General features: G+C 41.8%; 5 protein-coding genes across 10 annotated transcripts; 2 read left to right on the plus strand and 3 right to left on the minus strand.

Moving 5' to 3' along the window:
- Positions 1 to 5,190: 5,190 nt before the first annotated feature.
- On the plus strand, positions 5,191 to 12,367 carry SIGLEC15 (sialic acid binding Ig like lectin 15). Its single transcript, XM_070630069.1, has 5 exons — positions 5,191 to 5,244; positions 5,659 to 6,042; positions 7,107 to 7,487; positions 8,665 to 8,695; positions 10,660 to 12,367. The coding sequence occupies exons 2-5, from the start codon at positions 5,682 to 5,684 to the stop codon at positions 10,739 to 10,741; spliced, it is 855 nt and encodes a 284-aa protein (XP_070486170.1). The 5' UTR covers positions 5,191 to 5,244; positions 5,659 to 5,681; the 3' UTR covers positions 10,742 to 12,367.
- A 7,126-nt stretch (positions 12,368 to 19,493) lies between these two features.
- Positions 19,494 to 128,672, minus strand: EPG5 (ectopic P-granules 5 autophagy tethering factor). Of its 4 annotated transcripts, none has more exons than XM_070630061.1 (44): positions 128,480 to 128,672; positions 116,962 to 117,906; positions 115,456 to 115,699; positions 114,158 to 114,294; positions 113,144 to 113,251; positions 111,921 to 111,994; positions 109,251 to 109,356; positions 106,988 to 107,102; positions 105,937 to 106,087; positions 102,714 to 102,869; positions 100,019 to 100,176; positions 98,474 to 98,628; positions 95,868 to 96,008; positions 90,885 to 91,049; positions 88,757 to 88,876; positions 87,860 to 88,119; positions 84,241 to 84,381; positions 81,305 to 81,449; positions 80,891 to 81,088; positions 80,417 to 80,527; positions 79,068 to 79,190; positions 77,974 to 78,140; positions 76,889 to 77,110; positions 75,004 to 75,127; positions 70,556 to 70,700; positions 66,423 to 66,594; positions 65,115 to 65,277; positions 56,646 to 56,788; positions 55,273 to 55,429; positions 52,728 to 52,922; positions 51,504 to 51,717; positions 49,326 to 49,474; positions 48,546 to 48,747; positions 47,895 to 47,967; positions 46,064 to 46,164; positions 38,464 to 38,639; positions 36,577 to 36,762; positions 35,849 to 36,058; positions 34,949 to 35,093; positions 28,035 to 28,277; positions 26,518 to 26,734; positions 25,799 to 26,014; positions 23,956 to 24,070; positions 19,494 to 21,522 (listed from the first exon to the last, which is right to left on the minus strand). In XM_070630061.1, exons 1-44 carry the CDS (start codon positions 128,540 to 128,542, stop codon positions 21,340 to 21,342), a joined length of 7,734 nt encoding a protein of 2,577 aa, XP_070486162.1. In that variant the 5' UTR covers positions 128,543 to 128,672; the 3' UTR covers positions 19,494 to 21,339. The 4 variants fall into 4 exon arrangements, with proteins under 4 accessions (XP_070486162.1, XP_008538500.2, XP_070486163.1 ...); XM_008540278.2 differs by having other exon boundaries at positions 46,064 to 46,167; XM_070630062.1 differs by lacking the exons at positions 19,494 to 21,522; positions 23,956 to 24,070; positions 25,799 to 26,014; positions 26,518 to 26,734 and adding an exon at positions 26,754 to 26,926 and having other exon boundaries at positions 46,064 to 46,167.
- Positions 128,673 to 138,132: 9,460 nt separating this feature from the next.
- Positions 138,133 to 214,128, minus strand: PSTPIP2 (proline-serine-threonine phosphatase interacting protein 2). Its single transcript, XM_008540277.2, has 15 exons — positions 213,564 to 214,128; positions 175,268 to 175,368; positions 165,333 to 165,410; positions 162,127 to 162,161; positions 159,791 to 159,897; positions 154,736 to 154,798; positions 149,962 to 150,060; positions 149,332 to 149,377; positions 148,287 to 148,366; positions 145,490 to 145,588; positions 144,464 to 144,560; positions 144,258 to 144,339; positions 143,114 to 143,148; positions 141,984 to 142,041; positions 138,133 to 139,761 (listed from the first exon to the last, which is right to left on the minus strand). Exons 1-14 carry the CDS (start codon positions 213,804 to 213,806, stop codon positions 141,992 to 141,994), a joined length of 1,215 nt encoding a protein of 404 aa, XP_008538499.2. The 5' UTR covers positions 213,807 to 214,128; the 3' UTR covers positions 138,133 to 139,761; positions 141,984 to 141,991.
- A 22,980-nt stretch (positions 214,129 to 237,108) lies between these two features.
- ATP5F1A (ATP synthase F1 subunit alpha) lies at positions 237,109 to 245,730 on the minus strand. The gene is made up of 12 exons (XM_008534497.2): positions 245,599 to 245,730; positions 244,063 to 244,141; positions 242,905 to 243,074; positions 240,952 to 241,125; positions 240,699 to 240,865; positions 240,360 to 240,508; positions 239,855 to 240,006; positions 239,518 to 239,742; positions 238,682 to 238,789; positions 238,411 to 238,555; positions 237,469 to 237,619; positions 237,109 to 237,330 (listed from the first exon to the last, which is right to left on the minus strand). The coding sequence occupies exons 1-12, from the start codon at positions 245,656 to 245,658 to the stop codon at positions 237,249 to 237,251; spliced, it is 1,662 nt and encodes a 553-aa protein (XP_008532719.2). The 5' UTR covers positions 245,659 to 245,730; the 3' UTR covers positions 237,109 to 237,248.
- Positions 245,731 to 245,990: 260 nt separating this feature from the next.
- Positions 245,991 to 260,969, plus strand: HAUS1 (HAUS augmin like complex subunit 1). Of its 3 annotated transcripts, XM_070630070.1 has the most exons (10): positions 245,991 to 246,044; positions 247,668 to 248,320; positions 249,080 to 249,254; positions 255,474 to 255,609; positions 256,750 to 256,884; positions 257,729 to 257,852; positions 258,247 to 258,312; positions 259,106 to 259,177; positions 259,420 to 259,467; positions 260,717 to 260,969. In XM_070630070.1, exons 2-10 carry the CDS (start codon positions 248,291 to 248,293, stop codon positions 260,765 to 260,767), a joined length of 837 nt encoding a protein of 278 aa, XP_070486171.1. In that variant the 5' UTR covers positions 245,991 to 246,044; positions 247,668 to 248,290; the 3' UTR covers positions 260,768 to 260,969. The 3 variants fall into 3 exon arrangements, with proteins under 3 accessions (XP_070486171.1, XP_008532720.1, XP_008532721.1); XM_008534498.2 differs by lacking the exon at positions 245,991 to 246,044 and having other exon boundaries at positions 247,658 to 248,320; XM_008534499.2 differs by lacking the exon at positions 245,991 to 246,044 and having other exon boundaries at positions 248,202 to 248,725.
- Positions 260,970 to 288,358: the final 27,389 nt, after the last annotated feature.

Below are 288,358 nucleotides of genomic sequence, written 5' to 3' on the forward strand. Positions count from 1 at the left end.
ATTTTTCTACCTCCAGATGGTATGGCCAAAATTAAGAACTCCATTTAATTGGATTAAAGTAAGCATTTGTATAAATTATTTCTAAATGTAATAGGAACTAACCCAATGTTTTTCAAGTTAATATGATATAAAATAATCATTGGTAAATAAAAGCTTATTTAAATTTGTTGGTTTGATTGAAATAGGCATGCCCCCAGAGGTATCAGCATTGGATATGATGCAGACATACAGCCTTTATTCTACTTGAGTTTATTAGTCAAATAAGCTCATGTTATCTCTGCTATAAATTTGTCAGCAAAGATAACTTAGAATGGTAGCTGGTTTTGTCTAATGTCTCATAAAGTTTTAGTAGGTAATCTAAACATAATTGTTGGTAGCAAATGTTTTAGATAGATGTAAGTGAGATAAGAGTTTATAGGTAAAGTTTTAGCAGCAATTATATTTTATGGCATGTGTACTTAAAATGGCTTCCAAAATTTCTTTGGTAACTTGAAACTTTGAAGTTTTACTAGGTTAAATTAAATAATGGAAAACTCAGTGAATATCTAGATCATTTTCAATTAGGATAAAATACTGAAACATTAATTGCTAAACAAGTCTGAGTTTACCTACTTTTGTCTTGTTATTACAAAGAAACTAAAGATGTTCAGGTCTATTAGTAAACATGTCTAGTGCTTTATTGAAAGATTATACTATGAAGTAGCATATGTTTCCAGAAATTATGAAAATATTTGTAAATTTGTCAAGCCACAGAATCTAATGTAAAAGACTTCATAATTGCTCACTTCTTAGTTTTCACTAAAAATTAAGGTTTCTAAGGGTTAAGATTATAATTAATATATGTGATTAAAGCTACTAAAAATTAATAAGGGAAATATCTTTGGATACCAGAAAAGTAAAATGTATGTTTTCAGTAAAGAAAGCATAAGGAATGGAGATATTTTTGATGGTTTGTTTTGTTAAGAAAATAAATTTGTCCTAAAGTAAAACTGGATATGGGAAAGAGAAAAGTAATTTTTGTCCTAAGGAGAAGCTAAGAAGGAGAAAAGGCATGGGGCAAATTCTGAATGTAAAAAAGAAAGTCATAAAAAGTTTCTGGAAGAGAAACTCTTAGAAGAGTTTTGTGCACACTCAAGTTGGCTAAGATTGAAATGAGTTTAATTAGGTAAATGACCTTTAATATCAAAAGTAAAGTAGTGCAAAATAAGAATTTGATTTTCTCTCTCTTAAAAGGTTAATTTTCTTGGACTTTTAGTGTGCTTTTGATAAAGAGATTATAAAAGGTTTTTCTTTATTTTTGAGTAAGTCTACCTAAAAGGCAGAAATTCTGTTTTGTCAAAATAATTTCCTATGTTCAGAAAGTTGAGGTCTCTCTATTAAGAGAGCTAAAGTTTTTTATAAGATTGGCACCTGAGCTAACATCTGTTGCCAATCTTCTTTCCTTCTTCTTCTTCTCCCCAAAGCCCCCCAATACATAGTCATACATTCTAGCTGTAGGTCCTTCTGGTTCTGCTATGTGGGATGCTGCCTCTGCATGGCTTGATGAGTGGTGCTAGGTCCATGCCAGGATCCAAACTGGCAAAACCCCGGGCTGCCAAAGTAGAGCACATGAATTTAACCACTTGGCCATGGGGCCAGCCCCTGAAGTTTCTTTTAAAACTGTTTCTCTCTCTGTGTTTGCCTTTAACACCTTCTGATGTCACATGGTTAAATTGATAACTAAGCATTGTCTCACAGTGACCTATGATCTTATTTGACCAAGTGTTTTCAAACCTTTTGATATCTTTAAGAAGCTTCCCCAAAATTCAAATCCTGAATGAAGTCTTTTATTTTTCTAACCTGAAATAACTTTTAGAATTTCCAGTGGGTCCCTGGGCCTTCTCAAAGAATTTGTTCTCTCTTCCTATAAAGAGGGGCATATTAAACTAACTAGGTTTGTTTGGTATATTAAAATGCATGGGAAGCATTGTCAAATAAGTGATGCTAAACCTCCCTTATGGATATCCTTGTATGCATATGTTATTAATATAAATGTTCTAGAAATTGTATGAAATTTTTTCTGATGTCCTGGTATAGTGTTATCAGCCTAATTACTATCTTAAAATGTGCGTTACAGAAATAACCAAATTTCCTTACCAATTGCACTGTCACCATGTCTTTAACCTCACCATTTTAAGTCTTTTGTCACATACAGACAGTTATGATTTTACTCTGATGCTTTTGCAGATATGTTTCCTCTTCAGAGAGATTCATTGAAAGAACTCTGATGCTTACTCTAGAATACAGGTTTCTGATAAACTTTCAGATCATAAAAGTGAACTGGTAAGAAATCACAGAACTCTAATGGAGAAACTGATGGCTTCATAAAACTGCTAACAAAAGATAAAAGATTGCGAATTGATTACATGGGACTGAATGAACTGATGAGGATGATTATAATTTTATGACTTTTTGTTTGAAATATTGCTGATTTTTTTAATGTATTGTTTTTCCAGATTTAAGGAAAGATTTTTCTCTTAAGCTAACTATGACTTATAGCAGTTTGGTAAATTATAACTTTATAAGCAGAACTAAAACATTTATCTTTTTTCTCTACTTGATCCCTCCAGAATTTGGAAACTCTTGATGAGTGAGTATTTTTATTTTCATGGCTATATAGTTATTTGCATAAGTTTAATAAGAATCTCTTCTCCTTATAACAGGACACAATTAGAAACATTAGTTATATTACCCAGGCTTTGGCTGGAATGTCATATTTGAGAGAGACATACATAGACTCAGATATGACTAGACAGCTATAAGGAACAAAGGCTGACTTTATGGAACAAATAAAGCCCCTTGGAAATATTGGCCTGGTACCTTGTTTACAGAGTTCCCAGCAATCTTACCAGGTGAATAAAAAAGGCCACTTCCTGGCATATGCAAGAACCTCAGGATATTTGTGGTAACTTGAGAAGGAAGGAATCCACCCAAATCTATAGGTATTGCAGACAGAGTCTGATAACAAGTCCTTGGCTTGGTTTTCCTGGCCTCGGAGAGGCCTTTAAAAGTTCAGTCTGAGGGGTCAGCCTGGTGGCATAGCGGTTAAGTTCACACACTCTGCTTTGGCAGCCAGGGTTTGCAGGTTCAGATGCCAGGCACAGACCTACACACTGCTCATCAAGCCATGCTGTGGTGGCATCTCACATGCAAAATAGAGGAAGATTGGCCCAGATGTTAGCTCAGGGACAATCTTCATCAAGCAAAAAAACAGCAAAAAGAGGAAGATTGGCAACAGATGTTAGCTCAGGCCCAATCTTCCTTACCAAAAAAAAAATGTTCAATCTGAGATTCTTTATGAAAATTTCCAGCAAAGCAGATTTTTAAAAGCCTGTATGGGAACAGCCCAGTAGTGTTATGGCTAACTTCACTCACTCCACTTCGGTGGTCTGGGGTTTGCAGGTCTGGATCCTGGGTATGAACCTATGCACCACTCATCAAGGCTTGCTGTGGCAGTGTCCCACATACAAAATAGAGGAATATTGGCACAGATGTTAGCTCAGAGCCAATCTTCCTCACCAAAAAGAAAAAAGAAAAAAAGCTTATATGATCAATCACTGTTCTTGTTGTACTTATGTAAATAAGGCCAAGTTTATTGAAACTAGACTTATTTTGCATACCAATTAGTTTTAATTTGGCTCTGTTTGGTAAAAATGACGGGGATTATAAGGAGAAAAATTATGTATCAATAGAAACTATAATACATACTTGCAGATAGTAGATTCCAGTTCTGTTAATTGTCTTTGAGGTTTTTGTTTTCTACCTGTAAACTGGACTGGATGCTGAATTCTTCTAGTTTCCTCAAATATTTGGCTATACATCTCCAAATTAAAGTTTTCCATTTTTTCCATCCTTTTCAACTGGAATCATTGAGGCCTAAACCACTCTTTTTCCTGAAGCCCTGCAAACTGAAGCTTAACAACCTGATATAAACTTATGAGAGACTGCCACCAACAGCCTATGTTTAGACAATTTGCATGCCTGTTGCTGTATAAGCTACTCAGAAAGATACCTGAACATCCAACAACATCATCAGAGACATTTCAAACATTGCAAAAGATGCTTTGACCCTGACATCTAGAGACCTTCTTGACAGGCTCTCCCCTGAGCTCAGAAATTAGTTTATAATAAGTTCCAACCACTAACCTTGTTTTTCTTTTTGTTTCCATAGAAATGCTTCTTGTTAAATACGTGATTGCTTGCTTACACAACATAGGCCTAACTTTGAGAACCCACCTGCATCACTGCCTCCTAAAGGGAATTGAACTGGACTGACCTATGTCAGGACTAAGGGACTGGTTCAATGAGATGGAACAATCTACCAGCAGCTTCTGGATTGTGAAACTTCTTGAAGTTTCAAAGGAAGGAATGCGGGGGATCAGAATTTGCCACCCCAAAACGTGTCTCTTTGACTTGATTATTTTTAAGAATGAAAGACTCAGAAAGAAACTTTGACTTTCCGCCTAACCGCCTAAATAAATTTAAGATAGAAGGCCTGTTTCAGGAAAGAGCTAATACCACAGATAATTATAGTATAATATAAACCAGGTGTGGTATACAGGGAGGCACCCATTTGATCAAAGTCCTCTCCATGTCTCATTGTGATTGCAAGGCAATGGCATACATTTGTTTACCAAACATTTGCTTTTCTGTCTCCATGTGAATTGCCTTCCTCCCCTTTGAAGTCCCAAACCACTACTTGCAACATCCTCCTTTGTCTTTAGCTGAAAATGGTGTTTAAGGCGGTGGCTTCAGCCATTTTGGTGAGTTACTCAGTTTTCCTGGGTTTCTCCCATGAATACATGTTATTAAACTTCTTGGAGATTTTTCTCCTGTTATTCTGTCTCACATCAATTTAATTCTTAGACCAGCCAGAGGAACCTAGAGGGTAGAGGAATAGTTCTTCCTTCCTCCCTTACACTTCAAAACATACCATCCTTCGGTTTCAGTTTTCCCTCTGTAAATGGGAGCATTGGTCTACTTGGATGTCCCCCAGGGTTCCATGCCCTTAGTGTACTAGAGTGCTGGCTGTGGAGTCCGGCAGTCCTGGGTTTGAATGCTGGCTTTGCTGCTTCATCCCAGCTGTGCAACCCCTGTGCCTCCGTTTATTATATGTAACCGCAGGATAACTATGCTTACCTCTAGGATCATTGGTGAGAACTAAAAGAGATACTACCGTGAACTTGCCCAACACAGATGTGCACAGTAAGTGCTTTGATTTATCATCACCATGGGGGCGGCGGGGTGGGACGGGGAAGGTTGGGACTCTATTGTAACCACAGGATCCCAGGGCTTTCCTGCAGCAGGGCGGGTTTTGATGGGGAAGAGGACTGGGTCACTGGGTCAGTACGTGAAGCAGAACCGTCTGAGTGAGGCTCATAGTCCCAGGGAAGTGGAGGGAGGGTCCAGGCATCTGGCAAGTCATGGGAGTCAAGGTCCCGGGAGACGACTCTCAAGTCACGGGGTGGGTTTCCAGGCCCTCAGGAGGGGGGTGCTTCCTGAGTCCTAGGGTTTCCAGGCCCTCCAGGGGGACCCTCCGGAGTCCCGGGGGTGGGGGCCCGCGGCTCGGGCTCGGCGCGGGCAGGGCTGACGCGTCCCCGCCCTGCCGCCCGCCCGCAGGTGCCCCGACGCAGCGCTGGTCCATGCAGGTGCCGGCCGAGGTGAGCGCGGCGCTGGGCGAGGCGGCCGTGCTGCCCTGCACCTTCACGCACCCGCACCGCCACTACGACGGGCCGCTCACGGCCATCTGGCGCGCGCGCGAGCCCTACGCGGGCCCGCAGGTGTTCCGGTGCGCGGCGGCGCGGGGCAGCGAGCTCTGCCAGACGGCGCTGAGCCCGCAGGGCCGCTTCCGGCTGCTGGGCAACCCGCGCCGCAACGACCTCTCGCTGCGCATCGAGCGCCTCGCCCTGGCCGACGACGGCCGCTACTTCTGCCGCGTGGAGTTCGCCGGCGACATCCACGACCGCTACGAGAGCCGCCACGGCATCCGGCTCCGCGTGACCGGTGAGCGGGGCGCGGCTGCCGGAGCGCCCTCTGCCGGCTGGGGCGGCCGAGGCGGGCGCAGCTCCTTTCCTCGCTCCCTACCCTCCAGCTCCTCTCGCTACGGGCCACCTGGGAACTTGTTAAACATGCAGAATAGTGGCCTCAGGAAGGGCAGGGTGGGGCCCGGGAACGAGCATTGTAATGGAGCTCCTATAGAGCGAATATCCCCCAATAGTTCGCAGACTAGGAGGAGAGAAAAACGCGTGAACAATAATCCTCATTACGGCACGCGCTGCATTGGAGTGTGTGCTGGGTGCATGAAGGGCACCCGCAGCTCCCTGGGGGGTGCACGGGGAGCCCCACCAAGCGCCCAGCACTTTGCTAGACCCTGAACTATTAAGATGTGGGAACCCAGGGCCCGGTCCCTAGCACAGTGATGCTCAACCCTGCGCACTGGAATTACGTAGGGAGAGTCTAAACATCCAGGACCCCCTGCTGGGGGGTACCCAGGAGTTCTGGGTTCGAGTCTGGCTCTACCAAGAACTTCGCATGTGCTCTTGCGCTGGCTGGGCCGCCTCTCTGAGTGCATTTCCGTTTCTTCCCAGGGTGGGTGCCTCCCTGCCACAGTCCCATGGATTCAGTGAATCAGTCTCAACTCTAGATCTTGGTGAGGTGGTCTGATTGTGGGAGGTGCCCTTGAAATCACACCAGCAGCCTGCCCCCAACCCTGTCCTACCACAGTAATAACGACCGGTTAGTGAGTAATTACTATGGGCCAAGACCTAGTCCAAGCACCCGACACGTATTAATTTGCCAAATCTTCTCAACAGCCCCAAAAGGTAAGTGATCCCCATTTTACACATGGAGAAATTGAGGCATACAACGGCGGAATAGCTTACCCAAGGCCACACGTGTATTGGGACCCAGGCAGCCTGGCGCCCGAGTGCCCACTCCCTCCTCTCTGCGCCCCTCGCCTGTCTTGGCGACCAAAGGGGGACTGGGAAGGGTTCGCCCCTGCCGGCTGCGCGCGCGCTCTGACCGCAGTTGGCTTTCTCTCTGTCTCGCCGCTCGGCCGCCGCTCGCAGCCGCCCCACGGATCGTCAACATCTCGGTGCTGCCCGGCCCGCCGCACGCCTTCCGCGCGCTCTGCACCGCCGAAGGGGAGCCGCCGCCCGCGCTCGCCTGGTCCGGCCCGGCCCTGGGCAACGGTTCGGTCAAGGTGCCGGGCCCGGGTCAGGATCACAGCCACCAGGTGACCGCCGAGCTGCCCGCGCTGGACCACGACGGCCGCTACACGTGCACAGCCACCAACAGCCTGGGCCGCGCCGAGGCCAGCGTCTACTTGTTCCGTTTCCGCGGCGCCTCCGGGGCCTCGGCGATCGCCCTCCCGCTCGGCGTGCTCGGCCTCAAGGCGCTGCTGCTGCTCGGCCTGCTGGCCGCCCGCGCCACCGCCCGCCGCTGCCTAGGTGGGTGCGCCCCAGGCTAGGGTGGGTGCTCGGGGCGAGGCAGGGCCTCTCCTCTTAGGGTAAGACCCTCTGGCTGACCACCTGGCATGGCACAACCGAAACATCATTTTTGCGCCTGTGATCGTCTCGCTTTCCTCTCCCTGCCGCACGCCCAGGAGGTGGGAACCAGCGAGAGCCCATTTTACACAAAGGAAGCTGAGGCCAGAGAGATTAGAGAACTAGCCCCTAGCCTGGAGTCACAGAGATAGAGGTCCAACAGTACAGCTCTGGAGCCCGCCCCTTTACCAGCATCCCATAAAGTACTCCTCCCTGTGGGCCCTGACCATTGGACTTTCCCAAATAGCACCATTCCATTATGTTACAACAAGCATCTTCAGGACCTGCTATGTGCTGTGTAGATGCTAGGAATACAGAGAGGAGTGAGACCTGGCTCCCTGCCCTTGAATGGGATGCTGAGGAGTAAGCACATTGCGATGTGGGGCGAGAAGTGCTGTCCTGGAACCCAGCATTGCAGAAGCCCAGAGTATGTAGGCCACAATCTGGTAGGGTGTCTGCTCAGGGGTGAGGGGAGAAGGCTTTACGCAAGTAAGGTGAGAGCTACACCAAAAGCAGTAAGTAGGCATGAGCTAGGAAGACAAGGAGCTGGTGGGATTCCTGGCAGAGGGAATGGCCTGTGCAGAAGTGTGGAAGTGTGAACTAGCAGAAGTCTTCGGAGAGCTGCAGTTGGCCCCACACTACTCTCCCAGAGCTGCATGGGAAATGGGCTCTGTGCCCCAGAGAGGAGGCTTCCCAGGGCCGCTCAGACCACCCCGGTCAGTAGCACCAGCCTCAAACTCTCCTGGGGTGAAATGTGTCCAAAATGTGTCCTGGCTGTCCTGGCTGCCGTCTTTGCCGTGGCCACGCTGGCTCTCCTGCTGGTTCTTTAGTCACTAAGCATTCTGTGCTTCAGTTTCCTCAAAAAGGCGGGGTTTTCCGTTGGATGACTCCTCACCCCACTCTTCTCCTTGCAGACTCCTGGTCATCTTTCAGGTCACTTCAGGTCACTGCTAGCTTGCTGCTTGTTGCATGTTCCCTTCAGGCCACTTTCCACAGTGGGGTGGGGTGGACAACAGGGCTTGTAGCCCAGAGGCTGCCATAGGGATTCAGCCCCCTCTCTCTCTCTCTGTCCCTCACACAGAGCACCCAGTCACCCAGGACACACCACCACGGTAAGTGAGCTACCCCACCGCCACCCACCCCACCCCACCCTAGTCCCCACTGGCCAACAGGTGCAGGCTTCTCCAGGCTGGTGTCATGAGGAGGGAAAACAGGCAAAGGACCAGCACTGGGGTGCCAGCCTTGACCAGGGTCTAGGCCCTCTCAGCAGCCTTCCAAAGCCCCCCACCTTCAGCCCACCAAGCCCAGGCCAGACCAGGCCACGCTGACCGGCCCCTTTGCCCCCACCCCACCCACTCCCAGCATTTACTGCGGGCCTCACACTGGCATCTCTCCCAGACCTGCCTGGTGTCCAGTGCCAAAGAGTCATCTGTCTGTCTTATCTCCACAACTATATGTGATTCCTCGAGGCTGTGTTTCCTTGTGTAGTGCTCAGCATTCCAGAACAGGCAGACCCACAAAAAAGCCACCTCAGGGCACTCATTGTCCCAGACACTCTGCTGAAGCCTTTCCCAACAAAATGTCAGAAAAGGTTCTGAGTGCTTGGCGGGGTGGGGGGGGTGGGGGGTGGCCAGGGACCTGGCTAAGAGGTGTTGGCCCTCCTGTCCATGCTCCCCTCCTCTGGGTGTCTGCCCAAATGAAGGCCCACGTTGAAGAAGAAAGGCTCCAATGCAGAGTCCCAGGGTGGTCTGACCGGGATGCTGGGTGGGGGTGGGGGAACACAGTTTTTCAGGGCCCACTGGACACGCCGGGGCAGTCCTATAACTCCGCTCCAACCTGTGCCCCGAGGGCTGGAAAAGCCACGTTGGCAGCCCAGACCCCTCTCTCCAGCTGCCTGCTCAACTGTCCCCCATCTTCTCGAAATCGTGTGCAATGTCCCTTTTCTTTGCTGATTTACGACCACACAAAGGTGCCTAAATCAGAAAGCTGACTGGGGTTCAAATATTTACTGAGTACCTACTGTGTACCAGGCACTGTTTGGGATGCTAAAGATGAAGTAAATATCCCCACTCTCAGAGAACTCACACTTTAACGTGCAGAATTTTAATAAACACGTAAACAAGGTCGTCCTGGACTCTAAAGTAAGAACTATGAAAGACGTGGACAAAGCGATGAAGTACAGCCCCGGGGGGGGTGGGGTAGGCGGCCACGGGGCTGTGGCTACTTTAGATCAGGACGTCCTCTCGGAGGACACGACATTGAGGACAGCTGAGGCCAGAGCCCCAAGGAGCAAGCAGGGATGACGGGGGCAATCCAGGAGGAAAGGACAAGTCGAAAGGCTCAGGAGACACCCAGGAAGGAGGCAGGAGGGCAGGCAGTCTGTGGGGTTTATTCTGAGTGCAATGGGAAGTCACTGAATCGTTGTAAGCAGACAAATGGCCCCATCTGAACAAGAATGGGGCCAGACTTGTGAGGGGCTGCTGACCACAGCTGAGGCTGGCCTGGCTGCTCTGATGAAGGCAGCAGTGGTGGAGGCAGGGAGATGGGGGCAGACAGAAGGCAGGCTGGCCAGAGGACCAAGTGGGCAGCATGAGCAAGGGAAGGAGCCAGGATGCCCATTTGGAGCTGGAACCCCGGGTGTCACTAAGATGAAGACAAGGAGAGATGAGGGGGTGGCGGTGAGGATCAGGTGAGCACTATGGGCATTTAGGTTTGAGATGCCTGTTAAGACGTCCCAGAAGTCAGGAAAGCAGTTGGAGCTCGGGAGGCCAGGCCTGGGGATACGGGTCTGGAGATCAGGAACACAGAGGTGGTTTTTGGAGCTACAGACGAGATCCCTTCAAGACGATAGAGACTCTGTGGTCTGAGATGCTGTCACCCGCAGTCGCCCCCTCCCTGTTCCACAAGTTCTGCGGCTGCTCTGCCTCCAACCTTCAGTTAGTCTTGAGGCCCCGTTGGATGTAGGCCCCCAGTGCCCATCTCATCTCTCCTTCCTGCCCGTTGCTGGGCTGTGGTTTGGGTAGTCGGGGACCACTCTCCTGTACTGGGTGGTAAGCCAACTTTCTCCTGTCCACAGGCTCCAGGCTCACGAGTCCAATTATGAAAACTTGAACCAGAGGAGCCCCCAGGGGCCACGGGCAGCTGTGTGTTCACCATGAGGAGGCCCTCAGCCATCGGCATCCACTTGTGCACCATAAGGAGCGAAGCCCAACGTGAGGCTTGGCTGGGACGGCCCTTTCTGACTCCCAGGCACCTTGGCAGCCCCCAGCCAAGTGGCCCCCCAAGGGGCTAAGGCCTCCACTCACAGAGGCTCAGTGGTCTCCTACATGGACATCTCTTTCAGAACTCCCGTGATATTTATGTCACTGGGGCCTGCATTTTGAAAGAATGTGTGTGTGCGCGCGCACGTGCAGTGTGAGCTTCAGAGCGAAACTTCCAGAAAAGCTCCTCTCACTCTTTCTTATCTAGAACACCATAGTAAAGCAGGCAGGACACTGGTCATGGGATTGCAGGGCCCAGGCTCCATCCTGGCTCTGTCACTGACTTGCCGTGTGGACCGGGGAACTTTCTTCCCCTCTCTTGGTCTCAATTCACCCACTGTTGAACATGGACAATAATATTTTTCCCTCCTGGCTGGTAGGACTGTCGAGACCTGAGGAAATAGTGGACATGAAGGGTTGAGAGGTATAAAGCTGTCTATGGATGTGAAGGGCATTACAAGCTCCTCCTTGCGAGCAACCTTGGGACATGCAAAATTCTTGGACAAGTGTGGCACCCATACCTGCATCTCTGAGAACAAGGGTTCCAGAGAGCGAGGCTGGGGCTGCGGCTTTGGCAGCTGGGGCTGTGCAAACCTGTGGTCCAAGGACCATCAAATTGGCAGCGAAGAGAAGGCTGGTGTCCTGCCCCCCAGGGCCTCCTCTGTGATTGCAACATCTTTGCCCACCTCTTACCCCATCAGCTGCTCTGCACTGCTCTGAGGTGGAACCCCTGGGAAAAGGAAATGAGAGACACAGCATCTCAAAGCTTCTGGAATCCACTTTCCTCAAGGGCTGAAATCTGGGAGGCCTGGGGGGAAGTGTGGGCTGCAGGGTCCCGGTGGATACAGCAGCTACGGCTCTGACTCTATGACCTGCATCCTCCCAGGACGTGCAGGGTCCAAACACACCTGGAGTGTCACCGCGTGGCCCGAATCCCGGTGGGCTGACTGTGCGGGATGCTGCCTTCCATAATCACATTTCAGTGTGCATCTGTTAATCATTTTAGTTCCTGCAGTCCTTGGGGTCAGGGAGAGGGGGAGGAGGTGTGCTTGGGACCTGGGCCAGGTGGCAAGAGGAAAGGGCCACAGGGACTGGGGACTGAAGAGGCCACGAAGACAAACTTTCTTTCCTTCAGAACTTTTCCAAACATTGGAGTGGTAACCTAGAGTGAGCACAGAGTCCTCTCTGATGCTTTCTTGGGGAGCTGGCCTGAAGGTTAGGGGATCTTCACAAGTTAATAACTGGGGCAGTGGGTTATAAGCTTCCCCTCCTCTCCAGAGCATTCACCAGGGCAAGTGGGTGATGGCTCATGGTTAACTTGGGATCCATCCATGAGCCTGTCTGAGCTGTGAAAAGGTCTGAGGAGCTGGCATTTGTACCTCCGTGTATGGGGATACTTTGGGAAACCTCCACACAGAGTCCTGTATCACCAGGGAAGAAGTGAAGGACGGGGGGTGGCATGTCTGGGAACGTCTGCCTAGTCTTTGAGACCAGTTTTGCAGCCAAGAAAAACAGTGATAGGAATTATCTCGTATGTATCTGTTTTGAGCTACGAATTGGGCCAGGTTTGGGGGGATACAGAAATGAATAAGGCATGTGTATCCATCCGCCGGTGCTAGGGTGTGCTGCAGTAACAAACCAACCCCAAAATCACAGTGGCTAAAAACAATTAGGGTTTACTCTCACCAAAGCTACATGCCCATTACAGATTGCTAGGGAGTTTTTTGTTCATTGCACTTACTCAGGGACCCAGGCTCCCAGGGATCCACCAGCTCTAATGTAGAGCGTTGCTGGACGGGAGATAAAAAGGAAGCGCTAGAGGGTCTCCCACTTGTGATCATTGTTCATTGGCCAGAACTAGCCACATGCCCCACTCACCCTCAAGGGGCTGGGCAGTGCAACCCTACATTGTACCTGGAAGGAGGAAAGCCAGAAGCATTTGGGATCAGCCTTGATCACTCCACAGTAAGACTCTCCAGGAGTTCTCATGCTAGTGAGTGACAGAGACCAGTTAGTGGAAAATCACATAAGGGCAACAGTATGCTGGAGGTGCCATGGGAGCACGTGAAAAGGGGTGACTGACTCAGTCTTGAGAAGGCTTCCTGGAGGAGGGAACATGGAGATGGTACATGTTGGCCATGCAAATGGGGGAGAATGGAGATTAGGAGGAAGAAAAAAGGTCACTCGAAGCAGAAGGGATTGTCTGAACAAAGGTCAGGAGGTGGGACACAGCATGATATTTAAACAGGTGCAAGTTGCTGGAGCATGGGCCTAGAGGCAGCGTGTGGCCAGAGCTGAGGCTGCAGCAGTAGGAGGCTCCTACGTGGCGGAGAGTGCTGCCCCCAGGAGGGCAGAGAGTAGCGGAAGGGAGTCAGGTGCCCAAGGGGCCAAGCATGGCGCTGGCTCCCTGTACTCTTAGCATGGCTACTTTCACCCATCTGACCGCTGCACCTGCTCCAGACCATGATGCTCTGGGGCTGGGGTTTTCACCTTGGGACCCTGGGCTCCCAGAGCAGCATTTCCTCAGTGGGTTCCAAGGGTCACCTGCATCAGGAACACCTGGAGAGCTTGCTCAAGTCCCCATTCTGAGCACCACCTGGACCTCCTGAATCACTGGCTCTGAGGGTTGGGGCTGGAAATTTAAACAAATTCTCCAAGTGATTTTGCCCCAAACTTTGTATTATGATCATTTTCAAACACGCACACACACACAAAGCTGAAACAGTAAGATGATCCCCCAGAGACCCACTATCTACATTCAACAGTTGCTAACATTTTGCCATATTTGCTTAATGCGTGTGTGTGTGTATTTGGCTGAACCATTTGAGAGTAAACTGCACATGTCACAGTACTTCATCTCTAATCACCTCAGCTGTACCTCCTGAGAACTAGAGAATTCTCCTCCACAACCTCAATACCATTATCACATTTGAGAAAACTAACAATAATGCAATAATATCTTATAGCCCACGTTCATATTTCCCCAATTGTCCTCAAAATGTCTTTTTTAGCTTGTTGTTTCTAACCAGGGCCCAGTTGATGCCAGGTGATTCTTAAGCTAAAGTTTAAGACTCCCTCTGGGTGCCCCCAACATGTGAGCGTGCTAGCTAACCACCCGTGGTCCCTCCTGTGGTATCCGCACTTTAAAGTAGGGCTTCCTGGGAACCCAAGCAGTGGCATGCCTCAAAGGAATTCGCCTCTGATGGATGGCTTCAGCCATAGGGATGGCTGTGGGGAGCACGCTGAGGAGGGACAGCAGAGGGTCCCTCTCACCTCCCTCTAACAATTTGCTCACAGTGCACAGGCAGCCTCCTGCTTGGTCTCCAGATAAAACTCTAGGGGCAGAGAGGGAGAGTGGTGAGAGGACTGCACCTGACCATCACCAGACCCTGTACGCTGGCCTCCGAGCCTGGCACTCTCACTGAGAGGTCTGAGAGGAGCAGAGCTGCGTGTCCTCCCCAGTCTGACCCTCTCGGAGCACTCAGACTCTGTCGGTAGCAAGCAAGGACCAGAGCCATGGGCAACAGGCTCTGTCAGCACAGCGTCCTTGGGCCACGGAGTCATGGAAAGAAGTGACCCAAGGAGGCTTAGTGTTTCCAAGACAGGACTTCCCAGTGTGGCGCAGGGCGCAGAGCTAGAGCCCTCCCTTCCTCGCACAGCGCTCTGTGAACGTGAGCTCAATTGTTCCAAGAAGGGCTTCTAACAACCGCAGGGTGCCCTCACTCTCAGCCGCCCGCAGACTGCTCCTGGAGATGGGCAGCAGGCAGAAGAGGCGACGGTTGCCCAGGTGCCCACCCAGACCCACCAAGAGCCACACACTTTCCTTGCCCTCAAGGAGCTAGTAATCTAAATTTTAAATCAGGATGCAGCTACATGAGAAGACACCGTCCAAGAGACCATCTACAATGAAGGTAGGCCCTGCCTTGGGATGGAAATGGCACTCAGTGGGACTGAGTTTTCACACACGTCCCCCTCACCAGACTGGACGAGAGAGCCGGGGTCAGGGTGAGCGCTCAGGCCCCACCAGTCGCAGAGCCTTCAGGCCAGAGGGACCTTGGAGACCAAGAGTTAGGGGTCCTGGGCTTTGTCTCACCTCCAGCCCTGGCCACTTAGGTCCAGCCCCATCCCCTCCACAATAACAGCCCCTCAAGTCTCTGGGGCCCCTTGTGATCCTCAGAGCTCCTTCACCTCCATGATCTCAGGTAGTTCTCACCAAAAAAACAGATTATCCTTGTTTCAAAATGAGGGAAAACTCCAAGGGAGGCAAGTGAGCTGGCCAGCGTCACACACTTAGTGACAAGACAGCTCTGGTCCCAGCTCCTTCCACACCCACAGGTTGCTTCTCCTTGTCAGGTTTTCTCTCACACGTCTTTCCTCCTCTCCTGGGTTCCTTCCTTCTCATCATATTATATGAACTAAAGGGAAAAAAACATGATCCACCAATACAAGGATATAAAATTACTTGAGGTGGTTGAGACTCTGGATTTTCCAGGGTTTGGGCCCCCAGACCTTAGTCTTCCAGTATGTCCCCAAGTCCTGTGTGCCAGTGACCTCAAAGGGTCCCCAGGGCTGAAGATTGCACAGGAGAGGCCCTGTGGAGACACTCACCTCCATGCCTCCACCAGAGGCTGCTGTGACCTTGGGTGGGGGAGGAGGAAGATGGGGTGGGGAGCAGAGAAGGGGGAAGGGAAGATAACGAAGGTAGAGGGATGGACCTTAAGAAAGATTAAGGAGGATGTGGCAGGGAGCAGGTCAACCAGGGAAGGCTGAGAGATTCCAAGGTAAATCTGCTCTAAGCCACAAATCCAGGCTATATTAAGATACGGTGTCCAGGCAAGAGGCCATATTGGTCACTCTGACCAATAGACCAGGAATGCCAGTCTGTTTCCTAAGAGGGTTTAGGCCAGCAACGGAAGACTGAGGGAAGAGGGCCATCTTCAGAAGAGGAGCGTTTTTGGAGGAAGATGGCTCCAAAAGGATGGCTCCTTCATCCTTAGATGACCTTTTCCAATTCTCAGAGTTGCCCCATGGTGATATGGACCACTTCCAGCTGCATTCCTTTGGGCCTGTCCCAGGAAAAGCCCACTGGTCTAGAGACGGGTAACTGATTGCTACACTAGAAGGAGGTGGGACAACTTGCCTCTAAGCCACTTTCCAACCCATAACCCTGTGGTTCTATCGGGAAAGGGAAGCCAAACCCTGACAAGCGTACAAGGGTTGGGGAGACACACCACACACACAGGGCCCTGTCCAGGAGAAATCCCAAACTGATGTTAATCCCAAATCAAATCTGCAGACCCTTCCACCATACTTTGGCCCATTCAAGATGTGTCTTACAACTGTTAATGAAAATGAGCGCTAAGGAAGACTCCCTGGCATTGCAAGGCTGAAGTGATTTCAGAGGACGTGACCAAGCTCAGGTTACACTGCCCTCTCCTGGCAGCTCGGCCCTCCCAGAGTCACCCACACCCCCACCCAGGAACTGGGGTGGTGGGAACCTTTGTGCAGCTTCATGTCCTTCCTGCTATCAAGGTCACAACCTCATTACAGACCCTCAGGGCTCTCCTGAGCTCTCTGGGATCACCAGGTGGCCTCTTGTCTATGCCAATTCTTAAACCCTCAAGTTTTAAATTCTCTTTGAAAATAGAGGCCTCGTCCATTATGGTGAAATGCCACAGAATATAGATTCTACCCGTTACAACCTTTCTAATTTCACACTTTTCTTAGTATGATTTCTGGATGAAAAGACCTGCCAACCAACTTGCCAAAAACGAGACACATCCACCGCATGGAAATTAAAGTTGAATCTAGTTTATTTGTAGAGTTTTACTTAACCAATTCTCATTTCTTCCTGTTTCTCATCATTATATAAAAATTCACCCTTCGTACAAGCATGTAGAATGCTCAACAATGAAGAAGTAGTGAATATTGCACATTTAACGAACAAAATAATTTGTGGGATTTTTTTTGTGTATGTGTGTGTGTGTGTGTTTTTGAGGAAGACTAGCCCTGAGCTAACATCTGCCGCCAATCCTCCTCTTTTTGCTGAGGAAGACTGGCCCTGAGCTAACATCCATGCCCATCATCCTCTACTTTACATGTAGGACGGCTGCCACAGCATAGCTTGCCAAGCGGTGCCATGTCCGCACCCGGGATCCGAACCAGCGAACCCTGGGCCGAGAAGTGGAACGTGCGAACTTAACCACTGCGCCACCAGGCTGGCCCTAAGTTGTGATTTTTAAAAAGGCCACTTCCCACATGTGGGAAGGAAAAAGAGTTGAACACACTTAAGAAGTATCTGTTCCCATATAAATGATTTTTAAGCCATCGAAAGAAAAATAAATTCTAACCCTCAGTGCTCAATGAGAGATATTACATCTGTACATTAAAAAATAAAAGAATCAACACCATTCCTTGGTGATTTCGTTATCCAAAAGTAGGGTGAGTAGTTTATTTTTTTCAAGTTACTGTTATCAGAAATCAGAACCTATCCAGACTGAAGGAAACTTCGACGATCCTTCTACAGGACACACGATGCCTCTAGAACGTGTGAGGACCAACACCGACCAGAACAAGGTCGGGATTAGCACCTGGCTGTAAGCCAAGAACATGACCCAGCACGACCCAGATGAAAACGGATCATCACAGCAGGACACTCTTTTTTTTTTAAAAGCAACATGCTTATTTCTAACATCAGACACTCCATTTGGCTTAGTAAGACAAAGTTAACTGAGCAAAAACATTTCAGCTACTACCTCAAAATAAGCTGTAAAGTTTGGCTCAAAGCCAAGAGTGGACAGTTTTGGAGGATCAGTGCAAAGGGCCTTATGGTTGGCCTAGCGTGCAGGTGGGTGATGAGACTAGTCGTTAGCAGCAACTGAGTTTGAACTCGCCACTAGTGGAATGTGCCAACCACAGGGCACAGCTGGGAAGAGCCGATGCCACCCGAGTGTCCAGGGGAATGAACTTTGCTGCCCGGCCCACACTAGTGTGACCAACCCCCGGAGGTGGGGCCGGGCTGAGAGAACAAAACATAAGGAGGCACACTCTCTTGGCGCCTGCAGGCAAGTGCCACCTTAAATTTGTGCCCTTGGTGCCTCGTTTGTCTCACTTGAGTCCTGGTCCTGCTAATCCTGGGCACGGCCCTTTTAGAGTAACATGGGCTAATTTGGGCACTTTTCCCAAAGTGCAGCCCTGTTAGACATCGTGGGGAAAGAGGACTAACTAAAGGCACTGGGCATGTAGCCTGAAGACTAACAGGTGGGCTGGCAGGCAGAGTCAGAGAAGTGACGAGGTCTGAAAATGTCCACAGGTCTGTCGTGGTGGGTAGGAGAGCGGCCCCAGCCTGGCCTGCTCCAGCAGAACCGTGACCGATGTCACCAGGAGGCCAGTTTCAGCTCACCATAGAGAGCTACAAACAGCTCACCAGTGGCCACCTGGGCTGCCTACGAGGAGCAGGAGTACTAACCACAGGAAAGGGTGGAGGACAGGCTGGCGGGTGAGGGCTGGGGATCCCTGCTGAGTGACAGGTGGGACCAGATGAGCTTCAGTGCCCCTGTGAACTTCAAAAGTCATGATTCTACAACATTTACTTCCTGCTCCAGAAAAAATCATTAAGATTAAAAATCCAACAGAAAACTGTGCATCACCTTCATTGAAAAGGAAGAAAGGGTATGAACGCTCTAACTTGTACAACGTGGAGACACCGATTTTGGTGACTGATTGGGAGGAATGAGGTTGGCGCTGGGTTAATGTGAAGTTAGGCTGCTTTGGAGGTTTTTGTCTTCTGGCCTAAGCTTCCCTCACCTCAGAGAACCGAGAGATGCAGACAGCCCCTGGGAAGGCAGACATGACAGAGCCAGCAAATTGATCACGAAACTCTGAAAAGACTCGTGCCTCAGGGCTGAGGTCCTCTGCATGCCCAGGAGCTCTAGGAACACACAGGGGTGGGTCCCAGCCCCTCTGTCAGGATGAGCAGGCACAGCAGGACCTCCCTCCCTTAGTGTCTGTGCCTTCCAGCCCCTGCCGGCGTCCTCCTGTTGCAGCGTTAGGTGGTGGAGCCAGGAGATCGGGGGAACAAGTGTGCCTGTCTGACCCGTCCTCTGAATACAGGAAGCTGTTAGACATCCCTGTCTGAACTGGAAGCCACTGATGGCCACGTGTGGCGAGAGTCTGTGGTACATGCGCATTCACTCGTTCACCTTCAACACTGCTCGGCACAGAGGGGGCCTTGGTCTTGCTTGATCCAGGTATCTACATGCAGCACCCATAACTGGCTTTGAAACTGTGGCCCTCTGCTCTTTGGTGGCCAAGTATTTTCACAGCAAAGGCTCATTATTCTGGAAAGCCAATGGGCAGGCTGCTGCTGCCCAGGTCTATTATTTCCCAGGAGGCTACAGCAGCACTGCCACCTTCCGAACGATCTGTCTTTCAAGGACTTTCTTAGCCCAGAGCCTCTCAAAGGAAGCTATGCGGTGAGTACGCCTTCCCCTGTTAAGCATGAAGGGGTCAGAGGGGAAGCACTTTTACTGATCATCTCTGTTACAGGGTCAGATTAGATGACATCAGGCATAAAAATCTGCATCAATTTTAACAACTGCAATAGTTTACAAGATAGTGTGATATCCCTAAAAATCAAATTCTTACCAACTACAACCAAAAATTGATTTTATTTTATGATTTTTACAGACCAAATACATTATAAATATTATAAACCTTCAAAAATTAATAGATTAATCATGATTTTCTTTAAAATGTACATATTGTCACTCAAATATTTCACATTCTAGGATATCAGTTATTACATCCTCCTCAAAACAGCACAGAAAATACTTCCTGTCGTAAAATCTCTGTTGCCAAATTACCCATTAAACTGTCCACAGCTTCGAAAATTTCATATACACAGCATGGAGAAGATGACTGATTCTGAAAATGGAGAGAAGCAAAAACAAGAGAAGCTCTGAGATGCAGTCCTTTGCAGTGACACTTCGTGCCCTGCAAAACTTGGAGGCTGAACAGGGAGGCTCTTTATCAGGGCACGTCTGTGAGGCCGAACTGTTCTGTCCAACTCAAGGCGTTTGAAATGAAGGACAGCTCCTATACACCTCCATACGCTGGGGGAGGTACTCCAAGAGGACATTTGAAAAGAGATTATGAGTCCGGTAACCTACATCCCTGTCCCCCTGCTCAAAGCTTAGGTAAGCATCCTTAGGCTATAGATAACCCATAAAGAAAAGACACATGATACAAGCGGGACAGACAAAACCAATTTTGAGCCAAGAGAATTATGAATATGATGTCAGAAGTCAAACTGTTAATTCGTAGGGGAAAGATTGGAGAGGAAGATGGCAACAGGACAAGGGAACCTTACAGACAGGCTTCAGTAATGGATGAACTGGTAACAACAGAAGGCACATGGCTACTGAAAAAAAGCCAAATTTCAGTTAAGTCTCCTGACCTGACCCAGTTTCCATGGACGAGTGTTTCAGCAGGTTCGCTAGCTTCATGTTTAAATATGGAGTGAAGAAAACAAGCATGGAACAGAGAATCAAGTTCTCAGTCTCAGTCTCTGTCTCTCGACAGTAGGGCCTCCAGATACCAAACTTGGTGTCTATCAAGAGTTGCAAACTTAAACATCTACAAGGGCCAAGTCAGTGATGTGAGTGAAGGAATGCGCTGGGGTAGGACCAAAGGGAATGTATGTCTATAGTGAACTGGAGAGAGTAAGCCCTGTCTACACTGTCCACCCATGTGGCTCAAACAAAACGCCTGTGCACAGTATGCTCATCACAGACCACCAGCGTGCCGCTCCCAATCTACAGAGATGGCTCCTTCTCCAGGAGGACACACAGCGGGACGGAAATGGGCTTGTCACCATCTCTGCTGTCCACAATAATCAGGATCCAGGGGTCACATTTTAGACAACGACTCACTTTAATTCAGCATTCCTATCTCCCTTCTAAGAGAAATAATTCTTTTAAGCTGGTGTATTTCCCCACATTTGAGGAGCGTGGAAATTTTCAAAGCTTGTTTTACTTTGAAGAAACACAAATAGGGTTCAAAGGTGAGTGTTCTAAATGATCCCCAAAGAAGTTAGATCTGGCACAGGAAGCTTGACATCTAAACAAAACAGGAGAAGGCAGAAGTGCAGACATATAAAAGACCCCCATCCTGGGGTCCTGTGAGATGACTGGGATATCTGGCAACTGGGAGTGGTTCTGTACCCAAGTGGAACTTAGTAGTAAGTTTCCCTTGTTGGATAAACATAAAAACTAAAAAGTCCCCAGGAAGTTTTAGAACCTAAGAAAATACAAACACACACACACACCGTGCACATGCACAACAGAATTATCTACTGCCTCCCAATGTGCATCTCAGTCAACTAACTCATTGGCCAAAGTGAGCTCTGCAGTGAGACTGAGCAAAGTTACTTGTGCAACAGCAAAGTCAAATGTAAACATAAATAGCAACGGGGTTTGTCGAGAGCCGCAGTGTTACTATCGTATGTTGTCCAAATAATGCACTTCCGGATAGAGACAGTTAACAAGAAGAGCCAGGAAGCTTTTCCCGTCTTGGAAGCAATGGCCAGGATGCTTTATAAATTGTGCAGCTTGCGATATCTGATCCTGGTATTCACCATACTGTTTACTCGATGTCAAGGATTCAAGAGCACTCAGAGCCTAAAAGACATGGAAGACAAGAGGGTTAACCACACAGGTGTGTAGCACATCTACTGTTACCAGCTGGTACCACCATGAACCTCCAGGGAAGCCTATGGAACTGGACTTTGAAGGCCCAAAGGCAGGCACTGGTTAACCACGAGCAGAAGGGGCCAGCAACCCAAGCTTCTGGCACTTTTGCTGCCTTCCACATCCAGCCTTCCCTCTTCCTGGCCTGTACTGTTTCCCAACCTTTCCCCACAGAGAGCCACCACTGCGGCCAGGCTGGTCTTACCGCCTTGTCCTCCTCCCCGCAATGCCAACAGTGGCCCCTCCCCACCAGGTCATCTGCTGCCTCTCTTCCTGGAGCCCCAACCGGAAATCACAGGCACCTGTTTAATTTGCTATTGGGTTTGTTCTTAGGTCACAAAATAATGTCGTATTAAACTGTCTAACTGGATGAAATGCAAAAGAAACCAGCGGCTAAGCGCTGCTGCGGGTAAGCATTAAGGTCGCCCTCTCAGCCAGCAAGAATAAAGCATACAGAAACGATGATGTTCCCATGACTCGCTTCAGGAATAAATAAAGATAAACATTCTCTAATTTCATAACTTTAACTTTTCCTTCCTTTATAGTGGGAGAAGAGCAGGGAAAAACACTGTATTTGGAGAAAACAAAAAACCAGAACAATGTTCTTGGGGGTGGCCAGTTCTGTTTTCCAACTGTGCAACCTCAACCCCCACTCCCCTCCAGGATTCCGAATGTGAACCATGAAGTCCCTCACTCTTTCCCCTCTCATTCATGGGGGCCACTGTCCTAGAGAATACAGAATATGGAATTTGCTTGGTTCAGTAAACAAGGAGGGAGAAGATTTTTCTGAGGTTGGTAAATGAACTGGCAGCTCAGAAATAAATCACCAGGGAGCTGAACACAGAATTCTTAGGGTTGAAAACAAACAGCTGAAGGGATTTTGGTACCAAGCTGACCGCTGTGTGAAGAGTTCAATCTAAGAGCAGGACTCAATGGGGACAGGCACTTCCAGTAACCACAGTGTCCGTATCTCTCTCTCTCCTTTCTTTTCTTAAATTTAGCCCCCAAAATGGTCTACTTTGACAGTTTGCCTAAGAGTAATCATTTTATAAAAAGGTGACTTGTTTCAAGTCTGAAAATCCTGATGACAAGTACACATGGGTACGTGCAGGGAGTCACCACTTTAAGTCTAAAGGAACACAGGCAAGGAGAGGCGAGGCCTGGGAGGCCGGGTGGCCACAGCTAAAGGAAAACCCATGCTCCAGAACTGGTGGACACGGGAGAGCAGAGGACTTTCCAAATGCACCCTCAAATGCATCGCACTGACTTCACGACCAGCCTCAGGAGAGTCTCCTGCCCACCTGTGGCGGTTCACATATGGCTCATACACGAGCTTAGGGATGCCAATAGTCATCTAGTCAGTTCGTGACAGGTACTGGGTACTGCAGAAACCCAGATGCCTGTGAAGACCTGCTGTTTGTATCGCTTGATCTTTGCTCTTAGTAACAAGATATCACACTGCACATGGCTGGCTTAGATGTCACAAAGCTGCAAAAGAAGAAGAGCTAAGGGTCCAGGCAATTACCACTGAGACAGGACCACACAGTGGCAAGAGCGTGAAGCCCAGCCCCAGCACTCATTAGCTGTGTGACTGGGGCCACATGACTTAGCTACTTTCTGTCTCCATTTCTTCATCCACAAAACCAGGATAATAAAAGTTCCTGTGTTCTGAGGTTCTTATGAGGATTAAATGAAACCTTAACTGACTAACACCAAGTGAGTTAAAACTTAGAACAGAACCTGGCATGTAGTAAGTGCTCAAGAATGCTGGCCCTCATTTTATATTACACAACTTTGTACCTGGCCAGGCTGTTCATAAGTGAAAATAGTTACAGGAATGGGACCACTGCCATGTGGCCTTCCACGTTTTTAAAACAAACTACAATTTCTCACAGCTACCATTTTGTCTGTGTTAGGTTATTCCAACAGCCAACAGTGGTCAACCTCCAGACTCAAAAAACAGGAGCCACTTCTTTGGTTGCAGGTTAAAGCTCAGCTAATCTCCAACAGTGTGAACTGTGGCCACAGCTGCTGTGTCAGTCCCCGGGCCCCAGCAAGCGGCAGGCCAGTGGGTAGTCACGTTCATCAGAACCAAATTCAATCCTAGACTGGCTGGCCCCTCGCCTTGCTTCTTCTACAATGGCAGTAACAGTGCTTTAGGCAAACGCCTACAACAAAAATTGGTTTAAAATCTGAGGCAGGCATGTGCGGTAACCATTTTCCAGTAAGTGGAGCCCCCTGAAGGGCATGCTATGCTACTGCAGATCATCATCTATCATGTGTGAAGACTACAGCTGCCACCGCTCACCTCCTGGAGAAGGCCAAGGAGAAAATTTCTCTTAACTGTAAAGTGTTCTTACTGACCTGCTGAGCTTTCAGGGTCAGATGTAATTCAGAGCCAGGCTTCAAACGGATCTGATCCTCAGTAGGAACTTGAACCGAAAGGAAGGCGGCCATGCCTCGGGCAACCACTCGGAACCTTAGGTGTAGGGAGAGGTCAGAAGAAATAAAGGACTAGTAAAGCAAGGAGTTTAAAATAAACACCACATTTTCTATTAAGAAACAAGATAAACACATTTCCAGACCTACCGTTACTGTTAGCCTCTTCAGGAAAATCTTAAATATGATCAAGAAGGAGCCTTAATCTTCCCTTTCATTATCACTGCCCAAACAATGTAAGTATAACTCAGACTCAAGAATGAAAGTGTGGCAAAGATGCAGATAATTGGAACTTGCAGACATTGCTGGTGGGAATGTAAGAAATGGTGCAGACCTTGCAGAAAACAGTTTGGCACTTCCTCAGTAAGTTAAACACAGAGTAACCATATGACCCAGCAATTCCACTCCTGGGTATATATCCAAAAGAACTGAAAACAGGTGTTCTAATAAAAGCTTGTAACCGAATTTCCTAGCAACACTATTCACAATAGCAACAAAAGTGGAAACAACCCAAATGTCTATCAACTGAAATGGATAAACAAAATGTGGTATACCCATATGATAGAATATTATTCAGTCATGCATCAGACAATGCTCCACTGCTATTCATGGGGTTTTCACGGCCTATTTTTTTGGAAGTGGGTGGCCAGGTCCTTGTTCCTAGTCTGTCTTAGTCTGGAAGCTCCACTGAAATCTGTCCACCATGGGTGACCTTACTGGTATTTGAAATACCAGTGGCATGGCTTTTAGCACCACAGCAACATGCAGCCACCAGAGTATGACAACTGACAGATGGTGATGTGGTTCCCGGACCGGGAAATGAACCCAGGCTGTGGCAATGAATGCTGAACCTTAATCACTACACCCTCAGGGCTGGCTCCATAAAGCCAGAAAGTCAAGTAGTGGTTGCCAGAGACTTAGGGAAGCAGGGAACAGAGAGCGACTGCTTAATGGATTTCCTTTTGGGGTGAGGAACAGGTTCTGGAACTAGATAGTGGTGATGCTTGCCACAACATTGTGAGTGTATTAAATGCCACTGAAGTGTACATTTTAAAATGGTTTCCATGATAAATTTTATGTTATGTGTATTTTACACAGTTTAAGTGAATCAAAATCACATAGTCCTGCTAAATTCTACCGTAAACAAGAAACATGAAGTGAACTGCTTTGAACTGGGTGGTTCCCAAAGTCGCAACAACAGGATGGGCTATTCCACAAGAGTGCTGACACCAGAATGGTACCAGAGCTCTTTCCAACACTGATGAGGGCTTTAAAAGAAAACCACGATGCAAATAAATACTATGAGATAAAATAAGTGGCTAGTGGCACATTCTCATTACTTGTCTTTCTCATCAGTTAACTCTAATTCACCTTGACTTAACAGTTCCACTACACTGAGTCCCTCACGGGATCTGGACTGCCCTCATTCAGTGCTCTCAGCGAAGCAGCTGACTCGGGTTTTAACCTAACACTGCACACCACTGCCGGCTCAAAGCCAAAAAGAAATCAGTGTGGTCAGGTTATAAAGCCAAAGTACAACAAATAATACTACTAAAAAATTTCTTTGAACATAAAACTTGTTTTAAAATGGGAAAAAATAAACATGCTTTCTAAAATATAAAGATGCTGTCAGGCTCTGACCTTTTTTGCTTGATCTTTGGGGAGAACCTAGCTCCTAAATTGGAAACACTCCTAAAGTATCACGTCCCCTAGGTAGGTGGAGACGTCTGAGGTCTGTACAGAAGAGCACTGGCAGGTGCTCCCTTACCTGTTAGACAAGGGTGACTTCCGGCCCAGGCCAATGGCCCCGAGAATGCCGGAGCTGAGCCTCTCCTCGGCCAGCAGGTTCTGCCTGCTCTGAAGCATGAGCAGAATTCGCACGACGGATTCCGTCAAGACCGAGTCGCCCTGCTCCGTCTGGGTCAGGGATAGCTGCAGGGCCTGGTGCCACCACAGAAACAGCTTTGCTTCTTCGTGCACAGAGCTGGGGGGAGGCCCAGGAGGAAAATGAAGTCAGGAATGGGTTCTTTCCACTCCCACGTGACCAAAAGTCCACATTTGAGTTTTCAGTATAAGGGACATTCAGTACTTTAAAAGCCTACGCTGTTGGTTAATAACGTTAATCAAGTAATGGGACTGTAACAGCTATGATTTCTTGAACACGTACTGCATGCCAGACACTGTGTATGAGCATTATGTTCCTTCACTTAACCCACATAACAACCCAATGAGTCAACGCTGTTATCCCTACTTAGCTGATAAGGAAGCTAAAGGTGGTGCCTCAAAGTGCCTGTTTTAGGAAATAAAAAAACCCGCCCAGAAAATTCACCCAAACAAGAAAAAATTTTTCTAAAACTAGTGTCAATGTACCTTATAGCCTTGTTTGTTTCTTAGGTATCACTTGGTTCTGTGCACTTAAAGGAACGCTTACTTAAACCCTAAATCCCAAGTTAACCGTCTGACACAGCAGCCAGAGAGCCACCATACCTTGGATAGACCTGTTCCAACCACTTGCTTAAGGTGAGCAGCACTTTCATCTCATTCCTCAGAGTCTGTTCGCTATTCAAACACTGAAGCAAGTAGACATAAAGAGTCAAGTAACTGCCAAGGGACAGGCACTCCTGCAGAAATTCTTCTATGGTGAGCTCAGGAACTTGAAGGGACACCAGAATGGGGCCCCATCCTACATTCTGATTGAGAGAGCCTAAGAACACCAAGAGGAGACACAGGATTAAAAGCAAGAATCAAACTATTTAACTACTCTAATGAGCCTTTCACTTTAAGTTTCACGTCAAGAAAACATGGCTCACCTTAGCCCAGGGGCCACAAAGTGAACTGTGCCTCGAGGCTTAGACTGCAAAGCCCTCATGCGAAATGCCTGCGCCCTGGCTAGCCACTGTAGAGGGTTAAGAAATCAGAATTCAGGGCTGCAATTTTATAAGTCACCTTTCTCACTGTATTACGATCTTCAATCATATAATAGATTCTGCCTGTCCCAGTTACCTAAGAATTTTAACTTTACCTAGTGCCATTTTTAAGTATGTTATACTTATGCTTTTCCAAGGGAAATTATTATTCTTCTAGCCATAAGCATTTTTACTTATCAAAGCTTGGTTTGACTCATATGTCTACAGAAATTCTTGAAAATGTTTCATAAATTGAAAAAAGCAATTTTGATTTTAGTTACAAATAACAAACAAATTTGGAGCAAGAGTGTTATCCTAATGGTTCTCAATTCTTTAAGGGGAATGAGTGTGGGGTGACATGGTGACACGCACAGCACCTTCCATGGGGGGACTCGGGGACACAGACTGCTCATGGGTTGTCGAGAAAGGGCAGGAGGCAGGTTACAGGCACTTCTTGGCCTTCTCGCTCCAACCCCCTTCTTTCTCTCCTACTGTGTGCACAGAGTGGAGTATCTGGCATCAGAGTGGAGAAGCGCTGTTCTGGGCAAGTCTTACCCAGATTGGGCTGTTTCCAGAATCTGAGAGTTTAGAGGTAGGGAATAAGAAAAACAAGAGGAAAGGGGAAGGAGGCAAGGATACTTCTTCATAATAGTTTAAAAGATGTGACCAAAAGCAATACAAAGACTTCTATGAAATTCATTTTAACAAGTGATAAAATAGGGAAAATTAATATAGTGGGTCATTATTATATAGATTCTGGCTTACAGAATTTGTTTTGAGGACTATGCCTAGGCCTGTGGCTTGCCTATCATAAAAGGGTTGGTGTGACACTCTAAAACCAATGTAAAATGAATGAGAGGTGCCCTCCTTTGAAACATGATTGTACCAACAGACATGGGCCGTAGGTTCTCATGCTAACTGCAGATCTCTACAAAAAAGAAAACACAGATTCCAAAACATCAATAACATACACAGAGAAATTAGAGTGGTACAATTCCCCACTGGGAAGGCTCTGGAAAGGTGTCTCCTTCAGACATAGCTTTGATCTTCCCTGGAAGACACCGACCTAATGAGAGCCTGAGATGACCGTTCTCTTACCTTCTTTGAAGTAGGCAGTGATGCAGGCTTCCGTGGTCTCAGCCATGTGGCGGACGGAAGCCAGGCTCTGGCAGGCTGCTGTTAAAAGGGGCAGCACCACCAGCCCGTGCACTTTCTGCCCAATCCAGGTCCGGATACTGCCCCGGAGGAACTCTGCGGTTGGAATAGTCGCATTGTTCATCATCATTAGGACTTCCATAAAGAGGCTGCTGAGGGCCATGTGGCGGGTCTGGCTGTCCATGTCTGAAGGGGAACATAGACACACACCCGTGAAAGGCTGCTGGGAGGCAATACGAACGTGATCAAGGGAATGACAGTGCTTCAGTCGAGCTGCTCTCCAGACGGATTTTACAATTCTAGAGGCTGATTTCAAGGGAGCAGGAGAACTAGATGGTGTTTAGCTTTTAAGGATAGGATGTGGCACATAAGTACTTTGTAAGAGCAAAGGAGGAACTACTGCAAGATCCTTGGTTACAGAGTGTGGCTGAGGAATACTTTAAAAATAGACATATCAAGCTGGTGTGTGAGAGTAACTTTTCACCAGAATATGCTTAATTAGTCCTGATTTTCCAAACTTTGCTATTTGGAAAACCAAATACATAGATCTATCAGTCTTAGAAACAGTACCTCCACTCCTACCACAGCCAAAGTTGCTGATAATTCTAGAGTGATTTACAAGGAATAAAGGCTATTACTTAAAACTAAATAGAAAAGTAAGGAAAGGAAAAACCTTACTAAAGGCTCTTACCAGCAGCTCTTTCTTTGTTTTTTAAATAAGAAAAATGGACAGACTGGTAATATAAATGTGTCTTTCAAAGAAATTAAGAGGTAAGGGGCCAGCCCCATGGCACAACGGTTAAATCTGCACGGTCTGCTTCAGTGCCTGAGGTTCACCGGTTCGGATCCCGGGTGCGGACTACACACCGCATATCAAGCCATGCTGTGGCAGGCATCTCACATATAAAACAGAGGAAGATGGGGACGGATGTTAGCTCAGGGCCAACCTTCCTCAGCAAAAAAGAGGAGGACTGGCGGCAGATGTTAGCTCAGAGCTAATCTTCCTCAAAAGTAAATAAATAAAAAACAAAAAAAATTAAGAGGCGAAAAGAGAATAAATAGAACAAAAAAAGAGCAAATTCATTTTACAAGAGAACTGCAAATGAGGAGGTTACTGAGGTAGATTCCTTCGTCACATCCAAAAATAGAAAATACATTTCACTGAGAAAGTATGGAAAAAACTAATCAGCAGGCATAACTCTTGCCAACTGTTTCCAGCTTCCCTTGAGTTGGGTACATTTTCTTTAATGGAACAGAATTGTGGCTTTTTCACCACGAGGCTTCACTATTTATGTAGGGAAGTCTTACTCATCACAACCATCAAACCAAATTCACCCACTTGCACAGTGTTGTATAAACCTTAACCTAACGTTACTTACTACAAGACCTACTAATTATCAAATAAGGACTTCAAAAAAAAGTTTGAGAAAGACAATAACAGTATATGTGTGTGAATATATATTTTTTCCTCATATTTCTATGGGTATAAATATTCTTGGTAATAAAGGCTTTATCTCTGAATTTCAGCTGCTTAGCAATTTTTATTTTAAAATTTCTATTTTAATTATGACTCATAGGAACAAAAAAGTGACTGCAGTCACCCTTCTAATAGATCCAAGCCTCTCCCCTCCCTATTCATCACCCACACAGCCAACAAATGTTTTCTTAAAAACCAGATCTGTTCCCATCACTCTTCTGATTAAGATCGTTCTAGAACACCCTTATCTCCTTTGCCTGGCCAGCTATTATTATCCAACCTTCATGGCCCAATCATATATGACCAACTCTAAAACAGTTTCTCCAGTATTGCTTGCTAACTTTTCTTTCTGTTTTTCCTTTAACATTCACTAGGTGTTGCTGACTTGCAAAGCCAATACTAAAACTCTAGGTGCATTATCTCATTCCATACTTACAATATCCATATGAAACAGGTACGATTATCATCTCCACATTACAGATGAGGTTATACAACTTGTTCAAGGTCATACAGCTAGCAAATGTGAAGCCAGGCAGTTTGGTTCAAGAATCTTTTTTTTAATTACCATATTATATGCCCTCTATGATAAATCTATGTCGCAGAAATGTTTGAGAAATTTCTACTGATTTCCTGTTCACCAATTCCAACCAACTCAAAAAGCCACATGAGCTTTCATTACTATACTGCCATAAATATTACGGTTGTCTATTTTCAAACAGTATTTAAATAAACACAAAAATGTTTGTGAATTCATCCATGTTGTTGCAGATTTTCACTGCTTTAGAGCATTCCATTATATGAATATACAATGATATATATTATCATCCCTTCTACTGAACATATGGGCTGTTTCTGTTTTGCACCCCCTCAGATGCACAGCTACAGACATTGTTCATGTTTCCCAGGGCACAGTGCATACATTTCTTTTGGTATATACCAAGGAGTAGAATTCTGGGTCATGGGATATGTAAACTAATAGACGACACCAAACTTTTAAAACTAGTTGTAGGAGTTTACTCTATGATCAGCACTAAATGAAAGTTACACTGATCCACATCCTTGCCAACACTTGGTATTGAAACCTTTTTAATTTTAGCCATTCTGATGGATGTGTCAGAGTATATCACTAAGGTTGTAATTTGCATTTCTCTGATTATTAACAAGGCTTAGCATGTTTTCATATGTATATTGGCCATTTAGATATTCTTTTTTGTAGAATGTCAAATCAAGGGTCTTGTTTGTTTTCTTCTACAGCGTTTTTTTCTTCCTTATGTTATCCAATGTGATAATTTTAGTCATTCATATTTAATGTAATTACTGATGTAATTGGGTCTAAATCTACTATCTTGAAATATGCTTTCTGTTTATTCCTCCTACTCTACATTCTTTTTTCTCTGTTTTATCTCTTTTGGATTATTTCTTATTATTCTACTTTTTCTCTTTTTTAGTTTGGAGGTTAAACACTCTTTTAATATTCTTATAGTGGCTGTCTTACAAATTACAGCATGCATTCCTGACTTTTCAGTCTGATGTTAGCTGGCTCGCAGACAATGCAAAGGCTGTGAAACATTCTCACCCCTGGTGCCCTCCCTACTGTTGCCACAACCCAGTAAGACCTTACTCCTACTGCTGTTTCATTTAGTCGTTTTCACTGTGAATCTAAACTCACAAAGATTCATTATGAATCTAAATTCATCAAGATTTCACTTAGATTTACCTACACATTTACCAGTGTCACTGTTTTTCATCCTTAGTCTCTTCCTATTTATCTTCTATTATTATTTCCTTCCTTCTACAGTCTTTGGTTGTATTTTGTTGTTCTTTTTATAACTTCTTAAGGTGGATTCTTACTTTATTAACTTTCTGTTTTATAAAATTTTAACATAAGCATTTAAGGCCATGAAATTAAGTCCCAATTTAGCTGCATCCCACAAGTTTAGATGCATTCTGTTTTTTATCCAGTTCTAAATATTTCAAATTTCTGTCATGATTGTTCCTTTGGTCGTCAGTTATTTAAAGGTTTGCTTCTTAATTTTCAATGCATAGTTCCCCCCTTCCTCCATTATATTTTGTTGCTGATTTCTAAGTTCTGTGGTTAGAATATGTGGTCTGTTTGATACCAGTCCTCTGGGATTAGTTGAGACTTACTTTAAGTCTAATAAGGGGTCACGTTTCTTGACTAATACAGTGAGACTAATACAGTACGCATTCTGCATTTGCAGGGCACATCATTCTCTACATCCCCATCACACCAGCTGTGCTATTCAGACTTCCTATAGCCTTACTGATTTTCTGTCTATTTGATCAAATACTGTGAGACAGACGTGTGTCAAAATCTCTCATTTTGAGTGAATTTGACATTTCTCTTCCTAGTTTTGTCAAGTTCCACTTAACACATTTGCTACTGTTATTAGGTACAAATAAGTTTAGAATTATTATATATTCCTAGTGAACTGAAGCTTTTATCAATTTTCAATGACTCTCTTTATCTCTACTAATGCTTCTTTCTTTTTTGTTCTTTTTTCTCATGCTACTTCAAGGCAGGAAAACACACTAGAGATCATGTGGCTCTGTAACTCTTTCTGCCTTATGGTCTTATCTGTCTAATGTTAATAATACATCTACGCCAGCTTTCTATTTAATATTTTCCTAAGGATTGCCTTACTGAATGCTATCTATACCCCACGCTTTAGACGTACTTCTTTTACAAGAGCGTAAAGCTGGATGTTGTTGATTATTAGTCCAGTCTGACAATTTTTGTGTTTTAACTGGAGTATCGGTCCTTTTACATTTACTGATATATTTAAAATTTACCATTTTATTTTGGTTGTTTTTCTCACCTTCTCCATGCTTCTTTTCTTGCCTTCTTTGGATTAAATACATTTTGGCCATTGCTTTTGCTTTTGATCTCCCTCTAATAATTTGGAAATTATACATTTTATTTCTATGCTTTTGGTGAATTTCTTAGAATTTTTAACATTCATATTTTATCAAAGTAGAAATTTAATAAATTTCTTGACCCTTCAAACACTACAACCTTAGAATGCCTTTAATTCAACCTCCTTCCTAACTTATATATACTGTGGTCACATAATTTAATTTTGGCTTTTGCTTTTTACACCCCTAAATGCACGACCATTGTAGTTTCATATAGCCAGTTTTTGTTTCTATTTACACCACCTTCCCTGCTTATTTTTCCTTCTTGTAATTCAAACCTTTTACCTGTGATCACCCTACTTCTACCTAAAGAACGTGCTTTAGTATTTCCTTTAGAGATGTCTACTAAATCAGACACTCTCAGCATTCAATGAAAATATCTTTATTTCACCCTCATCCTTAAAGAATTTTTGCCAGTTTACAATTCCAAGTTATAAGTCATGTCCTCACAGCAAACAGAAGTTGTCCCGCTGTCTTACCACTTCCTTTGTTGTTACTGAGAAGTTGGCTATCAGGGTAAACGTTGTTCCTTTGTAGGTAATGTCTTTCCTTCCTGTATATAAAGTTCTTTTCTTTGTCACCAGACAGCCTCACTCTCTCTTCAGCTATTGCCTCTCCCGTGTTCTATATCTCCTGCCCTTCTGCAACTTACCTATTAAACTTTAATTACAATTTTTATATTTTTCACTTCTAGAATATCTGATTCTCTCTCAAATCTGCATATTTCTATAATCCCTTGCTCCTCTCTTATTCCATCAAATATATTAAAAATATTTTTTTGTTTACTGTGCTAATTATTTCACTATCTGAAGTCTTTACATGTCTGACTGCTGACTGTTGTTCTCTGCTGACTTGACTGTGGTGCCCTGTTTCCCTGTGTTTGTTTGTGTTTTTTTGAGGAAGATTAGCCCTGAGCTAACATCTACCACCAATCCTCCTCATTTTGCTGAGGAAGACTGGCCCTGAGCTAACATCTGTGCTCATCTTCCTCTACTTTATATGTAGGACTCCTGTCACAGCATGGCTTGACAAGCGGTGTGTAGGTGTGCACCCAGGATCCAAACCGACAAACCCCGGGCTGCTGAAGCGGAACGTGCAAACCTAACCTCTGCACCACCAGGCCAGCCCCTTTCCCTGTGTGTTTTACGACTTTTTTTTTTTCTTTTTTACTGTGAATTCATATTCCTTGGAACTCTGAGGCCTCAGTTGAAGACGAGTTCCTCCAAAGGGGCTCTGTGGTTGCTTTCTGCCAGGCATCTGGTGGCACTGGCAACTGAAAATTACTTTAAACTCTCAGGTTGAAGGGCCAGCCCAGTGGCATAGTGGTTAAGTTCACACACTCCATTTCAGCAGCCCAGGGTTCATGGGTTCAGATCCCAGATGCGGACCTACACACTGCTCATCAGGCCACACTGTGGCAGTGTCCCACATACAAAATAGAGGAAGACTGGCATAGAGGTTACATCAGCGACAATCTTCCTCAAGCAAAAAGAGGAAGATAGGCAATAGATGTTAGCTCAGGGACAATCTTCCTCACCAAAAAAATTAATTAATTAAATGAAAAATAAACTCTCAGGTTGAGGGGTTTTTTTTTAGACAATTTAGGTAGTATGAATTCTTGCTTTAAACTCACATTTTCAAAAGAGGTATCTTTTCTCCCCATCACATAGACATTTGACCCAAGAGCAAGGTCAAACAGATACTGTCTTTGCTTTCCTCTCCCAGGGCCGGGTTTATTTCTAGCTTGCGTTACACTGAAGATGCCATCCTGTGGGGTTACACATGGGATCTCCTTTTAGGCTCCCACCTTAGGCAGGCCTGGGCTTTACTGCCTCCCCCTAACCTAAGAAGGTTCAGTAAAACCCTTCAAGGTGAAAGCCAGCCTCAATAGTCCATCTGCCTTCATGGGTTCCTCTTTCACTTAGTTCTGACCTCTGAGCTCTTCTGCCACCTTGTTGATAAAGTTTAATTTTTGGTTTCTTAGAAACATTTTATCCAGCATTCTTGTTTTCAGCAGGAGAGGCAGTCAGGATGTTCAGTCCACCAAACTGCTGGGAGCAGGAGCTCTCCACACAAAGTTTTCTACGAGCCTACACAAGGTGATTATGAAGAGACCTCCCAGTGAAAGCCAAACACCTAGGAATGCTGCTTCCTGGGTCTCCAGTGACGTCTAATCATCACAGCCAGTCACCTAACTTATCCCCCCGTCCAGTTACCCTCACACCAGCAAGTGACAGTGTCCACCCCTACTCAAGTTCTTAATGTCCATGCTTCCCCCAGTGCTGAGATGACACAGTGTCCCTAGGATCCAGTCACCTCTCTGACCACTGCTTCTCTAGAAACAGGAATGAGAGCGTCCTGACCATCCTCCTGGTCTCACAAGGCCTTACACAGCAGGGATTCATTTACTGAACGAACACGTGACTTCCCCGTGGTCACTTACCAGGCGGGTCAAAGACAATGATATCATCCAAGAGCTTAGACATTTCCTGTTCCAGGACTGCTAAGGTGATTTTTCCATTTTGTTCCAGGGAGCTGAGGAATTGAACCATCTGATGAGTGAAGGCTCGGCATTTTGGAACTGCATCCTGACAATAAAAAAAGGATCCTTCAAATGAATCCGTGCAAGCAGTGTTAACTGAGCATTCCCTGAGAGCATGGCTCCACATTGACCGCTCCAGTTGGGAGTGGAGAGGACAGAGGAGGAAGCCACACAAAGACAGGTGTGTCTAACTAAGGGCCTGTGTCTAGGGATATGCAAATCTGTGGTAACACAGACTAGAACCCACATACTCCCAAATGCCAGTACAACACTCTTCCTTCTTAACTATATTAATAAGAACATTAACTACAGATTAATTACTTGCCAGGAACTTTCCCCAAAACTTTTATGTTCTTTACCTAATTTAATCCCCACAATAACACTTTGAGGCCAACTCATCCTCATCATCATCATCATCATTTCCAACTCAGACGAGAAAACTGAGGTCAGAATGGCAGTAGCTGGGGAGATGAGTTTGTCAGATCGCAAACTCATCCTCATAATTTCCCTGCCACTCTGCTGCCAATGACATTGAGACGCTAAACCAACTGCCCCCTGCCAGCCCTCGATCCTGTTGCCCTCTTGTTAGTTAGCATGTGATACTACTAGTAAGAAATGGTTTACCAAAAGACATACATAAAACTAAAAGATTTGAGAGGCCAAAATATGAGTACACATGATATGCATCCTCCAACTTTTTCTACTGAGCTGTCACAGAGTTCGAGACTGTCCTCAGTAGCACTTATGCTACTACCAGTCCTGGAGTTACTCTCTGCCTTTTAAAGCTTCCACTCAACTTACAAGATGTTTCTGGCTGTCAGTAGGAATGCAAAGTCCTGCAGACACTTTCAGGAGCTTCACAACTAATTCAGCAGAAGGTTCCTTTGCCAGGATGATGGATGGCTGGTAATGGCTGCTGAAATAACCTAGCACACTCTGGTATGAGACAGTATCCACAAGATGCCATGAAAGTGAGCTTGTCTGTCCAAGGAGACTAAGTAGAGGTGAATCCTAAAAATGAAATACATATTCCTTTAGTTCCAGAGATCCCATTTCCCCAGAAATACATGTCTCTACCTAGTCTATGGAGTGACCATTAAGATGACCTATGATAAGCATAGAACAGTTAAGATGGCAAGGAAGTATCTACTCTACTAGGACTTGTGTACTAATGTACTAGCACTGAGTATTAGTGAAAGTAATAAGCAAAGTCTTGGCAAAAACACATTAACGTTAAGATTCCTAAGTATTCAGAACTCAATTTTCAAAGCAACTGTCTGATCTAGCAATTAATGAGATGTAAAATAAAATTTGATTTTTATATTCTAACTCAGTATGGTTTCCATAATCTAGGTTTGATTAAGAACTATCCAAGAAAATTGGGGGCCCAGGTGAAGGCACGTCTCATACGCCAAGCATATGTTCACACTGATAGAGGTATTAAGGAAACAACTGAAAAACTACAACTTCATGGAGCGTGAGGATTAGGGGGCCTTGCCAAGTCTCCACCCCAGGCTCTCCAAACTTACTGTTTGATCTACCAGTTGATCTTCCTTTGCCAATAAAATCATCATGAAAAGGAGGCAGACAATCATGCTCCGAGTCTCCGGGTGGGGACTGGGACTCCAGGCATCAGAGAGCACACTGACCCAGTTGACTTCACAGAGCACAGACCCCAAAAACAAGAAGCAGCTCTTGGGGCTTCCTCGTTCCACCTCAAAGGAAACAAATTAAAATGAGTGCTTTGCTTTAAGCTGTCTATATATCTTGAAAATGTATATAAAACCATGTTTACAAAATTATATTTTAAAAAACAATACTTCTTTCCCAAATTATAAAAATCACCCATAATCCTACCGCCTAGAGATTTAGACTTAACATTTCTAGTATCTTTCCTTCCATACTCAGTGTATGTGCACATTTTTCAGCTTGTTTGGAATTAATTATTTATTCCACTAATTCTTAACAGGAGGGGAACGACCTTCCCTAGCTCCCCCAGGGTGGCGAATCCCTGCCACGGTTAGTCACCAGTACTCAACTCTACTCCATTTATAAAATCACAAATGGAACTTGGTCATGATTCACGTCCTCCCATTACTACCATCATTATATCATGCTTACTACTTATTTCTTACCCTTGTGGAAAATGATTCTTCAACCTCCTTCATAATCTGTTCTCTATGCTCACTCTCAATCCTTTCAAAAAATATACCTTATTATGCTAACGAGACACAAAGAACGGAAAGGTTCCCAGCTTCTGGGCAGGTCAGGGTCATCTATCGTTAGACTAAAACTCCTAGAGACACAGAGAGTCGACAGCATCCCTTTAAAGACCATTCTACTATTGAATCTATCAGATCGCTAAGGCTGCCCTCTCACTTAAATGCTCTCTCACTGCTCTTTAAACAGACCTTTGCTTCCATGTTCATAATGGTGATGAACTTCTACTTAGTGTCTGTCTCATATACTAAACCCAGCTATAAAATCATTCTTAATCTTGTATTTCTGCAAGACACCTGTCTTCAGTTTTCCTTACATCTCAGCTACAGGGAAGTGGAGGACAAGAGCAGCACTGGGTGGGGTCTCCATTTGCACTGAAAGACCACAGTAAACTTTACTAATTGTCATAAATAACTGTGCAGTTGCAGTAATTAAAGTACTTAAAGTGTCTCAATAATAAATGTGACATGAAGTTAAGAGTAAACACTAATGAACTGGTAACTATGAACAAATAAACTGAAATAATTGTAAAAAGCTAAGACAAGATCATGAAGGGATTTTTAAAATAGGAACTTAATAGGAACAAAAATGCCTGACTGGTATGTAAGTGACACAGCTGTGCCTGTTTTTTGCAACAATTGTTTCTATGGCAAAGACCCGCACACACTTACTGGCACTTAATCCAGGTCATTTCAGGTCTTTATGATGATGATGCATCATTGGTTGTTACAATGCACTTCTACCTCCTACAATGTAATTACTCCCTTGCATAACTGGTTAAAGAAAGTAACAGCTTGAGTACCAATTTACATTTTGCTTTAAAAGAATGTTTAACAATAAGCATTTCTAATGATACTGTCCTAGAAAAACTTGCATATACAGAAATACCAAGATTGAACATGATGGTCATTAAACATGAACTCACCTGGCAGTATTACTAAAGTCTAGGGGACAACTGCCACATTACAGATAAAATCTTTCTCTGGGTTTTAAAAATGATCCTGTAAATGTTTTCCAGCTATCTACTAACACAACGAAACGATTTCCATGGAATGCTGCTTTACACAAGCTCCATTTGGGCAATCCAGAATGCAGGCACAGTCCACTTTGGCACACACAGCAACTGTGCCTAAAAACCACAGTGAACAGGCTGCTCCTCAGAAGCCCAGCTGTGACATGGAGAGGGAAGGACTCACTTTGAAGAAGGCCTCCATGAGCTTCTGGTCAGGGTGCAGGTCCCTCCATGGGAGTTTCCGATAGGCACTATGAAAAGCGTACAGAATGAACTCTGGCATTTTGGGTGCTGTACATGCTTCAGAATAATGCATCAGGTGTAACCGAAGGGCTCCTTCATCACCTGGCAACAGCTTATCTAAAATCGAAAAAGAAAATACAGCCAAAGACCTTTTGGTTTATCTTAATAAAAACAGAGAAAGTGACATCAGCATCATGGCAGAATGAGCCATTCCCTTAGTCTCTCTCCAGTAAGCTACAACCAATCAGACATCCATTAACCAAGAGACAATTCCCTACAAAGCACAACAGGACTTCTGAGAGATCTATGCAGCCATACATCTGAAGGTGGAGGTACTGGATACCTGGGAAACAGTGGAAGGAGGTGAGCAGATCTCCACTACCTCCCCAGCAGCAGTAGTCTACGTCACGGATCCTCACAGCAGCCAGTGTGCAACTATGCAAAGTGGAAGATCAGGCAGGCCTGCACACGAATAGCTTCACTTATGGAGTTGCAGCCCAGCCTGCAGAAATGCTGCATACCGAGTGGCGGAGCTCAGACACTGTGTGAGCACCCCCACCAGGTGCAGCAGCCTGTGAGCGGAGAGTGGACCCACCTGTGCATGAAAGAAAAGTGCCCCTCCCCACGCCATAGTGTACCTACTGCACCAGTCCCCAGTCAAGGCATCAGATCTGCAGCAAAGCACCTACGTGAGCGTGTGTGACCACCTAAGCATCTGTGGCCAGTGGGCAAACACAGACAAGCCCTATCAGCACAACTTCCAGCAGACGCAGTGGCTTCAGAAAACACAGCTCCTGCCACCACCCCCTGAGTGGTGGCAGGTGGAATCTACAACCTGATACTACCGCTATGCGCTGGCAAAGGATCACTTCATCAAACACCACAAAGAACTACATTAACACTCCAGAGCAGGATGACAATGACAAATCTCAAGAAACAAACCCTGAAGTCACAGAAATTTACAATCTAATGACAGAGAATTCAAAATAGGTGTCATAAAGAAACTCAAGGAGTTACAAGAAAACCTAGAAAGACAGATCCATGAACTCACAAATATAATTAATAAGCAAAAGGAATTCTTCAAAAAAGAGATTAAAACTCTAAAAGAAAACCAAACAGAAACTCTGGAGATGAAGAAGACAATGAATGAGATAAAAAACAATCTAGAAACCATAAAGAACAAACTTGACATTATAGAGGACAGAATTAATCATTTAGAGGACAGAGATAGAGAAATGCTTCAGGTGGAGGAGGAGAGAGAATTAAGATTTTTTAAAAAAATGAAGAAATTCTTCAAGAAATATCTGACTCAATTAGGAAATGCAACATTAGGATTACAGGTATTCCAGAGGCAGAAAGGAGAGCTTGTTCAAAGAAATAACAGCTGAGAACTTCCCAAACCCAGGGAAGAAACTGGACTTACAAGGATATGAATCCAATAGAACTCCTAATTACATCAATGCAAAAAGACCTTCCCTAAGGCACATAATAGTAAAACTGGCAAAAGTCAATAACAAACAAAATATACTAAGGGGAGCAAAGCAGAAGAGAATAATCTACCAAGGAACCCCTATCAGGCTTTCAGTGGATTTCTCAGCAGAAATCTTACAGACTAGAAGAAATTGGAATGATATATGCAAAATACTGAAAGCCAAACACTTCCAGCCAAGAATACTCTATCCAGCAAAACTATCCTTCACAAACAATAGAGAAATAAAAACTTTCCCAGATAAATGAAAGCTGAGGGAGTTCCCAGCCACTAGACTTGCCTTATAAGAAATGATCAAGGATGCCCTCATACGTGAAATAAAAAGGCAAAGGTTTACAAAGCCTTGAGCAAGAAAATAAATAGACAAAATCAGAAAACTGCAGCTCTCTATCAGAACAGGTTAGCAAACATTTAATTATAACATAAAAGATAAAGGGAAGGAAAGCATCAAAAATAACTATAAACACTTCATTTTAACCACAAACTCACAACACAAAACAGAATAATTTGTGACAACAGTAACTTAGACAGGGAAAAGGAAAGGGATGGAACCTGCTTAGACTAAGGTTGACAAGAGCCTATCAGAAAATGGACTATCTCATCTACAAGATCTTTTATACAAACCTCATGGTAACTACTAAACAAAAAATCAGAGCAGAGACACAAATCATAAATAAAGAGAAAACTAAGAAAAACATCACAGAAAACCACCAAACTGAAACAGCAATCAGAAATACATAGGATGAGAAACAGGGAATACAGAACAACCAGAAAACAAGAGATAAAATGGCAGTATTAAGCGCTCATATATCAATAATCACTGTAAATGTTAAGTGGATTGATTTCTCCGATCAAAAGACACAGAGTGGCTGGATGGATTACAAAACAAGACTAATAATATGCTGCCTCCAGGAAACACATCTCAGCTCTAAAGACAAACACAGGCTCAGAGTGAAGGGATGGAAGATGATACTCCAAACTAATGGCAAACAAAAGAAAGCAGGTGTTGCCATACTTATATCAGACAAAGCAAACTTCAAGATAAAAAAGGCAGGGAAGACAAAGAGAGGCAGTATATAATGATAAAAGGGACACTCCACCAAGACGACAAAGCACTTATGAATATACATGCACCTAACACAGGAGCACCAAAGTATATAAAGCAACTATTAACAAATCTAAAGTGAGAAATTAACAGCAACACAATAATAGTAGGTGATCTCAACACCACACTTACATCAATGGACAGATCATCCAGATAGAAAGTCAGCAAGGAAATAGTGGACTTAAATGAAACACTAGGTCAGATGGACTTAATAGATGTATAGAGAACATTCCATGCAAAAACAGCAGAATACACATTCTTCTCAAGTGCACATGGAACATTCTCAAAGATAGACCATATGATGGGAAACAAAGTTAGCCTCCATAAATTTAAGGTGACTGAAATCATATTAAGCATCTTTTCCAACCACAATGCTACGAAACTAGAAATCAACTAGAAGAAAAAAGCTGGGAAAGTGACAAATAGGTGGACACTAAATAACATGCAACTGAACAACCATTGGATCAATGAAGAAATCAAAAAATACCTGGAGACCAATGAAAATGAAAACACATCATACCAACTCTTATAGGATGCAGGAAAAGTGGTTCTAGGAGAGAAATTCATAGCAATATGGGCCTAAATCAACAGACAAGAAAAATCTCAACTAAGTAATCTTAAACTAAACCTAACAGAACTAGAAAGAGAAGAATAAACCAAACCCAAAGTCAGGAAGAGGTGGGAAATAATAAAAATTAGAGCAGAAATAAATGAAATAGCAACTAAAAAAACAGTAGAGGGGCTGGCTTGGTGGTGTAGTGGTTAAGTTTGCATGCTCTGATTCAGTGGCCCTGGGTTCGCAGGTTCAGATCCTGGATGCAGATGTACACACTGCTCATCAAGCCATACTATGGCAGCATCCCACACAGAAAAACCAGAAGGACTTAACTAAGATATAAAACTATGTACTGGGGCTTTGGGGAGGAAAAAAAAGAGGAAGACTGACCACAGATGTTAGCTCAGAGTCAATCTTCCTCACCAAAAAGCATACCTTTAAAACAAAAAAGAAAACAAAACAAACGGGAGAAAGGATCAATGAAACTAAGAGCTGGTTCTTTGTGAAGGTAAGTAAAATTGGCAAACTCTTAGCCAGACTCACTAAAAAAAAGCAAGAAGGAACAACAAATAAAATTAGAAATGAAAGAGGAGAAATTACAACAGATACCACAGAAATACAAAGGATTATAAAAGAATACTATAAAAAACTACATGCCAACAAATTGGATAAACTAGAAGAAATGGATAAATTCTTAGACTCAAACAACATCCCAAAACTGAATCAAGGAGAAATAGAGAAGCTGAAAAGGCCAACTACAAGTAAAGAGATTGAAACAGTAACCAAAAACCTCCCAAAAAACAAAAGTCCAGGACCAGATGGCTCCTCTGGAGAATTCCGTCAAACATTCAAAGAAGATTTAATACCTATCCTTCTCAAACTATTCCAAAAACTTGAAGACAGAACGTTTCCTAACTCATTTTATGAGGCCCACATCATCCTGATACCAAAAACAGACAAGGACAATACAAACAAGGAAAATACTGCTGATGAACATAGATGCAAAAATCTTCAATAAATATATGACTCCACTCATAGGTGGAAGTTAGTATATTGACAAGGAGATCTGATCGGTGGTTACCAGGGAGAAGGGGGGATGGGGGGAGGGCACAAAGGGGGAAGTGGTGTACCCACAACATGACTAACAAAAATGTACAACTGAAATCTCACAAGGTTGTAATCTATCATAACATTAATAAAAAAAAAAAAAAGAAACAAAGCTAAACTGCAAAGCTGTTTAAGATTATTACCTGTGAAATACAAAGTAAAACGTTAAAATAGAATAAAAAAAAAATGAAAATAGTCTAAGGATGAAAAGTATTGAAAACAAATTAATATAAATTCAAACTTTGGAATTTGTTTGTCCTAGAGTTTTTAAGAAGACAAAGATGATCTTAGAGGGCAGAACAAGTCCTCCTAATTCCTATTCCTGCAAATGCACTAGAATAAGTTATTCACAGGGAATAATAAACATTTGGAAGCACAAAAAAAAAAATCTTCAATAAAATATTGGCAACACAACACAGCAATACATTAAAAGGATCATACACCATCATCAAATGGGATTTATACCAGGGACACAGGGATGCTTCAACATCCACAAATCAATCAACGTGATACACTACATTAACAAAATGAAGAATAAAAAAATCACACGATCATCTCAATCAATGCAGAGAAGCATCTGACAAGATCCAACATCTATTTATGATAAAACTCCCAATAAAATGCATACAGAAGGAAAGTACCTCAACATGATAAAGGACAAATATGACAAACCCACAGCTAACATCATACTCAATGGTGAAGAAATGAAAGCCATCCCTCTCCGAACAAGTACAAGACAAGGTGCCCACTCTCACCACTCTTATTCAACATAGTACTGGACGTTTTGACCAGAGTAATTTGGTAAGAAAAAGAAATAAAAGGTATCCAAACTGGAAAGGAAGAAGTGAAATTGTTTGCAGATGACATGATCCCACATATAAAGAATCCACCAGAAAACTATTAGAAATAATCAACAACTACAGCAAAGTGGCAGGGTACAAAATCAACTTACAAAAATCAGTTGCATTTCTATACACTAATAAAGAACTACCAGAAAGAGAACTCAAGAATACAATCCCATTTATAATCGCAACAAAAAGAATAAAATATCTAGGATTTAATTTAACCAAGAAGGTAAAAGACCTATACAACGAAAACTATAAGACATTATTGAAAGACATCAATGATAACATAAAGAAATGGAAAGATATTCCACGCAATGAATTGGAAGAATAAACATAGTTGAAATGTTCCTATTACCTAAAGCAATCTACAGATTCAATGCAATCTCAATCAGAATCCCAATGACATTCTTCACAGAAATAAAGCAAAGAATCCTAAAATTCATGTGGGGCAACAAAAGACCTCAAATAGTCAAGGCAATCCTGTGAAAAAAGAACATTGGAAGCATCACAATCCCTGACTTCAAAATATACTACAAAGCTATAGTAATCAAAACAGCATGGTAAGGGCACAAAAACAGACACACAAATCAATGGAACAGAACTGAAAGACCAGAAATAAAACCACATCATGGACAGCTAATCTTCAACAAGGGAGCCAAGAACATACAATGGAGATAGGAAAGTCTCTTCAATAAATGGTGATGGGAAAACTGGACAGCCACATGCAAAAAAAATGAAAGTAGACCATTATCTTATGCTACATACAAAAATTAACTCAAAATGGATTAAAGACTTGAAGGCAAGATGTGAAACCATAAAACTCCTAGAAGAAAATATAGGTAGTACATTCTTTGACATTGGTCCTAGAAGCATCTTTTCAAATACCATGTCTACTTAGCAAGGGAAACAAAAGAAAAAATAAACAAATGGGACTACATCTGACTAAAGAGCCTCTGCAAGGCAAAGGAAATCAGGAACAAACAAAAAGACAACTCACCAACTGGGAGAAAATATTCACAAATCATATATCCAACAAAGGGTTAATCTCCAAAATATATAAAGGACTCATACAACTCAATAAAAAAAAAAATCCAGGGGCCAGCCCCGTGGCCGAATGGTTAAGTTTGCGTGCTCTGCTGCAGTGGCCCAGGGTTTCACTGGTTCAGATCCTGGGCGCAGACATGGCACCACTCATCAGGCCATGCTGAGGCGGCGTCCCACATGCCACAACTGGAAGGACCCACAACTAAAAAAGACAAAATATGCAACTACATACTGGGGGGATTTGGGGAGAAAAAGCAGAAAGAAAAAAAAAACCATCCAATCAAAAAATGGGCAGACAATATTAATATTTTTCCAAAGAAGATATTCAGATGGCCAACAGGCACATGAAAAGATGTTCAACATCACTAATTATTAGTGAAATGCAAATCAAAACTACACTGAGCTATCACCTTACACCTGTTATAATGGCTATAATAACCAAGACAAAAAATAACAAATGTTGGAGAGGTTGTGGAGAAAAGGGAAGCCTCATACACTGATGGGAGGAATGCAAACTGGTGCAGCCACTATGGAAAACAGTATGGAGATGCCTCAAAAACTTAAAAAAAGAAATACCATATGACCCAGCTATCCCACTCCTGGGTATTTATCCAAAGAACTTGAAATCAACAATTCAAAGAGATTTATGCACCCCTATGTTCACTTCAGCATTATTCACAATAGCCAAGATGTAGAAGCAACCCAAGTGCCCATGGACTGACGAATAGATAAAGAAGATGTGGCATATGTATACAATGGAATACTACTCAGCCATAAAAGACAAAATTGTTCATTTGCAACAACATGGATGGACTTTGAGGGTATTATGTTTAGCGAAATAAGCCAGACAGGGAAAGATAAACACCACATGATTTCACTCATATGTGGAAGATAAACAAACACATGGACAAAGAGAACAGATTAGTGGTTACCAGAGGGGAAAGGGGGTGGATATAAGGGATCAAGGGGCACATTTATACAGTGACTGACAAATAATAATGTACAACTGAAATTTTGCAATGTTATAAACTATCATGACCCTAATAAAATAATTTTTAAAAAGATATAAAACATAAAGAAGAAATTAGAGTCATAGAAGATAGAATGAGATTCAACATGGGGGATAGATAATATTTGCAATATTAAAATATTTGAAATAACAATGGCTGCATATTTTCTATAACTGATGATATTTGGAGCTACCTCAAAAACAAGCTAAGAAGTTACAAACTTTACTGTAAATATAATGACATTAGAGATCTTTCTTTGGTCACAGATGACTGCCTACCAATTAAAATAAAATGAAATCAAGTAGGAGAGCAGAGGCAAAAGATTAACTGATGACTTAGAGAAAAAGTGAAAACTAACCAGAGACATAATGTAACCTCTTCCTACCTTTAAAACCCTTGTGCAAAGAGTCAATGCAGTCAGCGAATAGCTGTACAATGCTTGAGGCCACCACAGCATCACTCTCCAGCCAGGGGTAATGTCGCTGGCTGCTTGAAAGAAAAGACACATACACTTAGAAAAGAAAGTCCCATGATTAACTTACTCTAGGCCCCAGAATCTAGGGATTGCCTAAGTTCTAGAAGACTCTGTATTATGGAGCCCTAAGACATAGTTAGACCCCTTTAAAGGCTATAAATTCCTGGAGGTGAATTGTAGTTATAATATCAACCATATAATTTTATGTACTTTCCTTCCTAACCTTTATTCCAATGCAATTAAGTTTTAGAAGTGTGTTATTAAAGTAACTATCAAATTAACATGTTTTTACATCCAATTTACACCCTTGAACCCATCCCTTGTGTATCTTGGTTACACTTCAAATGACTTAGAAATACACTATAAGGTAGCTTCAACAATTTTCTGTACCTAAAGCATGAAAAAAAAAACAAAAAAAGACAAAAAATTCATGTAACAAAAAGACGGCCCAGGGGGCTGGTCCTGTAGACAAGTGGTTAAGTTCGCACGCTCCGCTTCCGCAGCCGAGGGTTTCACAGGTTCGGATCCTGGACACGGACATGGCACCGCTCATCAGGCCATACTGAGGTGGTGTCCCACATGCCACAACTAGAAGGACGCGCAACTAAAATATGCAACTATGTACTGGGGGGATTTGGGGAGAAAAAGCAGGGAGAAGAAAGATTGGCAACAGTTGTTATCTCAGGTGCCAATCTTTATGGGAAAAAAAAAGAAAAAAAAGATGGCCCAAAATGAACAGACAGAAAATAACCAAAAGAAAAATTCTTTATGTGAAAATTGTAGTTTCTGAATCTGTTTCAGAAAGTTCAATATCCATTAATATAAAGTTCCATTAACTCTTCCTGGAAATAAACAGGCAGCCTGTGTCACGGTCAGCAGTCTCATAGTCACTACCAAATCCTGAAGCTTGCAGATTATTTAAGGATAGCCCTCTACCAAAAGCGAAGATCCAGAATCTTTTCTGTTTTCCTCAATGGGTTCTTGAGGCACCATGGGTTAATGCAAAGAGTTTTGACACGTGAGTCAAAAGCCATGACCTCTGGTCCCAGTTCTGGCCTTCAGTGGCTGTGGGACTTGAGCAAGACATTCAAGTTTGCTGAGTCCTGGGATCAGATTAATTAATAGTATGAAAACACCTTAAATACTATGGTATCTACCACTGTTGTAATATTTATAAAACTCCTGACAAGTTCACCCAGCTTTTGTTTGAATGCTTTCAGGGGAAAAAAGACTTATAATGCAACTCACTGCATTTGGACAGCTCTACACCTGTTTCAAATGTTTATGAAATGATGCTTTCATTTAATTGCAGAGTTCACGTTAAAAGCGTAATTACCATCCAGTAATTTGAAAGCCAATTTAGCTCCAAAAAATAACTAAAGTACTAGATAAAATCAAGTTAGTCTCATATTTTATAGTGTTACATTATCAAAACCTGATTCAGGAGAGCAACATCCGTTTTTCTGAAATTCAGTATCAAAACTTATTCAACTTCTTTACTGTGAAAAACTGAAAACGAGTGTCCATTTTTGCTTCAAAATTAATATCAAGATAATAGCCCTGATCAACTAAATAATTCTACAAACAGAAAATATTTTAAGTTTCTTTCGTAAAGAAGTATTTTCTAAATTTAAATATGGCCCTACAATAAAAATTAAATATGTGAACACATCACTGGTACCAAAACACGACCAGAACTTATAAATTGCAAAAGAATTTGAATATGTGAAAAACTATTTACCTTTCATTGTCCTCTAAAACCAGGATCCATGGTTTAAAGAGCTGAATGATTACTGAATGCAGCGATCTCAGCACTAAAACAAAGCAAAATTCTCATAGAGACAAGAAACAAGCTCATCCTTTGTCAATTCATGGATAATACTAAATAAAAAACCTATTTATTATCTATGTACTCATAAACCTATGCTGATATATAAACAACATGCTTAGTGTAACTAAGTATATTTGTGTTTTCATTTGCTGCAATGGAATTTCTTGAATTGAAGAACTTTTATTACAACACAATGTCATGGATAATTTTACACTGTACATTTTTTTAAAAGATGAATGCTTAAATATTCAGAACCCTTTCCTTAGCAAGATATATAATAGGAAGAAAGAGTTGGAGATTGAAACCTATTTCTTTGTCCCCTGCCCTGTGAAGGAGGGGCAGAGAAAAGCTGAAGCAAGCACCCACTGTGTAAGTAAATATATATCACACATATATGGCTTCACATATATGTCCTACATATTTCCTACTTCCTCCTCTTGACACTCAGATACACAGTTTTCACACAGATTTAAATCTCTTAAAGTGCTTATTCAAGTCTCTTCTAACGGAAGGTCAGAACACCTAGCTCCATGTTGCACAAAAGGCATAAAGGCATATTACCTGTCTTGCTGCTGGCAGATGGGTCTTGGGCCAAGCAGGCCATTTCTGAATCAAGCAGCCTTTTTACAAGATAGCCCAAGAATGTCTTCATATCAGCCATGTAAGGACTCCATTTTGAAAATAAACCAAAGCTTTTAAAGTCCAATGTGGATAACCGAAGTTTATAAAAAAAGTTTGAGAGCCACTGGATAGTCTCCATTACCTGGAAGAGAATGACCAGTCAAAACACGCTGACTGACGAGACTCAGCAGAGTACTGCAGCAGACTGTGGTGGAGGGCTCTGACTTAGTCACAGAGCTGCAGGGGTATCAGCATACGAAAAGTGAATTGGCAGATTCCAAATTTTTTCCAAAGGAGAGGAACCATTCTTTCAAATACATTCTCATGTGGACCCATATTGTATAAAACTGATGAAACTGAGAGCTCTGTGAGACACGCGTGAAAACCTGACCACAGGAGCCAGTGGCGTAAGGTTAAGATGAGGTGGGTTAAGCTGGGGAGGGAAGGTATACACAGGGAGTATACACAGAGCCTGGGCTGCTCTTGAACAGATGAGCAAGAATCAGACGCTGAGGCTGAAAGAAAGGTGATCCAGGAAAAGGGGGCCTGGGGGAAGCAAGTGAGTGACAAAGAAGAACATACAGCTCTTAAAGATGATGCACACAAAAGCAGCTTTTAAAATATACATTTTGAATGTGTTCCAATTGTTTATAAAATAAACAGCAAGGAAATGAGAAAGAAGTGCACAGACAAAAACTTCAGACACCAAAAGCTACACACCTGCTTGTCTGACAAGAGAACATCCGGAGAGCTTTGAAGCACGGTGCTCTCGGCAGAAGCTGGCCCCTGCTGGGAGGGTGGGGCACAGCAGCCCAGGGCTCTCAGAGTGGCTTTCCAACACTCAGGGCTCAGCAGCTGCTCAGCAGAGCCTTAAGGGTCAGGGACAGAGGACAGCAAGTCAGCATCTTTCACAGATTAATTTTTTCAACTTGAATCAAAGAACACGTATACTTTACAAAGGAATAAAAATTAAATAAAAATCCAAAACAAATTCATAAAGATCTGTGGTGAGCAGACCAAAGTGAAGAGAACGTATTAAAAGAACTGTCCACCTGGACACTTGACTTTCCTTGTTCCTGGTAACCCTGCTGGGACTGTGCGCAGCCCTCTGAGCTGGAATCTGGAAAGCGAATCCACCTACCCGAACCTGACTGGAGAATGGGAAAGGTGCTGTTTTCCTGGCTGGATGATGTGAGAGAAACAACAGTGACAGGACAAAGAGACTAGGTGCAGAACACAACTGCAGAGTCTAAGCTCTGGTCAGGAGTCTCATACCTTCCCCTAAAACTCCACTCCTACAACACACAAAACCTAGAGCAACACAGAGATAGCACGCAAAAGTAGAGACTACCAGCCAGCACCCTGCTACTTGCAAAGCTCACATCCCAGAGGACAGGAATAATACCTCCTCAGGTCCTTCCCACCCAGAGATGATGAGGATGAAATAGGGCAACAGAAGCTCGTAGGAGCAGATCCGAGGGGAAGGATGATGAGGCTAGCTGCAATATGTTGGGGGTGAGGTGTCTACGGGACAGTGAAGGGTCTGTGTCCAATGGCTACTGTGGTCTGGATCTTAGGGCAGAGGCCTGCCATCAAGCTACAGGTGTGGGAATCAAGAACACCTAGAAGACAGCAGTAAAGCCAGGGAAGACAATGGGCTCACCCAGGACAAAGGAAGAGAGCAGAGGAACAAAGGATACAACCCTGGACCACTGACATGGTGGCAGGGAGGGATGGGAAGCCAGGAGTCTGGAGGTCATGGAATCTGACAGAGGTCATACTATTATCCTTAAGCCTTTAACTGAATTATTCTTCCTGGGAAGTGTAAATTTCTGCTAAATGCAAGTCAATGGTTGCCTATATAAACAGTTTATAATCTCTTTAAAAAGTTTCACAGGAAAAAACCACAATACATACTTGATAAAATTTTGAAAATTCAGAACAAAAGTTAGCTATGCAAATAGGCATCAAAATTTGTAAAAGTACATTTCCCTATCACCACTCTCCACCCACCCTACAACTTGCCTCTGTGGGAAACAATTAAAGCCTGAAGTGCTTTGAAAATGAGACCACACTTTGCATTATTCTTCAGCTAGTCCAATAGATAAGATCATTAACTTATTCACTGAATGATTTCTATTAAGTAACACAAAGATTTGGCGTAAAGTAAAATTTAGTTTTCCACTACATCTATAAAAACTATGAAAAAAGTAAATACCATTTCATTTATCAAATTTCAATACAATTCCTGCCTAGTGAAATTCCAAAAATAAAAAAGCCTACAACCCTTATTCCTCCTCTATTCACCAACAGTTCAACTGCAGCGGAGGGACAAATGGTGGGAATGTGGAAAACGTAATGCTGCTCTTTCTCTGAGCAAATATAAATACAGTCTATCACTATACAGGGATAAAATTCATTTGCAAAAAACAAGAGCCAAAAAATTAGGATGAAGAAAACTCCAAATTTATCCACTATTTAGAGCTACAGAGAAACCAACTGGCATATTAAACATATTATAAAAGAGCAATTTCCTTCTCTTACTAAATCTGTAGTTGGCCGAGCAGGCAGGCCCACTTCCATCCCACCCTAGTTCAAGACAGCAGCAAAGTCAACATAAGGAGGTGGGTGCGCAACTGTGGACTTCAATCCCAAATACTAAATGCCGACCTGCCCAATTAGGGCCCATTCTAATATTTAGGACAATAACTGACCATTTTTACAGAGAGTAATCTTTTGGGAATTGTTCATGGAGCACATTAGGGTGGAAATTGGGGATTCTAAACTCCTGCATACTTGTATTATCTTTACAGTTTTGGAAGAATGTAAATGTAGAATGGTAAATGTCACATTAAATATTCACTGCAATCTAATCAGTCACAATGAAAAGACACTTACTTTGCATCAGCAGCCTGAGAATGTCACTGTACTGGTCAGGGAACTGGTAGAGAAGAAGAAAAGTCCAGTGCTTACAGAAAAGATTAAATGGCATCAAAATATCTTCTTCTGGTTCAAGGCCCCAGGCAGTAAGTGCCAAATGAATGGACTCCAGAAGCCTGGTACGATCAGACAGAGGAGGTTTAGTGGCGTTTAACCATTGCTTAAGATCGAACTAAAAAGAAAAAGAAACAAGAAGCAGTTTTATTTACACGAGAATATTAATTGAAGTAGAGCAAATTATTTGCAAATTTAGTTTAAAAGTCAAAGATTACCTAGGATGTAGCTTTTTATAAAGACTGCAACTTCACTTTATACATAAGTACCATTTAAAGAATCCCAGCAGTTCGACAGTTGACAGTGCCATATGCCTCCATCTCTACTCCCCTCTCTGGAACTGCAGAGGCAGTTTTCTCAGCTCTGTGTGCCTTTTTGTAATTAAAAATCTTATTAAGTTTTCCCCACAAGGATCAGAACTTTGTCGTTCTTCTTAACTTGTCACAGTGCCACAAACGAGCAGCCACTGTACTGAACTGTCTCCATCTAACAGCCATGTTTCTGGACCTGCATCAGTTACTTATCTCAGTTAATAAAAATTCAGGGTGTTGATATCACCTTCCAGAATCCCAAACTATAAAACACACTCTTCTCCATTACAGGCTGAGATCAGTCTCTGGGCCCTAAAAAACGCCCAGGTTTTACGATTCATAGATGTCAGAGAAATACAATTGAAAGCAGAAAAGGCTCTGAAATTCTGAGTTAATATTCTACTCGGAATGAAGACAAAGGCAATTTGGTTAGAGCTGGCCTATTCTAAATATAAGAGATTTTGACATATTACAACTCATTTATCAAACACAATTTAGGCATAAATTCAGGATACATTCCAAAGAAGGGTGTACTAAATTACTACTATGAATATTTCAAAACTATACTAAAATTTTTAAAGACGGTTTGGGAGCTGGGTCCATTTTATACCATGTGGAATAAGACTGTCCCATACAACACTCCCCAAGAAAAAGCTGTGGGACCAGCTTGCTTGAAGACGATGCAAAACCTGAAAAGGGCCTGTCAGCCTACCCTTCCTGGACACACAAGTCCAGAGGGCCTTTCATTTCTATCGAGTAGGAAACAACAATAGTTGCCACATTTCAATGCTAACATCAGGACTGAATCACATCTCACCTTGGTTAGCAGCATGAAAACCACATCACTGTTGTCCTCACTTAGAAACTTCACCACCTTCTCATAAAGCTGTATGAACTCCGCAGGCGCAGCATTGGGAGTGAAGAAAGGAGACAAAAGAGAGCAGAGCCTTCTATTCTTCAGAATGGTCTGAAGGACTTTTTTGCATTCTGATTTAGTGCCACTGATAAACACCTTGAAAGAATTAAAAAGGGAAAACGTCACCAAATTCTCCCCTCTCTAACTTTTACTTAAGTAACCAAGTTTTAAGGGATAGTATATAAGCAAATAGAATTTTTTCTAAATGAAAACATGAAACTATCAAAAAAAATCTAAAATCAATACAGATAAACCTATCACTTCCAATGTAGGTGATATTAAAAATTCTGGATAATACGCTAATTTGATTTGGACAAGCCATATTAGACTTTTAAAAGATTAAAATATTGAGATAATTTGGATCTCAAAATTTGCAACGTAGCTACCATGATTACTAAGTATTCAAAGTGATTCTGCAATATGTCAAGAAAACAAAACTTGTGGCTTATAGATCTTATTGAGATGTGCTTTTAACACTTTAAAAAGCTAACTTTCACAATTAATATATAATCAAGATAACTTCACCTTGTTTTAACTTGGTTGTATAATATAAGTGAATATTTAAATAATCTCAGGGTCAGGAAGGCTTTAATACACTTGACCACAGGCAATAAAGGACAAGACTGATAGATTTGAATACATAAATATTTTAACTCCTTTAAGGCAAAAAGTATTATAAAATTAAAGAAAAATGAGAAAGTAGAAAAATTAATGTATAACACACTCCAGATACCAGGTTAATAGTCTGAGGAGGTCTTTCAAAATAATCAAAAAACAGGAAACTCTCCAATAGAAAATGTGCAAAGGACAATAACCAGCAAATCACCAAAAATAATTAAATGGCCAATAAACATACAAAGAGACATGCAACTTAATGAGTCCTTAAAGAAATACAACTTAAAAATCATAACAAAGTGCTACTTCCCCTACTAGATTAGCAAGACTCAAACAGAATGATGGTCTCTAATGTTGGTTATGATATGGAGAATAATAAACTCGAACCCTGTTATGATAGTGTAAACAGCTACAAACTTCCCAAGAGAGCCATGTGACAACACAGATCTGGATAGCAACCAGACTTCTGGTGGTGAACATGAGGTAGGCTATACAGAAGTCTAAATATAAGGATGTACGCCCAAAACTTACATAATGTTATAAACCATATATATCAAATGTTGGTTAGTCCCTTTGTCATAGCAATCATACTATGCTAGGAAATTATCCTAGAAAAACCAGTCCAGTAAGTTCACAAAGATGTGTAAGAATATTTATCTCAGGCTTCTTGTAGCGAAACAAACTATCTAAATATCCATCCAGAGGGCACTGGTTCAATACAATGTATCTATACCATGGAACACTATATATTAAATACCGTGATATAGGTCTGTATTTATTAACATAAGAATAATGTCTAAAAGATGTGTTTGAACGAAAAAGCAGATTACAAAATAGCATGTGCCAATTTTCAAGTGTGTATTTATATCTCTATTTTTCTATCATCTGTAGGAATGATATATCATTTTTACATATACACACACATACACTAATACGCATACACACACCAGACGAACTATAATGAAATGTTAGCTATGTAACCAGTATCTCCAGGAGGTTAGGATTATGAGAAATTTTTCTTCTTTATACTTTTATACTGCCTGCATTGCTTATAATAAGGACATATCAATTTCATAATCAGGAAAAAAGCTATTTTATAAATATCCAATAAATAAGTACTTATTCAACTGAATTTGAGTGAGATACATTAGTGCTTACATATATTCCAACAAATGGCTCTCCTTTCTTTTATGACACATTTCATAAATCTGCATGGATACACTGCCCTGCCCTTGTTAAATATCCATATATTTAACAGTAAGTCAAATAAATAAACAAATGGTGACCAAGAATAGCAACTGGGAGGCAGCAGCGGGGAGGTGGGACGAGTACTGAATGTTGAATAGAAGACCTGGGATCCAGTCTCACCTCCAGCACTCGCCAGCTATATTCTTTAGGCAAGTTATTAATCTTTTAGAGACTAGTTTTCTCATCTTTAAGAGGGGAATGATATCAATCACCAGAGTCACTGTGAGGATGAAATAAAATAATGAATCAGAAAGTATTTTACAAATGATAAGGAGCTTCAGTAATGTTATTAACACCACCAACAGCATATGATAGAATCAGATGCGAAAGAAACTCCCCAGAGACTTTCAAATATGAGCAATATGTCTTGTATGACACACAGAATTCTATACCAACAATTCTAATATCTTGAGAAGTAAACAATTCTAATATCTTGAGAAGTCAACAATTCAAAGGGGCTTATGACTTAGGTGAGACTCTGAACCTACAATTTAAGTTTGAAGTCAACCCTGACTATAGCTAATGAGGACCCTGGAGGGACCTATTACATGTGACTAAGGCTAAAAATACAAAACAACCTTACCTGTCCCAAGATCTCAATGCACGAAGTAAAGAACTGCCTTGTGGGAGGGTGACGCTGTGTCTCATCACTGACGTAATCCACAACAGTAAAGAAGAGACTAATGCCAACCTTCTGGACCCCAGGGGTAGGCTGCAACTTGTAGGCATTCACCAAGGCCCTGTGAGAAAACGTAGGTAAGACTATTGGTCTACAGTAAGAGAATCTCGACTCACAAGCATTTCTTTGATACTCTACATTTCTCAGGCAAGATTCTCAAAAGTCCTCCTGAGAGCCCCATACATATGTCACATTAGAAATATTTCATGGACTAAGTATCTTCTAACTTGCCCCAACAACTTATTTCAATACACAGAATGAATTTTATGCTCTCCTGAGGCGGGTGGATCAGCTGTCTTAGAAGGGCTAATTAACATTCTTAACTTTGTTAAAATTTCTCATATTTTGTATGTAATTTATAATTTATCATTTAATTCCATGTATTCCTTATATGACACATATTTTTAAAAACAGGAACCCTGATTTCTCTGAATTTTAAAATCCAGAACACTGACTTAGGTTGAGGAGACTTTTGTATAGAATAAGATCCTAGAATAAAGATATCGCTTCTAACTTCCCACACTTTTTTGAGTCCTTTCCTAGTAAAAAAACATCAACCTCTTGTTCACTGCATCTCCTCCTCCTTCCCAGGCCCCCTAATCCAATCCACCATCCCTATCTACTGGGGGATTAGCTGCGGTACTACAATGTGTGGTCACCCTAAAGTGAACGGCAGAGTCAACCTGCCCTCTCCTAAGTCACATCCCGGAGGCTTTGGGAAGAACTCAGAAGGTGGTGAGAAGAAGCCAGGAGCTCCAAGAGAAAAACCACAGTGGCCAAATGCAAGCTGGCAACTACACTTGACAGCCCTAACTCCCCTGAGTTAGCTCCACTGCAAACATTGCTCAACAATCTGCGCTAACAATGTTGACTTCTTGGGTAAATGTGACTTTGATATAAAACTTAGACACTAAATCTCGCCATGATTGAATTTCAACGCGCTGTATCATCTCGTAATTCAGGGGTCAGCAAACTTATTCGATAAAGGGCCAGACAGTAAATATTTTATGCTTTATGGATCATAAATTGTCACAACTACTCAATTCTGCCATTGTGGCATGAAACCCATACACATTAAATAAATAAATGGGCATGGCTGTGTTCCAATAAAACTTTATTTATAAAACAGGTAGCAGGCCGGATTTGTCCCAAAGGCCATAGTTTGCCAATCCCTGTACTAATTTAATTAGTGGGTATCTAGGGGATGCAGCAGCATATATGATTACCATCGGTAATAACAAAATAGTACTTTAAATTCTACTGCCCTCACAACTTACGTAATCAAGTTTTCTGCATGCACAGCAGCTTCCACAATATTAAGTGATGGTGGTTTGGCAGCTTCTGCTTGCAACTGCTTCACTTCTTTTCGCAAAACATGAAGCTGTTGGCTTACTGCTTCATTCTTATGCATACCTTCAAACTAACAAAAATTAAAGTGGTCAACAGACTTTTCTGCCTCCTCAACATGTCTCTAGAGCAGATATTTTACTACAAATACACTGGGCATATGATGAAGAGAATATTATTACAATTAATATTATAACTCAAAACTCTCAGTTGAACCTGAGAGGGATGGGAAAAAACTGTCAAAGAACTACTCAAGAATCTCAGGTTTTTCATGAAGAATCAGACTTGAATTAGCTTAGCTTATCGTTGGTTCCAAGTCTTTTGTAGGATATGTTCAACATCACTTCTGTTTTAACTCCCCAATGCTCACCAAAAACAGACTCAATGTCTTCCAGCACTGGAGCCTTTCGTGAAGCACATCAAGCCTCTGTTCTGTTGATCATCCTTCCCCAGAGCCTTAACCCCTCTCTGTTCCCCCAACCCAACAGCGCATATCATTCAACTCAAAACACTCGGGCTGCACATCTCACGTGTGCCAAGCATAGAAAGAGGATGATACAGACGCTGTTAAGAAAACATTTGCTGTTCTGAAAGGAAGAAAAGATATATACTTATAAAACATCAAAATAAGATAAAATATGGGAAGGGCCCATTTCAGTTGCATGCCTAGGAAAGAGCAATTGACTAATTCAGTGGTTCCTGAAAGCTGGTATTCGATAAATTTTTTTTTTTTTTTGGAGGAAGATTAGCCCTGAGCTAACATCTGCTGCCAATCCTCCTCTTTTTGCTGAGGAAGACTGGGCCTGAGCTAACATCTGTGCCCATCTTCCTCTACTGTATATGTGGGATGCCTACCACAGCATGGCTTGCCAAGCGGTGCCACATCCACACCCAGGATCTGAACTGGCGAACCCCGGACCACCAAAGCAGAACATGCGCACTTAACCACTGCACCACCTGGCTGGCTCCCGATAAAATTTTTAACGGTCTTCAGTAAAGATGTGAAAATAAGGAGAATTTATTGAGCTTTTAAAACACATTTATTTCAATTTAAAAGACAATCATTTCTTTACGATTATCTTTCCTATTTGACGGGGTTGTTAATATCCCTTCCTCTAATTGATGGTGAGCTATATGATAACTGCTTTGTTTGTGCATTTATTTATTTTTTGAGAAAGATTAGTCCTGAGCTAACACCCACTGCCAATCCTCCTCTTTTTTTTTTATTGAGGAAGATTGGCCCTGAGCTAACATCTGCACTCATCTTCCTTTATTTTTTTATATGTGGGATGCCTGCCACAGCATGACTTGACAAGCAGTGTGTAGGTCCGTGCCCGGGAGGCAAACTGGCCAACCCAGGCCACCAAGGTGAGTGCATAAACCCAACCACTACACAACCAGGCAGGTTGTGTACTTTTAATGTCCTTTTCTGGATGTGGATAGATGCAGAGGCTATCCCAGGCCTAGGTTGCAATACAAAGACAGAACCCATGTGGCAGCTGTGGCAGACAAGAGGACAGAGGGACAGCAAGGAGGAGCCCGGCCAGGCTGATAAACGGGTCAGGGCTGAAGAACACAGTGCAATCAGACGGGGGAGTAGGGTGCTCTGTCTTGGAGAGGCCTTTTAAGCAGGCTAGGGAATTTGATCTTATCTCACAGGCATGGCAGAGAACGCTAAGAGACCAGAACAGGTAGAAGGCAGGAATTTTAAATCCTACTTTCTCCCCAAACGGTCCTCCCTGGTCACACGGGTGAGCAGTGGGTCTACGTTTCCCTTTGGAGGCACCTGCCCAAACCCAGTCTTCAGTCACCACTGCCACGATTACAGGTATTCTTTGTTTGTAAACAATGTAAATACTTAACTCACAAACTTAATTAACTGAGACCCTCATGTCCGAGTCAGGGTTAGTATCATAAATGTCAGATCAAAGCTCCTGAAGGGCAACGGTCCTGCCCACTTTGCTTTACACAGCACGGCACAGCTCTGACAGGACACCGAGCACCGACTTTCTATGATCGCGCCAATGCTAACTTTCTGCTATAAAACTCACCAATGTTGTGTTAAAAATCTTTACAAAACTTCTTGTTTTAAAGAAAAAAATAAGCTGTTAGCATGAATCAAAAGGCATGAAAGTGAACATCCAAAAGCATACAACGTTAACAATAAGTGCTTCTATTTTTACAACTGGAGAAATGAAAGATAAAAAATTAAATTACTTCCATTAAACCACATAATAAATCAATACAAGTATTAAGTTTCAAATCTTTCAAATAACAGATCAATGCTTAATAGCCGAAAATGTGGTCAGGAGTATGTGCAGTCAGCTTTTTTGCCCAATACGCACCAACTACAATTAGACTGGGTCTTTGAGAGCCACAGCCCTTGGCTGACTGGAGAGAAAGCAGCCAGCCAGACAGGAAAAGAGAATCTGAGGGGAGGAAGGAAGACGGAGAGAATGAAAGGACGTGGAAAGACAATGGATAAAACAGAGCAGCAGTTTAACTTGACTGGGAAATGCAGAGAAACAAGACTAAAACCACTTTGTAACACAAACTTTAACACTGCCACCCCATGTTGTAGAAACTACTAATGCTGAAGAATAAAAGGAAACCAACTAGTTTAGGAAGGTTTAGACATTATAACAAAAAAATCCCCAAAATATCATTATTTCCTAGTCTACTTATTTTTGTTCATTGTTCCCACCACTGTTGAAAGCCTTCTTTTCTTCCTAGAACAGAGGTGAGAGAGATGAATGACTACAGGCTCATAATTACAAGAAGTTGTAGACAAGAGAACAAAGCTGCACGGTGGAAGCCCCACCACTTGAGTCACTCTAAGCAGACAAAGAAATTTAGAAGCTGGACTAAGCATGTCCTTCAGTAAGTTTTTACAATAACGGGAGGCCCTCAGTGGGTCTTTTTCATCTTTCATTTCTAGGAATGAGCAAATTTTCACATGATAATAAATCAACCCTGGGTCCAGCAAACATGCCCCACAATATCAAAGCACAATAAAAGGAACCCTATTATAAATCACCCCATTTCCTCAGGGAATATCACCGAATTACAGACATTTCTGTTAAGAGAGGCGACCACAGAAGCAGCACGTCTCGCTTCCCATAAAATATATCTGGCTTTTGTATACCCAAACAAGCTACATAGAGTTCAAACATTTGCAGATGCCTGGAAATTTCCAGGGCTTTCCTTCACAGAAAAACTCTATTGAGCAGTAAAATATGTTCAAGATATAATTTGAAATCTTTATAAATAAGCCATTAAAAATTATATTTAAAATACACTTACATATTTTAGTTTCAAAATTTAAGATATATACTTAAAATATAATCATGTCCCATGAAGCTGATTTTAAAAAATGATCCAAGCCATGAATTCTCTAATCACTGAAAAAGAAGGCAATCCTATCCCACCAACTCAGAGAGAAAATGGTACACATGTTAATTTAAATGAGATTTGACTGTCATGATCAGCTTACTCAGAATCATACTGCTAGTCTTCAGAAACCGGAGCTGAAATAGCTACAGCAAATGGCCTGGCCATTCCCAATATGGAATTGGAAAGCACGAGTACTGAATTCAAACAGATGCAGGCTTGAATTCCAACTGAGTCACTTACGAGCTGTGTGACTTTGGCAAGTCTCTGGGCTTCTCTGAACCTGTTTCCTTATCCTCATTCTGTGAAGATTAAGTGAGATAATATAAGCAAAGCTCCTAGCACATTACCTAGCATATGAGAGTGCCCAAGCAAGCGATAAGAAGTATTCTGAACAGGGCTGGCAAAGACAGTAGTGTACTATAGTATGACTGATCTTACCACTTTCCAAGATCCAATGCCTGGGAGACATTTGTACAAGAGTAAAAGGTAAGTGGAGCAGTGTGTGGTGTTTAAGTTGAGACTTTGTATGGAAAGCATTAAGCTGAAGTATTAAATTGGCCAAAGGTAAGCACAATCAAAGAATGACTGCTAATTTCTAGTAGGAAAAAGTTCCAATTTCCATGACGTCTTCCACAGCCAAATAATATCTACAAAGTTCCTGAAGGTAGTTAAAATCAGGAAGTTTACTTGTGAAGAGTATAAACCTACCATTGTTCATTCCTTCAAATATATCCATTCTCTGCCACTGACTGTGTGAGGCACTCAGGACAGTAACATGAATAAGACAAGGTGCTGGCCCTCATGTAACTCAAAATCTACTAACAGCAACAGAACTAATTATAATACAAAACAAGTTGGAACACAACCTAATGAGTGGTGTACTGGTGGCTTTAACTGATTCATTCAGGGGTGCAGAAGGGCACCTATTATGCGCCAGGAGCCATGCTAGATGGTACAGGTATACAGATGAACAAGGAGAGGAACTCCCAAAGAGTTCACAGTCTGGTAGGAAAAACAGCAGGTGACTACAAAAGGATTTATGCACAAGCTGTGATGAGAGGAGGGAATATCTCAAGCAAACTAGAGCAGTTAAGAAAGACCTCAAGAAGATGGGCTGTTTGAATCAAGAATTGAAGGATGAGCAGGAGCTCAGAAATGGGTCAGTGAGAATAACAGCATATGCCTTAAGAACGAAGGTATGAATGTGCATATCGTGTTTGGAGAATGGAAAAGTCCAAGTGCCTCAAAAATAGAATGTGTGGAGAGTGAGAGAGAGGGTAAAGGGATGCAAGAAAAGATCAAGAACAGATTATGGAGGGTCCTAAGAGTCATATTCCTTTTAGATACTGGAGAGCCTATGTGGGTTTTTAGCTTGGAAATGTGATCAGATTTGTGTTTCAAAAGATGAATGGTGGAAAATGGACTGGACAGGGAGAAAGGCTTTGGACAGGAAGAAGCGATGTGGGTCTACCACTGGTCAACAGCAATGGAAACAGAGAAAGGAACAAACTTAAAGCCATTTCAGAGACAGAACCAATATGACTTGGAAAGCAACTAGATGGGAAGTGTTGGGGTGGGGTATGTGGAAAATACCACACTGATGTCTAGGTCTCCATCTTGGGAGCCCAGTTAAGTGGAATTATAGGAAAAACAGGTTTGGACGGTAAGGATGAGATTAGTTTGGGGCCTATGGAGTTTGAGGTATGTATGAGACCTTCACAAACTGTTAGGTAGGCAGGTGGAAATCTAGAACTCAAGAGAGAATTTTGGACTAGAGAAACAGAAACAGAAGAGGAGTCATTAATGTATAGATTAACCTTTTGGGGGTCATGGACTACTGAGGATCCACTGAAGCTATAAACTCTCCAGAAATAAATCTTCCATACACTTTCAGGGGCTTCACTGACCCACTAAAGACCATTCACACACCCTAGATTAAGAACTCCAGCGCAAACAGCAGGCAAAAGCAGCTGATGTCACAACGAAGGAAGGGATCAGGAGTAGAACTGAGCACAACCACTGATCTAAGGGTTGAGTTGATGAAGAGTAATCCTGGAGGGACACTGAGAAGTGGTTAGAGATTCAGGGGAACTAGAAGAGACCTCATGACATTCAGCATCACCAGATGATAGAACGATGTTAAACAGGATCAAAACTACTGGATATAGCAATGAGGCAGTCACTGGACACATGTATATAGAGGGGCTACAGTTCCATGTATACAAATAACACACCCTGCCTTCTGCAGGATATACTCTTTCCCACTGACAGCTTCTTGACGAGCTGTCAACACTAAGAATTCACCTTCCCTACTCCTGACAAACACTTCTTCCCAAAACTAAAGCCATCCACAATCAGTCTTCCATCTGTGTAATGGACAGCTTTAGACTCAAGTACAATCTTGGGCCAAAAATCAGAGCAAACTTAACTGACTTGCATAGATAATACCCAAACTTCATGGCAGCTGGAGTTTCCACTTTCCTCTACCTTGCTCTTAGCTATTAATGAGTAGCCAAAGAATAATAATTTTATCTTCAATTCCTGGAAGTATCAATCAGCAAGTACTACCTAGGACAGCCTTAGTTAGCAACTACTATACAACTTTCCAAAGAAATCCTCTTTAAATCTCAGACTACAAAAGTTGCTTACTGTCTTCACAGTTTTAGTCCCCCTGGCACTTTCTGCACCATCAGGCAAAATAATGGCTTAAGTGGATACTATTACGGATACTAATACTTCTAGGAGCCATCAGTGGGGATTCCCAAGCTTCTGGATCTTCCCAAATGGAACTCACAGTCAGGGCACTGGGCAAACGAGTAAGGCCAGGAAAAAATTAAAACATGCTTTAAGAAAACTTGGATATTTCTAATGAGGTTATGGCCACAAAACAGCTATTTTTCAAATTCTTCAGGCTCCTTTAAAATCTTCTTTTCTTCTCTTGTCTGTCCTTTCTTCTTTTCTTTCTTCAAGCAATATTAGCATCTACCAATTTTTCTTTTGAGAAAAGAAAGCAAACATTTTTCTGTTATCTGTAAAAACAAAATCTAAGCCACATTCATTTTAATCCTTATCATAAAGCATCTTCTTTCCGATCTTCCTCCAATCAAAATTACTGTGAAGATATTTTAGAGAAAGCGTACCTTTTTATTGCAGAATTAACAAAGTAAGAGCTTATAAAAGAAATTTCAATTCAAGGGTTCAGACAAACCAAGATTATGAGTCCTTTTTCTGAAGAGGATAGGAGACAAGTCACAGGAAGGCTGAGAGCTAAAGCTCCCAGGTCTGCCTCCTGGGATTTTCCACCAGACCCTGAGAGTTAAGAGGCCAGGCAAAGAGACCTGCTCTTTAGCTGGGCCAGCACATACAAGTCTTCACAGAGCAAGCTATTAACCAGAGTTGGAAAAACATTTCTTTGTACTTAACTCACTAATCACTTACAAAAACACATTTTAGGAGAATTCCCTTCTCTATATAGAATTAACAGCCTAGCAAAGACATGTAATTCCAAAATATGGAAAAACACCTTATTTATAAAACACCTACTGTTAGTAAGATATCTCCTTTTTATTATAACCGAATACATTTTCAGCTTTTTTCCCACCAACTCAAACTCTGCCCACAGTTGGCAAACTTCTCTGCCAGCATTACTACCTTAGTAAGTTATCCTTCTTAAATACCTCTACCTTTGTCTTATTAAAGCATTAGGAATTGGGGGGGAAAATACACTGAAAATTAACTTTATAAAGCACCTGGCCAAAGATATTATCTCCATGTTTAGGAGCCTCACATTCCAGGTCAAATCTCTTACTTTTAAAGGAATACAACTATCTTGAAAAAACCAGAAATAAAATTTGAAGGTAATGAAAAATACAAGCAAAGAGTTATTTCAGACAAGACATTTTAGAGGTAACTGTCTCCTAAAGAGATTGCTGTGGAACGTATTACAACTGTTAACATGTGGATCAGCACAAAAAGGAGGGAAATTTTTTAGGCAATCAAGAGTCAGTAAAATAAATTCTCCCCAATTTCTAAAAGCTAACAAAAAAGCAGCAGTATTTTTGTACAAATATGGTCAGGCAGCAGGTAGCACCCATCTGCAAGCATTTCTTTCCCAGCTCAGGGAATCCTGAATTCACTTGCAGAAAGAGTGAGGTGCAGTGATTCAGAAGCATGAGTTCTGCAGCCAGCCTGCCTGGGCCCTTCCTGTTTGCTCCTCACTGGTTGTGTCACCTTGGGTACGCAACCTCTCCATGCCTCTATTTCCTCATCTGGAAAATAAAGGTAATAAAAATACCCACCTCATAGGGTGGTGGTGAGGATAAAATAAGTTCTGTAAAGCCTTCAGACAGTGCCTTGGCATACAGTAAGTGCTACGATTCAACCTAAGCCTATTTTTCCAGCTCAAAAAGGTGACTCTGAGAGGCAGTTGACTTTTTAATCACATTGTTGCACATCTCTCCTTTTGCCTGTCGGTAAGCTTCGCCCAAGTGACCTGCTTCCCACACATCCCTTGATGTTTGTCTTCGGTGCCTCCCCACTGTCCAAAACCTACAGTTGGAGCTCTCAAGTGATCATCCTTTCCAATGTGAATTCCAACCTTTCCAATGTGAATTCCCACTGCAACTCCAAAAAACAACTTGAAATAGATGATCTAGCCACTGACCCCCAAATGATGTCATGATGACTCCATTCCCACATTTCTTCTAACTGAATCCAAACTATCACCATCAAAGTCCTTTAAGCATCAGTTTAAGCCCCTCTCTCTAGGAATCTTCTCAATGATTCTGCTTTTCTTTCAATTTCCAGCTGTCTCGTAGGACTGACTCTCAGCACTTATGGAAATACGTGATTAGCTATGTGTGTGTCTTCACTCCCACAGAAACTATCAAATGTTTTAGGATGTGGATCATGTGCCATATTCTTCTTTCAATCTTTCTCAATGATATGCCAATATTAGGGACTCAATTAAAATTCTCGAAATTATGAAGAAATTTAAACAATCTTACCTGAACTGTTACAACTGCTGCTCCTTGGCACTTCTTACCACTACTGCCTCTACACTCCAAATGTAGTGTGGTCTGTTCTTCTCGATTAATATACTGCTTGGGCATTGTGTCCAACAGCTCACTATCCAAGGCAACCTGCTGAGACTCCCGAAGAGCCGCAGTTCTGAAAAACATTATCAGGAGGTAAAAGAAAGTCTCGGGAAAGGTTTCATGATAAGTGATAAAGGCTTCTAGTTACGCCCGGCCTACACTGGAAAACAGCACGATACACGTATTCCACAGCAACAAAAGACCAAAGGTATGTGTGCCAAGACTTACCCAAATCCTCTCCCTAGCAGTCAGGCTAATAAGAAAGATAAGAAAGGAAGGAAGAGGGGGACAACTTTTTAGCCAGAAACAAAGTTCCATTTAGAATCTGTGTTATATCAATAATGTTTTTTAAATGCACTCTTAAATATACAAGAACAAATGAGAATTCCATCCTAATTTAATAACCATCCTAAAGAGGTACTTTACTTGTAAGTACCAGTGATTTCTTAGGTATTGGCAACTCAAACGGAAATGTCAAAGATGGAGAAAGCTAATTGTTTACATGGGTGTCAATACTGGTCTAATTGTATTTATTAGGTTAACGTGCAGGTGTGTGTGTGTGCTGGTGCATGTGTGCGTGTGCACACACACACAACACATACACAACAGATGCCTGGACCAAAAACAGCCAAGGAAAAAAGGCAAGTAAGAGATTGATTCCTATGGGCTTTGCAAAGATAAGACTATTTTACTTTATAAAACAGACAACTCCACATCTGCCCCTTCTCATAAGATGGCGAGCTAGAATCAAAACATTAAGCAGTTGATCATTCTGAATCTACTGTGAATTCAGAACACTAAATGACTTTCCCACACTTTCACCAAGTTCCTATGCCAATTTTTAAAAGAATATGTAGAGTTAAAGAGAAAAGCAGTGACAAAAGAAAGTAAATCTCATTTACACCCTTTTAACACCACCAATCCAGTATCAGAAGGACTCCTCAGGAGAAGCATAAGAAACATTTAGCTGGTATGCCGCCACTAAGAAATGCCACCACAGGAAACATGTAAAATTTATGGTCCATGAAAGCACCACATAATTTCAATGTGAAATTAAAAGACTTGTCACAACTTGGTTAACTAAGGTAACCGCCTGGGCCAGTCTGGTCAAATTACCCTCATGGTGACAATGCTGATGAAGCCCTTCTAGGTACGAAATCATCCAGGCTCTCAAAGCAGCAGCATAGAAGCATGATCCTGGAGGTCTTGTGGTCTTACCTGGCCTGCTGTTGCAATAGATTCAGGTCTGTGCGCACCAGCTGGATGGCATCCTTCTGACTCAGGAGTGAGGCTGACGAAATAACTGGCACAGGAGGCCTCAGTGGGTGCAGAACAAGGGCGGGTTGGGGAGTCTCATGCTTCTGCAAGTTACTTAAAACCCTTTCTTTAGCTGAAAGAAAATCAAGTCATAGGTACTGAGTAATGGCTACCACTAGTTCTTAATGTACTAAGTGGCTGCAAAGCCCTGGCCTGTTACCTTCATAAAGAATGCTGGAGATGTGCAGAAAAGTTACTTAAACCACCAGAGGCCTAAATGAATAAAATCATCATCTTTTGTTACTTGCGAGTTTTGAGGGAGCACCCACAGACCTAGTAATATTCTCCCAGGAGCATGTGGTATGATTAAATAGAATTTCCATTCTCAGGAAGTCTTAATGATAGTTAAAGAGCTAAAGCTCATGATCTTAAATTATTACCCTAGACATCCTTACCTGATATGCTAAGGTGTTCAAACTTGTAACGTAAAGGGGATCTAGTGAACAGCTCTAAGCAAGCTGGAGAAGGATGGTAGCTAACACCAGGCAATGGATTGGGGGAATGAGGCAAGCAGTCCAGTTACGAGTTTAATGCAATCAACCAGATAAACTTCACAGGAATAGGCAAAAAATGAATGGGCATTATGGAATATGGCCGAGTGAAAAACCTTAAATTAGGCCAAAGTTTGAACAGGAGGGCTGAGAACAGCAGAGTTAAAAATGAATGAAGACATGGGTACAGACTCCTATCGAACTTACATTTATGTAGTCACACAGCCCTTCATCCATTCATTCATTCATTCACTCCACAAATAATTTATCAAGTCCAAATAAGAAATCAGGTGCCATGCAAGAAAAATAAAGGTAAACCTGTATACCATCCAACTTTGCACTAGATTGCTGGTCAATCCAATTTAAATGTTTATGTTTCTACACCTACTGCAGAGCTGAACACACAGTAGATATCCAATTAATTTCTATCTTCCCTCCCTCTCTCTTCACTGCATTATACACATATCACACAGTGGGTAGGAATTGAAGGACATGAAGGAAAATGCTGCCACATACCCGATTCTTTTCAATTGTAAGATAACAGAGAATGGGAGAGGTCAGGGGAATTTCAGGTCAATAAATCAAGTTAACAAGTATTTAAGGGATTGTTATGAATTTCCAGTTTCATTCCAGAAGTAGCATCCAATTTTCTATTCATGCTAAGAAAACTTAAGAAAATTTAATAGCTGTGACTTTACTTGGCATAAGAAGACTTGTATTGTTTGCACCCAAACAGATGGAATTTAACATTTCAAACAGATTAAGCACAGGATTATCCTGTATAGCTGGGGTTTTTTCCACTACAACCACTTTTTGTACAGAATGTAACAAAGTTGGATATTCTGCTCTGGGTAAGACCCTTGACTATGTTTAAGATACTTCAAGCAACATTTAGGCCAGGACTCCAAAGGAAAACATGACTTTTTTGCAAACCCAATATAACTTATCATGAAAGAAAAATCAAAGATAATATTTTAAATACAAAGTAAAAGACAAAAGAATTTAAATTCAGAGTATATTTAACTGTAATCACCACTCTGGTCTACAACCGACAAAAACTGTGAAGCCAACAAAACAAACGTAATTCAAGAAAAAGAAGTCGGCACACAAGAGCGGAGTAACCTAGAGACACTGCTGACATTTGGCTACAAGCACAACCACAAGCCTGACCATCTGATGCAATCATCGTCTAACGCGCTAGCATCTGAGAAAAACCTGAAACTTATTATTCAAAAATCTAGGCCTTAATTTTATTTAGAAATGAAACCTGTACTGATCACCAGAAACAAGAGACAGGATAATAAGCAGTGAAAAGCAGGGTCTCTGGAGCCAGATGGCTCTGCCACTAGCAGCTTTGTGACTTGGGCCAGTTACCAAACCACCTTACACCTCAAGTGCCCTATTTGCTCAAGGGGGACGACCCTCTTGGGGTTGTTGGGAGGATTGAGTTAATGCATCTGAAGAACTGGGGCAGTGCCTGGAACAAACTAAGGGCCTAGTAAATCACTAGCTTAACTCCAGAGAAAACAATCAGCCATTTAGGGCAGTGTTAAGGCTATGTGAAAGCACTACAAGTGGGAGGACATGAACAGAGGAGCATCCAACAGCTTCCAGATCTATAAACATATCTCCTCTTCTCATTTAATAAACCTTCAAGAATAGAAAATGAGAATTGACGGGGGCCGGCCCCATGGCCAAGTGGTTAAGTTTCCATGCTCTGCTACGGCGGCCCAGCATTTCAGGTTCGGCTCCTGGGCACGGACATGGCACCACTCATCAGGCAGGCCATGCTGAGGCAGTGTCCCACATACTACAACTAGAAGGACACACAACTAAAATATACAACTATATACTGGGGTGGGGGGGGGGAGTTGGGGAGAAAAAGCAGAAAAAAACAAAAAAAGAAGATTGGCAACAATTGTTAGCTCAGCTGCCAATCTTTAAAAAATATTTAAAAAATTAAAAAAAAAGAAAGTGAGAATTGATATGATTGGGTTGAGAACAACTTTTATACCTTCCCCTACATACCTTTCTATATTATTTTTTTTTTCAATGAGCACATATCAATTATAAATCAGGGGAAAAACTATTGTTTCATAGAAAAGAGTGAGGAAAAAGATGTTGGAGGGAAAAATTTTAGAGCCTTAGATGAGACTGTCTAGCACCTTCATTTTACAGATGAGTGAACTAAAGCCAGAAAGGTTCTTATTTTTCTCTGATCACACAGCTAATTAGTTGGTTAGTGGCAGAGCTAGAACAAGAAGGCATTTTTGCCTTTCTCTGAATTACTTCAGTGCTCTACTACACTACATATTACAATATTTTGTTCAACAATTTATAATTTTACTCTGTCTTACATTTTAAAAATATATTCAGTAATTAAAATTAGTAAGTGACCCCAAATATTGTCTTCTATTATTTTTGGTTGTAAAGTATGACATCAGCTTTGCAGGTTAAATGAGCTTTTGTGGCCTCACATAGAAAACTGATAGTTTATAAAATCTTTCTCTAGAAAAATGCACTGTGAGAAACAATCAACTTAGAAACTTTGGGGATACAATCCATTTGTATGGTAAGAACTTCAGATACAGAAAAAAAGAGTTTATAAAAGAAAAAGACAGATAATTTTAAAACTGCAAATCCAAAATAATTAAATTTAAAATAGCACTTTTCAGACTGTAAGTCAACTGAAATGTCTTTTTAAAGCATCAGAGAAAATGAACCACGAACATACTTAGTCACTTTCCAGCCTCCTTTTCAGCTAGGTAGAGCTATGTGTCTCAGGCTGAGCCAAGAGATATAACTAGAAAGTCTGTGAGCAGCTTCCTGAAAGAGTCCGTAAAAGAAAGAGACCCCCCGGGGCCAGCCCAGTGGCACAGTGGTTAAGCGAGCACGTTCCGCTTCAGCAACCCAGGGTTCACCGGTTCAGATCCCAGGTGCGGACATGGCACCGCTTGGCAAGCCATGCTGTGGTAGGCGTCCCACATACAAAAAGTAGAGGAAGATGGGCATGGATGTGAACTCAGGGCCAGTCTTCCTCAGCAAAAAGAGGAGGACTGGCAGCACATGTTAGCTCAGCGCTAATCTTCCTCAAAAAAAAAGAAGGAGTCTCCCCTTCCTGCTGAACAGAATGTGAATGTGACAGCCCAAGCTTAGGCAGCCGTCTGGAACCATAGGTGGATGTCATATGTGAGAACAGTGGGGTAGCAAGAGAGGAAGAGCAGGTGTCCTTGAAGATTTGCAGGTCAGGAAGCTACGGCTCTGAACTGCCTGCCTCCAGACTTCTTTTACGTGAGAAAAAATAAATCTCTATCTTATTTAAGCCATTACTGTTTGGGGGTATTTTGTCACTCAATGCCTAACCTAACCCTAAGTAGTAGACACGTTAACAATGAACTCCTAAAAAGGCTATTCGCACTGAAGGGATACACTGTGTACACCTTAACGCTCAATGGTTCTGATTCAGTCACTCACTTACTCACTCACTCACTCATTCATTCACTCATTCATTCAATCAAAGGGCCTAATGCTCATAAGACTCACCCAACAAAGGATCGGTGAAGTCCAGCTGTACTGACAAATTGCAGGGTGTAGAGTGGGACTCAAGCTTGGCCTGCGTCCACAAACCAACAGTTTCCTGAAACTCATAATGTATGCGCTCCATGTTCAAATATTCCATCCACAGATCCTGGAATGGAACCACAGGAGTTTAGCTTTCAGAGATAAATCATATATTCACATATTAAACTATATATTTAACTATAAAGTGAACCAATGAGTTTCAACACGAGGTGGTCCACTGCAAGTTCTCCAGCATTCTGATGAATGGCATGTAAAATAAGGACTCTAACAATCTTAGCAGGAATCTCAAAACTTTTTTCATTGTGTACCACAATCAGAAAAAGAATTCTAAGAGCACCCTGAATGTATATTTATAAATTATATACATAAACTACTGAACTAATAAATTATAAGACACAAATAAAAAAATAAATTTTAAAGAGATAAAAAAATATATTGAAAATAACTGAATTGGATTAGATAAAGCCCTAGGTCCCAATACCAATTTATAGGAGACAGAAAAAGATATTAAACTACACCACAAAGATACAGTCAGCAAAATCCAGACTGTGGGGAAACTCGGACAAACTACCCAGTTTCTTCAACAAATACATTGGAATGGAAAAAAAAAAGGGATAAGGGGAGGACCTATAGATTAAAGAGATTTATAAAAGCTATCAACCAATCACAAAATGCAGATTCTGATTCCAACAAATTGTAAAAATAAATAGACAAAACTTTTATGACATTTATGAGACAACTGAAAATTTGAACACTGCCTAGACATTTGATATTAAGAAACTACTGTTAATATTTTCCAGATGCAAATGTTTTTGCATTACGTTCTTTTTTTTAATCCTCATCTTTTAAAATATGTATCAAATGCTCTCTAGGATTAGCTCAAATATGGTAGAGGGAGTGGACAGGCTATAGATGAAACTAGACACATGGTACAGGGGGCAAGTGGAGAAAGGCATGTCCCTTATACTATTCTATTTGTCATGACTGAATTTTTTCATTATAAAAAAAAAATAGATAAAATGACAAAAATAGAAGTTCTAGTATTCTCTTCCCACTCTCCAGTGAGTTATCTTGCATATTCTAAACTATTCACTCAGGTGATCACTACATGTTAGAATGGTGGACTGACTTTTTTTTTTTTTTTTGGTGAGGAAGACTGTCCCTGAGCTAACATTTGTGGCCAATATTCCTCTTTTTGTTTGAGGAAGATTGTCCCTGAGCTAACATCTGTGCCAATCGTCCTCCACGTTGTAAGTGGGACGCCACCACAGCACGGCTTGAAAAGCAGTATGTAGGTCTGCACCTGGGATCCAAACTTACGAGCCCCGGGCCACCACAGCAGAGCACACAAACCTAACTGTACGCCACCAGGCCGGCCCCAGAATGGTGGACTGCCTTTAATGAAAACAAATGTCAACTATCAACGAACACTAAAAACTACTTCAAATAGTAATGGCATGTGATCAGTTACGGACTATGCTTTTGTAAACCATCATTTTCTTTTTTTTCTAATTTTAAGTATTCTAAAGGATTCCTTTTAAACCAAAAAATGTCTCTGGCTTCTCAATTAGCACACTGTCATGAAGTCCTAAATCATTATTTCCAAACCAACCATGGCACAAAGCATTCCAGACTCAGAGGAGGAACTCCGAGGGCCTCCTGATTGCAAGCCTGAATCCTGGATGCACCAAACTGTTCAAGGTGCTGGACCAGACCCTCCTACTGTGCATACACAGCTCCTTTAAATCGAACCATGCTGTCACTTTCTCTGCCTCTGTGCTAAGTAACTGTTGACAGAGGCTAACAATTAAAGAATCCTGAGAAGTAACAATGGGTAAGCAAAGATATCTCAGAAATACAAAAAGACAGAACAACTCTGAACTTGAATTACAAATCAAAAATAAGAACTGTAAAATCAAATGGCAAGCAAAGACTTTAAAAAAAGAAAGCAATTAATTCTGAATATGCTGGTGAACCAAAATAAATATCAGAGAGCCCAGAAAGCTACGATTAATTTTTAAAAACATTGACCAAGTACCTACAATTTGCATGTAGCAAATTTAGGTAAGGCCTCAGGGTGTGGAGTATGAAGAAGAGATGAGTATGGAACTGCACTCAAAGGATTTCAGGACACCGTGATCACTTACTTATCTTTCCTATTTCTCTGGTCCTATATCCTCAGCCTGATTTCTCTGTGCCTTAAATATTGTTATTTCTCAGGGTTCCATCTTCAGTTCTCTTCTTAATCTAAATACTCTTTGCCACTACACTCACATTTCCTACACTGCCCCGTTCCTGAATTCTAGACTTGTATACCCCTCCCCACCAACTCCTTGATAAGAGTTCTCTTTGAAGTCCCTCAGGTACTTCCTCTCCAGTATTCCCTATCTCTAGCTGCCCAAGCTATGAATTTGGGAGTCCTTATGTAGCTAATCAACCCTATCACTGTCTCAATCCTACTGTGTATCCAATCTAAAAATACTACTGACTCTACTAATTATTCTTTGAAGTTTTTTTTTTTTTTTAAAGATTTTATTTTTTTCCTTTTTCTCCCCAAAGCCCCCCGGTACATAGTTGTATATTCTTCGTTGTGGGTCCTTCTAGTTGTGGCATGTGGGACGCCGCCTCAGCGTGGTTTGATGAGCAGCGCCATGTCCGCGCCCAGGATTCGAACCAACGAAACACTGGGCCGCCTGCAGCGGAGGGCGCAAACTTAACCACTCGGCCACGGGGCCAGCCCCTCTTCGATGTATTTTTAATTCATCCATTTATTTAATGACTCCCACTATATTTCAATAGCTCTCCAAACAAAGACTTCAGAACAAAACCAAATTCTTGAGAAAGGCATATATGCCCCTTACAGATGTGACCCCTATTCACCTCTCTGGCTTCATCTGCTCTCTTCAGCAGCTATGCCCCAACCTGTACCTTTCTGAACACGCCACACTCTCTCACCTGCCACGTCTTTGCATGTTCTGGTCTTCCTGCTGGTAACATCCTTTCTGCCACTCCCTCATCACCATGCCTTCCTTTCAATCTGACAAACTCCCATTTGCCCTTCAAGGCTCAGTTCAAGATCCCACTCCAGCCCCAGGCTGAATCAGGTGCTAGTCCTCTACGTTCCCACAGTACCCTATGCATTCCACTCCCACAGACTTGATCACCAGACATAATAATTTTTTGTTTAGCCCCCATTTGACAGTAAGCTCCTTGAAAGCAGGGACTGTGTCAGGTCTCTTTTTGTATCTTTAGTATTAGGTACCTGACATCTTAAAGGCACTCAATAAATACTCATGGAAGGAAAGAAGAAAGAAGGAAAGACAGAAAACAGAAGAAGGTCAAAGACACCTACTGGAGATAAAATACTACATATAACGTGGAAGCGGGTAGGTTTACAGATCCAAATTAAAGTCTCTCAAGTCTTAGAGGTTCCCAAATCCCATCCCAGTGGTGGGGTCAATGCCCAGTAGAGTTCAGCTCTTAGAAAAAAGGACGTGGAATAGGAGAGTTATATCTACACACACACACATACATACACACACACACACACACACACACACACACACGATGGCTACAGAAGCTTAGAGAAAATTTAGAAGTTTTGGTCTAAAAAAAGGACCACAGACATCTTTGTTTGGGTGCCAGGGAGAGACGAGCTCAAAATACATAAAGACTAGAATTGAGTGTCTCCAGAAGGGCAACTGAAAGTATGACACCTACAAGTAAGTCATCTCTAAAGCCAAACAAAGGTGAGCTCCTTATCTCCTCCATGCAATTAACTTCCCATATAATATATGGATCTTAACAAATTCTTTCACTGTACTTTTTATGGGAGTAGAGATGATTGCTTAAAAGTGTTCAGCTGCTCGGTTGGCCTGGTAGTATAGTGGTTAAGTTTGCACACTCTGCTTCAGTGGCCCAGAGTTCACCGGTTCGGATCCCAGGCACAGACCTACACACTGCTTATCAAGCCACGCTGTGGCAGGCAACCCACATATAAAGTAGAGGACGATGGGCATGGATGTTCTCAGGGCCAATCTTCTTCAGCAAAACGAGGACGCTTGGTGGTGGATGTTAGCTCAGGGCTAATCTTCCTCAAAAAAACAAAGTGTTCAGCTACTAGCAATTTAAAATAAGAAAAAATACAGTCAGAGGAAGGCTACATTTATGAGGTTGTAGAAAGCCCTAGAATAAGCTACAAGCCTACAGATAAGGCCATAGTGGGGCTGGAGATTCAAATGGGAATATGCCTTCAACACAATCACTTATACACTGACAAAACCCACAAAAATATGACCATTCGAGTACCTCCATTTTCATATCAATAAGTGGTTTTACCATTAGATTATGAATGTGACCAACTCAAATTACAGTCAGATATGCTAAAAGAGATATCACCATGATTTCACCTGCTGATTCTGCATCACTTTTGCTAGCCTGTGAATATCGTAATGCTTTGGTAAAGAAGGGATATAGGTATCTCCTTTTTGAAAATTCTCATCTTCCAGCCATAATATGTATACATTGAAGAGCCTAAAAGAAAAAAGCATAATTATATAAAATATAAAAAGATGTGCAGGCAAATGAAGTTTCTTACATCTCTAGGAACACTGGCACCAGTAGATATAAATAAAGAAAGCACATAATACAGAAAACGTTTCCAACAACCACCACACTCCCAAGAAGCTCACGGGCCAGCAGGAGAGAAAGGTCACAAAGCATTAAAATACGATGTAATCATTGCTAAAACAAAAGGTATGAAGAAAGGACTGTGAACTCTATTACTACAGTAGGATTAAACAAACAGAAAAAATAGCTGGAAAAGGTGATTTTAACACAGACCTAGGATCTGAATTTGGAGCTTTTCCTTCCTGGGCAAAGCAGTCACAGTGAGCCTTAGTGCTTGGAAAAGTTAAAATAACATCCAAATAAACACATTTTATGTCTTCCAGAGAAAACATTAAAAGCCATTTTAAATTTATGCATCAGAAGAACCTGCCAGCTTCAGGTTCAATGATGAACGACCTCCTGCCTCACAGAGGCACAAAGAGAACTCACAGCATGTGTGCACGCTGTTCCCATTAAGAAGGACTAGAACCAAGCCAGGCTAAAAAAAGAAAGAAAGAAAAAATCTCAATTTTCCGGTAAAAACTTTTTAAAAAGTTTAATGATGTTTCCTTTGTTTTTATTTTGTTTTTACAAGGAACATAGTCTATTTAGTTAATATCAGTGATATGTTAAGCAGCTGTTTACAGCACACAAATTACTAGGTCAGGGACCAGGAGGTGGCGTGGCTTGGCTTTGTCCAATACAGTGGAAAATATCTCCTTTACCTCTGGGGCAGTCTGTGCAGGGGACAGGGCTCTGAGGGTCTTAAAGGGAAGAGGCTGGTTCAGAGCTCTCTTCTAGCTTCTGATTTGGTTGGCCACTTTATCAACCCACCAAAGGAAGGAGAATTTTGGAGAGGCAGAAAAGAACATCAAATACTTTCTTGGCTGATCTAAAAGTTCAAAGATAAAGCCTTCCCACTGGTTAAGCCTAGTTAAAAATAAGTTTTCCTTCAAGCAAGCAAAATCAAGGGAGAAAACATTCTGGAGGCTGAGAGACAGCCCTAAGGGCTTTGAGGTCAAGCAAGCCTGAAGTCTCAGAGCTGGATCAAAACACTGGGCTTCCTCACCAAGACATTTTGTTTTCAAGGTTAATTTAATATATTAAGAGCCATTTTTATTATGTCATTTATAAAAATAATATCTGGTTTATATTAAGCTTATAAATGAAAGGTGAAGAACTGTGAAAGGGACCCAAACACTTCAGAATTCTTAACTTTTAGGGGGTGCCAATATGGTACCTGATTTTAGAAGTGGTTTTGGGAGATTACTAGATCCTGCCCCACCCCAGGAAGCCCCTCAAGGGTCTATGAACCCCACTTAAAGACCCCTGCCTTAGTCATTTATTTCCTTTACAGAACTATCCTGGCAGGCTTTATTAGTTGTTTACCTGCTTGGATCAACTGTTTTGCTTTGTTTCTATCACATAAAGAAGGAGAAGAGGACATCTGCCCTCTGGTTTAAGATCTTTCACTCAGACCCCAGGCACTTGGCAGAGGTACATCCAAATTGCTGATTCACTTCTCATGAGGAACATAAAAGAGAAACAAGATGCAAACCTCTAGTCAAAACTCCTTCCATATTCCATCTAACAGGGTTAAGAGAAAAACATCTGGCAGTCTGTAACACAAACAACCACTCCAGCACAGTACCTGTGCTGCAAACACCACCACAAACCATGCCTCACCTCACGAGCTCCGTGTGCAGTTCTGGGGAAGTCAGGTAACCAGGGGTGCCAGCCTGGCTCGCTGGCAGCCCTTCACTGCCCTCTGCTGGAATGCGAAGGGCCTTGCTTGCAGCGTGGTGGAAGTCGGCCACCTCAGTCAGGCGCCTCTTCATTTCTTTCAACAAATTGATATGAGCAGGGCTTTGAAAAAACCTTCTTCCAATACAACCATCTATGGGTAACCTTAAAAAATACAAGCACAGATCACAAGATTAACATAAGATGCTCTTTCCATGTGACACAAAATTGCAGTCAATTAACAAGTCAATTTACTATGGCTGTGCATATACCACATTAAATTAATGCATATTATTTCTACCTCTATGGTTATTATGAGGATCCAGCAAGAGGGTGTATATGAAAGCAGCTGCAAAGAATGAAACACTAGGCAAATTGAAGATATTATCACCACCCAGAGGTACAGAACAGATTAATGATAGTCTCTGTACTTGAAGAACTTGCAATGTGGTAGAAAATGGACGTGACAAAGAATCAACAGGTGTATGTTTCAAAGGAGTGAGTTAAGGGAGCGAGGGTGAGCTGGGAAGTGAGCTGGGCAGCAATGGCAGGAAACAGTGGACAGTTCCAGCTGGCCAGAGTCCCTTCACATCCAGTGGAAATGGTGGACACCCCCAGGCACAGCCCAAGGCCTGCCAGGCACAGCCTGGCCTTTGTCCACACCTACACTACCCATCACAAGTTCCCTCAAATGAGCCCCATGATGGTCACACAAGCAGCTTCAGTTTGGGGCAGTTTCTCACCCTTTGCATCTTCAGAGGTTTTATATTGAACTTTGCCAGGTTCCAGGGTGTTCTCTTCACCGCATTGGGTATGGGGCATGGTACAGAGAGAGTTGCTCAAAGATAGCCTGAACTCCAAAAAGGTCTAGTCCAATAAATATGAAACAGGAAGCGAGGGAGACTCCTCGCCAGAGGTCAAAGAACGATTCTAACTCAGCTGCCACAGTGCGAGAACACAGAGCAGCAGAGCAGCGCCAAGGCAGGAACAGATTCAACAGAAACTTACTACGACACTGGGTACCATACCCATATTGTGGTCCTGGGCGGTGAAGATACAGGAGGAAGAACTTCTGCCAAATGAGCGGGAGAAGAGGGTGATCGGAAGGCGTGACGAGAGCCTGGTGGGCCCAACGATAAATCAGCAGCCTCTGGAGGGAAGGGACGATGGGGAGCTTCAGCTGGGCCTGGGCTTTCTACAAAAGAGGGGATTTCAGCAGCCGTGAAATGAACACAACTGCAAACAGTTTGCTCTAAGGGATCCAATGAAATGTTGAACATTTTGTTTTCAATTTGGTAAGAAAAAAGTCAGGTAAAACTTACTTCTCCAACCCATTAGCTAACACTTTAACCTCCTTGGTAGCAAGACATGTGGGACAGCTTTTTCCGCCAAAACATTTCACAGACCCCTAAACTGGAACGGGTCCTGAGAGTCACCTAGTCTAATCTCATTTCCATTCCTTGACAGGCCTTTACATTCTCGAGCATGAAAAACACTACAGCGCAAGGGAGCAAAATGACGTGAACACCAAAAGTAAATTTTACTGTCAAACTTGATCAATCTCTTGAAAATTTAGATTTTAAAAGGACTTTCAAGAATGACAAATTCCTTGACAGGCTATGAAATTTAAAAGCAAAGTCCATATCATGAGACCCTAAAATAAAAGGTCTTTAATTCTAAAATCTTATTCCAGTCATTCTTACACTTTAGTGAGCCTAAGGATTAGCTAGGGAGTTTTTAAAAATAAATTCCTGGTCCTACTTCAGACTCAGAAACTCAGAATCTCAGAAGTTGGGGTCCAAGAATCTGATTTTTAACAAGCTTTCCAGGGGATTCTGACACCCGTGAGACACACTGGAAATTGCTTTAAAACAACTGCAATCCCCTTCGCACAGGCAATGAACACAGCCTTCCCTGACTAGGTTGTGACTCCCAGTGTTAAATGAACCTTGAGAAGGAAGTATACACTTCAATTACACAGTTGTCAACACTGGTTTGGTTATGGTGCTTTTCAAACATTCACAACAAAAGAAAACACAGAAGTTCAAAAGCTATACGTGAGTCATCAGCATCAAAGTATAAACCACCTTCTCCCACTCAAATGCAGAACTGCTATTTGCACCTTCAGAGCTTGGTCAGGGGTAAACGCCGAGTTTATAACCAACTCCCCTTCAACGACTCTTCGGAGCTGAGAGTCTTCTTCAAAGATGGATTCCATGTTCAGGACTGTCCACGCAAACCAGACCTACAACGACACCAGGGAAAGGCGAGGGGAACGAGCAGCTCACTCAGACAGACAAAATACACCCTGATGGTCCACAAATGAACACCTTTCCTACCACAGATCTCACGCAACAAGTATTCACAATTTCTACAATTAACACATAGCTTCTATACCCATCTCTACTCTTGTCACAGATATAAATTTAGATAAAATAGATCATTGAAAAATGTTAAATTCCTTTGGAAAGGATACTTTAGTTAAAGAAGGATGTTCTTCACTCAACAGTATTTACTAGGCAGGTTCTGTATCCATGAGGGGCAGGAAAGAGGGCCAGGCATGAGCTCTGCCCGTAAGAGTTTTCCATCTACTAGAGGACACAAACTAATACATAAGTAACCAAAATGTGAAGGGAGGAGTGGTGAGAACTGAATGAGGAGTCAAGTGCTACCAGAAGCAGAGGAGGGAGGGCAGGATCAGAGAGAGTAAGTATATTAGAGAAGGTTCTACATAGAGATAGGAGGGGAAGGCATGCCTGGTAAGAGAATCAGCTAGGCAAAGGCAAAGATGTGTACAGGTAACAGCAAGGAGTTGGTTTCAGCTGGATCACAGGAGGTAAGACTGTGATAGATGGCTGAAGGATGTTACTACTAGTTTAAGTGACGAAACAAAAATATCATGTGACAGAGAAAGTCTGAGAGGCGGTATTAATGATGAAAATAATGCTGCTGCTGATGACAACAATAATAACAGCCAACACCTAGTGAGCATTGACTACATGCTAAGCACTGTTCTAATGCTTTACATGTTGGTGCAATCATTATTCCCACTTGACAGGTGAGGAGACTGAGGACAGAGAGGTAAACAAGCTGCCCAAGGCACAATGCTGGCAAATGGCAGAACCAAGATTGAACCCTGGCCCGCATGGCTCCAGCATCCACTCTTAATCACTCTGCCATGCTCCTGGGCAGGCTGTGCAGTCAGGCAGACGGAGTCTGATCATGAGCCATCTGATCCCGAGCCAGCCACTTAACTCCATGAAACCTCAGTTCATTCCTCTGTGAAACAGGAATAGCAATGCAGCAACCTCAGCAGAGGGCTATTGTGAGGATTAAATGAAAAAGTACTCTTATAGATAGTGAGTGCTAAATAAACATTAGTTATTTCAGGCTATTAGTAATGTATTAGTAAGGATGCTAACAATATTACAGTTCACAAGGATAACAAATGGTCCTCAGTGGGTTTCCTACCTGAGTGGGCGTGGCCAAACCCTCCACGAAGGAAGGAGTGATGTTGCCCGCCACGATCCAGCTCACCAAAGAAGAGAGCAGACTCCGGTCACAGTGGTAACCCAAAGCATTCTACACAGAAAAGATGTGGAGCAGAGAGAGGAGGAGGCTTTAAAAAAAACCTTATCAATGACCTTTTCAAGAATATCAGCAATTATCTCACCACTATGGAAGATTCTGCTGAGACCAGCAACGATAGTCCCAGGCAGTGCACTACAGCCAAATATAATGAGCAGCTCCTCTTGGGGAGCCCCTTCCTTGGGCTCTACGAGGATCTGTGCTAGCAGACCACGGTTATTGAGAGAAGACACTGTTAACGCAAAGTTTAAAAAAGGCAGTGGCCACAGTGTAGTCCTGAGGACTATGCATTTGGGGGAACCTTTTTAGAAGGCTATCTAGCCAATGACCATAAGATAAACTCTCTAACAGGCTTACCTTATGTTGCTGGTAGAGTAATTTCTGCACACAGTCTTCCTGCATCAGCTGAAAAGCTGTTTTACACAAGTGATCCATGAGGAAGAGGATGGGTTGTTCTCGGTACCAAAGATGTTGGCTGATAAGAGCCTGAACCCAGAACTCCAATATGGCAACGGGGCCCACTTCATTGGGCTGAGTGCTGACAGATATGTGGGCCTGTGGAGAAAGGGCTCAGGTGATGGGAAAGTTATAACCTGCCTCCCATTTTTAAAACGCCAATAAAATAATACCTCCCTCCACTACAAAATTCAAATCTATTGACTTTCTTGGCCAAAAGCAGTGTGACAAGCGCTTTGAAATGACCAAACACACAGATGTGCTAGCACTAGGGGTGTCTGGGAAGATGAGCAAGCAGCTGACTAGGGCCCTGACCTGGATCATGCTGTTGAGAAGCTTCACGTTGTCCCCATGGCTGGCTCCCGTCAGGTGTTGTGCCACCTTGTGGGTGACCTGCTGTGTGACACCCTGAGGGACACCGCTGTCCAAGTGTAGGAACAGGAGGAGGTGTGACAGAAACCTGCCAAGCACACAGGACAACACAACTTTACCTTCCAATCAGAAGTCAACAGAATTTCCAGTGGCTAATTACTTATGAGGAAACAAAAATATTAAAGTAGTCACATTTTTAGACCAAAGCTCTATTTAGGGATTCTGATAAATCTTCAGGAATTTCAGAAGAATAAATTTTCTAATTAAGTGTGGGTTAGAAGAAATTCTATCTACCTGCAGAAGTGTAGTGAACAGATCTAGGGCACAAAAACACATGCAAGTTAAAGAGAATGAGAGGAAAAACACCCAAAAGCACCCTTTATCCCCGCCACACTCCCCACTCCCACTAGGAAAGCAGACATATTTATAGAATCATTCCACAATCTCATACTGGGAGTCAACTTCACACAAGGTGGCATACGGGACACTAGGGGGATAAGACCACAATTAAGTCATGGGCGTTCCATGGGTACACTGGGCTCCCTGCTCTCTCAGGGCCTTTGCTTCTGCTGTGTTTTCTGCCTAAAACATTCCCCTACCCCTAACCTGGCAGACTCCTACTCAACTCACATCCCATCTGCAACGTCCCTTCCTCACAGAACACGTCCTGACCCCTCCCCACCACCTAAAATACGTCTAACCCATTAACCTCTCTCATAGCACCCTGCCGCTTCCTTCATGGTCCTTAAACCTGGTAACTACACTGAGAGTGGTATAACTTCCTGTGTGCCTGAGGGCAAAGCCTGGTTGGCTCTGCTCCCCACCATACACAGACGGTGGCAGCATACAGCAGGAATCAATAAGCAGTTGTTAGTGGTGGATGAAGGTGCTTCCTATTTCACAGGAGACACAACACAGGCCCAAACCAGGCCCAACTCCCACTCTGGTATAAAGGAAGATATGACAGGAAAAGTACCAATAAAGTGCTGTAAGAGTTCAAGGACAGAGCTAGTGCAGGCATTAGTGGGCTGTGTGGAGATACTGAGGAGGAAGAATTTGAAATAGAGCCTAGAAAGAGTCACCATTACTCAAACTTTAACAATTAGAGAAAAAGAATATAGAAACCATTCAATCTTATCTTTTAAAAACAACAAAATCTAAAGACAATTTATTAAAACTGTGCCAGACATTTGTACTCTATACATGGTACTTAATCCTTACACCCAGCCTGTGTGGGAGGGGGTATTATCCCATTATACAAATGAAAGAACAGAGGCTCTGAAAAGTTAAGGAACTCACCTGTATTCACACATTAGTAAAAAAAAAGCTTCCCAGGCCCTGGCCCATTCCTACTAAAGTACAATCTCCAGGGGAGGAGCCTGGGAATCGGGATGCCGTCACTCATGCTCTTTCCAAGCCCAGCCCCCTCCAGAACTTCCTCTCACCCCCCTACAATACTGAAAAAGCCCTGCCTTCCCCAGTCCTCTCCACTGGCCCAACGCCTACATGCACTTGGAAGCTCAATTAGAAACCCAGCGCTTCCACAGTCATATTCTTGGGCCATTTGTAGCTTCTGTTTACCATGCATCCTCTCTCTCCCTTCTGGTCACTGCACACCCTTTCACTAAGGGAACTGTCCTTCCCTCAAGCCACAGTTTTGGGAGTGAGGGGCTCTCAATACAGAGTCCTTGTACACCCTCTTCTCAGGACTGGAAATCCCACTGGACATAGTGATAGGCTCAGGGAGAGCCTATGACTAAGTCAGACCAATCAGGAATCATTATAAGGAATAATGAGAAAGAAAAACATTTGCCTTTTCCATAGGAAACTAGGATGGTGCCTAGTTCTCTCTGTAACCATGCACTTTTATTCCCCTGGAAAAAGTAAACGTACAGAGAAGGTCTGAAAGAGAGAGGGGCAGGGTCAAGGGAACTGGGAGGGAGAAGAAACAGAGCGAAGGAGAAACACTAATCCAGGGTCTCTCCACTTTGGCACTACTGACACTTTGGGCTGGCTAATTCTTTATTGTGAGGGGCTCTCCGGTGCATTGTAGGATGTTTAGCACTGTCCCTGGCCTCTACCCACTAAACAGCAGTAGCAACCTCCCCCAACCCTCCCTCGAATCATCCCACTCCCCTCACCAGGATGTGACAACCAACATCATCTCTAGACATCACCAAATGCCCCCTGAAAAGGATCGAGTCACCCCTGTTGAGAACCACTTTAGAGTGACCTAACGTTCTCAGGAGCCTTCTTCCCAATCACATGAGCCAATACATTCCCTTCTTGGTGAAACTAGTGCATGCTGGGTTTTCATCACGCGCAGTTAATTCCCTCCCTCCCCAAGCAGCTACTTCTTTTACCATAAATTCTATAAATTTTTACCATACAATGCAAATGCAATCTATACACCATAGCATGGCCTTGCCAATATTTTGCTTCATAACTTTGTTGTTACCTCAAAAGTCCTATTTTCTCAAAATTATAAATGTCTCATGTGATGAGCACCTTCCTATCTATCTCACCTGTTTGTAACACTGCACTATGTACACTGCAGGCAATTAAAAGCAATGTGTTTTGCTACTGTTACAATGGCAAACCATTTGCTGCTCAATGTCAGAAGCACTATTCCCAGACTTTCGTGGAAACACACTGGTCTTCTAATACTACCAAGCTATAAGCAATCCAAAATTAAATGAGAAAGGGAAATATCTTTCATGATAATAAAACTAGAATCATTAGAATCATTGCTCAACAACCTGCATTCTAAACTGGGCAGCAAGTTTTCAGCCTCATAAAAAATACACTATTGCAATATCATTCCCTATTTTACTTGAGAAACCAGAAGATTTGCACTCGCTGGGCTGTTTTCTACTTACTGCTCATTCTTCAGAAGGTAATACTGGCAAGGGTAGAACAAGGGCAGAATCTTATCGAGGACATGCACCACTGTTCTCAAATGCCTCGACTGGACCAGAATTCCCAACAGTGGGATGCCTTCTGCACAGAACTTCTCGACGCTATGGGAAAAGAAAAAGGCAATGACCATACATGGTAGCTGCTTCATAAAATGATGTTCTTCCAGTGAGCTATCAGCCTATATGCTGCCAGGATTATCTCAGGTCTCCAACACATTTTTGCATATCCAAACTTCACACAGAAATACTAGAATCAGAACTCTGGAAGTACAAAGGAACTTAATAATTCATCTATATTTTCATTCTATAGATGAGAAAAGTATTGTGCCCAAATTCATATAATTTTCTAGCGTAGCGTCAAAGTGAGAATGCAGGTTTGCAAATTTCTAGACCAGAGTGCTTGCCACCACCCCATTTTGTTTCTCAAACGTTATTTCTTCTAACAGTCATGGGGCTCTCATCGTCTGCATATTCCCACAAGGTATTACAGCAAAGAGAAGACTCAAAAGTGAGCTCGATCACCAGTACAAATGGCAAATTCTTCTGAAACCAATGTGACATAAGAACTTACTTATTCTTTGACTCACTTCAGAGAATCTATCCTTAAGAAATAATCTCAAATATGTGAAAAAAAAAAAACACAACAGATGATCCATGTAAAGATGCACTTTTCAGGGGCCAGCCCCGTGGCCGAGTGGTTAAGTTCATGCGCTCTGCTTTGGCGGCCCAGGGTTTCACCAGTTCGAATCCTGGGCGAGGACATGGCACCGCTCATCAAGCTATGCTGACGTGGCATCCCACATGCCACAACTGGAAGGACCCACAACTAAAAATACACAACTATGTACCGGGTGCTCTGGGGAGAAAAAGAAAAAAAATCTTTAAAAAAAAATGCACTTTGCAGAATTATTGATAATTGCAAACTCAGAGGCAAAAATGATTAATGTAAATTTTGGAAAATTCCATTCAATGGGAATATTATTGCATCATTTTAAAATGATGCATATGATAGCCAAGGACAACATGGAAAAATACTTCTGCTTTAATGATACTGGAAAAAAAGAAACCATAAAATTTTACACTTCTGATTACAACTACTAGTAAGAGTTATATACAGGAAAAAACATAGGGACGATGTCATGCCAAAATGCTCCTTGTGTTGGGGTGGCACAAGTAAGCGACTTTTTCTCCCATTTTGCTAATTCTACAGTTTGGTTATGTTACTTTAATTCCAGGGTAAAAAATCATTTCAAAAAATAAAAGTAATAGCGCAAAGATTATGCCATAGAGAAATGTTTACAATATTAGAGGTGAAAAACAAAGGAATTATAAAATTATACATACATTATAGCTCTACAAAAGATCAAAGGAAAAAATATACAGGAAAAAAAAGCAATGTTTCATTAGGGTGAGGAAGATCCTGGGTGATTTTTTGACTACTGCTCTCTGCACTGTCTGCGATGTTACATTCAGGTACAACTTATGCCCCTGCATACTCTGTCCCGCACCCCAAGCCCACTCATGAGATTGTTTTTAGTTAGTTCTAGTATAGAGACATCCCCGACGACCACAGTGGAGTTCAGTCCCTTAGAGAAACACTTACTCTCACCCTCACTCCCATTCAGGACTCAGCAATCAGCAGCAAATATTTATGTTTAAGGAAGCCCAAGAGCAGTATGAGAGAATAAGGAGCTACAGTCCCAGAATGAAAACAAGAAATCAGAGAAATCATGAAACAAGTTCTGAACACTACACTCAAAGAATCCACATGTCCAGACGCTGTTTTAAACATGTTAAATGTATTACAACCTAAGCCTCATAAAGTAAAATCCGATACAACTATTATTCCCATTTTAGAGATGAAGAACCTGTGGTAGGGGAAACTGAATGACACTAGAGCTACTGGAAACAATGTAACAAGTCCCTTCCAAAGGGCCCATATAACATCTCTCCTCTTCCTTGCAGGTCAGTTCTACCCTCTGCCACCTGGCTTTCAAATTTGTCCATAATCTGGCCCTACCGACCTACCTGATCACCTCCATTCACCAACACAAATCACGGGCTTCAGTCAGGAGTATTTCCTCATCTCTTCCCCTCCCCCCTCAGACACCTGGTGCTCCTTCCCACATTCAAGCAATGAAATACCTAAGTACAAGTTCTGGAGATTAGATGACAAGACAATGCCCCTACCTTCAAGAAACATGCAGTCCACAAGGAGAAGGAGTGATAAACTGTCACACTACAATACAGTAAGCACGCGGCTCAGAACAGACAGGTGCTGTAGTCGGGCAGTGGACGGCCCTTGGCTGAATCTTCAACACTGTGGGCACTAATCGCACAGAGAAGGTGAGCGTCCTTAACCTAGGATGTCTTCTCTAATTAAGACTCCTCTCCAAAGCTCAGTGCCTCCATGAAGGGATCCAGCTCTAGTGATCTCTCCTTCCTTGAAATTCCTTCTGCTCATACTCTTGAATGGCTCTCAATCTAGGCTGTACATCAGAATAATGTGGAGAACCGGCCACCAGACCTATTAGATCAGGATTCTCACCACCTTCCCTGCACAGGTGTCTTTAGAATTACTCCAAAAGTGACTCTAAAAAGCAGCCAGGGTCGAGAACCACTGCTCTACTCATATCACCCAGCCCATGATGATATCTTTAGTACTGCTAATTGCTGTATGTCTACCATCTCCACTAAACTGTCAACAACCTGATGGCAGCTATCTAACAATTCCATCTCTCCAACTTGACAGCATAAGGCTGAACTCTAACAGCTGACAGGACAACTGGCATCCCACCGAAAATGTACTTAATGTGGAATAAGATGTTGAAATGAGGATGCTAAAAGGGTGTTTCAGTGAGTCTAAAATGCAAGAACCAGAAAGCATAGGTCAAAGAGGTTTTAGAAAAATGGATAGGCTAATAATACATTGTAGGAAAATGATCTTTAAAGAAAAGGATTTTTAACCAACTAAGAATTCATTCATTCATTCATTCATTCGTTTACTTAGTGCACCAGATACAGTCTTCAGCACTAGGGATAAAATGGTAACACAAGACAAACATGGTTCCTGAGTCCTAACTTCAGAAATTCCTGATAAGATTAAACAGACAACTACAATACAGTGTAATAAATGCTCCAGTGGAAGAAAGAGAGACAGCTATGGGCACATACCAGAGAGGCATGTGACCTGATCAGGCACTGCATTCCCCTGGTCAGATTTAGTCCTTAAGCTGAAAAGCCTGAATTAGGTGTCATCACTTTAAACAAAATTCAGTACAGGTGACCATTTATTTTTATCTGATCATTATTCTAAGGAAGAACATACATCTACTGCCGACATGAAAATTCTACTCTGGGTAACTCTCTTCACAATATAACAAGGTGATTTTCTGTTATAAATGTGTCTTATATGAATTTGGGCAGCATTTCCTCTTGATAAGCTATTCAAGGCTTATGATTTGGCCCTGATTACCTCCAGGTTGAGGGAGGCCTCAGACTTTGGGCTGTGAAAGATGAGCTTCTAGAATCACTGACTACAAGGATCAGCAACCCTAGAGGTTCAGCCCAAACACCATACCTGTGTCCTACGACCGTCATAGCTAAAGCCAGATAACAGCCAATGGGCATGCCCGCCTTAACAGCCTTCAAGAGAGGATGAAACGTGGGTGACTCTGTCATGTCAGGCACAGTGCTGGAGAATGGAACAGCTGGGCAATTCTGCTGTGTTCCATAATCATTTTTGTGCAGTTTTAACCTCAAGATCAAGTTCCAGGCCCATTGGTTAAATGAGGTCTCAGGTGTCTCTCCGTAACGAACAATACTGGCCAAATATGAAACCTAAAACAATTATTTATTTTAAACCACATTAGTCACATACAAATTAAATCAGTAAGCTCACCCACCCATTTCCTTTTGTGATCAACCACGCCCTCAAAAGAGAGGACCTGCTGCTTACTGGTACTCAGTGTTTGTAGGACTAAACTAAAGCAATTTCTCACTCATAACTGGCCACTGCTGCTTACTTGCTAGTCACTGTGCAAACACGAACTGAGTCAGCTCAAGCAAAAGACTAACAATGTAAAAGCTGGTACACGACAAATGGTGTGCTGGTAAATAAGTCTACCAGCCAGTTGGGGTGTGGAGGCTCACTTACAGCATCTGCCAATTTTGGTGGTGTAAAAACTCCCACCATGGTCAATATCAAGCTACCAACAGGTTAACAACCTGATATGGAGCCAGTACAAGCCTGCTCCAGCACACAACTGCAGCTCAACTCAAATTGCACAATTATTAAAATGGTCATATGCGGACCACTTCTTAAATAAAAATCTTTATCCAACCACAGAACTCAAGTTCAATATCCTAAATTGCCAGTAATGCTCTTAGGAAATCTAAGGGTAAATACTGAAACTTTATCCACCCCAGCCATTTATAATAAAGATTTATGTTCTCAATACAAAAGAGAAGGAAATACCTGCTTCATACTTTCAGAAAGAAGTCCAGCATACGGCTTCTGTGCAAGGTATTTCTGATATGCTTCAAGAATCATTAAAGCCACTTCAGCATGGACTGCTTGATCCAGATGCAGGGTACCCTTTTAAGAAGAAAAATAATCTCTAACATGCCATCTTGATTTTTTTTTACCTTTGAACTCAAAGACCAAGTAGAATAGTAAAAAAAAAAAAACAAAAAGGATCGTGGATGCAGAAGCTAAATTTTCCAAAAATCACATCCCTTAACAATGAAGTTATAAAATGACAACAGGAAAAAAAAATTGAAATCTTAAAGAACCATTACACTGCATCTAGACAGGTCTGAACCTGAGTCATCCAGGACCCCAGCCACAAAAGGTATCTTTGAATGTAAAACCCCCACCCTAGTAGCTCTATAAATACTTTGAGTTATAAGTTTAAAGGCATTGCTACAAACTAGGAAGATGATTAATTACTATTAATTAAACAGGAAGATACTGAATAATTTAAGTGTACATTCCCTTTTCTTATTCTATCAGTGAAAATATATAAGATTCTCAACAATACAAGTAAAATATTCCTTCAGGAGCTTGAAGTTGCCTATCGAATTTCCCAGCAAATCTTCCTCTGGAACCCAAAGAAATACATTCCTTAACCCTCTCACAGAAGGTGACTTTCCTAACTCTAATAAAAGATCAAGGAGACTCTCAGAGAGAAGTCTTCATGCATCTCTCCGGGCGGAGGGGACTGGGAAGTTCTGTTCATAAGTCAGAGAATACGAAGGCGGAGAACAGCCCCCCACAGCGCTCACCCACCAGCGCTCGAGTAAGAGAAGACCCAGATGAACCCGTGGGGAGACGCAGGTGGTAAGGGACACCCTGGGACAAAAGCTCCCTGGGTTCAGTTTTATCTTTACAACCAGGGGTCATGGTCATGCAAACCTCACAAGAGGGCTGTGAGGACGAAATGATTTGCTCAGAACAAAAGCTAGCAGAAAGCTGGAGGGGGCCAAGTATTCTCCCATTTTCCCTTTAAAATGTTTAAATATTTTGATCAAGGGGCTAACTAATAAGGCCTAGGGTACAGAGGCAAGAAAGGTTTACCAGTCAAAATCACAAACATGGCATCTTTGGAGACACATCATAGGCAGCAAACTCTTAATAATAAACTATTATTAATAAAAACTACCACCAAGTACTTCACGTGTGCCAAGAACTGTTCTACATGTTTTATATGTCCTAACTTGCTGAATCTTTGCAACAACCCTATGAAGTAAGCCTATTAATATCAATGCTTACAGATGAGCAACTGAGGCCCAGAGAGTTCAGGAAGCTTGCTCAGGGTGACCTAACCAGGAGGCGGCAAAGCTGGGATCAGAACCCAGGCAGGCCGGCTCCAAGCTCAGGCTCTTAAGCAATGCACAGTGTTTCAGAGTCAAATTTGGCAGTGACATGCAAGATAAAATGCAGGAGGAAGAGGAACCAGAGGCAGGAGAGGCAATCAGGAGGAAGTGCAGTCAACAGCCAGAGAGGAAACAACAGATACAAACAGCCTACGGACAAACGGAGGAATTTTCAATGTGTAACAAGTTATCTTCATTTAGAGGATGCTCACTGGCAAAACAGAATTAAAGAGAAGATCCTAACCTCCGACACAGCTAAAAGAATTTGCAAACTTTGCAAACAATACTCGGAAGCGTTAATGCTTTAAGGAAAGTTTCTTTAAAACTGATGGATGTAGTTTGTCTTTTCATTTGTTCACTGTTTCCTTGGACCTTGAGGGTATGATGTTAAGCGAAATAAGCCAGAGAAAGACAAATATTGCATGATTTCACTCATATGTGGAAGATAACAAATACATGGACAAAGAGAACAGATTAGTGGTTACCAGAGGGGAAAAGGGCTGGGGGATGGGCAAAAGGGGTAAGGGGCACATATGTATGGTGACAGACAAAAATTAGACTACTTGTGGTGTGCATGATGAAATCTATTCAGAAACTGATAAATAATAATGTACACCCAAAATTACACAATGTCATAAACGATTATGACCTCAATAAAATTACTGGGGAAAAAAAACAACTGATGTATGTAGAACCTCCAGTCTCTAGGGAATAGTTTTAACACATACCTGTTCACCAAATCCCCAATTTAGTCCTTCTAGAATCACACAGGCTAATTTATTCTTCACAGTTGTCAGGTTATAATTCAATAACCAATCCCGAATCACAGCTATCTCAGAAGCAGATGGTCGCCAAAGATATAAAGGCAGTTCTTTAAACAAGTATAAAGAAACCTTATTTAAAAGAAAATGATAATAATTAAAATCAAAACTTAAAAGACAATCCTAAATTACTACAATATTACATTATTAAACTGCTTACAAACATTTTTCTCCAAAAGGAAGTAGGGTTTGTTAGATTTTTAGACAAAAATAGACACCATGGACAGCCAAATGAAATGAATATTAGAACTGAAGGTACAACAAAAGCACATTTTGCTATTCTTTGTAAAGCTCAATCTTTTCTTACATGTCAGTTGGTATACTTCCACTTAAGGAAACCACCATATCAAGACCCAACACCACACCAAGACCCAAATTTAAAGTCATGATGAATGAGGAGACAGTCATTTACTTTACAAATCATTACAAAAGGATTTACCACTTTAAACAGTTCTTTCTTCTATTTAAGAAGATATTTTTAAGATATTTTTCTTCTATTTAAGAAGATTTAATTAAGATATTTAAGAAATATCTATTAGTTTCCAAGCAATCAGGGGAGGAGGGACAAGGAGTGGATAGAGGTAAAGATGAAACAAGATCAACCAAGAGTTGGTTACTATTGAAACCGGATGGTGGATACCAAGGGATTCATTATTATATGTATTTGGAAGACTCTGTAATAAAGTTTTTTAAAATCCTGTTTACAAAAAGTCTATAGCATCACTTCTTAAATAACATCTATGTGTGCAAATTAAGATAAATTTGGGTTCACTTAATACAGTTTACTTTAAAGGAGACTGATCAGAAGACAATTTATTTTATAATGTCTAGAACAGTGGTGTCCAATGGAAATACAATGCACCACATATGTAATTTTAATTTTTTATAGTTGCATTTTTTAAGTCAAACTAAACAAGTAAAATTAATATTAATAATATATTTCATTTAATCCAATAAGTCCAAAATATTATCAACAGGTAATCACTACAAAAAATTATTGAGATGTTGCATTATTTTGTTCATACTAACTCTCTGAAACCCAGTGAGTACTGTACACTTACAGTGCATCTCAATTTGGACTAGCCACATTTCAAAGGCTCTACAGACAACACAGGTCTAGAATATACATACTAGCATTTTTCAGTTTCCTGCACTGCTCCAAATTGGAGGCAAAACAAAATATGAAAGAACAGTAGAAAGAAGAAATTTTAAAAAGAATTTTCCATTCTTTTGGGCGTGTGTGCATTTAGTTAAATTTTCATGAGGATTTGTTAATAAACTTCTTGAATATCCTGAATAAAATGGTAAAATAGTAATTTTAAAAATAGAAAAATCCTGGGGCTGGCCCCGTGGCCGAGTGGTTAAGTTCGCGCGCTCCGCTGCAGGCGGCCCAGTGTTTCGTTGGTTCGAATCCTGGGCGCGGACATGGCACTGCTCATCAAACCACGCTGAGGCAGCGTCCCACATGCCACAACTAGAAGGACCCACAACAAAGAATATACAACTATGTACCGGGGGGCTTTGGGGAGAAAAAGGAAAAAAATAAAATCTTTAAAAAAAAAAGAAAAATCCTACTTTACCCTGTATCAGAAAAAAAGAGCAAAATAATGGTACTAGAACAATAAGTATAGCAATGAGATCTATCCAGAAAAGCATCTATCCCAGCTACATAAATAATGGTCTAGCATACAACTGCCCACCAAGAATGAAAGTGGGGCTATCATGAAAGACCCCAGGGACATTAAAATGCTAACATGGGAATATTACCAACAACTCTATGCCAATAAATTCAATTCATTAGATGAAACGAAAAAAATCCCTTTAAAAACAAAATAAAAATACAAATCTGAACAGTCCTATATCTGTTTAACAAATTCAATTTGTTATCAAAAGCCTTCCCACAAAGAATACTCTAGGCTCAGATGATTTCACTGGTAAACTCTATCAAACATTCAAGGAAGAATTAATAGCAATCTTACAAAAACTCTTTCATAAAACAGAAGAGGAGGGAATGCTACCCAACTAATATTATGAGGCCAACATAACTCTAAAACCAAAACTTAACAAAGACATAACAAGAAAATAAAATTATAGATCAATATCCTTCATATATATATATGCAAAAATCCTCAACAAAAAATATTATCAAATTGAATCTATCATTACATACAAAGATGATCAATTGGTTTCTATTCCAGGAAACAATGATGGTTCAACACTGGAAAACCAGATAATTATAATTCACTACACTGACAGAAAAAAAGATAAAAATCATAAGATCATCTCAATGGATGCAAAAAAACTACTGAATACCCATTCAGAAAAAAAATCAGCAAACTGGAAATAGAAACTTCCTCAGCCTAATATAAAGCATCAATGAAAAACCTACAGCTAACATTATACTTAATGGTGAACTTCTGAACTCTTTCCACTACGATAAGGAACAAAGAAGTGTCTACTCTCTCTACTTCTATTCAATATTGTAATGAAGGACCCAGTCAATGCAATAAGGCAAGAAAAAGAAATGACTAGAAAGGAAGAATCCTAATAAGAATGCTCAACAAAACAGGACTTAAAAGAGTGTATTTTTAAATATATGTATGCTTTTACTGAAAGTCAAAAGAACAATAATTTTACCTGACAAGGATATTAGGAAGATACATGGATTTCACTAACAAAAGTAGAATGTGTCCTCTGAATGAGCCCATCTTTGAAATTATAAAATAGGCCAAGAGAAACATATGATATCAATTTGCAGGTTGTCATCCAAACATATCTCTTAAGTTCTACACTTTGGGATCTCCTAAAAGGCTCGGTCTTTATCAAGAACTATTCCTAACCCAGAGGAATCCCAACACATTTAAAGCACATAGGATGTGCCCTCTCAAGACAGGCCTCTAGAACAGGAAGTTATCTTCAGACACACCCCAAATGTATCAGTGAATGTTTTGGGCCCTAGGGCACAACTCATTTCAAGGCTCTGGGGCTAGGGTCTGACTCCAAACCAGCCCAAGGTCACAGTAAAAATATTCAAAGCATCTGAAGGCCACTATGGAAAACAGTATAGTGGTTCCACAAAACATTAAAAATAAAATTACCATACAATCCAGGAATTCCACTGCTGGGTACAGACCCAAAAGAACCGAAAGCAAAGTCTCAAAGAGATATTTGTACACTCACGTTCACAGCAGCACTATTCACAACAGCCAAAATCCAAGCAATCCAAGTGTCCATCAACGGATGAATGGATAAACAAAAGTAAATACATACAGTAGAATATTATTAAGGCTTAAAAAGGAAGGAAATTCTGACATATGCTACAATACGCAAGAACACTGAGGACATTATGTTCAGTGAAATAAGCCAGTCACAAAAGTATAATACTGTATGATTTCACTTATGTGAGGTAACTAGAGTTGTCCAACTCACAGAGACAGAAAGTAGAAGTTTGGCTGCCAGGGGCTGGAGGGTGCGCAATGGAGGGAATGAGGAATTATTGTTTAACAGGTACAGAGTTTCAGTTCTGTAAGACGAGAAGAGTTCTGTGGATGAATGACAGTGATGGTAGGTCTCAAAACAATCTGAATGTACTTAATGCCAATGAACTATATACTTAAAATTGGTTAAGATAGTATATTTTACATTGTGTATAATTTACCAAAATTACATTTTTTAATGTTAAAAAAGTACCATGTACTTTTCCAAGGAAAGCAGGACATACCATTTATTCATTTAGGAAAAAGTATGTCTCATAAACCAATCTTTCATTGGAATCTGCCCCCTTATGAATGTGACGAAGCAATGATAGTTACCAGTTATCTATCCTACAGGGATGATATAAAACCTAAGGGCCCTTTACAAATATAGGCCCACAAAAAAATACTATCACTTTAAACATTCCTCTTGAAGTTATAACACGTGACTATCTGCCATCAGAAAAACTCACACACTGCAGCCTTATTATAGGTGATGAAGAAAATCTTCATTAAGTATACATTTTTTTAAATAGCACATCCATACAATGGAATACTATTTGGCCATAAAAAGGAATGAAGTAGTGATACATGGTACAACATGGATGAACCTTGAAAACATTACACTAAGTAAAAGAAGCCAGTCACAAAAGGCCAAATATTGTATGATTCCATTTATATTAAATGTCCAGAACAGTCAACTCTGTAGAGACAGAAAAGAGAGTATAGGTTGCTTAGGGCTGGAGGGCATGGAGGGACAGAGGGTGATAGCTAAAGGGTCTGTGGTTTCTTTTTGAGATGATAAAAGTGTTCTAAAATTGACTGTGGGGATAGTTGTACATATCCGTGAATATACTAAAAAGCATTGACTTGAACACTTTAAATAGATGAACCGTATGGTATGTGCATCATATCTCAATAAAGCTGTTTTTAAAATCTACATAAAGACTACAAAAGAGTGTGACAAACGACAAAAATAAATGTACGTGTCTTGCTCAACTTAAATCACTACTTTTAATTTTGCTTTTGGTTGATTTAAATAGGGCCTTCTTTCTTAATCAGAGTTGTTTCTTCCAAGCATAAAATATAAGAATTATGAAAGCCAAACAAAATTATGAAATAAAAACTGTCAATTAACTATAGGCTATAATTAAAGTAAATACCTATTATTGAAAGAGGTAGGAAAGTCAGTTTGAGGAGATTAAAGCGACACGGTCACAGCTTTGTTAAGCAGCAGCTAACCCCAAGGAGGCATGGAGAAGAGCACAGAGCCTGGGACACAATAAATGTTCTCTTCACCCTGTTGAGCCCGTGACTCCACTCCCAACAACCTTACTATTTTTCTCATTGCTCCATTAACTCCAGGATTTAGAAGGAAAAAAAAAGCAAAACAAATAAACAAAATCAGTGCTCTTACCATTCCAACCTGGTCAATGGTGTCTTGAACTCTATCCAGTAGGACAGAAATTATCTCAGGGTGAACAGCTGTGATGGCCCCTAAAAGCTCTCGACCAACCTTTGAAAAAGTCTCTCTGGTCGACAGGGTGACGTAAGATACCTAAAAGTGGGAGGAGGTAGAGATGGCACTTTCAATACTAATTAGCAGTCAAAACACATTTCCATAATTTATTTAGGATATTTTCAAGTTAAGTAGAAAGAATCTCACATTAAGCCTTGGTTCACACTATGTTCAAAAAGATGTCAGAACTTCAGAGAGCTAACTGCCCACCCTGAGGCTGGAAGGTGGGAGGAGAAGGAATGGAGGGAAAAGGCAACTATGTAACAACAACTTCAAGTGCTGGATTCAGGCAGTATATCCCAAAGTCTGTTAGTAGCAATAATATACAGTCGTGTGACACATAATGACATTTCGGTCAAGGATGGATCGCATATACAACGGTGGTCCCATACGATTAGTACCACATAGCCTAGGTATATAATAGGCTAGACCATCTAGATTTGCATAAGTACATTCTATGATGTCCATATAACAACGAAATAATTGCTAACAATGCACTTCTCAGAAGGTGTCCCTGCCATTAAGTGATATGTGACTGTAGTCCCTTTGGTGTAAAAACTTTTCTAAATTTGAAGAAATAACTGAAATGATGAAAGTCAGAATGTATTTCAGGAAAATATTTATTTTCTCCCACAAAATAAGATTCCCAACTATAAGAGCTTCTAAAATATCAATGTTTACAAACTCCTCTTGAACAATGTCTTCCAAAATCCACTGATGCCCATGGCTAACATTTTTCTTAAAAAAATACAGAGGAGGGGCTGGCCCTGTGGCCGAGTGGTTAAGTTCGCGCGCTCCGCTGCAGGCGGCCCAGTGTTTTGTCAGTTCGAATCCTGGGCGCGGAAATGGCACTGCTCATCAAACCACGCTGAGGCAGCGTCCCACATACCACAACTAGAAGGACCCACAACGAAGAATATACAACTATGTACCGAGGGGCTTTGGGGAGAAAAAGGAAAAGATAAAATTTAAAAAAAAAAAAAAAAATACAGAGGAACAGCACAGAAAAATAACTGAATAAAATAGAATAGAAAAATGTGTGAGTGCATCCCAGTAAGATTAAGTATTGCTTTAATTTCACGTGTGTGTGCGTGCACACACGCACGCACACACACATGCACACACACACACACACAGGATCAGAATGCAGTAAAGAATGCAATTTTTTTTTCAGGGAGGAAGACTGGCCCTGAGCTAACATCCATTGCCAATCCTCCTCTTTTTGTTTGAGGAAGATTGTCACTGAGCTAACATCTGTGCCAATCATTCTCTATTTTGTACGTGGGACGCCATCAAGCATGGTTTGATGAGCCGTGTGTATGTCCACGCCTGGGACCTGAAGCAGTGAACCCTGGGCCACCGACATGGAGTGCGTGAACTTAACTACTACACCACCAGGCCAGCCCCCAGAATGCAATTTTTACTGTGAGTGCTGATTAAAACACTTGAAACATTATTCAAGAGCATAAATATTACTTTAGCAACAGATCTTGAGATGCCACTTAATGTTAAATGTATGTTAAATGTAAATGTATGTTAAAATATATATTCTCCCCTTAATATTTTCAGACCATGAAGATAGTCTGGAATCCTAGATCCACCTAGGCCTTAACCTCACACATGGTTACAAAGTACAAGTATAGGAACGGCTTAATAGAGTATGTGATCTTGGAAAAGCACTTTAGATGATACAGTTCTGTCATGCTCAAACTGGAGTACTGGGGGAAGGATGATAAACTCAGGGAATCTTCTTTGAACATAATTTTACTTGAGTTTACTTGAATAGTTTGGAGGAAACATTTCTATGAAGATAAACAGATAAATGACAGCCTAAATTGAAAATGTGCATAGTTTTTAAAATATACAAAAACTGCAAGAGAGTTTTGATAACCGCTTTAGGTCATATCCCTAGATGCTGAGGGGTCCAAAGTTCACTCTCCTTCACCATTAAGGTTGGCACAGTGAAAAAAGCAAGGACCTCATTCTAGCTTGTCATTTTATAGACAAAGAAACTGAAGCCCAAAGTGGCAAAGGATCTCTTCTGATGTGAGATGGGCAATTCACAGCAGAGTTCAAACAAACCCAGGTCTTCCAGTTCGAGGTTCAGTATTCTTTCCAGCATCTCATTTAGACTGGCTTTGAAGCAAGGTTTGCACGGTACTGGCAAGGTCTGAGGAGGGGAGGGAGAGTTAGGGGACGGGATGTGGGAAACGAAGGACAGTATAAAAACCACGAATGTCAGGAGGCCGTGCCACATTGTCTATTCCTTACCAAAACTCATGCATCAAACGTCAAGACATATTAGGGGAAATGGAACGGGGATGATTCATATTTTCAAGATTCCTTATAGCAAAATGACATTCCTCTGATTCTCCATCTCCTTCCATGAGCGCAAACAGTATAATGTAGTCACATTTTTTTAAAAGCAATCCCAAAAGAATCAACGGATGGACAATCTAAAAGAAAATATTTTTTAGTTGATTTCTAAAATGTAATATTCTAACCTCATATATCTCCAGAAGAATAATTTTTATGAAGTCTTCATCCACATTGGTTCTTCTGGCTTGAGCCATCTGAGCAAATGTAGTCAGAAGGCAAATCTCTTCCGAGCTATTCATGGAAGAAAGACACTTCTCAAAGTTCACAAAATGTTCTGGGTCTGCAAGTTCACATCAAGAACGTTAAAATGGGGAAAAAATAAATATATATCACTTTAATTACTCTTCCAGAGATAAAGAAGATATACAATTAAAAGACATGTAGAAATATTTAAAGATATAAAAGGTCTTTCTTTGTTCCAGAATGGATTCCTACAGGCATCAGGAAGAAGGTTGGGCCAGATGAAATTCCAACTCTAAATATAATACAGACTCAGGTGACATGTAATATCTCCAAGCCTCACTTTCCTCATCTGTCTCAAAAGGTTTTGTTTTTTTTTTTTTAAAGATTGGCACCTTAGCTAACATCTGTTGCCAATCTTTTTTCTTCTTCTTCTTCTTCTTCTTCTTCTTCTTCGTCTTCTCCCCAAAGCCCCCCAGTACGTAGTTGTATGTTCTAGTTTTAGGTCCTTCTGGCTCTGCTATGTGGGATGCTGCATCAGCATGGCTTGACGAGCAGTGCTATGTCTGCACCCAGGATCTGAACCAGCAAAATCCTAGGCTGCCAAAGTGGAGCGTGCAAACTCAACCACTCGGCCATGGGGCCGGCCCCTCAAAAGGTTATTTAAGATTAAACGACATGTCATCAGTGAAGCGTTTTGTCAACTGCAAAGCACTACTACTTTTACTAGATGAGAAGTCGTCAAAGGTACACTTGAAGCTACTTGGTAATTGTCAGCCAAATGAATGACAATCTTCCAAATGAAAACTGCTAAGACTGCAAACTACTCAGCACAAACATAGCATTCCAAACAAAAGAGATCTGCATATAAATGAAATTCTGGCACAAGAAATTAGTGATAACCATGACTGAAATTCTGATAGAGGTATATAATATGTTTTGCCTATTTCTCAGAGGATGCTGTGTGAGCAATATTACATTTTGGCACGTGGGGGCAGGACTGACAAATAGCTTTGCCGTACATGACGGAAAACTAAACGTTGCAAAGGCAAAGTTACAGAAAGTGGATAACAAAGAGTCTCTTTAAAAACTATATTCCCCTGATGGAACTTCTCACAGTAAGAAGGCAACAAGCCAACACTTCTTTCCATGTGTTTACACATTTGAGAAATCAAAAGTAGTCCATCAAACTTCCTGTACTTTCAAAGTAGCTCCAGGGGGCATTTACCAACACAATTTTCATTTCCCATCCCCAAATTGGGTTTGTAATAGAAATTACTATCCAGAGTAATTCAAGAATAATGAAAATTAGAATTATCATTCTAAGAAGTCAAAACAAAGTAATCTCTCGAATTTCAAAATTATTACACGTGAGTAGAGAGTCAAAGATTCTCTCTTAGTCCTTCTAAAAGAAAAAAGAATAAAGCCGGGAAGAGAAGAGGGCACACAAGAGCGGAAACACGGATGAGCACAGCGTGGCGAGGCCGTACCTTGGAGCTGCCTCTTGCACTCGGCAGGCGGGAGGCTGGTGCAGAGCTTCTCCAGACTCCCGCTCTCCGCCTGGTGCATGAGGTAGAAGAGCTTCCAGAGCATCTGGACCGACAGCGTCCCGAAGGGCATTTCCGACATAAACAGCCAAATGCCAAGTCTGCATGTTTTAAAAAGAGCAGGAAGAATTTCATGTATCAGTCAACTTCACTACCCTGAGAAAGCAGACAAACCTTCAGCTATGACAGAAAAAAAATTCTGACGTCATACTACAGCAATTTTCCTAACATGCTTTAGTCATAAACGTGTCAACGATGGAAAACAATAAGAGCAAATACTCACAACGCACTTAGTCTGTGCCAGGCACTGTTCTAAATCGCCTGTCATATATATCATCTCATTCCATCCTCACTAAATCCAAGGCAAGTACTATTACTGATATTATCCCCACCTGATACATGAGGCTGCTAAGGCACAGAAAGGGTAGTAAGAGGCAGAGCTGGGTTTTGAACTGAAGATCCTTTTAAGACCGGGGTGACAGAGAGGTCACTTAGATGTGGATGTACATGTCTACACATGTGTACAGGTACATGTGTGCACACAGAGACATGTGCGGTGGGTGGGAGGGGAATCAAAACCCTCCAGCGATTCCTCCTCCATCACCGAATGAAGTTCAAACCCCTCAGCCCTGCATTCAAAGGCTTCCGCAATACGGCTCAGACCCGCATTTCCAATTAGGGCCCTCTCCACATTCAAAATATTAGACCATTCCTGGAGAAGCCTGGAGAGAACCCCCTCCCTCCAAGCTGCCATCCCTCCACTTGTGAAGCCCTCCCCAATGTCCTCCTCAGCACTATCACAAAATCCATCCCTACCTGACTTGGGCATGATGGTACCCTTTCCCTTTATCAGTGATTCTCACACTCTAATAGGCAGAAAAATCACCTGGAGACCTTATGAAAAACGCAGAGTCCCAAAGCCCACCCACAGAGATTCTGATTTTGTAGGTGACACCTGGGGTCCACAAACTTGCACTTTTTACCGTCACCCCAGATGATTCAGACTCAAGTGGTCCTTACACCACACAGTGAGAAACCCCTCAAGTTACTGTTATTTATGTACACAGACTCGCCACAGCAATATGAAAGCAGAAACCAGTTTTATTTATTTTTGTATAAACCATCATGTAACCTGGAGTCTTATATTTTAATTATCCAGTACCTAAACCAGTATCTTGAAAATAATCAACACTCAATAAATGCTTATTAAAATTTTGTTATATAAATTTTATCTCAAAAAAATCTAAAAAAAGCCAAGGTGGCACTCAAAACTGTTGCTGTATTTTGGGCAAAACTACAAAGTGAACAATTACAAATAAACAAGGCTTAAGAGAAAAAGGGAAATTAAGCAGTGCACGCCTAACTCACGTCTATGGGCCACCAGGCCACTAGTGGCCCAGACCACCACCAACCTAGACTCTGAAAAACAACAGCCAGACTCCTAACTCCTGAGCAAGACTCTGGCTTCAGTGGGCAGAGCTACTGCACTGACTTCCTGCAGGGTTCTGTACAGGATCTGGTGCACCTCATGAGAATACCAAATTTATGGACACTATGGAGTGCGTAATAAGAGTAGTTGAAAGATAAATTTCTAAGCTCATGTTCTATTTATCTTAGACCCATGCCTTCTGAGTGCCTAAAAGTAGTTAAGACTTAGTCGAGTAGTCCTGATCTTTGTCTAAGTGAGCGGTTAGACTTCAAATGTAAGTGGTAGTTGTTCTTTTGCGGTTTCAGGACCTGAAGTCTTTTATGATTTAAAAAGCATTTCCACATATTACTACATTTCATCCTCGGAACATATCCAAGAGGTCGATGGAAAGGTAGTATCATTAACATCATCTCCATTTTATAAATGAAGAGAGTGAGACCACAAGTATTAAGCAACTTGCCCAAGGTAACAGACCAAGACTCAAACCCACTACACAACACACAATAAATAATGGGCTGTGGCCAAGGAGCCCATGGCAGACGGAATGTAGACCGCTCAGAAGGAGGCAAAGGTGAGGGAGAGCTGGCAGTTCATGAGCGCAGCTGGGTGGGGTTGGAGGCTGGCAAACGTCTGCTAGCAGAGAGCACAATGCTGTCGCAGCAGAACTCACTCCTACAGTTGGCCAGAAGCTTGGGAAAGACAGTACATGGTGCACTGCTGGGCACCTGCCTATGCCTCAAACGTATCATAGTGCTGTTAGCAGCAGCAAAGACAGAGTGATAAGAAGACAGTGTTTACACAGCCAAGACAGGGGACCAGGACCCATGACAGTCCTAGACCTTAAACCCTCAAAGTAAGACAACTTGAACAATAAAATCGGCAAATCAGTTGTATTGCGTACTGAGTGCCTACTCTGCCTCTCTGTAGGCACCAGAGATGGGTATGAAACAGAATTCCTCTCCTGCTTAAGGCTATCCTAAAAGTTCAGGGGTGGCAAAACTGAGATATCAGAATTGGATTATTTCAAGACTGAAAGAAACCTGAAAGAGAGATCATTTCAGTTAATACTACAGATAAGGAAACTAAAGCCCAAGAAATAGATGAAATAGACTAAGACATTGATATGAGATCTACTTTAGTCAATGACTTTTACACCAATCCTTCTCACTAGTCAGGGGGCCATTTCCCAACAACTATCATGCTTCTTACCGTTTGGCTTTCAGCACATGTAGGACAGCTCTCAAAAACAGCTCATCAAATTCAACCTGTAGTTTCTCCACGGAGTAGGGCTGCAGGGCCAATCCCAAGCCTTGATTGTGGCTCACGTACTGTGCCCAATGGTCACTCACATAACCAAGGGTCATCCTGAGCATGAGGAAAGACAATATAGCACCTTTCGTTAATGTACTCAATATGGGCACCTTTATATTACATTTGAAGCATCAATTTATTCAATACGTATTTACTGAACACCTACTATCTTCTACGTTCTGAAGGGAATTCAATGGGGAAAAACCCTACCCTCATGGAGCTTCTATTTAGTGGAGGGCAAACAGACAATAAACAAAATAAAGTACAATATATAGTCTGTCACACAAAATATATAAGTGACATTGAGAAAAACAAGAGAAGGGAATAAAGTTTCTCTGGAGTTGGTGAGAGGAGAGGCCATTGTAAGGGGTTTGGCTGGAGTAGGAAAAGCCCACTGAGGAGGGTCATGTGAGCGAAGACCAGAAGTCGTCAGACCGGTATCTAAGAGAAGGGCATCCAGGTAGAAGAAACAGCCAGTGGGAAGGCTCCAAGGTGTTCAGTATGTTGGAGGAAAAGCAAGGCAGCCAGGGTGCTAAAGCAAGGTAAGTGAGGGGGAGATCAGCTGGAGAAGAAATCACAAGTGACAGGGAACCAGAACATGCAGGCCCTGAGGCCACTGTGCAGACTGTGGCTTCCACTCTGAATGTGACGGAGCAGTAGGGTCAGGAGCAGGAAGAGACATGAAGTGACTTGCTATTTACAGGAAACACTGGCTGATGTGAGAATAAGCTAGGGGGCAGGGAGCAAGAGCAAAAGCAGGAAGATAACTCAGGAGGCTACTGTGATAATTAGGGAGAAAGAACAAAGAATGAACTAGGATGGCAGCAGTGAAGGTGGCGAGAAGAAGCGGATTCTGGAAACGGCATGTTTCACTGATTCAAAAGAATGCACCTCTTTCACACTTTAATCTCTGCAATTGGAATATATGTTAAAATTGACAACGTGCCATAACATGGCAGCATTTTTTATTCTTTGTGGCACACAAAATACATCTTCAGAATAGGTGGTATCTTAGATTTGATGAAAGATGGTGTTTCAAAGGTAGAGATGACAGAATTGGCTGTTAGATTGGATGTGGGGTATAAGAGAGAAAAGTCAGGAATGACACAAGGTGTTCTGGCCCGAGCAACCAGAAGAATAAAGCTGCCACTTACTGACATTGGGAGGAGCAGTTTGGGAGGCAGGAAGAGTGAGTTCACTTTGGGAACATTAAATTGCAATGTTCATGAGTCATCCAAGTGGAGGTGCTGAGTTGGTAGCTTATGAGAGAGGTATGGGCTGGAAATATAACTCTGAGAATTGTAATGGTTATTTAGATGATATTTAAAGACATGAGAATGGGGGAGATGCAAAGAAGCAACTTCAGATAAAGTGAAGAGGTCCAGGCACTGAGCCCTGAGGCACTCCAACACTAAGAAGTTTGGGAGGTGAGAACGAAACAACCAAGGAGGCAGAAAATGAATAACCAGGGAAATAGAGGAGAAACCAGGCAAATGTGGTATCCTGGAAACCAAGTAAAGGAAAAATTTTTTGAGGAGAAAGTGATGAAGTATGAGAAAGGCTGCTATGTGAACTATGTGAAAGATGTAAAGCAGGATGAAGACTTAGAATTGGCCACTGAATTAGTAGCACAAAGTTCATTAGCAACTTTCATTCTTAAGAGCTGTCTGGATAGTGCTGGGGGGAAAATCTGATTGTGGAGAGCTCAAGTGCAAATGGAGAGAAAAAACCAGAACCAAAAGATGACCCAAGGAGAGTGAACTTGCGGAAAACTGTTCTACAAGCGGAAAGTATGAGAAGAATCTGTGATAGATACAAAGAGAAGTAAGCAGATGGAAAACAAAGAAAGAATAATCAGGGGCCAGCCCTGCGGCTGAGTGGTTAAGTTCACGCGCACCACTTTGGCGGCCCAGGACTTCACTGCTTCAGATCCTGGGCACGGACATGGCACTGCTCATCAGGCCATGCTGAGGCGGTGTCCCACATAGCACAACCAGAAGGACCTACAACTAGAATACACAACTATGTACTGGGGGGCTTTGGGGAGAAGAAGGAGAAAAAAAAGACTGGCAGCAGATGTTAGCTCAGGTGCTAATCTTTAAAAGAAAAGAACTATATTTACCAAGCAGAATCAGAAAATGAATGTCTGAACTTCTGATAATAGATAGGCTTTTAGCTTCTAAGAAATTACTCTCCAAGTTACCAGCCATCCCTCCTCTCATCATCTCATTTTCATTACCTTCTACCGAAGGCTTTCTCTAGACCTCAAAAGTAACCCCCAGACTTTCAGGGCATCCTGTAATCATTTACCTGGCTTTATAAAGCTGATGAATATACATCTAAAATAAGTTAATAAAAATCAATTCTGTTTTGGAAACAACAGTGAGGAGGAGGAGAAGTTTTGTAGTTTTTTGGAGGAAAGGGACGTTGGAAGAAATAACAACATATTTATATTCTGTAGGGAATGACCAGTAAAGACACAAAAATCGATGATGCAGAAAAGAGAATATAAAATTAATTCAACAAAAAGCAGCACAAATTCTCAAAATGTATTCATACCTGATAATAAAAACATAAACCCACTTCTCACTCAAATAAATGATAATGCTTTCTCAGCTCAAATACAGTAGCCACTGAAGTCTTCGCAGCTTTCTTTAAATGGTATTTAACAGAAATTAGAATAAGAATAAATAAGACAGAAAACAAGGAAACAATGATACAAAGAGCTATTGCCAATTTGCCATAACTAAGAGACAATTTCCAGGCAAACGCTATGAGAAAGAAGAAAAGAGAGAGCTAAGGAAGGGGAAAGAGCCTGGTTTTTCCTTGACCAAGTCCAGTTTCTCTGGCCAAGTTCAACCCAGCAGCTGCTCTGAGGATCCCGACTCCAAGAACAATTACCATCTAGCAAATGAGTTAAATTTGAGATAATTAGCCAAATACTCTGACTGGAAGCATTTACAGAATTCCCATCTGTTAGATGGTGAAAAACAAAATTTTTACTTTTACGATAAATAAGAACTGAAATATACACTAAAATGTCCATCATCCCAGTCATGCAGTATCTGTGTCCGACCAGGGTGAAAACAAGTAGAAATAGATGTACCAACAGCTGTATTACCTGATCATGTAACCAATTCGCTTCACAATCTGCCTATAGCGTGCTCTATTAAAGGTTTCTAACCCCACAGCCAGAAGTTCCACTAATGAGTTAGCAAAGGCAAAAATTTTCATCATCTCCTGAGGTCTTGTTGTTTCAGGTAAATAATCGCCTAGAAGTTAATCAGAAAAAAGGAAACAATTACAATTACAACAGGAAAACACTGAAGGATACAGGTGGCAATACCTCAATGAGGAACAAAGCCAAGGTGAAGAACTAACAATCCCCATGGCTCTGGCTCCTATGTCAACGTGAAACGGGAAACCTGAGACAGAGCACAAAATTAAAACAATTTATGAAAGCTGGGCAATGTCAAGCTAGTGAGCCTTTTTGCATTTAAGCACTCAGGAGGAAATTACAAGCACAAGAAAAAGGAAGGAAGCTTCATCAAGGTGTGATGCAATCATCTCTCTAGAATGCCAGGTACAGGGGAACCTGAATCAGCAGCCTGCACTAGTTGTCTTTTTTATTTTTCACTTGAGGAAAATTAGCCCTTAGCTAACATCTGTGCCAGTCTTTCTCTATTTTGTATGTGGGTCACTGCCACAGCATGGCTGACAAGTGGTGTAGGTCCGTACCTGGGATCCAAACCTGCAAACCCTGGCCACCAAAGCAGGGCACGCCAAAGTCAATCCCTATGCCATGGGGCCAGCCCCACAAGTCATAAGTCTTCATGCTGAGATCCCTGTGTTTGGGCTTGCCACCAACCATTTTACATAAGACAAAAGAAATTAGTCTAGGGGCCAGCCCTGTGGTGTAGCAGTTAAATTCACACGCTCCACTTCAGTGGTCCAGGGTTTGCAGGTCTGGATCCTGGGTGCAGACCTACACAATGTTCATTAAGCCATGCTGTGGCAGTGTCCCACATGCAAAAAGTAGAGGAAGATTGGTACAGACATTAGCTCAGTGACAATCTTCCTCAAGCAAAAAGAGGAAGATTGGCAAAGATGCTAGCTCAGGGCCAATCTTCCTCACCAAAAAAAGAAAAGAAAAGAAAAAGAAATTAGTCTACCTTTTGCTTTAAACCCAAGAAGATATTGAAAGAGTTCATGAAATGGAAACTGTGATAAAAGGACAACCAAGTCATCTTCATCAAGGAGAATCCAACTGGTCTCAGGGTCTTCATCCTAAGGGAAAAGATGCAAAATCATGTCAGCTGATTTGACCAGATCACACTATGGTCTACAGTTACAGGAAGTAAATTATCACAGGTCTCAGTGGTACATATGTGGTATTCTCATGAGTCTTCATGGACTTCTCTTCCAGGACAGAGATTTATAGCATCAGTTCCATAGATGGACTGTAAATCCCCTGAAAATACAAGCACAATTTTATGTGTATCTGGGTTATGTCCATTCTTCGGTGGCTGAAACTGTTATCATTAAATTTCCACCTCAAAAAAGCTTAAAAAAAAATGCCTATGGAGTGCGTATCCTACTATAAAGCTCAGTGGTTTGACAACAACAATTAAAGAACCACATACTAGAGTCCAAGTTATTTTAGCTACTAGTCTCTTGTCCCCAAGTCAAGGTCTACCGTAGCACTCAACTGACTTATCAAGAAGCAATTAGCAAATATACTTCAATAAAAAAGTAAATTAAAAATTTTAAGAAGCAATTAGCATTTGCTATGGATAACAGAAGTTGTGCTATCAATTAGTGCTGCTGAAAGCAGGATAAAAATAACAATGGTCATACACAGGGATTATAGAGGGGAAATCTTCGCATTTTTTGGTTTGATACAGAGCACTGAAGTCATCTTAGAAACCAAATTGATTTGTGTCCTAACATATGCTACATTCAGAAGGGAAGGCCTTCTAAAAACGTAAAACTACCCAGAGATCTTGAAGAATATATCACCTCAATTTCAACAAGGGATTAATGTAATTCATTCACGATTTCCTTAACACACTCATTTTTACCCTCTAACATTCCTAAATGGCTAACAAGAGCCTCAGAAACTCTACTTAGAGGAGTAGTTCTCAACTCTGGCTGTACATGGGAATCACCAGGGAGGGTTTTAAACATGTGGATGTCTGAGTGTGGGCCTGGGCAAGGTTTTTAAATTGCCCAGGTGGTTCTAACACACATCTAGAGTCAAGCAACCACTCACGTGGCTAATGGAGAGAGCCTTCCTCCTCGTGGCCTTTTCTGAGTCAACAGCACTCTCAATATTCTCATCCACTCCCCAAGTTCTTGAAATCACTCAACATTTAATGAGTGCTACCCAGGAGACAGGCACCACTGCAGAGTCCTTAATCATTACCTGTCTCCAGGATTAAATGCAGAAAACATACCAGAAAAAAGACCTCTCTCTCAGGAAAGATCACTCTTGGAAAAAAAAAAAACAAAAAAAACCCTGCTCTACTACAATCTTTAAAAGCGCAAATAGCACCAGCTCCCAAGAAGCTCTCCCTAGTATGACTGTTCAGTCTCTAGCAAAGATGTCTGCGTGTCCCCATCACTGACCACCATCTCACCACCTCTTGCAAATCCAGGAAGAGTAAAGTAAGTGTGATGGGGCTCCCCATTCCTGAATGAGCATGTGGTTAAACACACAGACATGATCCCCACGGCTGACCCGGCTGTCATTCTGACAACTGTCCACGGCAAACTTTCAACTTCTTTTAAAGAGAAGGAGTTTTAGTAAATCCGGTCCCTGGCCATCCTGGACAAGAATATCAAATCCGAACTTGGACCATAAAAAAGCATTAGGACTGATAACTAGCCAGAGGAAAAATTCTTTACAAACACACTAACCATGTGTACAGCAGAAAGAAAAATCAACAAGTGTTATCTCGAGAAATTGGACTTTGATCATTAAATTCTCACCAAAGGCAGAGAACCATCTTCTACCTTTCAAATGAGAAGATCTGGATAAGGAGTTTGTATGAGCCAAGGGAGAACCCTGGAAAGCTCCCGCTCTTTATGACACAGACTCAGAGGAGAGCTCAAGCCCAGGACAGTTACTACATAAAAGAAAATCCTGAAATAAATTTTACACAATATGAAAATGTTCCCAGGTTCAAATTCTCCCAGCTGAACAGGAAGATATTCTGGGGAAGGGCAGCAGCACAGCACACTGGCCCAGAGCACAGGCTCCAGAGGCTCCTTCACTCCCCTGCACCTCAGATTCCTCAACTGTAAAATGGGGATCACATCAGTATTTGACTCATGGGGTTGTTGAGAGAATTAAATGAGATAATATGCGAAAAGTACTTAGAACAATACTTGGCACAAAAATATGAATCAAATAATGCAGACACGACAAGTTACCTCTTCTCCTCCCTCATCCACTAGTGTCCACGTCCCAGACGCAGGTCCCGAGGAGGACGGCTTCCGCTCACTGGGCTTCATGTGGCACAGGAACTCTGCTCGATTTCTAAAGGACAAGGGAAATCACTCCAATCACCTAACCAGAGGAAGCCGGCATGGGTGCATTCTGGATCATCTACTCACCCTGAGGAAGAGTCAGGCATCGATCCAATCTTCAAACGGTTTAAATTAGTAAACAAGAAACAAGAACTGGCTAAAATCCAAGGAGACTAAAACCTCACTCATTTTGCTGTAGACACCTCGACTATTCTGAATTAGTCATGTGAGTAACTGCAGAAAAGCAGTTACACTAGCACAGCTCTGCGCACAGCGGGACATCAACATGCACGCAGGGATTGCTGTAGCGCCTTCACTCCAACCAGGCTTACAAAGTGCTGCCAGGCAGACGACTTTAGGAAACATACTTCAGTGAATAAAAAAGGATAATCCACACGTAATGCAGAAGCTTGTTTAGGACAAAAAAGTACATCCAAATGCAAAAACATTAAGTCAAATCATATCTACCACGTGTAGGCGCAGCCCCTGTATCCAGGCAGTAAGAGAGAGGAATTGGGGAATTCTGCCAGCCAGGATTCACAAAGTGGTAGCTGGATCTGATGAGCAGGCGTAACCAGAGAAGTTTCCCCTCTTAGACCACAGGCCGGTTCTCAGGCCCCTTTTGCGTCCTCTCTGGCCTGACCCTGAAAATTCACCCATTCCTTCCTTTAACCAGGAACTTTCTTCCAGGACTTCCAGCTCTGTGGCTCTAGTGCTGCCCTTTCAGCTCCAATCCTGAAGCTGCAAATGTCCACTGGTATCTGTCACTTGTACATGTCCACTTGTATGCCTCAGTGACCTCAAACTCTCCTCCTTACAAAACAGCTCTCCTTTCTGTCTTTTCGGTCTGTTAGGGCTGCCAATACTCCAGTCACTCAGACTCAGGCATCTACAGAGTTACGTCCAAACCACTCCTTTCCCACACTTGCCTTACTTAGTCAGCACTTAATCCTTTCCTCGGAGGATGACCTTCAGGTTCCCCTCTCTCTCTTTCCCACCACCATTACCCCAATTCAGGCTTGGAGGCAGACAAGCTTTCCAGGACGGAGAGCAGGTGGTAGTAATACTGTTCAAGGTCACCTAGACACAGACTCTGCCTTCTCCCCCACTTAATGATGCACCCTCTTGACAATGAGTTGGGTTTCAGAGCCAGGAGAGCGAGATGTCTATAACCGTAATTCAATTAAGCAGAAGCATATCTTCTTCTGCCTCCAGTCCGTCCTAGTCTTCCTTAAAAACAACTTTACCCTTAGAAAAAGGAACCCTCATACACTGCTGGTGGGAATGCAAACTTGTGCAGCCACTATGGAAAACAGTATGGAGATTCCTCAAAAAATTAAAAATAGAACTACCATACGATCCAGCCATGCCACTACTGGGTATTTATCCAAAGAGCTTGAAGTCAGCAATCCCGAAAGTCCTATGCACCCCAATGTTTATTGCAGCACTGTTTACAACAGCCAAGACGTGGAAGCAACCTAAGTGTCCAGCAACAGACGAATGGATAAAGAAGTTGTGGTATATGTATACAATGGAATACTACTCAGCTGCAAAACAGAACAAAATCATCCCATTTGCAACAACATGGATGGACCTTGAGGGAATTATGTTAAGTGAAATAAGCCAGTTAGAGAAGGTTAATCTCTGTATGACTCCACTCATATGAGGAATTTAAAAATGTGGACAAAGAGAACAGATTAGTGGCTACCAGGGGAAAGGTGGGGTGGGGGGTGGGCACAAAGGGTGAAGTGGTGCACCTACAACATGACTGACAAACATTAATGTACAATTGAAATTTCACAAGATTGTAACCTATCAATAACTCAATAAAAAAAAAAAAAGAAAAAAAAAACAACTTTACCCTTATTCAAAAACCTCAAGTGCTACAAAGGCCAGATCATATCAAATCTAGATCCCTCTGTCTTAACGTCAAGGCCTTGTATAATTGAACTCACCTTGGTTATTCATCTTCATTACTATCTCCCACACACCCTTTCACTCCAGCCAAGTTGCTCTCCTACCTGTCCTCTACACAGCTATCCTTACTGTACTTTGGGCCACTGCTCACTCCACTCCCCCCCCCCACCTACATGTCCCTCCCTACTCCTTCTCTCCTACAGAAATCCTATCCTTTCTTCAAATCCAGCTCATCCACTTGGAACCCTGACTACTGCACCCTACTCTCTTTAATCTCTTCATTTCTAGTGCATCAATCATAGTTCACAGTATAGCACTTAAATCTCTGGGGTTTTTTCCCTCTGCCACTAAATCTCTTCTTCTAAAGAACAGATGACCTTTTTCGTCTCCCCATGACCTCTCACAGTAACATATATGACAGGAGAGGCAAACCCACTAAAAAGGAGGACCCAAAAAACATCAGTGGTTTACACATAAGCAGTTAATAGGGTCACTCTGGGATAAAGGGTATCAAACCCAAAGAAAATGTGCAATGTTAAACTCTGGAATGCTCACACCTCCCTCAGCAGTTCTTCGGATGTGGGCAGTTTAGGAAGCCAATCCTTCTGTAGAAAGAAGCATTTCAGTTTATATTTCACAAAGCCATTCCACACTTACTTGACAGGAGACATTAGCAGGGCAAGGGACTGCATAAAATGAAAGACCCCCGAGGGGTTGTTCAACACTTTGATCTGAAATCAGAAAAGGAAAAGGCATACTGTAGAAAACCAACAACCCAAGTATCCATAATCTTAGTCTACCAGCATTCTGACAAAGAGAGCTGCTATGAAAACGAAGATGGAACTGGCACCTAATCCACAAGAATGAGAACACAGCTCATGGGTTACCTGCTTGACTCAGCCGTACTCAAAGAGCAGAAGTAGCTGAGCATTTTACATCAATTACCTGTAACAATATGGGACAAGGGACAATACCACTATTTTAACCCAAAGATTAAAAAAACTTTCTTCTACCTAAAAAGATTCAAACTTCTTCCCACCAAAAATACTAAAGAAAAGGTAAGGTAGAGAAGTTGAACTTGGCATACACTTGGCTTCTAGCCATCTGACTGGTTGCTATGAGTAACAAACAACCCAAAGGCAAGCAGCAGAGAAGAGAATCTATAACTTGGATGTTGATTATGAGGGTTGATCACAGACCCAGATCTCTGCCAGAATTAAAGAACTCTGAGATGCTGGTGGTTTCTGTTTTACCTGTACCAACTGTGGTGTGAGGTGGACGAATTTAGGAAGCTGTGTTGAGTATTACAGAAAAAAGTCCTAGCAAGCCTTCCTGCACAGAAATTTTATAGAATTAAATACTACTGAACCTACCAAGCCAGACTACAACTGAACTTCTGCAATTCTATCTTAATTTCATCAATTACGGGTGGCCCAAGAAGTTTCAGCTTAAAAACTCCTACAGTATATACTAGATATATTTTAAGAATTTTATTTTATTTTATTGTGAGGAGTTTGGCCTTGAGCTAACATCTGTTGCCAATCTTCCTCTTTTTTTTTTTCCTCTCCCCAAAGTCCCAGTACATAGTTGTATATGCTAATTGTAGGTCACTCTAGTTCCTCTATATGGGATGCCGCCACACCACAGCCTGATGAGCGGTGGGTAGGTCCGTGCCCAGGATCCAAACCGGTGAACTCTGGGCTGCCAAAGCAGAGCACGCGAATTTAACCACTCGGCCACAGGGCCAGCCCCAAGAATTTTCTTTTAAATATCAATATTTTCTAAGTAGTCTATTTTTTTTCCAAAAGCAATTTCTTCAGGAAAAGTGTTTAACAAAATCTCTCTCATCCCCCTCAAAATCAGAAGGCAATTAATCATACCTGGATGAAAGGAACAGCCCATTTACTAACGCCAGCTGGGCATCGGAGAATATGGTTTAGAAGGAAGAGGTGATCTCCAGGACAGCCAACTCTTTGTAACACTGATACCTGAATGGCAAAGGACATATGGTTTCACTATTTAAAAAGAAGAAAAATGTATCTAGGGGTCTAGTAAAGTCACTTAGCCAATGTTTAAATACATGAATCTTTCAAAAGAATAACCAGACATAAGATATACTATTGACAGGCTGAGTGTCCACCACAGCAGCACACAGAGGCCTATGAATCTATGAGTACTATGATAAAAATAGAATAAGTAGTTTCTCTGCAAAGCCTATTTTTATTATCTGACAAATCACAAATCACTAACATTCCGAGCCATATGTGAATAGATATAAGTCAAGTAGTTTAATCTAGTCTCGGTCTGTAACAGTTTCTCAAATCCAAATAAGTATGTTTGGAACCTCACCCCATAGTTAAGAACTCCAGTATGAACCTAAAAAAGCACCCAAGTCAGCCCCAGTGAGAAACCACCAAGAAACAGAAAACTCTCCCTCTGTAACACATCCAACATCTTTCCTAAGTTTCCCAAGTCCTGATATCTTTCTTTTTCCCTAACATTCTTTTTAAAAGCACAACTAAATGGAACATTAAACATAAGATGATAAAAAGAAATGATATGGAAAATTTTCAGACCAGATACCTATATTCTGAATACACATCTAGTCTTAAATTTAGCATGCTTCTCACATTTCCATTTCTTCCTAAACTGAAGGACTGAGATTATTTAGCTTAAAGTTTATCAAAGAGAAAAATACTTTGCGCTTAATAGTGCACTAGGTAAGTGTAACTTATTTCCATGTGTCATGATCAAAGAAAATGTCACCAATTAACACATTAAATGAAATAGCTGATGAAGCTGTTAAAAAAACAAACTATAATGAAACAAGAGATAACTCTTAAATTAACAGGGAAATAAAAGAAAGACTACTGTGTCTATTTCTGTTCCCTTACCAATTTCTGTAGCCAGAGCAGAATGTCATCATGGAACTGAGTATCTTCATTAACTCTCCTGGTGAACATGAACAAGACACTAACACACTCCTTCAGCTGACAAAGGTCAGAGGGAATGCTTTCAGTCTGTTTAGAAGCTACAAATTAAAGAGAGGATTAAATGAGTCCCACATAAAAGGTGTTTTGGGGAGAATTTTTAGTGTCTCCACTTAAAACAAACAATCTCTTCAAACTTTAAGTTCAGATAAAAATCCAAGGAGAAAAGTTGCATCAAAATATCTGAATTTCTACTATATGTAAACCAAAAAAGTATTTAATTTTGTGAAGTATTTCAAAGCAAGAGAAAATTAACCTCATGAAAATTTATTTTTTACTTAGAAATATGCAGATCTCTAGGCTAGCCCCAGCTCTTTGATTAGTTATGAAAACAATGAGCGGGGAAGGATTTTTGACTTTAAATGATGAAAATATCTCTCTCAGAAATAAAAATTGCATAGTTCCATTAGCATAATTAATACTTAACACATCATACAGTAAAGACTAATTTCTTAAAACCCCAAATAAGATGAAAAATTCAGAACATTATAGATTCTCTGATGAAAATTAAGTAAAACAGCCCAACAAACTGGACAAGCAAAAATAAAGTACAAGAGACAGAGGATGAAAAAGCATTCTGAGTATTTTGTATCTGAGTACTTTGATTTACAATCAAAAACTGTATTTGGGGGCCAGCCCGGTGGCACAGTGGTTAAGTTTGCATGTTTTGCTTTGGCAGCCCGGGATTTGCCAGTTCGGATCCTGGGTGCAGACCTATGCACTGCTTGTCAAGCCATGCTGTGGCAGGCGTCCCACATATAAAGTAGAGGAAGATGGGCATGAATGTTAGCTCAGGGCCAGTCTTCCTCAGCAAAAAGAGGAAGATTGGGCAGCAGATGATAGCTCAGGGCTAATCTTCCTCAAAAAAAAAAAAAACACAACTGTATGTGGACTCAACTTGGTAACAAGCACATTAGGACAGTAATTAGGACAGTAAGGGACATTAATGATAAAAAGCAAGCTCTTTGGCTTCCTAGAGAAGCAGAGAATGAATGGCAGCCTTGGGAAACGGAGACTTGGCACAGCTCCCAAGAAATGTTATTAACGCAGATCTCAATCCTATATTAGGGGAGGCAAGGTAACAGAGTAACCACAAACAGTCCCTTATAATACCAATTAGTACACAGTCATTCGACTAGATTGTACCACTCATCCTTTGCTCATTTCAGAACAGAAGAGTGAGACTCTCATTACTTACATACCTTGACCTTGCTGATGAATTGCTAAAGATCTCAGAACAGCCGAACTATTGAGTAATGCATAGATGTAAGACTCCACTTGCAACCTCGAGAGCACAGAAGTGTAAGAATGCAGAGCCAGGGTCTGGTGGAGGTGCTCCGATTTGGCATCAAATAGCTTCTTTAGCTCCCCCAGTGCATTTTCATTCATCTCTACTCTTTGGTAGCGATGATAGCCTGAAACTTTCACTTGATCTGCACAGATACCCTAGTGTTGGACAAAAGCGTAAAATTTGAAAGCAGTTACTCTTTGCACCTGGAATAATCAGGCAACAGGTATACGAGGTGTAGGCTTCAGTACCATCTTCAAAGAGTCTATGGATGACAGTGAGGGGACAATACTACCACACAGAGAACAATAAAGGAATATATAATCAGGCGCCAAGGAGTATAAAGGCAATCACTAATGCACCACAAGTTCAGAGAAGAGAAATTATGAGAAGTAGGTGGGGAAAGGCGTAAAAAAAACAGAACTCATCCCTAAGACTCTCATGATTGGATGATCTTACCTTCTACTTTATAAACATGGAAATCAATGGGATATCCCCACAACTTCAAGAGACCTCAAAAGATCTCCATACCTGCCCTCATCATTCTTTGTGATTCTGCTCAAACAAAAGAAACCTCTCTCCTTTCCAATACTAACACATCCAGCTGTGTTCTTGATTCTATCCTCTCTTTTTCAGTATTTTCAAATGTTTCCCTCTCCACAGACTCCTTTCTATCTACAAAGAGAAATACACAGATCTCCCAATGAATGAGGATGAGGAGTGAGGGAAATCACGTGTTTCTCCTTGATATCTCCTCCAGCTTCCCTTCACTGCCAAACTTGTCAAGAATGGCAACCCTCCCACATCACTATGAAATGACTTTCCTGATGCTCACCTTGGCCCTCACAGGGTCACATCTTATTGCCTTCCCTAGTACATGACCTCTTGACCTTGTTCCATGGATCATCCTCTCCTTGACCCTTTCTATCCATTGGATGTTCCTGGCACTATGCCCAAGGTCACAAGCTAAATGGTCCATGGGCTGAATTTGACCTGGAGACATGACTTGTTTGGCCTCTATTGTGTGTGCGTGTTTGTGTGTGCATTTAGTTGCCAACATTTACAAATCAAGATCCCCCACACAAAAATCCAGATTTCTAGCTTCTCCCGGAAAATTATAAGACGTGGCAATGCTGAATCAACACAACCTCACAGCAACAATCAGCCAGAATGCAGGAACAGCTGCCCCCACTGGAGCAGGCATGAGTTTACCCAATAACCATCATCCCCCTCGGCCTGCTTCTGCTTGGCCCCGTGGGCACCTGACTTTGTGATTCCTGTACTGTAGCACCCTGGGCTAAGACAGGGTCAGTGTGGGTATAAGAAGCAGACTCCAGACCTCAATGGCATCACAGAAACAGCAGCTCCACTGCAAATTCCCCAGGTTCCGGAACGCTTTACAGAACACTGGTCAATATACCTGTACAGACAACTGTTCCTCCTTAAAGTGCCAAAGGCGACTTTTAGCATTTTGGCAATCAGACGTTAGAGCAAGTAGCTCAGCTTCAGCCAACAGCAACTGCTTCCTACACCGTGAGTAGTTCAAAAGCAACTCATAGAATTCATGCCTGTCCTGATGAGCCATGCTGTCAAATTCTTCCAAATATGACTCAACGTTTTCTAGCCATGAACCAGGCTCAAAGGTTTTTAGCTGTTCTTTAGTAAATGGTACCAGTTCTGGTTGAGAGGGGAGCTCCGGATAGAGTCGCTCATTACGAAGCAAGGGTTTCACGGCCACCAAAGCTGGTACTTCTCCAGCAATTTCAGCTGGCAACTGGGGATACAGTTTTTTCACTCTAGGTGGCTGAAAAATGTCTTTGGCTTCACAAGAACTCTGCAAGCCAACACTCTGTAGCACCTCTGTAGAAAGACTCAAGGCTTGTTTGCCTTCTTTCCTACTCTGAGTTTCTATGACTTGTACATTTTCTATTTCCTGCTGAGTATAAGAAAAACTAGATTGCAGTGTGCTTTCAGAAGATCCACATTGTACCAATTTATTTTTCTCTAATTCTGTAAAGTTCTTGGGGGTTTCTACTTTGCTTCCAACACTGTCTCCAGGATCGACCTTCAGCTTGACAGCATTGTCCTCAACACAGGCTCTGGTCTCCTCCTCTTCCTTTAGGGTCTCTGTGTTACAAGTCAGGGACCCTTCATTGCTTATAGTTAAGGAGGTGAGTGGTATATCAAACATTTCACTCTCATTTTGTCCACTGGCATCATGTGGGAGCTGGGAATCAGTTAACACCTTCAGATTGTCTCCTTTGAATTCACAAGCTGGAGTGGGGATTTCCAGCTCTCTGGAGGGTTTTGGAAGGGAGACTTCATCAGACTCTTCCCTCCGAAGGGCTTCATATTTCTTCTTTTCCTAAAAACAAGATTTATAACGTGAAATAACTTATAATAATAACTGATGCTTTCAATGTGAGGAAATTTTTAAATTGCATACAAAATCTAAATTTTATCATTTAATAAATGGAATCTAAATTCATTTCATAAGCAATGTGTTTCATATTTTGTATTGAATTTTCAGTAAGTTGAATTTGGAAGATTCACTAGTCTAAGTCCAACCAAAAAACACATCAAAGTAAGCAGCAAACTATGATTAAAGAATGGAAGAGGAGAGCGGGCCCCGGTGGCCCAGCGGTTAAGTGCGCACGTTCCGCTTCGGCAGCCCAGGGTTCGCTGGTTCAGATCCTGGGTGCAGACATGGCACCGCTTGGCAAGCCATGCTGTGGTAGGCGTCCCACATATAAAGTAAAGGAAGATGGGCACAGATGTTAACTCAGGGCCAGCCTTCCTCAGAAAAAAAGAGGATTGGCAGCAGAGGTTAGCTCAGGGCTAATCTTCCTCAAAAAAAAAGAATCACAACGAGATACCATGTCGCATCCACTAGGATGATATTATTTTTATATACTGTACATAATTTTTATTTATTCATATTTTTTGGCTTTTTTTCTCTTTTTTTTATTGAGGTAGGATGACTATTTATAGTCAGATAATAAGTGATTATAAGGATGTAGGAAAATCAGAACCCTCATAATTGCTGGTGGGAATGTAATATGATGCAGCCACTACGAAAAACAGTTTGGCAGTTCCTAACTGTGGTGATGGTTGCATAACCCCGTGATCATACTAAAAACCACTGGATTATACACTTTAAATAGGTGGATTGTATAGTGTATGAATTATATCTCAATAAAGCTCTTAAAAACAAAGATGAGATACACTGCTGGTGGGAATGCAAACTGGTATAGCCACTACGGAAAACAGTATGGAGATTTCTCAAAATATTAAAAATAGAACTACCATATGACCCAGCTATCCCACTACCGGGTATTTATCCAAAGAACTTGAAATCAACAATTCAAAGAGACTTATGCACCCCTATGTTCAGTGCCGCATTATTCACAGGAGCCAAGATGTGGAAGGAACCTAAGTGCCCACTGCCTGATGGACAGATAAAGAAGAGGTGGTATATATATGCAATGGAATACTACTCAGCCATTAAAAAAGACAAAACTGTCCCATGTGCAACAACATGGATGGACTGTGAGGGTATGATGTTAAGTGAAATAAGCCAGACAAAGAAACACAAACACTGCATGATTTCACTCACATGTGGAAGAGAAACAAACACATGAACAAAGAGAACAGATCAGTTGTTGGGGGATGGGCATAAGGGGTAATGAGGCACATATATATGGTGACTGACAAATAATAATGTACACCTGAAACTTCATAATGTTATAAACTATTATGACCTCAATAAAATAGTTTTTAAAAATAACACAAATAAATTTAAAAAGATGAGAGATTTTTAAAATTTAGTGAGTTGAGAAATGAACGAAAAGTAAGCAAGTAAAGCCAGGACTGTGGAATAGAGGAAGAAGATTTTCACTTCTTTTTCTGTGAGCTGTAAGGGACCTCGGGGGGTATTCCATGCTAACTGGAAGAGAAGACTGCCTGCTAGAAGCAGACACAGCAAACAGCCACGCCTCCTCCAGCCCACAGGCCGCCCCAAGCCTCCCTTTCCAGCCTGATCCCCAGACAGTGTTTACCCTCCTTTTGACCCGTCTCGCCCCACTGCAACCCCACCTCATCGCTTCCTTTCTCCTCACTCCAGGATTGCCCTTGTAATTTCAAATTCTTCCCAAAATGAAGTCGCCAGCTGCTACTCCCAAACTTCCCTGCCCACTTCCAACAGAACTACATTCCTGGGAATAATCATAACCATATTAATAGCAACAGATAACATGGTTAGATAATCAATTAACGAATTTTTTTAAACTTCCTAGCCCCTCCCAGAACACAGAAGCCTTTGTTATTTTCCCTGGGGGCAGAACTCAGTGCTTCTCTGGGTTTCAAAGGTGAAGCCAAAGAAAACTCTACCTGTGACCTGTGGCTGTTGGGAAGGTAGGTCCAAAGAGGATTAACCTAGGAGTTGCCCCAGGGAAGGAGGGAGGGAGGAGAGAGAAGCTAGTGCTTTGATCCAAATGGACTAGCCAGACCAGGGAAGGCAAGCTAGAGGGAAGGATGGACAATTGCGAGATGCACAACTGTTTGAGCAGGTGGCCTGACCCTGCCCCCTCAAAGATCCCGGGATAGGAGCAGGACTTCTGCGATGCATTTGTGGAGGGAAAGGTGATTTGCTGAGATCACCACCAACGCCATGGCCTCAGGAGCAGGGGTGAGCTCCCCGCGGCTCACTTCACTTCCGCAGAGCATAGAACAGGGGAACAGGCCCTGAGTGGCATCCGAGCCTCCAGCCTCTGCCCCACCACCAATTCATCCCAAACACTGTTTTAAGATGTCTCCCTAAAACACTGCTCTAAACACCACAAAAACAGTCACAGCTCCCCACTTAATGCAAGACTGACTCTCAACTCTGGCATTCAGGTCCTTTAATGACTCAGTTCCAATCCTGTCCCCAGGCAAAATCTTCAATGACCACACCAACCCTTCCGCACATGCTTTAGTCTAAACTCCTGCAATACGTCCTTGTGGCCCTGGTCACAGGCTACCACATATGGTTATTTATCTTTATGTTGTCTCCCCCTCAAATAGACCACAAGCATCTTAAGGCCAAGGATGGTAGCTTATGTCTTTGAATCTGATCTGCCTCTGATTTTTGACACTGTGTTCAATGACTGTTTCTTAAGACAATACTGATAACCTATAATTCACAAGAATTTATTAAGTACCAACTGTGTGCTGAGCTCTGTGCTATGTACTAGAATTCTAACATGAAGAAATTATTGAATTATCCAACAATATTTATACTTACCATGTGCTCTAGCACATTCAGAAGTTTATTTTTATACGCCCCTCAGAAATCAGAGGGAATATCCAACGAATTCAGAGGAAACAAATTTTATGCCAAAATCTGAATCTATTCTTACACTTAAAATACAAAATTTTATTTAAAAATAAAAAGAAAACCAGCTGCCAATTACTTTGCCTACTTCAGTTAACTAGAGATAAAGCTATAGGAGAACATATTATCCATATAATGACAACAGCTCACAAAATAAAATTCAAACAGAACTCCATGCATATCAAGTTGTAACCGCGGGCCCTCCAGGACCAGTTCAACTGAGACCATCTCTTATTAATAGAGTGATTAAGAACTGTCTTTCAGAAAATGTGCAAAGTCACACAGCCAGAACATGTGCAGAAGAAGAAATCTTGACCTGAAATTGATGAGGATCAAGGCTGCCCCAGGAAGAGAAGCCCAAGGCGTCCTGGCCTACATACCGATCTATAGCGTCCTCTGGGAAGCACAGGACATCCTGACCTGATTCAACCTGACTTGTAACCAAAGTTATACGACCACCCGATAACCAGACCCCACATACAGTGATACCATTTTAATGATTTTTTTCATGATCTTTCCTTTGTCTTGTAAAGAAATAACTCACATACCTATGCCTTATAAATTTAGCCCTACCCTCAACCCATTGCAGCTCTTTACTGCCCATGGGTCCTGTCCCCATGCTGCAGCTCTTTACTGCTCATGGGTCCTGTCCCCATGCTACTCTATGCTAGTCTCTGAATAAAAGAGCACTACTACCAGACCTTGAGAGTCCAAGAAATCTTTCTTTCAACTCCTCGGCTCGCCGAGCCCGCATTAAAATGATCATGGAACCAAAGATCTGGAACCAAAAGACCAGGACACAAACAGTACTTGAAAGTCAGACTCCTATCAGAAACAAGGAGCCTCACATTCAGGAAGATCCAGTGTTAAAATTCCTTCCCCAGTGCATTATAAATGTTTAGAACCCTATCATAAAAGTTTAGAACCTCATCATGAACGTGTAGAACCCTGTCATAAACATTTAACACCTTACCATAAATGCCTGAAGCCCAACAATCAAAACCTGTGCCACCAGCGTTTCCACGTGCCAGCCTGTTCTCCCTAACCTCTTAAATTTCGCCCCAAATCCTGAATCGGGAAGACAGATCTGAGGGCACAGGCCCCCTATCTCCCTGCAGGTCAATCTCACAGAATAAAGCTGATCTCTCTTCCCAAAGGCTGATGCCATAACTAATCGGCCGTTTATGCACATTGGGCGAGAGAATCCCAATTTTGCGCAGTAACAATGTCATGTGTGCAAAAATTAGTACTTACATAATTTTATTTTAAGCAAAAGACATGTTTCTTACAGCTAAAAATGGCCAACAGATTAAGAAAAATCTCTATTTCTTTAATTTTGATCTCCATATGTTACATACAGGCAGAAAATCAATGTTAAAACAATTCCACAGGAGAAAAAATAATCAAGAAATTATACAGCAATGGAAGCGCTGTTACTAAACATGGAAAAACACACTTAACTATACATTGCAGTATAGTTACACATACTGGAGTATATATGCCCTGGAGTGTTGGTGCACACATGGGAAAAAACCTAAAGAACACACGACAAACTGTTACCAACAGTTATCTCCAGGAGACGGAATTCAGGGCATTTCATTTCTGGGTTGTACATTTCTGTGTGTGTGTGTGTACAATCATACACACACACTTTTTTTTAAAGCAATGAGCACTTTTGAAAGCAAAAAAAAATAAAGTTTTTTTAAGTTCTGGAAAACAAATGGAATGGACCTGGAGGGTATTATGCTAAGCAAAATAAGCCAGATGGAGAAAGACAAACACCAGATGATTTCATAACATGTGACAGATAAACATACACATGGACAAAGAGAACAGCTGAATGGTTACCGGGTGAAAAGGGCTGGGGGTGGGCACAGCAGGTGAAGGGGAGCCCTTACATGGTGACAGACAAGTAATAACGTACAACTAAAATCTCACAATGTTGTAAACTATTATGAACTCAATTTTAAAAAATAGGAGAAAAAAAATAATGATGAGCTGCTTCTTCATGAATGATGAAGGTTCAGTTTTATACATTTTGTAGACTACTTTCATGAGATTACTTTAAAGGCAGGGTCTGTTTATCATTAACGTCTGAATCCACACCACTCTGCACAATGCCTGGCACAGAAGAGATAAAAAGGGCTTGGACACAGGAGTCCAATGATCAGACCAAGAGCTCTCAGGCCAATTTCATCAGCTCTCCTTGGGATATACAAGAACGCTATACAAGTAAAGGGGCTTTGAGAGAGGCATGGGGTTTATATATTTTGCTATGAACACATCTCCTCTTGGTTGTCACTTCTTTCATGTTGCTCTTAACAACCTTACTTCATATATCAGCAGCATTTGCATGCTTGATCTCTTCCTACTCCTTCATACACTTTTTTCATTCAGCTTCTAGGACCCTACACTCTCATTAAGGGCACTGGGAACACACGATTTTCACATATTGAGGTAAACGGGGTAACTATTCAAGTTCAAAACTGATTCGGCTTGAACCAACAAGCCTGACTTACAGCCTATCAAACATACCTTGTACATCTGCTGAACCAGTAAAGAATGCACTTGAATGCACACTTCCCCTCCTACGCCCTCTTGTTAACTCCCAGATAAGCCCCTTTCCTGACATCACAGTCATGTTGACCTGCTAATTTGCAACTAAACACCTCTTTGAAATTTTGATGAAATGTATCCTGGGTGTGTTTAATATATGCTCTTTGTTCTAAAAGGATATACAACTGTAGTGAAACCCATGCTTCTCCGGAAAGCCTTCTAAGGCCTTCCTGGGTTATAATCCTCACTCTGGCTCATAAAAAACTCACCCAATTCTGATTTATAGGTTAGTTGTGAATTATCTGCATTGACATACCGCACTGGTCGCTCCTCACACTCCTTTGCTGGTTACTCCCTTCTCCGCAAACTCACAGAATTAGAGTGCCCCTGGGTTCTGTTCTTGTGACCTTTTTATATTACACTCATTCCCAAAGTGACCTAATTCAGTCTCTGGCTTTAAATAACTATCTATATGCTAACTACTCCCAAATCTTAACCTCCAGCCTGAAGCTCTCTTCCAAACTCTAGATTCACACATTCAACCCTACTCTGCATCTCCATTTGGACGTCTTTTATTTCCAAATTAGCATATTCAAAACTGAACTCCTAATCTGCCCCCAAAACCTGTTCTACCTACCGCCTTCCCCATCTCAGTCATCCCTGACTGTTTTCTCTCACAGCCCACATCCACACCATCAGCGAACCTTAGCTCTACCTTCAGAAACTCCCCAGACTTAAGTGCTTCTCATCACCTTTGCTCTACAATTCTGATCCAAGCCACCACCAGCTCTTGCCTGGATTACTCCAACAGTCTTATGTGATCTCTCTGCTCCTACTCTTGGCTCATTACAGTCTGTTCTCAACAAAGCAAGCACATAACTCAGATCATACCTCTCCTCTGCGCAAACCTTGAGGGGACTCCATATTTCACCCAAAGTCCTTACAATGACCTACGACACCCTATGTGACCTGGCCCTGTCTGACCCTTTCCGATTTCATTCCAACTATTCCACCCTCACTCTACCCTCACCATACTGCCTCCCTGCAGTTCCTAGGACAAGACAGGCATGCCACTGCCTTAGGGCCTTTGTCCCAACTCCTCCCTCTGCCTGGAACACTTTCCTCCCAACATCCACATGGCTAACTCCCTCACCTCTTTCATGTCTTTACTTAAATGTCACTTTCAATAAGGACTACCCTGACCACCTATTTAAAATTGCAACCCATCCTAACCATTCACCAGTACTCCCCAAATCCTTACCCTGTTCTTTTTCTTTTTACCATAGCACTTATTATCTTTTAACATACTACATATTTTATTTATTTTTTATGGGTTTTGTTTGTTTGTTTGTCTGTCTTCTCCTCCTAGAACATAAGCTCCATTAAGGCCAGGTTCTTTGTTTTTTCCTGTTATTTCCCAAATGCCTACGTCAGTTTCTGGAACATTGTAGGTGATCAATGAGTATTTGCTCAACAAATGAATGGATCTTGGGAGGCACAAAAGGACCTAAATAATAATACACAGCATCCCCCAAATTCACTCCTATAACCACTCAAGGGAGGGAAAGATGAAGAGGTCGAAATCATCTAGGCCAAGCAGCAAGAGGGGATGGAGATTTAAAGGTCTTTCTGTTTCTGTCATCAGCTTTCTGGAACACATCTCAGTCTATCCTTAGCAATTACTATACGCTCTTACTACTAATGACGTGTTGGCATTTAGAATTTAATATTAACTATAAAAAAAACTTTCCATGACTATAACTACACTGCTTCTTCAGAGTAAGTCCAAATCTAAAAATCTACTGTCCTTAATACATCATCTACCAAGATCAACAAAGTCAGGGTCCTCCAATGCAGGGCATATTTTAGCAGAAAATGATACTAAAAGAATGAAAACAGGGGCTGGCCCCGTGGCCAAGTGGTTAAGTTTGCGCACTCTGCTGCAGGTGGCCCAGTGTTTCGTTGGTTCGAATCCTGGGCGCGGACATGGCACTGCTCAGCAAACCACGCTGAGGCAGCATCCCACATACCACAACTAGAAGAACCCACAACGAAGAATATACAACTATGTACTGGGGGGATTTGGGGAGAAAAAGGAAAAAATAAAATCTTTAAAAAAAAAAAAAGAATGAAAACATTTTCACGACTAGCTCTTAGATATCATGCGATGAGCACCAGTTAATCACAAACTGGCACAATATGAGGTCATCTACCGTATAATTAACACTGAGGAACGTAGGTCAGCTGCTGGGCCACAAGCCACCTAAACTACCTAAAGACAACAGCACACAACACTACTCACTTCCAATACTCACTTCCTGAACTGGGCCTTGGAACTTCTTTACAGCTCCGTAAAGAGTTTCCAAATTATATCACAGATGATAAAGGTTTTGTTAAGGTAGGACTTCATAATCAACGCCAAACCAAAGCCAGCACTAAGAAATGCATCTATTTACTCTAAAAGAAGAATTAATTCTCTAGATTGACAAGTATGAGGGCCTCACTGGTATTCTGGACTTTTTCCGTTCATTTTCTCATACTACTCAGAGGAAATTTACTATAAACTTACTATACATTTTCTCTGAGTAACAAAGCTTGGAAATATTCTTCAATTGTGGTATTTATTCCTTCACCCAACAAACATTGCCAAGTGCCTCCAAAGGCTGTGAAGGGTCCTGGGAACAAGAGAGGTCCCTCCCTCACTGAGTTTAGAGTCTAAGGGTGAAGAGAGATGTTGACAAAGTAACTACATGTGAGATGAGTGACACAGGGGTGCAGAGGGCTACTGGCAGGTGGGCGGGGGAGTCTCATGAGAGTGATGAGGGAAAGCTTTTCTATGGAAGTGTTGTTTAAGCGGAGACCCTATGAATGAGCAGCAGTTAGCTACACGAAGAGGGACAGGAACAGGTGTCTAGGCAGAGAAAACAGCACATGCAAAGGCCCTGAAGCAGGAAGGAATATGGTTCCGAATCAAAAGAGATGGTAGAGATAGACCTGAGGCTGAGAAGAAAGACAAACCAGATCACTTAAGGCCCTGAGTCCATGTTAAGGACTTTGGACTCCATCCTCTGGGCAACAGGAAGCCTTTGAAAGGTTTTAAGAAGGACAGTAATCAGTTTTGTTTCTGTTTATAAAAATATCAATCCATCTTTACTTTAAAGAAGGGACAGCAAGAATGAATTTGGAGAGGGCAGTTTAGCAGAAATCCAAGAAATCGTTCTTGGAGGATGGTGGTAATTAGGATGAAGAGAAATGGGCAGAACCAAAAGAATATTTAGGAAATACAAATGGCAAGACTTAGTGACTGAACAGATTTGGAGGGTGAGAAAAAGTATGTGTCAAGGACTTCTGGTTTGACCAAATACCTCTAGAATGAAGACCTCTTCAAAAATTTTAACAGATAAAAAAAATAAATTAATGTATGTTTGTGTAGGACAGTTGCCTGAAATGTGTCAATAAAATGAGCAATTGGTTTTTCATTATAAATTTAAAAGTTTGATTTTTTTATTTTAGAAACCTCTTCTAAACAAAGTAACTTGACAGAGAATCCTCTAAACTGACCATATTAAGTATTTATAACATTCTATCCATAAACAGGTACATATAGATATATGAAACAGCTATTAAAATTACTGGATTGAGAATAAAGATTTTTGGCTTTAACTTGATTCCTCTACCAACTGCATGACTTTCAGCTTATCACTTCATTTCTCTAGGCTTTAGTTTCATCATTCATTTGAAAACAAAAAACTCGAGATTAAGAATTAAGATTCTGCTCTCTACAGACTGACATTTACATGTTATACACTACTGTAGTCCCCGTTCAGGGCCCCTAGGCGTGGCTGATCAATGGCTTTTTTCCTCTTCCTCTGCCTAGACAGTTCTTCACCAGCCCAACAGAATGCAAAATTACTTCTCTTAAAAATGTTTCTGAAATTAGGTAGCAAAATGGCTTTCTCTCCAAAGAAGAACCCCTCACAGACCTGGGTACACTGAAGTGCATGACTCCACTACAGCCTTTTAAAAAGGTATCATAATGAAAGGAATCCACATGAGTCATTTACAGCTTATTAAATATGGTAACTTTGAACACTCACTTCCTGTTAAAACCTTGTCTCCATGAAACTATCAGATTTTGGTATCATTTTTAAGCTACAACTGCTCTGGAACATCACCCACTTGTAGGAAAAGAAATCTCCTGTACTTGTAATCCCATCCTCCTTACTTCTTTAATGTAAATTCAGTTTCAGAAAAGCCAAAATTATGCAGGTCCAGCCATCCAGGGGTAGCATTTAATCTATTCACTGTAAAATAAATGTCATTTCAGAGAATATACAGGAACAAAATGAAAACCCAGACTGCACCTAAAAACAAAACAAACCAACAAAGGAAACCCAGAAAATTTAAATCCGTCTCTACTGTGTGAGTCCCGCCCTGGTTTGATTTCTGGACACTCGCACCCCATGATAAACGATCAGGACGATGAGAAATAAACAGCAGCAGCACTAATATCACCTTGAATTTTAAAGTGAAGAGGCACTTCACTACAGTCTACCTTCTAACTATCGCTATCTACGAAGCTCTGCCAAAAGATACATTCTCCGCGTGGAGGAGAGGTCCCTTCCCTCTTTCTGCATGAGAGGGACTGGGAGAAAAGAAACAAGAGTCAAAGATGAAGCTGGGAAGAGGAAATCTGCTCCACGGCAGGAATGCAAACCCAGGTGAGGAAAGTCAAGAAGGGAGGAGAAAAGGAAGAGCCCAGTGAGGTCAGAGGAGAAAAAAGAACAAGATGGGCTCCTGACAAAGTCTGTCGGGGGAACGTGGAGGAGGAATAGAGGAACAGAACTGGTGTCACTGCGCGGTGGGATCAAAGAACTGGGAAGCGGGGGGCAGAGGACAAGAAGGGTCAGGGGATGGGTAGAGCTGGCTGGAGGGGCCAACGAGAGAAAAAGGGAGACAGAGCGCACCCGACCCGGCCTCGGGAGGGGTTGGGGTGGGGTACCCTTACCTTGGTTTTAGTCCGGCTGGCCTTGGCCTTGGCCCGGCGCGGGGGCTTCACCGCCTCGGCCATAGACCCTGCGGCGGAACAGTCGCCGTTTGTTTTTGTCAGAATCCTGAGCGTCCCAAAACCTGCCCAGTTCCGGCCTCCGGAGTGTCACATGATCGGGTCTCCACCACTCCTGGAGAAGGGGAGGCAACTCGGGGCCTCTACGGGCCGCAACGTAGGACAAACCACTCAGGGAGGCCATCTCCCTGGAGGATGGTGGCCCCGCCCACTTACGCCAGGCCCCACCCCCTGGCCGGGGCGCGCGGGGCCTCCAGGCTCCGCCCGGCGCGCCGATTCCACCTGATCCGAGCAGTGACGCTCCGGTGATTGGTCCCGTCCGTCTCCCGGGCCCTATGAGCCGAGCTCAGTCTGGATCCCGGGTGAGCTCGCTCGCGTCACCCACCTTGGCTTGAAGGTCCGGGGAGAGGTGCTTGTCAATCTTGTTTTGACCTTTAGATAACCAGACTCAGGCAGTTAGCCTAAATCTGCTTTGGCTCAAGGAGAAAACCTTGATGTCCTTCGAGATGTGCGCTTCGGTTTCCTCTTTTGTAAAGGAGGATGATGATACTGGCCTTTTCGAGTGTAATGAAGATTAAATGGGCTATTCCTGAAAGGTGGCTGGTAGCGGCAGGCATGTCCGTACTATCATTACTATACAGATTCCCAGGCAGGAAAGAGACAGCTGCCCCGAAAAGGGCAGACAACAAAGCAGTAAGACAAGTAAGACCCATAAAAGTATTCTTAGTATGGTTTACACACCTTGCTTCATTTAAAACTTCTAGATGTGAAAAAGTTACTCCCATCTCCCTTTCCCAGCTCTTCAGTTTCTTTTTCCCAAGGCACTGAGTTATGTCTTAAAATGCTGTGTAATTCACTTTTGTGTTTGTATCTTTCAACCCGCCTAGAATGTAAGATCGTCAAGGGCATCTTCTTTGTTTTATTACCTGAGGCCTCCCAAGGGCCTCTAGAACACCGGCAAGGACTTAGTAGCTACTCAATAAATATTTGATTAATCGAATGAACGAATGTGAGTTGTTTTGTCTGATGATGGGGTAAGATAGTTGAGACAACATGTATGAGAGGGAAAAAAAAGACTATCTACTCACTGGTAGCATAACTCAGCATGAAAAAATCAAGGAATATGGCATGAGAGATGGAAAGGGCTTCAGAGACACAGTCTGCACAGTGTATTACTTAGGGGCTAATTGATTGCATAAAATCATTTCATGTATTTTGATCCCAAATTCTCAACAACAAAAAAAAGTCATCAAGCTACTCAGAATGTACATACACTTTGTATACCCTGGGGTTAATCGCTGGTCAAATTGTCAGTGAAAAGTTTGCTACCACTGATCCCTAGGCAGTAATAGTCGCCATTTTCTGAGCTCTGACTATCAGCCAGGAGCTGTTCTAGTACTCCTCACATTATAACTCATTTAATTCTCCTAACAACCCTACAAAGTCAATAATTTTATTGTTCTCATTTTATAGACAGGAGACTATGGCTCGGAGAAGTTGAATTATTTGCCTAAGGTGACACAGCTAGTAAATGGTGGAGCTGGGATTTGAGCCAATACAGTTTTACAGTATAAATGGACTTTTTTTTTTTTTTTTTTGGAGGAAGATTAGCCCTCAGCTAACTACTGCCAGTCCTCCTCTTTTTGCTGAGGAAGCCTGGCTCCGAGCTAACATCCGTGCCCATCTTCCTCTAGTCTATACGTGGGACGCCTACCACAGCATGGCTGCCAAGCAGTGCCATGTCCACACCCGGGATCCGAACCGGCGAACCCCGGGCCGCCGAGGAGCGGAACGTGCGAACTTAACCGCTGCACCACCGGGCCGGCCCCATAAATGGACTTTTAAGATAGGCAGCCAGGCTTACTCTCCTCATGTTGACAACACTGTATATTTATACATTGGGGCCAAGATATAAATATCAGAAATATTTCATTTAAAAGATACTGGATTATTCACGATAGTCACAGTGTTGACTGTTGGGTATTAGATTTATATTTTTTTTTCTCTCCTTCAAAAACTTCTATAATAGTATTAACTTATAATAGTCTTAAATATATCTGCAAACAACATAGACGTACATATAATAAAAAGTTAATACTCCTCTCGCTAGAGTTAACCGTTATGAACAGTTCAGTGTGCATCCTTTCAGACTTTTTCTACCTGTGTACAAATATCACACTCTTAAATACGCAGTGTCTATGTATGTATTGCCTGACCTTTTAATTCATAAATCTTGGAGATATTTCCTTCGTAAGGACAGATAGCTCCACTTCATTTTCCCCTTAATTAAATATTCCATAACTTCATTTAAACAGACTTCTATTGGCCATTAAGTTGTTTCCAGTTTTTCACTATTAAATACAATGCTTACAAATGACCATACTTAAATATTTTTGTGCATGTGTACTTCTATAAGATAAATGCGGAATTGCTAATCAGAAAGACGTTCTCTTTTTTTTCTACTCCATTTTTATTTTATTATTTTTTTCATGTGGTAACATTGGTTTATAACATACAAATTTTAGGTGCACATCATTATATTTCGATTTCTGTGTAGATTACATGTTCACCACCCAAAGACTAATTACAATCCATCAGCATACACATGTGCCTAATCACCCCTTTTGTCTTCCTCTCTCCTCACTTCCCCTCTGATGACCACCAATCCAATCTCTGTCTCTCTGTGTTTGTTTGTTGTTGTTTTTATGTTTTATTTATGAGTGAGATCATACAGCATTTGACTTTCTCCCTCTGACTTATTTTGTTTAGCATAATACCCTCAAGTTCCATCCATGTTGTCACAAATGGCCAGATTTCATCCTTTGTTATGGCTGAGTAGTATTCCATTGTGTGTGTATACCACATCTTCTTTATCCATTCGTCCCTTGATGGACACCTAGGTTGCTTCCAAGTCTTGGCTATTGTGAATAATGCTATGATGAACATAGAGATGCATATATCTTTATGCATTCATGTTTTCATGTTCTTTGGATAAATACCCAGCAGTGGAATAGCTAGATTGCTATTCTTAATTTTTTGAGTTCTCTCCATACTATTTTCCATAGTGGCTGCACCAATTTGCACTCCCACCAGCAGTGTGTGAGGGTTCCCTTCTCTCCACATCCTCTCCAACACTTCTTGTTTCCTGTCTTGAGATGATATCTCATTGTAGTTTTGATTTGCATTTTGCTGATAATTAGTGATGTTGAATCTTTTCATGTGCCTGTTTGCCATCTATATATCTTCTTTGGAGAAATGTCTGTTCAGATCTTTTGCCCATTTTTTAATTAGGTTGTTAGTTTTTATGTTGTTGAGATGTATGAGTTCTTTACATATTTTGGATATTAACCCCGTATCAGATAGATGGTTTGCAAATATCTTCTCACAATTGTTAGCTTGTCTTTTCATTTTGTTTATGGTTTTCTTTGCTGTGCAGAGCTTTTTAGTTGGATGTAGTCCCATGTGTTTATTTTTTCTCTTGTTTCCCTTGCCCAATCAGACATGGCACTTGAAAATATGCTGCTAAGACCAAGACAGTCTCATTTTTAATTTTAAAAAATATTTGCCAAATTTCTCTCTAATGGGTTATATTAATTTTCACTGCAGCTTTCAGAATTTAAAATTATTTTTAATCTCATGAGAAAAATCCCAATCCATTAAAAACAAGAACCCAGCATCCATAACAGGAGTATAATTCACGTTTTATATTAGGGCATTGCAAAATTTAACATGACCATGATTCCTAAGTCAGCCAGCATCTGGAACAGTGCTCGTCATAACAGGGGTTCAGTGAAAGTTGCTGAACTCAGGAATGAGCCCTGGGTGGACCTTTCTTAAACGCCCTTACGAAATTAGATTCCAGAGTCTGTGTCGCCATCTGGTGGCACTTCCTCATTGGTGAAACCTCCTTTGACATGATTTAGAGAAGTCATTCATTCTACAGTTAATTACTTCCTGTACATCTCTCTGTATCAGGTATTAATTATTTCATCATTCATGATTACTAAATACACTTTTCTAATTATAAAGAAATTATGTTACTTCTAAATTATTTCAGTTTCTTGAGACAATTAGCAGGCAGTGCAAGTAAGTGCCAAAAATATCCAGCCTATATTTTTTAAAAAGACTCTTATATAGACAGGACTCTTCTATTAACAGACTTTTGCTTCCACAGGAAACAAGATATATAAAGCTTTTCTATCATTTCTCCTCTCATATTCTTCCCCACTATAAAAAAAAAGTTAAATGAGTCATAGGAACAGTTATTTACACCCCCAAAGCATCAGACAGTGCTGGTGTCCCACTCCTATCCCCTTGGCACTTATCATTTCTGAGTGTGCAGACCCAAATTCAAACTGTCACCTCTTTGCCTCAGGGCCCCTTTCGGCCCCATGTGTAACAGGCCGAAGGTGCCAGGGAAAGAGCACAATCCCCTAAACTGACAGCACCCCTCCACCAGTGACAGATGGGAGTCGGCATATAAATACAGTTAAGGGGTGAATTGTATCCCCAAAAATTGCTATGTTGAAGTCCTAACACCCAGTACTTCAGAATGTGTCCTTACTTGGAGATAGGGTCTCTACAGAAGTAATCAAGTTAAAATGGGGTCATAAGGGTGGGCCCTTATCCAGTACAACTGATGTCTCTATAAAAAGACGATACACAGAGACACGCACAGAGGGAAGACGGCTATCTACAAGGCAAGCAGAAAGGCCTAGATTGGATCCCTCCTTCACAGCCCTTAGAAGGAACCAACCCTGCTGACACCTTGATTTGGGGCTTCTGGCCTCTACGACTTGAGACAATACATTTCTGTTGTTTCAGCCACCCAGTCTGTGATAGTTTATTACAGCAAGTTTCGTAAACTAATACAAATGTTCCGCTCCCTCACACCTGGGGTGGAATACCTCCGAGACATGTGTTCTCCGCTATTTCCCACTGTCCCCGGTGGGATTCAGCTCCAGTTTCCCGCAGCGGCAACTTGCTTAATAGCACACTCTTCATTCGCTTCCTTCTCTTCCCTTTTTCACTTCCCATTTTACTGCTGATGTTCTCTGGGTTGACCTCCTAAAGAAACTGCTTGATCTCAAATCCTTGTCAGTCACTGGGCCTCTTTCTGGGAACCCAGACTAAGACAGTTAGGATCAGAAATGGTCCTCAGATGTCAGGATGGGATTCTGGATTACATCCCTTCCCAACCAGGTGGCAGTAAAGATCTCAGTGCTTATGGAAGTGGAATGGTGATAACCTCTGAGCTGAAGCATCACAATTGGAGGCCTCATCTGTGGTGATTCAGGGGGAAAGGCTCGTGCAGCATCACTAGCATTTGAGAGATATGCGGTCAAAGGTAGTTATAGGAGCCATAGAGTAGGTTGGTTGCTATTGACTGCTGTTGGCACACTGAAGAAAATTACCAGCTTAGGTCAGTAGAGACTATTAAGAAAGCCAGACGGGCCAGCCTGGTGGCGCAGTGGTTAAATCCACACGTTCCGCTTTGGTGGCTGGGGGTTCACCAGTTTGGATCCTGGGTGCAGAAATGGCACCGCTTATCAAGCCATGCTGTGGCAGGTGTCCCACATATAAAGTAGAGGAAGAGGGGCACAGATGTTAGCTCAGGGCCAATCTTCCTCACCAAAAAAAAGGAGGATTGGTAGCAGATGTTAGCTCAGGGCTAATCTTTCTCAAAAAAAAGAAAAAAAAGACAGTAAAATAAAAAGAAAGCCAGAAAGTGTCTATGCCAGCATTTAAAGACTTACATTTTGTAAAATTATAAGGGAACCATGAATATGAAACAATGTTACTACTAAACTATTTGAGCTTTCGTCAGACCCCCTGAGTCAGGCTGGCACATCAACAATCCATCATACGATGGAAATGGTACATTCTGGATCAGATGGGACACAACCGGAAAGCCAAATACGTCACACAAACAGACGATGCAGACACCATTATCGCCTTCCTCTGTGCACCTATGCTTCTCCTTCAGCTCATACCTGTGACCTCATAGGAGGTTTCCCTCAAGCCAACTGACGGAGAAGAGCAAAAAAACTCAGGCCTGCTTCAAGAATGGGTCAGCTCTATATGTTAATAGTTGTGAGTCTATATGTGGACTGCTGCCACACTACAGCCCCACTCAGGAGGGACTGTGAAAAATAGTGGTGAAGAGAAGTATTCCCAGTGGGCAGTGCGTCAAGTAACACAGCTGGTCACCAACTTGGTGGGAAGGGAGGAGGAGCCCAAGGTAAATATATACATAGACTCCCGGGCAGGGGTGGCTGACTTGATTGGTTGATCAGGGAATAAGATTAGAAGACTGAAGACAAAGGAATAGGCAACAAAATGTGCAAATCTTTATCATACATCAGTGCCCACAAGAGAGTATCCATCAGAGGATATGCAGGACAGCCAAGTGACTAGGATGTCTCATCCAGTGGAGTCCAGCCAGACTCTGTCCTTGGCCACCCCAGTGTTTCCTCAGTGGGCTCATGAACAGAGTGGCCATGGTGGCAGGGATGAAGACTCTACAGGGGCCCCAGCTTACCCAGCCTGATCTAGCAATTACTGCTCAATGTCTGACCAGTCAGCCCCCAGAGGCTGAAGCTGAGCCCCAAACATGTGACCATCCCTCAAGGAGACCCACCAGCCACTTGGTGGCAAATTGATTCCATCCAACTCTGTCTACTCTGGAAGGAGCAGAGATTCATCTCTACGAGGACTGATTCCAAGAATAGATTCTCCTTTTCTACCGGTAGCAACAGTATCCAAAGGCTAACAGAGTATCATGAAATTCCACATGACATTATGTTAGACCAGTGTTTATCAAATTGTTTTCATTACCACTCCCCTAAGGAGCCTTTTTAGGCATTTTTTTCCTAATTGCTACTCCCATGAAATTTTAATACCACAGATATACTGTTTCTCTGTTTATGCACTGTATGTATATCTGTGCTTTAGACACAAGAAGAGTAAGATTTGCTTTGCCCAACAAGAACAAATTTCACTGTCTTGGGAGCAATACTGCCCCCACTAAGAATGCATGCCTTATACCAAGAGATCCACTTTACAGTGAAGGTGGTATAACAATGGACAAATGTCCACGGGTCTACTTTGTCTACTATATACCACATCACCTAGAAGCTGCTGTCCTGATAGAATATTGGAATGGTCTCTTAAAGATGCAGCAGGTTGAGAATACTTTTCATGGCTGGGGTGCTGGTCTTAAAGATGAGATAGTAGATGGTGCTTACATGGCCACAATACGTTCTGACTCCAATAGATAGAAAACACAGGTTTGGGAGCCAAGAGGTAAAGGTGGCCTCTGTCTCCATAGCTTGCATTAACCCACTTGGGAAATTTGCATTCCCATTCCTCAACTTCAGGCTCTGCTGGACTAGAGTGCCTGTCTCAAGGTGGTTGGTAGGGGAAACATCAATCAGGGTACATAGAAAAGTTTCCACTAAAATTATGGCTGATGCCTGGTCTTTCAGGGGTTCCATGCCAGCAGACCAGCAAGGAAAGAAAAGAGTAACTATCCTGCAGGACTAGGTGATTACCATGAGGAAAAGGGGGCAAAGATTAGGGGAGGGAGGAATACATCTGGAACTCAGGAGTTTCACTGGGGTGCCTCTTGATGTTGTCTCGCCTGATGATAAACATAAATTGGCAATTTCAGCAAACAGGATCTGACAAGAGCCTGATAACCAAGGGCTAAGACCTCTTAGGGTTGAGGGTCTGCGTTACCCCACCCATCAAGCAACCTAGACAAGAAGAAGAACGAGCCAAGTGTGAAGGGTATCTAGAATGTGTGTGTATTGGTTTGCTAGGGCTGCCATAGCAAAATACCACAGACTTAAACACCCAGCTTAAACAACAGAAATTAATTTTCTTGCAGTTCTGGAGGCTGAAAGTCCAGGGTCAAGGTGCTGGCAGGGTTGGTTTCCTCTGGGCCTCTTTCCTCGTGTTAGATGGCTGCCCCATTGTTGCCTCTTTGCATGTCATCCCTTTATGCATGCCCACTCCTGGTATCTCTTCCTCTTCTTATAAGGACACCAGTTGGACTGGATTACGGCCCCATCTCAATGGCCTCACTTCAACTTAATCACCTCTTTAAAGGCCATATCTCTATGGGCCGGCCCTGTGGCCAAGTGGTTGGGTTCACGTGCTCTGCTTCGGTGGCCCGGGGTTTCGCCAGTTCGGATCCTGGGCGCAGACATGGCACCACTCGACAGGCCATGCTGAGGTGGCATCCCACATGCCACAGCTAGAAGGACCCACAACTAAAAATACACAACTATGTACCACGGGGCTTTGGGTAGAAAAAGGAAAAATAAAATCTTTTTTAAAGGCCCTATCTCTAAACACAGTCACATTCTGAGGTACTAAAGGTTGGGACTTCAACATATGAATTTGGGGGGACACAATTCAACCCATAACAGGGTGGTAGAGGAAGGAGATGATAAATATCAATTATGGACGCAGGACCATGTGTGTGTATGTGTGTTCTGGAACTTGGGACTTGAAGAAGTAGTGACAGGGTGGAGTACAATTCACGTGAAGCTCAGGCGGATCTGAGCTGTGCAGAGGTCAGCACTGTCAAGGCCCCATCTGCATCCTCTCAGTGCCTGCCATTTCCTCAACCACCAGTTCGGTTTCCAACGGCCAGGAACCGAATCCCTCCTGAGGACTCACTCAGGCTGCCGGAACCCACTCTGCCAATGTTCACGGCAGGCCAGAAATGCCAAGGAATTAATGCCTCCTAGGAGCAGCCTTCAACCCACGAGTGATGGGAATTGGTGAATGAACATCGGGGCACTCCCTCCCTTCAGGTGAGCCATCTCTGAGAGACGTGTCCCACGGTTTCCCAGGAGCCCCCACAGGCTTATGCTCCAGTTGACCACAGTGGTACTTGCTTAATAATACCTGCTTTTTTGCTTTTCTTCCCTTCTCCATCTCACTTCCCCACTTCCATACTGGCGCTTTCTGGGATCACCTCCCAGAAAAAGTACCTGCACTTAAATCCTTAACTCAGGGTCTGCTTCTGATTGAACCCAAATTAACATACCAACAGTTTGCAGAGTAGCTCATATTTACTAAATTTAACATGTATACTTATTTGACTGACTTTATTCCCTTTACACCTATTATTTCTCCTTCAACTGGCTGTTTCTCTAGCTATGTTCTCTTCCAGGCCACTAATTCTTTCATATTTACTACTGTGCGTCAGGTCCCGGGGATACAGCAGGGGAAGGAAGAGACAGGGTTCCTGCTCTCATGGAGGTTATGGTCTAGGATGGAAGCCAGACCTTGAACAATTAATTTTAAGAGTGAATCACATAATAACAAGGAAAATGTGGGAGGAGGGAAAGATACAGCAGTGGGATCCAACCTAGTGTGGAGACAGGGATGGTACCTCCCTGAGGAAGTGACCTTGCAGTTGACACTTGAAGGATAAGTAGGAAGTGGTGGTACTGCACCAGTTTCTGCTAGGCCTCCCTGACCAGCAGTTTGTCCTTCTGTAATCTAACAATAGCAAATGTGACAAGGGGTAAAATAGAGCTTGGAAAAGAGATGTGGTTAACACAAAAATGCAAAATAAATCCCAACTCACCAAGAACTTTTATTTTTGCTTCATATCAAACTGAAAGAGCAATAAAATACAAATATTTTCGGTTCAGAAAACACTTTTACATCAATCACACTGACCAATAGGGAGAAAAGTGAAATCCCTGAGGAAGTGCCAACAATAAATAAAATACTTAAAAACAGAATGTTCTGAGTTCGAAGGAAAATTTCCTGAGCCTGTTCAGTTTGGGGAAGTCAATGGCCCTTTGTAAACTTCACTTTCTCAAAAGGATATCCAACTGATGCAAGTTCTCTGTCATAACAAGAAGCTGCCACTTTTGGCAGCACCTTACATTAAAAGGAGGGAATAATCAATCTTCTTTCAATCAACTTGTCCGTAATTCTGGGTAAGCTATGCACAGAGCAGGTCAGGAAAATATTTGCTGTTTGTGGTAACAGCACTTTACAACATACCAAATAAGTGCCAGTGCTGGTTTAACTTGTCATTGACTAAAATGGACCATTTTCTCACTGTGTGTGAATGTTGCACAAAAAGTACACGGTCTCCTCACTGTTTGTGAGTGTCAAAAGGAAGACCCAAGTATTTGAGAAAGGGTAAGATTAACACTTTAAGATTCCAAGATCTAGGAAGGGAAAGATTCTCTGCAAAGACGCAGGATTGAGGACTGGCTTTTTAACTCTAAAATTCTCTTCAAGAATAGAGAAAACACCATATTTCATTGGTTCTAGGATGTACTTTTTTCCCCCTACACTTTAGCATCTCAAATTCAAATGGGCTTGGCCGTTAACTGTCACACGTTAATTGTCAACTCCCCCACCCAACTTTCTTAGGGGTACATAAAACAATGACATGTTTTACAATTAGTGGCTTCTTAGATTAGACTAAATATAGTGCTTGGTAGTTCAGTATACACAGTGAGCCATATAAAAATAAATCTGACATTTCAACCCTGGTAATTTTCCCAACTGAAAAGATGCTGGCAAAAACATTGGGCGTCTTAAATTTCAACATGAGCATCACAGCCTCGGGAAGGCTTAGAAGAATGGTGCTATGGGGATGAGCTGGCACTCTAGTTCTGGTTCTGTCCCTAATCAGCTGGAAGAACTGTAAGGAAATTGATTTCACACATCTGGGCCTCATTTTCTCATCTGTAAAATGAGAAAGTGCAATCAGATGGCTTCTAAGTCTTCCAGCCAAAAAGGAAGGTAATTTTAAATCTTGGACCACTGAGAATGTGTGGCGCCGTGGAAATTCCATAGTCATGCTGCCCTGAAGCCAGAGGAGCTTCTGCAGGTTGATGGCTCAGGGGCCTCTGACCCTGACCCCTGACCCTCAGAAGTCAAGGCTCTGAATCCAAAGACTTTCCTGGATCCAGTAGAAAACACGATTCATTCACAACTTTAGTAACTGAATGGGAAAGGATAATTCTTCAGTCGGGGGCAATTTGTCAACTTTAAAAAACTGCAGAACTCTACTAGCTTAAGTTGAACTAAACATCTACTATAAATTTAAAATATCAAAAAATTATAGCAAGGGTTCACTTGAAAGTCTTCATGATCATCGACATAATTTCTACAGATTCTGCTGCTCTGAGTGCCTCCTTCCATGCCATAGAAGCACCAGCTGGAAAAAGCTTTGTTTTCTGAAAGAAAACAACACAGAAATTTCATTTGAATGAACCATTCATGTTGAACCCACTCCTGCCTTGAGAGTGTATTCAAGGAGAAAGAGCAAGTGTGCTTGGCCCAGGAAAACAAATGATGAGGAATGGGTATTTCAAGCAATGAAAAACGGAATGTGATGATAATAGTATTGCTTTATGGTAAATAATACATGTATTTACATTTTTTGATACACATATTTTTAAATTCAACGTTGTAATCTCTATTTACTTAAACATGTTAGAATTAAAAATAGGAATAGCAGCTAAAAGCAACAACTCGGAACAAATTGCAAATTCCTAAACCTTCCTATTTAAATTTCAATTCCAAAGCTTCATTCGAATTATTTTAAATGTTGTGATAAGTTGCTTAACTAAGTTATTAACTCAGGTGACTCCCTTCTTTAAAATTCTCTTAAATTCAGTCAACTATACACATATATGTTGAGCCCCTCTTCATTGAGCTGGCACTGACACTAAGGAACGCCAGTGAAATGAGAGAAAAGTAAATGTGTTGGCATTAGCATCTTGCACTCAAACAGCAGATTCTTGGGCTCTGAGGAACTAGAGTCATTGAGTCAAATGCTATCATTCAGCAACTAGAATATGTGCTTTATGCAAACAGGTGAGGGCAGGAAAGAAAGAGGGGAAAACAAAAGGAAATTCTTGGAGCTGCCAACCCCTACCCATGATCCATCACGTCCATGGTGTTGTAGAGAGCGAGTTTCACCTATGAATCTCAAGTTACGGATTTCCCATGTTCCTGCTCTGCCTCTAACATGGGCCTTACCTCTTTCCACAAGAAAGAAGGAGGCTTATGAAATGAAGAAGAAATGATGACTGGTTGTAAAGACCACTACTTGTTTTTGTAGGTCAGAAAGTTACATGTAGTTAGAGGATGGGGTATTTTATGTCTTCAATTTCCATTATCTTTTATAGCAAAGTTGCTTAAATATTAAACACATTTCTTAAGCACTTGAAGGGTTTATGTTTAAATATAAATAAATACTAGCTGATTATTTCTATCTAATCAAGACAACATGGCTTCTGTCCTATCCAGCTAATTGGCTATACAACACAAAGTAGGTGTTTTTAGAGGACTGAAGACAAGCAATTTGGATGTGCTCACTTCCAAGTACTTTTCAGAGGTATAAAACACTGAAGGAAAACCACCACAGAGTCCTGTTAAAATCTTTTCTGTCACTTACTTTCATAAGTGACAGTAAATGTGACCAACACCAAACGAGGAAGGGTGGGAGAGAGTCTGTTCCACTTCCGTTATGACTTCCTGCATCTCATCCTCCCCTCTTGTCACTCTCAGGAACACACTCAGATCAGGAATATGCAAGAGGATCAACTCTTTAAGACAGTTTTTAATTAAAGTAATAAATTTTCATTGTAGACAAATTAGAACACATGGATAAACAAAAAGATAAACTATTATCTGTTTAGAAATATATCCTTTCAGACTTTTTCTTTGCTCATATATGCATATATCATCATAGCCCGAGATATACTCGTTTGGGTTAAAGAATCATACTTCATGAGGAGTTTCGCTTAATATTGCTATTTTGGCTGCGGAGGCATCCTTTCACATTTCTGAAGACTGATACAGACTTGGGGTACATTGCAAGCCCCTGAACACCAAGGATGAAGAGTTGTCCTTGCAGCCACAGTTAGCTTAGTTCTGCTCTAGACTTCCTGTGGTTTGCTAGTTCAGAGCAGTAATAATCTGGTGCAGGATGATCCCTATGATGCCCTTGTGTGTTTGGTGAGTGTGATATCATTTGCTTTGTTTTTATTAACTTCTTTTTACTTGACTTTTCCCCTTTTGAGAGAGGGGGGTACAATAGAGGCTAAATTACTTAAATAGTGAGGACCATGTGTGTTTTGTTTGTGAGCATTGCCTTAAATGTAGGTGTGTAATTGCCATGAAAGAGCTTAACAAGAGCACATAGAGAGTTACAGAATAATTAATGAAGTGAAAATATCGTCATTCAAATAGGTATGGAGTGGTCTCTAGTCCCCTTTCAGTTGTGGGATCCAGAGAGGCCATCCTGCAGAAACATCACACCCACCAGTGTGCCACCGTGGTGCGAGGCCTTCCTTGCTCGCAGTAGTGTTATAAAGAAGCTTCAAAGAGTTCAAAAACACAATCAACAGTCTAAATGCAACTTGATTATGTGAAAATGAAAGGTTCTTACCACTGATGTTACTGATAGATCAAGCTGTAGTCACCAATCAAAGAATAATCAGGGTCACCTGCAAAGGGCAGAATACAGAGCAACATTAAGCTAATATTTTTCCATGGTAAGCTCTTAGCCCTTTTCAAATCAAGACATTCCACTCAACGATTCTAGTGACTGCCTTTTTGCAAGAAGAAAATATACCTCGCAACAAAACCTACAAATGGTAGTCATGACTACAACCAGAGAACATTCTAGAAATCACTATTATGATTTCTTGGACCTTTTTCATCCATGCCCAGATATCAGCACCCACAGTAAATTCATCTATAAAAATAAGTCCCGCATTATCAAGTGGTAATTATGAGGCAACAATAAATAAAATAACTTAAGTCCCTATATTACTCAACGATATAGTTTCAGCCACTACATTTTTTTTCAGCCACTACATTTTTGCTATGCTGCTAAATGCAGCATCAGCTGTCTCTCCCCTCATTCCCTTGAACATAGAGAAGTATGTCTCTCTTTTATTCAAACAGTAGATATTTATTGACCACCTACTATGCACCCAGCACTATGTTAGGTGTTATGAGTGATACAGTAGAAAACAAAGTGTCTACCCTCCAGGATCTTACAATTATCCAGGGAAGACAACTAACGAAAAACAAGAAAGTGTGCGGTTCTCCCAGAGCTATCACAGGAGTTCAGAGAAAAAAAGAGACCAGTGTGATTAGTGAAAGATCCAATTACAGGCAGTGTACAAAATATATAACATTGGGTTCCATGTTTCTAGATATCTGTGCCTTCTATAAATTGTATTGCTATGTAACCCAAAGGAAACCTATTTCTAAGTTTTGCTGTTCTCATGGTCCAAGTCGAAATAATCTCTTAGATAAGACTGCCTTATAATAAGTTTCTTTCGGTGCTTCAGTAACTGAATTCTCTTGGATAAGCTATGAAATAGACCACCAATTACCAAATTCCACTCCGTGACAAAAAGTGTTATAGTGAGACTCTCCTATCAGCTTGTTCTTGTGGGAATTTGAATCCATTTACTCACTTCTCTCCCTTTATGTCAAAATTCTAGCTACTCAACCTTAAAGAAAACTTGACATAAGCACTTCCAAAGGGCTTTCTTGGTAGCATACCTGGTAAGCTTTTAGGAACTGGGAGAGGTCCTCTCCTGTAAGAAATGAAAACCAAAGTCTTTCAGATCAGTTCTCGTTACTTTCCTAATTTTCTACTTCACACTACAGACCTATCGCACTCTATTGAGATCTGGTTTCTGCTCTGGAGGGTCAAGAAAAATTCAGATGAAGCAAAAGGACGGCAGCACTGACCTCTGTGGATCTAAGTGGCAGGCATCCCACTATGCTGAGGGGCGTGCACAGTGGTCAAGAGCGCAGAGCCCTGCCCTGCAACCCTGGCAGATGGAAACCTCAGCCGCGTGGGCAAGATTTCCCGCTCTCCTTGTGCACCAGCGTCCTCTCATGTAAAATGGGAAATACAAATAGCTCCTACCTCACTGAGAGGATTAAATGAGCTAATTCATGTTAACTGTTTTGAACACACCTGGCATTCTTAAATATTGATGATAATCATGCAATTCTCCCTGAAACACTCCTTTATCTTTTTAAAAACTGGACTGAAAATTCAATGGCTTGGACTTCAAGGTGACTGTATGTAAAACAGAAGTTTCTCTCTTGTCTTATATCAGGGACAGCAAACTTTTTCTGTAAAGGGCCAGATAGCAAAGGATTTAGGCTTTGCTGGCCACATCAGGCAACTCTGTCACAACTCGACTGAACTCTAGCGTGAAAGCAGCCATGGACAGAATGTAAATGAATGAGCGTGGTCATGTTCCAATAAAACTTGACAGATGAACACTGAAATCTGAATTTCACATAATTTTCACATGTCACAAAATAGTATCCTTTTAATTTTTTTCAGCCCTTTAAACATGTAAAACCATTCTTTACTTTCAGGCCCTACCAAAATAGGCAGGTCAGACTTGATTCATGGAAGGGCCAGAGTTTGCTGACTTCTGTTCTCTATGGGCTATAAGAAAGGTGTAGGATTCCTGCATGCACATAATAATCACACTCAAGCATGATACAGTCCTCCTTGAATTACGACCAGTAAAATCCATCTAACATTTTTTCTAAAGGTGCTACTTCCAAAAATCTAGCAAATGCAGTGGCAAATATGTTCCAATTCTAATGTCTCAGAAACAAATGATAAAAACAGTTATTAAAAGTATTTTTCTTCACGTGAAAGGAAACTGGTTATTACCTTGCTACGTTAGGCCCTGTCGCCTTTCCTGGTGGGGCTGCATTCTTCTGGGGGCTGTAGAAATTCTCATACATGATGGGTGCTAGTGGAATCAAGAAACAAAACATTAAGAGGCAGATGTCTTCCATTCTCAACAACATGTGACAAGAAAGACTAAGAGAATTGCTTAAATAACACCCCACCCTCCACCCCACTGCGCCATTCACCTGGTGGTGTCTGTCCAGTTTTACGTTGATTCACAAAGTACTCAATGTCCTTCTCAATGCTGCACATTTCTAAACTCTTACGGACTTCTTCATACATCTAACAAGATGAAGATAAATCAAGGTAGGGGTATGTCCATAATAATTGTGACACGGCTTATTAAAACAGGTTTGATGAATAGCTCTTTTCCAAATTTTGTTTTGAAAAGAAAAAGAAGAAATTCCCAAGTTCCAGGCTCATATAAAGGCATTTCTCTGATGCATATCTGCTGGTAAAATTTTTTTTAAAGATAACAAGAAATGTATCCTTGTGGCAGCACAACAACCTTGGCGGAAAGATTTTTTTAAAATACTGACAGGACAAAGACAATAGATACCAAGTCCTATGGCACAGGACCAATGCCACATAGAAATGCAAAGATAATTACTTAACTTGAGAAAAATTCTTCCAGTCAATCCTACAGGTTTTCTGGGTGTTTAACTGTTCTTCTAAAGAGAATGTCCCATAGAAGTGAGGGTGGCTATTTCTTAGCAAAGAAGGTTGTGATAGCTTGATTCTGGTCCCTCTAAGATCTGGGCACCCCATGAGGACTGCTGTGCACAAGTTAAACCTGGATACTGACCCTGGGAACACGGGTCAAGTACATCCTGAGCCCTGGAGCGACGACTAGCCTGGCCATGGGTCAGTCTGCTTGTACTTGGTGCTGTCCTGGAGTGACCCTCTGGGACTCACATCCATGCTACGACATCTCTATCTTCCATAAATTAAACTGAATTTGGGTCTCCTTTCTCTACTCTCCTGCCCTAACTCTGAATTTCTTAAAGAGAAAGTCATGGAAGTAAAGTGGAACAGGAGTCAGGCAGGTTAGATATTTATCTGGGTCCTATTAACTCAGTGTGTGGCTTTGGGCAAGTCACTGTACCTCTCTGGGCCTCAGATGAGGGGGATGAACTAATGTCTACCATTGCTTCCACTCTAATAAATCCAATATGCACAGCCACAATCCTCTGTGGAAGCCTCTGACTTACGTTGTCACTTGTGACACATTGTTGTGACAGCTGATTCATGTGTAACCACAATGCATTCCGAAAGAAGTTTATTCGTTCACATTCTTGAGCCTCAAACACCTACAGAAACACAACAATATGTACATACATATGGAGAGAAAGGGGGCATTTGTCTAGACTGGCTCTCACTTAAGAAACAGTGTCAATCCTCAATTATCCGTAAGCTTATTGTCCCATTTAGGGTATTCCCCCCACCACCAAGAAAGCTCATAAACTCTTACCACAGGCAAAGAATGCAAATGGAGTCTAACATTGTGTTAATGCAAACAGGATTGGCTATAGTTCTGAAGGTAAGAGGTAATGAGGAACCCAGACACCGAGTTTCTAACCTGAATCCTAGCTCACATTTCCAACTGCCTTAGGGGCATCTCCACCTGGGCGGCCTGCCAGAACCTCAGATTCAAAACTTTGCCCCCCTTCTTGTGCTCCCTGCCCCCAGGAATGAACAAATTCAATTGGCAAGATGGTCACAATTATTGAAGCTAGTTGATGAGCACATAGGGGTCCTTGCACTTGTCTTCTCTTTGTGTATGTTTGAAACTTTCCTTAATAAAAAAGTTCTTTAAAAAGTCACTGCCTGGGGGCTGGCCCCGTGGCCGAGTGGTTAAGTTCGCACGCTCCGCTGCAGGCGGCCCAGTGTTTCGTTGGTTCGAATCCTGGGCGCGGACATGGCACTGCTCATCGGACCACACTGAGGCAGCGTCCCACATGCCACAACTAGAAGAACCCACAACGAAGAATACACAACTATGAACCGGGGGGCTTTGGGGAGAAAAAGGAAAAAATAAAATCTTTAAAAAAAAAAAAAAGTCACTGCCTGAACAATAGATTTTTGGATATAAAAAATAGAAACTTTTGGAAAATCAAGCTATTCTATAAAGTGGATGCATTCTACTCAAGAGTGGATGTTACATATTAATGTATTTTTTTAAATATTGAATACACTATTAGATTTTAAATCTTTTTATAATGTAAAACTTCAAACATATACAAGAGTAGAGTGAAAAATATAATGAATCCCCACATACCCATCACCAGCTTAAACATATATCAACTCACAACCAACTCTGTTTTACCCATATCCCTACCAATGCATCCCAACCCTGGAGTATTTTGAAACAAATACATTATTTCACCTGTAATATTTTAGTATTTATATATAATAGAGTATATAAATTTATTTATTTTATATATAATAGTGCTTATAAATAAAAATAAATACTAAAATGGAGAAAAACATCCCTTCTATCCTCAAGTTTCTGATTTCTAAGTGTTTATATATAAATACTAAAATATCACAGTATTTTTATTATAGAATATTTCACATAGACAGAATCATAGAGAGTGATATAATAAATACCCATGTACCAACCACCTAGCTTTGTCAAAAACTTTAGCCATATTTGTTTCAGATTCTGCTAAAGCCCCTGTGTGCTTTTCCCAATCTCTATCACCTTCCTCCTGCCCCAGAGATAACCGTCATCTTAAATTTTATCATTCCCATGCAGGTTTTTATAACATGTATGCAAATGCATGTGAAATTGCTTTGCATGTTTTTAAACCTTCTAAAAATGACCTTATTCCAGGCTTTTCCATGTGAGTGTGGAGTCAAGGAAGTAAAGCAGGAAAGAGTGTTTTAGGAGGGAGAGAGTGACCCACAGTATCACATGGTAAAGACAGGTCAAATAAGATTAGAAGCTGCAAAGACCCACGGGACCTCACACCAAGGGCATCACTGGTTCCTCCAAGGAGCAGCTGCAGAGCAGCAAAGCCCAGACTCAGCAGGCTGGGCCAGGCAGGAGCAATGAGGATGTGCAGACAACTCCTGCAAGAAGCCCGGCTATGAAGAGGGAGAGGGTAGCAGACGGGAAGCAACAGCTGCTAGGTTTTAAAGGCACTAATGAGCTGAGTCTGTGTAAATAATAATAGAAGTTCACAATAAAAGAGCTGTGCACAGGTGGTGGGGGAAGGCCAGCTGGACGGGATCCTGAGCCCAGATGGTGGGAGATCTTGGTAGGACGGGAGCAGCCCCTTTTCCACCATCACCGGAGAAAAGGAGCAGAATGGGGTGTGTAGATCAGTGGTTGTCATGCTTGAATGCACATCGGAATCACCTGAGGGCTTATTAATACAGAGGTTACTGAGCCCGCTCCCAGAGTTTCTGATTCAGTGGGTCTGGAGTTCATCTGAGAATTTGCATCTCTAACAAGTTCCCAGGGGATGCTGATGCTACTTCATTTTGAGAACCACCGGTGAGAAAATGTGTAGACAGGGTGACAGAATCTTGAGGAAGTTTCCACGTACATCTTCATTTTCTCTGGATAATTCTAAGTGAGGTCATGTGCAGAAAATGAAGGGGGTCAATGGTGAAATCAAAGATGTGAAGAGAGTAAAAGATTCTAAAGCCTGCTCACCTGCCATCTGCATCTTCCTTATCGCATGGCAAGTACAGGTGAGGGTCTCAAAAAGTAATTACTTAACCATTCAACTGTTTTATATCTGTGCTCACCAAACAGAGAAAGTAAAGAGTTGGACCGCATGATCAACATGGGGAGGAGGCAGGAAAATGAGGTTTGGAGTAAAACACTCCCTCCATCCTCCACTTAAGTTCCTGATTTCTAATTTGCCCTCAAGCAACTCTGTGAGAATCGGGGCGCTGTAATAACGTGGTGGAGCGTTTCTACAAAAGTAGACCCTCCAAGTTGTAGGAGGAAGATGCACCCCCTCCTGAGCAGCTTCCGGTTCCGGTTCCGCATACCTGGCAGGCCTTGATGTGCTCGCTCTGCCACTCTTCTCTGATCTTATCCAGCGTATTGACGTGCAGCATGTACGCCTTGTCTGCAATGGAGGGGAGGGGCCTGGGTTCAGAAACCGGAAAGGAGGGCAGCTCGCAGACCCACCACTCAGGCTCATATGTATCCCAGATGGTAAATGAAACTCGGGTTCGAGCTGCGTTGAGCTCACAAGGCCCCAGTGAGCTCTGAACGTTGAAAGGCCACACTTACATCTCTCACCCTTACAACATCTTTGGGTAATAAGCCAAGGTGGGTATCACTTTCTTTTTACGCATTGAACCAGGCAATTAGCAAGAAATGCTTCAAGGAAGGAGAAGCGAAATCTGATAGGGAACCTCAGCCTGCATTTTCTTCTTCTGATTCAGTTTCAATTGCTTCCACCCCTTTTCATTTTCAGGAAAATTATCCAATGAAGGATGCAGAAAAGAGAAATAACTTGAGCCCTTAAGGGGCACCCGGTTACTTAAGTTTGGGGTTTAGAGAATTCTTAAGTGACCACGGTCATGAAAGAGTTGTCTCCTGCAGGGTACGCTGGGAATGAGAAGACTTTGCAAACGCCTGGGTTGGATCTTAGATTTCAATGATGACAAGGCCTCGAAACTTGGCGATTTCTTTCGCAGCAAAGAGTTATCAGAGCTGAAATGGGCTTTAGCTAGATGTTCCCGAGAAATCAGTGAGCACCTGATTACAAACCAGCTCCCACATAACCCTCACCACCCCCATTCAATGATATATAAGGCAGCAAGACCTAAGCAGGCAGTAGCTAGAAGCTGGTGCCTCCTTTGCTTCTTCTCACTTTCCCAGGTTCTGATTATTCCCTCCCTCCCTCTTCTCCCTTCCTTTACTTCCTTCAGTTTCTCCTTTCTTCCCTTCTGATATCTTCTTAATCCTCGTGTAGATCCATATATTCTTTATTGTAAGGTATATAAAACTACCTTTCTCAGACAGATTTAGGATGATGTAAACCTCCCCACAATCTTCCCCCATCCGTGGGAGCGGCCCCCTCACCTGAGTCTTCGACTGCAGTCTTTGAAGTTGCCAGTTTCACAAAAAGCTGTGAGGACAGAAAAGAACAAGAGATCGGAAATGCTGGGCCAGACTTCCATAGGCAAAACCGATCTAAAAGCTGTGACTGTGAAGAGACAACTTCTAGTCCATGTCTTACCTATGTTTCTCTCATGAGCAAATCATTCAACTTGCCCTCTAATCTTATCATCACTGGAAAATACCCATCAAGCATCTTGCCCTATGTCTTCCTAAAGATGTACCTCTTCCCTCTGGTTGCTGACAATCTTATATCCAGATTTTATAAAATTAAATTTATAATACACCCAAGCAAGGGGCAGCCTGGCTACAAAGAATACTTGAGTTGAATTTTAAAGAAAGATGAAAAAATCAGAACCCCTTCCAACTTCTTCTCATCCTCTTCCCTCCCACCTAGGCATGCTTCTCTAGCTCTTTCCCAACCACCAAAATGTGACCCAAAAGGGTTTTTCTGGTTCAGAGGACCCTAATGGCCCAAAGGAAGATTCTTGCCAGGACTTAAAGTGTAAGCCATTTTTTATTAAGATTATTAGTTGGTTTTAGCTTGATATATGTAAGGCTCAGATTTTTCAAACTGTCAGCTCTCCTACGTACCTTTTCTTGTTGCTTCGGGTTTACCAAGTTGGCACTCCGATGGACAGCCTGCTCTGCTTCATCTTTGTCCCGGCATTTCTGCTCATAGTTCTTCTTTGCCTTTATTGTAAAGAAGACCGAAACGGGTGAACAGAAGGTAACTGTGAAGCAGCTGCCCTAGCCCACCAAGCCCAGCAAAGAACAGGGCACCCTGATTAGGGCTGTGATCACCACTAGACCATGGGTTCTCAGAGGGCAGATGCTCTTTCTTAGCTATCTTTGGAAGGTCTCTAGTCCTTTTCCAAATTCTGTATGTAGTGGCAACTTGATCAAGGAAGTAATCACTCCTATTTGGCAAACACAAAGTACACGAGCTTTAAAAATTGACTGAAGCAAAAGAATTTGAAATAGGCGAAATCAAAATACTTACGTAACTATAAGATGTGTAATCCAACATTTATGTAACATTCATAACCCTCAGAGTTTAGATGCAATCACTTGGTCATGGTAATTATAATTATGCTTCAATATTCTAATGTGCCTCACCATAGCACGTGGACAGTGGGGAGGCCATTAATCCCATCATTTCTGTCACTTAAGGACAGTCATGTTCCTTTTTGATTTAAAGGGTTCTGTTTTAGCTAATATAAAAGTAGGTCATGATCCATCCTGTGCTACCATTACTACCAGCAGTATGGAAACTTCACAAACTATAGTTAGTGAATCAGATAATTTTCTGTTTCAACTATTGAAGCAAGGACTTGTTCAAACAGAGCAAAGCTGTGAATCAGACAGCTAATAAATAAAAATGGTGACCCCTCCAAAAATGCTTGACTAAGAATGAAGACTCCTTTGTAGAGATGGTTTGTGCTGATGAAATATTTCATGCTTCCCTACATTTCTCAGCATCCCCTGCAATTCAGTTCGGGTTAACCTTTAGTTAACAACCTTTCAGTTCCCCCTCTAGGCTATATACACAGAAACAAAAGTTCATATCTTTTTGTAATTGCACGTAGGATATTTATGCAACAATTCTTATACAACATCTTATAGACATTTCTCTGTATCATGCATGATCCCTGTAGGTGAACGCTTTTAATGGTTGTAAATACACACACATATATATATGTATATATTTGCTATAATTTTCTTAACCAAGTCTCTGTTGGTGCACATTGATCTTATTTCCGTTTTTTATAACATAAAAATACTCTGATTTTATTTTGGGTAGTGTGAATTTAATATACAGGTCAAATTCCTAGAAATATAATTGTTTGGTAGAAGAGTATACATACATTCAACTTCCTTCCAAAATGGCTGCACCAATTTATACTCCCCCACTACTGTATGGGAGTACTTGTCCTCACAATGACCAACACCGAGCTTAAACAGTATTTTTAACCTTTTACAATACTAGAGGTGAAAATGTTAGCATATTGTTGTTTTATTCATATTTATTTCATTACTACTGAGGTGGTATATCTTTTCTACTTCATATCTTTTACCAGCTTTTCTAGTGGAGCATTCTTTAATTGGTTTTTAAGAACTGGGTCTGTATTAGGAACACTGACTGGTTATAAGTTATATTAGTTACAAATATTTTTCCTTATTTGCCATCTTTCTTGAAACTGTGTATAAGAATTTTTTTATCAAGAAGTTTTCAATTTTAATGTTGTCAGTTATTAATCTTTCTTTATCTTTATTTTTTAATGATGTGTTAAGCATTCTTCTCTCTGTTGCTACGTAGTCTTCATAATTGTATTTTAAAAGGCTACATAATTTATTTGCTCTTTCTCCATTTTTTGGTCACTAAATCATTTACACTTTTCATTACTATAAGCAATGAACAAGTTCATGCCTTTGTTTTTTTTTTATTTTGGATGATTTTCTGAAGGAATCTTAATTAATGTGGAATGATCACATTTATGGTTCTAAAGGCATATCACAAAATACTACTTTAAAACATTAGATGGGCTTCTGGGATGATGGAACAGATATACTTTTCCCTCTTCCTCCACACAAGTACAACTAAAACCCCTGGATATTTTATATAAAACAAATATAAGACTCTGAAAGGTGGAAAGAAGAAGGCAGATTAGCTAGTGACTTTGGTCTCAGAAAACTGACCTAGAAGTGAATTCCCTGAGTTTTCTTTTTGCCTCATACATTACAGACTGGCTGCCAAAGAAGCAGGCAACCAGGAAACAACAGTGGGCACTGACACACACACACACACACACACACACACACAAAGTCCCAACAAAAACCTGCTCTCTCTAAACAACAGACCAGAAAAAAGGCAGCCTAGCAGGACAGGAACCCTTAGGAAATAACCATTCTACTGCAGCCAAACACCACATAAAATACTGTGGCCCCACCCCCCACACATTGAGCAAATGCCAAGTGGAGAGTCTAGATTTCCACCCTCACCAGGTGGCAATGAAGCATCCAGCTCTCTGCCAATGTGGTGTCAGAGAAGGACAAATAGGGAATTGGAATTTTCATTCCCACCAGAGGTAACAAAGACCCACACACGGTGCCAGTGGAAACCACGTGGGGAACCTGGAATTCTACCATCCCACCTGGCAGTAAAGATGTGCACCTCCTCCCTGCTGGGGTAATGTCAGAGGAGGTCTAGTGGAGAGTCAGAACTGTGACCACCTCCCACCAGTAACAAGGCTACACCCACCCTGTGGGGTCAGTGGAGATCAAGGAGGGGAACCTGGACTTTTATCTTCATATTGCAGTAATGAAGTGGTACCTCACCTCATTCTGCTAGAGTGGTGTCAAAGGAAGCCAGCTAAAACATAAGATTTAAATAAGATCCAGTCTTGTAACATTATACCTCAAATGTCCAAAATCAATTGAATATCACTTATCATTCCAAGAACCAGGAAGATCTCAAACTGAATGAATAAGAACCATCAACAGATACCAACATCAAGATGGCAGAGATGTTAGAATTATCTGACAATGATTTTAAACCAGCCATCATAAAATAATATTCAACAGGCAATTACAAACACACTTGAAACAAATGAAAAAAATAGATAGTCTTGGCAAAGAAATAGAAAAGCTCGGCAAAGAAATAGAAAAGCTCAGCAAAAAAATAGAAAGTATACAGAAGAAACCAAACGGAAATTTTAGAACTGAAAAATAAACTAACTGAAATTTAAAAAACTCAATGGATAGGCTTAAGAAAAGAATGGAAGAGAAAGAAGAAAGAATTGGCAAACTGGATGATAGAACAAGGGAAATTACCTTATCTGAACAACAGAGAGAAAATAGGCTGAAAAAAATGAACAGAGCCTCATGGACCTTTGGCACAATAACAAAGTATCTAACATTCATGTCCTTGGAATCCTAGGAGAGGAGAGTGAGCTGAAAAAGTACTTAAAGAAATAATGGCTGAAAACTTTCCAAATTTGGCAAGAGATATAAACCTACAGATTCAAGAAGTTGATCAAACCCTAAACAAGATAAACCCAAAGAAATCTGTGGCATGACACATGGGTGACTTTCCGAAAACATAAAACAAAGAAAATATCCTAAAACAGAAATGACACCGTACCCATAAGGGAAAATTAACTTGAATTACAGCAGATTTCTTATCAGAAACTATGGAGGCCACGAGGAAGTGGCACAACACATTTCAAGTACTGAAAGAAAAAAACTGTCAACACACAATCCTATATCCAGTGAAAGTATCCTTTAAGAATGAAGTGGAAATCAGGACATTCTCAGATGATGGAAAAACTAAGATATTTGTCACTAGTGGACCTATCCTGAAGAATGGCTAAAGGAAGTTCTTGCAACAAAAAGAAACTAAAAGAAGAAACCTTGGAACACCAGAAGGAGAAAAGAATGGGTAAATACAATAATCTTTCTTTCTCCTCTTGAGTTTTCCAAATTATTTTTGACAGTTGAAGCGAAAATTATAAGACTGACATGGCTCTAAATTTAGGTAGAGGAAATAGTTAAGAAAATTATATTTCAGTAAGGCTTTCTCTTTAATTGTGAGAAAGGTTGCCCCAGATATAAAAGGTCTGGGAACAATCATATATCAACCAACACTATTTCTGCATTACCCTGACATCATTCCCTATTTATCAACTGCTTTTGAGGTGATCTGCATCAAAGAAAGAAAGAATGCAGAACAGACTGCATATGCCATCAACATTGGTGGCACTTTCTTTTTTGACAGGGTTACCAGATATCATGTCATAGTCATAGTCATGATGATACTTCTGTACAAAGATGGAGTCATAGATATTCCAATAGCAGAGTTCATTGTATCCCAAGTTAAAAGATTCATAAAAAGCTACAGTGAGGTCCCCAGCAACTTGTCTTAGCTCTGTCTTGTTAAGCACTTTTTTATAAATTACTTAAAGGAAAGAAGGTTTTTACAGTTTGCAGATATCTTAAAACAGGAAGAGGTCACTCAATAAAATAGGTAAGAAATCAAGATTCTAAATAGTCACAGGGAAAAACCTCAAATCCAACAAGATAAACAGTATATGCTTTTGTGTCTTGGCCTGAAATATTTAAATTGACTTGCTGTACGCTCCCAGGTTACCAGAAAGATAACATCACTGTGTTTCCTGTATCTGGTTTCATCCTCAATGTTTCCAACACCTTAAAAAGAAGAAGAGTCAAACCACCGAAGGTTGTTTTCTCTAAAACACTAATAAATAATGACATTATTGAAATGTTATTTTCAGGAATATACTCATACACAGCACAGGATTTCAGAAAATGTCAGCTTTACAAAGAAAGGCAATAGAGCGTGACTCACATCCATGGTTTTCTTGAATTGTAAGCTCTTTTGTTTATGAGCAGCATCCATAATAAGCTCTGTCTGTGAAGAGAGCAGAAGCACTATTAATAATAAAAACAGAAATTATTGTGAATATCAGCTTGAGAGCTAAGGGTTCAGTAAGGCCTATCTCATTTTGTCCTCACAAAACCCAGCAGGTACATGTGGTATTTATTGCTCCCATTTCACAAACAAGGAAACTGCAGCACAGAGAAGTTGAACAATCTGTCCAAGGTCTTATGGCTGGTTAATGGTGGGGTCCTTCTTTGAACTTGGGCAGCTACCATTGAGAATCATTGATCACTTTAGAGCAGTCTTGTCAATAAATCTGGAATCGAGGAACTTTGGTTTAGGGGCCGGCCCCATGGCTGAGTGGTTAAGTTTGCACACTCCACTTTGGTGGCCCAGGGTTTCATTGGTTCAGATCCTGGGCGTGAACACGGCACTGCTCGTCAGGCCACACTGAGATGGCGTCCCACATGCCACAACTAGAAGGACCCATAGCTAAAATATACTACTGTGTACTAGGGGGACTTGGGGAGGAAAAAAAAAAGGGAACTTTGGTTTCAAAAAGGGAATTTAAAACTTTTGTTAAGGTGCCATTTATATTTTAAGAGAGGTCTTTATTCTGTAAGCTTATGTCAGCAATTAAATTAGGGACTCACAAACATTCACTACTGTGGCGTCCATCAATGACACACCCGTAACCAGCAAGGAGCCAAGGCAGTATGAAGGGAAGAATGGTTTGAGAACAGCTAAAAGAAGTTGTTCTACTCTTCTCTGTCTAAGCCAGGAAAGGGAAGCTACTCTGTCAAGTTCACGTGGGAGCAATTTCTTTGTTGTGGCTGTGACATTAATACTTTCATTAGTAAAAATAATGGAACTAGTAATAAAAATGTTCATCTCAGATATAATAATAGTAGCTCCCATTTATCAGGCATTATGTGCTAAGCAGTTTTCATGTATCACAACAACTGTGAGTACTCATATCCCCATTTTCTGGACAGTAAACTGAGATAGATTAATTTACCCAAGGTGACAGTCTCAGCATGCAGGAGACTTGGGATTCAGGCACAGCCTGACTCCTGTGCCCTCGTTCCTAGTCATTACCCTAAACTACCATTATCCTTATGATAGCTTTATAAAACCAAATCAATACATAAAAGACCAAGAGATGCAATACTTCAAAATGAACTATGACATTGCTCTTGCATAAAATGATAAAATGCGAAATAATAATATTGAAAATTAAATTAAAATGTGGTTTCTTTTTCTTCTGGAAAATTACGTTTCTGTCTGTTAACATAACACACAAACATGGTTGGATAGATTTTCAAGATATCTGGACGGAATATTTGGGATGGTCTCACTTCAAATATGAGCATGCTGGCACTGGCCCTGTGGCATAGTGGTTAAGTTCAGCACACTCCACTTTGGTGGCCCAGGTTCATGGGTTCAGATCCCGGGTACGGACCTACACCGCTTGTCAGCCATGCTTTGATGGCAACCCACATATAAAGTGGAGGAAGATTAGCACAGATGTTAGCTCAGGGATAATCTTCCTCAGCAAATATATATATATGAGCGTTGTGGGAATACATGAAATTCCTTTGGGGGAGCCCCAAGGGGCCCTCAGAGAACCAAGCAGTCATCTTCCAGCCCAGCTGAAAGTGAGGGACCAGGAGGTGGTCATACACCTGCTAATGGTGAAGACACCATAGTCAAAGAGAACAGACAGGGCTGCAACATGAGCCCCACGTGGAAAGACTCATGGGCAGATCCTTGTCATCATAGACAGGTGCGGTGTGGTGCATGTGTCCCTCTGCTAGGAGGAGAAACTGGGTTTACTTATTTAGTTAAGAGTTGCTGATTTTCCCAGGCTCCACAGAGCAGACTGGTTAGCAATGTGTCTATTCTGTGGTCCTTTCTAGTCTGAAGAGACACACTGCCATTCTTCTAGTTTGGAAGCTGCTACTCTTTTATATTTATGGCCCAAGTCACGCCTCCTATCACCAAGTCCTACAGATGTTAACCTGCTTCAACACCTCTCAGGTGGTCATAAAGTTCTATAAGCCAAAGCTTTTCACTTCATACCAGTCCTCTCTCTGCCTTCAAGGATTCCTGGCATCTGTATGTCAGCAGGATCTTAGAGAGCAGTAGTCCAACCCTCTAACCTGACAAGTATGACCCTGGGTGCCGAGAGGTGATATCCTTTGCTCATGCTGCTGACACCAAGTCCAGCCCTGTCTGCCACACCACCTTGCTTTAAGTCTTCTCATGCCCAGGTTCACTGATAGGGTGACCTCCTCGTGGTGACCCCAGTAAGTCAAGGGTTCTCATTCAGGTCCCCTTGAAGAAGTGTTTCTTTTAGGACTTGAGACTTTCTGCTCAGACCATAGCCAATGGAAATTTGATATTGTTTGATAACACAAAGTGTAAAAACACAATCACCTCTGCTATAAGATGGGGAGAAAAAAGCGGGGATGGGCAAAGGAAGAAGAAATTTATAAATGACCCTGCAGAAAATTATTGAAATAGCTGCTTAGTGGTCTGTCTACCCACACTCAGACTGTATTCTGAAAACTGGACGTATCACTATGTTACCAAGGAGGTTCCTTTCTTTGGAGATTGCTCTCTACACGGGCAGACCAAGCTATGATCATCTCAATCTTACTTGAGATGGTAAAACAGAAAGTGGACCAGAGGAGAGCGTGACTGACCATGTGCTGTCTTTGTCACGCTTGGGACATTCTGGGCTGAGGAAGGAACCTCAGTACCCTACAACGTCAAGACTCCTGAGAATGGCTCCTAAGACCCCTCCCTACCACGCCAGCCCCCAGGGATGAGAGCCTTATCTCACCTATACTGCCTTTCACTCTGCCGTTTTAGCTTCAACGTCACTTCCTCCAGGAGTCCTCCCCAGCCCCATAGATTAGGTTAGGTGTCCCCACTGTATATGCAGGTGGAACCTTCACTTCCCCTACCATTTAAGGCTCATCACACTTTATCATGATTACTAAGTCAGGTCAGTCCCTCTGGCCAGGCTCAGTGAGGGAAGGATGACCATGTCTGTATTGCTGACCACCCTCGGAAAACATTAGTTGTGTAAGTGAGTGCACCATCAACTTCTGAGCAGTCATTCCACCTGCACTTCCCCTACCCCAGTTTATCAGCATGGCTTTCCTTAATAAGTGGAAATGACTTAATTTCCAAGAAGTGAAAGACCAAAGCATGTAGAGTTTGACCAGTGAAAATGAGAAGTTGGCATTGACACATTTTCTCCCAAAGTCTGATTTTTTTTAAAGTATCTAAATACGGAAGTGGTACAACCCAGAGTTTATTGTGACATGAGTAATTACAAACTTATTTAAAAACTTTGGACTTTTCAAAGAAAGCTTGGAAGATATTTTCCTGCTGCAGAGAGCACATGCAATTTAGGGAGCTTGGGTGAGGTGGTGGATTGAGCACAGGGTCCACTCTTGCTTAAGAGAATTCAGAGGACGTTCTTCTAGCTGTGAGAATTTGGTCTTTGTAACTTGTTAGGAGGGGAAGTTTCAGAAGCCTTGCAAAATTAACAAAACTCTCCCTGAAATAACTAGGGCAACAGAGGGCACTTGAAAATGTGAGGAAATGACCTTCCTCTCCTCTTAGTGGAAATCATGTGTGCATAGACTCTGGTTGTCTAAGGCATTTGGCTTCTGAAAAATTGGATTCCTCTAGATAGGTGGACAGGGTTGGCAATGTCAGCCAAAAAGAGTTTGGCCATCCAATGGGTGGGTGTAACATACATATTATTTGTGCTCTGAAAAATACTTTGGGCCAGGTGCACCCCTCAAACCTGATAGATGAAGCTTGAGTGTGTGTGAAAGCACTTGCTATGGTGTTCCTTAAATGTTAGTTTCTGCACTTCTTTCTTGGTAGGAAGCACAGCGGTAAGAGCAGCTCATGAAATGACAATAGAGGTAAGACAGTCAGGATCTTAAGATGCTGCCACCCACTCCAAATGTCAAGTGGCCACCAAGGAAGATGGAATAGACTCTGACTTGGAACCACAGGCAAAGGTGCTGAGACTGAGGTATGGGTAGAATCAGCCTTAACAACTGGATGTTTACTGAATACACACATGGCAGACAATGACCTTGGGACAGTAAAGGATGAGGAAAGGTGTCCAAAAAACCCATGCAGAGCTGTCCATGGAGACCTGGGTGGAAATCTTTGAATGCTAAATAGGGAAGAGCTTGTCCCCTACATGAAGCTGGGTTCCAGCCTTGGAGACCAGACATAAAAAAGAAATTCTGAAAGGGACCTACTGGGCTGCCAGGCCAACCTAAGGTTTTTAGGAACAAAATAGAAGGGAGACAAAATAGTTGCTGGTCTAGTCTAAGGAACACTTTAATATAAATCTAGACTTCTTTTCTTGATCCTTATAACTTCGGAAATGTTTGCCAGTTTTATTGACACTTGTTCACGTCCATCTCCTTCCATGTAGTTGGCCAGAGTAAACGCCACCAATGAAAAAGAGCCTATGCACATCTGCTTTGAGAACAAAAAGGACTTGGAATTCCCAGGGCCTCAGCTTCCCTATTTGTAAAATAGGGTGTTGGGACATTATGGTCTCCAAGGAGAATGTGAGTCTCCTCCACTTCTTACCCTTCCCTACTGCCTTGTCCAGGAGGAGGAGTGTGGTCTGGGAGTCCCCCAGCTCGGATGTGCTAGACTCTACTGAAGACAGAGGGGTTTCCCTTTCTACTCATAGTTTGAATGGTAGCAGCAGATATGAAAAGAAGAGGAAGGCAGACTGGACCCCTGAATCCTGCAAGAATTGAAAAAGAACTGGTCTGGGGTGCAAATGCACGCAGAGGCATAACCATCTAGATTGAGTCCCCACATGGTTCCCCAACAAATAATCTCATAGGTTAAAAGAAGAGCGTGGCTGCATGAGGGCAGGAGCAAGTCAAGGGGTTTAGTGAACAAACAAGCCTGGAGTTTTCTGCCAGAGGTAAAGCAACATCTTAACATGTATGCAAACCCGACCTTTTTCTGTTGTAGCTTTTGCTTTTCCCTGAATTCTTCCATCTTCCTGGCCTCTTCCCTTAAGGTCTGTGCAAGCTGAATGTGACATTGTGCCACATTGTCTACCTCTGTAAAAAGAATTTAAAAAATAAAATAAACAAGATCTACATACGTCTGAATTCAAGTATATAGAATCACACAAAATTTAAAAATATACTCAAAACACTGGAGCAAGTGGTAAATTAACCTACTTCATTCAGTCGCCAACATTTGTTGAGCCCCTCCATGTGCCCAGCATTGCCCTGGACACCAAGACCAAGGCTAGCAAATCTTTAGCTTAGCCTCCTACCAGTAATGGTTCCTAACCTAGTGTATGCCCAGGGCTGGGGAGAAAAACACTGCCAAGGCCCCAACGCGTGGAGCTTACACGCTAGGAGACATTACTGAACCTGCTACAATGTCAAATTCGATCCTTATTTCTCATTAAATGACTCGGTCTTTTCATCTCTAACATCTCATGAGCCTGAGCATTTATAAGAAAGGTCATACACCAAAATTGTGGTCCCCAATAGTTATCTCTAGATAGAAAGATTATTGGTGATTTTTTCGCCTTATTTTCTAAGATCTTTGCAATGAGCATGGCTTACCATGCCCATTTATAGTAGGAAAACTAAAATTTTTATTTTACTTGTTCTAAGAAAACAAATTGAAACATAGCATTAAAGCTAGAAAGACTGACGGATCTGATCTAAGAAAAAACTTTAAACTTGTATGTGTCAAAATAACCTTGGTTAGAAGATACATGAAAAAACTGGAAAAACATTTTCAATTTATATTAACAGATTAAATAGCTATATTAAAAGAGCTTTCACAAATCGAAAGAAATAAATGTACTCCAATATAAAAAACTAAAGAATATGAACTTTTAAAAAGATTGTCTAAATGGCCAATAAACATTTGAAAATATATTCAGCTTTAAAACTACCGAAAAAATTGCAAAACTTTGAAACTCAGAAATATACAGTTTTTTACCTTTTAGTTTGGTAACATTTTAAAAGCGTGAAAACTCTTGGTATTGGCAAGTACGGGGAAAAACAACACTGCTGGTGGGGGGAAATCAGCACAACCTTTCTGGAGGAAATTTGGCATTTTGTAGAATCAAAAATTTTAAACGTAAAAGAATGAGGCAGATCTATGTGAACTGAGATGGAAAGATGTCTACATGCATTACCAAGTGAAAAGGCAAATAGTAGAGAGATGCGTATAGTATGATCTCATTTATATCAAAGCTCACTCTTGTTTATGTGTGTGTGTGTCTGTCTGCAATTAAAAGAGAGAAAGAAAGAGAATTGTAAATACACAGAAAAAAGTCTGGAAAGATACATACCAAACTGCTAGCATGATTAAAATTTGATATTTTCATTTTAAAAACATATGCTCTGGCCCCACCCCATAGATTCTGAACCACTGCTATGGAATAATCCTATTTATTTATATGAATAGATACATATGTAGTATACATATATATATGTTTAATTGGATAAAAAAGTCTGGAGGCATATTCAACAATAACTGCTTATCACTAAGAAGTGGAAATTGGGGTGTTTTCTTTATAGTTAGTTATTTTACCTTCATTGTCTCATTTGAATTTTTAAGATAAATATATATTATTTTAATAAGAAGAAAATGAAACTATTTTTGGTGAAGGGAAAGAAAATAAGTAAAGTAACAGCAAATATGAATGCTTAGGAGACCCAGCCTATGCTGCAGTCCCCTCAGGCCACACCAAGGTTGGCCTTGCAGTGCATATAAGGCACATGGAAAGACACTATCCCCACCTTGAGAAATGTATTCATTGATTCATTAAAGAGGGAAGAGGACACCTTCTATGGGAAAGTTAAAATGAATATTTATTTAGCTCACCTTTACAAAGGTCTGGAACTACTCAACTGGCTACAGAAACACTTTGAACACAAACCATGCACACTATGTCTTGTTAAAATCATTAGTTTGGAAGCACCAAGTGTTCTGAAGAACAGAAAGCCCTTAAGGCAGTTTCTGAGTCACAGGCCCGGGGAATACTAGAACTGGGCAGGACTCCTTGAAGATCAAAGTGCCAGGGCCTCCCCCTGGGTTTCACATGTGGGAACCACTGCTCTAAGTCAGTCAAATGCACATCATCACACGCAGGTGTGGGGGGTTCTCAGCTCATTTCAGTCCTGCAGGGCTACTTCTCAGTTTAGGAGTTGCTTTAATTTGTTTTTCACCCAATATGTGATCACCGTTCAAATTGAAACCCACCTTTGATGACAGACACTTGCCAAGGACAGCAAATACATTTTTAAAGAATCACTTACGCTGCTTGAAGACTTCAAGGGCCCGCTTCAGGGTGCTAAGAAAACAAGCACATATATAATTTCAGTTCTGGAAACTGGCTGTACAATCATATTGTAATGCTCTGCTTGCTTCTCTCTGCCCACATCTTCACTTACAGCCCACAGACTAATCTTTGCCTGTGAGCTTAAGAAGACAGCCACAGATCAAAACCTCTTCAGTCCAGTCTCCTCTTTCTTACTCTCTCAACAGCAGGCACAAGTATCATAAATTCTTCACTGCCCACCTGGGTAGAGCAAGAAGCCAAAAGTCTTTATGCTTCATTTCTCCCAGTGATAATATAGGAGTTATGGTCCCTTTCTCATAAGAAAATCAGTCACTCTTTAAAGTATGGTAATTAGAAATATGGATACAAGCTAAGAAGAATTCAGATTCTGGCTCCTGATCACCTCCTTTTCCATCCATTCCTCAGTCATCACATACTTATCGAGCATAAACTATGGGCCAGGCACTGTGTCAGATGTTGGTGATTCAATAGTATAAGACGGACATCATCCCAGACCTGAGTCTAATGGAGGAGACAGATGTTAAACACATTGTATTAGTATTCTATTGATGAATAGCAAGCTACCAGAAATTTAGCAGCTTAGAACAGTACACAGTTACTATCTCAGTTTTGGTGGAGATTGTGACTCATTTTTCATACCTTCTCTCAATTCCCCTTCCTCTCTCTTATAGCCCCTTGCTCCTCCTCCCTCACGGCTCCCCCTGCCCAAGGTCTTAGTTCTCCCCCGTCCTACACATCCTTAAGTAAACCTCCTTCAGAGGTGACTTGGCCCCGGGAATTTTCTTGCTCATTGCCACCCTCATGGAAGCAGACCTCACTGGGTTTGCTCCAGCCACTCAAGTTGGAATGGGAGTCTGAATTCATGGTCCCCTAGCCACAAGAGCACAGGATGGTGGATCATTTTCTATATGTACGTATGTATGTAGCAAATTCTGCTATTTTGCAAAGTAAACATCCTTGTATTTTCCAGCTGGCCCCTTCTTTTAGCTACCTCACTTTTCCCACTCTGTTTATTAATCCCAAAACAAAGAGTTCTTATTTCTCCCTCCCTTTTCTCACACAAATATTTCTAATTATTACAAATACATCAAGCAGAAAAATATAACCGCATATTCTCTATACACTTTCCCAATCTTATGATACAACTTTTCGAGGAATGCAATGTGCTAGAAAAGTGTCTATATCCAAACAAATGCACCAATGGTCCAGAAGAACAAATGAGCATCGCTGAAGAGCAAACTTCTTTTGGAATTAGTGAGAAAGAAAGATGGATATGGCAGCAGATATAATTGCAAGTCTTTCCCTACAGTAAGTCGTAGAAGTGAAAAGCCAGCCTTACAGATAAATAGTCTGTTCAGGGTCTAGCATTTCTCTCCGACCCTAAATGACTACCAGAAGGTCCACGAAAAGAGCACCCCCAATCTCCCCTTGGATTGTCATTAGCTTTGTTGTCTCATGTCATCACTTCATTGCTATTCTTGTGTTCAGGACATGATGACAATCCAAGCATAGAATCAGAACCTTGGGGATGGTGCTCTGGCAGCGTTCATGCCCTCCTCTCCCTGGTGTTCTCCTTAATTGTAGGAAAAGCAAATATCCCACCACCCTTTTCATATGCCATTTGGCCCTAAACCCTAACAGGGCCCATCAGAAGCCGGAGTCTCTCAATGTGGCCAATGAGGTAAAAAAAAATCCTGCCTAGTCCATGGATAAGCAATCATACCCTCTCATCTAGGGCACCTTCCTAAAGATCATCCTGGAGGTGACAAAAACAGAAGTCACCTAAATGGCCTTTCACTTCATCTTTGGAAACAAAGGCCCCAGGTCTCATATCCTGCTGCGTCTTCCTCTCTGAGTTATATTCTTAGAAGGAAAACTCATTGGCTTTTGTCACAGAACAGAAGAGAACGGTGCTAGAGTCTCTCTATGAATTTACTAAGTTATAAATTAAATGTGTAAGAATATAAGAAATATCCTTTTGGATCAGACTCATCCTGTTAAATATTTTTCCAAGAAGCACCATGTGAGAGAATACGACTGTCTTCCATCACATCACCTCTAGAGTTCCTGGATATCTTCCCAAACCGCTTATGCTTTCTTCATAAATAAACAAGTTTTTTGGTCAAGTGACCCACTAATCTTCCTTGAAATTATCTAAACTCTCCTTGAATGACAATGAAACTTCTCTAAGTCTATGCAGCTTTGACCTTTGAACATGTAAATGTGTTTTATATATTCAAAAAATAAAACTAAATCAAACACGGAAAAGAAAACAATGCTTAAAATTTAAAACAAACTCAAATAAGTAAACTTAACCATGTATGAAATTGTTTACATAATCACACAGAGAAAATAAATTTTTCAAGTGACCTTAGAACACAGTATTCTTAGTGGGATATATTTCAATATCAAAAGGAACTACAAAGAAATGTTAAATTTCATTCAAAAGTTTTATTGTTAATAGCAATATTGATATTGTTATTTCAAAACATTTTAATATATATGGTCATATAAAGTAAATAACTGTGCTAATGTTGTCAGGAACCAAGATTTTCAGTGTGAGAAAATAAATATAATCAATACAATAAAATTAAAGAAGTTAAGTAAAACCCTGTAAAATTAAATTAGAATTGGAAATATCAATATGAACTCATGCTTTTAAAATCTGTCCCCTGAAAGGGCCTAGAAATAGTGACATCTCTGTGACAACGACCAAAGTGAGAACCCAGAGTTTCATCTCTAACTATGATTTATGATTAATCATTAAAAGGAATCAGATATACTTGCAGAAACAGTTGATTCCAGTTTTAAATTTTAAATGTTTAAGCATTTTCTCAAAAAATTATATTATGAAAATATGGCAAATGTGAATTTTTGTTAAATCTAAGTGATGAGTGTATAGCTATTCTTCATGTTTATCTTTTTACTTTCCAGTGTGTTTTAAATTTTTCACTTAAAACATCAAAAATAGAATATAATATGATCAATAAACAAATTCTCCTTGTACTAATGTCCTATGTCTAAGGGTAACAAATTTTTTAGGCTTAAGTGGGTTGGATAAAATTATTCTTCACCCTACTGGCCAACACTGTCTGCCGAAGTGGTGGGGGCTCCTAGGAAGTATTAGCCAACCTGCACACCAGAAAGAGACGTGGCACCTACTTGATCTCAGACTGTCCACATGGCTTCTTCCTGGAGAGGTTGAGCAGATCTTTGCCATATTTCTCTTCAATTGATGCCCTAGGGGGAACAGAAGAGAGGGTTATGAGTCCTGCTTAGGGCTGATTCTTACTTAATGCACACAGCACTGCCCTTGAAGGCAAAACTGCCCTTTTGACAGTAGAAGCTCAGACAGAATTGTAAAAGCTCAATGCCTTCATCTCTAAGGTGGTCTGCTCCAGCTAGAAGCCCCTAGCATGGACATTCAGCAAAACCAAGCACAGCCCCCTGACTAGCACAGGCTAGTACATTACAGACTTCATTTTCAAAACCATGATCCAAGAAGATATAGATATATTTTTTTAAACAGTGGAATACGAGATATTTCCATCAAATGCCCTCCTGAGGCCCAGCCCTTGTCCCATCCTTTCCAAAAGTATCCTTTCACCATCCTGCAGAGTGCCTCATTCACAGCCAATTCAAATGCACAGCTAACCTGCACTGAAGAGGGGAATTTCAGCATATAACCTCTGCAGCTGGCATGTCTCACAAAAGCAACTGATCTTTACTCAAGGCGGCATGGGTCTGTCTAAAGCACTGATCTTCCCCTAGATGCCCCTTCCTCTCCCCATTGTCCTTTGTCACCATCTCCACTTTGTGTCCCAGCCACAGCTTCATCTAAATCATACTATCCATTTATGGGGCTTTAGGCTTATCTACTCCACTTTCTTTCTTCAAATTTAAAAAAAGTATACAAGTCATAAATGAATACATTCTCACTGCAAAAGATTCAAATAACACAAAGTAATATGGAATAAAACAGGGGAGTCTCCCTTCAGGCTCCTCCCCAACTGTGCCTCTGTCCCCCAGGGGTAGCCACCATTAAGCTTGGTATGTATCTTTCCAGTCCTTTCTCTCTGCATTTACATACCTATATTTCATCTATACACATATACGTAACTTTTTATGGTTACATGATTGAGATCATACTATTGTTCGCTGATTTGTTTTCCACCTAGTAATACATTGTATAGAACTTTCCTTATCAGTACATACAGATCCACCATGTTCATAAACTGGAGTTTTCCATAGTTCAGAGTCCTCCTATTTGTTTTGTTTTTTACTACCACCAAAAAAAGCTAAATGAACATCCTTAGACAGATGTTCACGGGCATCTCTGAGAGTGTTTCTCTAGGATAGAACATCTAAGAAAGTGGATTTACTAGATCAGAGGGATATGTGTTTTAAATTTTGGAAAATAGTGCCAAATTTCCCTCCAAAAAAGCTTTCTCAATTTATACTCCACCAAAAGTATATAGCTCCCATTCCCAGAAATGATCCCCCACACTGGATATTAACAATATTTTTTAATTGTTACCACTCTGGGGAAAGAGGTAAAAAAAAAAAAAAAAAAAAAAAAGAATCTCTCATTTTAATTTGCATTTTCCTGATTTCTAGTGTGTTTATTGGGCATTTGTATTTCTTCTATAAGTTACCTGTTCATTTCACCCCAACATTTTAACTGTCTTTGACCTTTTTCCTATTATTCATTAGTTCTTTATATAATACGAATATTAATATATATTCTTACATATGTTACAAAGTTTCTCCCATTCTGTCATTTGCCTTTTCTAAATAATGACTTTATCCATTTTATTAAAATGATACATGCTCATTCCTCAAAAAATAAGCAAAAAGAAAAACACAAAGAAGAAAGCAACAAACTGTCCAAAATTCCACTAACTAAAAATAATTAGTATTAACATTTGGTGATGATTGTAATGGATATTTGTTTATGCAGGTATGCTGATAGGATGGATGGACAGATAAATAAGGCATAACTAATTTTAAAAGAATGAGACCATACTCTACACGCTTTTTTAAAAATAGAGTATTAAGCCTGATTTTATTTGAATTTCACAGAAGAAAAGGAAACCGAAATGAAGCTGAAGGAATTGCTGAATTTCAAATAATTGTTTCTTTGCCACAGCCAAAATTAATTCCAAAAAGAGCCTTCTGAGATTAAAGAAACAGTTTGTGAAAATAATTAAGAGGATTGAGACATTAAAATATTTTAACTACTTGTTTCAGGGTTAGACAGTTTGCGATGTTTGACAGCACCCTGTGAAGGGGGAGACGATGAGCCCTACGCACGTCCACCGCCTTCTCGACATGGTTATTTTTACTTCATTTGCATTTATAACACACTCTGATCTCCAATCATAATTCCCCCAGTTGTTTAGTCTTAACTATTTAATAAAATGGATTAGATGCTCACTACCAGTCCTGTTACCATAGCTTCTCCATCCCCAAGATTTGATTTTGGTTCCTTTTTTGGTTGGCTGAATTTCATCATTTTGTGATCTTTTGCCAACATGGCTCTGGGTGTGTGTGTGTGGAGGGGGGGTAGTCAATATTTCCTGAGTTCTTTCATATTTGAGACCATTTATCTGTGGCCTTTATATTTGAGTAACAAGTTTGTTGGTATAATGAATGTTCTTAAACTTTCTCTCAGAACGCTGCTGAACTTGTTCCGTTGGCTTCTGTCTTTACAGAGAAGCCTGAGGCCATCCTGCTTCCCCCTAGCCCATTCCTGGATAGGCAACTTGTTTTTTTCCTTCCTGGATAGTTGAAGAATTCTTTCTCTAATTCAATAACTTAACCAGGATGTGGGTTTTGTTTTGTTTTGAGGAAGATTAGCCCTAAGCCAACATCTGCCACCAATCCTCCTCTTTTTGCTGAGGAAGACTGGCCCTGAGCTAACATCCATGCCCATCTTCCTCTACTTTATATGTGGGATGGCTGCCACAGCATGGGGTGCCAAGCGGTGCTATGTCCATACCCGGGATCTGAACTGGCGAACCCCAGGCTGCCAAAGCGGAATGTGTGAACTTAACTGCTGCACCAAAGGGCCGGCCCCAAGATGTATGTTAATGTTGATTCTTAAATAATCATAATCAATATTGATTACTGTGTATCAATGTTTCCTGGTTTATAGTGTGCCCTTCAGATCTATTTAGTTCATTTCATGAAATCTTCCTGGCTTATATCTCTGAATACTCATACTGTTCCCTTTGGTAAATTTTCTACTTGGGATCAGTTACCCAGATGTTGGATTGTCTTTGTCTATCTGTTTTTGACTTACGGGCACTTGTTCTTTTGCTGTTTTTGACTTCATACCTCTCTCCCTTCCTTTCTGCTTTCTTCCTTCCCTCCATCCCTCCTTGTTTGGCTGAGGTACTTTTGCATGGCTGTTGCATCACTGGGTTCATCTTGCTCCTGTTACTGTGGGCAGCCCTATCTATTTGCTCTGAGACCACATAAGTAAATTCTCTTTCAGGCCCTTCTGACCTTATATAGTACTTCCCCTCAGTACTACAATTTGAGCAAGAACCCTGTTTTTTCCTGGGCCACTATTCTTAGATTCTATTTCTAAAGTTTTGCCAGCTTCTGATAATTTAAAGTCAAACACAACTAAAACTGATTCTAGTTGTAAGAAAAGATACATCTTAACTTCCTAGAAACTATTTCTCCCTTTCTGAATCCCTGGTCACTATATCTATATAAAAATTTATGATACTCTATAATGAACATTTAATATTTTTACATGTAAAAAGATGTTAAGGCCATTTTCATTAAAAATATATATATACATATATATTTAAAACGTGCATGTATTTTATCCTTTCAGAATTATATCCATTAAGATTTCTTGATAATATTTTGTGGTTTCCAGGAAGAGAAGTTACTCAATCCCGTCCTTTATATCTATATTTTTTTTTTTTGGAGGAAGATTAGCCCTGAGCTAACATCTGCTGCTGCCAATCCTCCTCCTTTTGCTGAGGAAGACGGGCCCTGAGCTAACATCCATGCCCATCTTCCTCTACTTTATATGTGGGATGCCTGCCACAGCATGGCTTGCCATGTGGTGCCATGTCCACACCCGGGATCCGAACCTGCAAACCCCGGCCGACAAAGCTGAAAGTGCGAATTTAACCGCAGCGCCACTGGGCCAGCCCCGCAATCCCGTCCTTTAACATTAAGGCTTCGTGAATCTGAACACACCATAGGCAGCATCTGATCCCCGTGGAAAGTCCTAGTACCTGGTAAGTAGTGAGTTCCACAATCATGTGCTCTTTGGAGAAAAGAAGGAGCTTTAACGGATGTGAAACTACAGCCACATCCTCATGAAATCAGGGAAACAACCAAAAGATTGAGAAGGTGTTTCCCCAGCAAATGGGAAGCAGTGGAGTCCAGGGGTCTACAGCCAACGAAGGAATCACCAGAACTTTGCGAAAATCACCCTTGAGTGGGTAAGCCTTTACCTAGATCACCCGCCTACCATCTATCCAAATTTTCCCTCTCATCTGTTCATCAACTTGTCATTTATTGAACATCCCCTATGTGCCATGCCTCATACTAGGAGAACACAGAGAGGACTAAAATATGAGACCTGCCTGGAAGAGCTCATAACCTGGTGCGGAAGCCAGATATAAACCAATACTTTAGTTTACTACCACATAACAAGAACCATAATGGAAATGTACAACATCGTACAGTATAGAAACAGAAAAGGGAACACGACTCCTCTTAGCACTTAGCTGGCTATGCTTTCTTCACAAAGCCTTCCTTGAAACTCCAGCTCACTTTTACCTCTCCCCTACTCAAATTCCCAGACCAGGAATAACCTATGTGCCATTTCCCCCTCAATGACGCACAGCAACCATGGTCACATTTGGCCTTTCTATCAGGCCTGAAAGCAGCCTCGGGATGATTCTCAACATGGTGCTCCAGGCAGCCCCAAAGTCAGAGTGGGTGTATAAGATGAAATCTTTTGCTATAAAATCTGACACAAATATTGTCCTCCTTCTGCTGTATATGCCAACCACAGCACCTCAACTGAATTACAAATTCCTTCAGAAGAACCACGATGTTAGATCCAGAAGGGATCTTACAGAACATCTAATACAACCCTTTCATTTTAAAGAGAAGGAAACTGACACCAAGAAGGGTGTAGGCCCTTGATTAATATCACCACTGGCTACTGAGGAAAGAAGACCCAGGTGTCCGGACTCTCATCCCAGAACTCTACTTCCTTTGTAGGTCTCAGCTTCCAGCCCATTCCATTGGCTACATGTTATGGGTTGAATTGCGTGTCCCTCCCTCCCCACAGAAAGATATGTTGAAGTCCTAACCCCCAATATCTCAGAATACGAGGTTATTTGGAAATTGGGTCATTGCAGATTTCATTAGTTGAGGTTACCGCAGAGAAGGATGGGCCCTGAATCCAATGTGACTGGTGTCCTTAGAAGAAGATGATGTGAAGACACAGGAGAAGAATGCCGCGTGACAAGGGAAGAAGAGATTGGAGTCAGCCGCTGCAAACCAAGCAACGCCAAAGATTGCCAGCAACGCTGGAAGCTAAGAAAGACACGGAGCAGTCTCTCCTAGAGTCCTCATGAGAGCATGACCCCGCAGACATCCTGCTTTGGGACGTCTGACCTCCAGAACTGTGCAAGAATAAATTTCTGTTCTTTTAAGCCACCCCGTTTGTGGCAATTGGTTACAGCAGCCACAGGAAACTCACACAGTACACAACGGCTTGCAGGTAACTTCACCACAGGGTGCAAATGTCTAAGGGAATCTCTCATTCCCACCCTGGCAATCTGTCATTCTTAAGCCCATCCTGAGAGACAGCTGACCCACACAGTGAGGATCCCAGAATGAGAGCTGTAACAGGGCGGGTTGACCTCTCCCAAAAAAGGAGCAATAGGATGCATGGAGCTCATAGGAAGAGCACAAAGTCCCAAGAGGGGGCTGGGACTGTAGCCTCTAACCTACGTGTGGTACAGAATTCCAGCTGTAAAGGGGTTCCACAAACACAGTTCCCTCCTCTCTACTTAGGATCGTGTTGTAACACACTTAAGACAGCTGACGTGGCCACCAGGTTCCTGGTGAAAGCCCCTTTCAGAGAATATACCCAGCCTTCTTAGGAGACCATTAAGTAAAGTGCAAAAACCATTAGACATGGGGCTAACAAAAGTCCTGGCTCCATACTTACTGCTTTTGTAATCTTGGCCAAGCCATTTAAACCCCACTAAACCTCAGTTTTCTCATCTGTAAAAGGGAGTTAATGATATATTCCCTACCTACCTTCTAGGCTTAATATAACAATATCAGTAACAGGTACCATTTACCCACCACTTACCGTGTGTCAGGAACTGTACCAGGCATATCAAAGTGGTTAACAGCACAGATTCCAGAGGCCAACTTTCCTAGGTCTGAAATCAGATCTATCCCTTAGTACCTGTCTGACCTTAGGCAAGTTACATAACCTCTCTGTACCTCAGTTTGTTCAATTGTAGAATAAGGATGATAAAACTTGCCATATAAGGTTATTATGAGAAATAAATGAGAATATATACTTAAAATACATGGCAGCTTGTGTCTAGTAAGCCTTCAATAAATGGAAGTTATTGATATAATCTCATTTCATCACCCCTAGCTACCCTCTGCGGTATGATTATCCTCATTTTTATACTTCTCATTTCCTGCTTATATCAGGAGCTCAGTATGTAATGTCCGGCCCCACCTGGGGTCCTAGGGGTGGGGGAGTCCATGGGCTTGGGCTACCAGGAACAAGATGGGTTCATTTTAATTGTTAACCAATAGACAACCTCAGAATGGAGTGCTATGTAGTGCTTTAAATGCTTCCATTTAAAGAAAAAAAGGAGAGTGACGTCACCAAGGCAGCAACATAGGTTGCTCCTGAATTCACCACCCCTCACAAGAAGAACAACCAACACCTATTTAAGAACAAGACACCACAAGAGACTCCTAGAACACAGGGGTGAGGCTGAATCACCCCCCATACCACAGAGACCAAAACAGACTGCATTAGAAGGACGGATGTTAGCTGAACCCATTCTGGTAATCATTTCACAATATATGTAAATCAAACCATCATGCTGTATGCCTTAAACTTATACAGTGCTGTATGCCAATTATTTCTCAATAAAACAGGGGAAAAAACCATAAGTATACATAAACGTCGAAAAGTAAAGAACGAATAAAAAGATATATGATGAAAACAACAAAAGACAAAAAAGAAGAAGAGGAAAATTTGACCTGCACTACGAAGGATGAGGAGAATTCACTTAGGCATCAAGGAGAAAGGAGGGACATTCCAGGTGGGGAAAAGATGTGGAGGCAGAGACAGCCAACGCAGGCTCACTAATCAACCTGTCTGGCTGGAATAGAGAGAGCGGGTGTCATGCGTGTGAATGCATGAAACAGAAAGAAAAGGGAGGGAGAGACCGTCTCAGTGCTGGGAACAAGTCCATCCTCCCAGAAAGTCACCTGCCCTTATGCCCAGAGTTGATGAGTCATAAACACAGGGTCTGTGTGAGGCGCCCTGGAGCTGGTCTGGATTCTGTCACTTTGTAGATTCCCATGGAAAATTACTTACCCAACCTCATTTAAAAAGCTACACTTTCAAGCAAAGAAAATGGAAATAATACTAGCTCATGCAACTGATGTGTGTCATAGGAGAATATTTCCAAGGGGTGTGTCAACCTCAATGTTACAGTCATAGAGATCCTAAACTCCCAGCACTGCACATGGCACGTGCTCAATATGTGGTGATTATCATGTAGCTATTCAGACATTGCTTGTGGTATCATCATCTATCTCATCATTATGCCGTTCCAGCTGACAGAAGGGTAAACTAGGCACGTTTACAATTTACTGACGGATTGTTTGTTACTCTGTTTTGTTACCTACTTGCTGTGTTACAATAAGTCATCTAGGACTTACTGGGGACTAAGGAGCTACAGGGCACGCGCTGAGACACGGCCCAGGACTCAGCGATACAGATGCAGGAGGGCAGCATTCCACCCACTCCAGAGCAGCGCATGACACTACGCCGTGCATTTGGGTGATTGTTCCGTCCATCCCCCAGGGAGTGTAGATGGATTTACTGCAATCCATCTGGGTATGACCAATCAATTCAATGGGTTATGACCACAGGTTTTAATTAAATAGAATAGAATGAAATGAAACACTAGGGTAGTAAAATTTTATTAAACTTTTGTTTTATGCATGTGTGCACTGGGTAGCAGTGTAAAATGTATTTCTTACTGAGGGTTACATTCAAAAAGATGTGGACACCACTGCTCCAGTGTGTCAGGGGACCCTTGGACAGTCCTGCCTGGGCAGTGGAACCTTTGGCCATTAGCCAACACCTCCTTCATGGATGGAAATGGTAAGGCTATTTCTTTCCCAGGAGAAAATTTAAAAGCCCTAGGTGGGGGAGGAGCAGAAAAAGCAAGGGGTGTTCTGCGATCTCTACATCCTGCATAGTCGTGACACTCTCGTTTGCTCACTCCTTTGTCAGAGCTCTGCTGACGTAAGGGGGAGGGCCACCTCCAGTGCCCATCAAGGGAATGGAAAGTCGTCACTTGGTGTCACTGCTGTCAACCAGCTCGGGCAGATGGGGGAGGCTGTCCCCTCAAAGGGGGCACAGTGGCCAGCCCCATGGAGCCTGCCAGTGGGCAGACCTCTCTCTGTCCACCCCACCTGGCCACACAGTGTGGCAGTGCTCCAGCTCCCCCTGGAACTTTGACACAGTTCCAGAGGGAGCCCTCGCCATGTGAGAGTGGGCAACCAGGGTGAGCTTGACGTTACCTGATGTTCTCATGAGTCGAAAATACACACCTGATCGAAAACACTTTGATGTCTGTGTCTCCAAGTTATGAATCTCTCACTCGCTCACTTACAAACAGACCCTGTTAATTCATTTGGGTCCTGGCAATGTCTTCCATCTCTGGCCAAAAATCCCCCTGAAGTGCCCCTTCATCCAGAATCACTGGGAAATGGAATATTCCAGGCAAATAAGATTTTCCGCACAACTAACTTATCTCATTAAGCATAGAATTGAGAAAAAAAAATCTTATCCATGAAAAAAACAAAAGAGTGGCTGGCCCTGTGGCCTAGTGGTTAAGTTCTGTGCTTTGGCAGCCCAGGTTCGCAGGTTCAGTTCCAGGGCACAGACCTACACCACTCATCAGCCACACTGTGGCAGCAACCCACATATAAAATAGAGCAAGAGTGGCACAAATGTTAGCTCAGTGTGAATCTTCCTCACCAAAAAAAAGAAAAGAAAAAGATCCTCTAAACCCTGTCAGTCCCCCACTCCCCGAGGCCACGACGCCCACTGCCCTCTAGAGTGCCATGATCTGCCCCTCATCTTTCTCACTGCTTCCTCCCCGCAGTGGTCTCTGAATCAGGCTCTGCCTCCCACCTACCACATGGGTCATGCTCATTCCCATCTCCAAGCTTGCTGTTCCCTCACACATACCTGGATACTCCTCCACCTATTAAATCCACCCCACCCTCCCAGGGCCTCCTGAAGGACCCCCTCCTGTATGTAGCTGGCCCCCCCCGCCTTTTTTTTTGCCAGCCCTCCACAATTTCCCCTCTCCCATGAGGTCTTTCAGTGTTATTCATATCATATAACTTAGTAATTTTTTTCTTTTTTTTTTTGAGGAAGATTAGCCCTGAGCTAACATCTGCTGCCAAACCTCCTCTTTTTTTTTGCTGAGGAAGGCTGGCCCTGAGCTAACATCTGTGCCCATCTTCCTCCACTTTATATGTGGGACACCTACCACAGCATGGCTTGACAAGTGGTGCCGTGTCCGCCCCCGGGATCCAAACTGGCGAACCCCGGGCTGCCGAAGCGGAACGTGTGCACTTAACTGCTGCGCCACCAGGCCAGAACCTTAGCACAGAGATATCATTTACTTCTTGGTTATCATTCCATAACCTACAACAGAGGGTCTTGTGAACCGTTAAAAACAAACAAAAAGTACTAAATTGTTCTTTGCTCGTGTGGGAGCATTTTGTCCTCCCCGCTGTCTTCAGAGAAGAACAGCATGTACCTTTCTTTTAAAAAGTCTTCAAACTCTTTGCAGTTCTTGCGGCCGTTGTTCAGATGCTGGATGATGCTGTCGTAGCCAACGGTGCTGAGGATGTCTGAACACTGTTGAAAAAAACAACACTGTGTCAGACCAGGAACGGCAATGACAGCAGCCTCAAGGCCTGAAGAGTGGGCACGGGGGAAGCCAGCAATGGGAAGTTTCCGAAACACTTTACCTCCGAGACATGTGTGACCAAAAAGAGCAAAATAGAAGAAGTAAGGGTGTATGTAGCTGTGGGAGAGTTTTTCAAATTATGAAACTGAAGGGCCACAAAACAGGAAGGAAGTGACAGAGGATTGAGAGGCACATGGATGAGGGAGCCGGCCGGGCTCAGGTCCCTTTCTGGGCCCCCACCCATGCCCAAAGGAAGGCCAGGGCAGGGAGCAGGAAGTGGACACCCACCCCAGCCTTCGGCAGAGTGCTCCTTCATCCCGATGAGCTGAGCGGAGACTCACTCACGCCACAGGTCCATTTTAACCAGAGGCTATACAATTTTCCCTTTGTCCTTAGACTTGTCCCAGAGCTGACCTCCCTTCCCACAGGGTATGGCTGCAAAGGGCAAGCAGCTCTGAGCCATGAGCCAGGCCCAGGAGTGGGAGCGAAGGGCTGGCTTCCCCCCTACTCCGCTGGGGACCAGGAAGGGGAGCCCAGCAGCCAGCATGCTCTGTATGGTCCCTGGCCCCAATTTGGGGAAAAGGAGTTTTTTAAAATTTTGTTTTTTCACATTTTATTCTACTGTGTGCTCTGAGGTTGGAGGAAGCTGGCTAAGTCTCCTAAAGCAGTAGCCCCCCTCACCCCCCAACCCCCCGCCAGGCAGTACATTTTAAAAGTCAAAGTCGCCACAGCAACCCAAACCAATAGATCAGGGGCTCTAAGGAATATCAAAGTGTCCCCTACTGAGGCTGGTTCCCCAGTTTCTACTCCCAAATGCGTACAGGAGATCGCCCGATTCAGGCGCCAGTCCCTTAGGGAGGTGGTAAGGCAGCCTCGGAGTGTGCCCTGGGGAGCTCTGAACTCCCCCACCCCCAGCCCAGCCAGTGGATTGTCCCTTCCCCGCACCCAGTCTGCAGAGGGAGGGTCGACTCTGCCATTGGCTGGGGGCGGGGGACTCCTGAAGACACCTCTCCACCCAGCGCTGGACACTGGAGAAGCAGAAGTCCTCTGTTCCACTTGCTGCCACTCGATGACCTGGCAGAGCAGATCCAGCACGTCCAGGGCCTAAGGCTGATTTCAGCATGGGCTTTGGAAACTCAACCGGCCATAACTCACATGGCATTTTTTAAAAAGGGTTATTATAAGTGCAATAAATTTTACACATGGGCACATAAATAAATCTAAGTTAGAAACACGTTTAATTCTATGGTTCTGGCTGTTGTTTGAGCTTAGATGGAGGCCTTGGGATGCATAAAGAAACAGCCTCCGCCAAAGCTTCATTTCTCCACCCACTCCATCCATACACGCTCTTCCCTCTCAGCTAGGTGGGCTTCCTACTGCCCCCTGAAATGCAGCACTCAGGGCCAACTCTGAGACGATGCTCACATTATCTCCTCCTAAAGGCAAATCCAGCCTCTCCACCCCTAAGTTTTCTAGAAGCCTTCTCTCAGCTCCCCCTCCCCTGGCGTCTCAGAGCACACAGCTTCTGAGTGTGCTGTTGGGGACCCCCATGTGAGTAGCCTTGCTGGCTCAACTCTACTGCAAGTGCCCACAGCTTCTTCCAAGCCTTGGACCACACTTGCACACCGTCCCCCTCAAAAAACTCTACTTTATATTATGCGCACCAAAGGGCTACAGTAAAATTCTGTAGGATGAAATGCCTGTTGTGTTCTCAGCCAGGTGTAGAAGAGCACAAGGAAAACAAAGACTTCTGAGTGAATGAATGAATGAATGGGTAGAAAGGGTCAATGTCAAAGTTGGTTTGCACACAGAAGTGCTTTGCTCTTCCCAGAGAAAGACCCTTGGGTTCCATGTCTGATGACATTCATTCAGAAAAGGCAGTTTCCTTTTACTTAATTAAGGGTGTGAACAGAATTTGAGCCCGACAGGGAGGGTGAAGCTAGACCAGAGTTTACTGGAAACAAACCAGAACATCAGGCCTCCTGGTTGCCAGCCTTAAAAAAACAGAATTACTGCTTCAGGGGAGTGGCTGGTCTACAGAGAAACCAAGAAAGGAAATCCCCAAGAGAAAACAAAGAGTGTCCAAGGCCAAGTTCAAGCCTCCAGGTGGAGGATTTGGCCTAGAAACTCCTTCCTATGCTACTCAGAGAGCATGGGTGGGGAGCTCTGACAGGCAGAAATCAGAATAGGAGGGCCAAGCAGAAAAGAGGACTGCATGAGCACCAAGAGGGCAGCACAAATCTGCCAACAGAAGTGAGTGTGCCAAACCCATAACCCCAATATCCTCGGCTTGGTGATCAGAGCCCTCTACACAATATCCCAGACTTTTCTCCCTCTGCTTTTCCCACACTGGTCTCTTCCCTGTCCTCCAAATGGGCAGTGTACATTTCTACCCCAGGACCATTGCACAAGCTTTTCCCACAGTGGGAATGGCATCTCCTCCTCTTACCTCAAATCCTACTTCTGCTTCAGGGCTAGTTCATATCCCATTTCCTCTCTGAAGTCTTCCTCAAATAATTCACCCTATAGCCCCCTCTCCCACTTCTGGATGCCTGGAATATTAATGCCTATTCCTCTCATTTAGCTCTTATTGTATGTTATTTTGTATCATTATTTTGTATTTGTTATCAAAGTTAACACCTTTTAAAAAATTAGGTAACTTCTTAAAGGCTATCTGGATTATACCCAAACTTTTTTTTTTTTGAGGAAGGTTAGCTGCCAATCCTCTTCTTTTAGCTGAGGAAGACTGGCCCTGAGCTAACATCCATGCCCATCCTCCTCTACTCCGTAGGTGGGATGCCTACCACAGCATGGCTTGCCAAGCAGTGGCATGTCCGCACCCAGGATCCGAACCGGCAAACCCCGGGCTGCCAAAGTGGAATGTGGGCACTTAACCACTGCACCACCAGGCTGGCCCTATACCCAACCTTTATCGCTCATATTGATGGTGCTTGAGAAATGTCTGTTAACTGTATACCAACTACAGACAAGGTAGTAAAAAGGTTACAAAGGCAGCAGAAGATAGAGTTCTTGCAACAGGGAGCCTGTCATTCATCTAGGGAGTCAGTAAAAGACACACCCATAAAACAAACGTGTATGCATAGGGAAAATTAGACACTAAACCAGCACATAAGACCATATACAAGAAATATATAATGAATGAGGCAGAAAAGAGAGAACAGGCTAGGGTCATCAGAAAAGAGAAGAAATAAGATTTAAATCGAGCTTTCAAAATGACTGAAATTCATAAGAGAAATTAGAAATATTTCAAACTGTGAAGAAAACAACACATCAACATTTGTGAGATGCAGCAAAATGGTGCTTATAGGGGAATTTATAGCTCTAAAATGTTTACATTAGAAAAGAAAAAAAGGGGGCGGCCACGTGGCCAAGTGGTTCAGTTTGCGCGCTCTGCTTGAGCGGCCCAGGGTTTTGCCAGTTCGGATCCTGGGCGTGGACATGGCACCACTCATCAGGCCACGCTGAGGTGGCGTCCCACATGCGACAACTAGAAGGACTCACAACTAAAATATACAACTATCTACTCAGGAGATTTGGGGAGAAAAAGCAGAAAGAAAAGAAGTTTGGCAACAGTTGTTAGCTCAGGTGCCAATCTTTAAAAAAAAAAAAGAAAAAAGTTTTAAAATTACTGATCTAAGCTTTTACTTTATGGAACTAAGAAAAGAAGAACTAATTAAATTCGTAGTAAGCAGAAGGAAGGAAATAAAAATAGTGGAACACAATGAAATAGAAATAGACAAACAATAGAGAAAATTAATGAAATCAAAAGTTAGTCCTTTGAAGATAAACAAACACACGAACAGAGAGAACAACTTAGTGGTTACCAGCGGGGAAGGGGGTTGGGGGTGAGCATAAGAGGTGAAGGGGTACATTTATACGGTGACTGACACATAATGAGGTACAACTGAAAGTTCACAATTTATAAACTGTTATGACCTCAATGAAAAAAAAGAGAAGATGAAAAAGAAAAACAAGTCCTTTGAAAAGTGTAATAAAAGCGGTAAACCCATAGCTAGGTTGATCAAAAAACAAGAGACAGAGAAAGAAACAGCACGAATTGCCAATGTCCTGCATCTGACAAAGGGCATCTACAAAAAACCTGCAGCCAACAATCCACTTAGTGGTGAAAGACTGAACTCTTTCCACCTGATAAAGAGGAAACAAAGCAAGAAATAAGGCAAGAAAAAGAAATTAAAGAGCATACATATTGGAAAGGAAAAAGTCAAACAGCCTTTATTTGCCGACAACATGATTGTGTGCATAGAAAATCCCAAGGAATTTACCAAAAAAATTACTAGAACTAATAAATAAATTTAACAAGGTTGCAGGATACAAGGTCAATATACGAAAATCAATTATATTTCTATATGCCAGCAGCAAAAACATAAATAAGTAAACATCACTTACAGTGGTATAAAAGATACAAAATATTTAGGAATAAACACTTAAGAGGTTATACAAGATTTCTTCACTGAAAATCACAGTGCATTGCTGAAAGAAATGAAAGAATACCTCGATAAAGGCAGATTTCTACCATGTTTGTGGATTGAAAGAGTAAATATTGTTAAAATGTCAGTTTTCTCCAAGTTGATCTATAGGTTCAACGCAATCTCATCAAAACCCCAAAAGTCTTTTCTGTAGAAATTTGCAAGTTAGCCTAAAATGTATGTAGAACTACAAAGGACCTAGAACAGGTAAAAAAACAAAAATTTAAGAAGAACAAAGCTGGAGAATTCACATCACCTGACTTTAAAATTTTCTATGAAGTTTTAGTAATCAAAACAGTATGGTACTGATCTGAAGATAGACAAATAGATCAATGGAACAGAACAGAATCCAGAAAGACTCACTCGCCAATTGACTTTCAACAAAAGCATCAAAGCTATTCAATGGGGAAATGACAGTCTTTTCAACCAATGGTCCTGGAACAACAGCATAAACCTCTGGGAGAAAAGAGCCTCTATTCATTCCTCACATTAGACACAAAAATTAATTTCAGATGGATCACAGACTCAAATTTAAAACTTAAATATAAAGTTTTCAGAAGAAAACATAGGAAAATACCTTTGACACCTTGAGATAGGAAAAAATTTCTTAGAGAAGACAGAATAAACAGGAACTACAAAAGAAAAAACTGAAAAATTGGACCTCATCAGAATTAAAAACCTGTGCTCATCAAAAGAGATCGTTAAGAAAATTAAATGACAAGCCACAGGCTGGGAGAAAATATTCACAACACATATGTCTGTCAAAGGACTTGTATCCAGAATATATAAATAACTCCAACAAATTAATAGTCAAAATATAAGCAACCCAATAAAAATTGGGCGTAATACTTGAACTTCATAAACATTTCATAAAAAGACACTTCATAAAAGATATTCCTTTGGCCAAAAAGTTCATGAAAAGTTGCTCAACGTCACAGGGAAATTCAAATTAAAGTCACAGTGATAGCTACTTCATGCCCACTAGAACAGCTAAAATAAAAACGTCAACATTGGACGTAGGCAAAGATGTTGAACTATCAGAGCTCTCACACATTGCTGACGGGAATGTAAAAATGGTACAATAGCTTGGAGAAACACTGATTTCTCAAAAAGCTAACCATACACATAGCTTATGACCCAAAGTTCTATTCCTAAGTATTTACCCAAGTGAAATGAAAACATACATCCACAAAAAGACTTGTACAAGAATGTTCACAGGAGCTTTATTCACAATCACGAAAAACTGGAAACAACCCAAATGTTTAACAATGGATGAATGATAAACAATTTGTGGTATATTGTACAACGGAATACTACATAGCAATGAAAAGGGAGGAACTACCGATTAAGAAACAACACAGATGAATCTCAAACACATGCCAGTGAAAGATGCTAGACACAAAAAGTATTTACTGTATGATTCCATTTGTATGAAGTTCTAAGACAGGCAAGCAGTTCTAGGACTTGTTTCTATGGTAAAAGAAATAAGAATAGTGATTGCCTAAGTCAGAGGAAAGATTGAGGGTGGACCAGGAAGAGCCATGAGGGAAATTCCTGGACTATGGAAATGCGTATACCCATATGACTCACATTCCTATCAAAATCTTTCTACAGAGCTATGGGTTGTACAGGTATACGATACGCAGTTTTCAAAATTCATGGATCTGTGCATTTCATCTTATGTAAATTACACCTCAAAAAAATTAAAAGGCCAAAAATCTTTATTAGGATTCAGAGAAGTAATGGGAGGGAGGCAGTCAATAGAAGGAATAGAGCCTTGGAAATGGATCTGGTCTGGGAGTCCTGGGTGAGGCAGGGAGATGAAAAAGAAGGGACAGCAGATCCAAGTACCCAGAAGTTTTAATCAACAGATTAGTACTTTAACCTTAAAGTTACTTAAATTTTTTTTTTTAGATAAAACATTTGCCAAATCTAGCAGGGAGAACCTGTGTGCCACACCCAGCAGATGTGTTAACCAAAGAATAATAAAAACAGCCTTGTCGTGAGCACTCCAGCAGGCAGTCCAGACCGTGGTGGTGTGGGTTCAGAGAAGGAGGAAGTCTTTGTGGGCTGCATGGCGGAGGGCAACTTCACCACCTGCCCGCTCCCCTGGCCCAGCTCTAACGCTCGATCTGCTTTCACTCACTCAGTCCAAGAACATGTACCCCTCCTTCCTGCCCAGCCCCGAGCCTCACGCTGCAGGGGCCTCTGAGAACGTGTTTCCAGGCTCCTTTCCACCACATGGCCTCTGGGCAGAAGATCAAGAGGCAGAGGAGAAGGAAAGAGTACCTCCAGCCTCCAAAGCCACCATCGGGGTCACAGATGCTGCTGCCAGAGCATGCCCACATCTGGTTCTGTGCTGCCTCTCACGCCCATCCTATCAGGGTGTCTGCTACACAGTTTCTCTAAACGTGGGCTCCAAGGATGGCCTGTACCAGAATCACCCGACAGCTTGGTAAACATGCAGCTCATCCTGGCGTCCTGCCCCAGACCTGCTGATTCTGACCCTGGGGTGGGGGATTCTCCGGTTTTACATTCCTTCCAAGTGTCTGTAATGCCATTTGAGAACTGCTGCCGTAGAAATTATAACAGACAAAAGCACAGGCTTGTTTCCTGCCTGGTGGAGTTGACTACACAAGGAAAGCAGGATATATGCACATGAAACTAGAGAACACAGCAGAACAGAGCGGTGACAGAACGACCATCAGGACAGGACAAAGGAGAAGAGTGCAGAGAAGACTCTCCTTGGTTTGCATTTCATTTTAAAACCTCCCATTTTGAGTAAAAAATGCAAAGTGGCATGGATGCCTTTTGGAAGCCCAGAGAGCCCCACTAGAATGGGGAGGAGGCCCCTGACTTTGCATTCCATACAAAGGCTGCATTTGTTTGTGCCCAGGCAGATGATGAATAAGTGTGTTGCACTTTGCATTAAAGGACCACAACACGTTCCATAAACACGGTGAGACAGCAACTATTTCCATTTTCCACAGCTGGAGGAAACAAGACACTAGGAAGAGAAGTTCTCCATATCACCGCCTCCAACCACAATGGAAGATTTTAACTCTCAACCAACAACATCCAAATCTCTGTTATTTATTAAGAGCTATACGGCAACAGTAGATCTGGGGTCAAGACCAAGGAGTTCACTTTCCCTCCCTGGGCTCGACCTTGATCTTTCTTTCCTCCTTTACTTTCCCACCTCTTTCACCCAAAGAGGTAAAACCAAATGGATCAAATTCACTTTATCTGCAAACATGGATTAATTATTATTAATTAATATTAATAATTAGATATAATGTACATTGAATACTTGTATTCCAAAGAGTATATCAAGTACTCTGCACGGAATATCTTGATTAATTCTTATAACGATCCTATGACATAGATATGATTATTATCTTCATTTTGTAGGACAGGAAAGTGAGGATCAAAGTGTGTACTTTTAAACCCCTCGACCACACAGCCTCTCTTATTGGAGGGCAAGGACCCTATCTAACTTGTTGTCAGTTAGTCCATTTCCCCACAGTTCAAAATGGGACACACTCAGGTTTTAACACCAGACTTGGGTATGAGTCCCAGTTCCACCAAGCACAAGCTAGGTGACCTTGAGCTAACACCTCAATCTCTCTTAGTGTTAATTTACTAGACTCTAAAATGGGGATTATTAGATAATGGGCTTTGAGTTTGTCAAATGCTTCCCATACTCAAGGAATTAAGGGAGACACATTTGAATTTCTCAAGACCGGGCCACATGAGCGAAAAAGCATATGTGTTTGGACCATGGGAATTTTTTCATTGAAAGCAGACAACAGTGAAATAAGTGTAGCCTATCAGCTATTCAAAAATAAGTATGTTGTCAACTGAAGAAGCAGCTGGAAAGGTGTCAGAGGTACCTCAGCGAGGGATATGGAAAGCACCGTTCTCAGCCGTGTTTTTCTAAGCCTAAAGTCAAAATCGCCACCATGGCTGTGTCCGTAACCTGCTCTTAAGCAATAACAGTGGGTCATAGAGGCAGGAATGGAACTCACCCTGGGTGCTGCTCCAGCCTTGTTCTACATGCCCATTCTAGAAGCCCACAGTGTGCCCCTCACCTCCTACACCCTCACTCAGACATCCCCCGCTCTGTCCAGCCTGGATCCACACTTGACATTTTCACGTGTCTAAATGGCCCTCCGGTCAAGTCAGCAGGTCCATTAAAAAGGCAACGCCGCTCATTTGAAAATACGCTAAGTGAAAGTAAAACCTGGGGAAGCAATTGTGCAATGCAAAAACTCTGCATTCGAAAAAGAAAGACTAGGAGGATGTACATGAGGATGTTGAAAGCAATTCTCTTCTTGGCACATTTCTGTATTTCCTAAATTTTCTACAATATACTCATATGACTTTTATAACCTCAAGTCTTTCTCCCTAACCTCCATCCCTGAAGGATGGCCAACTGAAGTCTCTCATCTCTCTCCTCTGTTCCCAGGCCCCACTAAAATAACAAACGATCCACAGCAACCACAGAAAATAGGGCAGGAGCCAGTGAGGAAGCTGGAGATTTGTAGGAATTTCTGTAATAAGAAAAGCAGATGGGACTAGATGCACAGAGCTCAGAAGCCAGTATTCCAACCCACACAAACTGTCCCAGCAAAGCACTAGAAAACCCCACGTTCAAATCAGCAGGGGCTGAAATTGGAGCAGCCACGGGGAAGTGAGCAGGGTGTTTGCAGGACACCAGGAACCCGGCCAGGGCCCTGCCCGACTCGGGGTGGAAACAGAACAGCTGATGCTGACATTTGCGCCAACGTCGCAGCTGGTGAGGACTCCACCCTGCAGCAGGCTCCTAGCAAGGACGTGGAGACCAGAACGACAAGCGGGTACTGGCCTAGGCGCTGTCAAAGCGTCCACAGTAAAAATCGAGAGAATAAAGGTTCTGCATAGTTCTAGAGTCCTGGAAATGCCCTTCACTTCCAAGGTAACACCTTTACCACTTTCTCACTCAAGAGAGAGGCAAAAACGTCAGAAGTTGTCATTATTTCCAGATGATATAAGTATCTACTTAGAAAACCAGAGATTATCAAGCGAAAAGCTAGGAACTGAACGAAACATTTTTTAAAAAAGCAATAGCTTTCCTTTTTTTTGAGGAAGATTAGCCCTGAGCTAACATCTGCCACCAATCCTCCTTTTTTTGCCGAGGAAGATTGGCCCTGAGTTAACACCCGTGCCCATCTTCTTCTACTTTATATGTGGGACATCTGCCACAGCATGGCTTGACAAGCTGCGCATAGGTCCGGACCTGGGATTCAAACCAGTGAACCCCGGGCCACCAAAGCAGAAGGAGTGAACTTAAATGCTGCACCACTGGGCCAGTTCCAGCAATAGCTTTCTTTTTTTTTTAAAGATATTATTTTTCTTTTTTCTCTCCAAAGCCCCCGGGGTATACATTTTTAGTTGTGGGTCCTTCATAGTTGTGGCATGTGGGACGCCACCTCAGCATGGCCTGATGAGCGCTGCCATGTCCGGGCCCAGGATCCGAACTGCTGAAATCCTGGGCTGTCAAAGCAGAGCGCGTGAACTTAACCACTCGGCCATGGGGCCGGCCCCCCAGCAATAGCTTTCTTATATGTCAACGATAACCATTTACAAATGTAATTTAAAATACAAGATCCTATTCACCATGCTAACAAAACCTATAAAATACCTGGGAATAAGCCTTTTTGAATGAAAACTACAAAATATTACCCAAAAATACAGACAAAGAGCTCAATACATCTAGAAATAAATCCTAGTACAAGATGGGAAAATCCAATATTGGAGAGATTCAATTCTCCTCAAGTAAATTTATAAAGTTAAAATAATTTCAATCAAAATCAAAGTCCTAATGGGGTTTCTTTTTAAATTTCATTCCATTCTAAAGCCCACCTCAAAAGAGTAGGTGAACTAAAATAGCTCATAAAATGTTGAAAAGATAAATAATGAGTGAGGACTTACCCTGGCATATAAAAACAGTATAAAGTAACCAAAATGTTTAAACGTATGTTACTGATATTGAGAATTGATAATCAGGTAAATAAAATACCAACAATAGTCCAGAAATGGCCTTATGTACATATGGGGATTTAATATATGATAAAGGAAGCATTCGAAAACAGAACACAAAGGATGGCTTATTCAATAAACGTTATTGTGACGATGACTATCTATTGCCAAAAATTAAATATAGAGAGTCCTTTCTAACATCATAGTCTAAAATAAATATCGGAAGAATGAAACGCCTAAATGTGGAAGTCATAAACATCTAAGAAGAAGATATAGAATGTAGATATTCTTTAAATATTGAGGAAAGAGATTTTTCTAAGTATGACTCCAAACAGGGAAGTCATAAAAGGAAAGACTAATGTATTAGCTTATTTGAAAAAGCTGTTTACCACAACTGACCTCTTTTGAGATAGAAAGCTTAAACAGATCAATTTCCATAGAAGAAAAAGAGAAAGTAGTCAAGGAGAAGAAAAAGCAACAGAACTGGGTGCTTTCACGAGAGAATGGAATTCTACCAAACCTTCAGGAAAAAAAAGATATTCCTAAGGTCAACAAACTGATTGGAAAGGAAAGAACATGTCCTAATTCATTTTATAAAGCAAGTATAATACAGTACTTCAACCCGATAGAGTACAAAGAAGAAAGCTACAGACCAATACCACTTGTAAATATTAATCAAAAAGTGCCGATAAAATATTAGCAAAAATAATCCAATACCACATTAAGAAAAGACTATATCATGACTAAGTTGCATTTATTCCAGGAATGCAAAATTGGTTCAATATTAGGAAATTTATTAACCTAATAAACCACTTTAACAAACCTAAGGAGAAAAGTCATGATTTTCTCCATAGTTGCCTATGGTAGGCTGAATAATGGACCCCAAACATATCCATGGACTCCATGAACTTTATCTTATATGGAAAAAGAGTCTTTACAGACATGATTAAGTTAAGGATATTGAATTGAGGAGAGTACCCTGGATTATCCGGGTGGGCTCTAAGTGCAATCATAAATGTTCTCATAAGAAGGAAGCAAAGGGAAATTTGACACAGAAGAGGAAAAGGCATGTGACCACGGAGGCAAGATTGGAGTGATGTGGCCACAAACCTAGAAATGCTGGCAGCCACCAGAAGCTGGAAAAGACAAGGGATGGATTCTCCCCTAGAGCCTCCAGATGGAGCGTGGCCCTGCCGACATCTTGGTTTTATCCCCATGAGACTGATTTTGGACTTTCGGCCTCCAGAACTGTGAGAGAATAAACATCTGCTGTTTTGGGCCACCAAGTTCGTAGTACTTTGTTATGGCAGCTACAGGAAAGGCCAAAGGCCAAAAACGTTTCGACAGTATTCAACTCCCACTCCTGATTTTAAAAGAAATTGAAGAAAAGAGGAACTGATGGCACTTTCTTAAGATGATAAAATACATATATATACCTTGTGCCTAAAGCTGGTATCTTACTGCAAGGAAAAACACTAGAGGAATTTGCGTTAGGATAGGGAACGAGGCAAATATGCCCATATCTCCACTCCTTGCTACTGGCGGTATTAGCCACTGCAGTTTGAGAAGATAAATCGATTAGAGGCATACGAGTTGGAAAAGAAGTAAAACTCTCTCGACTTGCAGATGATAGAATACAAATGGAAAGATACTCTTCGGTTTGGGGTAGGGCGACGCACTATCATTAAAATGTCAACTCGGTTAATTTATAAATGTACTGCCCTCCCAACAAAAATACCAACAAGTTATTTTTTTATGTAGCTAAACAAAGTTCATATGGAAAACATAAAAATGTAAAAATAGCCAGGAAAATACCGAGAAAGAAAAGTTATGAGGGGAAGCCAGCCTTCCCAGACATTTGAACATACTATAAAGCCTCCATAATGAAAATAATGCTGTACTGTTGCATAAATAGTCAAACAGACCAGTGGAATGGAACATAAAGTCCAGAAATAGACCCAAGTACACACGGAAATTTAATATATGCTAAAGGGAGCGTCTCACATCAGTGGGGCAACAATGGACTTTTTCATAAGTGGGGCTGGGACAACTGTTAGCCGCTTAGAAAATGATAAAAATAGATCTAACCCCCATACCGGACACAAGAACAAATTCAAACTGGATCAGAGATTTAAATGTAAAATCACGAAACCATACAAGTACTAGAAGTAAACATTCCAAAATGTTTTCTAACTATGACTTAAAATACAAATGCAATAAAAAGAAAAGATTCATAAATTTGACCACCTAAAAATAAAAACTTTTTCGTGGCAAAGATAATAATAAATCACGTAAAAAGACAACCGACAAAGTAAGAAAAATATTGGCAACAAAATGACAGCTAAACAGCTAATATCCCTAATATATAAATAACTTTAAAATTGATGGAAAAGGACCCAAAAAATTGGCAAGAGATATAAACAGATGATTTACTCTCTGTGTATGTGTTCCTTAAATATATAGACAAATAAACAATATTACACAAAAAACACAAATGTAAATGAAAAATTAACTGAGATGCCGCTTCTCACCCATCAGAAGGGCAAAATGAACAAGCCTGGCAACACATTCTGTTGACAAGACTGTGGGAAACAGCCACTCTCATATATTGCTGGTGAGAATGAAAATTGGTTCAAACTGTAGGAGAGTGAATTCAACAATATCTAACCAAAGCACACGTGATTTTACCTTTGAACCAGCCATCCAACTTCTAATTTACCCTAAGATATACCTCCAAAAAGCCAAAATACACATGCACAGGTTATTCATTGCAGTACTGTCTGTAAACGCTCATACATAGGAGAGTGGTTGATAAACTATGGTGCATCCACACAAAGGAGTCCTATGCACCTAAAAGAAATAATGAGGTATGATATAGAGAGATTTTCAGTCAATATTTTAAAGTGAAAAAAGCAAAGGGCTGCAGTTTGGCCATGAGGTCTGGAAACATAGACATATATAATATTGATTTATTGCTACTACATTACAAAGTGTGTTCAATGATATCATATGATGTGTTCAGCCTGTTGTCCTAGATTAGCACAGCAGTGACTAAAGTATTATGCAAAACTGCTATGGGCACGGCTCATTAATGCAGCATTTCTGTCATCCGCTGCACGTGCATAGCCCAAAAGTAATCAAGGAGGTTCAGGTCTGAAAAATGAAACAATAACACTCACATGTTTCCAGACTTGGTGGTTATTCTGTATAGGATACCACCTTTTGTAGACGAAAAGAAAATGAGAATATATATATGTATCTGCTCGTTTGTGCAAAAAAGAAACACAGGAAGCATAAACCAGAAATTAGTGAAATTAATCACAAGAGGTAAATGGGATCAGAGTGGACAAGACGGGGAATGCAACTGGGATCGAAGGAGTGGGGGAAGCTGTGCTTCTCTGGGCACACCTTTTTGAGTGGCTCTAACTTTTGAAATCACGTTAATATTTTACATAGTGGAAAATACTGGAAACAAATATGCAAGGATGGTGGAAACCTCTAAAATGAATAAAATAACCTTATTTCAAATGAATAAAATAACCACACTGAAGAAGTGGAAGGAAGAACTAACTCAACCAACTTTTTGATACAGTATCTTGATTATATACTCTCAGCCTAAGACAAAAAGGTACACATATTAAACTGTAGTTTATTTTTCACAATGGTATGGGTTAGCAATTCCGAAACTACTTTCTATGTATCCTGGGACTGAATAAATGAGTAAATATGTGGTGGATAATGTGAGTCAGGAGTTTCTAGAAAACGGCGCAGTGGCATGCTAGAGCTGACTCACAACAATAAGTAAAGACCAATAAGGCACATCTCTTCCTAACTCCTCGCTCAGTGATGTCACATTGGTGGCTTGAAACTGGCCACGGAGGGAGTTTTTACATCATGGAAATTGGCAAATGCTGCAAATCAGAGTTTTCATCCACTGGAGAGCTGGTTGTTCAACATTTACCAGCACACCACTGGAAGGGAATGGAAAATACAGCAAGCGAGGGAAGGCTAGAAGAACCCGGTCATGTTGGAAGGAAACTGAAGGTATCATTATACATACTGATATTTCCTCATTCTGTCTGTTGAGAGGGCCTAGAAACAATGAATTCCAAGCAACAACAACACACCTAGAGCACAAATATTGCATTCTAAATACTATCCTCTACTAAAAGGAACCAGGGCTCTTTGAAGAAATGGCAGATTTCAGGGCTGAGGCAGAGAAATTAGCTACTAAGCCTGTAACATCTTGTGCCAGAAAGTAAAGAGTGCTCAAAGAATAATGGGAATATATCAAAAGGTCACAGGATGTAGGACACAGGATCCAGTTTACAGAGGATACTAACCAAATCTAGGACATTTAGAGCATCAAGATAAATAATGACGGTAACATATTATAATCCATTGAATAAAATAAGAATCCTCGTATCCATACTAACAGAGAGAGAGAGAGGGAGGGAAAGCTCTGCCTTACAGTGGAATGCCAAAACGATCAAAATGTCACACACACACACACACACAAACCCTCAGGAACATGAGAAATTTGATTTACAGATCCACTGGAAGAGGAAATCAGAACTGAAGATGAGTGTTTTAATTCATAAGGAACATTAGACCACCCTGAGAGCACTTGCTACTGTTAGTGCTAAGACTTTTCCAGTTAATAAAAACAAGTTGAAGGTGTACAGGTTACGCCTGAGAGGCGCATGAACATACATATCACAGGGGAAAATCAATGAAATGTCAGTGCCCAGAAATACAGACCCAACAGTCCTCCTCCTGGCCCATGGCGTTCCCTGGAGAATCCCACACACGTGCACAAGACACTGCCCACGACTGGAGAGGCAAGAAAGTGCCAGAAAGAGCTGTACCTGAAACTGGAAGTAGGTCCTTAAATATGGGACCAAGGGAACAATAGAGTGAGACTCCAAACCACAGCAGTCCAGCCAGCAAAACCAAGAAAGCAAGCCAAATGTACCACCACTACTGTCAAAAGCAGGCATAGAACCGAGAGCCAGGGATCCTAAGTAGGTCAAACCCAAGGAAATGTCCAAAGTTATTGCACCAGCTGACTTCCATTCCCTCTCACTCCAGGTGGAAGGTTTGAGCCTAATCCACGAAAATTCCCAACAGCCTGTGACACCCTCCATGTCACATTCCCAGTACAACACAATTTTGAAGGCCTTTAATCTCTATCAACTATTTTTCTCACTAACCTATCAAGCGAACCAGATGAGCAAAGGGGAATCCAGACAATATACAACGGCAAAGACCTCAGCAGCCACATCCCTGCAAAAGTAATGGCTGGGATGCCTTTCACAGCTGCTAACTGGGAAACCTCACTTTCACGCCCATATTCAAGTAACCTAGATGTGTGATTGCCTGGATTTTTTTTTACATGATGATTTATCAGAAGTAAAGAAATTGCAAGTTAATAGAAAATATTTAATAGTAATGAAAATAACTTTTTCTAAGGTAACACCTGGCCTCAGTGCATTCATTCCTATTCAATTTCTTACATCTTATCCATCTCCATTTCTGAAATCCTAATGCATAATCGGAAGAATCCTCAAAAAAAATTCCCTTACATTCTCTGGATTTGGATTCTCCATAGCAAAAGTGGACTTTCTAACAAAATTTCTAACAAATTTTGAACCAAAAATGAATCAGAGTTAATTATCAGTTGATCAGAAAGTATAATTAATCAGAATATCCCATTTTCTAAACATTCTAGGTAATCAAAGAGTCTACCTACTTTTCTACAGCATTCTAGCCTGGGAGTGCTAGTATATTAGAGAACATCTTAAAACTCAAACATATAATTCATTTCTATCCTTTTACAAATGAAGGAGCTGAGGCCCAGGTTGCAATTTGACCAGTCATTATATTCTTAAAGTGAATAAAAATACATAAATGTGAAAAAGTATTGCTCAACCACCAATATTCAGATAAACACAATAATCTCCAAATTTGCACATCAGGCTGATTAATTTTGGCTCTGAGGAATAACACCAAGTAATTCATTTTTTTATTCCAGAAATTACTCATCCTCCACATCTCAGTGATTCAGCCTTCTCTGACCCCTGAAATATGTGACTCTTGTTTCTACTTGTTCCTACTGATGCTATAAAATTGACAATTTGTGTTGTCTTAGAGGGTTTTTTTCAAAGTTTAAATTTAGTTAAGTTTTAGATTTCGTTTCTTTCTAGTTTCGCCACTTCCATTTCACTGAGGCCAGCCCAAGTCAGTATATTTTGGGTTTTCTGAACTCCAGTCCATGCCTTTTGGGAATATTTTTTTTATATACATATATTTTTTTTTCTGCTTTATCTCTCCAAACCCCCCCGTACACAGTTGTATATCTTACTTGCAGATCCTTCTAGTTGTGGGATGTGGAACGCCGCCTCAACGTGGCCTGATGAGCGGTGCCATGTCCGCACCCAGGATCCGAACCCGGGCCCGCCGCAGCGGACCGCGCGAACTTAACCACTCAGCCACAGAGCCGGCCCCTTGGGAATATTTTTATATTCAAATTTAAGACATATGCATGTCTTAAGTGTCAGGATTTTAGAAGCAAGTTTTAAAAGGAAATAGGAAGTATTTCTTCCAATACATGTTCATCTGAGTCCACTGCCTTTTCTCCGTCTCTAACTTGATGATTTCTCACCCAGGTCAATCTAATGAACATCTTGCATGAATTTTGAGCACAGAGGATAGTCAGGCATCTTACACGTAAAACACATGTTAAAATGACATTCAGCTGAGCTAGATCAATAAATTTGATTTTTGGAAACTAAATCTCAACTAAATTGAGTTGAAAACTTATGTGCACACACGCCTACACACTAAAGTTTATAGCAGATTTATTCACAATTGCCCCAAACTGGAAGCAACCAATATGTCCTTCAACAGGTGAATGGATAAACAAACTGTGGTACACACATCTATGGAATCTTATGCAGTGATAAGAAGAAATGAGCTATCCAGCCATGGAAAGATTTGCGAGAATCTTAAATGAAAGAAGTCAATCTAATGAAAGAAGTCGATCTAAAAAGGCCACCTATGGGGCCGGCCAGGTGGCACAGCGGTTAAGTGCACACGTTCCGCTTCGGCAGCCCGGGGTTCACCGCTTAGGATCCCGGGTGCAGACATGGCACCACTTGGCACGCCATGCTGTGGTAGGCGTCCCACATATAAAGTAGAGGAAGATGGGCACGATGTTAGCTCAGGGCCAGTCTTCCTCAGCAAAAAGAGGAGGATTGGCAGCAGTTAGCTCAGGGCTAATCTTCCTCAACAAATAAAATAAAATAAAAAGGCCACCTACTGTACAATTCCAATTATACGACACTCTGTAAAAAGGAAACCTATGGAGACAATCAAAAGGTCAGTCAGGGGCCAGCCCCATGGCGCAGCAGTTAAGTTCGCACGTTCTGCTTCGGAAGCCTGGGGTTCACCACTTTGGATCCTGGGTGCAGACCTAGCACCACTTGTCAAGCCATGCTGTGGCAGGCATCCCACATATAAAGTAGAGGAAGATGGGCACGACGTTAGCTCAGGGCCAGTCTTCCTCAGCAAAAAGAGGAGGATTGGCATCAGATGTTAGCTCAGGGCTAATCTTCCTCAAAAAAAAAAAAGAAAAAGAAAAAAAAGGTCAGTGGTTGCCAGGGGTTCAGGGAGAGGGAAGGAAGGACAAATAGGTGATTTTTTAGGTCAGTGAAACTCTTCTGTATGATACTATAGTGGTGGATACATGCATTATGCATTTATCAAAACCCATAGAGAACAAAGAGCAAAACTTAATGTAAAGTATGGACTAGCTAATGATAACGTACCCATATTGGCACAGTAATTGTCACAAATGCTCCACACTAATGCAAGATAGTGCTAATGTGGAAAACCGGGTGGGGGACAAAGTAACATCAGGACTCTATACTTTTGTTCAATTTTTCTGTAAACCTAAAACTACTCTAAATAATAAAACCTATTAATTAAAAAACATTGTTGTAACTACCCTTGGTAACACAGCATGCTGTAGCTTTGTAGGTACAATAGTCCCCTCTCAACCATGGTTTTGCTTGCCATGGTTTCAGTCACCGGCAGTCAACCGCAGTCCAAAAATAGTAAATGGAAAATTCCAGAACTGAACAATTCATAACTTTTAAGTTGAGCACTCTTCTGAGTAGCGCGATGAAACCTCACACTCTCCTGCTCCATCCTGCCCAGGACGTGAATCATCCCGTTGTCCAGCGTTTCCATGCTGTATACGCTACCCGCCCATTAGTCACTATGGTAGCTGTCTGTGTTATTAGATTGACTGTCGGGTATCACAGTGCCTGTGTTCAACTAACTCTTATTTTACTTCATAATAGCCCCAAAGTGCAAGGGTAGTGGTGCCAGCAACTCAGATACGCCAAAGGGACGCAGTAAAGAGCTTCCTCTAAGTGTAAAGGGGAAAGTTCTTGACTTAATAAGGAAAGAAAAAAGTCATACGTGGAGGATGCTAAGATCTACGGTAACTTTTATTACAGTATATTGTTATAATTGGGTTTTTTTTGTGTCTCTCCTTTAAATTTTATGCCCAAAGTGGGAGCCTCACTCAAGTCCTGGCCCTGCCTTCTTCCCCCAGCAGAGCCCCCTCCGTCCACCGAGGACCCCCTCCGTCACTTCACCACCACATGGCTTGGAGGGAGCCCTTAAAACTTTCTTAATTTACAGAATATCTGATTATTCTACAATGAACACATTAGTAAAAAAGAAAATCAAAATCACCCATAATCTCAAAAACCAGAGATAATTTCCATTTATATGCTTTTGAAAAATACAAAAATGCTGAGCTGGGGGAAGGATGGCTTTACCCCCTGCTGTTCCTCACCAGGATCAAAAATATGCTTCTTCCACAGCTATGTGGACAAGCTGTCCTGGCATCCGTATACAGGATCAGGGACACCCGGAAAAGCCTCGAGAAAGTTACTCTATCATTTACCCCTGGAGGTTGGGATTTGAGGTGCTGAGGGAGCGACTTTGATGGATGATTTTTTGCTGTCTATGCTTCTGTATTGTTTTGCTATTTTACAACGAGCATGTGTTACATTCCTACTTTTTCAAAAATTAAAATTAAAAAAAATTAAATAAATCAAATTAAATTAAAAACAAATGACCCATTGTATCTCCAAGCTCTCTGCTTACAGGCCAGTCAGTGAGGAGAGGTCTGGATGGAGAGGTCACTGTGAGGGGGCTGGTCCTGTCCCCAGAGTACGTGGGAATGGGGGGGCGCCCCAGAACTTGAATGCCTCCCAGCCGGGTGGGGCCCTTGTGTGCCCTAACTGGAAAAACTTGGCCTTGGCACAGGCAGGTGGCGAGGCCCCTCCCCTGCAGGCTGGTCCATGTCCCTCTGGGTTTGGTAATTTTACTCTCCAGTCTGAACACAGCTACTTGCTCTTCTTTTAATAATTTTTTTTAACTTTTTAATTCTTTATTTAAAAAGTTACACTCATTTTCTTGTAGAAAAACTGAAAAGTGCAGATAAGCAAAAAGAAAATAATTATATTTTTTCTATCACATGAAGTCCCAGAGAAAACACTAGTTTACATTTTACTGTACACCCCTAGATATTTTCCTAATGACATACAACTATGTCTTCATATTTTTAAATAAAAATGAGGTCTTATTTTACAAACTGGTGTGTAACTTTTGTTAATTTAATATATTATAAATATCTTTCTTGGTAGTTGCTTTAAATTATAATTTTTATGGGTTAGTGACTATATTTCACATGTTCTACCAATTCCTTAGAATTTTTTGTGATTTCCACTCACCATTTTCATTCATTATCTCAATTTTAAAAATTAATTTAACTGCAAAAAACACTACAATATTGACATACTAACGCATTGCTGACAATTCCACCTCCTTACCACAACTATAATTTATATTATCAACTAGGATCACATTATGGTCCTAGGATTGGGCTGGCCAGATATTATTATCCTCATTGCACGACAGGAAGCTCAAGCCCAGAATGGTTAGCTCTGTGGCTTTGGGCAAGTCACTCACTTAGCCTGAGGTAGAGTAGGGTATAGACTCCAAAAGATGCATAGCCAGGGCCAGGAAAGCTGCGGCTGCCTGTGGCCCGTGGCCGCTCCCTCCCTACTTCCTGTTCCTTCTGAACCAGCCATAATTCCGTCTGAACAGTTGCAGTCTTGTACACTCAGCCTCTCTCAGCCCCCTGGTCTTTCCAGGCTTCCAGCTTCCCCATCTGAAACCCCACCCACAGGACTCATTTCTTTGCTTCCAGCTGGCTGAGCCCATGGGCCCTGGGGCCTTTCAGTTTAGTTTCCGCAGAAGGGGCCAGGTGGCTCACAGGCCGGTGCCTTGAATCTGCAGTGCGGCTGCTCCCTTTGACTCAAAGCTGAGCTCGCCTGGGAGGAAGACCAGTGTCCCTCCCAGACAGACTTCCCCGCCATGTTCCCCAGGAAATGGCAGTACCAGCCCAGTCAGCCAGGGAGACATCTACCCGCCAAGACAGTGGCCCTGGGCCATGGCTGGTCAGAAACAAGGCCGACCAGCCTTATGTGCAGGAATTAGATGGGAATCCTGATTAAATAGGTAGGTACCAACATAGGACAGGTACATGGGGAAGCCTGAGCTGGGGACAGGCAGCCCACAGGACTGGCCAACACTGTCCAGATCTGGCTATCAGCAGAAGTGCTGACGAAGGCCTGACGTAAATGCTTTTGAATCCAGAGAGCTTAGTCATTTGGGAGCCCTACTTCAGGACCTGGATCTCTCAGGATGGAAAAAACTTAGTGTCTGTGTTTGATAACCAAGGATGTACCCTCAGAGCAGATTCCAGGAGGCAGGGCGACCAAGGCCTGGAAGGGGGAAGGGACTTAGACACCTGTATTTCTAGGGTTTTCGGACATTTGTGGCCACTTATGAACCTGTGACTTCAAGCAACTATTCTTTAAATAGAAAAAGCAGTGTTCAAATAGGAGTAGAGACTCAGCACCAATGACAGGAGTGGAGAGGAAAGACTGTGGTGGCTTGTTTTCCTGACGTGTAGGCTTGCATCCATCTCTCGAAAAACCGAGCCCGAAAGTTAACCAGGCTGCGCCTCAGAGGGCAGCCAGAGACCGACTGTCTTTGCTCTGGCATGACCTTCAGGTAGGGCTGGGGTCTCAGCCCCCTGCTCTAAGCAGGATTATTCAAGTAATCCTCCCAGCCGCATGGCATGCCGGACCCTCCCTGTGAGGTGTCCTGGAAACACCAATTTCCCAGCTTATCACATGCCCAATGCTATTTTAGCACTTTTTAGGGACTGACGCCCCATCGCCTCCACCCAGCTGGGCCTGCCCCATAATCTCACCTTGCTACCCACTCCTTTTAGCATGAGGAGAGTAGGTCAGCCAGTTTCCAATTAGCCTCATACATGTGTGTTTGCCCCTTAACAAGACCACTGAGGCCAGGGGTCAACCTTTCTGACTTTAGCGGTCCACACAGACCTCCGGCTTCTGCAAACATTAGGACACCTAAGGGCTTATACACAAAGACAACTAAACACCGAGTAAAACTCTGACCACAGAAAAGCTCAAACAATAATAATTGAGTGTTTATCAAGCTTTCAGCATGAGGAGGAGTTTTGAAACCTTGATGTGTAATAGATGAAATCACAAAGATTAGCTCAACAAACTTGACTGTGTAAAGTGTTTTCAAAATACACATACATATTTGAAGTATAATTATCGTCTTACAGATGAGGATACCAAGCTTAGGAAGGTTGAGGAAATCAGACAAGAGCACATCCCTCAGCTGGAAAGGAGCAGAGTTGGGATTCCAACCCAGGAGTGTCGGGCTCCAAAGCTCCAGGGCCTAAGGACCGCCCCCCCACCCCCCACTGCACGCCGTATTTACGGGGTGCTGGAACATGTGAACTACTCACACAACTGTATACACGCACACGTACATATACACAAGAATGTATCTTCAAATGTTGGTAGTCAATGACAAAGAACATCTTTATCATTTTTAAAAGCTTATGTAGATTTACAAGGAAAGCGTGAAGAAGGAAACAAAACCACCTTTAAAAGAGGAAATACAACAAGAAAATAAATCTTCACTCTCCCTGGTGATAAAAATGCAAATGAAAGTTTAATAAAGCACCCTCCTTTGCTTATTAAATGAGCAAGAAAAAAACCCACAATGGCCATGACTGATGTAGTAAAACTGGTATCTTCAAATATTATTGGGGACGCCGAGAATATGTCTGTCCATTAGGAAATCAGTTTGGTTCTGTGCATCAAAGGTTTTTAAATGTCCTGCTATTGATGAAGGTTACCTTCAGCCATTCAACCGATATTACCGTGAATGGATTTTGCACCGAGCATTGAACCAGGTTCTGCCAAAGTCCCAGAGTGTGGGTCCTAACACCATGGATGGCCATGCCAGCCCTGGAATGACCGTCTGGGGACTTCATGTATGTAAGAGAGAAATAAACATTGTCTGTGCCTAGGCTGCTGCTGTTTTGGGTTTTTTCTGTTACTCATGGCTGAACCTAACCCTATTTATACAGAAGGTGAGTGAGCATTCAGCAGCTGGTGTCTGTTTTCTTAACAGGGTAGGAGGCAAGATCACCAAAACAGAGTGAGGGGGGAGGGAAGTGGAGGCCTGAGGAGAGTGGAAAAGGTATGAAATTATCACTGTGGAAAGAGAGAGCGAACTTATTAAAGAAACACAGTAAAACAGCTGGGCAGTGACAAGTTCTCTCATGAGTTTCCAGAAATAGATACTGAAAGAATCCAGTTTTTAAATACTCTAAATGAAGGAAGATGTGCATCACAACATTATTCATTATAGAAAACTTCCGAAATTACATAAATGGCAAACAGCAAGAGAACAGTTACGTCACTTATTTTTTAAATGATTGTTAGGAAAGATGGCAATAGGTAAAATAAACTTATGGTATTTTATCATATTAGCATTTTATTTATTATATTGAAACAGTGGAATAAAAAATAGTAATACACTATGATTACAACTAGGTATGGAAGAAAAAATTGAGGAAAAGTACCAAATTAGTCATATGTCACATAACGACGTTTCAGTCAACGACAGACCTCACATACGAGAGTGGCGCCATGAGATTAGTACCACAAAGCCTAGGTGTGTAGTCCACTATATCACCCAGGTTTGTGTAAGTGCACTCTATGATGTTCACACAATGACAAAACTGCCTAACAATGCATTTCTCAGACTGTGTCCCCAGCATTAACGGACAGAGGAATGTACTAGTAATATATTTTTACTTTGCTTAATTTTGTTATGTTAATATTAAAAAATAGTATTTTAAAATGGCGTGTGAGATTCATCCCCTTGAGTAGGTAATAATCTCTAAAAGGTGGGATGTGTGTATCACAGGGCTGGTACTCAGTGCTTCATAGACAGTTGTGGAGTTGAACTGCCTGAGATGCCTGGGGAAGAGCCTTCCCCTCTTCGACGAGTGGTTGTGTTTCTCTGTTGGCTGCAGGGTCTCTCACCAGGTGGTCAGCACGAAGCGTGTGGGCTTTGCTCTTTATGTGAGTGCCGTGCCTCTCTCTGGGGATGGGGCTTCTCATGGAGCCAGAGCCCATCCTTGACCATATCATTCTCCCACACACAATACGAGCAGCCAGTCATAGCAGACAGGTTCTTTAAAAGTGTGGGATGACATTTCTGACTAAAGGGAGCACATTTACTTGGATGAGTAACCTACGTTCACTGCCACACGTCTCTCACTGTTCCTTCATTTGTTCATTCATTCACTCTGGTATTTGTTGAGGGGCTGCTACAAGCCAGCACCATGCTAAGTGTGGGGGATACGGGGCTGAACAAGTCAGGCACACCTCATGGAGCTTACAGTCTGATGCGACTCAGGCATTAAAGAGAGAATCACAATACCGTGGATTATGGGAACAGCAGCAGGGGCAAGCTAATTGGTTAGTTGGAGACGATCATTCATTATTTGGTAATTGACCTAGGAGTGTGCAGTAAAGTAAGTGAGCAGGAGATCGCTAGAGCTAAGTCCAGAGAGGCAGGCTAAGCTGGGTCAGGCAGCGCCTGCTGGGCCACAGCAAGACTTTGAGACTCCAAGTGCCACGGAGGCCACTGGAGGAATTTAAGCAGGGAAATGATATGACCTGATTTATGTTTTTATGTCTTTAATTGACATGAGACCTGGAAAACAGTGGCTCCAACTAGAGAGAGCACTGAAGGGAAGCCAAGCCAGCTGTGTGGCAGGCCTGGAAAATAGCCGGCTCAGACTGGAACAGGGGACAGAGGACTCCAAGAAGCGGATCTCTGGAGGAGGATGGAGATGCGGAGAGTTTTTTTTAAAAGCCTGATAGGTTGGAGCATTAAAAAAAAAAGTCTCTGATAAGGGGAATAATTTGCAGAAATAGAAAAAGCTGTGTTTAATTTCATATGGACTCTCAAGCGACCCTGAAGAGCCAAAACAACCTTGAAAAAGAAGAACAAAACTGGAGGACTCACGCTTCCTGATTTCAAAACTTACTATAAAGTTACAGAAATCAAAACAGTGTGGTACTGGCATAAAGACAGACACAGAGACCAATGGACTAGAACAGAGAGCCCAGAAACAAATCCTCACGTACAGAGTTCAATGACTTTTGACAAGAGTGCCAAGACCATTCAATGGGGAAGGGACAGTCTTTTCAACAAATTGTGCTAGGAAAACTGGATATCCACATGCAAAAGAATGAAGGTGGACACTTACCTAATACCATATACAAAAATCAACTCAAAATGCATCAAGGACCCAAATGTAAGACCTAAAACAGTAAAACTCTTAGAAGACAACATAAGACAAAAACTTCACAACATTGGACTTGGCAATGATTTCTTGAACATGACACCAAAGACACAGGCAACAAAAGAAAAAGTAGACAAATTAGACTTCATGAAAATTTTAAAATTTTGTGCATCAAAAGACACTAACAACAGAGTAAAAAGGCAACCCACAGAATGGGAGAAAATATTTGCAAATCATATATCTGATAAAGGATTAGTATCCAGAATATATATAGAACTCTTAAGACTCAACAACAAAAAAACAAACATCCCAATTCAAAAATGCGCAAAGGACTTGAATAGACTTTTTTTTTTTTTGAGGAAGATTAGCCCTGTGCTAACATCTGCTGCCAATCCTCCTCTTGCTGAGGAAGACTGGCCTTGAGCTAACATCTGTGCCCATTTTCCTTGACTTTATATGTGGGACGCCTACCACAGCATGGCTTGCCAAGCGGTGCCATGTCCACACCCGGGATCCGAACCGGCAAACCCTGGGCCACCGAAGCAAAACATGTGAACTTAACCACTGCACCACTGGGCCAGCCACTTAAATAGACATTTCTTCAAAGAAGATACACGATGGCCAATTAAGCTTATCATTAATCATTAGGGAAATGCAAATCAAAACTACAGTGAGATACTACCTTACACCCATTAGGATAGCTACTATCAAAAAAAAAGAAAGCAACAAGGGTTGGTGTGGATATGGAGAAACTGGAACCCTTCTGCACTGTTGATGGGAATGTAAAATGGTACAGCTACTGTGGGAAACATATGGCAGTTCCTCGCAAAATTAAAAATAGAATTACAATATGATCCAGCAATTACACTTCTGGGTATATACCAAAAAGAACTGAAGGAAGGTCCTGAAGAAATATTTGAACACCCGTGTTCGCAACAGCATTATTCACAATAGCTAAAAGGTGAAAGTAACTCGTGTCCATCAACAGATAAATGGATAAGCAAAATGTAGTAAATACATACAACGGAATATTATTCAGCCTTAAAAAGTTAGGAAATTGCAGACAAATTTGGTGGAAATAGTGGGGGAAAATTTCACATATAAAACTGAATAACATATAATTTATCACTGTTTTAAATGAATAAAGTGTAAAGTTTCCTGGGAAGCAGGTTATTTTCCTGGTTAAAAAATGTTTTTTCAGAAAATATTTGATATTTGATCAAGTTTTATTTGTTAAAAGCCAAATATATTGATAAATAAAATTTGTATTACTTAAAAAAAAAAGGAAATTCTAACATGCTACAACGTGGATAAACCTAAGGACATTATGCTATGTGAAATAAGCCAGTCACAAAAAAGACAAATACTGTACCATTCCATTTGCATGAGGTACTCAGAGCAGCCAAAATCATGGTGGCAGAACTATAATGGTGGTTGCCAGGAGCCGGGGTAAAGAAGAATGGGAGTTATTGTTTAATGGGTTTAGATTTTCAGTTTTACAAGATGAAACAAGTTATGGGGATGGATGGCAGCGATGGTTGCACAACAATGTGAAGTATTTAATACCACTAAACTGTACCTTTAAAAAAGTTTAAGATGGTAGATTTTATGTTAGGTATATTTTACCACAATAACAGAATGTGGTAACAGACTAAAAAAAAAACGGCCACACATTCAGTTGCATGGCCCCTGAATATCACGTATATGTAAGTGTGAGTAGGAGGTGAAGGGCAATGGGTGCCTCTTTTTACTTCAAGTAGGTGAGACTTCAGTGCTCATTTATTGAGCACATACTCTGTTCTCAGAACTGTGTCAAGCTCTAGGGACACAGAGGCAAATACGAGGTAAGTTAACCCTAGTCTAGCAAGGAAGACAGGGATGGAAACAGATGATTAAATATAGAGGGAGAGGTGTACTGTGAGAAGTAGGCATCAGACTTTCAGAAAAACTCTCCTAACCAAGACCTGGAGGCAGGAGTAGAGGTCAGCGCAAAGGCTTGGGAATGGGGCCAAGAGAACATCTCCCCACCCGTTTCCCCTGTCCTCTGGAGGGGGAGCAAGTAGTTTCATGTGTGCACTTCACAGTGTGAACGTTGTGGGTGTGAGGCAGGGATCAGCCATGCTCTGTCAGTAAACTTCTCTTATTCTTTATTCTCTGAGTGTATGTTTCCCTCTCCTAAAATACAGTTGTAAAAACAATGATGTCATGGAGGTAGGTGGAACTTTTGGAACCATTCTTGGGGATTTACAAAAGCACTTGAAACTGGAATCTACCCCCATAAACAAGCAGTAAAATATTTAAAGAATGAACAGTCATCTGTGAAAAAATATTTAAGATCACTTCAGCCTTTTTTAAAAAAAAAAAAGAAGAATAGCAAGTAAATACAGCATTTAAATACCTAAGAATACTCTTTTGTTTTACTTTCAAAAATATTTAGCTGTGATAATTTCGTTTTTGTGTGTGTGCTGGGGGAAGATTAGCCCTGAGCTAACATCTGTTGCCAATGTTTCTCTTTTTTTCTCTTTATTTTTTTTTTTGCTTTAGGAAGATTAGCTCTGAGCTAACACCTGTGCCAATGTTCCTCCACTTTATATGTGGGTCACCACCACAGCATGGCTAACAAGTGGTATAGGTCCGCGCCTGGGATCCAAACCCGCGAACTGGGGCGGCCGAAGCAGAGCATGCTGAACTTAACCACTACGCCACAGGCCAGCCTCCCGTGATAATTTCTGTTAAAAAAGAACGTCTTTGGGGCTGGCCCCATGGCATAGAGGTTAAGTTCGCACGCTCCGCTTCCGTGGCCCGAGTTCACAGGTTTGAATCTCAAGTGTGGACCCACACCACTCGACAAGCCATGCTATGCCAGTGATGCACATACAAAATAGAGGAAGATTGGCGCAGATGTTAGCTCAGGGCTAATCTTCCTCAAGCAAAAAAAAGAAAGTCTTCAACTGGTGTCTAATTCACTAATACAATCCAGTGTGACCTGGTCAATGCTAACGTAACAGCCATATTTGAAAGTGAGCTTTCAGGCTGTAATAATAGCTTCCAAAGATAATGACGAATGTCATGGATTTGTGCATTGGAGTTTAAAAATGCCCTGTGCTGCGCTGAGCCTCCTGACACATACAAATAGTGCAAAGAGTTAAAGACAGGAACATTAGGGCCAACTGGGGAAAAGCTTTCCTCTTCTTATGAAGAACAAACATCTACAGATGTGTGGAAATCTCCTACTTGACCCTTGTCTAATCTTCAGCCTAAAATGCACAAAGTAAGATAGAGCTAATCCCAGAAAGCAGGTTTAAACAAGCAAGCCAAAGTCTGCTGTGTCTTTGAGAAGTCTGACTTTCTTACTTTCTCACACACATACCATTTGGAAAACAAGAAGCCTACGACTCTGAGGTAGGCTCTGAAGCCGTTGGAGGTTGTAAGACTCACAGCAGCTATTTGAACACTGGGGTCCAAAATATCTGGACTCCCGCCGCCTGACTTTTCTGGGTTCTGCAATCTTCAAGGATTTTCATAATATACAGGAGTTTTTAAATTCCTGGCAACAATATCTTACTGAATGAGCTGAACGCATCCTCGTTTATTTAGTTAGAAACTTTTAATAGTTCGATATTTTTAAAAATTACAATGATATTTGAGGAAGCTAACCAACAGATCCTCTTATTTATTTAATTTTTTTTTTTTTTTTGCTGAGGAAGACTGGCCCTGAGCTGACATCTGTGCCCATCTTCCTCCATTTTATATGTGGGATGCCTGCCACAGCATGGCTTGATAAGTGATGAGTAGGTCAGCACCTGGGATCCAAATCAGCGAACCCCGGGCTGCTAAAGCGGAGTGTGTGAACTTAATCCCTGCACCACCGGGCCTGCCTCAGACGCTCTTATTTAAAGCTCTTTTTTGCTAAAGCTATAAATTTCTTGACTAGGTAAAGAAAGAAAAACGTCAGCTAATTCCTACTCAAGGTGAGCTTTTCGTTAATACTAAAATTTAGATGCTACTTATGCTGTAACAAAGTATGTACAAAAATGGATATTCTGATTGCATTTAAGAGATAGGAAACGAGAATTATAAAAGTTAATTGTAAAACTATCCATTACTTATATACCTAGAGGTACTCTGGATATTGTATATATTTAAATACACACTCACTCGGCCCTGTGTATCCACGGGCTCCTGCATCTGCAGATTCAACCAACTGCGGGTCCAAAGGCCGTGATGGTTGCCACCGTCCTGAACATCTACAGATACTTTTTTCTTGTCATTGTTCTCTAAACAATACCGTGTAACAACTACTTACATAGCATTTTCATTTTATTAAGTATAATAAGTAATATAAAGATGATTTAAAGTATATGGGAAGACATATGTAGGTTATATGCAAATACTATGCCATTTTATATAAGCTACTTGAGTGTCTGTGTATTTTGGTATCTGCTGAGGTCCTGGAACCAATCCTCTGGGGCAGATACCAAGGCATGAGTGTAACCAATATACAGCCTTGACTGGCTGCTGTAATCTATAGATGCTTTCACCAGAAAAACCATAAATTAACAGGCATCCACCGTACATACTTATACTATGTTTTGCAAATACCAAATCCTTTTGAATTCAGGATGAACTTTTCCTACTGTAGGTGTATTTATGTATGCATGTGTTGCATGTGTTTTTAGGCCTTGCAATAATGAGCCTCTGAGACACCAACCTCTGGACTCTGCATTCACTATATGAGTCCAATCTGTGATTCAACGCTCTTGTTCATGTTAAATAATTTATTTAAACAAACACCTGATATACTAGAGCATTTTAAAAAAAAATGCCTGTAACAAAGGTGAATAATGAAAAAAAAAGCAATTAGAAAGCGCAGAAAAAACAAGAATGGAGACATAATCATAGCATGCTACTTAGATTTGATGTAAACCATCTTCATGTGCTGTGACAGCATAAACAGCGATTACCGATTTCAGAACAGTGATATATATGCTCAATGGTTTAGGGAAAAGTATGTACATCTATCGAGAGAGAGACTAATAAAGCAAGTGGGATTCAACCCTGGGGAATCTGAGCGAAGGGTATACGTGAATTCTTTACACTCTTGAGATTTCTGTAACTTCGAAATTATCTCTATTTTTCTTTTACTTAATTTTTTTGAGGAAGACTGGCCCTGAGCTAACCTCCATGCCCATCTTCCTCTACTTTATATGTGGGACGCCTGCCACAGCATGGCGTGCCAGGTGGTGCCATGTCCTCACCCGGTATTCAAACCGGCGAACCCCGGGCCGCAGAGAAGAGGAACGCGCACACTTAACCGCTGCGCCACCGGGCCGGGCGCCTGAAATTATTTCTAAATAAAGGGTTATGACTAATGACATAATTACATAGGGAAGTAGAGGTGGTGATATAAAAGAGCTAAATCTCTATTACGGCAATAAGTTAATAGATAATGTTTAAAACTCCTCTATCAAGAAGCAGCAGGTATAATCACATTATTTTATAAAATGGTGGTAACTACCAGAAGGAAAAGCTAAGGAGTTTCTGCATAATGATGCTGAGAAAAGCTGGAATTTTTTTACTTCCCTTAAAAGATAGGTCCTACGCCTCTCTTAGTAAATTTTTAGGAAGATAAAACAAGAAAAAAGGATTTTGATAATTATTTTAAAGATAGATGCCACGTGCTGCTAGGAATGAACTAGAGAGGGGAATTGTCAATGACTTCACCTTGCCTTTTGCCATTAGGCAAGACAATACAAAATGGCCCTATTGCTGTGTTTTTAGGGACCAGTTTCCAAGAGAGAGTATTAAAAACTTAAAACAACGGCCTAGGCACTGTATAAAATAGTGTGTGGAGTCAGCATGAAGGGTCTGTGTGACAAACCATTTTCTTCTCCATTTATTTAAGGAAAAAAGGCAGCCTCCCGTACTGATCCAGGGCAGCGTATAGAGAAAAGTCATCGAGCAAAGCTGGATGCACAGCAGCTCAAGCTCTGGTAAGGCCCCAGAATGACAAGATTCCAAACTGGTCAAAGGTTTGGAGCAGAGGGACAGCCCTGGGTGGACAGGGGGGCAATGAGCAAGTTCAAACAGGCCCAAGACTTCCCCAGGCGGAGCAGAGAGGCCCCGCCCACTGCAGGTCGGGGAGGGGCGGGGCAGAGGGTTGGGACAGGCACTAGGAAGCTGGTCTAGACCAAAAGCCTTGAGAATCAGGAAGGCTGGGTCAAAATGAGGATCTAAAGGGCATACAGGGACAGGTCAGGCCTCACACCCAAGTCAGGAACGTGGGGTCTCCTGGAGTGGGAGGACATCTACCTTGTCTCAAACAGGTTCTACAGTCCTCTGTGCATGTCCTCATCTGGAAGACACTTGTGTCTGATCATGCCAAAGACTGGGATTTTTTCCTCTACGGTGGCCCGGCCACTTCCCTGGAGCTCTAGAAATCACATCCAGGGTCATCATCTTATTTTGACAAGATACCATCAACATTAACCAAGATAAATTACACAGCACTGTTTAACCATGATGCCACAAAGAAGGTACGTGTAGGAAAAGATGAAAGAGAAACGACACACGGGCGAGCATCATGTCAGGCAAACTCAGTTGGGGCTGATCCCAGCTTTAAAGAACAGAGTATTCTCTCTTCAAACAGGTCCACCGGGTTCCTTTAAATAAACTCCCCATGGGGCATTTGAATATAATTATGAAATATGTGCTGACTCATACCTTTTCCAGGAAGATCAACCTAACTTAACCATGGGCCTCTAAACTTCACGGAACATCGGGGTAAATTTAACTAAGGAAGTGAAGGACCTATATAATGAAAATTACAAGGCCTTTCTGAGAGAATTGGATGACGACATAAGGAGATGGAAAGACATTCCATGTACATGGATTGGAAGAATAAACATAGTTAAAATGTCTGTTCTACCTAAAGCAATCTACAGATTCAACGCTATCCCAATCAGAATCCCAATGACATTCTTTACAGAATTAGAACAAAGAATCCTAAAATTTATATGGGGCAACAAAAGACCCCGAATTGCTAAAACAATCCTGAGAAAAAAGAACAAAACGAGAGACATCACAATCCCTGACTTCAAAACTTACTACAAAGCTACAGTAATCAAAACAGCATGGTACTGGTACAAAAACAGGTGCACAGATCAATGGCACAGAATTGAAAGCCCAGAAATAAAACCACACATCTATGGACAGCTTATCTTCGACAAAGGAGCTGAGTGCATACAATGGAGAAAAGAAAGTCTTTTCAACAAATGGTGCTGGGAAAACTGGAAAGCAATATGCAAAAGAATGAAAATTGACCATTCTTTTTCACCATTCACCAAAATAAACTGAAAATGGATCAAAGACCTAAAGGTGAGACCTGAAACCATAAGCCTTCTAGAAGAAAACGTAGACAGTACACTCTTTGACATCAGTATTAAAAGGACCTTTTCAGACACCAAGTCTTCTCAGAGAAGGGAAACAATAGAAAGAATAAACAAACGGGACTTCACCAGACTAAAGAGCTTCTCCAAGGCAAATGAAAACAGGATTGAAACAAAAAAACAACCCACTAACTGGGAAAAAATATTTGCAAGTCATATATCTGACAAAGGCTTAATATCCATAATATATAAAGAACTCTCACAACTCAACAACAAAAAATCAAACACCCCGATCAAAAAATGGGCTGGAGACATGAACAGACATTTCTCCAAAGAAGATATACGGATGGCCAATAGGCACATGAAAAGATGCTCATCATCGCTGATCATCAGGGAAATGCAAATCAAAACTACACTAAGATATCACCTTACCCATTAGAATGACAAAAATATATAAATCTAATAGTAACAAATGTTGGAGAGGTTGTGGAGAGAATGGAACCCTCATACACTGCTGGTGGGAATGCAAACTAGTGCAGCCACTATGGAAAACAGTATGGAGATTCCTCAAAAAATTAAAAATAGAACTACCATACGATCCAGCCATTCCACTACTGGGTATCTATCCAAAGAGCTTGAAGTCAGCAATTCCAAAAGTCCCATGCACCCCAATGTTCATTGCAGCATTATTTACAATAGCCAAGACATGGAAGCAACCTAAGTGCCCATCAACAGACGAATGGATAAAGAAGATGTGGTATATATATACAATGGAATACTACTCAGCTGCAAAACAGAACAAAATCATCCCATTTGCAACAACATGGATGGACCTTGAGGGAATTATGTTAAGTGAAATAAGCCAGTTAGAGAAGGTTAATCTCTGTATGACTCCACTCATATGAGGAATTTAAAAATGTGGACAAAGAGAACAGATTAATGGCTACCAGGGGAAAGGTGGGGTAGGGGGTGGGCACAAAGGGTGAAATGGTGCACCTACAACACGAATGACAAACATTAATATACAACTGAAATCACACAAGATTGTAACCTATCATTAACTCAATAAAAAAAAAAAACTTCACGGAACATTCCTCTCTTGGGCCTGTCTTTGATGGCTCTGTCCTGGTTGTATGGTACATCTCTGCCTCTCTTTCTCTGTCCCTTCTCTCCTCTGGCCTAAACACAGGCATTCACCAAGAGTGCTTCTTAACTCTTCATTCTTTCTCCTTGAATGACTGTCGCCTACTTCCCTTAATTGTCACCTCTCTGCTGATGATAATAATAGCTGACAATCACAAGTGCTTACTATGTGCCTGGCACTATATTAAACTCTGGTTTAATCCCCACAAAATCCTATGGAGTTGATACTGTTATTACTCCCATTTGTATACATGGAAAAACTGAGGCTTGAGAGGTTGAAATAACTTGCCCAAGATCACCTAGCTAGACAGGGGCAGACTGGGATTCAAACCGAGCCAGTCCACCTCAGAGCCTCTGTGGTCACTTCTGTACTTCATGCTGTTCCGTACACTCTTGCCTGGACACCTTTTCACGATGGCCATGTCCACCAGGCCGTCAAACCCGGCATGTTGACCACCAGACACCAGGAAGTACTCAATGACATGTTTGCACTGGTTGTTAAAACATTTAAATACTTCCAAACTCTGCCACCTGGCACCCTGTCCCCTCTCCAAGACATTCCTCTCCCGAGACCCCCCCCTCCCCCCGGAAGCCAGCAACCCTGGCGTGGTACTGGGGGCCGAAGGCTTTGGGGGAGCTGCAGGATGCTGCTGGCTTTGGTCCTCACCGGTGCTACTGCTGTGGTTAAATATTGTTAATATCGCTTCTGCCTCCTCCTCCTCCTTCTTTCCCCACAAACCAGTTCCTCCTCCTGACTTCCTCATTTCGGGGGCCTGCACCTTATTCTCCAGTTCGCCTTACATGGAGCCTCCTCCCAGCCCTCCTTTCCTCTCCCATTCTGCTCACCTTCAACCGGCGGCCTTGTCCTGTGGCTCTGACCTCTTCTACCCTCCTCCCGCCAGTCTCCTCTTCTCCCCCTCCCTATGGTCTCCACCCTGGAACAGACCCTTTCCACTCCTGGGCCCGATTCCTTGGCCCCTGCTGGACTCTCCCCACCCCCTGCCCCTTCCCCTTCCACATTCTTGAGGCCAAGCATCAAGGCCCTTGATGTGTGTCCAGGCAAGAGTATATGGAACAGCATGAAGTACAGAAGGGTCATCAGTGACCGCAGAGACTCTGAGGTGGACTGGCTGGCTTTGAATCGCGGTCTGCCCCTTTCTAGAGAGGTGATCTCAGGCAAGCTATTTCAACCTCTCAAAGCTTGTCCTCTCCGCTTCGCTTCCTCATGAGGAATCTAACCAAGATGGTGGTCTTACCCTTGCAAAGGCCACCTCCACTAGAGCTCCTTACAAGGAGAAAGTACGTTATAAATATTTATTAAATTCAGTCACCGGATTCCCACTTGTGTTTCCCAAGGTTTCTACCTTATCCGATCACAATCTTCTCATCCTTGAAACCTGAAAGTTACTGCCATCCCCCCACTGCTCACAACAGCCTTGCCCCCGCTACCCCCTGAGAGTGTGAAAGCCTTGCATTGCAGGCAGCCCCTGATGTCCCCAACAGTTTCTCCCAAGTCCTGACTGACTGTCTCATCTGCCTGATTCCTGAGCATCCATATGCAAGGCACTATGGCAGATGCTGGGGGCTCAGCCAATGACGACACCAGTGCCTACCCTCCAGGAGCTCACAGCTGGAGCTAAAGGAGAAAGATATACCCACATGAAGGTGCAATGGTGACCTGCCGTGACCTCTGGCAGTGCCAAAGGGACTATGCAGACCACTCTGCTGGGATGATCGCTAAGCACCAGCCTCCTTGAAGGCACCCACTGAGCATTTAGTTCCCGCAGAGTGCTGCTCAACCAGTGAACAGCTCTAGGACCTTGGGAATGTTGCTTCACCTCTCTGCCACTCAGTTTCCTCATCTGAAAATGTGATAGTAAGTAAGCTACCCCACAGGGTAGTTCTGAGGCTTAGATGAGCTGTGTGTGTAACGCATTTAGAATAGTGTATGCCACACACTCTCTGCACAGTAATGTTAGCTATTATTGTTTTTATTATTTGACATAAAGTGTCACGGGAAATTAGAGATGGAAGACAACCTTCTGACAAATGAAAATGGCAAGCAATAGGATATATTGGAGAATATGAGGAAGCCATTTGGTATAAACCTAATTCAGCCTGACCTTATCTTTCCAAAAGGGCCTGACCGTGGCTGTTGAGCATGCATTGTATATCTGCTTTAGATATTCCCTATGGCAAGAACAAAGGCCCTTGAGATAAAGGTGCAACTTCCCTCCCCCTCCCAACGTTGGGATCTCCTTAAGGATTAAGCATCTTTCCTTAGGCTAGGAATTGATTGCTGCGCTCACCTGTGACCACCCAGCTCGAGATGATAGACTTGCCTCCTGCTATGCCCTGTGAGAGAGCAGACCCACTACCTGCTGTGTCCATCGAGTGCTGTGCCGACAGGGCAATCTTGTGACTATTGTGGGAGGGACATTTCAATCATATGTGAAACGTCCTGTATGGGGGTATATAACCACTCTGTATACCTCACTTCTTTGGTGCCCTTTCTTCCTTCAGGAAGAGAGGCCCCGGGTCATGGTCCTCAGATTACAGCTCAGAATAAACTCACCCAAATTTTCATTTATAGATTGGTTATGGATTATTTTCCTCGACACTTTGCAAACTACCTCTCAGGATCTCAGATACCTTCTCAAAGTATAAGCCCAGAAAGTTCTCTCCCCCAGAGTTTCACCCAACTTCTAAGTCTCAACCCAGGCCTCATTTCTGCCCCCTCCCCCAGGCTCTCCTGCAAGTATGCATCCGGAGCAGCTTCACTGGGGCCTGGGAGCCCCGGGGGCTGGAGGCTGCAGCTCTCATCGGGTCACACGCCCTGCGGGCCTTACAGATCCACTTTACTCATCCAACAACTATTTGCTGAGTACCCAGTGTGCGTCAGCCCGTGCAAGCAGCAGTGGCACTGAAAGCCAGCACAGTACCTGTCCACAACGTGCTCACGTGTTTGTAGGCCCCCAAATTCAAAACCATAAAGTAACAAATGTTATGAAGGAACTGAATGTGTGCCATGTAAGCAGGTGACAGGGCCTATTGGGCTCAATCAGGAAAGGCTTCCCTGAAGGGTCACATTTAGGCCAAGATCTGAAAACCAGGTGTCACACTTTGAGGGAGGGAGAGTTAGATCTCTCTGCCCTGCTTTTTCCCACAACGCCAGTCATGGGTCCCAAAAGTCCTATAATCCACCTGACAAATTCCCAGGCCTCCTCACAGGGCCACTTGTGAGGTCGTTCACCCTCTCTGTGATGCTCCACAGCCCCGCACCCTAGAGTTGGGCAGTGCCCCAGAAGAACCTCAGAAACTCTAGAAGGGTCTACACTGTGTCCCTAAGGCCACCGAGCCAGGTTTCTCCACCCAGCAGCCCACCATGGGAGACAGGCACCTGCCAGGCAGCTGTGAAGCTAAATGGAGGCAAGCAGGGTCCCAAGTAAGAAGCTGGGGCCGCTTGGCAGCTGTAGGTCAACTTTGAGGTGTGTTGACTTCTTGTTCCTGCCTTAAAGAGATGAGGGTGGTTCCTCCTCCGAAGGAGGGGATACAGACTCCTGAGGGACACCTGGAGAGTGAGAGGACAGTGGGAAGAGGACCAGACAGAGGAAGAGGGGCAGGCAGATCCGCTGCCTCCTGGTTGGGCACGTCCCACATGGCCGTGATGCCCCCACCAGCTGGGAGGGTCTCACACAGGCATCGCCTCCTTCTGGGCTGAGCCAAGGCCTGGGGAGGGGGGCTCTGGAAACACTGCTGCCGGGTAGGGCGAAGCTTCTGCAAGAGAACCCCTCTAGGGTCTGCAAGGGAAGTCTGGCGCTAACCGGGCTCGGACAGACTGCGCAATTCCACGGACCTGGAAAAGACGGTGCCCTCCGGGCGCCTGCCACCGTCATCCCAGCGGAGCTCACCCCAAGTCCCCCTAAATGCGCTCCCGGCACAGCCTCCGCGGCCACCGGCGACTCGCCCGGACGGGTCGCTGCTCCCTCTGGGTCTCGGCTTGCTCATCTGTGCGGTGAGAGCTGGATGTCCCGACTCTCCGGGGCCCCGGCTACAGACGTCCGCGGGAGGACGCGCGCTGGTGGGGGCGCGGGCGCCAGGAGTCCCGGGACCCGAGGACGCGCTGCAGCTGGGGGCCGGCGGAGAGGGCCCGGCGGCGCTCCGTGCGCTCGGGCTGTGCCCCCGGGGGGGCGGACACGGGCCCCCAGCTCCGCACGCGGTCCTGGGTGGTCCCCCGCCGGGGGTCCCCAGCCGGCGACCTGCCGCCCGCCCCGCCGACTTACCCAGAAGTTCGCTTTGAACAGTGAGCCCGTCATGGTCGCGCGGAGCAGCGCCTGGAGCAGAGCCGGGCAGTGGGTCACAGCCGGACAGTCACGGCCCGCGGTCCTGCAGCCGCCACCTCGGAGTCCCACAGCCGGCCGGAGGCCCGCCCCGGGTCCTAAACCACGCCCGATTCCGGCCGCCCGACTCCGCGCTCCTCGCTCCCTCCCCGCGGGGATCTGAGACGCGACCTGCCGCCTTCGCATCTCGAGCCTGGACCCAGGCCAATTTCAAGCCTCGCGGCGTCAGGCTCAACTAGTGAGCCCTAAATTCACCCCTCCTCCAGGAACCTTTAAGGATTGGAAGGAACTTGCCCTGTGGTCTGCCCGAATTAGGCTCCGTTACTGCCGACAAGCTCCCTCTTCCCCCGACTGAATTCCTCGCAGAGAAATCCACGCTCAGCGGAGTGTGGAAGGAGCCCCCGCCTGACTGATCAAAAGGTGGTTGCGTAGACTGGGTGTCAGCTCCGTAAAGCCTGGGGATCGATAATGCCAGCGATCACGTGAAGTGTAGACGCTTCAGCGAGTCGTGTGCACGACTCCAGGTGCGCGCGCTGCACGTTAGCCCTTGGGGCACGTTTCAGTCTAAAAGTCGTGGAAAAGTCAGTGATACTGTTTCCCCTTGAACACTAGGTCCATTAGTGGGGTCCTCACAGGGCGTCCAGGAGCTCAGCCCCTTCCTCATTCTCAGGACCTAAGTAAGACCCTTCCCCAGCAATCCCACCCCAGCAGTGGGAGCCCCAAGCTTCCTTCCTCTCTCCCCCCTCTTCCATCCTCAAAAACGTAACTCCAGGGCGAGGCAGACCCATCTCTGCTTTGTGGTAATATGTACTCTGGGACAAACTACGGCTGCATGCTACACACCCTGAGCCAAAGCTGAGGCCCAGAGAGGCTGAGTGACTTGCCCAAGATCACAGCATATTTAAGGGTTGGCAGCCTGGGTTAGAGCTCTGCCCTTCTAAAGGAGGCCGGGGCCAAAGACAGACATTACTCCCGGGGCAGATCCACCGGGAGCAGGGTAGGTGCTCAAGGAGGGGGGGATGAAGGTCCGGGGTACCAAAACTGAGTGTCGATGCCCAGCCCACAAGGCCAGGCCTGGAGAGACAAGCATTTGCTCCCTGAGCAGGTTCTAGCTGGGTCAAGACACAGGGAAAGGACAATTGCTTTTGAAAGAGATGATTTGAATGACAGCTAAAAGGTTCTGCCTGGTAATACCACCCCCAGTCCCACGGTGATGAAATCCCACCAGTAGAGTCATCCACATGCAAAGATGGAGAGGTGGCCTCCAGGCCTGGGTCACTCCAAGGGCATGCATCCATTCATCTGGCTGTTCATCTCTTCCGAGAGCAGCGGGGTTAGAAGGAAGGAAGGGAAGCCTGGCAGCACCATCAGCGGGCAGATGGACAGACTGAGCTGCTGGAGGGGTAAGAAATAGCAGCTAACTGGGGAGATGAAAGAAGCTGAAATGCCAAAGACAGGACCAAGATTTTTCCTGGAAGTTTTGAAGATTTGGAACAAATATTTTAGATACAATTCTAAATGTCTGTTTTAACTTTTAATACGTATTTTTAAAAATTTTTTTTAAAGATTGGCCCCTGAGCTAACAACTGTTGCCAATCTTCTTTTTTCTTTGCTTTTTTTTTTTTTTCTGCTTTTCCTCCCCAAATGCCCCCAGTACATAGTTGTATATTTTGGTTTTGGATCCATCCAGTGGCAGGTGGGACGCCGCCTCAGCGTTGCCTAATGAGCGGGGCCATGTCCGCGCCCAGGACCGGAATGCGCGGAACCCTGGGCCGTGGAAGCGGAGCGCGCGAACTTAATTACTCAGCCGCGGGCTGGCCCAATACATATATATTTTTAAGTCTTGGAAAGCCTTACAAGCTCTCACGGTACAGTGCACTTCATTTTTGCTGCTCGGGCCTCAGAGATCCCTGAATTTTAACTCTCTTCCACCACCTGGTGGCAAAATTGCGAATTGCAGAAAGGTGTCCATCCTGCCTGAAAATATTACCCGTTCTCTCCTCATGTATTAAGCTCAACCCCTTACAGGTGTTATGAGTAAAAACACAAGGGAAATGTGCACTATATCCAAGGCTCTATAACAAATTTGTGAAATTTTTCTAACAAAGTTAAATGACACTACTACAGTGATTACGAAATAATGAAATTTAATGATCAATACACTTAAGATAATCACTGTTAATATTTTGGCATAATCTCTTCCGATAATATACATTTGCATGGTTAAAAGTTCTTACTCTACATAAAATCTGGGGTCTTCCTTTTTTAACTTAACAATACTTCAGAAGTATTTTCTGAAGTCCTGAAACACATTTTTCCCAGCAAAAAGTTTGATAGCACACAATGCTGGCCAAATGGACACTCTTGCATGTAAAAATTGAAAATCTCTGTGAAGAGAAATTTGGCCATGTCATCAAAATTTTAAATGCACCTATCCTTTTTTTTATTAAGGTCATATTGGCTTACAATATTGTGTAAATTTCAAGTGTACATCGTTGTATTTTATTTTCTGTCTAGACTACATCGCGTTCACCACCAAGAATCTAGTTGCCATCCGTCACCAGACATATGTGCCCCTTTACCCACTTCACCCTTCCCCACCCCCTGCTCCTCTGGTAACCACCCATCCGTTCTCCTTATCTATGTGTTTATTTTCTACATATGAGTGAAATCATATAGTCTTTGTCTTTCTCTGACTTATTTCACTCAGCATAACACCCTCAAGGTCCCTACATGTTGTTGCAAATGGTATAATTTTGTCTTTTTTATGGCTGAGTAGTATTCCGTTGTATATATATACATCACATCTTCTTTATCTATTCATCAGTTGATGGGCACTTGGGTGGCTTCCATGTCTTGGCTATTGTGACTAACGCTGCAGTGAACATAGGGGTGCATATATTTTTTTGAAGTATTGATTTCATTGTCTTTGGATAAATACCCAGTAGTGGAATAGCTGGATCATATGGTATTTCTATAAAATCTCTTTTGACCCAACAATTCCACATTGAAGAATTTACCCTCGAAATATATTCTCACATGTGCAAAGTGAAATACGTATACAGTCATTCATAGCAGCATAGTTATTCTAGAGAAAGATTTGAAACAACTAAAAGTCCATTGATGAAGAACTACTTGAATATGTTGTGATATATCTGCACAATGGAATCACACTCAAGCATAAAGAAAATGAGGAAGATCTTTGTGTGTTGATATGGAATAATCACCAGAAAAAAACAAGATGTAGAACAAGCCATTTGGGTGAGAAAAAAGAACAGACACACGCATTTTAAATGGTTCCCTCTGAGGAGGGGATTGGAGCTGAGAGACGTAGATGCGAAGGAGACCTGCTTTTCACTTCTTGCCATTTTGGACCTCTGAATTAGTACTATCTGAGTTTATTACAAACCCTCCAAAATTAAAAAGAATACTCTTCAATACCATTTTTAATTTTTCCATAATTTCCCATCAAGTGAATATATTAATACTTTCTTAGCATTTCCCTAATGCTTTTAAAACTATTACTGTGATAAAGTATTTTATTATTGAGGTCATAGGTTTATAACATTGTGAAATTCAGGTGTACATTATTATTTATCAACTTCTGCATAGACTACATCTTATGCATCACCAGGATTCTAATTTTTATCTATTACCATATATATGTGCCCCTTTACCCCTTCTGTCCACCCCCAGCCGGCTTCCCCTGTGGTAACCCTTAATCTGTTCTCTTTGTCCATGTGTTTGTTTATTTTCCACATACGAGTGGAATCATGCGGTGTTTGTCTTTCTGTGTCTGGCTTATTTTACTTAACATAATACCCTCAAGGTCCATCCATGTTGTTGCAAATGGGACGATTTTGTCTTTTTTATGGCTGAATAGTATTCTATTGTATATATACACTACATCTTTATCCATTCATCAGTTGAGTTGCTTCCATGTCTTGGCTATTGTGAATACTGCTGCAATGAACATAGGGCTGCATAAGTCTCTTTAGATTGTTGATTTCATGTTCTTTGGGTAAACACACAGTAGTGGGATGGCTGGGTCACACGGTTTTTCTATTTTTAATTTTTTGAGAAATCTCCATACTGTTTTCCATAGTGGCTATACCACTTTGCATTCCCACCAGTCGTGTGGGAGGATTCCCTTTTTTCCACATTTGTTATTTTTTGTCTTCGTAATTAGAGCCATTCTAACAGGTGTAAGGTGATATCTCATTGTAGTTTTGATCTGCATTTTCCTGATGATTAGTGATATCAAACATCTTTTCCTGTGCATATTGGCCATCTGTATATCTTCTTTGGAAAAATGTCTGCTCATATCCTATACCCACTTTATGATCAGATTGTTTTTTTTGTTGTTGAGTTGTATGAGTTCTTTATATATTTTGGAGATTAACCCCTTGTCAGATATATGGTTTGCAAATATTTTCTCCCAGTTGGTGGATTCTCTTTTCATTTTGTTCCTGGTTTCCTTTGCCTTGCAGAAGCTTTTCAGTCTGATGTAGTCCCACTTGTTTGCTTTTTCTTTCGTTTCCCATGCCTAAGCAGACATGGTATTTGAAAAGATGCTGCTGAGACTGATGTCAAAGAGTGTACTGCCTGTATTTTCTTCTAGAAGTTTCATGGTTTCAGGTATTACCTTCAAGTCTTTAATCCATTTTGAGTTACTTTTTGTGTATGGCATAAGATAATGGTCTACTTTCATTCTTTTGCATGTGTCTGTCCAGTTTTCCCGATACCATTTATTGAAGAGGCTTTCCTTTCTCCATTGTATGTTCTTGGCTCTTTTGTCAAAGATTAGCTGTCCATAGATGCATGGTTTTATTTCTGGGCTTTCACTTCTCTTCCATTGATCTGTGTGTCTGTTTTTGTATCAATAACATGCTATTTTGATCGCTATAGCTTTGTACTATATTGTGAAGTCAGGGATCGTGATGCCTCCAGCTTTGTCCTTTTTTCTCAGGATTGCTTTGGCTATTTGGAGTCTTTTGTTTTTACTTATAAATATTGGGATTCTTTGTTCTATTTCTGTGAAGAATGTCATTGGGATTCTTATTGGGATTGCATTGAATCTGTAGATTGCTTTAGGTAATATGGACATATATTCTTCCAATCTGCGTGCATGGAATATCTTTCCATTTCTTCATGTCATCTTCAATTTCTTTCAATAACGTCTTATTAGTTTTCATTGATAGGTCTTTCACCTCCTTGGTTAAATTTTTTCCTAGATATTTTATTCCTTTTGTTGTGATTGTAAATGGGACTGTATTCTTGAGTTATCTTTCTGTTAGTTCATTATTAGAGTATAGAAATGCAACTGATTTTTCTAAGTTGATTTTGTACCCTGCACCTTTGCTGTAGTTGTTGATCATTTATAATAGTTTTCCGATGGAGTCTTTAGGGCTTTCTGTATATAGAATCATGTCATCTGCAAACAGTGAGTTTCACTTCTTCCTTTCCAATATGGATACCTTTTATTTCTTTTTCTTGCCTAATTTCTCTGGCCAAAACCTCGAGTACTATGTTGAATAAGAGTAGTGGGAGTGGGTGCCCTTGTCTTGTTCCTGTTCTCAGAGGGATGGCTTTCAGTTTTTCACTGTTGAGTCTGGTGTTGGCTGTGGGTTTGTCATATATGGCCGTTATCATGTTGAAGTACTTTCCTTCCATACCTATTCTATTGGGAGTTTTATCATAAATGGATGTTGGATCTTGTCAAATGCTTCCTCTGCATCAGTTGAGATGATCATGTGATTTTTATTCCTCATTTTGTCAATGTGGTCTATCACAGTGGTTGATTTGCAGATGCTGAACCATCTCTGTGTCCCTGGTATAAATCCCACTTGATCATGGTGTATGATCCTTTTAATGTATTGCTGTATTCAGTTTGCCAATATTTTGTTGAGGACTTTTGCATCCACATTCATTAGTGATATTGATCTGTAATTTTTCTTCTTTGTGTTGTCCTCATCTGGCTTTGGGATCAGAGTGATGTTTGCCTCATAGAATATTAGGAAGCATTCCATCTTCTTCAATTTTTGGAATAATTCAAGAAGGATAGGTATTAAATCTTCTTTGAATGTTTGGTAGAATTCTCCAGAGAAGCCATCTGGTCCTGGACTTTTGTTTTTTTGTTTTTTTTTTTTTTTGGAGGTTTTTGATTACTGTTTCAATCTCTTTACTTGTGATTGATCTATTCATATTCTCTATTTCTTCTTGATTCAGTTTTGGGAGGTTGTATGAGTCTAAGAATTTATCCATTTCTTTGAGGTTGTCCAGTTGGTTGGCATTAGGTTTTTCATAATATTCTCTTAAAGTCCTTTGTATTTCTGTGGTACCCATTGTAATTTCTCCCCTTTCATTTCTAATTTTATTTATTTGAGCCTCTTCTCCTTTTTCCTTAGTGAGTCTGGCTAAGAGTTTGTCAGTTATGTTTATCTTCTCAAAGAACTAGCTCTTAGTTTCAATGATCCTTTCTACTGTGTTTTTATTTTTATTTTTTGGTTTCTGTTTCATTTATTTATGTGCCAATTTTTATTATTTCCCTCCTTCTGCTGACTTTGGGCTTCATTTCTTCTTCTTTTTCTAGTTCTGTTAGGTGCAGTTTAAGATTACCTATTTGAGTTTTTTCTTGTTTGTTGAGGTTGGCCTGTATTGCTATGAATTTCCCTCTTAGGACCACTTTTGCTGCATCCCATAAGAGTTGGTATGATGTGTTTTCATTTTCATTTGTCTCCAGATTTTTTTGATTTCTCCTTTGATTTCTTCATTGATCCAATGGTTGTTCAGCAGCATATTGTTTACTCTCCACATATTCATGACTTTCCCAGTTTTTTTCTTGTAGTTGATTTCTAGTTTCATAGCATTGTGGTCAGAAAAGATGCTTGATATGATTTGAAGCTTCTCAAATTTATTGAGGCTTGCCTTGTTTCCCAACATATGGTCTATTTTTGAGAATGTTCCACGTGCACTTGAGAAGAATGTATATTCTGCTGTTTTGGGATAGTGTTCTATATATATCTATTAAGTTCATCTGGTCTAGTTTTTCATTGAATTCCATTTCCTTGCTGACTTTCTGTCTGGATGATCTATCCATTGATGTAAGTGTCGTGTTGAGGTCACCTACTATTATTGTGTTGCTGTTAATTTCCCCCTTTAGGTCTGTTAATAGTTGCTTTATGTACTTTGGTGCTCTTGTGTTAGGTGCCTATATATTCATAACTGTCTGTCCTCTTGGTGGAGTGTCCCTTTTATCATTATATACTGCCTCTCTTTGTCTCTTATTGCTTGTCTTATCTTGAAGTCTGCTTTGTCTGATATAAGTATGGCAACACCTGCTTTCTTTTGTTTGCTATTAGCTTGGAGTATCATCTTCAATCCGTTCACTCTGAGCCTGTGTTTGTCTTTAGAGCTGAGACGTATTTTCTGGAGGCAGGATATTGTTGGTCTTTTTTTTTGATCCATCCAGCCACTCTGTGTCTTTCAGTTAGAGAATTCAACCCATTTACATTTAGAGTGATTATCAATATATGAAGGCTTAATACTGCCATTTGATCTCTTGTTTTCCGGTTGTTCTATATTTCCCTTGTTTCTCATTCCATGTATTTCTGACAGCCATTAAAGTTTGGTGATTTTCTATGATGGCTTTCTCAGTTTTCTCTTTATTTATGATTTGTATCTGTGCTCTGATTTTTTGTTTAGTGATTACCATGAGGTTTGTATAAAAGATCTCGTAGACGAGATAGTCCATTTTCTGACAGACTCCTATCTCCTTAGCCTAAGCAGGTTCCATCCTTTTCCTCTTCCCTAAGTTATTGTTGTCACTTATTCCATTTTGTGTTGTGGGTTTGTGATTAAAATTAAGGGTTTATAGTTATTTTTGATGCTTTCATTCCCTTTATCTTTTACGTTATAATTGTTTGCTAACCTGCTCTGAGAGAGAACTGCAATTTTCTGATTTTGTCTATTTATCCTCTTGCTCAAGGCTTTGCAAACCTTTTCTGTTTTGTTTCAGGTATGAGGGCCATCTTGATCATTTCTTGTGAGGGCAGGCGGGTCTTGTGGCAATGAACTCCCCCAGTTTTTGTTTACCTGGGAAAGTTTTTATTTCTCCATCATATCTGAAGGATAGTTTCACTGGATAGAGTATTCTTGGCTGAAAGTTTTTGTCTTTCAGTATTTTGAATGTATCAGTCCACTCTCTCCTAGCCTGTAAGGTTTCTGCTGAGAAATCCAGTGAAAGCCTGATAGGGGTTCCTTTGTAGCTTATTTTCTTTTGTCTTACTGCCCTTAATATTTTTTCTTTGCTATTGACTTTTGCCAGTTTTACTAATATATGCCTTTGAGAAGGTCTTTTTGCATTGATGAAATTAGGAGTTCTATTGGCTTCATTTACTTGTAATTCCAGTTCCTTCCGGTTCTCAACTGTCATTTCTTTGGACAAGCTCTCTGCTCCTTTCTCCCTTCCTTCTCCCTCTGGAATATCTATAATCCTTATATTGCATTTCCTAACTGAGTCTGATATTTCTTGGAGAATTTTTTCACTTCTTTTTAGTCTTAGTTCTCTCTTCTCCCCTACCTGAAGCAGAGGAAGATTGGCTCTGAGCTAAAATCTGTTCCCAATCTTCCTTTTTTTTTTCACCTCCCCAAAGCCCCGGTACATAGTTGTATATCCTAGTTGTAAGTCCTTCTGGTTCTTCTATGTGGGATGCCACCACAGCATGGTTTGATGAGTGGTGTATAGGTCCACTCCCAGGATGTGAACGGCAAACCCTGGGCTGCCAAAGCAGAACACGTGAACTTAACCACTACACCACTGGGCCAGCCCCTAAATTACTAATTCTGTCCTCCATAATGTCAGCTCTGTTGTTTAAGGATTCTACATTGTTTTTTATTTCATTCATTGTGTTCTTCATCTCCAGCACTTGTTTGATTTTTTCTTAGAGTTTCAATCTCTTTTGTGAAGAACTCCTTCCACTCATTAATTTTACTCCTGGGCTCATTGAACTCTCTGAGTTTTCTTGTAACTCATTGAGTTTCCTTATGATAACTACTTTGAATTCTCTGTCATTTAGATTGTAAATTTCTATAACTGCAACATTGGTTTCTTGGGACTTGTCATTTACCTTCTGCTCTGGAGTGTTAATGTATTTCTTCATGGTGTTTGATAGAGTGGACCTTTGCTGGCACATAGTGATAGTATCTGGTTGCAGATTCCATCTGCCACAACTGGGTGTGGGGCAGGAGCTGTATTCTCTGAACCCACTGCATTGGGTGGAAGTTGGGGCAATAGGGCTCTATGCATTTGCCTTCTGGCTGCTGCTCCTTCACACACACACAGACGCAGTCACTCTGGTGTGGATTCACTGCCCTGGCTGACCCTGAGTTGGTGCACCAGATGTGTGTGTGTGTGGGGGGGGTGGCACTTTCTTTCATGCACACAATCGCACTCTTCATTCACAGGTGGTACCCCTGGGCTGCTCAGTTTTGTAGGGGCATCCACACAGTGTCTGAGCCACCTCAGTGTGGGGCATTCCCACAGGCTAGGAATCAACTCCGAGAGCAAAAGTGTTCTCACGGAGTGCTGCCTGTTCCTCCGTCTCCTCTCAAAGTCATGCACTGGCTACCACATGAGGTCTCGCACCCTAGATCACTGCTGCTGGTGTGGAGGAAGAGATTTATTTACCTCTTTCCACTGTTTCCCAGGGATCTAGTCCCCCCACCTTCAGATGTATGGCTGTGTGGATCTCTCAGATGTCCTTTTGTGCTGTGTGGATGTACTCTGTTGGTTAATAGATGTCCTTTTCATTGTATCTTAGGGGGGACAGATTAAGGGAACAGCTCACTCAGTCATGATGTTGATGTCACTCCCCCTGTGATAAACCTTTTGTAGATACCTTTTATATAAATCTTTGTTAAAAGTCCTCATAGTTTTGGTACAGGGAGTGATGTCAGCATCATGGCGGAGTGAACTTGCCCGGGACTCTCTCCCCTCCAACATACAACAAAAAGGAGGAACCATATTTCAACAGAAAATACCCTAAAAGAACAAAAATACTCAGAGAGTCATGGCAGCCACACAACAGAGGGCAGAGTGGCTTGAGCCCCCATCGGAGGAGCTGGAACAGGGTAGGAGAGATCTTCACTCCCTCCCCTAAAGACTGTGGTCGCTGCCACAGGAGGCTTCATGAGGGAAGGAGGAGGGGAGGGGTCACACGTCTGCAGGATCACCCAGGACTCCCTAGGGCCCTTTCAGCCTAGCGGAAAGCCCTCTAATGGGGCGAAAGCTTTCGTGTGGGGTGACCTCATCAAACCAAGACCCCAGGAGACCAGATAGTGAGAGCTGATTGGGAAACCTGGGACTGCACGCAGGAGAAATCACCCCTCCCCTGACCCGCTCAGCACAGTTCCAGCCCCTGGGGTTCCAGCTGAAGGCAGAGGGCTCAGAATATGTGGCTCTCGACCCCCACCCAGTGGCAATAGGCTGTAACTTCAACTGAACAATATCAGAATGAGGAAGACCCAACCTTCCAACATCAGACACTACATCAAATCTCCAGACCAGAGAGAAAATGACAAGCACCTAGAACTCACTCCTGAGGACACAGAAATAAGTAAACTAAACAACAATGAATTCAAAATAGTTATCATCAAAAAACTCAATGAGGTAAAAGAGAATATAGAGAAACAATTCAATGAGTTCTGGAGAAACTTCACAAAAGAGGATGAAACTACAAAGAAAGATCAATCAGAAATATTAGAGATGAAAGACACAATGGAAGAGATAAAACAAAATACAGATTCCCTGAATGCTCATGTAGACACCATAGAGAAGCAAATCAGCATAATCGAAGATAGACATGTTGAAATGCTCCAGACAGAGGAGGAGAGAGAACTAAGACTAAAAAGAAATGAAGAAAGTCTCTATGAAATATCCAACTCAATTAGGAAATGCAACATAAGAATTATAGATATTCAAGAATGTGAAGAGAAGGAAAATGGAGCAGAAAATGTGTCCAAAGAAATAATAGCAGAGAGCTTCCCAAATCTAGGGAATGAGAGGGAAATATGTGTGAAGGAAGCTTTCAGATCTCCTAGATTTGTCAATGTAAAAAGACCTACTGTGAGGCATATAGTACTAAAACTGGCAAAAGTGAATGACAAAGAAAGAATACTCAGGGAAGCAAGGCAGAAGAAAATAACCTACAAAGGAAACCCTATCAAACTTTCAGCAGATTTCTCTACAGAAACTTTACAAGCTAGGAGAGAATGGAATGATATATTCAAAACTTTAAAAGATAAAAATCTTCAGCCAAGAATACTCTATCCAGCAAAAATATCCTTCAGATATGAGGGAGAAATTAAATCTTTCGCAGACAAACAAAAGCTGAGGGACTTAGTAGCCATGAGACACCCCCTACAAGAAATCCTCAAGAAGACTCTCATACCTGAAAAAATAAAAAAAGGGAGAAAGGGGTCACAAAACACAAAGTAAGGAGACAAATAGGTAGACAGAATAGGAATAAGATAGCAAATATTCAACTGTAGCATTAGGCTAAAGGGAGGGAAAACACCAAAAGCAAAGACAATCTTGTCACTTTAACCACAAACTCACAACACAAGTTGGAATAAGATATGCAAATAATAACTTAGAAAGGAAGGAGGAAAGGGACTGAATCAGTTTAGACTAAGGAAATAAGAGACCATCAGCAAATGGACTGTGTTATGCATGAGATTCTGAATACAAACTTCAGGATAGCCACTAAACTAAAAACCAGAACAGAGACACAAAAAACAAATAAGGAAAAAACAAAGAAACACATCATAAAAAACTGCATAATTCAATGGGTAGATGAAAACACACAGGACAAGAAACTAAGCAAATACAAGAAAACCAGAAAATGAGTGATATAATGACAGCATTAAGCCTTAATGCATCAATAATCACCCTCAATGTAAATGGATTGAACTCTCCAATAAAAAAACACAGAGTGGCAAGATGGATTGAAGAACAAGATCCAACAATTTTTTGCCTATAGGAAACACATCTCAGCTCCAATGACAAATACAGGCTCAGAGTGAAGGGGTGGAAGATGGTACTCCAAACTAATGGAGAACAAAAGAAAGCAGGTGTCACAATATTTATATAAGACAAAGCAGATTTCAAGATAAGGCAGGTAAAGAGAGACAAAGAGGGACAATATATAATGATCAAAGGGACACTCCATCAAGAAGAAATAACGCTTATAAATATCTACGCACCCAACACAGGAGGACCAAAGTTCATAAAGCAACTATTAACAAATCTAGAGGAAGATATGAAAAATAACACAATAATAGTAGGGGACCTCCACACCCCACTCACATCATTGGACAGATCATCCAGACAGAAAATCAACAAGGAAACAGTGGAATTAAATGAAAAGCTAAAACAGTTGGACTTAATAGACATATATAGAACACTCCATCCAAAAACAGCAGAATACACATTCTTCTCAAGTGCACATGGAACATTCTCAAAGATAGACCATATGTTGGGAAACAAGGCAAGCCTCTATAAATTTAGAAACATTGAAAATAATAACAAGTATCTTCTCTGATCATAATGCTATAAAGCTAGAGATTAATTACAAGAAAAAAGCTGAGAAAGGGACAAAGATGTGGAGACTAAACAATATGCTATTGAACAAGCAATTGATCATTGAAGAAATTAAAGAAGAAATCAAAAAATATCTGGAGACAAATGAAAATGATAATATGCTGTACCAGCTCATATGGGATGCAGCAAAAGCTGTATTAAGAGGGAAATTCATTGCAATACAGGCACACCTTAACAAAGAGAAAAATCCCAAATAAGTAAGCTCAAATTACACCTAACTGAATTAGCAAAAGAAGAACAAACAAAGCCCGAAGTCAGCAGAAACAGAGAAATAATAAAAATCAAAGCAGAAATAAATGCTATTGAAACAAAAAAGGCAGTAGAAAGGATCAATGAAACAAAGAGCTGGTTCTTTGAGAAGATAAAAAAAATTGACAAACCCCTAACCAGACTTACAAAGAAAAAAAGAGACAAAGCTCAAATAAACACAGTCAGAAATGAAAGAGGAGAAATAACAGACTCCAGAAATACAACAGATTATAAGAGAATACTGTGACAACTATATGGCAACAAAATGGATAACCTAGAGGAAATGGATAAATTCTTAGCCTCTTACAACCTTCCAAAGCTGAGTCAAGAAGAAACAGACAATCTGAATAGACCAATCATAAGGAGATTGAAACAGCAATCAAAAGCATCCCAAAGAATAAAACCCCAGGACCAGACGGCTTCCCTGGGGAATTCTACCAAACTTCCAGAGAGGATTTAATACCTATCCTTTTCAAGCTATTCCAAAAAATTAGGGAAGAGGGAACACTTCCTAACACATTCTACAAAGCCAACATCAATCTGATACCAAAGCCTGACAATGACAACACAAAAAAGGAGAACTACAGGCCAATATCGCTGATGAACATAGATGCAAAAATTCTCAACAAAATTTTGGCAACTCGAATTCAGCAATACATCAAAAGGATCATACATCACAATCAAGTGGGATTCATGCCACAGACACAGGGATGGTTCAACATCCGCAAATCAATCAACATGATACACCACATCAACAAACTGAGGAATAAAAACCACATGATCATCTCAATAGATGCAGAGAAAGCATTTGACAAGATCCAACAGCTATTTATGATAAAAACTCTTAACAAAATGAGGAAAGAAGGAAATTACCTAAATATAATAAAGGCCATATATGATAAACCCACAGCCAACATTATACTCAATGGGTAAAAAGTTAGTGCCATCCCTCTGAGAACAGGAATGAGACAACGATGCCCACTATTACCACTCTTATTCAACACAGTACTGGAAGTTTTGGCCAGAGCAATTAGGCAAGAGAAAGGAATAAAAGGAATCCAAATAGGGAGTGAAGAACTGAAACTCTCTCTGTTTGCAGACAACATGATTTTATATATAGAAAACCCCAAAAAAAATCCATTGGAAAACTAATAGAAATAACTAATAGTAAAGTTGCAGGGTACAGAGTCAACTTAGAAAAATCAGTTGCTTTTCTATACTCCAGTAATGAAGTTACAGAAAGAGAACTCAAGAGTATAATTCCATTTGCAATCACAAGTAAAAAAATTAAGTACCTAGGAATAAATTTAACCAAGGAGGTGAAGGACTTATACAATGAAAACTACAAGACTTACTGAGAGAAATTGATAATGACTTAAAGAGATGGAAAGAGATTCCTTGCTCATGGATTGGAAGAATAAACATAGTTAAAATGTCCATACTACCCAAAGCAATCTACAGATTCAATGCAATCCCTATCAGAATCCAAATGACATTCTTCATGGAAATAGAGCAAAGAATCCTAAAATTCATATGGGGCAATCAAAGACCCCGAATTGCTAAGGCAATCCTGAGAAAAAAGAACAAAGCTGGAGGCATCACAATCCCTGACTTCAAAATGTACAACAAAGCCATAGTGACCAAAATGGCATGGAACTGGTACAAAAACAGGCACACAGATCAATGGAGCAGAACTGAAAGCCCAGAAATAAAATCACACATCTATGGACAGCTAATCTTTGACAAAGGTGTCAAGAACATACAGTGGAGAAACGACAGTCTCTTCAATAAATGGTGCTGGGAAAACTGGACAGCCACATGCAAAAGAATGAAGGTAGACCACTATCTCACACCACACAGAAAAATAAACTCAAAATGGATCAAAGACTTGAAGATACATCCTGAAACTATAAAACTCCTGGAAGATAATATTGGTAGTACACTCTTTGATTCGAACTAAAAAGGATCTTTTCAAATACCATGTCATCTCAGACAAGGGAAACAAAAGAAAAAATAAACAATTGGGAATTCATCAGACTAAACAGCTTCTGCAACACAAAAGAAACTAGGATCAAGACAAAGAGACAACCCACCAATTGGGAGAAAATATTTGCAAATCATATATCTGACAAGGGGTTAATCTCTATAAGTAACTCACACAAATGAACAATAAGAAAGCAAACAACCCGATCAAAAAGTGGGCAGAGGAGATGAACAGACATTTTTCCAAAGAAGATATAGAGATGGCCAATAAACACATGAAAGGATGTTCAATATCACCAATCATCAGGAAAATGCAAATCAAAACTACACTAAGATACAACCTTACATCTATTAAAATGGCTATAATCACTAAGACTAAAAATAACAAATGTTGGGGAGGATGTGGAGAAAAAAGAACCCTCAGACTTTGCTGATTGGAATGCAAACTGGTGCAACCACTATGGAAAACAGAATGGAGATTCCTCAAAAAACTAAAAATAGAACTACCACATGACCCAGCTATCCCACTACTGGGTATCTATCCAAACAATTTGAAACGAAAAATCCAAAATAACATATGCACCCCTATGTTCATTGCAGCACTATTCACAATAGACAAAATATGGAAGCTACCCAAGTGCCCATCGACCAAGGATTGGATAAAGAAGATGTGGTATATATATGCAATGCAATACTATTCAGCCAGAAAAAAAAGACAGGTTCAACCCATTTGCAATAAATGGAAGGACCTAGAGGGAATTATGCTAAGCGAAATAAGCCAGTCTGAGAAAGACAAATACGAGATGACTTCACTCCTATGTGGAATATAAACAAGCACTGGGACAAAGAAAACAGTTCAGTGGTTACCAGCGGAAGGGGAGTGGGTGGGGGGCACAGGAGGTGAAGGGGAGCACTTATGTGGTGACAGTCAAGAAATAATGTACAACTGAAATCTCACATTGATGTAAACTATTACAAACTCAATTAAAAAAAAGTCCTCATAGTTTTAAAGTTCTTGAGATATATCATCAAATTGTGTTCTAGAAAAGTTGCATTCGTCTATACTCTCAGCAATGGAAGAAGGGAGGGCTTCCCCAGAGCAAATTAGGGAGCTTTTCACTGAAATGGGATAAACTGTTGGTGGGTGGCAAAAATAACAAATACCCACCAAAATCACCTTTTCTTTCATACTTTTAAAAACCTGCTATCTACATCCCTCTTCCTCCTCCTCCTCCCCTCCGCCAATCCAACCTCATACTGATTACCAGGTTTCTCTTCTTAATCTTTCATCCTTGAACCACTGCTTTCTTCATGTCTCTCCTCTCCTTATAGAGCCACCAACTTTCTCTCTGGCCCCATCAGAATTAAGTCCCAAATGCCTCTGCCTGACCCGCAAGAGTCTGGCCCTACCCTGACCTTTCCATCTCATTCCCTAGCTTCCTACCCTCCCCCCACCCCAGCCCTAAGGCTCTCCTCTGTCCTGCCACGCTCTCTCTGCTCGCGCTTTGCAGGGTTTGCAGGCTGCCCGGGTTGCTCTTCCCCCTGCTCAAGTTCCGCCTCATCACCACTTTCCCACCTTCTCCAGCCCTCAGTGTCTTCTCACTTCTTGAATTTCTAGAACTTGTCATGCTTAACACACAAACTGACCATTAATAATATATGATTTACATCCCTATGTTCTTTTTCTCTGATTTCTGTTCCTCTTGGATATCTACCTAAGCTGCAAAGCACTCAAGACAAGGATGATATTTTCTCATGTACTGACAACGATGGAGCCAGCCAGGGAATTCAATAAACTCCCTCTGATCATCAACAGCAGTACCAATTTTTATTTCAGTTTCCATAGTCTGATCCCTCATGTCCAGGAAGCAGGGGCAAACCTGGCACAGGTACCAGCCAAGTAGCTAAAGCCAGACAGGATCCCAGGACCAGGACCTGGCCAAGCAGAGGCCATGGTCCAAAAGCACCAGAGGGCAGTTCTGTTATTGTCTGCCAAACCAATGTCAAAAGCCAAGAGGCTGGATTTTGTAACTGAAGTTAGAAGCTGAGTAGACTGAGGAATGGAGCAGAGGATCAGGACAGGACAGGAATGGAATACAAGGGACAAATATCCAGAAGGAGGCTTAAGTGCCCAAGGGCTAGCTGTGTGGAGGTCTGCCCTGGATCAAAGCAAAGGCTAGGGTGGATACCATCAAGATTGGAATTTTCATGTAAAGATACGTGCACTTCTATATTCATTGCAGCATTACTCACAATAGCCAAGACTTGGAAACAAGCTAAGTGCCCACTGCGGGGTGAATGGATAAAAATGTAGTATACATATGCAACAGAATACCACTCAGCCATAAAAAAAGATGAAGTCTTTTTGACAACACAGATGGACCTTGAGGGTATTATGATAAGCAAAATAAGCCAGCAAAAAATAAAGACTGTATGAATTCACTCATATGTGGAAGATAAACATAGAAACAGAGAACAGATTGGTGGTTACCAGAAGGGAGAGGGGATGGAGGGAGCACGAAAAAGCTATAGGGGCACATGTATACAGTGACAGATGGCAACTAGACTTTCAGTGGGGAACACGATGCAGTCTATATAGAAGTCAAAATATAATGATGCACACCTGAAATTTATATAATGTTATAAACTAATGCTACCTCAATTTAAAAAAAAGATTAGGGGCTGGTCCCATGGCCTAGTGGTTAAGTTTGGTGTGCTCCACTTTGGCAGCCTGTGGTTGGTTCCCAGGTGCAGACCTACACCACTCACCAGTGGCCATGTTGTGGTGGTGCCCCACATACAAAATAGTGGAAGACTGGCACAGATATTAGCTCAGGGCAAATCTTCCTCAAGCAAAAAGAGGAAAATTGACCACAGATGTTAGCTCAGGGTGGATCTTCCTCACCAAAAAAAAAAAAAAAAATTGGCATTTTCGTAAGTGAAAGTAGGTGAGGTAAGGACTCAAAGGATCTGTTCCTGGACAAAGTAGTTTAAAGATGGGGAAACTTTGACATGTACTGTCACAGAAGACAACCTACTATATGTCACGGCATTTTTTTCCATCAAAAGCCACCATTAAGAGAGTGAAAGGCAAGCCACAGAATAGGAGAAAAAAATTATGATATATTTGTCCTACAAAGGACTCATATCCAGTATATATATAAAGTACTTGTAAAACTAAAAAAACCCAAAAAATGCCAGGCAACATGATTAAACAAAAAACACAGCCATAAGGACCATTTCTAGAGCTGGGGGCAGGAAAGATACAAGCCTGGAGCCTCTTGTAGTGCCATAAAGCATACACACACACAACAATTGGGGGCATATCAAAGCGACACAGGAGCCAATTGAAAGAGTTCCCAATGGCCAAAGCTAGAAGAATCTGAACAACAAAAAAAGTATAATATTGGATTATAACCCAAAGTATAAACAACTGTGAGTCCATACTGATATAAACAGGTGGTTGAATACATAAACAAATGGAGAATATACAAGTCTCTTGTGCAGAAGAATTCCAAATAATTCCTGTAGATACTCTGCCTTCAAGGAGGTGGAGCATAATTCCCCACCCTTAAGTGGGAGTTATTAATAGTGAATTCCTTCCAGAGAACAAGGTGGAAGGGGGTGGGGGCGAGTAACCTTACAGCGGAGAAGCCTGACAAACACCGCCTCAGGCAGGTGATCAAGGTTAACGTCAACAGTGGTAATTCATGATGACAGTACTTACCCTTGATACCACATGATGAGAATGGCACTTTACCTCTGTGGTCTCCCACCCAAAAACCCCTAAGCCCAGTTTAATCTTGAGGAAAATAGAAGACAAACGCAAGTTGAAAGACAGCCTATAAAATACCAGATTAACACCCTCAAAACTGTCAAGGTCATCACAAACAGGAAAATCTAAGGAAGTGTCACAGCCCAGAGGAGCCTAAGAAGACATGATGACTAATGTGGGATCCTGGATGGCATCTTGGAACAGAAAAAAGATATTAGGTAAAAACTAAGGAAATTCATTCAGGAAAAACAAAACAAAACTAAACTAAGAAAATCTGAATAAAGTATGCACATTAGCCAACAATAACGTATCAATATTGGTTCATTAGTGGTGACATACCATACTGATGTACTATCATCATCTGCCTCAGCCCAGGAAGGCGAATATTCTGGTCACCTTGTTTACTGGCCAGAGTTGTGCTGGGTGTGAGTGGATACCTCGGCCAAATGAAAAACGTTCATACAGAGACTTGTGGAAGCCAGTTTTCTAGAACAGACCTTTACAGTTAATAGGATGTTTTAATTGGCTAAACCCAGGACTCCTGCAGAGCATGGCTGAGGTCAGTACTGTAGGCTGGTCTCACCCTGTCTCAAGACACCTGCTGATGATAATTTTGTTTTAAAGATGCCTGTGCAGAAGAGTTAATACAGCAGGCCTGGGACTGCTAGCTTGAGAACAGCCTCTAAGTTTAGCCCTTGACCAGCTAACCCAGTCTGGGAACTTAACTGGTAGAGTGCCCAACCTTGTTATAAAACTTTCCCTAAATGTGTTGCTGGAGGAATTGAGTCCTGGGTGATTCCACTGGGAGAGGACTCTTGAAAGCTTGTCTGGTTTCCTCCAGGCGTTACTCCCTGAGCACTTTCACATTACTGATTTTGCAGTCCATAGTCCATACTGATGAGAGGGCCAGCTTTCCTGGAGAGAACGCCAGCTAGTAAATGTAGAAGGGAATTATAAAATCACCATTTTACAACTCCCAATAACTATTTTAGGCAAGAATCGACAGATCCTAAAACCACTCAGTGCAAGTTTCTTGGTAAACAAAATATTCACCTAATTAAAAAAAAACAACTATTTGGGGCTGGCCTGGTGGCGCAGCGGTCAAGTGCGCATGTTTTCCTTCTGCGGCCCGGGGTTCACCACTTTGGATCCCAGGTGTGGACATGGCACCGCTTGGCAAGCCATGCTGTGGTAGGTGTCCCACATATAAAGTAGAGGAAGATGGGCATGGATGTTAGCTCAGGGCCAGTCTTCCTCAGCAAAAAGAGGAGGATTGGCAGTGGATGTTAGCTCAGGGCTAATCTTCCTCCAAAAGGAAAAATAAAAAAATTATAAAAGATGCTGGGGGGCCGGCCCAGTGCCGCAGCGGTTAGGTTTGCACATTCCGCTTCTCAGCGGCCCAGGGTTCGCCAGTTCAGATCCCGGGTGTGGACATGGCACCGCTTGGCAAGCCATGCTGTGTTAGGTGTCCCACATGTAGAGGAAATGGGCATGGATGTCAGCTCAGGGCCACTCTTCCTCAGCAAAAAGAGGATTGGCAGTACTTAGCTCAGGGAGAATCTTCCTCAAAAAAAAAAAAAATGCTGGGGAAACAACTAGGGAAGTTTTGATATGGACTGCAGATAATTGAATCAATGTTAGTTTTCTTAGGTATAATAATGGTGTTGTGGTTAGAGATGAACGCCTTTATTCTTAGGACACAGATGCTGAAGTTTTAGGTAAAATGTCAGAAGTATTGATGCGTGCAACTTACTCTCAAATGGTTCACCAGAAAAATGAATAAATCAAATGCATCAAAACCTTAACAAGTAGTATATGCTGATGAAGAGTCAATCTGGGTTAATTGTACTATTCATTCAACTTTTAGGTATTTTTGTTTGTTTGTTTGTTTTTGAGGAAGATTAGCCCTCAGCTAACATCTGCTGCCAGTCCTCCTCTTTTTGCTGAGGAAGCCTGGCTCTGAGCTAACATCCGTGCCCATCTTCCTCTAGTTTACACGTGGGACGCCTAGCACAGCATGGCTGCCAAGCAGTGCCATGTCCGCACCCGGAATCCAAACCAGCGAACCCCAGGCCGCCAAGAAGCGGAACGTGCGAACTTAACTGCTGCACCACCGGGCCGGCCCCCAACTTTTAGGTATTTTCATAATTAAAAACAAAAGTAGGAAGTCTGCCTCTTACCAGACCAATTCTTCCATGAATTCTTTTCCAGTTCTGCCAAAAGGCATATGTACTTTTTAATCCAAATGGCACTTCATATTGCTCACTTATTGCATCTTACTTGGATTTCTATATAGTAATTTCATAGTATTTACAATTATTACAATAAATTTGTCTTTTGTCCTCCCTCCTTAGCCCTAGGTAAGTGTCTGAGGGTCCTTCTGTCTTATTTTGTATCCTCTTTAGTGCTCGTCTCATAGTTGATGCTAGCTAAGTAGCTACACTAAGGACTATTTAAAATATGCCTATCTTAATGTTCTTACATAGATTATAAACTGAGCGAGGCCTTCTGCAGACCTAGGAATGCAAGACTTCATAATCAACAAATAAGATTTAAAAAACAAATCTGAAAGCCATAAAACCTCAAATTTCAAAGGTCAAAATGCCTCACTTCTCAGATGTTCACCACTCTTCAATGATAAGCTGTATAAAAACATTTTGAGAGCCATTTGGCTGCCACAAAGGAGGGCCATTAGGCAGAGTATTCAAGCCTGCCTGCTGGCATCAGCCAGGTGCCTGCGAGATCTCCCATTAGTCTGAGTAATTAATAAAAAACAGCACTTGAATCTCAGAATTTTCTCTCTTGGGTCATTGCTGCAATAGCATGGGCTGGGCTCTGGCTCAGTAAAACCAGGGAAAGGGTTGCATAGCTTTAGGGGAACTCCTGACATCTTCCAGCACAATCCTTAACTTACACAAACACTTTAAAAGACTTACCGAATTCATAGCTTGTGGACAGCAGAAACTAAAATCCAGATGACCAAACACACAAAGTTCTTTTCATACGGCACATTTGCTTTTAGAATTGTTTGTCCTCTCTTAGTAGACAAATTAAAGCAGACCTGTTTTAAAATATTCTATACAAACATCCTAATAAAACTCAGAGGCAGGTAAAAGTAAGCGTTTCAGCTTTCATCAGCTCCTAAGTCAGTCATAAAAGCAGCATTTCTCTGTACTCCAAATCATTATCTAGTCATATTGTAATCATAAAGGAGAACTATGGTGGAGTATATGAGTGTGCACATGCAAAATTCTTATCATCCAGGGGCAGGTCCAGTGGCTCAGCTGTTAAGTGCACACCTTCTGCTTCTCGGCAGCCTGACGTCACCGGTTCGGATCCCGGGTGTGGACATGGCAGCACTTGGCAGGCCATGCTGTGGCAGGCATCCCACATATAAGGTAGAGGAAGATGGGCATGGATGTTAGCTCGGGGCCAGCCTTCCTCAGCAAAAAGAGGAGGATTGGCAGCAGTTAGCTCAGGGCTAATCTTCCTCAAAAAAAATAAAAATAAAAAAAAATTCTTATCATCCATCGGGTGAAATCAATAGATTACATATATAATGTAAAAAGTCAAGAAATAGTACAATAATTACAATATGGAGGTAACTGACAAAAGAAATAAATGCATAGAAATTAGCTGCTTTTGGAGACTAGGAGGTTAGGGGTACGAAAGCAAGGGACTGCCATTTTTCATAAATAGCATTTTCTTGACTTTGATTCCTTAACATGCCTGTGTAACGACTTAAAAATAAAGAGCCCAGAAAGATCCAGGCATGGTTGAAACTTAAATACAGCACAGGTGTCATGCAGGTTAAGTGGGGAGGAGCGACCTAATGGAGCCAAAAAATTCGGATATGTATATGGAAAACAAAAACCAAGATGGATTTCTAATCTCTACACAAACATACAACTCCAGATGGATTACGATGGTCTGTCTTATATGTCAACTTGGCTAGGCTATGATATCCAGTTTTTGGTCAAACATCAGTCTAGATACTGCTGTGAAGGTATTTTTTTTTTGATGTGATTAACACTTAATAATCAATACTTTATAAGTAAATCAGATTACTCTCATTATGTGGGTGGGTCTCACCCAGCTGAAGGCCTTAAGAAAAAACCTGAGGTCCACTGAGGAAGGAATTCTGCCCCCAGAGGCAACTCTTCCCTGGAACTCCAACCTGCCCACCTACTCCTGCAACCGTGCAGCCCCCACAATCTCGCTACACACATCCTATTTGTTGTATTTCTTGGGAGAACTATAATACATGGATTAAGCTCTTAGATAGAAAAACAAACCTTGAGAACTATTAGAAAATATAGCTATCTTTGTGATTATAAAGATTTCCTAAATAAGACCAAAATACTAACCACAGAAACTTGACTGTTATAATTAAGAACTGCTGCTGCCTATGAAAGGTACACTAAACTACACAATGAGATACTGACAAGTGTTCATAATTCTATCTCCTTTCTCAATTTTTGGCCTAATCTTTCACACTTCATCTAGCATTTTTTTTTCATTTCCTAGAGAATTTTAGTTGTCTTATTCTTTTCTATAGTACTTCTTTATACAGATTAGTCTTCTGGGCAGAGAAGCCAGTCAGGCTCTTCAACATTATCAAATATAAACTTTGCCACATATATCCAACTAATTAATTTCTCTTTAATCAATCACAAAGTACTCTAGAATCTTACAAAGAGCTCAGCCTTGAATTATCTAGGTCTGCTGATTGTAGTATCCAAGTAAAATAAGCTAAGAAGCATGTTTACCAATTCCTCAAAGTAATCTCAGTTCCTTTAGAGAATCAAACTACAGAAAACCACCAAGCAATATGGAACTTTATTTTTAACGTGATTTCTGTACATCTGGAGCATACGAGTAATCCTTTCACCAATGGAACTGATTACTAGAACAAACGACGAGAGAACCAAACTGGTATTTGATGTGAATCCACAGGAGTTTAAGCTTCAAATCCGGCCAAGAAGTTTGTCACAATCTCTTTCAGCTTTGCATCTGACTGTTCTGAGATCTTTCCATCAGTCCTATTTTGAAAGAAAAGTAGATCATCAGCTGACTTGGACAAAATTCAATGACTAACCTAATTACAGAATTCAAGAGAATTTTAACAAAACTTTATACCTTAAAACTTACAAAAAAGAGGCTATCAATTGTGTTCATACCTGATAGTGCCCAACAGGGCTTGGTGTTGGCTGATAACATGAGCCAAGAAGGCACTCTCAAACTTTGTGATCTTGCTGGGCTCCAGTTTATCAAGATACCCCCTTACACCAGCATAGATAACAGCCACTTGTTCCTCAATAGCCATGGGAGCTGAAAAGAAAAGAAAACCAAGTGAGTTGCTCAAATAAATACAGGCCATGTGTCAGAGAAACTTACTTTTCCCTCAAATTTTTAATGTGTCTTGACATATCACCCACTCTCACATAGTGAGAAATGCCACATTAACGCTCCTTCCTACCTCCCTCTCCAGGAAACAGATTTTTCTCCTTATATTCGCAAGGCCTTTAAGATTAACCTCTGGGAATATTCCATAAGCACTGCTTATCATCTGGTTTTGGGTATAAATAATCTGCTGAAATTTTATAGCAAGATGAATTCATCCCAACATTCCTTTAAATCTGCTGAATTCCACTCATACAGCCAAGAAGGCAGGAGATCTACTAGGTCTTAATTCCCGAAAAGAAAGATATTAAGTCTACTTAAGTTTTCCCTACTTTATAGCATTTATATTCAAATGATAAGGACTGTACTTTAAGTAAGTAAAATAGGCACTAATTGCATTCAAAAGGCAGTGGTGTTTTTTTTTTTGGTGAGGAAAGTTGGCCCTCAGCTAACATCCGTGCCAATCTTCCTCTGTTTCGTATGTGGGATGCTGCCACAGCATGGCTTGATGAGCGGTATGTAGGTCCGCACCTGGGATCCAAACCTGAGAACACGGGGGCTGCCAAAGAGGAGTGCATGAACCACTATGCCACTGGGCCAGCCCAAAAGGCAGTACTTTTGATGAAAGATAACAGCATGTATTTCAGCTTGAAGGGAGCTATGTGGTATTCCCAGGCCCTAAGATACAGTAGGAACCTGACCAAATGAAAAGAACTCACCATACTGTCCTTGCTTCAGCAACTCAGTCAGACGCACACCACGGCTTAAGAGTTGTTGCGTGGCAGCATCAAGGTCAGAACCGAACTGGGCAAAAGCAGCAACCTCACGATACTGAGCCAATTCCAGCTTCATGGTACCTGCCACCTGAAATACAGAAATGCTTAACTCATAAAATACTAAAATACTTAAAGACACAAAGCACTATACAAAATACACTTTGATTTTGCCTAGTGACACCCCTTCTCCCTGACAAAGTGATGCAAAAATTACCTGCTTCATGGCCCTGGTTTGGGCAGCAGATCCGACGCGAGACACAGACAAACCAACGTTAATGGCAGGGCGAATACCTTTGTAAAACAATTCTGTTTCCAAGAAGATCTACAATGTAAGGAGAATACACATGCTAGTAAGCTTAAAGAAATCAACTATTTTCAAGATTAAGTCACTGGGCTAAAAACTGAAGCCCACAATCTGAGGAAGAATGCTAAGTTTCTTTCTTAAAAGCTAGAGAGCCCTTAAATCTTTCACAACCCAAATCAACCTATATATTCTATTGCTGAGATTAAGACGTGCATGAGATGAGGAAAAACAACAGATAACATATTCATACTAAAATACACACAGGTGAAATGCTATGATCTCTGGGCTTTATTTCAAAATGATCTAGGGAGAAGAACAGTAGTGGGTACAAATCAGAATGAAGTAGTCACACGTTGCTTAACGAAAGAGATATGTTCTGAGAAATGGGATACATTTTGAGAAATGCGTTGTCAGGCAATCCTGTCACTGTGTGAACATCACAGTGTACACAAACCTAGACAGTACAGCCTACTCTAGGCTCTATTGTGGCACTAATCTTATGGTCCCACCGTTATATACATGGTCCATTGTTGACCAAAATGTTATGTGGTGCATGACTATACACCATACCATGAATTGGTTAAGTGGGTGAGATACATGGGGTTTCATTATACTATTATCCTTACAAGTGAAATTTTCCATAATAAAAAGGCATCGAACAAAGCAGTTCATAACCACTAGTTTCAACCAATGCCTTGGAATCATCCAAAGTGTTTACACTTATTTTATAATCATAAAAATAATACCTGTCCATCAGTGATGGAGATGACATTTGTTGGAATGTAAGCAGACACATCACCAGCTTGTGTTTCTATGACTGGTAAAGCAGTCAAGGAGCCACCACCAAAAGCATCGTTCATTTTGGCTGCTCTCTCTAGCAGACGGGAGTGCAGGTAGAACACATCACCAGGATAGGCCTCACGACCAGGGGGTCGGCGGAGCAGCAGGGACATCTGACGGTAAGCAACAGCCTAGAGCATAGAAAAGAACTGTGAAGTTCACCTATCAGACAGAAGCTGCATCTGTCAACTTTCACTGTGCTGCAAACATACAAACAGATTCTAAAAATACATTTCCTTTGACCTGTTTGGATAAGTCGTCATAGATGATCAAAGCATGTTTGCCATTATCCCTGAAATATTCTCCCATAGAACAGCCAGAATAAGGAGCCAAGTACTGAAGTGGGGCAGCATCAGAAGCAGTAGCTGAAACCACAATGGTGTACTTCATGGCATCTGAGAAGAAAATAAATTTTAAGGTTTAACCAGGCTATCCATATTGTGATTTTAAATCAGAGGATACTATACTAAAAATTATCTAAGTGCTTTACTATGAAATGATTTACTGTTAAGATTAACCAGAGTCAAATAGCTTCTACTCTAAAGAAACTGACAAAACCTTAGAATTTACTGTCATTTTATACTATCTTTTTTTATTTATTGCTTTCGTTTTCTTTTATTGATTTATATTAGTAGAAAGTTCAGTTCATTAGGGAGAAATTAAACTCAGCCTTCATTAAGAAGCCATCCCAAGACTAGCAGCAATAGGACTCCCCAATAACAGCAATGGGACTAAAGTTCATTAATACCTGCATCTGTAAGTCTCTTCACCAACTGGGCGACAGTGGATCTCTTTTGACCAATAGCAACATAAATACAGTACAGCTTCTTCTTTTCATCAGTTCCATCATTGAAACGCTTCTGGTTGATGATTGTGTCAATAGCAATTGATGTTTTGCTTTAAAAGACAGTAAAAATAAATCTTACTAAACATGAAAAGATTCCCCAACTTAAATTTCACTAATCTTCATATCACACTCTACTCTCCTCCCATTATATCCAAAGCATTTACCATTCCATGCCTAGAAAGTAATCTTACCATAGAGGAAATTTTAGTTAGAACTTTTAACAAGGTACTCAATCTTTACCCAGTCTGTCGGTCACCAATAATCAGCTCACGCTGACCACGACCAATTGGCACCAAGCTATCCACAGCCTTAATGCCAGTCTGCATGGGCTCCCGCACAGAGATTCGAGGAATGATCCCAGGGGCTTTCAGGCCAACTCGCCTTCGGGTCTTAGAACCAATTGGACCCTGTGAAACAATAAAAGAACCCCCAGGACAATCAGTTTTGATGTTTGTTAGAAGCTACAACCGCATCTAATAAATGTTAAACCTACCTTTCCATCAATGGCATTACCAAGGGCATCTACTACGCGACCTAACAGCTCCTCGCCAACTGGAACATCCACAATGGCTCCTGTTCTCTTCACAATATCTCCTTCCTTAATTAGTTTATCATTTCCAAACACGACAACACCAACATTGTCAGGTTCCAAGTTCAGAGACATACCCTATACAAAAGACACAATTGAACACCCATGAAACTTGAGTGGCACTTCGTCTCATATACCAACGCCACATGATACGAAAATAGCTAGGGGGGGAAAAACCGTGTTGTCTTTTAGATCTGGTTTACTCTTGAGTATTTTTCCAACACCAGTCAACCTTCTTTGGTTAAGACTTTTAAAACAGCAAGATGTTTCCTTGAATAATCTTAGGATAGCATTATGATAAGCCTAACATGTTCCTTACCATATCCTCAAAGAACTAAAAGAAGCAAAAAAACTGAAACGGTTAAGCTTTTTTCACTGCATTTCCTTTGACTATGGCTTTTGAATTGGGTGGTCAGTATAAAACAAAGCGATCAAGGTCAAGTGGAAATTTTAAGACACACTTGACTCACATCTTTTTATCTGTGAGAAACTCCAGAAACAGTTTTAAAAATTATCTAATCAGAACCTGTACTCATCAGGTTAGTAGAAAGGGAAATGAAAAGCTACTCAATCAAGAACAAATTCTCAAAATATAACAGCATTGGATCATCTCTCATCATTACAACCTCATTTCAACATCCTAAGACGTTAGGTCCCTAAATCAAAAAGGCTATTGCAGGAACTGAGTCTGATCAGTAACGAAATCTTTAGAGAAGTTCTTAGAATAAACAGAGAAGATTGTCACGGAGTTATCATTGCAGGTGCAATATCTTTAGTCTAAATCTCTCATGTTTAACAGTCACTAACCAAAGATGGCTATTTAAAATTTAAATTAATCAATGTCATGTTACCAAAGTCTGAAACTTATGTTTGCCTCCAATTATCAACAAATCTCTACACATCACCCACTCTCACTTTCTCAGTGAGAAACTCCACATTCTACACACTCAGTAGCCTCATATGTATAGTAGTTACCATATTTAAACAGCACATAGAACATTCCCTCATTGCAGAAAGTTCTGGTTGGACAGTACTGGTCTAGACTCTTAGATCTTAAAAGCTAAAAGGAAACTCAGAGTTCATCTATTTCAGCTTCACCTTTCAAAGATATTTAAGATATATACACTGAAGAGAGGTTACATTTTTAGCCAGTCTTACAGCTACTGACAAAACTTTTGGCTCTGTAATTAGTCTTCCACATCAAGACTCTTTCCATACTGGACACCAGCAAGAGGACTATACTTTCTCCTATCTGTGTGCTCAGTAGATAATCCTACCGTCCTCTGTCCATCTGGATATCACACTCTGCTTTCCTCAGAGAACCCATGACTCCTACAACTTTTATTTCTCATTCCACTGGCCAACTGGCTCAACCTAATAGAAAGAAGTAGACTTGTATCATCAGAGAGCTTCTGATAACTACACCACTAACTCACTTCTCAACAATAACACATCTACTCTCACTAGAAATACACAGTCAATGACTTTCAACTTCTCACCATAAACAAATTTAGTTGAAGTTATCAAATGCTTTTGTATTAGATGATCTTAAGGACCACAAAGAACAGACTTAACTTCTTAGAATTTGGGTGAAGTTTACTCAGTTTTGTAACTTGGTGGTAGTGGCTACAACTTACGAGTAAACCAGCCCCTAGAGGAAAAACCTTGGTTAACCAGAACCCTTCAGTTTGTTTTCACAGTCTATGATAATGACAAAAACAAAATAAAAAAACACTGAAGTAGATTGAGAATTTAAAGTTAAAAAAATAACTGACACAATCTCTGAATTACCAAATGAATAACCAAAAAGACACCAATGCTAAAACATCAAAAAAAAATTATCATATTACCATTTACCTTTAAACCTGAAGAAAACTCTACCATTTCTTCTGCTTGAACATTTCTCAGCCCATGTACACGGGCAATACCATCTCCAATACTTAAGACACGCCCAGTCTCTTCAAGATCAACAGAGGTATCAGCTCCAAGAATACGCTCTTCAAGAATAGAGGACATCTCAGCAGTGCCTATTGAGAGAGGACAGCTACATTACAAAAATAACCTGGTCCCAAGATCTCTTCAAAATCCATTTCCCCAATAACATAAAACCCAGAGCTCTGTGATCAAAATTATCAAATTACATTCTAAAACATAACATACATGATTGTATTCAAAAAAGCTTGATACTTATCACTATGAAAAAGAATCCAAGCGACAGAGAAAAACTTCACAACACAAATGTAAATCAGATAAGAAGCTAATAAAATTAAGCAACACCCTCAAAATAAATGTTCTCTATCTTTGAATCCTTCAGTTTAATTTCTAAGGAATCTGTATCTATGTTGAAATCTGAAGTTTTAGCTAAATTCTATAAAAAGCATATTTTTAAAAGGCAGTCTACCTTAAAAAGCAATTGTTAAAGTGTTAAGCATCTTTCCCTTTAAAGGCATGTAGGTACAATTCTTGATTTTAGCATGTAGAAGATACTTATCTTTATTTCAAAAGCCCTAATACACATCTCAAAAGAAATTTCCCCAACCTCCGGCATCTTCTTGTGCTCATTTCCCCACTTCTTTATCGAATTTGCAATGTGCAAATTCAGACTCCAAGGTATAGATTAGCAACTGCTGGCATTGCAAAACACAGGGTAAAAGTTACTTCTAATTTTTTTAGGGGGGGGGAAAAGAAATCTTTCATAAATCAGAAAGGGTGCCTACCACCTGATATGTGTACTTTGTTTCCATCCAAGGCACACTACTAGAAAAAAGAAACTACACTAACATTGAAAGAGAAATATATAACTATGGTTAATTTCACTAGAACAAGAGAACCTACCAAGACAAGGCTAAAGGGCACATTATGGGTTAAGAATCTGAGATTCCATAGCAACTAAAATTGAGAGAAAAAATTAACAAAGGGAAAAAAAGAACCCACAACAGTTACGTAACCTATGTAAGTTATTTTCTCATTTAACGACAAGGTAGTAAGTGTGACGTAGAGACAGAAATGACTTACCAGTCTTCTGAAGACGAGTATTAGAGGCATGGAGGTTCCTTGCAGCAATGAAGGATGATCCCAAAGCATTTCTGGAGACCTAGTCCAAGAATATTTTAAAAATCTGATTTTTAAGAAAGCCTTTATAAAAGTGGCAAGCTTAAATGCAGGTTTACTTTGATCACATTATCCGTGAAAAATATTAATCATATTCAAAATATTTTGCTTAAAATTAGAAGAGTTAATCACATGAGAAAGTACCTTTCGATATATGTGAAAATCTACTATGCAGTTCCCCGGACACTGTAAATACTCTATTTATAAACTGAGTTGTGGAAATTCTCAGTAAGATAAACTGCTTCCTAAAACGGACATATCTCAACAGATCTCATATTTTACTTTAAAAGCAAACAAAAACTGTCAATGTTACAGTTTGATTAAAACTAAGAGGTATGGCATATGCTTTTTTTTTTTTTTTGACTTTCTTAAACTGGAGGCAATCTGGACTCCTCCTTCAAGTCGTAACGGTGTGACTGGTCACTGTCAATTCCGAAGCTACTGTCTTCTACAGGATGTGGATGAAAGGCATTAAAAATGCTTTTTTTGCTAACAGAAATCCACGAGGCTGCCAGCGGTTATGTTAGGGCAGTAAAATGGCCAGTATGTTTATTTCACCTTCCAAATTGGGATCACTTTTGAAAGAAAAAATAAATAAATATAAAAGCGTTTACATAAGACTTAAGAAGTATGTTCTTAACTTGAAGGGACATAGGTAAAGAAGGGCATTGACCTTTACTGGTACTCTCTGACCTATGTTCTTTTTGACTTGAGTTCTCACTGTCTTTAATGATTCCTCAAGGACGAAATCTTAAAACATGTCCAAGTATCACAGAGCAAAGTCTTCTTTCAGCCAGACTGAGACAACTGAGGAGCCAGCTTCACCGCTGTCACGGTATGGGCCCCACGAAATGCGTATGTGACAATCGTTTCCACGGTCGCTTCAGTACGCAGGCCTGCGAGACCGCCTACTGCAGGAGGCAGAAACCGCCTGCACTTACTGCTATCCTCTACCGACCTCCGGGCAGAGGTGCAATCCCGGGCCTGCTGACCTTCGCGCAATGTCAGGCTGCCCTAGCTCACTTCGACAGGAGCTGACAACAGGGCTTTGACCTTCAGCGAGGGAGTCCCGGAGAACCCGCGGGGCCGAGCCTCGCCGTTTCGAGCAAGCCTCGGACAGCAGGCGCCCAAGCGCTGACCTTCACCCAAGGCCCCTCTCGGGCCGCCCTCAGACCAAGAAGGGAATCCTCTCGGGGCCCCATCCCTGCACAGCACCGAGGTCACTGGCTCCCCTGCATCACTCTGCATCAGCCCGCACCGGGAGCGAGCAAAACCGCCCTTCCGCCGCCCGCCCTGCCCAGCGAGCAGCCAGGGGTGCAAGATGGCGGCACCCGCCACAGCCCCTCGCCCTCCTTGCAGAAAGAGCTCCGGAGCCCGCCAGCCTCCCGCCGCCGCCACCGCCGCCCAGCCACCTCCCTCCCGCCGGGCCCCTGTGCTCACCAGCCCGGCCCGACGAGGGAGGGCGCGGGCCACGGCCGCGGCGACGCGCACAGACAGCATCTTTGCAGCTCCTCCTCGGGCGGTTCCCCTGCAGCCGCAGCCTCCGGACTGACTGGGACAAAATGGCCGAGCAGCGAGGAAGGTCAAGGCAGCCGGCCCACCTGACCCGGAAGTACCGCCCCTCGGTTTCACCTCCGGACGCGAATCGGCATTTTGCTAGGGGGAGGGGGTTGCTTTTTCTACGTATAGTTTTTAGATTTAAACCTCAAAATGAGTGATTAGACTTTTGCTAGCTTTGGCCGAGGCATCCGTTACATATTTATTTGGGTCTTTCGAGTCGACCTTGTGGTTGCCCGGGGTGACCACGTGGTTAGCGGAACCTGGTAACAAGCAGTTCCCAGGCCGCATCCGGGGTACCAGATGATGTTGGCGTCAGCCTGTCCCTGGTGCGGTTTGCCTGACGGTGTCCGGGGGATGGTAGTGTCGGGTTCAACACTACAGCTGTTAAAATTTGGTGCTGTAGCAACAGTAAACAGTTATCCCCCGGCCGGGTCGCACGCGGGAGGTTTCCTGCCGGCCGGCAGATCGCTGGCACACCCCAGACCCTCTGAGTCGAAAAATTGGGTCAATGTGAATCTTTCACAAGCATCCACACCATTCTAGGTGATCCGGTAGCACTCAAGTTGGAGAATCGCAGCTCTTTTTCGATTAGATTCAAAAGAATCTTGTCTGAGAATTAGAGCAAATTGTTTAAAAAGTGTTAAAAGTGTTAACAGGCTCAAGGAGTTCGAGTAGTGGTTGCCAATCCTACTGAGAATGGTCCCTAATCAGTAGTCTCACTCTAGACCGGACTAGGGCTCAAGTTTTTCTCTACCAGCAACTAGTTTCATGACAGTGGGGACTCTGATTTTTGTTTGGAGTAAAATAGAAATGATGAAAATAACTTTCTATACCTACCCACTAAGATTGGGACAGGACTTTTTTCCCCCCACAGAATTTTTGTGGTACTGAGATTTTTGTGATATGTACTGAATTTTGGGGAGATGTTGGGTATTTTGTGATAGTGGAGACTAGCCTTCACTTGTAACTGTTCTGAGAAGCATCTTTCAGCTTCATCCACGAAATCCTAGTTTACACCCAAAACCTTAATTTGGGTGAACCATATCAATACCTGGTTAAAAGTGTCATCTCCTAAAACATAGCTTGCAAACCTATGGCCAACAATCCCTGTCTTTAATATTTTACTTCCTTTACAAGGTGAGCCATGGTAAAATATGACAGTCCTTCTTCTGGGAATCGGGTAGGAATAGGAAAAATTTTGGTTTGTAAAAACAACAAAGTTACAGGGATATTTTGTAAAATGTGTAGTGATGAAAGTAGACAAAGTGTATAAAGATAGCTTTTTCCCCCATACTCAAGGCCTCTACCAGCTTATCTGAAATTTGCTTACTGAGCAGAGATATATTTGACTGAAACAAAAAGAACAAGAAAGCCATACAATATAGTGTTGGCTAGTTAGTAAGATTCCTTTGAAAAGAAAGGTTTAATCATTTTCAATACGCATATGAGTTAGGAGAAAGACACTTGATGCTAAGTCTGATCCACAATTTGATATTAAACTACACATCACAGACAGTTGAGCACGTGGTCTGCCCTTCCTAACATAACACTGTACACTGCAGGAGGTTTGCAGCAGCAGTGTGATATAACCTAAGGAGACTGAAACACGCAATTGGAGCCAGAACACTGTGGTCAGGTTCCAGCTCTTCTGCCTAATCTTGGTCAAGGCATTTGATCCATGTGTGTCTGTTTTTAATATGAAAATAGCTAAAATAATATGGGTCTACCTATTTTACAGGATTCCTGTAAGAATGAAACAAAAACAGGAAAACATAGAAAACTATACATTGCTGTAGAAAACAAAGAACCTCTCACCATGTTAATTACAGAGTGATGGAGAGAGGAGAGAACTCAAGGGAAGGCAAGAAATGAATGGCTGAGTGGCAGAGACAGTGCCAGTAGTTGGATGCTGTCAAGTGTTTTATTTTTTTTAATTTTTTTTTTTTCAGGAAGATTAGCCCTGAGCTAACTGCTGCCAATCCTCCTCTTTTTGCTAAGGAAGACTGGCCCTGAGCTAACATCCACGCCCATCTTCCTCTACTTTGTATATGGGACGCCTACCACAGCATAGCTTTGTCAAGTGTTTTAAAACAGTTTCCAGCACATTTAGCTCTTTGGTAGTGGAAACTAACAGATACGATTGACTGCTGCAGCGCATATTGCCGGTAAAAATTTCAAGTTAATGCTCTCAGTGTGGAAGAAATGGAAACATCTGCGATCCAAAACACAAGTTTCAGCTATTTTTTTTTAAGACAAGCAATTCAAGTAAGAAATAAAAATATAAGAGGGAAAAAACAGCCTGGTTCTACGCGGCTTTACTTCCCGTTTTGGAGACTATACCACGGAGGGCGGAGAGAGCCGCAAGGCGGCAACCAAGAAGAGCCTTGCAGGGCTGCAGGCTTGGACCAGCCTTGTCCAAGAGCTTAGCGGCCCAGAGTCCTAGTAAAAACTACAACTCCCAGAAGTCCCGGGCCCGTGGGGGCGGGACCAACGGTGTGTGGGCGGGGCCTTCGGAGCCAGCAGGGAGCCTGTCCCGCGAGGATCCTCTCGAGAAGTGGCGGGAGCAGCGGCTATGGAGGCGCAAGAGGAGAAAGAGGCGCAGGTGATGGGGCGGGAGCGGGGATTTGCAGCCTTCTGGAAACGTTGTCTTTGACACAGTCGCCCAGCCGCCGGATCTCTAGGGCGCGGCACGTTCACTTTTTTCCTCCCCCTACTCAGCTGTCCATCTTTAGTGCCGCTTTCACCATCTGCGAGCCCCCTTCTGCTTAGACCCTCCTGGAAGGGGCGTTTCCCGGCCTTCCCTGGCTTGGACTTGGGCTTGCAGAGGGTTTGAGGCCGCTGGTACGAAGCCCCTCCCAGCAGTCTGGAGTGGGACTTCTGAACCTAAACCCATCTTCCAGCGAAGCCTCCCAGTTCACCGCTGCTTCCTCCTAGAATTATCACACCTGACCTGCTTCCGTGTCCCGCATCCCAGCTCTAGGAACCTCCCGGCACTGCGAGGCTTATGGTGTGTTGAGGACAACTCTTTTGTTTCAGACTTTGCACGTATAATAATGCTCTAGGACCTGCATATTGAGCTTTAAAATTATTCGAGTGATGCAAATTATTAACCCGTACTGCTTTTATAGCTTCGAGAAAGGATGGTTTTCTGCTAATTTTGACTTGTACCGTTGTTCATTGTGCCTGCTCGCTTTTTAAGTGTTTCCTGACATCTAATATCTCCCTAACGACAAGGTAGGATGTGAAGTTAGTAGGACTCCAGAATATTCATGGAAAGCATTTAGTTTGCTTTTGATCACTTCTTTGTCATATTTGCTTCGTGCCATTACAGTAAACAAGGCTTTTAATATTTCATGGTTAGGTTGCTGCGTGGTTGAAAAAAATATTTGGAGATCATCCCATTCCACAATATGAGGTGAATCCACGGACCACAGAGATTTTGCATCACCTTGCGGAACGCAACAGGGTCCGGGACAGGGATGTCTACCTGGTAATAGAGGACTTGAAACAGAAGGCAAGCGAATATGAATCAGAAGGTGAGATTAATTAGAGAGTTCTGAATGAGATAATAACTAGAGGCAACCATATTTTATAACACTGAAGTATATGGGATTAATTTAGTGTAGACTGCTTACTAGTTTTGCTTCTTTATTTTATCCAGATTTGTCTTCCAATCTGTTGTTATAGTAACTTAATAAATCATAAATTTCACCCTAGTATATATTTTATTGCTACGCTGATAGCAAAATAGTAAGTCCTAAAAGATAAGAGTCTAAACTTACTAGCCTTACATACAAGATGCTTGTGGCTTTTCACTTACATATCTTTTTGATGTTTCCAGTCTCCATGCATTAGTCATAATGAGCCATCAGGACACCTGAGGTGGCAGCCATGAACTGTGAGACTTGAACAAATCACTCTCTTGTTCTGTATTCACAGGATTGCCTTAGTATTTTGTGCTGTGCATATGTAGATTGAAAAGTGTTTTCAACACACCTGTTGTTTTTATAATACAAACCACAAAAATAAAGATTGATACAAACTTTTTTTTTAAAGATTGGCCCTGAGCTAACATCTATTTTTGTTTTTTCTTCTCCCCGAAGCTGCCCAGTACCTAGTTGTATTTTCTAGTTGTAGGTCATTCCAGGTCTGCTGTGTGGGACACTGCCTCAGCATGGCTTGATGAGCGATGCTAGGTCCACACCCAGGGTCCAAACCCGTAAAACCCTGGGCCACTGAAGCAGAGTGGGTGACCTTAACCACTCGGCCATGGGGCCAGTCCCTGATAAAAACCTTTTAATGGCGGGAATATACAAAAGAGAAAGGACATGAGACCTATATTTGCCCTAAATTTAACCAAGTGTATGGCATGTGTTACATACAATGTTTTGAATGTAGTATAATTTATATTTTAATTCTATTGCATATGTGCTTTTCCCCCCCCATTTTCTTGTTAAAATTAACATACAGTAAATTTGACTTTTTGTTTTGCTGTACACATGGATTCTGGGAACCACCCCCACAATCAGGATACAGAACAGTTCTATCTTACTGAAGAACCTCCCCTGGGATGCTCCTTTACACTCCTACTCTCCAATATATGTGCTTGTGAACTCGTTTTTTTTTTTTTTTTGGCTGAGAAAGATTTGCCCTGAGTTAACATCTGTTGCCAGTCTGCCTCTTTTTTTTTTAACTTGTGGAAGATTCATCCTGAGCTAACGTCTGTGCCAATCTTCCTTTGTTTGGTATGTGGGTCACCGCCACAGCATGGCTGCCAACGAGTGGTATAGGTCTGCGCCCGGGAATTGAGCTGGGGCAGAGCATGCCAAACTTAACCGCTAGGCCATGGGGCTGTTTGTAATTTTAAATTCTGAGTAGTGGTACCATATAGCTCTATGGACTTGAATGACTTTTGAGCTAAAAGTTGTTTTTTAGATGCAGTTTTCATTTCTGCACAGTGCAGTTCTTTGCAGCATGAGATTGAAACATTTTGGAAATATTTTTAGAAATTGTGAAAGGTTGTAAAGTTTTGTTTGAGGACTTTTTAATCGTGGTGATGAAACTACAGGTGAAACTGTTGAAACCATTCATTCTTCATGCTGCCAGTTCTTCATTTGAGGAGGAAAATGAAAAGAAATTTCCCTGGCTAGAACCTCCAATAAAATATTGAGAAGATGTGGCCAGAGCGGACATCTTATCTTCTTCCTGATCTTAGAGGGAAAACATCCAGTCTTCACCATTAAGTATAATGTTAGCTGTGGTTTTTGTAGATGCCCTTTATCAAGTTGGGGAAGTTCCCTTCTCTTCCTAGTTTGTTGAGTGCCTTTATCATGAAAGGGTGTTGGCTTTTGTCAAATGCTTTTTCTGTGTCTATTGAGATGATCATGTCACTTTTGTTTTTTATTCTATTGCTATGATGTGTTATATTAATTGACTTTCAGATGTTGAACCAACATTTATCCTTAAGATAAATCCACATCCTCATGGTATATAATTTTTTTATAGGTTGCTGGATTCCATTTGCTAGTATTTTGTGGAGGATTTTTGCATTCATATTTATAAGTAATAGGTCTTGTGATGTCTTTGTCTTTTTGTATTAGGATAATACTGGCCTCATAGAAAGAGCTGAGAAGTGTTCCCTCCTGTCTGTTTTTTGGAAGAGTTGGTGAAGAAGTGGTATTACTTCTTTATATATTTGATAGAATTCAGTGGTAAAACCATCTAGGTCTGAGATTTTCTTTGTGGGCAGCTTTTCAATCTCTTCACTTGTTATAGGTCTATTCAGATTATCTACGCTCTTGAGTTAGTTTCCATAGCTTGTGTCCTTTTTGGAGTTTGTCCATTTCATCTAAGTTATCTAAATTGTTGAGTACAGTTGTTCATAGTATTCCTTTATAGTCTTTTTTAGTAAGTAAGTAGGTCAATAAGATGTCCTCTCTTTCATTTCTGATTCTAGTCATATGACTCTTCTCTCTTCTTAGTCAATCTAGGTGAAGGTTTTTCAATTTTGTTGATCTTTTCTAAGAACTAGTTTTTAGTTTTACTGATTTTTCTCTATTGTTTTTGCAGTTTTCAAGATTTTCTCATCTTTTACTTCAGTATTTTTACTCTGTCTGTCTGTGGATCTCTTTGCATTTATCCTACTTGGATTTGTTGAGTTATTTAAGTTATTCCTGGGTATGTGAGTTATTGTTTTTCAATAAATATGGTAAATTTTCAGGCATTATTTCTTTGACTGGTTTTTTTCCACTTCTTTCTCTCTTCTCTCCTTCTGGTACTCCCGTTGTGCATATGTTGGTGTGCCTAATAGTGTTCCACATTTCTCTGAGGCTCTCTTTTCTTTCATTGTTTTTTCTCTCTGTTCTTTAGCTTCCATAATCTCTGTTGTTCTGTTTTCAAGTTCACTTATTCTTTCTTCTGCCACTTCAAATCTATTGTCAATCCTCTCTGGTGAATTTTTCATTTCAGTTATTGTACTCTTCAACTAGAATCTCCATTGAGTTCTTTGTTTATAATTTATCTCTTTATTAATATTCTCTATTTGATGCCGCATTGTCATCTTACCTTTTGTTGATTCTTGAATCATGGTTTCCTTTAGTACTGTGAACATGTTAATTATGGCTATTTCCAAGTCTTTTCTGACAAATCCAACATCTGATTATTCTCACAGGCAGTTTCTATTGCTTGCTTTTTAACGTAGGTCATGCTTTCTTGTTTTTTGCATTCCTCACATTTTTTTGTCAGTGAATGGACATTTTAGAGTACATTTTTAGAGTACATTTTAGGTACATTTTAGCAACTCTGGGTACTAGTTCCCACAGAGATTGTTATTGTTATTTTCTTGTTTATTTGTTTAATGACTGACTGGATTGTTTTAGTGAAGTCTGTTTACCCCCGACAGTGTTAAGCCTCTGCTGTCGCTCCCCAGGGAGTTGCATGCTTGAGTATGCCCTCAGTCACTCTGCAATGACAGTGGTTTTGGTAGGACTGGCTTCCTTTCTTTCACAGACCACACTCATCTGTAAAATCCCACTAACTGACAATTGATTACTGCTTTCAGCAATACCCTGGGGCATTAGTTGCCCTACAAGCTAATCTAATCAAATTCTGGCACTCTTAAGGGAATCGTTTCTAAGGTCAGTATTTGATATTTGTTCTGACCCAAAGATGGCTCCTCCTAGATGTCTTATTTTCTGGTCCTTTCATGCAAATTAGCTGGCCTACCATTTAACCTGTATCTTGACTCTCCTCCCAATTGCCTTTTAGTACAGCTTCCACTATTCTTGAGAGTCTCCTTAGGCTTGAACTTCTCCAGGGTCTGTTGCAAATGAAGTCAGTTCCTTTTGGAAGATATTGGGACCTATCTGTGTTATAGCTTGCTTCTTCCTCAAGGCAAAATCTCTGAGCCAGGGCTCTGGAGCTGAGGGTAGAGACAATGGCATGCTTTTCTCTGAGTGACAGCCTAGTGTAGATGCTGAGTGCTTGGTGGAGGGGAGTGCAGCCATCTTAGGTCCTCTCAGCTTGCCTTTTCTGGTTTGAAGCCACTGCCTCATGAGCTGGTACAAGGGCCATTGGGGCACCAGTATTCTCAGTGTGCCTCACCCCAAGGTAGAGCTTCTGTTCCAAGAGCAGTGGCTGCGTGGAGGAAGAGACCCCACACCTCTTGACTACGTTCACCTAGGACTTAGTCTCAGCCACCGATAACTGGTGGCAGAATGAGAAACATTGAAGCTCTGTCCCTCCTGGAAAGAAAGCCCTCTGACAGGGAGCTGGGGGCAGAGGGAGCCCTGCCTTCTTGACTGCAGCAGTCTGGATGGAGCCTCCACCTCCCTGAGCTGGGAGGGAAGAGGAGAGAGTGATCTTGGTTAAAAACAACAGACTCACCTTCCTTACTGAATTTTCATAGATTTTCTTGAATAGATGTTTGTTCATTTGCTGTTTGTCCTTAGGACCATTTCCAGAGGCTTTAAGTGGTTGTGTTTTGGTTTGGGGTGGCTTTTTTTTTACTTTTCTGTTTCTCTTTTTGAATTTTCATCAGTTTCACTGGAGAGTAGGTCAGCAGAGCTCCTTGTGCTATTCGGCTGAAAGTCGGACTCCTGGTCACTTGATTTTTGATAGGGGTGACAAAACAACTCAATGGAGGAAGGAATAGCCTTTTCAATGATTAGTGCTGGGATAACTGGATACACACATGTATGAGAATGAAGTTGGACCCTGCCTCATATCATATATAAGAATTAACTCAAAATTGAATGGAAAACCTAAATGTAAGAGCTAACCCTAAAATTCAAAAGACAACATAGGTGTATATCTTTGTAATGTTGGATTTGGCAATGATTTCTTAGCTATGATACCAAAAACACAAGCAACAGAATTAAAAATAAATTGATAAATTTACTAATTTGTAAATTGGGCACCATCAAAATTAAAAACTTTTGTTCTCAAAGGACATTGTCAAGTAGATGAAAGAACAACCCACAGAATGGGAGAAAATATTTGCAAATTATATATCTGATAAGGGATTTGTATCTACAACATATAAAGAATTTATACAACTCAATAATAAAAAGACAATCCAATTAAAAGTGGGTAAGGGATATGAATATACAGTTCTCCCAAGAAGATAGACAAATGGCCAGTGAGCACAGCATCATTTGTCATGAGGGAAATTTGAATCAAAACCACAATTCCACTTAACACCTACAAGGAGAGCTATAATCAAAAAGACAAATATTGGGGTCAGCCTGCTGGTGTAGTAGTTAAGTTCACATGTTCTGCTTTCGCAGCCTGGGGTTCGCAGATCTGGATCCCAGATGCAGACCTACACACTGCTCATCAAGCCATGCTGTGGTAGCATCCCACAGACAAAAAATAGAGGAACACTGGCACAGATGTTAGCTCAGGGCCGATCTTCCTCACCCCTCCCAAAAAATTGTTATTTAAGTCTCGAGTTGTCATTTCATTGATCATTATTCAGTTCTGTGAATGATCACTATGCAAAAAGAAATAAAAAATAAATAGTGACAACTGTTGGTGAAGATGTGGAGAGACTGGAGCCCTCATACACTTCTGTATGAATGTAAATGCATACAGTTGCTGTGGAAAACAGTCTGGCAATTCCTCAAATGGTTAAACAAAGTTACCATATGACCAGCAATTCCACTCCTAAGTATATACCCAAGAAAAATGAAAACATATGTCTATTTAAAAACCCATACATGAATATTTATAGCAGCATTTATTCATCATAGCCAAAAAGTGGGAGTAACCCAAATGTCCGTCAATGGATGAATGGATAAATAAAATGTGGTAGAGCCATCCAATGGAATATTATTCAGCCATGAAATGGAGTGCAGTACTGACACCTGCTACAGCGTGGATGAACCTTGAAACTGTTATGCTGAGTGAAAGAAGCCAGTGACAAAGGACCACATATTATATGATTCCATTTATGTGAAATGTCTGGAATAGGCAAATGAATAGAGACAGAATTGAGATTAGTGGTCTCTAGGGTTTTATAGGTTAGGGAATTGGAAAATGATGACTAAAGAATGTGGGGTTTCTTTTTGGGGTGATGAAAATGTTCTAAAATTGATCAATACAATGGGCACACAACTCTGTGAAGGTACTGAAAGCCACTGAATTATATACTTTAGGTGTGTGGGTTGTGTGATATGTGAAAGATTTCAATAAAGCTGTTAAAAATAAAATAAAACAAACATCTTAGTCACCATCGAACTCTTATATCTTTTCAGCCAAGCATCTTCAGGACCTTCTCATGGAGAGTGTGAATTTTTCCCCTGCCAATCTGTCTGGCACTGGTTCTAGGTACCTGAATGCTTTGGTTGACAGTGCAGTGGCCCTTGAAACAAAGGACACCTCACTAGCTAGGTAATTCTTGTGACAGTTTTAACTTCCTCAATCATGTATGCTATAAGGTCTTAAACTAAGGACTGTTTGTTTCTCAAGGTAATTTTATATAGGAAATTAACAGTAAATGCAAAAACACTGAATTTAGTTGACTCCTTATCATTCTAGTGAGTATGTATAATTAAATCAGATAAACTTGGTGTTGGTAAATTTTCGTGTTTTCTTCCAGGGTGAGGTTTGGTTCTCATGTGTATTGGGGAAGGGATTAGGTCTCACTTACATTTTTCCCTATAAACAGTAAGAACAACAGCGGGCTAAGTTATTTGGTTGAGCATAGTGAACTTTGGTGCTGTCCATACTCTACTGAGTAGAGTAGGTTAAGGACCTTTATATGTGACAGGCATTTCACCTATATAATGATATTATTCTTCCAACAAGAGGAAACAAGCTCAGGAGGGATTTGTTAATAACTTCTCTGAGCTAATAAATGACAGAATTGGACTCCAAAGTCCATATGACTGTCTCTGGTGGGCTTATCTTAGCTAGATGACCACTACAACTTATAATCAGAGAACTGTAAAGCTATTCTACGTAATTGCCAATATATGGACTTGGAATGTATATAGATGCTCAGAGTAGCATTTCAGGTATAAGACATGTAGGCTGTATGGCAGCAGAAATCTAGACTTGAATTAAGTCAATTCAGCAGATACCAAATACAGTTATATACTAGGCATATAACTATATGTAACTATATACATATAGAGGCAGTAGGGAAGCAGAGATGAAAAGATAACAACTGCCAGCAAGGACAGTCTCTGCTTCTGGTCAAATAAGGAAGATGGACATGTAAAACTACAACACAGAGTGACAGCTGCAACAGTACAAGAATGGACGAGCTGTAACTAAGTAGCACAGAGAAAGAGGTAGTGAATTACAGAATGGGAGTAAATCTTATTTGAGTTTTGAAGGACAAGTGGAACTTTGCCAGTTTAAGAAGGACTTCCCGGGTAATGGGAACAGCATGTAAAAAATGTGTAGAGGTACAAAATAGCGTGGTTATAGTGGAATCCATGCAGAGATAAGATCATTGCTAGAAATGAGGAATAATTGTAATTATTGTCCTTAATGTCCATTTATGTGACCAGATTCTTTTTTTAGTTTTATCCCTGCAGTGAATGATTTGACTTCTGATCTTTTTCGTACCAAATCCAAAAATGAAGAAATCAAGCTCGAATTGGCAAAACTTGAAAAAAATCTGACTGCAACTTTAGTGTTAGAAAAATGTCTACGAGAGTAAGTAATTGAGTTGGAAGTGGTGACAATTTTTATTATAAAGGCAGTAATGGGACACTGTTGGATTTCGTTCTGGCAATAGATGTGATTTATAACAACTCATTAGGAGATGGGGTCCATAAAGTATCTTTTTAAGTTGAAAATGACTTGGGTAGAGGTAGGGGGTGGTTGGGTATAGACTTTCACCTTTTACTTCATACAATTTCTTACCTTTTTCTCTTTTTTACAAATAACTTTGGTTTTATAGTTATCAAAATGTATGTGAATTTTTTTTTTTACTTTAAAGCTATGCTGCAACTTAAAGTCACATTATATTTTGTTGCCCTTTCTTACTGGAGTCCCAGTATCTCCCTTGAGGCTCTGGACCTTCCTTAGATCTCTGTTGCCCCAGAGATTAGATGCTGTGGGTCAGCAGTATGTATATGCACGAGTAATTTGGTGGTGTGTAAATTTATTCAACAAATATTGAATATGTATATGCAAGACACTGTGTCATTCACATTTAGGATAGAAGCTTTTGAGACTTCCATAATTCAGATTGGCTGTAGGATATGTTAAATCACTTTTTTGAGCAGCAGATTTACTTTCTCCAAGAATAATTGGCATAGATTAATTTTAAAATTATTTATTATTCTTTGAGAAAAATCTCAGATGGCAGCATGGAGGGGAATATGACCTGGAAGAACGCATGGTAGCTAATCTGGGATATAAAATTGATGGTAGGAAATCCAGCAAGTGTGTTACTCTTGGCTACTTCAGTGTTGAATCCAAAAAGCAATAGAGTTTCTTTTTTATAATAATTTTACTGAGGAGAATAAAATGTTTTCAACTTTACTTTTTAAAGGGATCTCAAGAAAGCAGAGTTGCATCTGTCTACGGAAAGGGCCAAAGTTGACAACCGTCTTCAGAACATGAACTTCCTAAAAGCGAAGTCAGAGGAGTTCAGATGTGGAATCAGAGCTGCCGAGGTTTGTGTGAAGGACTGAATGTATTTAGCTCTCTGCAGACTCCTTTTAGACCTTGATCCTCACAACTATGCAGTATTATTATTCCCTTTTTACAGGCAGGGGAACTACAGAGAAGACAGCTAACTTGCCCCAGGGTACATAGCTGCTTAGCGGAGGATCCAGATTCAAATGCAGGCAGCCAGGCCCCAAAGCTCAGGCTCTTCAGCGCTGCACCCATCCTGTCACAAATCTGTGACTGTTAGAAATGATTCACATGCACCAGTGAAGTGCTTAGATGCATGTATAGTTTTTCATTAAGATTTGTATCTTCTCTTTACTGTGTGTTATGTGGAAAATATTTCATGATGCTTTCAAAATAATTTTTTTAGCTGAACTCCCTTTTTTGTAATTGTAGGAGCAACTTTCAGCCAGAGGCTTGGATGCCTCTCTGTCTCATCAGTCACTAGTAGCCCTTTCAGAGGTGAGCTTATTTTAACCCAGTTTAACTTTCTTAGTGTGATGCTTTTTCACTTGATTCTTTTTTTAGAGCTTCATTCACTATTAACCTGATTTCTTTTCCTTTACGTCTGTACTTTGTGTTCACCAATATTTATTTCTTGATTACCTGTTTAGCTAGATATAGCCTCACATTCGTTTGGTTTCCTTTATTACTCTATGCTAGAAACTCTTTGCTGGAGTCAGTTATGTATTATTGATTTATTTATTAAACAGTTATTGAAGGACTATGTGTTAACCACGTGGGTCCTCCTCTTTCTTCTCTTTCAGAGTAGAGTAGAAATGCAGGCCCCAAAACTCCTGTAGAATGCAATTCTGGGTTTTTAGGTTATATAGGGTTTTATCTATTTTGGTGGGGAGAGGAAGAAATAGGGGGTTTTGTTCTGTTTTAATATTCTTAAGATCTTTTTGTATGTTGATTTTTGGAATCTGAAGTTGACAGTTCATAAATATGTATTTGAGACTCTCTTCCTTTACATTCTGATTCCTCTTCATCGCATTATTCTATATTCCTAGAAAGCATACTTAAATCCTATTCTTAGTAAATGGGAGTATAACTTTTCCATTTTAAGCATCTTACAAGAATTGTTTCCAATGGAAATGAGTTTGTTATCCGTTTGTCTTTGAAGCTCTTTGATACATTATTTAAAATATTCTAATATTAGTGCTTTATTTTTTTTTTATTTCAGAAATGGGCAATGTTTAGTTGCGTTGTGAATATAGCTAATACTCTGTGATTCTGTTTTTTTCATTCCCAGAAATTGGCAGAACTAAAACAACAGACTATACCTTTGAAGAAAAAATTGGAGTCCTATTTAGATTTAATGCCGGTAATTATTTTTGTGAATTAAAAAAAAGTCATCTCCAACTTTCCCCAAGAGTACTAAATGACCGTGAAAATACCAGGTCCATGTTTAAGGACTTAAAGTCTGTGCTGAATTTCAGTATTATATGTACATTGGATATACTTTATGTAAGGGTTTTTGCCTTTGGAAAACAATTGTTGTGTTTTTTCCCCCTTGAGTCCTTGTTGAGACAATATAACCTTTCTTTTTTAATTTTTCTTTAAAAGAATCCATCTCTTGCTCAGGTGAAAATTGAAGAAGCAAAGCGAGAATTAGTAAGTAGTTCCATTTTTTTCCTTCAAATTTTTTTAAAAGAAATAAAATAGGGGCCAGCCCGGTGGTGCAGCACTTAAGTTCACACGTTCCACTTCAGTGGCCCAGGGTTCGTCGGTTTGGATCCCAGCTGCGGACATGGCATTGCTTGGCAAGCCATGCTGTGGTAGGCGTCCCACATATAAAGTGGAGGAAGATGGGCACGGATGTTAGCTCGGGGCCAGGCTTCCTCAGCAAAAAAAAAAGAGGAAGATTGGCAGCAGATGTTAGCTCAGGGCTAATCTTCCTAAAAAATAAAAAAAATTAAAAAAAAAATAAAATAAATGCTGATATAGCTAAAGCTCCCTTCATCCTTCTTGTTTCCTTCCTCAGAGGTAAATCATAGTCCCAAAGTTGCTGTGTATCCTTCCTGTGCATCTTTTAATACTTTTTTGGCATATGTGTATATTTTTTTCCCATAAAAAGTACATAGTAGTCTTTTAAAATTTTGCATAGATTTTCCTGGGTGGAAAAGAGGGGTTGAGAGACAGGATGTTCTAGGCAAAAGGAATTAACAAAGGCATAAGAGCTGAAAAGAAATGGAGGACTTTTCCAAGCTTTGGCAAGTGATACAGTCCAGCTGCTTAGGAGTAACAGTGGAAGATGGGGCCGAAGAAGGTCAATTGGTTTATGATAGTTGAACTTGGAGGCTGTAGGGGATGACTGAAAGTTGCTGTGTGTTTCCTTCTTTTTTAAACTAAAGGGAAATGTGATCAAAGGTATGCTTTTTAATCAGGCCAGTTCTTTAGGAAGATTATTCTGGAATCAGTGTATAGAGTAGATTGGAAGAGGGAGAAAGAAAGTTGCAGACACCAACTGGCCTATTTAGGCTAGGTGCAAAGTATTGAGAACAGTGGCAATGAGAAAGGAAAAGAGCTGATGTGAGAGACATTGCGAAAGGAGAAGAGGTCAGAAAAAATCTGTTTATGTGTCATTACACTGATTCATCTCTCTAAAGGGTTTTCTTACCCCTTTAGTTGTTTATTAGAATCAGGAGTCTGAAAACTTTTAGGGTGTGGGAAGTAGGGGGGAGATGTAAAAGCAAGGGGATGTCTAAAAGCATGTTTAGTATTCATTCATAATGGTATTTTTAAAGATTTCTGATTGAATGTTTTTCTTTTTTGGTTCCCTTATTTTAAATAACATTAGAAGTTAGAACATCTGTTTTCTGTCCTTATTTAAAGTATTTATGGTGTTTCTTTTTTCCTTTAGGATATCATTGAAGCTGAACTTACAAAGAAAGTAGACATGATGGAACTCTGACCAGAGACAAATAAACTTCGTCTTCCCTAACGAAGTAAATCGAATAGGACTTTAAAGAATTGTTTCCTGTTGGCATTCCTTAATAACTTAATTTTTGTGTTCTTAGATGAGTTAATGTCGTTATTGATAGAATAGTGGTTCCTGTGTATTGCATTTTTGTGTCCTGATCGTTTTCATATTAAAAAATGTTGTTGGTTTTCCATGTTGCTGGCAGTTAAGTGTCCTTCAGTAGTTCTCTTAGGTGGACATAATGACAGTTGTCATGCAGTTGCTTAGGTCAGCTGAGTGACCTGCATCTCCAGTTACGTTTCTCCCACCCTTCCCTCTCCAGCGGTTTGCTGTCGTTCTTTCTGATCAGCTCACCTGCCTACCTCCAAATGTTAATATATGCAGGAATTTAGTTTACGAAAAAGATGACCTTTTAGATCAATAGTAGGGAGATGGCTAATTCAACACATGGTGCTAGATCCATACTTCACAGCTTATGTCAAGATAATTCCAAAAGATCAAAGATTTAAATATTAAAAAAAAGATAGTAAAAGAAGTCTTGGAGGAGTTTTAATGTTTGGATTTTTACATAATCTTAGAGTCGGAAACATATAACTAAAATCCAGGAGCCATAAATTAAATGATTAAAATATTTGAAAATTTTAAAATACTAAAAATTCCTGCATGGCAAAATCTTTCATAAGTCAAATCAAAGGACATGACAAATGTGCTGTAGGGAAGAAGAAAGAGAGATTTTTCACTTTGCACCTTTCTGTACTTTTAAAAATTCTGTAGCATATGTTTAAGAAAGCAATCAGGTTTTTAAAAAATTATTTTGTTGAGGTCACGTTGGTTTATAACGTTGTGTAAATTTCAGGTGTACCTTGTTATATTCCAGCTTCTGTACAGACTGTATCATATTCATCACCAAAAGTCTAGTTTCCATTCGTCACCATACATATGTACCCCTCTACCCTTTTTGCCCTCCCCCACCTCCTTCCCCTCTGGTAACCACCAGTCTGTTCTCTCTATCTGTGCATTTGTTTGTTTGTTTATCTTCCACATATGAGTGAAATCGTATGGTATTTGTCTTTCTCTGTCTGACTTATTTCACTTAGCATAATACCCGCAAGGTCCATCCCTGTTGTTGCAAATGGGACAATTTTGTCTTTTTTTATGACTGAGTCGTACTGCTTTGTATATATATACCATATCTTCTTTATCCATTCATCTGTTGATGGGCACTTAGATTGAAGAAGCAACCAGGTTTTTATAAGATTATCTAAAAGACCTTAGAAATGTCCCTCCTCTCCTTTCCCATAAATATAATACAAAATACAGAAGACACTCGTATTTCCTTTTTTGGAAGCTGTCTATATCCTTTAGCCATATAGGTATTGTGGTTTGGTCTTTTTCTTAATAATTTATAGGAGCTCCTTATGTATTAGCTAAGTTAATCTTTTGTGATTTGAGTTGTAACTATTTCTCCAAGTTTGTCATTTGTCTTTTGATTTAATTGCAGCACTTTTGGTAAGGCAGCTTGGTAGATGGATTGTGGAAATGACCACAATAATTTCTCCCATCCCTGTGTGCTCACCCTTTATATTGTGACTTTAGCACTTCTCTCATCAAGAGGCAGAGTCGGTATCTCCACCTCTGGTATCTGGCTTGGCCCTGTGATTTGTTTTGACCATTGAGACAACAGCAAATGTCAGAAAAGCAAAGGATTAAAAACTGCTTGTGCTTTGGCACTTGCCCTCTTACTGCTCTGGAATTCTAAGACCACCATGTAAATAAAACCAGACTACTGGAGGGTAAAAAAGTACATGGAGCCGAGATGAGTAATTCCAGCTGAGTTCTGCCCCCATGCCAAGATCATACAGGCTGCAAACTGTCAGATAGGTGAACAAGGCCCTCTTGGACTGTCCAGCCCCAATCGAACCACCAGCAGACCACAGAGATCAACCAAGCTGGCTCAGGCCAGAAGCCCACAGAGTCAACCCATAGAATCATGAGAAATGATAAATGATTGTTGTTTGAAGCTTATTTTAAGCTTTGGACCATTTGTTAGCTGTAGTAGCTAACTGATAAAAGTAGTTTTGGGGGCCAGCGTGTGGCACAGCAGTTAAGTTTGCACCTTCTGGGTCAGCAGCCCGGGGTTCGCTGGTTCAGATCCTGGGTGCGGACATGGCACCACTTGTCAAGCCATGCTGTGGCAGGCATCCCACATATAAAGTAGAGGAAGATGGGCATGGATGTTAGCTCAGGGCCAGTCTTCCTCAGTAAAAAGAGGAGAATTGGTGGCAGCTGTTAGCTCAGGGCTAATCTTCCTCAAAAAAAAAAGTAGCTTTTGAAATTAATGTTCAAAGGAAAAGGAGAGCAAAAAATGTACAATATAAGAATCAGAAGAGAAATGTGGGACCAGCATAATTTTATAAAACAATAATTATATTAAATGTGAGTGAGAAAATGTTTTAGTTAAAAAACAAAGATTGAAAATAGGTTTTTTTAAAAACCTCTGAGTATATACTGTACATGAGAGAAATATCTTAAAAATAAGGATAAATGGATCCACAATCATGGTAGGTAGATTACATACTTCTCTCAGTAATTGATAGGCAGAAAAAAAATCAGCAAGGTTACAGAATATTTAAACAACAGAATTAACAAACTTGATCTAATGGACATATAAAGAATTCTATACCAAACTGCCACAGATACACGTTCTTTGCAAGTGCATCCAGAACATTTACAAAAATTGTCCAAATAGTGGGCAGTAAAAGAAATCTCAACTACTACAAAAAGACTGAAATCATACACAGCGTGTTCTCTCACCACAGTGCAATTTGGTAAAACTAAATAATTGAAAAATGGTATGTTTAGAATTTAAGAAATGCATTCTAAATAATTTGTGAGTCAAAGAAATTATAAATTAGAAAATATTTAGAGCTGAACGGTAATGAAAATTCGATGTATCAAAACTTGTGGATTTCTACTTTGGGCCATGATGGAGTAAGACTGATCCATTTGACTCTCTTGCTTTAAATAGCTAGAAAAACAAACAAAAAAATAGGAAACTACAGTCTTCAGATATTGAAAACAAAGAAGCAGAGGACATTCATCCATGCAAGAAGAGAAAGAAACAAGGTGAGCCCTATGATTGTCCCAGCTTACTGCCTGGAGAGAGTTTCTAGTCTGTAGCTCAGGGAGAGAGAAGTCCAACAGCCTGAAGGTCTTGCCTTGTTGAGGAGAGAGAGATGAGAATTTGAGGAATCCAAAGTAAAATTTGGGAGACAAAATAATAGAGAGCCCTGGAGATCTGCAGAGGTATTTCCTCAAGTCTTTGGCTGAACTACTGATTTTCATATACAGATGAGGAGACCACCTGAAGCCAGTGAAAGAACCACTGGAAAGGAGCAGACTGAAAAAATTGGAACACGCAAAAGGCTGGAAATAGTTCATGTTCCTATGAGCCAGAGTGGAACCACTTCCTCCTACACAGAATGTTGAGGAGCATCTTCAGAAGAGTGTTTGTCTTAGTAGGGATGCCAGCTTAGCTCTAAAGTCATGCTAACATGAAGGCAACCATGGACTATACATAACAAATGAGTGTGGCTGCGTTGTAATAAAACTTTACTTATGAAAACAGCGAGCCAGATTTGGCCCACCAGCAGTAGTAGTTTGCCAACTCCTGCCCTACAATAGCTACAAAACTAAAACAGAGGTATAGCTAATAAGCCAATGGTGGAGATAAAATGGAATCATAAAAAATGCTCAGTCCAAAAGAAAGCAGGAAAAAAGAACTAAGGAGATGAGACAAATAGAAAACAAATAAGATGGTAGAATTAAACACAACCATATCAGTCACATTAAATGCAAATAGTTTAAACATTCAAATTAAAAGGCAGAGACTCAGTTTGAATAAGAAAATCAAAACTCAGTCAAATGCTGTCTACAAGCAACCCACTTTAAAGATACAGACAGGTTAAAAGTAAAATCATGGGAAAAGTATACAATGTAAACTAATCAAAATTTTGCAGTAATATCAAAATAGATGTCAGAACAGGATTACCAGCATAAAGATGGACATTTCTTATTTTTTTCTTCTTCTTCTCACCAAACCCCCTCCCCCCGCCCCGTACATAGTTGTATGTTCTAGTTGTGAGTAAGATGGACATTTCTTAATGATAAGATTTCCAAGACCATACAATGGAAAAAGAATAGTCTTTAACAAATGTTGCAGGGACAGCTGGATAGCCACGTGCAAAAGAGTAAAGTTGGACCCTTACCTCACACTATATATAGAAGTTCAGTCAAAATGAATCAAAGCCCTCAATATAAGAACAAAAGTTAGAAAACTCTTAGAAAAAAAGAGAGACGAATCTTTATGAACTTGGACTTGGCAAAGAATTCTTAGATCTGATGCCAAAAGCATAAGCAACAAAAGGAAAAATAGGTAAATTGGACTTCATGAAAATTAAAAACTTTTGTGTTTCAAAGGACAACATTAAGAGAGTAAATAGACAATTCACAGGATGGGGGAAAGTATTTGCAAATCATGTATCTGAAAAGGGACTTGCATCCAGAATCTATAAAAATTCTTAGAACTCAATCATAAACGGCAAACAATCCTATTGAAAATATAGATAAGGGATTTGAATAGACATTTCTCCAATGAAGATATACAAATGCCCAATAAGCACATGAAAAGATACTTGACATCATTAGTTATCAGGGAAATGAAAATCAAAACCACCATGAGATACTACATCCAACCCACTAAAATGGCTAGAATAAAAGAGATATTAACAAGTGTTGGTGAGGATATGGACAAATCAGAACCCTCACACACTAATGGCAGAAATGTGAAATAGTGCGGTTGCTTTGGAAAACAGTTTGGCAGAATCTCATATAGTTAAACATAAAGGTAATGTAATGTATGACCTAGCAATTCAACTCCAAGCTATATACTCCAGAGAAATGAAAACAGATATCCACGCAAAAACTTGCACATTTGCAGCATCATTATTCATAATGCAAATGTCCATCAGCTGATGAATAGATAAACAAAATAGTATATGCATACAAGGGAATATTATTCAGCCACAAAAAGGAATAAAGTACTGATACATGCTCCAACATGGGTGAAACTTGAAGTCATTATACTAAGTGGAAGAAGCCAGTGACAAAAGAGCACATATTATAGGATTTAATCATTCATATGAAATGTCCAGAAACATATATTGATAGAAAAAAAATTGATGCTTGCTTAAGACTGCGGGGATGATAGCAAAAGGGTACAGAGTTCTTTATGAGGTAATGGTTGCACATGCATGTGAATCTATTGAAAACCATTGAATTATACACTTTAAATGGGTGAATTGTATGGTATGTGAGTTATATCTCAATAAAGCTGTTGAAGAAAAGGTGTGCAGATTAACAAGGAAGAAGTAGAACTGTGTTTATTCTCACATGAAGTTAGTGAAGAGAACGTCCATCCCAGGAAGTTAGGAAAAGAAGAACAAAATAACCCAAAGAAACTAGCAGGAAGAAATAATAAAAATAAGAGCAAAAGTTGATGAAACAGAAAACAAATACAATGGAGAGGATCAACAAAGTCAAAAGCTGGTTCCTTGAAAAAAACTGGGAAACTTGCCATATCATCTAAAATTTTAAATGTATGGATATAGCATTGTTCATAATATTCTCATGTCTCCAGAATCTAAAGTGAATCTCCTTTGCATATTTGTTCCAACAAAATTTGGGGTTACAAAAAGGAGATGGTCAAGCCGGCCCTGATGGCCTAGCGCTTATAGTTCGGCATGCTCCGCTTCGGCGGCCTGGGTTCAGTTGCATGGAACCATAGCACTTGTCTGTCAGTAGCCATGCTGTGGCAGTCGCTCACATAGAACTAGAAGGACTTACAACTAGAATATACAGCTATGTACTGGGGCTTTGGGGAGGGAAAAAAGAGAAGAAAAAAAGAGGCAGATTAACAACAGATGTTAGCTCAGGGCAAATCTTTCCCAGCAAAACAAATGAAGGACATAGTCTAGGAAAGCAGGAAACCTGGGTCCAGAGAGCAAAGAGAAGAAGCAGAACAATCATGGGGAGTCAGGGGCAGTGGCCCAGGCAGACCTTCTTTCTCTTTGCCTTGACGTGCCAGGAAGAGTGTGGGGTGCGGGCAAGCAAACATCCAAAGCAGCCAGAATTAAGCTTTTTCGCTATAATTCCATTTCGAGGTCTCTAATCTGCATATTTCCTGGAAGCATCGGACATACCCACATGTATGAGGGTGTGTGTGACAGGGAACCTGTTTTTCTTGTCTCTACTTCTGACCCCCGGACTGCGTGCCTCTGTAGAGAAACGCTGCTTGACCCCTAAATGCTTCTGCGTTTATAACCTAGGAACAGAGACATTCTTAGATAATCACAGTGAGATGATTAAATTCACAAAATTTAACAGTGATAAAATATTATCTAATATATAGTCCATACTCAGATTTCTCCAATTGTCTCAATGATGTGCTTTATAACAACTGTCTTTCCAATCTGGGATAATACACTGTGTGTGGTTGTGTCTGTCTTAAGCCAGCTTTTGATACCTAGTTTTGACCATTTTGCTTTTACTGCTTCATTAGAACCCCATTTCTAGGTATATGAAACTTTTTTTCCCCTTAAATTCAGCTATCGAAGCTAGTCCAGCTGGGGGGGGACTACTGGGGACCATTGCATATTGAGATCCAAGCCCTGAAGTGTTCCTATCCTCTGCCCAGCATTCTGCCGTGTGGGAGGGGCATTACTCTCAACGGATTTGCCTTTGTCTATACTAAAATAAGAACTCATGACTCAGGCAGGGGCTCAACTTACCAGCAGAATGGGGTTAGCTAATACAGCTTCTGCTCCTTGGGAAGCATGTGAAGGTGAATATTGGGTAAGAAGTGCAGAATGAGGGCCAGCCCTGGTGGCCTAGTGGTTAAGTTCAGCATGTTCCACTTCAGCGGCCCAGGTTCAATTCCTGGGTGTGAACCTACACCACTCTGTTGGTGGCCATGCTGTGCTGGCAGCCCACATACTAAAAAATAGAGGAAGATTGGCATAGATGTTAGCTCAGGGTGAATCTTCCTCAGCAAAAAAAATTTAAATAAATAAAAGGCAGAATGAATGAAAAGATGTTCCTCTTCAGAATGTGTCTGAAGCTATTTTAAGAGTAGACAGAGGATTGTGTGTGGATGTCCTTGGGGTCTGTTCGGTTGCCAGGGGAATTTTTTCTTGTGGGTTATCACAGGAGCACGTGACAGATAGCTGACCCTAGTCTGGCTATGAGCTGGTGCCTGGACTGCTGATGTGCTGGCTTTGATGAGACTCAACCTAAAGAGACCACTCTGCCAGGTTTATTTAGTACCTTCACGCACGGATGTCCTTCTGGTCTTAGCACAACTTCCTCTCATTGCGCAGGTCTATATTTTTAGGCTTATTTTTCAGTGCCCATCTCTCACATTTACAGTTCCCTTAAAGTCTGCAGCAGCCGTTGTGGGCTGACAGCCCGCCTCCTCTGCTTTCGGAGAGAGAATTGCTCCCTCTGCCTCTTCGGGATCCAGATTTTCCACAGCATGTTCAGACGCTGAGCGCAACACCTAGCTCTTATGCTTCCTGGCAACGTGACCCTAGAGACATGGTGTCAGCTCTCAGGTGTCGAATGGATATAATAGTTGCCCTACCTGCCTTATCCCATTCGTTCATTCACTTATTTATTAACAAGTTTTATTAAGTACTATGTGTCAGGTAGTGGGGCCACAAAGATAGATAAGAATATTCCCTCGTTCTCAGAGAGGCAGTTTATAAATTCACAGAGTATCAGACTGGAAGGGACTATCCAGTCCACGTTTTAGTCTCACAGACAAGGAAACTGAAGCCCAAAGAAGTAAACTGGCTGTCCAGATGTCACTCAGCCACTAACCAAGTCAAGATTGGAACCCAGCTCGCTTATTTCCCAACCCAAAGATCTTTCCTCTGCATCGCCTGCTTTTGGCTAAACTGTAATAAGCGTCAGTCTCCCTATTTAGCTTTTAACTTCTTTAGAAATCTAGACTGAGGTTGCCCAAGCTCCTCAAAGTAAAAAAAAAAAAAAAACTTCTTTCAGAAAATGACAAAAAACTCCAAACTACTTTGAACCACAAAAGTAACACCTGTTTATTGTAAATAATTCCAATTCAAAAGTATATAAAATTAAAAACTCTAAGATCTTTCTTACTTGTATCCCCAATTCTACTTCCCAAGAGTAGCTAACTGCTAACCGCTATCATTAGAGTGAATCCTTCTAGATTTTTATCTATGCAAATCCAACATGTACACATATTTTTATATTCTTTTTTTTTTTTAAAGATTTTATTTTTTTGTTTTTCTCCCCAAAGCCCCCCGGTACACAGCTGTTTATTCTTAGTTGTGGGTTCTTCTAGGTGTGGCATGTGGGATGCCACCTCAGCATGGCTTGATGAGCCGTGCCATGTCCACGCCCAGGATCTGAACCCGTGAAACCCTGGACCACTGAAGCGGAGCATGCGAACTTAACCACTTGGCCACAGGGTGGGCTCCTATATTCTTTTTGATACTGTGTAGTATTTCAACATACAGATATATTATACTTTATGACTTTTAGATGGTCTCCAATCCAAAAATTTTCTTTTCTTTCTTTTTTTGAGGGAGATTAACCCTGAGCTAACATCTGCTGCCAATCCTCCTCTTTTGCTGAGGAAGATTGGCCCTAAGCTAACAATCCATGCCCATCTTCCTCTACTTTATATGTGGGACGCCTGCCTTAGCATGCTTACTAACTGGTGCCATGTCCACACCCGGGATCTGAACCTGCGAACCCCAGGCCACCAAAGGAGAATGTGCAAACTTAACCACTGAGCCACTGGGCCAGACCCCAAAATACTTTTTAAACATCAAAAATTATCAGATACTCCCCCCACCCCATTAAGGCTGCAAAATTAATATCTAATGATTGAGAAAATATACAGTAACAGAAAGCTAATATGAATTCAGAAGTTAATACCGTTTTTATATCAATTTGAATTTATTCATCAAAACAGCATCTAGAGACATTTAAAAAATAGTTTTCATATATGTATGAGACATGGTATATATTCAGCTGATGGGTTTTCCTGTGTGCATATATAGATTCTGGATCCTTCCTGATGAGTCTGTTATCTGTCCCATCCTGTTTCTTTGTTGGGGACCACTGCTCTAGTGCTGCCAAGGATCATTAGCACAAGTGTATAATAGCAATGCTCTCTATTGGCCAACAGGTCCCTCTGAGTCATTGTATCAGTTTTGAATTGCATTTTGCTGCATATAACAGAAAACACAAAAACATGGCTTAAACAAAAGCAAGATTTATCCTTCTTTCATGTAAAATGCCAGAAGCAGGCAGTTCAGGATGGAGATGGGGACCTCTCTGTTCATCAGGGACTCCAGTTTCTTCTTTGTGGTCCACAGTGTTTTAGCTCTAGTTTCCAACCTCAAGGTCACCTCATAGTCATATGATGGCTGCTGTAGCACCAACTTTCATATCCACATCGCTTTGGGTGACTCTAGCTGCAAGGGGGGCTGAAAAATATATTTGCATAGACACCTTGTTGCACAGAATAAATTTGAGGTTCTGTTAGTTAAGCAAGCGTAAGAAGGAGGATAGTCCCTATCACAGTAGAAATCCTTTTACCTTCCAGTCTTGTGTTGAATTTAGCTCCCATTCTGTTCTTCATAGAAAAAAGATTTCCGGGGCCAGCCCCGTGGGCCGAGTGGTTAAGTTCGTGCGCTCCGCTTCAGCAGCCCAGGGTTTCGCTGGTTCGGATCCTGGGCGTGGACATGGCACCGCTCATTAGGCCATGCTGAGGCAGCATCCCACATGCCACATCTAGAAGAAGCCACAACTAAAATATGCAACTATGTACTGGGGGAATATGGGGAGAAAAAGCAGAAGAAAAAAAAAATATTGGCAACAGTTAGCTCAGGTGCCAATCTTTAAAAAAAACAAAAAAAGAAAGAAGATTTCCTTTCTTTCTTTTTATTTGGCTTTGCCACTTCTCTTTCTGCCACTTTTTGTTCTAACAAAGCTCAGCTTTTCTTTCTCTTCCAATTTGAGATGTCGGACTCCCTTCTGTTCGTATTTTTAAAGTAACTCTTTAACATTGCTTTATATTTTAGAGTTGTATCTCTCTTCATCTCTAGGTTTACAAATATATATTCTTAAGTAACTTTTTTTTAAAAGCAGAGAATGTATAGCAAAATCAGAAGGGTATAACTTGATGAATTTTCAAAGTGAACACACCCATGTGAACATCACCCAGATTAGGCTATACATATACAAACTTACCAGGAGACCACCTTCCATATGCCCCCTCCCAGTCATTACTCTCCCAAAAGTAATGAAAATCGCAGCTTCTATCACATAGATTAATTTACCCTGTTTTAGAACTTTATTTAAATGAAATCATGCAACATGTACTCTTCTGTGTCTGGATGCTCTCACACAACATTATGTAACTGAGATTTGTCTATAATGTTGCACGTAGCAGAAGTTTGTTCTGATTGCTTTAGAGCAGTGATTCTCAACAGGAAAGGGGATAATTTAATCCCCCCAGGGCACACTTGGCAATGTCATCTGGGGCTTGACTAGAGGATCTGCTTCCGTGTTCATTCAGTTTGTTGGCTGAATTCAGTTCCTGGAGGTTGTAGGACTAAGAGCTTCAGTTTCTTGCTATCAGCTGAGGCTGCCCTCAGCTCCTGGTAGCCATCTGAAGTCCTTTGCCAAGTGAGATTCTCCAACACAGCCACTTATTTCTCAACGCCAGCAAGGAAGGGTGAGACTCCAGTAAGATGGGCACCATGATCTTACCTAACATGGTCATATAATCATGTACATCTCGTCACCTTTGCCTTACTCTATTGATTAGAAGCAAGCCACAGGCCCTGCCCATCTCAGGAGTGGATTGCACAAAGGGCGTGAACACCAACAGGCAAGGATCAGGGGGGCCACCCTAAGAGTCTGTCCATACATCACTTCTGCTGAGAAGTCACCCGTCCATCTTAACACTGTTCTTTTGAAAGTAATGTGTGTTTTTTCTGTGGCTACTCTTAACATTTTCTCTTTATCTTTGGTTTTCAGCAATCCTGTGATGTTCTAGGTGTGCTTTTCTTTAAACTTCTCTTAATTAAGGATCATAGAACTTGTATTAGCGGCTGGATATTTTTCATCTATTTGGGAAAGTTCAGCCATTATGTCTTCAATTATTGCTTCTGCTGCATTCTCTCTTCCCTTTCTGGTACTCCCAATTACCTAGATGTTAGACTTTCTTACCGTATCTCATATATATCTTGCACTCTTTTCCGTGTTTTCCATCCTTTTTCTTTTTCAAAGTTTTTCCATCTTTTTTCTCTCTTTCAGTCTGGATATTTTTACTAACCTATCTTCCAGATCACTAATCTTATTCTCGTTTATTTGCTGTTAGAGACATCTATTGCATTATTAAGTTGTTGTATTTTTCAGTGTGTAATTTCCATTTTGTTTGTTTGTTTGTTTGTTTGTTTTGAGGAAGATTAACCCTGAGCTAAAAACATCTGCCACCAATCCTCCTCTTTTTTGCTGAGGAAGACTGGCCCTAAGCTGACATCCGTGCCCATCTTCCTCTACTTTATATGTGGGACGACTGCCACAGTATGGCTTGCCAAGTGGTGCGTAGGTCAGCACCAGGAGCCAAATGGGGGATCCCCAGGCTGCCAAAGCGGAAGATGCGAACTTAACCACTGTGCCACTGGGCAGCCCCCATTTTTTTTTTTTTTAATATATAACTTCCAGGTCTCTGGTGAGGTTCTCCATTTTATCTTTTCTTTTCTTGAACACATTAATCATTATTTATTTTAAAGCCCATATTTGACAACTCCAGTATCTTAATTTCCCTGGGTCTGCTGTATTTTCCTTGGTCCTGTCACTTGGCATGGTCATTTCTTGGTAATTTTTGACTAGGTACCAGACACTGAGAATGAAAAACTAGAGAGCTTTTAGATCGGTGGCTCTGAAAATGTGTCATCAGTGTCTCCTGGGAACCTGTTAAAAATGAAAATTCTGGGGCTGGCTCTGTGGCCGGGTGGTTAAGTTAGCGAGCTCCGCTGTGGCAGCCCAGGGTTCCGGTCCCGGGCGCCGACATGGCTCCGCTCGTCAGGCCATGTTGAGGCGGCATCCCACATCCCACAACTAGAAGGACCTGCAACTAAGATATACAACTATGTACCCAGGGGGTTTGGGAAATAAAGCAGGAAAAAAACAAAAGGGAAGCTTGGCAACAGTTGTGAGCCCAGGTGCCAATCTTTAAAAAAAAGAAAAGAAAATTCTTGGTCCTACCCCAGACCAGCTGAATCAGAAACTCTGGGACACATCCCAGCGATCTGTGCTTTAGCAAGTGCTCCAGGTGATTCCGATGCACGCTCAACTTTGAAGAGCACTGTACTCTATGATATCATCTTCCTCCACGTGGGATAATTCTTTCACTTCTGGCAGTTTTAATAGGAGCAGAGATTGAGCTGAATCCAGGATGGGTTTCAGTGCCTGTGAGCCCTGTTTTCTTGCCCATTCACGCTTACTTCTAGAGTCTAGCCCTTCAAGGGTTCCTCCACACAACCACTCCGCTACGGCAGCCCCTGAACTCCCAGGGTTATCTCCCCAGCACTATGAGACTGCTGATTCCTCTGCTCAGCCCTCTACCTCTTGACTTGTGCTGCTTACAAATGGAAGAACGCCTTAAGGAGAAAAAAAAAACTGATTCAGACTGTTGACTTCGCTTCTCTGAGCTTCCTTTCTTTCTGGGATCTTGACATCTCAAGTTCTGTCTGCTTCGGTTGTCCAAAACTCCAGATTTTTTCTTCCCAGCCCATTGAGACCACCAAAAACTGTGCTCACACTCCCACCTCTTGGCAATCAATTTCTGCTCAGCTTTTCAGCATGTATATCCCACACCATCTATGACTCAGCACATTCCTCAAAGAGTAAAGATACTCAGCTCCTAGAGTTTCTCTTCTCTCTGGAATCTTGGCTCTTTGAGTCCTGGCTGCCTGGACAGCTCTCTGATGCCTTCAAACAGGATTTTCTGTTTTCATTTTTCTAGCCTTTCTACTTGTTCTCAGCAAAAGGATTAATCCACCCACATAGATCTGCATTTATACTGTAACATAGATTTTTCTATACCACCCCACCTGGTCTGAAGTTTACCACTTCAATTCACATCCTTTTATAGGAAGCAAAAAATCATCTCACAACCCTGATATCAATCAGACATATATTTATAACTGACTTCCAGACCTCAGCAACACTGTGGACATATGAAGTGCAAACACTGTAATTCATCTTTCATCTCCCCTTTTATTATTCACAGGGGATGCAAGTAACAACACATCATCAGTTCAGCACTGTGCAGATGAAAATCTAGTGGGAAAACCTCTAAGCCCTTGGTTCATCTAATAAAATCATTGCCCAAGGAAGAAATTCTGGAGGAGAGGTATCCAGGCTTGCTCTCTGAGTGACAGTTTCTATTTGGAATAAAATGGATTTCTTGGGAAAATTTATGAAGGGGGTTATGGCCAGGGCAACTCTAAGATGGTCCCCAATGACCCCGGCCTTCTGGTGTCCTCTTCTTTGTCTACACCCCTCACCTTGAGTGTAGGCTGAGCTTATTGACTTCCTTCTAACAAATAGAACTCATGGAACATAGTTATACTAAACCTTTCTTTGTTTTTTATCTGAAATTCAAATTTAACTGGGTGTCTTCTATTTTTTTTTTTTTTCCTAAACTGGCAACCAGTGTGTATTCTCCACTGGTGGTGTCTCTAAATTAGAATTCCCATTGTGAGTGGCCAATGTTATAGAACTCTTGACAATGGGAGTCATAACTTTGATTGGTCATTGATGCAAGTAAAAGATGGAAAGAAATTAGGTTTTGAACTCAGCTCCTTATTGAAATCTCTTATTATTCTAATACTTTTCAGTTGATTCTCTTGGCTTTTCCAGATATGTAATTATTTCATACATGCAAATAATGATAAATTTATTTCCTCTTTATCAATTTTTTGTTCTTATAATTTTTTTCTCAGGAGCTGCTGTCATGTTATGATAATACCAATGTGGTAATGATGGTAAATGTTTTCATCATTATTGCTATGTGACAAACTACCCCCAAACTGGCACAAAACAATCACAGTTTCTGTCGATGAGGAATCTGGACAGGGCACAGTGGGCATGGCTTATATTTGCTCCTTTCTGGTGCCTCAAGTTGGGAAGATTTAAAGGCTGGAGATGATTCAATAGCGAGGGGTAGAATCATCAGAGATGTCTTCACTCTCATGTCGGGCAGCTTTTGCTGGCCGTTAGCTGGGGGTCTCAGTTAGGCTGCCGGCCTCTGGCTAAAACCCTTGCACATGGCCTCTCTGAGTGGTCGCTCCATGATGACTGGTTTGGGCTTCTTCCCAACATGGTAGCCGGCTTTTAAGAGTGAACATCTCAACAGAGCAAGGCAGAAGTATATAGCATTTTTTATGATCTAACCTTGAAAGCCACAAAGCATCACTTCCACCATACTATATCAATCAAGGCAGACACAAAAGTTCACCCACAGAGTCAAGGGAAAGGGGGACATAGACTCCACTCCCAGTGGGTGGATTGTTAGGATTACATTCTAAGAACATGTGAGATGGAAGATATTGTTGTGGCCACTTTTGAAAAATACAGTCTGTCAAAAGGAACAGCCTTGTGTTCCTGAGTTGAGTGGAAATTCTTCCAATAAAGGGCCTTTACCTTTAAGCCTGGGTTCAGATTTATTTATTTATCATGTCAAGGAAGTCCCTCTATTCCAATTTTATTGAGTTTTCTAAAAATAAACAATAGATGGTAAATTTTTTCAAATGCCTTTCAGCATCTACGAAGAGTCAGTAAAATAAGGTAAAATGAATGAGGTTGTGGTTGCTCCCTTCGAGGTGTGCCTGCAGTTCTAAATGTAAATACTTCTGAGCACCTATTATGTGCCAGACACCATGCTGGGCACTGGGTGCCCACTCTTCCACTCTTTCACCCCTAACCCCAAACAAACGCAGTAACATAATCCTGCAACTCTCTCATTCCTGTGACACCCATCACCTGTTTGGATCATGTTTGGATGACCTTGAGCATTTACACATACAATTTTAGCCACCAGAGGGCAGTCATATTTTAAAAATACTTTCAAAGGGGACAAAAAAGGACAAACCCATTTCTTGAAAGGCTATCCCTGGGGTCCTAAGGCCAGAGTCAAATCACATGAAGGGATTCACTCCAACGAGGACACAAGCCCAGGACCCAAACCACTCTCGCATTTCAGGCCTGGGGATTGCACCAGTTTATCACGAGGCTCTGGTCCCTTGAGTGGAGGATGATGTAACAAAACCTGACGGCCACAATGAAATAGATCAGAGGGCCTCCCTAACCAACACTTCAGAGGAAGTTAACTGCACAGGAGCCCCTAGAGGTGGGGCCTAGGACACCTCCTTTCAAGACCTCCAGTCGATGAGCATTTATGGAGTGCTACCTACTCTATTCAACAACCAGCTCTGTATTGGTCAGAAGAAACACAGACTTGTTCTGGCTACAAAGAGAGACCTCACTTGCACAACATTATGAGAAAGCTGTGAGGGCAGGCCCAAGCCAGTGTCCCATAAGGATACCCTTTTCCTCCATTTCAAGGCAAGCACACAGAGAGGCCACCCAAGACTCCAGCTTCTCTAGACACAGCATGCAGCCCTGACCCTTGGGGTCCCGCCAGGGTAGGGATGCTCCAGGAGCCCCCAGCCCTTCTCTCTCCTCTCCCTAGCCTAGCATAAGGGATCTACTTCCAGTGTCTTGTTTTGTTTGTTTTGTTTTTGCTTGTCCAAAGTGTTTTATCCACGCCCCACACCCTCACCAATCTGAGGCTTGAGCAGCTTTGGGAACAAAAGCGAGAGAAAGGTTCTTTCACTACCCAGCCTCCCCCAACCCCCACATCAGTGAAGGCAGAGCCTGCTTGAATAGGAAGAAGGAAAGGGGAGGAAAATAGTTAGTATTTCAAAAACATTATCCTTCCACAGGGTTGCGAAATGCACAAGACTTAGCCCAAGTCTGGTGTAGGGAAAGAACTCAATGAGTGTCAGTTATTCTGTCTCCACAGTTCCTTACTGGAATTCCCAAAGTCCCAGAGTTGTAAAAACCCAAAGGTCTTTCATAACTCATTTGGCAAAACCTAATCGGACCTGAATTGATTTGGTGGCAAAATTTCGCCTGAACCACCACGTGGCTAATTTTGCTCTACACACACCACTTGGTGTGAAGACTCATATACTTCACCGCAGAAATCTAAAGTGTTTGATTTCAAGGTGCTGTCTCAAGACTCCACTGTGGATGTTGTGAGTCTATGGTGTAAAAACCTGATTGTCTTTCTAAAATCTGGAACATTCTGAATTCTGAAACATACCTCGCCCCTGGGACCTGTTTCAACAGGAAATCTAGGTTCCATAGCTTTTCTCAGCTATTACCTAGCTGTGTGACACGAGATGTGGTGATCAGACCCTAAAGTGGCCCTAAGATTCATGTCGCCTGCACTATTCGTGCCCCTTATGATCCTCTCCCTTTGAGTGTGGGCCGGACCTGTGACTTGCTTCTAATTTAGAAGAGTATGGCAAAGGTGAAGAGATTTTAAAGATGTAATTAAGATCTCAAATCAGTTGATTTTTATTTTTTCAAAGGGGAGATTATCCCGAGTCGGCCTGACTTAATGGGGTAATGGCCTTTAAAAGTGGAACTGGGCCCTCCCTCAGGTGGAAGACTCTCAGTTGTTGCTTTGAAGAAACCGCCATGCTGTGAGGGGGCCTATGGAGAGGGCCATTTGGCAAGGAACCGTAGGCAGCCTTTAGTCTCCAAGAGCATCTGGCTGACCACCAGCAAGAAAAAGGGGACCTCAGTCCTGCAACTGCAAGAAGATGAATTCTGCCAACAGCCTGAGGGAGCTTGAAAGCAGATCTTTCCCTACTTGGGACTCTGATGAGATGGCAGCCCCAGCTAAAACCTTGATTTCAGCCTGGAGAAACCCTGCAGCAGGGGACCCAGCTGAGCCAAGCTCAGACTCCACTAGATTGTGGTCATTGGTTATGCAGCATAAAGAACTGGCACATTAGAGACATCCCTTAGCCTCCCTGGGCTCCAGTTGCTCATCTGCAAATTGGGGAAATGGTTGGACTAGGTTGCACCTAGGAGTCTTTCCAGCTCCAGCTGTTGGAGACTTTATGTATGAGGCAGATGCTGGGTGCTTTGCTGTTGGCAGAAGAGAGAATTGTCCCCTAGTGGGTGAGGAGATGCAGGGCTCGGGGCTGTGGGTACAAAGGAGGTGTGCCGTTGAGGCAGCTGGTGCACAGGCAGAGAAAAATGCAGACAGCTGAGGACTCGCCCCGTGTCCCTGATGACCCATCTGCCAGGCTGGACACTGACCACAGCTGGCACCGCTCCTGGCTACAGAGGTGATCATCTTTCAAAAGCAAGAAAAACAAGCATTCTTTTTTCCCTGCTCTGTAAGAGAAGCTCCGCCATGCTGGGCACCTGTCCAGTTTAAGAGGGGGCACAAAGCCTATTCTCAGCAATCTTCATCTGGAGACAGCTAAAGCTCTCAGGCTGGTGACCTCGGGAGCTGACCTGAGGAACTCGTGGGAAGCTGAGTCAGGGAGGGCATCGGGTTTCCTGTGAGCTCTTGGCAAACCTCTGAAGTGGGAGAGGTTGTGCTTCTGCGTTCACCCACCGGACTGATCTGCCACGTTTCCCTGCTTTCCGTAATTCTGCCTCCTGTATGGGGGTCTCAGACCACCGACACGCCCTAGAGGTGGAGCATCAACTCGCTGCCCTGCCTCCCCAAATACTCCCTCAGACACAGCTCACACTTTCATTTGACTGGCTGAAGCGATTGTCCCTTATTAAATTCCCTGGGGGATGATCTCATTAAGGCTTGTTATGGGTCACTTCTATTTCAGGGAGAATAAATTTGCTGGAATCTTTCTATGGGCAGCTAGTTAATTGAAACCTGAGGTAGAGGCTGGGGGGAGGAGTAGGCATGGGTGAGGTGGTAGAGAAAGCCCTAAAGGGTGGGTGTGTAACTGACTGAGTGAGGAGCTGGGAGCTGGTTGGCAGGAGGAGGCAGGGGGTACATGTGAGGGGAGCTGATAACGAAGAAAGCACAGGCCGTAGAGGGGGAAGGAAGACAAAACAAGTGTCCACTGCAGCCTGATCTGCTGAGATATCCTCCTAGCTGCCTCCCAGGCCTCTGTGCTCGACCCTGCCCTGACACATGAGTCCAGACCAGCATGAAGTGATAAGAGCCTAGGCCAGGATGTGGCAACAGAGATGGAAAAGAAGAAGATAAAACAGAACTTGGAAACAAATTCGATATAGGGATGAAGGAGAGGAAAGAGCCCAAGATGACCTTGAAAGATCCCTGGAGAATGGAGAGGTGCCAGAATATAAGCCCAGCAAAGGACTCAGATCAATGCCAAGTTCGTGGAGCTATTGTTTGAAGAATCCCTCTTTACCCACTTCTGAAAAAAATGACATTTTCTGTCTTCTGGCTCTTCAACCATTCATTCGCTCATGCATGCATGCATGCATGCAGCTAACATGAACCGAGTACCTACTGTGGATCAGACCCCACGCTGAACACTGGGTAATGCAATACAGTCATGCGTTGCTCAATGACAGGGATACGTCTGTGAAATGCATCATTAGACAATTTCCTCATTGTGCGAACATAAGTGTGCGCTTACACGAACCTAGATGGTATAGCCTCCTACACACCTAGGCTCTATGGTACTAATCTTATGGGACCACCATCATATGCGGGGTCCATCCTTGACCAAAACGTCATTATGCGGCACATGACTATATAAACAAATACACATCTTAGGCCAAGTGACTTGAGTCCATTCAGAGCTGTTAGCCATTCTCAGAATCTCTTCTACTTCAATTCCCTTTTCAAACAGTTGTGCCAATCTTCAGCATAAGTGCAACAGAGAAGAAGATATGAAGATGGAAGAAAGTTTTGTGTTGGGGACCTTAACATCAAATGAACTTGTGAATGTGGTAGTGCTGGAAGACAAGTGACCACTAATTCATTGTGTGGTCTTGGCTGGTCTCTTGAACTTCTAGGCCTGGATTCCTTCACCTGTAAAAGGAGGCAGTAGGATTAGGTGATTCCCAAAAACTCTCCTACCATTCTTTCTATGCTTTGTTTTATGGATGTGAAAATGCTATGAAAAGTTTGATTTCTACATAAATGTGAGGTAGTCCTTTATTTCAGAAAACAGTAATAATGTGAGTACCCACAGAGTAGCTATGGGGTGTGACATGGAACTCCATGCTTTACTCCTGTGTTTGCAGGTTGGTGGGGGGGGGGGGGTGCTCCATTTGAGCCACAATCCTGGAGTCTCTCTCTCTGGAAGAAAGACATCTGATTGGCAAGGTTGAGGGAATGAACTGCGCATGCTCCACTAAGACCCGCTGGATACTTGTTACGGACTGAATTGTGTTCTCCTCTAATTCCTATGTTGAAGGCCTAACCCCTAGTACCTCCAAATGTGACTGTATTTGGAGAAAGGCCTTTAAAGAGGTGATTAAGGTAAAATGGGGTTGTTAGGATGGGCCCTAATCCACCATGACCAGTATCCTTATAAAAAGAGATGAGGACACAGAAAACACAGGCTGAGGGGCAACCAGGTAAACGCACAGCGAGAGATGACTGTCTGCAAGCCAAGGAGAGAGGCCTCAGAAGAAACCAAACCTGCTGACACCTTGATCTTGGACTTCCAGTCCTCAGAGCTTGAGGAAATAAATTTCTGTTGTTTAAGTCACTCAGTCTGTGGTACTTTATTATGGCAGCCCTAGCGAAGTAATACAACACTCTCTTTAGGACTTGAGAAATAGTATCATACTTTCTTTAGGACTTGCCTGCCTACAGAGGGGCTATGTTCTGGGCTGCTCGTCATGCAGCAAATCTGCCACCTGGGGGAAGAGCTGAGGTCTTCCAGGCCTGTCTGCAGCTGGGTGAATGTCCATCTACAGTGGCCATGACATATTAGGAGGTCCATGGGGACTGCACATTCTCATCATGTCCTCCAGTCTAACTTTTATCTACCATAAAACTGACATTTCAATTTCACCTGTTTCCTGTGTGTTATTTGTCAATTGGTTCTGAACTTGAGGAGAAAAAGACAGTGGATGGTTTATTGTACCTCCACTGCCACCCCAGCAAGAAAAAAAGATCACAACCCATGTTACAAAATAAGAACTGACATTTCAATTTCACCTGTTTCCTGTGTGTTATTTGTCAATTGGTTCTGAACTTGAGGAGAAAAAGACAGTGGATGGTTTATTGTACCTCCACTGCCACCCCAGCAAGAAAAAAAGATCACAACCCATGTTACAAAATAAGTCTTCCTTGGAGATTTTATTCCTTTTTCCTAAACTCCTCTCTCACTGTTGCCCTTACCACTCCCAGATGAGCACTCTACCTCCAGGCCCACTCATTCCCACAATGGCCTGGCTCTTTGATTCCATTTTGACATCTGCCTAGAACGCCTTTCCTTTTCTTCTCTTTGTTGCAAAATTCTCTCCATTCTCAGAGTCTTGCTCAGAGGTCTCCTCCTAGCTGAGTCCTCCCTGGGGCCCAGGCCGAGTTTGCAGCCTCCTCCTCTCAGCTCCTATGACTCTGGGTGCATATTTCTATTATGTTGTCATATAGTCCCAAAGTTAGGTGACCTCATGTCTGTCTTCCCCACTAGGATAGACTAGGTTGAATGCTGCATCCAGAAAGACTTCCTTTGGTCGCATCTGGGTCCCCAGATGCGCATGGTACTTGGCTCCAATGTGGGTGTCCATAAAGTGCTGGGAAATGAATGAATGACAGAATGACATTTTGGCAAATTCATTTGTGTGTTTCTGTTAGTATTCTGCCAACCCCTTCCATTTCAAGTAGACTGCCAGGTTGGTACTTCCTTGCCTCAGGGATTTTGGCTTGGTGCAAAGCAGAAGGAGCCTGAGGTCAGTGCCTTTCCTGTCCTTTGAAAACAATCTAAACTCACTGAGTTTCATGTGTGTCGTGGGGGAAGAGAAGGGGAAAGCAGGGGAGATGACCTTTGAGAGAGAAGAAATCATGAGGGCCCAGAAGGGGAGAGAGGTGTGGGTACCCTCACCCCTGCACAGCCATCCATGATGGAGGTGGTCAGTCCACCTTCATGGGGTGGAAGCCGTTTGGGGATCCCAGCCTTGGCAAAGATTTCTGCTCCCCATACATGAGACGAAAATAGAGCCCAGCTATCACCTACCACTGGGTTTTGGCAAATGATGTATCTGCACGGATGAAAGACTAGACCCCAGCCTATTTTCTGAGGATCCTGGGTGGGGAAGGGAAATGAGGCTTAAGCAATGACTGACATGGACTTCCCTGCCAGATGGAGGCTTAGAGTATATATTAAATCAATTTGTAGGACATAAAGAAAGCGATGTTTCTTGTGTTCTTGAGTTGGAGGACTAGATTATCATGCACTAGAAATGAATTCTGAATCCTTTGTTTAGGTCCTGAAATGTTGCCCCTAACCCAGCCCAATTCTACCCCAGAAATTTTGCCAAGGCCTGAGCTGGCTCAGAATTTACTCCATCCTCCTCTCACCTGCTTCCTGGAATGTGGCAGTTTGGGGAGTGTCTTATCATTCTCAGACTGTAGGGTGACATGTCCTCACGGCAGCTCCACAAGGGAAATCCTTCAGCTGATGGGTGTTTCCTGCCAAAGACTGAAGGTCCCAGTAAGGAAAGTTCTACTGTTCCCTCAATGAAGATGGAGAGTGGAGGGGCTGCTTAAGGTCACGCCACACCCTGGGAGAGTGAGGCACCCTTGGGAGGCTGGAGAAGAAGATCCACGAGGAAGGAGCCCTGGTGGGGTTGGGGTGGGAATGAGGCTATGATGGACAGGAAGGATCCCTCCAGCCAGCAGGAGGCCTGCCTCCAGGGAACAGGTGCCCGGGAAGAACACGACATCAATAGATCTCTCTCTCTCAGGCCTGATTAGTCACCTCTACCCGAGTTAAGACATCTTGGAAACCCAAGCGTCTCTGTCTCTCTCTTCTATTTATCACCCCCTCTTGTCCTTGCTGCCCTCCTCTTTCTTTTTTTTTTTAAAGATTTTATTTTTTCCTTTTTCTCCCCAAAGCCCCCCAGTACATAGTTGTATATTCTTCGTTGTGGGTCCCTCTAGTTGTGGTATGTGGGATGCTGCCTCAGCGTGGTTTGATGAGCAGTGCCATGTCTGTGCCCAGGATTCGAACCAACGAAATGCTGGGCCGCCTGCAGCGGAGCGCATGAACTTAACCACTTGGCCACGGGGCCAGCCCTGCCCTCCTCTTTCTTGATGTGTAAATCAAAGCTCCTCAGGGCCAGTGTGGTGATGGAAGAGAGGACATGCCATCTGTCTCCCAGGTAGACTGGGGAGGGAATATGCATTGAGAGAAGAGCAGAGCAGCAAAGAGAAGAGGGGAAGCCCAGTGGGGACTTGGGGGAACAGGAGAGAGGGAGGGGCGCCGTGGATTTGGATCTCCGAAAGCAGAGTCAGAGACAAGAGCAGGCTTGCAGGTAGACGATTTTGGGAAGTTCTCCAGGAATAGGAGAGAGGGACCAGGATCAGCAGCTTGAGGAGGGAGAGCGAGCCATTTCCAGGGTGTGCTACCAAGTTGGCCTCTGTGGAGACCAACTGGGGCCTGGCCCTGCTGTTTGCCTCTGGGGAACCCAGGCTGCAGAAATGTTCACATGAGGAAAAGAAGATGGGACATTGATCCACCAGCTCCAGCCTCTGTTGGCCAAGGGTCACCCCTGGGATATTAATTCCTTCTCTCATCCAGGATCGTTCATGGCCTCTGAGTGTTCTAGGAGGAAGCCCTAAGGCAGGTGACGTTGGCACACAGCTGGAGTGAAAATGTGGGCCAAGAAGACATGAGCCAGGGCACCATGCAAGACAGGAGGGTGAAGAAGAAGACGTAGCAAAAGAATGGAGGGAGGAAGGGAAAGACGGGGTGGTGATGGGGAGGGGAGGACAAGACAAACAGGAACAATCCCTGTTTCGGGAAGAGATGCAAGCAGGGCAGAGGCAGCCCTTTTGCAGCTGGGGATCCTCTGCAGAGCTCCTGGAACTGGCTGGGGTGAGCCCTCAGCGTAACAGTCTTTTCTGCCTTAGACTGTGGCAGGCCCGCTGGCAAGGACAGGGTAACCTTGGCAGTGACTGTACATCCCCACCCCCTTGTAGCCAGGGGCAATCTCTTTTGGGCGTCCTAGGAAGATAAGCTTTCTCCTTGATGGTCATAGCTCTTCCAGTTCAATATCGTCAACTTAGGGTTCCTGACTGAGAACACACCTCACCCAACGGGCAGGTTGAAGGCACATGATTTTACAGAATGATCATGTCTGCCAGAATGGAAGCAAGCTTCCTGCAGCCCTCGTGGCAATGGGAAATCCAGACTGGGTTATGGTTGCCACTCCCTCTCCAAGCCCTTAGTCTTGAGTAGACTTGAGGAGATAGGCTCTTGAAGCTTCCGAGGTTTAAAAAATCCTGGAACATTCCATATTTGTATTCTATCTACACTTTAGACCCAGTCTCATCCCACCATAGGGTGGGGCTCTTCCCACACAACACTGATCTCCTTCTCTGAATTATTATAGCACAATCAACAGCACAGCCTTAACACTCAACTGTCTTCTTATCGTTTTTTCCCTTTGAGTTATTCTCATCTTCTTGGGCTGTAAATTCTAGAGCTTCTTGGTATTTCCCAGGTTCATGGTAGACTAGGACTGCAAAACAGTTGGGGTTGGTGCTCGGCAAGAATGCCCAGATAAATGTGTGTTAGACTGGCCCTCCCAGGCTGTCAGAATGTTGTGATTTGAGAATCCTGAAAAACCTGGCTAACCAAAAATATTTGCCTCTCCCTAGCTGACCGGACTTGCTGTCTGAAATTCCTACCTTGTATGTCACTCCTTGATGGCTTCTAACGAGTGTTTATTTCAGATGGACAAAGTATTCTGTCACCTGGGAGGGGTAATATATTAGTCAGCTATCACTCTAGTAAGAATTAGATTCCTTAATTAAATGTTGTTAAAATATGGAGACTAGAAACCTTAGAGATTGAGTCTGAGGCCAGGAAGGTTCAGTTGTCAGAAGAACAGGGAGAGAGGGAAACAGAGCTAAAGTCCTGGTGCCCTGAATGGTGAAAGGTGAAGGCAGTGACTGGGTCAAGGAGTGTCCTGGATATAGTGAGAAAAGACACACTAGAGACAAACTTCGATTTTACTATTTTGCCTTAGGTAAGGCCATGCCCATAGTGGAGTAACTCATTCAGGAGACAGTGTTCTGTATATTCCATTAACAAGGTCTTAGTTCTCTGAGGGCAAGAACTGGCTGGTATACAGGTGGCCCTCTGTGTCTGGGGGTTCCGCATCCGAAGATCCAACCCACCCGGGCTGGAAAGGCCTAGGTGGTTGTATCTGTAATGAACAAGAACAGACTTTGTTTCTTCTTCTTATTCCCTAAACAATACAGTATAACAACTATTTACACAGCATTTACATTGTATTAGGCATTATGAGTAATCTAGAGATCAAAGCATACAGGAAGATGTGCCAGATTATATGCAAATTTATTGCTAGTGCCATTGAGTCTATTCCGACTTCTAGTGACCCTGTGTGCAGTACAGCAAAACCCTGCTGGGTCTCTTTGCCTCTCCCTCTTACGTTCCAGCGCTATGTCAAAGGATGCTCCACTGCTATTCACAAGGTTTTCATGGCCAGTTTTTCTGGAAGTGGGTGACCAGGTCCTTCTTCCTAGTGTGTCTTGGTCTGGAAGCTCTGTGAAACCTGTCTACCATGGGGGACCCTACCAGTATTTGAAATACCGGTGGCGTAGCTTTCAGCATCACACCAAGACGAAGCAGTCACAGTTATGATGACCAACAGATGGGTGCTGTGGGTCCCTGAGCAGCCACAGTGGTGACAGCACCGAATCTAAACCAATAGATCACCAGTATATGCAAATGATATGCCATTTTATTTTACTTTTATTTCTTTATTTTTATTCCCCTCCCCTCCACTATGCCATTTTGTATAAGGGAATTGAGCATCCATGGATTTGGGTACCTGCGAAGGAGGCAGGATCCTGGAACCCATACCCTGTGGCTATGGAGGGATGATTGTACGTCTCTTTCAGTCTGACCCACAGTGCATGGGTATGTGTTCTCTCGGGCGACGAGAATGGAGCCAGCTTTCCGCTCACCCTCCAGCTTCTCAGGCTTCCTGGACTTATGGTAGGCCTGGCTACACTCGTGAGGCCTCCCCATCACCCCAGGGAGGGATCTTGAGATGCATCCCTGCAGAGCTGGGCTTTTGCCCTTCTGGGGATTGCAAGGACTCAGGGCAGAAACCACAAGCAGAGTTAAGAAGCCAGAACAGCTTTACTAAGTGCTTTAAGGTCCACATTTCCCCCAAAAGGAAAATTATCATTTTTATCAAAAGTAAAAAAAAATCATTTTTCTGCAAAGTAAGAGGATAATCTCTGTGGTCCCCTTCTCAGGCTGGTGGTTACCAGTAAATGACAGTTACTCAAGAGGAGGGGAGGCCTTTGGAAGCCGGCTGGTGTCCTGTGGTCCTGGGGACTTGCCCCCTGTGCTGATGGGAGCCCTCCCAGCCTGCTGGCCCCACACAGGTTCTGTAAATCTCTGCTTGGTCTTTCTCCTAGGGGGCCCCATCCTGTTTCCCCACAGTCTGGTGCTTTTGCACTGACTCCTCAAGAGAGGAGTCACATGAGATACTCTGCTTCATTTAATTTTAGGTTATTGTTGCTGCTGTCAGTCTATTGAAGTACTTTAATGAATGCTTGTATTGTTTTCACGCTCAGAGCCTTTTTCAAATGATCAGCACATTATAAAACACAATAATGAGTCTAATTCTGCACCCTCAATACACACCCCCCCACACACAATGGCATTGCTAAGTCCCCCAGATATGCACCGGAGTGAAAAGAGTCTGGGATTTGGAGGCACAGAGCAAGGTTTGGTCCTGACTCTTCTATTTAGTGCTGGTGACCTTGGGCAAGTCAGGCATTCATTCTTTCAATAAGCACTTATTCAGAATCTCCTTGTTGTCAGTCATATCATCTCTGCAATATGGCAACAATTCCCGCCCTCACTACTTTTCAGGACTCTTTAGAGGAGCTAATGAAATCAAACTTATGAAGCGTTCAAGGGGCGTACTATGCAAGTGTACAGTGTTGTTATTAATCTGCGAAAAGATAAAAACCACACTTGGAAGGGTGGGGTGAGAGGGCCCAAACCACAGCTCTTGGAAGGTCGCTTGTAGGAGACACACTCCTCTTCTGGGCTGTCCGGCCGTGCCCCGCACTGTCCTGAGCCCGGTCTTTCCTCAAGCCCGACTTTGCTGGGGATTCCCTTCTCTTCGTCTCTGTCCTTGGAAGCCCTGCTCTTTCTCCAAGGCTCTTGTCAAAAGCATCTGCTTCCACGAAGTCCTTCTTGCTCTTGGGAATTAATTTCTCCCTCCCACGGGCTCCTCCTCTGCTTCAGTGACGGCCGTGTTCCACTTGTGAACTACTGCAATTTGTTGCTAGATCAAGGCCTGTTACCAGACAGACAGTAGTGTTCTCGAGGGAGGTGGCCACGCTCTCTTCAAGGAATCCTGGCTCTGCCCCTTTAGTTCATATGACCTTGGTCAGGGGCACTGTCATCTCTGAACCTCGGTTTCCTCCTCTGTAAAACCTACCTACCCTTGTCGACTATTGTGAAGTTAATGAAATGTCACATGTCAATGGCCTAACAAAGCGCACCTTGTATTAGGGGACAGGCATTCTATGATGTCTTTTGAATAAAACTGAACGGCACGCATACTTTGTTGAGCTCCTAATAGACACAGAGAGGAGGTGGCCACTTAATATGTGCAAATGAGGAATGCTGGGACCATCCCCACCCAGTAATATTTTCCCCACCCAGGATTTGATACCTGAAGTCTCACCAGGAAATATTAATTCCTCCTCAGAGGCACTCCTTTATGTTTCAATACCATGGGGAGAGGTGAAGCATTCAACTGTTCCACCTTCGGGATTCCTGGGTGATGGTGGGCAGGGTCACAGGGGAGGGAAGTGGGGAGTCTGAAGAGTCTTGGCAGGACTGGTCTTGCTTAGTGCCACATGTTTATTTTAAACCAAATGTAACATATTTATTTAAAGTTGAAGTTTTAGGATCTTGTCTGTTTTTTTTCCGACACCCATCCTCCAACAACTGGGTGCCCAACAATTCAGTTCAATTCTGACACTAACTACCCAGTTAGCACAGACCCCACAGGGTTAGGGCTCAGTCTCACAAGTCTGCCGACTTCAGATGCCAGCCACAAGTGGCGTCCCCAGTTTACCCACACTTATGTTCTGGGGGTTCCCCTGACTCCCCCTTAAGTTCAATAATGTGCTAGAATGAC

The sequence above is a fragment of the Equus przewalskii genome, chromosome 7 (assembly GCF_037783145.1).
Source record: "Equus przewalskii isolate Varuska chromosome 7, EquPr2, whole genome shotgun sequence".
Taxonomy (NCBI): Eukaryota; Metazoa; Chordata; class Mammalia; order Perissodactyla; family Equidae; genus Equus; species Equus przewalskii.

Excerpts from the sequence above, each read along its gene's own strand:
- SIGLEC15 (XM_070630069.1), top strand. The coding sequence starts at position 5,682 with ATGCAGGTGCCGGCCGAGGTGAGCGCGGCGCTGGGCGAGGCGGCCGTG. Across the intron at positions 6,043-7,106 it reads CATCCGGCTCCGCGTGACCG|CCGCCCCACGGATCGTCAAC; the intron begins GTGAGCGGGGCG and ends CGCCGCTCGCAG. Across the intron at positions 7,488-8,664 it reads CACCGCCCGCCGCTGCCTAG|AGCACCCAGTCACCCAGGAC; the intron begins GTGGGTGCGCCC and ends TCCCTCACACAG.
- EPG5 (XM_008540278.2), bottom strand. The coding sequence starts at position 128,542 with ATGGCCGAGGCGGTGAAGCCCCCGCGCCGGGCCAAGGCCAAGGCCAGC. Across the intron at positions 91,050-95,867 it reads CCATTGACCAGGTTGGAATG|GTTTCTTTATACTTGTTTAA; the intron begins GTAAGAGCACTG and ends CTTTTAAATAAG. Across the intron at positions 51,718-52,727 it reads TTTTCATGCTGCTAACCAAG|TTCGATCTTAAGCAATGGTT; the intron begins GTGAGATGTGAT and ends TTTTCTTTTTAG.
- PSTPIP2 (XM_008540277.2), bottom strand. The coding sequence starts at position 213,806 with ATGCGAAGGCGGCAGGTCGCGTCTCAGATCCCCGCGGGGAGGGAGCGA. Across the intron at positions 143,149-144,257 it reads ACAGGGCCTAACGTAGCAAG|GAGAGGACCTCTCCCAGTTC; the intron begins GTAATAACCAGT and ends CATTTCTTACAG. Across the intron at positions 142,042-143,113 it reads AGTTCCTAAAAGCTTACCAG|GTGACCCTGATTATTCTTTG; the intron begins GTATGCTACCAA and ends TGCCCTTTGCAG.
- ATP5F1A (XM_008534497.2), bottom strand. The coding sequence starts at position 245,658 with ATGCTGTCTGTGCGCGTCGCCGCGGCCGTGGCCCGCGCCCTCCCTCGT. Across the intron at positions 243,075-244,062 it reads TACTCGTCTTCAGAAGACTG|GCACTGCTGAGATGTCCTCT; the intron begins GTAAGTCATTTC and ends CTCTCTCAATAG. Across the intron at positions 240,509-240,698 it reads ATTGGTGACCGACAGACTGG|CAAAACATCAATTGCTATTG; the intron begins GTAAAGATTGAG and ends TGTCTTTTAAAG.
- HAUS1 (XM_070630070.1), top strand. The coding sequence starts at position 248,291 with ATGGAGGCGCAAGAGGAGAAAGAGGCGCAG. Across the intron at positions 258,313-259,105 it reads CACTAGTAGCCCTTTCAGAG|AAATTGGCAGAACTAAAACA; the intron begins GTGAGCTTATTT and ends TTTCATTCCCAG. Across the intron at positions 259,468-260,716 it reads AAGAAGCAAAGCGAGAATTA|GATATCATTGAAGCTGAACT; the intron begins GTAAGTAGTTCC and ends TTTTTCCTTTAG.